The following is a 283,151-nucleotide window of genomic DNA, read 5'->3' on the forward strand; positions in this document are numbered from 1 at the left end:
TAACTACAATTTTGCTAACTAACAATTCATTGGCATAATGATACGATAACCCAGGAATGACTTAATTCTTTGCGTATATACTTCATATAGTTTAAAATAGAAAAATTTAGACAATTCTTATGAATTGGTTAAAAGGTGATGCATGAAATTCTTATAATAAACGAGACATATACCGTAACCTTCAAGACAAATGAATGAAAACAGTTACCTTCCGAATTCATCAATGGAAAATTGATGTATGAATTTTTTTAAAATAATTTCAACAAATAATTGCGAACCCATATGATGACAAATGCAAGAGACAGACAAACCTTGCGCTTTGCGAGACTTCCTCTCTTATATTAGCAGATTCTCTCTATTCCTTTAAGTTCCCTGTTCCTCAAACTTTCACACACCCGTACCATAGACTATTTTGACGAGGAAGTACTTTCTACTAATTTTGAAATCAGCTTCTTGCCTTACCGCAGAAACTTAGACTCATTTTGCAAGGGAAATAAGTTAAAACATTGAATTTCGTCTGGGAACACCCCTCCCTCCCCCCATTATTACGTTTATCCAATCTGGATTTAATTCATCTAATTAAGACACGCCCATTGAGAATAAAATTATTCTTTATTCCACCCCTCTTACATAAACCGCTTCCTGTACAATTTCACTAATGACACTAAGTTCAAATGGCACATATTAACCCTGGATTGTCTCCACTTTGTCGTTTTTCTGCCCTTAAACCCACATTCACCTTGCCTCTCCATCTGTCAGATGGCTATCCCATTTAAAAATTAATCATAGCCCAAACCATATGTATTAAACCCTTGAAGTTTTGTGATGTATTACGGTATCTAGCCATTAGTCAATTTAATTTTCCTCGTGTCACACCGACCGCGGCGAGATTCAATCAACTTTGTGTTGCAATAACATCTTACGAAATTCACACTGATGCAAGCTTGCGTTTTATCACCGGAAATAAAGCTGTCAAAATCGTCCCATTTAGAACTAAAGGCATGATATATGAAAGATCGCAGCAAATGCAGCTAAAATTATTGTGGTTCAGTTAGCAAATCATAGGTTTTGCTCCAGGTGACACTTTACTACCAAATTCACAGGGATGTGGCAGGGGTATTAGATTAGTCATGGGAGGTAACCCACAGTAAGGAGCATGAAATGGCAGATAACTATCGTCCTCCATCTTAGTGAAAATATAATATCTCTAACGCTGACGTGAAGCTACCAAATAATATATGCAGCTATGGGGAAGTTTTCTATTCGTTTTGGAAATGACGTCATTGTTGTGTAACTGATCAGAGATAGTGTAGTAGTTACTGCCTATGATATTGGCTTGCAATTTTAGTCATATTATTACGTCATGTAAATTTGGGTGTGATAATCCTGATGATGTAAAGACTTTCATAACGGATGAGATCTAAACTTATCTGCTTGACGTGACGTAGATTAACCGCAAAGTGGCGTAGTTTTTTCATTTTTTCCCCAGATTGATATGTGCAAATCGACTGTGCAGATGGAATCAATCGCTTTCCATTATTTAGCGATGACAGTCAACGTGTACCGCGTTTGAGCTAGGTTTCTTGTCCATATAGGAGTGATGGTATGGATACCTTTCGAGGATTGGTAATAGACATAAGAATTGTTTTACAAGAACATAATTATGTAACTAGCATTTATATGGCTTCATTTGAAAACGACTGCGCGTGAGAAGCCTTAATCTTACGTTCCACATAGGGTACGTTAAAGGCAGACTGTTAATATTTTAGTACCGAACATCCTTTATATTATTCCCTTGATGTAGATGCAAAGTTATTTATCGCTGACAGCACCAACCTCTTTCTCAAATAAAAAAGTAGATATGAAGGTAACATTGCTACTGTGACAATAAAGATATGCGGAGGAAAAATCGTAACCATGGTCAATGCAACCGCAACAATTACTCTCTGCAAGCATTCAGATCCTATACCGGAGTGGCCCATTTGAATGTAATTCCTTTCTTCTTTGTTTTCTACATGCATAATTAACGTTGGCGAGTCGAAACATATGGCCTGTCAGCAATCTTAAATTAATTCCCACGGTGATTGATTATTCTACTGTCTTCAAAGTAAATATCAGTACTCTTCCAACATTTTAATTAAACGTTCCATGCTTCTATGTGAATTGTACTGGAGGCGAATCGAATTACAGCTAATTTAATTGCATGCAACTATTTTTCAAGCAAATGCACGAAAATTGTATCTTAGGCTTTGAACCAGATCATAATATCGTCAATCACATCAAGCGACAAGAGTGATGTTGTTGTTTGGAGCTTAACACCATTTTCAGCACACGATAGGCTGTACATGGCAGTATAACTGGGGAGAAAGAATTCGGGAACACCTTGGGAAGAACCCACTGGAAGCTGCTGGCAATCTTTCTCACAAACTCACGTTGGCCATAGTCAGAGACTCGAACCCATGCAGTCAAAGGTGATCGGTAAAGACGAGCGGTTGAGAGCACTCGGTTACCTGTGGATCTCATCAAGCGTGTCCTCGAAGAAACGATGAACAAACTCTTCGCAGAATTGTTATTAAACAGCTAGTTGATCTCAAAATTTGTTTCTTTCTTTCTACTGTGTCCTCTTTTCTAACCAGCAAAATAGGAGATAAATAAGATGAATTATTCATACATGCAAGAGTTGATCTGGTTTTGTTTATCCTTTTCTTGAATGTTAACTGCTCTAATTAAGCAATAATCATCAAAAGCGACACTCTAAAAAGGCGACAATGAGTATTTGACATTGTTGCAGTTTACTTTGAAGATAGTACAAATAACCTACTTTTACAACATCCAAGTTAGCTATATACCGGTGATGCTCAAAAAACCTCAGTCTTGCAACGTTTGATTTAATGGACGATGGTTTAGATTTAAACCACCATTTCAGGTGCTTTTTCCCGACTGCAAAGTCGCATGATAAGATATGTTAATTCATTCTGAGTGGGGTTTTTTTTGCAATCCATTTCTGATGAATTTTGTTATACCCTGAAAATATTGATTTGAAAATGAATTAAGGAGACGTTTAACTGGATGACGATGTCCGGTACGAATCACGTTTTCCGCGGTCATAAAATTTAATCAGGGTTTGGTACAGATTATATGAAGTTTCCCAGTTTAACTTGTATTCTATTTGTGACTGTCTTGTTGAAAGTCCTTTCTCTGAGATCGCCCCAGGGGTCTAGTGGTTAGTGCATCAGCCTCAGATGCGGGGGGTCGCGGGTTCGAACCCCAGCTGAGTCATACCAAAGACTTCTAACAATGGTACTAACAGCTGCCTCGCTAGGCCCTCAGCATTAAGAGGTTAGTGTTAGGACTGGTCGACCTGGTGTCAGGACAATGTGACTGGGTGAGGACATGATACTCCATGTCTGCGGCATGATGCCTAAGTGTTAGACATCACTATAAACTGCCACACTGCAGACATCATATTGATCTGGCTGGAAATCGTTTTATAGATACGTTAAAAAATCCCAATAACAAACACAAACACACACACACACACACACACACACACACACTTTCTCAGCAGAAAACATTTAAATAGACAATGAAATTTTGAAGACCCATTCAGTGTGTTCCAGTAAGGTTATACGTTCTCGTTTACAAAATAGCCGGAAATGTATTCGTGCATGCATTTAACAGGCAAGGGAAGACTATCGATGATATTAATTACTTTTAGGGAAGGCTATCGGTGGTATTAGTTTCTTTTTGAATAATCTGTATATTTCGGTAATCCTCTTGGTGTTAATTCTAAAACTGATCCTTTCAACGACGTTTGAACAAGTAAACAGTAAGAGCTTACAACATTCCTTCCCTTCTCCGATACATACCTTCGTGCCAATCATTTCAACTATCATCCATTGTTCTTATTCCACAATGAATTTGTTAAACTGAATAATAATATATCATAATAATAGTATAAAATATTCAAACTTTCAAATGTGTCATCGAACAAGTAAATCTCGCCGAATAGTATATTGTTGCACAGAATAGACATATATCGATGAAATGTAATACATACATTTAAAACACCTGTTCACTGTTCTAAATCTTCTTTTTCTTTAACATTAAGGAAGTCATTCTCTATGACCATAAAGCTTAATTTTGAAAATAACTTCCGCGAGATTTGTATCCGATATCCAGTTCGTACTTGGAATAGTGGGACGGTTGCTACTATCACGCCTTCCCAAATATAAAAACACATCAAATGTAAGTTCAAGTAGAGTGAATTTCCATGGCATGCCATTTTATCTCTCCATCAAGTCTCTTTGTTCCTTGCAAATATAGTTACTAATTTGGATTGAAAAACTATTCGTTCCTATTGCTAGTTTGATATTAGCCATTCATTCCAGTTCTCTTAGTATCTGTCCCATCTTAATCAGCACCGAGAAATCTTTGATTAGGCATGCGCCATGAATTTGAATTGCACTAGCCATTTTCCCGTGATGAATTTACGGACTTTATTACATTCCAGCATATTGCTTATACCATGCACAAACAGACTTACTATCTTAGAATATACCAGAGTCTAATCTTCACTTAGGATTAGAGTTATGCTAGAGACACTATTCTCGCAAAATTCTCAAAATGTTAAAGCCGTTGAATTGTATAAGGCCAGGTCCAAGATGATCAGAGCAAGAAAATCCCTCAAGGATGACTTGACATGCTGATTTTTATACAAGGTCTTGGCTCGACATAGATTCAATCTGAACAATCGTCTGTGGAAAATGAAGAAGACAAAAAAGTTTAATATCTTCTGGCGCTTACATGTATTTCAGATATACTGAAGACAGTCTCCCGAACGTTGAATGCAACTCCAACCAACATATGCCCTGATCTGCCCTCGCACAATCCGTCTGCATATCAGGGTTTATGTTGTGTGGTCTACTGATTATTCCTAACAAACTGCACAGATCAAGAACTGTGGGCGCATCATGCGACGGAAGATCTGAAGTTCGACTCGAGGTGAAAGCGAGTGAAGACATTTAAGGTATTGTACTTTTATTGCGACCACATTTATTGCAGACAGTGTTTGCTTTCTATGCGTTTTTATATATTTACTATTTATAACTTTTGTGACTTCCAATACACTTGAAAAATCCTGATCTACAAGCAAATCGTGTCGCTTTCATATTAACTTTGACCTACGTGATGATAAAATATAACATCATATTATCATGTTCTTTTGACCAACTTATTTAAAACATAATAATGGGACAATCTAAGTAAAAACATACTGAGTATAATTATGTTTAATCAGTTTATATCACTAACTAAAACATCTTTAGTTTCAGTGAAAGGAAATCGCTCATTTCGAACATGTTACAGTTTATGTATTTCTGAATTCTTAATATATGTGTATTTTCTGGACAGCCAATGACAATGTATTATTGTCCATATAAACGTTATTATATTAGCAAGCATGATCACTTTACAACCAGCAATTCTCATAAAATTAAATACTCTAATTTTTAAGGGTAATTCCGAAGTGCTTCGTAAATTTTGCATCGGTATATGTTGACAATGTTTGATAGTGCTAGGCTAAATTCTTTATGACAGCATACAACATCTCCCATATTCCGAGACCCACTCCTATTGATCAACTTCCTCAACTACTGTATAACAACCAAAACTCCATGTCCCCGGATCTTGCTACTCGATTTTCAGATCTGTGCGATGGTTTGTAGACATAAAGTTTACTACTGAAATGCAAGCATTACTTCTGAATTCAGTGCATTTGTATAACAGGCTATAAGTGTGGTACTGAAAATTCAAAAAACAAGATCAATCGAATTTACCGACAGTAAATAACGGATGGAGAGAAGCACCAGTGTGATCAGCTTATTACTTTAGGGAAGCGATTGAAATATTGTATGAATACAGCAATCTTGTTTTCAAGAGAAAGTGTCTTCTTGTTTTTCAGTTTGAAAGGGATTAAAGTGTGGTTGAGGTTAGTGTTGATACAATACAAACAAAATCAACAGAATATATATGTTGGTTTGCGTATTTAAAATATATACATATGAAATGTATCAGAAAGATTCTGATTTACAGATTACATTCAACAACGAAACCTTTGAGATAAGCAGTATCAACAGCTCAAGTAGACTCAACAACTGGGGTGGGGATGCGGCTCAGTGGTCGCACCAAATTCCCATCAAACAGTTCTTTAGAAATCGTAGTTAAGATTTGCTGGACGTAGACAGTAAGGGAATAAATTAATCTTTGATGTAGACAAATACACAAATATGCATACGACTATATTTACAACTCCCTTCAACTTTACCAGGTAATCGAATCCACGACGATTCATAAGACACACGTCATCAGAAACAGAGTTAAAGACTGTGGAAACCGATATTTGATTAACCATATAACACGGTGACTCAGTGATTAAATAGCTATTTTTGGATCAAACATTGGATTCGCAAACGTGATCTCATCTAAAATCGTTCACAATTTATAAAGTTACGAAACGCGATGCAAATTGCTAAATATAAAAGTATCAGTCGTTGATCAGTGTTGCGTGTTGCTTATAAATGGCGACCAAAGACAAATTGTCAAATGTAAAACGCTCTCTGGATATCTCAATACCGTTTTAAATCCCGACAGAATACATTATTAAAGGCATCTGTATTGCGATTTTGAAAGTCTAGTTCTTTACACAAACATGAATTGATTCTGGAATCTTATTAAAGGTGGCAAATTAAAAGAAAACAAAATAGTCTGAATTGAAACAATGGTTCAACTAACAAATCTGCCTAGGCAATGGACAAGCAAACTATAAAAATATTGTTTCTATAGAAGGGCTTTCCGTGGCTTTCATAAATTGTTGAGATGCGAGAATATAAAAGATAAAATGATGGATACAAATACATATTAACAGTGATTTATGTATTTTCTAAATATGCATGAGCTCAGCGAATAAAAGAGATTGCATATGTGGCGCTTTCACATGCATCTTTAAACAAAGAAGCCTTACAAGATACAGTGCAATGTGGGAAAAGTGTTACAAGATATGGAAACAGAAAGTTTGGATACCTTTCAACGAACTTAGACAAAAAGGTAACTGTAGCGGAAAAGTTTACCAGAACACTAAAAACTAAGTATTTGACGCAAAGAGAAAGCAAAAAGGAAATAATATTCAGGCATTTCTAACAAGTAAAAGTTATTACCATATGACAAACAAGTTGACACCAACATAGCTGAAAAGACCTTGACGACCAATACAGTCAAAGAACAAAGTGTGTACGAAACAAAAGCGATTTTATATATTTGTTTTTTCTGTTGGGAACAAGCAGAAGACGTTACCCCATTTGATGTAAATGGCATAATCGGGATACATGGCAGTCTCAAATAGCATGAAAATGTTTTTGGAAAATTAACAAATTTCTTGACAATGAAGGACTTAAGACATACATGTCACGTGAATTTGTATTGATAACGAGGTTGTTTTATAAAAATGTAAGCTAATAAAATGGAAATGGAAATCAAAGAGATATTAATAAATTCAGAATATCTAAACCGCTCTTTGAAAAATCACGAAAAATGTATGGCAGCGTATCACGCAAAGGCTCTATCAATCACGCATTTGTCCAGGAAAACACATTTAAGCAGGGGTAATTTTAAATCATCCATCACACCTGTGATCACACAAAAAGGTATCATAAAGATACTCCGAGGCGGAATAATGACAGGACCAACAGCGTGCCTCAAATGACAAAGAATGAGGATTGTAAAGGCATGGGAAAATAGAATATTCAACACCAGTAATGTAAAAACCGAGTAAAATAAAGATTTATTTAAAAAGAGACCCATCTTGCTATTTAGTGCCGTACAAGTCATGAAATCAGTCAACGATTGAGTATATAATTTACCTTACGTTAGGCAATATTTACAACCGATTTGTCACTCTGACTGCCCTAATATATCAGTCTTAAGTTATTTCTTACACATTGTCATTATGTTGATCATCTGTCAATTTATTAGCATAGATTTCGCTGCGTAGAGAAAAATAAAAAAGTATATAGTTTTATTACATTTTACATTTTTAAATTGAAACAAGCTTTAAACGTTTAACCCATTCAGGCAAATCAATACTGAATACTGGAGCTTCTGTTTAAAAACTAAAACCTGTCTACGTGTAGTGTTAAATGTTCAATCCTGTGGAAAACATACCTCGCCCTTTCATTTATTGTCTGACCAAATTTGAAAGTAAATTGCAACATAAACGCACAGTGACATCATTCATTTCACACACACACACACACACACACACACACACACACACTAAAATTTCTGTCCAGTGACCATTTGTTTCGAAATCCATCTACTATATGACTGATGTCATTCAGCAGTCAGTTATTATTACTGTACTTTCTTGTCTTGGTGAAGGCTGCAGTTTAAACTTTCTCGTCACGGTAAAGTAAAACATTACATGGAATATATATCGCTGGTACGGACTGTCCACCTATAATGAATTATATATAGATCAAGGTTTTAAATAATGAATTATTTTAACTTTGTTCATATCTTTCTACTTTAGAATTTCATTATTTGACATACACCCGTTTTATAGTGAAGGGTTACATTTATTGTGTTGTTATGTATATTTGATTTAATTTTTGTATTTGATTTAATTGTTTGTAAGTTTTAAAATCTCTATTTTTTATTTCATTATATGTCAAAATAATATAGTTCTGTTTATTATGGATTCGATAATTTTCCAGAAATTAGTCTGACATTGACTGTTCGTTTCAGTAAACACATAAGGCTGACCTGGCCTCCGACCTTAATTCAAAATTAGTAACAGCCACGTCAGCAAGATTTTTTTTTTTAATTTATTTTTATTGTAGGACTTATATGAGTGAGATCGATGCTGTATTGAAAGCATGAGCCTATACTTGTAAATATTTTTTAGTGAAGTAAACAACTTTTCTTCTCAGAATAAAATGATTGGTTCTTATCAAGGACATGCAGGGGCTACGTGATGTTTTATATGTAAACATGATAACGTGACTCTTATCCGGGGCGTAAAATTCGAGTTTTAAACCATAGTTTTCGAGAAATAATCTTAGTTTGGCTTTTACACAGGAAAGTGTCAGTTGTGTCGTTTGGAAGTATTTCGAATTATTTGGATTCAAAAGGATTAATTCTTTTTCCCTGGAAATATACGTGTGCTCTTACGAAATTCTTGAGCAAAGACATCTCCTATATAAAAAATTCAGATTTCCAAAACCGGAATGATATTTCTTGTTTCTACAAGGAACTGTAGACTTCAACACATTACAGGTTACATTATACGTCATCGGGACTCAAACTTGAAATCATTAGAACATTTTATCATTAGGACTTCTAAAATTTTATTCGTGGATTATTCTTGGGTTATTTTTGGATTCGATTCTTGAAACCGTAAGTTCATATTTTTTTCATTTTTACAGTATTTTTCCAGGGAAATAAATTATTATATTTTTCACTCTTTCTTGTGTTACTGTTTATTCGAGCCTAAACACGTAACATAAGAGATTAGTGAACACCATACAAATCCTCGTTTCTTTGTTATAGTCATTAAGAAAACTTGTTAATATATGAAAACGTGTTTTTTTCCATTTTTATTTTATTTTGTTTTGTTTTGCTTTTATTTTTGCTTATTGTTTTTTTTTTTCAGGGGGAGTGGGCAATCTACATAAAAACATGTTTCTGAGTGTAAGAAACCTGATCTCAAATATGTTTTATACTTTAAAGCAATTAACTCTAATTAACTGAGTTACTACCACGTGATCCGGCTCGTTGGCTTCATAGCAAATAACCTGCACACTATTAAACAATTATGGAATTAATCGTGTTAGTACTACATGATCCGGCTTACTAGCTTCATAGTAATATTCCATACACAATAAAACAAATAACTTTTATTGACTGTGTTACTACCATGTGTTCCGGCTTATTAACTTCGTAGTATATATCCCTTACACGATGAACAATTACATTGAATTAACCGTGTTACTGGCATGTGTTCTGCTTCGTTAGCTGCATAGTTAACATCCAAAACTAACGTTGTTAGTACACCGTGTTCCGGCTCACTAGTGTCGTTGTTAGTAGCCCTAAAACACGATGAAACACTTATATTTAAGTTGACCATTTTACTACCATATCATCCGGCTCACTAGCTTCATAGTAAACATCCCATACACGTTAACACAATTAACTCTAAATTGGCCGTGTTAGTACCTCGTCATCCGACTCACTAGCTTCGTAGTAAACATCCTATTCGCAATAAAACAAATAACACTAAGTGAGCGTGTTAGTACCACAGGATCCGGCTCACTAGCTTCATAGTAAACATACCTTACACGATAAAACAAATAACTCCAGCTGACAGTGTTATTACCACATGAATGGATATCTCGCTATCTTTTTAATAAATATCATTTACACGATAAAATAATGAACTAAATCAATAGTGCTGTATACACTGATGTTTACTAATTGCTACCACATGTTGCGACTCAATAGCTTCATGGAAAATATTCTATACAGATGAAAGAATTAACTGGAGCTGACCATGCTTGTGGCACATTAGTCCGATAAATCAACCACACAAATCTGTGTTGATACTGATGGACGATATGTGGGTATGATTGCACCTGTTTATTAAAATGTGCAATTTGCTACATGCAAATCTTTCCGGAATTAACCTGACACATACCGGTCACCAGAGAAAAGATTTGCTTCGAAAATATAATGTACATGTCACCAAAAGAACCATTCAGCTGATGGTAGCTCCATGGCCATATAGAATTACTTGTAAGTGTATAACATATACACCGATGTATAACATACACAAAGTGTTGCAGCTTTAAAATGAATAGGTGATATCAATTCATAAACCGAAATTTAACATCGTCATGGGTGAGGGCTCATTTATCGTTCTAGTGTCACATCATCTAGCTCAATAACTACCATCATAGTCTTAATTTCTTTACTTTCAGTGCAAAAGAATAAAAACCCATAAAATATATTTGTCATCGGTATCTCACACAAATATGGTAACAATACTTAGGTGCGGATGGAAAATTCTTGATGAGAAACTACAGTGTTTATGACATCAACTTAGCCTTTGTACAATAGTACTGTCCTTTGATACGTTTAAACCTTACATATAAATCTGAAAATTCATTTTGTCTTTGATGCCTGGAAATCAGAGGAAGACCATCAAATGTTGGCTGTTTTATGTATAATGCAATGGGACAGTATTACTCCAGTTATATTCAGTTCACGTTACTCGATTCTCTTAACTGATTGCTACTTAATTAGTAAGTATTGAACTGGATGAAAATAACGTAAAAGGCGATAACTGTATCATCAAATGGAGGACGAATACAGAAAAAAATGTATTGTTGCAAGAGTTATAAAAGAAGATTACTTCGATGAAACACTTTTACCATATACGGGTATAGCCGATATAATTGTCATTTTCTTACATGCTATTAAGTATAATTAATTGCCTGTAAAAACTGAAGCAACTTCGTAAAACAACAACAGCAGCAAACACTATTCGTCAGTGGCTAAGTATATCTGATTTGTGTTTTCGGTGCTTGATACTGACAAATATCATTTTTCAGTTTTGAAGATGTGATTACATTCAGCTCAGTATGCAAGAACTTTTCATTCGTAGCATGTTCTATTTAACAGATTGCTCTATATTTGACACTGCTAAATGGATTCTCTTGAAGATCGTTGTTCCACTTGGGTGATAAGCTACTAGTAGAATACAATATTAGTTTACGGAGTGCTCTCAAATATTGTTCAGTTGTGTTGAATGATGATATAATGTTTCACTAACTTCTAGATTTCAAACGTAACATTTATACGATTTATTTGGTATGGATAAGTTGTTTCGTAAAATTACTTTATGGTGTTATGGAATAAATTAAATTTGTTGGTACGAGTTTGCTTGGGAATAGCTGGATGAGTATTCAGGATTATCAATAGAATTAAATAAACATTTTTCGGTTTGACTGAGGGTAAATGGGAAAAGTTGTAATTGACGTCACTGATATACAACATTAGCACGTGACCTCCATATTTTGTACTATTTATTTTATTCTGTACTCGCGCTTCATTAAACTGAAGGATAATTGTTCAGTTGGTTATTAGGTAGTTAGGTTGGTAAATAAATAGGTAGGCAGTACACTGCAGTTTTTGTAGGTAACCACTTAGTTACTGGCGTATCCGTTCTGGCTGTCTGCAACTACAAGTTAACCCTTTTATATCAATAATTCTCACAAATGCAGAGCTGCTTAATGGAATATACCAAGCAGCCATACCAAGAAATTTTAACAGGGGCGACTTGGATTGATTGTGATCTTACACAGCCAGCAAGGAACACATCCTCATTCAGTAACAGCAGGGAAATAATGAAATTAAGCTCCGCAAAAGAGCCCTCATACCTCCAAGCATATTCTCTGTAACATGCTGTGGTCTGTTAGGCACGCTAATATGACATACTCCACTAATCCAAACAGCGAAACAGCAACAAACAGCAATATTCTTTAAGTGCTCTCCCATTGTGAATGAAACTGTTTGCAAATATTCTTCTATTCTACTGAGTGAAAAAAGCGTTCTTCCTTTAATCTAATACAAATCAAATATAACATCAAGCACGATTGATCTATTGGAGAAGGTGCCTCGGGAAAATTAACTTTTGGAAAGGGGACATTTCATCAAAACAAGTTTAGTTGAGTAGGCTTTTAAATTGGGCTTTACGCAGTTTGCTAGGTTTCAAATAATTGAATAATCCTGCACAATGATGAAAAATAAGCGGGACTGTAATTCCATGTAAGTATTATATAGGAACGTTTCAATCTGATGTATCGCGTGACTGAGATTAAACGTTGACACACACCTTGCTCATTTTGATGAAGGACAAATGTTACGTTTGATGAAATACATTATGTTTAACTGCATAAAGTAACTGTATACCTTAACCATTGTGGGTAATTACGAGTCATAAGGATGATAATCTAAGACAAGTTCGAGTTTCAATAAGGATTTCTCACGAAGGACGACCTGACAGATGAGATTGGCATAATAGGTCGCAAAATTTTAATTTGCACAACCTGAGCATACCAACCATATTTTTCTTGTTAGCATTTATGAGTTCGGCGATATTTTCTTTGTGTTCTGATTTTGAGCAATTTACTTAAGTTTTTCTGTCACTCGTTTGCTGAAGCACTCATGGCTTGGACCTTTAATAAGTAATTGAACAGGGTACCAGTCTCGAATTAGCGGAAATCTGGGATACCGTACTTACTACTTTGAAAACTGGCTTTTGGTTAAGTCATCAGCGTCAATTTTTATTTCTCTGAGGTTTTTATTAGTACTTTCAACTTCTACATAGATTATGTATATGCACTTACTTCAATCTGATTTGTTTTCTCGCCAAGACAGGTTTCTTTTTCTTGTGCAGCAAAACACTAGGGTTTGAGTCATCAGAAAATCTGCATTAACTAATGAAGAATTGCTAAGGAGGAAAATTATATAGCTATTATTCGTCTAGTTAGTCAGTCGGTAGGTAAGGTCAGTTGGTATAGCGGAATGTAAGTCGGTAAGTTTGACAGTTGGTTCGTGCGTTGGTTTTATTGACATATGAAAATAACGATAAAAATTATTAATAATCCTCGTTTTCTAAATGAATTTAATATGGTATACATTTTCATCACAATCCTTTCTGACTTCTGTTCCCTCCTCCCCTCTCATGCATAATGGACAAACTAAGCAGAACTGAGGAGTGAGAAGAAAAGGAATTTAGGCTGTATTTAAAACTTTAAAAAAAAGACACGTTATAATAGTAGTAGTAGTAGTAGTAGAATTATTTAATCTGTTTAACTTATAACTGATAGTTGATTCAAAACCTAACCAATTGCCCGTGGACAAGGTGCGCTAAATTATTTGAAGCTCCTTATACATAGCCCTTTCTAAAGCAATGAGGGGATCATCAATGCACTTAATGTGCGCACACCTCGTTAACGCAATAATAGATAGATCAAGCGGCCAGTTAAGCAACTAGACTTGGGACTACAAGCAGTGCTGGATAGTACTTTTAGTGTAAATAGCACGAGGAGGCTCGAAAAATATCAGCGCAATTTTAGAATTGAGATTATAAGCGACGATCACCCACAGAACGATCTCTACATGTAATAGTCAGTAGATATAAAGCCAATGTAGAATCGTTACTTTGTATTTCCATTGAATATAAGGACATATCCGTTATTAAAAACATTAGAAAACGTATTCGCTTGGAAAGTATCAACTGCTGTTTAATGGAAGCTAATCTATGTTGCTTACTAAATTTCTGATACAACGGACGCTATAATTCATGGGCAAATCGATTATTTTTAGCTGGATAATCATCTTGGAGGTCGGTTATATTGTAATGCACTGTATAATTTATGACAAATTCCATCTTTTTCGATCAAGTAATGCTTCTCTCATCAAAAACGGTAGGGTCCATTTTGGAAAAAGTAAATTAGTCGGAATATGCAGCTGAAGTAATTGGCACTATATCTAGCTGATGTCCAAAATCCACCCCTTTCTATTTGGGATCACTCGTTTTCTTTGTCGAGATATTGATCCGCCTAACTATCTAGCTTTTTATTTCCTTTCCTTATTTCTTTCATTAGTCTTTAATATTTTATTTTTATTTATTTTAACATATTTTATTGTTTCTTTCCTATATATAGCAGATGATGGAAAAAGTTATAATACTAGCACACACACACACACACACACACTCACACACACACACACACACACACACTCATATATATATATATATATATATATATATATATATATATATATATATATATATATATATATATATATATATACAGAGAGAGAGAGAGAGAGAGAGAGTGAGAGAGCGAGAGAGAGAGTTATAAATATGCACCAGACAGAACGGAAAGTGCTATCCCTAGATTCCTATAAAAAAAAATGATTGATAATAGTAGACAGAATTCATATTTTAATACAAATAATACTATCATAGGGTTCGAGAATTTTTAATTCGTACTCTACGGAGATTTGAACGCAGGTCCGCAGGTAAATGGCACCCATCGCCTCGTCTGCACACACGAGCCCATATTCCCTCATGACTAAGCACACATCACCAAAAAATGATGGTAATTGGTGTTATATGCACTCGTGTGTAGCAGACACACTCGCATGAAGACCTAGTAATTAATTCTCATGTATCTACACAGTCATTCCGGATTCTTATGAAAGAAATCAAGGTATATAAAATTAATTAAAGAGAATTTTAAATATATCCAGACAGAACGGAATGTGATATCCCTGGATTCCTACAGAAGAATGCTTGATAATAGTAGGCAGAATTCATATTTCAATACAAATAATATTATCCAACAGGTAAGAGAATTTTTAATTAATACTCTACGGAGATTCCAACCCATGTCCGCTGCTAGACACGAGTGCATATAACACCGATTGATTAACATCAATTGTTGGTGATGTGTGCTTAGTCATGAGGGAATATGGGCTTGTGTGTGCTGGCAAGGCGATGGGTGCCGTTTACCCGCAGACCTGGGTTCGAATCTCCATAGAGTATGAATTAAAAATGTAATATGTACCAACTTTTTCAACGATACATTCAGCCTTGCTTGCTGTTCCTGCCTCTTTGACAGACCAAAATGTATAATTCTTGTTTTCGTATTTAATTATTATGTTTCCATATAGGCCTATGTTTGATCTGGTCCGTTTTATTCCGCTTCCTAAAATCATACAACAATTATTTCAATAGCCATTGCAAACCATTCCATGTAGTTTAAAATCGAAGCAAATCCGTCCTCGTTTTTTAATCATTCAGTGAGGTAGCTATGTTTGATGTACGGCATTTTATACCACTCCTAAATGTGCTTACCGTCTACTTATTCTGATGATAAACAATTGCCATTGTAGCACTAACAATAAGAACATTACATTGACTAAGTCTGGCACGACTTTAGTCGATTCTAAGCAGTTCTAAGAAACTGCAAATATATTAAGTAATCAACAATCCCAAAATTATCATTTCCATTTCAGTACTATTTAATTTCACAGACTGCAGTTTTGATGTTGCTAATTAAATAGTTATTGCCCTCCCAGTAATTTTAACCAGAATAAAAATCGTATCTATAGTTATAGGAAACATGTATAGTTTACCCTTGTGAAACGGAAAAGTATCTATTTTACGCAGTAATTAGGTTTCTCGCCTTAATCGAGGAATGTTATCATCGTTATAAATAATGTAAAGTTATTGTTTTGTTTTAACTTGTTTCGACGTTGGTTTAAATAAAATCAGATCTCGATTATTTTTAACGATAAGGTCGTATAGATCATTTTCAGATATTAGTTTTAGCTGGCCAAACCTATTCCAGAGCGGTATCCGGTACGATCATGCGCATTTGACGTATGGCAACTCGAGTGACCTACACTTCTTACATGAATAGAACATTTGTCATTTTAGATCGCCGCAGATAGTAGTAAACAATAATATGCCAGCCCACAAGTATAAGAGCTGAACTGTTCGTTTTCATCAAGTATTTTTAACAATAAATGAGTATATATTGCTTTATGACTCTCATCTTAACTCCGACCCCCTACCCCCTCTTATGACTGCATGGTAATGAATAATCAGAAAATAAACAAGTTAACTTGTCTAATTAGCAGCAAACAATGAACACGAAAAGCGGCACATCACATACTAAGCAGATTCCTCAAAGATTTGCCATTAAGTTAATAAATTAAATGGGAATGAATGTGAATCCCAAAACTGCTTATGTTACATTGGATTGGATAAGAAATTTACTCTCTCTCTCTCTCTCTCTCTCTCTCTCTCTCTCTCTCTCTCTCTCTCCTTAGTTTGCTAACTCTTTGAACACATATGGATAATAATGATGAGTTAACCCATCCTGCGATACATCTGCAACGGCCGGTTGCTTCCGTTCTATCAGCTATGTGTAACTCGTGTGGCTTCTCGGATTGGGCTTGTGATCTGATTACGTTGGCATTGATGATGTTGTGTTCACCTCTATGCATCCATCCACTATGAAATTAATTATATGCAACAAAGGGATTTGTAAGTCATCGTGTTTTCGCGAGTATATAGTCTTGAAGAGTCATCTAAATACACATAGATTTGTACAATTTGTAATTCTGATCACATAGGAAAATCGTCTACCCACCCCTTTCCTTTCACAAATGGATCATCCAACTTTGTAAGTCCTATCCAGAACCGCGGACAGGGTAAGACATATTCCGGTGGAACACAAAGGTCAGAGGGTCCGTTGTTGTTTCAATTTGTGATTCATTGGGGCCTACTGGATAATTTTTTCTAGGGCCCACAAATCCTGTCAGCTGTTCTGGTCCTCTCTGATACTTTTTGTGCTCGTATCTGCTTTTCTGGTTTAGGCAGATTTCTGAACTATCCACTCATGATTTTTAAACACCATTTCTGTGAAGGGTGTACAGATGTCAAACCTTTACAAATTTGTTTGAAATTTTCTTCACGAACATACACTATGTTAATGACAATCGCTTAAACGTTGCCCTACGTTGATTGCGCATGCGTTAAATATTGGAGTTGAAAAACCCAAAATTCGACTTCATGAAAAAGGTCTATTCGTGATATATTCAGTTTCAGTTTTTTCTTTTGCCATCGACTAAGTCTGCTCTGCTACATGGAACAGACACGATGCATTCTCCAGCAGAGCATGCGACTAATGGATTCATCAGCCGCAGTGGCTTATTGGTAACATACTGGCCTCGTGACCGAAAGGGTGCGGACTTGAATCATAATCAAATCAACTGGGGTCAGCTCCCGTGGTGTTTGATTGGGCAGGGCACTTTACTCCAATATGCCTTCGCACTAAATAACCTACTTTTGCTGCTCTGTAAAACACCAAAATCAGTCGGAGAAGTGGTTGCAAAGTCGGACTTTATTTTGCAAATATGAGACATTTACACTGGCTGATTAGAAGCCATAACAAATGTACAAACAGAAAGTACTTTTATTAAAAAGTAAAAATAAAAATAACGAGAATTCCTTTGCCACAACTACTATGACAAAGGAACAAATGACTGATTAGATAAAGAATCAGATAGACAGATAAAATATGTTGTACATTATAGACATGACTGCGTTGAGTATCTCCACACTGTAAATGTACGAATCAATTTTTGTTGACAGATCTAGTTTAAACACTTCCTATCCCCATTTATATATATATATATATATATATATATATATATATATATATATATATATATATATATATATATATATATATATATATATATATATATATATATATTTATTTATTTATTTATTTGGCTGTATGCTCCTATTTTTCACAATATTTATACTGTGGGCATTAACATCTCCATGATTTATGTTTGAAATATTTTAGACTGCATATGTTTATGATGAATATTTGAAAACACTTTCTATACTTTCATTAATTTCGTTACTCGACATCCTCCATGATGTTTTCACAAGCAGCCGATTTAGCGACTTCATTCCATTTACAATTTAGTACTCGCCAGAACAGTCCGTATCTAACACAATAATAATAAACTCAGGTTGTATAACGCTTTATTAATTTTCAGAAACTATGAAAGGTACACATAACGATACAGAAAACTGCTTCCATCCATCATCCACCCCAGGGAAATATCTTCTTAACTGTAGTCAATAACTTTCTAATGTAATACTTTTGTTGTTAGATTATCTTGTTCACCTACGGTGGAAATATTGTGAACGTGTTGCTGCTGAATTTCAAATGTCGAATTGTCGCCATTCAAGATGACCGATCAGTTGCCTAATTGAAATGACATACGCTTTAACGTCCTAATCCGCAAAAAAAATGTCGCACTGATATCTACTGCATCTGAAAATATCGGACTTTTCGTGTGAAATGTGTGTTATGTCCCCCAGCTGGTAGGACGTATGATAATCGTAGATTGTTCTTCCAGGATAAGGAAACACTGTTAATGGCGAACGCTCAAAAGGCAACACCAGGTTCTGCTCAACGCTGATCAATAGCTGTCTCGGTGTATAAAAGGAGTAATCCTTACAATATATACTCTGCTATTGACTGGGCCAACTATCTGTCGGCAGTGCTACCTGCTTTTGGAAACATGACTCTCGAGTCACTCCCATCAATGATAATAGCGGAGGTATTCGGAATTTTAAGAGACGGTTATTAATATGAAGACTATTCTGTATCAATGTACCGGCTTGAACCACTCTAGATGAGTGACATGTGCAGCGTGTTATTTAAAGAGAAGAACCAGGTGTTATTCAAGAAGTAAAAAAGCAAATTAGTTTTACGATGGTTCAAATAGAGTCATATTTATCGGCTTAAGCATTAACTTAGGTTTCATTTGTTCGAATTCGTGTGGATATCTAACGGCACTGGAATGATACTATTAATTTCCGATTGTTTCGGAATTTCGACTGTTTGTTCAGTTTAGTGGAATGCATAATTTATCAAGGGTTGTATCAATAATTGGTGCCCTCGACAGAAGTAACGGAATGAACCTATTATCCTGCTGGATTACGATTCACTGGATTATGGTTCCCTTTGTTCCCAAGAAGCATGAGGAATTTCCGAGACCAAGTTGACACTGTTTTTCAAGAGGAATTCCTCTGCACTATATACAAGTTATTGGTTTTCCTCTATGTTTTCACTTTCGGAAACAACAAAGGTAAGTTGTTTAGATATTTTTCTCTGTAATATAAATACTTTTAAGTCAGTAATCATTTTTATTGTTTTAAAGCAGTTTTCTTAAATCATACCAATTTTCGTATAATGATTGGGGTAATTATTAGAAATCGCAAACTAAAATACAGTACATCCCAAATGAATGTGAAATGTTTTTATTACTTGACTTATTTTAACAACTATTCGTTGGTGATCAAAAAAGCTACAGAGAGATCAATGAATCTATTTATATAAAAAAAGGTTTCATATCGTATTGCGTAGATAACCAAAATTGAAAGCATTAGACTGCTCTATCATAACTCAAGAACATGCAGCACAGGAATTAGACAGAAAACAAAAACCTTTATTTATTATGCAAGTTCAGAATCTGTTTGTCTTCATGGAAGACTTGCAAATTGCGGTTTACTAAACCGTAATCATATAACTGACTCCTCACTTTGTGATGACATTAAGGAGTTTTAAATTGCTTTTCACTTTGACCCATTCTCTGAATCAATTCATGATTATTTTATTGGTTCCTTTGTACTGTGTTATAGACTGCGTATTTTTCATGGTTGTACAAAACCTTTATTTTAGAGACAGGTAGATTTATTTAGGTTTTTATTCAAACGATATCAACTTGTATAAATACATTGCGTATACTCATTTATATCTAGCTGCATAGCTAACCCGATCCTTTCCTCTCTCTTTGTCTCTCGCTATTTCTCTCTCTCTCTCTCTCTCTCTCTCTCTCTGCATATATATATATATATATATATATATATATATATATATATATATATATATATATATATATATATATATATATACATACATACATACATACATACATACATACATACATATCGTGTTTGTATAAGTCCTATATCTGTTTATTTATGTGGAGGCGGAAGGGGGTTGGTGGACTTGACAGCTTGACAGTTTCCTGTCACCATTGCTATTTTTTTTGATTGCAATGTAATTAGTTTCAAACGATGTATATGTTATTGCGACATGGTTCTCACTTTCCTTTTGGGGGTTCTATTATCGCATACCCTTATGATACAGAGAAAGAATATCATCATACAGGTTAGAGAATTTATAACTGACACTCACTGCCATGCCTTCAGACACCAACCCCTATACCTTCTTAACTAAACGCACATACCTCAAAACTGATGGAGCATAGTCGCTATATGATCGAATGCACTCTGCTCCATACATTCCTTCTGTTCTGTGATCAAATCCACTATGTTCAGGTGCATATTTGCAACATTTCAATTCGTTTTTCCTTATTTAATTATTTGTGTGATACTTAAAACCAAAAATCAATATGAATGTTTTTGGGAAGTTTCAACTTCTTGTAAAAGCCAACGGTATTCGTACATTTAAACACAATGTCACATTAACTACATGATGTGGAGGTGGAATATTCGCTGCTGGAATGTAGCTCGAACCTAGTACCTCCCTAACTATAGATGAGTGGTCTACGAATACCGGCTATCGTAATAGATGCACCGGGACCCTGATATATTTCCCATACTTTTCGCAGACATACCGTTGTTTTTCCTTTATCCAAAATTAGAAATTCAAGAAACAGAAATATGCAGGAAAGCATTTTATGCTGGTTTTCTTTTCAAAGAAATAACCGTATGGTGGTATCGCCTTATGAACATTAACAAGCAATTCTTAATATCAATCATCATATTTTGGGTAACATGGGATTTTAAAACCAATAACAGTTGCCTCGTTCATTTCAAATTGAACAGACAAAAATAATGATTTAAATTTAATTGTTCCGTTTTTCCTAAAACCCGAAAAGGTAGGTTTTCCTGTGAGTTCCAACTACGTAGCAAAAGTCGAAAAGGTATGTTCAAGGGAAGAAATTCACTATTCACTATATTCCCCTATCAGGAATGGAAAATCGGAACGTACGTTAGACCCTTTAGCCAAAACAGGACAATATAAAAATATAGTTTTTCCTACAACGTTTTATTGTTGCGAAGTGTGGTCATAAATTGATTGAAATACTTTAAAAATTAAGTGTATTTCAGCATCAATGTGTGAAACATGTTCAATAGTTCTCACGTTGAACCAGAGCGACAAAATGCTTAAACTGGGCAGCTTCCATTGTAAATTATGTCCCCTTCCTTAGAATACATTGTCTTCAATAGTATTTTAATGACAATGTATACATTCCTTGATGGGAATCACAACACGAAACATAAATGGAAGTTATTCCCGATATATATATATATATATATATATATATATATATATATATATATATATATATATATATATATATATATATATATATAGAATTCGTCACCAATATGACTTGAAAGGACTTTATTTCTATCTTTGTTCAAGATAAGACATATCCGCATGAGAAGGAATGAAAGAACATTCTATGAAAAATGAATATTAGAATAATTAATTCAAGTACATATGTTTCAAGGATTCATCATTTTCAAGATATAAAAATATGTATCACTATGTTAAACCCACCATTTGGTCGGGCCCAGAATTGCCAAGTGGTCAAAAGTGCACACATTTACCAATCATTGCTATTTCACTCTTGACCGCGTGGCTCCGTGTCTCTCACTCGGCCAATGTGGGTATGTGAGCAAACTTGCTAGTAGCTTCCCGTTGTTGTTGTTGTTGTTGTTGTAGGGTTTAACGCATTTTTCAGCACACGATAGGCTATACATGGCGGCCAGTATTAATGGTGGAGGAAGAACCCGGGAAATCCCCGGAAAGAACCACCTACCCTCGAGAAGCTACTGGCAAGCTTTCTCACATATCCACATTGGCCGAATCCGAGACTCGAACCCATGCAGACAGAGGTGAGATGGCAGTGATCCGTAACGGAGAGCGCTTTAGACCACTCGGCCACTCGGGGCCCCAGCTTCCCGTTGAGCGGTGGTTCTTACTGGTGTTTTCCCAGGTTCTTCCTCCGCAGGTTATATTGGCCGATTCAGCCTATTGTGTGCTGAAACCTCCATAAAAAAAAACCAACAAACACATCATTTTGTGAGAAATACCAAGGTCAAATAAAGAGCTCAAACTGTTGAAAACGTCAGCAATGTTCTCAACATAGCGATGCTTAGTACAGTGGTACAATGATGTTAATATTGCTGAAATGCAAATCTCGTGCACAAAACACAAAGAATGAGACATCCATTTAGGCCGCTTATTTATCAATACATTTGATAATGGTGCATATCTTCATGATAGATCAGATGAAGAATTTGTTCAGCACAGTGAATTCTCCTACACGTAGGACTGAATGACCCCGAAGACTACTTGAGCTTTTATGTCAGCAGGAAGCTTACATCAATTTTGCAACTAATGAAAACGGTTTGTTTTGGTTTTGTTTTTATATTATTGCTTTATTTGGGAGGGGGTATTTGCTTTGATTTTTATGTTTTTTAACTGCCTTTTTTGGAATGGAATGTTTTTGTTAGCATTGTTTTTGTTTTTTTGTTTTGTATGTTTTTTTATATAAATAAATTTCAGGAAAGGCTAACTAAAGAAACGATGACAAATGAATGTGCTCAAAATTATCCCGAAGGTTGACTTCATTGATTACATGACTTCATAGTATTGATTATTTCGTTATATAACTATCCATACTCTAGGTGAAATATCTATCATAGTTTTAACCTTTGTACAGTGCATTTTGTACCTCTTTTATATGTTGACTTGTAGGATAAATGAATGATTGATTTGTATGTATATGGCTCCATCAGTCTTAAGATGATATAAAACATGTCAGAGTTCGTACGTAAAATGAAAATTTTTGATCTTACGATATGAGCTTCAATGACTTCTAATTTGACAGCGTTATTCGATCGATATTGACTTATATAGCCGTATAAAACATGGGTGTCTTAGCATTGAAGATATTAGAAACATTAGGACATCCACGAAATGTCACACTTGAGAGAATTTTGTCGATGAGAGCTTCATAAATGTATGGATTGCCGATTATGACCTTCTTTATTTCAAACTCTAACATTTTGCACATTTCATTAGACCCCAGACCAGTATTATCGTTTGTTATGTACGAGTCATTACGAAATTATGCTCGTGTAGTGCGCTTCTTCTGAATACATAGAAACAGAAACCAACATAACATTTCTCACTTCTCACGGAATATTCTAACATTCATTATTATTAATTAATGTAAAAAATTTGAACAACAAAATGATTCTAAATTTAAAATAATTTTAATTTATAGCTGAAGCTATCACCTCTCTGGCAATTTGTCAATTGGTTTTTTCCTTTCAGTCCCAGAGGATGGCTCTGTTTAGCGTGCAGAACTCGCGACCGAAAATGTACGATTTCAACTCCTGTTATTTGATCACCTAGAGTATGATATTGCAGTGTGTTCTTGAGCAATCCACTTTAATTACCACAGCACTAACCAACTTTGTGTTGTTGTGCCGAAAGAAACGATACAAAAATCTCAAACGTCATTTTAGTTCCAGTCTTTGATGGGCATTCAAATGCTATTTTATTAGGAAACAAATGTATCTGAGCTCAGTAAAACGTTTTTTTTTTTTTTATATAGAATAAATAGCGTTTATTTCCTGTACACGTACGTAAAACACAAATACTTAAGTCGAAGACAAATATGTTCTTGTATCACTCTTCATATCGAAATATATTTAGATGCTTTAATCATTGTTAAACATCAAAATATTAAGGTTTTTCCTCGTATGAAGCATCGTTCTATCTATTCTATGGTTGATTATTAAGATATATAACGTTGTTTTTCAATACTAATCTTCATGAATCATATGCATCTCTAATCCATGAACAGAACATAGAAAGCAAACTCGACCGTTTACATAGCAATCTTTTGGGAAAGATCTAATATATGAAGAATATAAAGAAGACAAATTTATCTATCTTTATATAGTATCGTGAAGCATTCGCTCACCATCCCACTCACCGCTAATATCAACAAGATTTTGGATATGTATTGTGGTTAACCTTAAAGCTTGGTGCTTGTGATTATGTATATATATATAGTTACTGTAAAAGAGGTAGTTTTCTTTAAAAGCGAACGGCAAACGCATCATGATGATTGTGAATGATTAACCTACGATACAGTGGGGAACATTTAAACATTAGCTTTTAGGAGACCAGAAACCAATGGAAATATAGAATAATAATAAAAGTACTATAGCAGAAAACCTTATTCTGAAGTATCATCTGCGACCGTAATGCCAATATTTAAATACTGGCCTATCTTCTAGGAGCTGAATTTCCGTGACCTCGTATGCAAAATTTCCGCGCCTATTCGGTTACTTTCGGGATGTGACGTCATAGTAGCGACTCCAGCAGCCCAAGTGGGAGTTGCCAGAGTAAAAGACAATACCGTTTTGCATTGCTTACGGGTGTAATAGAACATTAAGAAAAGCCTGTTGACATAAAAAAAAATTCTTTTCCGAAAGATAAAGGAATAATGAAGGAATGGGTACATTATTACAAACGAGTCGATTTCAAAGCAACACCATACAGCACTATGTGCTCGTTACATTTCTCAAAGGAATGTTACGAGAGGGATCATGAAAAAAATAGCAGCTCAAAGATACGCAAATGCTAGGCCTAGACTAAAAGTTGGCGCTGTTCCAGACATACCTTTGGACATTTAAATCCTGGAAAAAGTGTTAAATGTGTGAGTTACGAAAGGAGGTAGAAGGACGAGTAAGTGACCACAAAATGCAACAATCAATCCACATCTTTTATCTAAAAACAGCAGTGCTAAAAACAAATCTGATAGTCCGACACCCTGGGCCCCTTCTGGTTTTAGTTCCGGCCCATCCTGTATTCAAAGTGAGGTGCCCGTCAGGCTTGTCGAAACAAACATTGTTTGCCTGAGGAAACTTTGATTGCGCTGGTGAAATGAGTAAATGTATTTTCAAGACGTTGACATGCATGCCTTAACACGGCACAATTTAAATCAAATCACCACTGTCCTAGGTGAAATTTAGATTTGATTTTAATCAAATGGAAACTTTGCTAAAAATAAGATTCTAAACCTGTCGTGTTTCGAGAAAACACAATTTTCAGTAATCTTATAAAAATTTAAAATTTACAAAAAAAATGCATTGTATACATGTAACATGCATAAACTGTAATCTGTAATAATTGGAACTGATATAAAACTATTCCTTGGGCAGTTTAAAAAGCAGCGATTTAAAAGAAAGAGGTCAAAGTTTCACATTAACTGTCTGACAACGGGGGGGCGACTATTGACCCCCCCCCCCCCTTGCCCCAATGTGCGACCGCCCATTTGACGTGCCTTTTCTCCATGTGATACGCCTTATTATTCCCCCATGACAAGCCCCTTTTGCATATTCTGGTCAGTTTTGGCTAAATTGCAAAATAGCTAAAGTTTCGATTTAAGTACGCAAACGATAAAACTGGTGTGACTAATGAACATAATCCTTATCCTTGCATTGATCTTGTGAAAAGGACTGCCCTTCGGACATACTTCAAAGAAACCATGTTCGACAGTGGGTGTATGCGTAAGCACCAGCAATTGATTACCAAATAAACGATGCCTATTTTGTTGTTACTTACGATGTCATGGACTTAATTTTAACAGTTCAAATCTGCAGTCACAAGTTACCGTACTGTTTTTCTCACGTTTTATGCCCCACCTTATTTCCTTGGGTTTAAGTCTAAATGCATGTAACACTGTTTGCTGAATAAAATATTTATTCAGAATTAGTTCTTTAGGGCCACATATATTGCATCATATATTTTGTTTTATTCTTTGTAATTTAATCATGATAATTAAACTTTTCATATACGGTAGAGGAATGTCAGGTGTTAACTGGCCGAGTGTCTTTGGCGGAAATGGAGATGCGATTTTGTTTGCAGAGAAAATTTCAAAGTGATCATTCATTTAAGCTAATTGGTGACAATTTTATTCTTTTAATTTTTTTAATACTATAGTACTGTTGTAGTTCTTTAAAAAATCTGAAATTTACTTGAATAATGTTTAATCTTCACGTTCTATTTACTGAAGAAGAAAAAAAGAAGAAATAACCTGTTGTATGATATTAATTATTTCGTCCAGTGCCGGTTTAGACGTGTGTGCGTGTGATTTGAATTTTTAACGTAGCTTTAACAATTTTTCAGTCATATCGCTACGATGTCTGCAGTGTGGCAGTTTAGACTGTGGATTGCATACGTTATATTTAAAAATGGTTTGGGGTTGGGGTTTTTTTCTGACAAATGAAAATTGACAGACATAATGTAATAATCGGGACTTCGCTGCGCAAAACTGAGAGATATTACGAGATCGGGAGGTAGATGAGGAAATACATGTACCCACAAAATCAGGAGGTTTTTCCCCCGGCTTGAGAGTTGACAGGTATGAACTGTCCGGGCTTGTGGAATTTCATTCAGGACTTTAGTTTATTTAAGTCACCAGTCCGAGGCCTGTGCTTAACACATTTCTTTTAGCACTTACCAGTACAGTACATAAACTATTATATCAGATTGCAGATTCGACTTTTGAATGTGCAACCCAAATGTGGTCTCCTGTCTGCCTCGTCCGCCAATGTTTATGTTTGTATTCGAGGACTCGCTAGTATAGCGTCACGGTACCACGTGATCTGTCGTCTCATCAAAACTCGGAAAAACCCGGCAATTTACGGAATCGTGGAATCTTCCACGCAATATAATCACTATCCGCTTACGATATTTAATTTATAAACATTGCAGTCGAATTAAAATCTGTAGAGAATTACATACGCAAAAGGAAAATTTTGATTTCTAGTCTCCTTTAAGTTTTAGCTGAAAATTGGACCTAATCCCCAAGGTCTTATATTTGGATTATATCAACACACACTGCAATTTAGCAGATTACCTTTACTACTTGGCAACTATTCCTCGTGAACCAGAGCTATCAATTTACTAGATGACCCAAAAGTCTTACCACGAGAAGGCATATTTGTGAAGGATCAAGGTAAAAAAAATATATTCGTATTCCAGTAGGCGTGCGTGTTGTCGGCATACACAGCAGCATCAAAAAATGATCAGCCGATCTATCTATATTCACCCAGACACATACGTACAAGCGTTTGCGGAGATTTTTAACTTCTAGCTTATTTAATCAATCGTTTTGTTTGGAATATTTTCGATCTAGAGATGACAGATAAATACGTCGGTTATCATCATTCAAGATTTGACGGACTTCACTAATCCTTTAAACAGATTCTCTAGCAGGATGAGAATAACATGTAAAAGAACCACCTCATACGTCAAATCAGGTATTTTAAATGATTTCGTGTTTTAAGGATATTTGTTTGATTAATAAACAACTTCTGCAATGCTATTATCAGACTAGAATAAAACAGTTATATGTGTGTCTGTGATTTCTTTGTGGTGAGAGGAAGATTATAATAGGAAACGAGAAGACTGAACATAGCCTTTGTCTGAATGAAAGTCAGTCCTAAATATTTTATAGTAATAGGCATGAGAAAATATAATCGACTAAGATGTCACAAATGCTGTATAGCTTAGTTATCTTCGGATCGCAAACAAGAATGACGTAACCTACATAACGCAAACAAGCATGACGTAACCTTCACACTGCAAACAAGCATGACGTAACCTTCACACTGCAAACAAACATGACGTAACCTTCACACTGCAAGCAAGCAATACTTAACCTACAGACTGCAAACAAACAAGACGTAACTTTCAAACTGCAAACAAGCAAGACGTAACCTTCAGAAGCAAGACGTAACCTTTAGACTTCAAACAAGCAAGACGTAACCTCCAGACTGCAAACAAACACGATGTAACATTCAGACCGCAGACAAGCAAGACGTAACCTAGCAAAAATCCCAGTTAATTATAGATACAGTATTGGGTGAAATGAATTAACATTGTAAAACAAGAGGGAAAGAAATACAGTTTACATAATATTAAAAGTCTATCTGCATAAACAACATTTTGGATCTTAACTTCATTTTACTTTGCGCGTATATATCCATCTTGTAAAAGCAAGTGTTGTGGAAGAGATATTATGTGGTTGATAAAGGACGACTTTTAATTGCTTTATTTCCAACTACCAATAACTGACGCTCTTGACTTTTGTTTGGGCTAAAGTAGTTAACTTTTGGGGCAATATATGACAAGAACATGTCAGCAAATTGTCAGCAAAGGATTTCTGTAATGAAGGCACGCCAACGATTGACGCTAAGATAAACCTCCCTCTAATCGTGTTATGGAGAATGCGGAATTTGGCATGAAGCTTACCCCTTGTATTCGTCAGAAAGGATGTACCACCATATATAAAAAATGGAACAAATGAAGGAAATTACCGTTATCAAACCAACAAATGTTATGCTATACTTACTTGTCTTTTTTCTCTTCTGATTCTGAATTATATAACCAAAAATGTTGTGTATGCGTTATTTTTTCCGTATTTCTTGCACCAGGGTACCTATGATAGAATACATCAGTCTTTCTGCATCACATTTGTACTCAGCTAAATGCTTTATATTTTATAGATCAGTTACTGAGGAACATAATTCACGCATTAGCGTCCTGTATATGTCTTTCAAAGTTAAATGAACATACACATATTTCACTTTCTTTCGTATGTCTAGCGATACTGGCATATTTTGTGAATACTCTTTTGTTTCGTGACACTTATACATTGCTAATTAATCATCTCCACTTTTTAGCTGCATTTATATAGCAATATATATATATATTGCTTCGGATTTAAAATATTGCCCTAATAAGGTATGAAAAGATATATTATATATTAAAGAATTGGCTGCCTAACAACCATTTTGATCGGCATTGATTACTAATCTCAGTAACAGAGTGTGTTCGATTAGCTCATCTTTTACAGTACATAGAATATTACACTTCCGGAAAAGAACTATCTTAGTCTTGCAATATACTAAACCCTATTCAGCGATGAATTACATAATACATTTGTACTCATGATACAGAAGATCTTTTCTTTGAGTACATAAACCATTAAACTAGAACTGTTCCTTCACGAAAGAACGCAAGACCAGGACATTTGCGTTAGTAAGGAATTAGTGAATTTTTGTAATTCTCAGATGTGATATCGCCTCGGAGCAAGTCATAAACTTTGCTTATGTAAGGCTGAATATAATCTTATGTCCAAAAGCAAATATAGTGCTTTGCTAATTTGTTTTTAGGAAGAAAGACTTTCCATGGTTATGTGTTGGATAAATGAGTTCGTCCAAACATTGTTCGAATATGGTGTCTGGCATCTGACAGGGCACATACGGTTTTTAGAGAAAAATATAGAGACTGGCTGACCCATTCTGGGTTACTTCAGGTCTTCTTTGTTTAAGATCTTTTTGATTGCTCAGGATCAGAGTGAACATTGCACCTCTTATTGACTGCAGTCAGAGCGTCCGCCTCGGATACTGGAGGTCGCATGTGTGAAACATGGCTAAGCCATACCAAAGACTTATCAAAATGATATTTGCAGCTGCCTCGCTAGGCGCTCTGCATTAACCAGTTAGTGTTAGGAAAGGTCGGCCTGATGTCAGGATAATGTGACTGGATGAGACATGATGCCACTTGTCTGAGGCATGATGCACCAGTGTTAGGCATCACTATAAAATGTCACAATGCAGACATCGTAGCGATATGACTCAAATTGTTAAAGCCACGTTAAAAACATAGGTGATGAATAACTGAATAGAATTATTTAAAGGTGGTAAATAAATGAATAGTATTATTTATAAGTTTAAATAACAGTGAATATTTCTAGTAAGTTCATTCTCAAAATATATTTAAATTGTTTGGGGAAATTTCGAGACTCCTGACTGACTGATAATTGCAATCAACACAAGAGATATACATGTCCTCGCACTTGTATTTGTGCAAGACCACTGCTAGACATGAACATTTATTAAACATTTCGATATATTTTATAATCCTTGAGATGCAACAATTATTTCAGAGCTGAATTTTGTATCTTACGGGATTCTAGATATCTTGAAGCTTGAAAATCAATAACACACTGCAAGAATGTCCACAGCATACACTCGGATTGCATGCCTAATCAATTCATACATCCTATATAATATGAAATTTCAATTCTTATCATTTACAAGTGTTATCATATCATAAAGAACATAAATAATAAATTAAAGAACTATCCTTTCAGGATTGTTTAAAAACATCCTCAAAACAGAAAAAAATATGGCACATGAATGCATAAGCCGTTTATTTAAGAACCAAAAATACTTGTAATAAAGTGTAGGTAAATGCGTGTTTTTATATGGACTGCGATGACTACTATGATGCATAATGTATGCCCCTGAAGACTGAAGATGACCAAGGGAATACCCCAGGATAGCTGATGATGATTAGTCGATTTTCGTGACAATTTATATAGCTAAACTAAGAATTCTGCCAGAAAGTTAATGAAGATACAATATAAATCGTTGTACATACCGTACATCATTAGATCTAATATGCATTTCGCGATAACCTGCTGAGATAAGATGCAACGCTTAATAATTCCGTCAACAATAAATGACATTATCTCATTCCACTGTCATCTTAAGAGGATAATTCCCAAGTTTATTCTCGGCAGGGCATTTCAGGAATGAAGGTACGTCAATACTCAATACTGAAGAAACCATTCTCCTCCACATGCTACCGGAAATGCCAAATGCTTTTGAAAGCTAGCGTTCCTACCAGGAGGATCCATATGGTCCAATCACAAGTTACAGCTGTCATTCCGTTAGAAAATTTAACATCTGATTTAGGTCCGTTTTGCTTTTTATCATCTGTAAATGTCATCTCTTTAAAACTCATGATTGGATATTCCTCCTATTTTTCATACAATATTTTATTTCACTTTGATAGTTCTTTGGCGCTTTTGTTTTCTTGTGACAAAATGCAATTATTTCGACAGACTTTAACCTTGCGAATAAGGCATACCTAATAATTATATATATTTAGACAACTACTTTGGATTAATTCATTGAGGTTCTCCACATAAAAAGATCGTTGACTTAAACGATAGCATTAGGTGGTCGAACGATTTTAATTTTCTAAGCCTGGATGACATCGAAAACAAATAATCCTTTCTCAGCTGTAATATGCAATATACAGTGACTAAATCGCAATAGTGAATTAATGTATCATTCGCATGGATTTATTGTATTACTAATTATCCATTACCAGTAGCATCAATATCGATATTATTATTATTATTATTATCATTATTATTATTATTATTATTTTGGTGGTGGTGGTGGTGGTGGTGCTGGTAGAAGTAGCAAAAGCAGGATTATGTTCGTGATTTACCGCTACTGATCGGGAACATATACTGTATGAAAGCAAAAACTATTACGTCAATGATAAACTTTATAAAAATGGGAGTTTTTGTCCACTGTAATTTGGCCACATGCGATTGTCATCAGTTGAAAACTCTGATAGATGTATGCATGCTTACTTCAAATCTAATTGATCACGGAGCGATACGATCACAGACAGTTGCAGAATTTCACATATTGCTATGTTACAGAAGACCAAAATTCCAATATCAGAGATTTTAGAAGAATGCTTTAGGAAGATATCGGATCGAAACTAAGGCCTATACGGAAGTCCAAACTAAGGCATATACGGAAGTCCAAACTAAGGCCTATACTGACCTACAAATTAATCTGCTTGTCCAGATCTGAATCATAATAATATTTCGCCTTGTAGCTATGTTCCAACTGATATAAATTGACTTGAGTTTTCTGCAATGCAATTGCACATTCATGGTCATGTGATATCGATATGGAATGTTTTACACATCTGTAAACTATGCAGACTTATTTTCGGTTCCTAAACGCTTCCAGTGTATTTCAGATGATGATTTGTCTATGCCAATTCCTTGCATCATAAAAATAACAGACACAAGACCCCACCCCCAGTGATAAAGATTTTTTTTCTTGCAAGGCAAACTTTGATCATTATCTGTGGGGACTTGTGTCTGTTAATATTAGAACGGCGATTAGAAGTTAAGCAACGTAATCGCAGTCCTTTCTAGACTACGACCCTCACCGCTGTAGTCAAACAAAATCTACAACAGGCATGTTACAAGCCACCTTACAGTAATAAATGACTGCATTTTCGCTTCGAGAATATATTTCATCGGCTGTTGTTAAAGGATGTAAAATCAGGAGATCTCACTAAAAATGGACATAATCTGGGTTTTGAAAGATCGAAATAACCATACCCGTGGCTAGACGAGATGTTGGTAGGTATAATGGAGGCATAATGTGATGCGACTAACGAAGGAAAACTAAGAGTAACCTCAAGTCAGATGTTTTGTTGAAATCTGGTTCTTTAACAAGAAAAAGATGAAAAGTGGCATTATAACGATTAAATAATGATGGTTGGGTATTTACTTGATTACACATTTACTTTTTGAGTTATTAGATAAATTTTACACTTCAATAAATAAACAACAACACACACACACACACACACACACACACACACACACGCACATACATATATATAAATGTCTGTAAAAAAAAATGAAATCTTTTGTTCCATCCATACTTGAGTTGATCGGCCTAAGTACTTTTTAACTGAAAAACCCTGTTGACAGCGTGGCTTCATATTTTAAAGATATCTAATAACTTATTGGGGAAAATTCGACTGGATCTTTAATTGAATCATCATAAATATCTCCACATGAAGAGTTTTCAGTTTTGTAGATGACAACGGAAAATGTTGGTTATCAACAGCTGTTCGTCAATTTACCACTGGGTTTCATTCTTTATCAATTAGAAACAACTTCGTCAATTTACCACTGGATTTCATTCTTTACAGGCAAAACCACAGCCATAGACCGTTGTATAAAGTCTTGTAACTTATTTGAATTTCTCATGATTTACTTGAATGGACTCCGTCTTTGTAACATTATGTACTTAATTTTCAATTAAATCCCTTCAGATTTAGTAAATGTTTACCTTTCCGTTTCAATCTTTTAGGCAATAATTAATGTTTACATACTTGACGAATCTGAGTCAATACAACATGAAACTGAATGTTAATGAATAATACAGAGCGGTGTCGTACTTGAAGAGATGAATTGACTCTAACCATACTGTCAGTGAATGTGATAAGGAATTGGGCGTGCAAGAAGTATAAGCTATTTAGAGTTTTCATTTAATAAAATCAATACATTTTAATATTTTCTTTTAAAATATTGTCCCATCGTCGTTATTTTTCAGCTGCTTTTATCAAAACGAAATTGTAGTGACACGGAGTTTTAGTCTATACTCACCATGTTTTAACCATTCTAGTTATTTTTTGTCTTATGAGAGAAAATGAATAATTGCATTAGCTTTATTATTTAAAATGTACATAATGTATATATTTGCGTTTCCTGTGGTTGTTTGTAGAGGTATATCTATCGTACGAATTGCTAATTGGACCCTTCGAAGATTTCAGATCTATGCACACAAGAACATGCTGATTGCACAAGTGATGACCATATTAAGAGCTAATATCCAGTTAATGTTTCAAAAACTCCATAGCTTTTGTTTTATAGTTAAGAAGATCATGAAATATTTTACAGTTGATTCATGCAAAAGTTTGTCACCTAGCTAGTTTGTGTGTCTTTTTGTGGATAATATACACACCAAACATTCAAAACCATTGCTGTCTTTACAATCTGAGGTTTCAGGGTTATCCACCTGCTGTTTAAATATATTTATATAGAATGGCTTGTTTAGCGGAATTCAATGGACCTTAATTTTGAAAAAACTGTTTAAAATAAGTCCTCAGAATAAAGCATGAATGAAATAACGTTCAATTTTATTCCCCCATTCATCATTAGCACAGTTTTTGTCTACGCTTTCAGTCTCTAAAGCAGGGTGGAAATCATCATTATCATTGATTATTATTATTATTATTATTATTATTATTATTATTAAAGATACAATCAAATGTGTATATATATATATATATATATATATATATATATATATATATATATATATATATATATATATATATATATATATATTTTTTTTTTTTTTTTTCTTGGAGATTTCAACTTTCACTTTGATTGTCCTGGAAACCCAAACACATCAAATCTCTTAGATTACATTAATGCTTTCAACCTCAAACATTCAGTTAACCAACCCACCCATAAACATGGTCACATTTTAGACTGGAGTTTTCATAGACCTGATGATAGTATTCTACGTTCCTCCCTGGTATCCCACGAACTTGCATCAGATCACGGGGCCCCGAGTGGCCGAGTGGTCTAAAGCGCTCTTCGTTACGGATCACTGCCATCTCACCTCTGTCTGCGGCGGTTCGAGTCAAAGATTCAGCCAATGTGGGCATGTGAGAAAGCTTGCCAGTAGCTTCTCGTGGGTCGGTGGTTCTTTCCGGGGTTTTCCGGGTTCTTCCTCCACCATTAATACTGGCCGCCATGTATAGCCTATCGTGCTGAAAAATGGCGTTAAACCCCACAACAACAACAACAACAGCATCAGATCACCTCTGCATTATATGCCATCTTGACGTATCAATCTCTAACCCTCCACCTTTATTTGCTACTAAGAAACCTCTGTATGTTAAATAGAACCAAACTAATGCATGACATCCAAGCAAACCTAACAACTTGCTTACCTCCTACAGCTGAACAACTTGATAACTGCCTGCGTTCATTGCTCGATAAACATGTCCCAGCCACCAAGTGCAGAGTATCAATTCAAATATGTTCTCCATGGTATAGCAGTGTTAGGTACCGACTTCGCACTGCTAAAAGTGACCGCTGTAAAGCTGAGAGGCATTAGCTTTCCACCAAACTCACTATGAAGCCGCTAAGAAGAACGTCACAAACATAGTCCATGCAGCAAAATCAGCCCGCTACAGTACTAAGATCATGGAAAGTTCCAGCTGCAAAGAGCTCTTCGAGATTACTGACAGGCTAATGTCAAGGAACAAATGTACACTACTTCCAACTACCTTCTCTCTGGTCGACCTTACGGACCTGTTTGCAAATTTCTTCCGTGCCAAGTACAAACCATTTGAGATAAGGTTCACAGCACAATTTAAATCGACTCATCGTCACATACAATTGGGGAATTCCAATCATTTTTCGAAACTGCCATTGTAAAGCCTCTGCTGAAGAAACCAACACTCGACCATAACGACTTAAAGAACTACCGCCCAGTTTCTAATCTCCCATTCATTAAAAAATCTTAGAAAAGATTGTTCTATCATAGCTTGTAACTCGTCTGAATTCAAACAGTCTTTTCAGCAATGTACAATCTGCATATCGCCCTTGCCATAGTACTGAAACTACTCTTCTAAAAGTAGTTAATGACATTCCTTCTGCTCTGGATAGCGGAAAGATTACAGTCCTCACCCTCCTTGATTTGTCTGCAGCATTTGACACAATAAACCATGCTATATTACTTCACCGTCTCCAGCATGTATTTGTCATTCATGATAAAGCCGCACTGTGGTTTCAGTCCTATCTGGTCAACAGGACACAAATTGTGTCTGCAAATGGAATGCACTCCAGCCCAGTTGATCTATGGTGTGGTGTTCCACAGGGGTCTATTCTTGGACCTGTTCTCTTTATTCTGTACACTCAGCCGCTCTCAAGTGTCATAGATCATCATCCAGTGTCTCACCAATTGTACGCTGACGACACCCAAATATACAAATCTAGCCACCAAACTGAAGCTGATGCTACCATCCAAGGTGTAGATAGGTGCATTACTGATGTGAAATCATGGATGACTTGTAACAAGCTGCTGATGAATGATGATAAAAGTGAGGTAATTCTGATCACAACACAAAGACTTTCTCATTCACATCCTTTACCTCAAACAATAAATATCAGTAACACCACCATTAAATTCACGCAGTCAGTACGAAACCTAGGTGTCACTCTGGGCAGTACTGTCACGTGGCACCAACATGTCATGAACATATGCAAGTCTGCATATATTCAGATGAGACGCATCAGCTCCTTTCGCAAATATCTTTCAGTTGATGCCACTAAAACACTTGTATGTTCATTAGTACTTTCAAGACTGGACTATTGTAACTCAATTCTGTCTGGTTCATATCTATATCAACTCCAGAAACTTCAAAATGTTCAAAGCACAGCTGCTCGGATCATCCTTAGACGATTAGAGCACACCTCACCACTGCACTGTACCCTACACTGCCCATCCATTCGATCCAGAATCATACACAAAATTTGTTATCTGTGCTACGTTTCATTGACAGACTCCAGCCCAATATACCTATCTGACCTCACCCGTGTGTACACAACAGCAGATGCTTACGCTGCTCTGCTGTCAATCGTATACTCATTATTCCCACTATGAAAACGAAGTCATATGGACAACGTTCTTTTGCATACCAGGGTCCAGCAACGTGGAAAGAATTGCCCACTGAATTTAGACACAAAGACACAGTGATCCCATTCAATAGTGCTCTTAAAACTCACCTATTTCGATTGCAAGAACAAACTTTTAACGACCTAATAATGTTTCCTACCTTAAATATTTTCAGCATGTTTTTGTGTTTTTATGTTTTTTGTAATAATATCATTGTATATGTTTTTATGTTATAGGTGCGTCTAATGTTGTAAAGCGCTTAGAGCTTCTAAAGATTAGGCGCTATACAAAGTCATTATTATTGTTATTATTATTATTAATATTATTATTATTATTGTCACGTTTGCTCAGCCTCAGGTAATAAGTCGTGTATTAACTAAGATATTATTGCAAGCCATGGTTTGATGTCTAAACATTGCTGCAGGCTAGAGTTAATTTCTTACGCAAAGGTTACCGTGACGAGAAATAAGACCCGACATCTTGAATCGGCACAGGCATTAGAGAGCGCGACTTCCCACCTCTGTATTACAGCTTTGTTCTAAGATCAGAGGAACCCGCGAGGGAACGGGGCGTGTTCTAAATCTGTACCCACGTGGACAGACAGTGAGAAGGACATTGTCCGCTAAGTTTGATTGGATCCGGTCAAAGCGAAGCCCAATCGAAATTGTGATAACAATTTCGATACGAATGATAACTTCTAACTAGCAAGCGAAAATTTAGTCTCGCCTAGGAAGATTGCTGAGCAAGATAGGGTTACTCCGAGGAAGCCACTCGTAAGTTGGCGGTAAAACTCAGAGGAGATTCTAAGGAGAGATCCAACTTCGTAAAGTTCAGTATGTTGTTTGCTCGATTTTTGCAGAATATTACGGCATTTTAATTATAATCACGTGTTGTATGTGTACTTAATTACTAGAATCGTTTAGTACATATACTTACCCTTGTGGTGTTTAATGTACATGCGTATTTGAGAAATGAGCTTGAGTATTGTGTAGAAAATTATGTAGCTTGTTAGCTTTTGGTCAGAATTAAACTTGTAATTCGCTATTAGGTTACCTTATATTAAATTAGTGCATTTATTCAGGTGATAATTTAGAATTTACACATGCTTGAATTGTGAATTTGGACAATGGTCGAAGTGTGTAAGATTAGTCAATATGGATATATGAATATATCATCAGAGTATGGATATTGGAATATTCGTATACTTTGTATGAGATGTAATGTAAATAAATGCGTCTGGTTGTTGTGATATTGTTTAGTATAATGGGATTATGAGTATATACTGATGTGACGTAGTTTATTGACGTATGTATGAGAAGTAATTGATACCGTGCTTTTATTCCGATGTTGTTTTACTATACAAGAACGTATGAGTATTTCGATGTGAATGAATGCGTAACCGAAGAAATTCAATAGCTGTTATCTGACGATAGGCTTCGTGTAGTGTGAGATGACAGGGCTAAGGAAAATATTGTACCGTTCTTGTGTTTTCATACGAAGCTTTCTTGGGTGACAGAACTTCCAGTTCAGTTAAGTTGTGAGTCTCTAAGAGGGTAGACGGAAGTGAGACAAGCAAAGCAGTCGGAGTCGACAGGTCTAGTCGGTGGAGAGAGTTGAGGAAGACGAGGAAAAGAATTCGAGGAAGAGAAAGTGGAGAAGGAGGAGGAGTATGGAGAAGCCGAGGAGGAGAGGAATTTGGAGAAAGTCGGGAGGAAGAGGAGAAGGAATATGAGGAATAGGTGAGACGAATACACAGATGAGTGGAATACAAGGACAGGTGGAAAGTTTTCTTATACTACTAATCAAATGATGCAATAGGCTATCACAGGGTCGAGCGGAAGGATAATACTTGGGAAATTTTATTCATTTGACTATTGAATTGTCATTAAATTGTTATTCGTTGAATTTCACATTTTTGTATATTCAGTCATTTAACCGCCGGCATTGCTGACTGGGAGCTCGGAGCTTTACATCTGTATTTACAATACAATAATTTAAATAGAATACTGGGAGCACTCCACCGCAACCATAGCACACCTATCACAGTGACGGCATAACAATCCGTCACGCCATATATATATATATATATATATATATATATATATATATATATATATATATATATATATATATATATATATATATATATATATATATATATATATATATATATATATATATATATATAGTTAGAGAGAGATAGAGATGTGTGTGTGTGTGTGTGTGTGTGTGTGTCTGATTATTTACTTGAAATTCTCCTGAGAAAATTTTCGTGCATTACGTCAAAAAATAAATTTAAACTCATTATCTGTCTCGTTCACGGATGCATTGGTTTCATGGATTATCTTGCGGTCAAGTGTAATCGATAGAACGGTTGGGTTTCATATAATTTTGCATACCATTCCCCACATCATCAGACGTTGTTGATGCAGATAATGTTTGTTTGAACATTTCTTTATGGAGATTTGATGACAAATCCTCATCGTTTTGGCACGCCAAACGGCCCGTAAATCAGCAAAAAATCGACTGCTATGAGAGAAGAGTTGGCTTTGGTCGTGGTACAGTTTTGATTTATGGCTCACATAATGCAGTCTGAAGAAGTAGCTATAATTACAACGCATGTCAATTTCACATGAACATGCCACCAAAATCAGGACTTATCTTACTTCAAACAACCAGCATAATTTTTTCTCCACCCAGTTAAATCTCTCTTCACAAGCGCTGTCACTGACGCTGTTAACGATACCACTATTGCTTCCTAAACAACATCACCGACACATGAAAACAATAACAAAAGCAGCAACTATTACTACTACCAATACTGCTGCTTCTACTACTACTACTACTACCACCATCACTGTAACTGCCTGATACTTTTTACCTATCAGATTACCGAGCTAGGCCAGACCCATTTTATTTTGACAGATAAACTTTAAACCTAATTTTCGTAGTTTCAGCCCCTTTACTATCTTTGCATTGTTAATTTGAATATAATAGAGCTACATGTACATTGTACAGTCTTTCCGTATACCCTGTAGTAACACTCTTAGTGACATAATTGCATATTTTGTGTTAAAAAGCATTTATTGCATGGATTGATCACCAAAAAAAAGCATTTCCTATACCTCAGAAGAAATATTTATTCGTGATGAAAACAATCAGCCCTTAGGGAGTTAATGTACAGCTGCATCATTCCTATGCGACATAAAATACATTCATTTACGTTGCGCTAACTTTGAGCAATAATATCTGATAAAGGACTGGGCATAAACTGCACAATGTATCAGAACCAGACGTAATATGTATTTAGCTTGAAGTAACGTCCATAAACCTCCTTCTCGGTACAAACTGGGGCCTCAGTGTAGCTCTTCGAAAACGATTATAATATGAATACTCACCACCTCGTAGTTCGATAAAACTTTTACTACCAGAAATATAAGATTTAGGAAAGTTTCACTATACGTACATACATACATACATACATACACGCACGCACGCACGCACCCACACACACACACACACACACACACACACACACATACATACATACATACATACATACATACATACAAGGGCGGATTAAGGCTCACTGGTGCCCTAAGCACTGACAAATCTTGGTGTCCCCCTCCTTTCCACGTACACCTGGGAAGATAACCCTAGGGTGCACCATGATCAAGAAACAGAACATTATGATCAATTTGCACTAGTTTTATCATTTTGTTTCCACAAATCTTCATTCGTTTTTTTCTTTTCACTCTTTTCTCAACTTCGTGGTGCCCCCTTTGGCCCTTGTGCCCTAAGCACGTGCTTAGTCTGTTTAATGGTTAATACGCCCCTGCATACATACATACATACATACATACATACATACATACATACATACATATACAGAGAGACAGACAGACATGCCTATGCAGTTCGTAACCGGTCTGTAAAGAATCATTCATCAAGCTATAATGTCCCATTTGCTGACCCATTCAACATCATACATGTTGGAGTTTGAAACTCGTAAGCTCAATATATATTTCCTATCTTGGAGCTGTTGAATGTAAATTGTAAATGTTACAATGATGACCATAAATTAATCAAATGCCACTTGAAATGTGTACTAGAAGTACAGGACATTTTTGTGCAACTCTCCTTAAACCAAATACCTTGCATGTCTGGGCAGAGTTCGATGTTAAAATACACATCTCAACATTTCAAGCAATAAATGATTTGGAATCCGCTTGATGAGATCAGCAATACGTATGGTCTTGATTCTTAAACAATGCGCAACATTTAGCCAAAATTTAATTGTGTGCGACATAAATTTAAATGGTGAAGTTAAAATTTCTTCGTTGAAATACAACTATTTAAACCATTACTTCGAATAGAATTTTGAAGACTTCGTCTCCGTCATAAGAGTGATGAAATGGAGTATGATTCTTGTCTTTGTAAGCTGTATTTTATTGGATATCTCCTTTTTTATCAACTGTGTGTTCCCTGTTTCTTTTTTTCTTATATGTTATCGGTCTTATTTTGCCACAACAACTTTTCCAGATACAGTTCAGCATTGAGGGTGACGAGCCTCAAAGGAGATAGGTCTGCCTATAGATTATCGTGAACTCTGACGCAAAATCGACAACAGAAAGATATTATAAATTGTAACTCCCTTTTTCCCAAGCGATTGTCTTTTTGAAGATTTACCAATAACTACACGTCACAATAACGCGAATAAAGAGACGTCGTCGATCAAAGACCTGTCAGAGTTTGACAACAGTGCAGTCGGAACACCTTGAGCAGGGCCGGTTCAAGGGCATTTTTCACCCTAGGAGAACCTTCCACCATACCCCGTCCCCCTTGGGACATCGATTATTATAAACTGTTCATTAGTATTAATATTCGTTAGGCATGTTGATTCATTAATTTCATTATTTAGTCTAAATATTTAATACTAATTAATCAATTGACATTGCACTGCGTTTTTTGGCGCCCCCAAAATATTGGCGCCCTCAGCGTCCACCTTGTTAATCTAGCGGTTAAACTGTACATAATCTAGAGTCCTCCTCAGCGAATATTTACATCTGCAATATTCAAGTGGAATGTTACAGCGTAAAAGAGAAGAAAACGCCTGAAAATGGATGAGAAGTAAAAATGTAATCAGTTTATAAAAATTATATTAACGATTGGATCAAGTACAAAAGTGGACTTGTCGTGAGCAATTTGAAATAAGCACGCTTCCGTTGTGCATCATATAGTCTGATGATCACGCACATTCTGAACCCCAGGAATATTAGCAAATCCACTACAAAGCTTATAAGTAATTCTTTCTTGAATATATGACACAATTATTTGCCTACACAAACAAAAGTTTTTTCTAATTAAACCGGGTACTCTATGCTAAACTCTTTCCCGGTGGCTCTGAAATATTTGAATTATTCGTTTGGATAAACGGTTGGGAACATCGATGCTAAAACGAGGTTGTTATTGCCCAAACGGTTCAAATCACATTTAGAGATTGCAACACATTGACCTACATTTTCGTTTAAATCAAGCCATCAAGAATTCAAATCGAAACACAGTATGCCTCGTCATTATTAATGACATTCGTAGGATTACTTTGGCAGTATGGTACGGCGCTCATGCCAAGCCCTGGCGCAAAACCATTGATCCATCTAACTTGGTAAAACCCTCCGTAAATTAACTGCCATACTTCCCATTAAAGGACAACATTTACGCAAAAGCGTTTGTCTTTTGTAAGGAACAATGCAAAGATAAAAGCGAACATAAACTGGAGTATACAAACATAAGCAGATAATCTCTATATATAACATAATAATGGCTAAATGTTTGTTTTATTTGCAGAATTGTGTATCACCGCACAGTATATTGATGTGTACAATTATGCAAATTTAACGAACGGGGTTGGGGAAAAGTGTGGTCGAGAAAGGCACCGCTCGGAATGGTAACGTTTACTGATTTCAAAGATCCAATCTCACTTGTGATAATTTATTTTACACTCTTAAAAAAAGAATAAATGTCATTTAATAGTCCTATTTCAAAAATAGTTTCCTTCTTAAATGACATGAACTTTTTTAACAATAAACTATTTTTCCATGCAAATATATAATTTAGAATCAACTAAAATTGCATCATTCTAGTCGTTTATATTTTACTCGAGCTACTTGGGTCGCTAAAGGTAGGCGTAGATAATACAAATATATTTAGTTGATTATTCCTTATCACTATCATCATACTTGACCCTGTCAAATTATACTGTGAAACTAATGTTCTCACTGGAATTCAAAATAATCCAAAAGCATTAAGTTATCCTAGTGGGTAACTCAGTAAACCAACAGAGCAAACGGTTAAACCATCATGTCCATGCTATTATGTAATAAACTTTAGAAAAGAATTACTTTCATTTTGAATTCTTAGTCAGCTAGTTTTAATTCATACTGTACCCTTTTTTTTCCACAATCAATTGCTGTACAATATTGTTGCTTTTATAACTGAGCATTTGTCAATTTACTGTCTCCTCAAGTTCAATTTTGTAAAACCCCTATATATCAGAGATTGATTTTCATTTTATCTTCATAAACAATACTCACTCTACTACCACTTTCTATTATGATTGTTGTCAAATATACAGTTTTCTCGTTTAAACCCAACCGGTTTCAAAATACTGTTGGAAACACGGGCTACTGCTTTTGTACGTCTTACTAACTGAGCAAGGATCTTCATTTCAGTCACAAGTTGCCATGTTCTTCAATGTTTCTAGTGACAGCTCCGTCTTGTTTTTCGTGCTGGTACTCCGTCTTTTCTGTCATTAGTAGCTTTGCTACTTTTCGAAGCTCTTCAGCGGTAGATCAGTTTACTATGAGAACTCGTTGCTAATAACGTTTCATAACCGTCATTAAGTTCTGCCTTGTGACTATGACAAACATTTTTGCACCATTATTTATAATAGCAGAATTATTTGACATGACTTGATGATTCAAGAAAACGGCGAATGTTTCAGTGATACAACGGAGATCAATCCGTTTACGTATACTTCGTTGTCAATTATAATGCATTGGAGTGCAGGGATTTAAAATAATTATTAGCTAAATGATTGTATTGGGTCAAACAGCGCTTATTTGATTTATTTGAAAAACCATCATGGATATAAAGTATATTACGAACGTGTTGACAACAATGCTGCTGGAGTCGAATAACATCAGATAAAAATAGACTTTTTAGAGCTCTATTGGATTTGAAAGACATCACAGAAAAATAGACTTGTTAAGGTACTATTTGATTTGAAAGACATCACAGAAAAATAGACTTTTAGGGTACTATTGGATTGGAACAACATCATAGAAAAACAGACATCTTAGGCTACCATTGAATTTGATATTTGTTTCCATGTACGCAGCGATGAGGATTACACATAGAAAGATATTGAAATGTACAGCTACAGTAAACGACAATTCAGCTATTTGAATGAATAATTTGAACTGAATTGGCATGTCCCAAAAGAAGTTGGCGTAAGAATGGCACATATGTGCTTCGCACGATAGTGCAGACTTCACTGGCCATTATGACTGATACGGCTGACAGAAGCTTGCAGTAATTGTTCTTTTAATGATCGGCTTGGCTCAAACAAGGTTTATTTGATTTATTAAACTCAGAACGATGAAAAGGAATATGACAATGATGTGCAGAGTTAACTGGACATTATTTAATAAATCATTCAGGTCATCGCATATATCGGCATGAAAGTTATTGACGCTGTCAAAGTTGTTGATAATATCCAGTTTCAAAACTTTTTATGACAAAAGCAATTTTGTTGCGTATGGCTTAATTTTAAGTATAAAAATCCTTCTACGTTATGAAATTTAAAAATTACAGAACTTTTAGAAACCCATTTTAGTTGGTAGTCAGAAATGTTTGAAGACAATCGCTGGTGAAAAATTTCTCTTCTCTTTGTGTTTGTTACAGTTACACAAGTTTCTTCTTCCGAAAAGAACGTTTGCTTCATTCATACAAATCAAAAGTCATGTTATTTAAGTTTACTTTAAAGATTCGTATCTAATGACTCTATCTGCGATAAGAACAATGTCAGTCCTTGTTGCCGAAAACTATTAAATCCCAACAAGTCACCCATTAGAGTTTCAAGCCGATACCATGGAAGCATGTTTACGACTTAATGTTACGTTCGTCTAGCTAAATGAAAATAAACTTTAGTCAAGCTAAATAAAAGATAAAATGGTATTATCCCGTGTTTTAAAAGAAATTTCAAGCTGTGCAAACAAATTCGTCCTGTCAATCTGGAGTAGATTTATCATCTTTTTTCCAAAAATGAATGTGTTTACAAAATGCCGGATTTAAGATACCAAGAAACATTAAATATACCTAATGATTCACGTTGCCTAGAGGCGCAAAATAATATGTTTTGTACACTAAGAATGGTCTGAAATACAATTAAACTTATCTTAGGAAAAGATAAAGACTCAGTTTTGAAATATTTGGCGAACAGCACCAAAGGAGGAGATAATCGAATTGTAGTGTTAAATAAAATAAATATTTCGCAATACGTTATAATATTTTATTATTATTATTATTATTATTATTATTATATGTACATATTTGTACATATTCCTATATGTTATCATTGTATATTCCATGTGTTTTTTGAATGACAACAAACATCGAGTTAGTTTGTACATGGTAACTCCAACGGTAGGTTACTGTAACCTAATGTCACGCTTGAGTCACTTTGTATTTCCAGCTATACATTTGTTACACAAAACTATCTTAAGCTATATATCTCCTTCCCTCAGCAAACTCTGCATCTACGACAGCCCAAGTTAAAATTATACAGTGAGCTAATTTTCATGTTCCAGTGAAATTTATACTTTCAGGAATTTGTTTCGTATACTAAAAATATCTCAGATATTTATATCTCAATTCATCAAGCATTTTATCTTGGTGCATCTCCAGAATAAAAACTCGATTATATCAAAATTAGGTGACAGTGTAGCAATTTTCACAATTGTGTAACATTTTTATCTTTCAGCTATACGTTCAATACACCCTAAATATCATACACCCTATTATATATTGATGAATCTACGCTTTGTGTATGTGGTTGCATCTCTCATAAAGCAACTTAACCATATCAATTTAGGTCACTGTAAACTCGTTTTCAAGCTTGAGTAACGTTTGCAATTATAAGTATTTGTTTGAGCACCTTAAACTCTCTTCGACCCTGTAACACTGAGACACTTTAAATCATTTTTTTATGGACGTATCTCTAGGGGAGTCACTCAACCATGCAAAAAAGATTGCTATTATATAATTTTCAAAATCTGTGTGAATTTTGTTTATTGAGCTATTCTTTTGTTATATCATCAGGTGCTTTATACCTATTACATGTAGACTACTCACCTATTGTGCATGGATGTAACTCCAGGAGATGCTTGGACAAACCAGTTAGTTTCGGGTTCTAATCCCGTCCAAAGTATCTGTCTCTCTTGTATAGAACGATGCTTAGTTGCCTTTGACTGATAGACATAATAAAATATACTAAAATACTTAGATACAACTATTAAAAGTCATCTTAACACCAGCGGGCGATGTTTTAGAAAACATACCCAATTCGTTGCATGTTCCGTGGCTGAAAAGAATCAATATATTTAAAAATCCTGAAGGAAATCTTTTGGTCGTTATTTAGTATCAGTTTATATTTGACTAAAAAGGAAAATATACTAATCAAATGAATTAAAGTAATCTGTTGTTGGATCAAGAAGGTAGCTAACAGTCGTATTCATATACTTTAGAATCAAACTGTACCCATTAAGTCGAGTTCTAGTTCGGTGATCATGAAACAAGAGACTGAACAGTAATTCTTTGAAGTATCATTCATTGACTATAACTATGATTGCTTCTTATCAATTCTTAACGATACCGTGGGGTGTATAACTGTTGCCTGACATTCCTGAACAGGTTTAGCGCTTTCAACAAACTAACAGTTTTTTTTATTTTGCAGATTATGTAGAAATGTAAAAATGTTTACCTACTCTGACGGATGAACCGAATGTGCTTATATTGTATTTTAGTAAAGGTACAGAGAAACAGAAACTTAATGAACTTTAAAGTTCTTGAAGCTAACAAGGCCTGTGTGAATTTGACTAATATTGTGTGTTTGACCTTTGTCCGTAATTTGGAGTAGGCATTTGGGCCTACTTAACTAATGTCATTTTATAAATATATTTACTTGAATTTGAGGTCGGGACCCTGTGTACTCCTTTAGAAAGTTTGTTTGTCACCTTCTTTTCGTCCTGATGCTTTCATGAATTTCAGTTCAAAACCTGATCTTATTTACTGCTTGGTATAATTTTCCACTAAGATAACTGAGTATTTTTTTCCGAAAATGCTATTGCGACATATGTAAAGTGGGGACGCATATAATGATGAAGTAAACACAATTATGTATTCCGCTTTAAATATTTGTCTGGAATTGTTTGCTTCTATTTGTCTGGAATTGTTTGCTTCTGTGTTCAGATACAATTTGAGAGGAATCATGTACTTAAACTATTCATTGGAATATCATTGTGCTAATTGACATTTAGGACTGAATAACTACTTTGCATTTATTGTACATTCATTCAAAGATATTCTGAACTGTATTATTGTATATGCAATAGCATTATGAACATGCCTGCTCAACCTGGATTCTAACTCGCTGCGTCTTCTTTATCAGTGCAGCGCTTTAACTGATTAAGTCACTGAGAATATCTCCAAATGTTGGCTAAATATGCAACTTATTTCATCCCGACAGACTCTAGCAGCAGGAGTTTGGGATGAAATTCCCATCTCTGATTTTTCTGGATGTGACCTAATTTTCCTAATTTTTTATTTTACAATATTCACAGTTTTATATGTTTTTATTATCAGTTGATGTCGAGTACGATTGTATTCGATTTTGTTTTCAGTTATAAAATAGAATGATAAGCAAGTCAACTTTGCAATGAAGGCAACCATTCTGTTCAAAAGGGGGTATATTTTCCAGCAAAAGAGATGAACTATAAGAGCTATGGATTTTGATAAATTTTCCTATACAAGTATTTGAAAACACATTCAGAATTTAGAAAGTAATGACGATCGATAAGCATAAACTGGACATCTAAGTTTATTACAGCGAGAAGAGAAGTACGTATGAATGAAAAAATAACGATAAATATTGATTTGAAATAAACGAGGAAACGAGAACACGTGACCTTCATTCTTGTATCAACAATGATCTCTGAATATTGGATGGCTGAAAAAGTCGCTTTCGTATATTTTCCATGGTGTTTCCGAAGACTCTATTGTTTATTAGCTTTATGAAGTCTTTCTCAAATTCTGTTGTTGCAGCTGTTTTTAGTCTAGTATTAGAGTCAATATAATCTTCCATCCAACGCTACTGATTAAAATTTAACACACGATGAACCTTTCTTAGTACCAGAAAATGATCAGGTGCCTGTTTCACATTTTTATAGTGAAAAATATATCTCCATTTGTCAAGAAGATGAAAAACTAGTATGTGAAAAACTGATTTACCACTAGTTCTAGTAATTACTTTAATGCTCTGATAACAAACTATAGTCGATAAACATTGAGTCTGGAAAAAACGATAGTCGTTATAAGCGTCATGTAGCTTTACAGGGTAGTCAAGATCAACCTCAGAAAAATAGCCAATACCATCTGGTACAACTTTATCCGTTTCTTTGAAAAAATTATTCGGACTTATCCAAGTAAATCCGTAATAACCGTGATGATTATTCGCGTCCAAATAAACAATGAAAAACGACGGCAATGTCTTATCACAGTTGGTCATGTACTTGCATATCGCGATCGCATAATGTTTGTTATAACGCTTATTCCACCTCTGATTCCACGTTCTATGAAACAAAACATATCAAAATCTGTCAGTAGTTCCAGTCTGATTTTGTTGTGCTTTAGTAATGCGTACCAACTTAATCCTGGTGCTGAGTAATACCGTGTGGGATCAAGAGCGAAGTTATCAGAGCTGACATTTTTAAAATTTTCAAATATATCCGCGAGCTACAAAACATCTATGATCAGATGTAGGTAATGCTAATCACCGAAGGTTTTACAATCAAATTCATTCCACATTTGCTGAGCGTGAGCATAGTCGTCATCAGTGCAACTTTCATGATTTAACCTGGAATAAAATTTATCGTCCCAGTCAGGTAAACTTGTTTTATTAAATCTATCCCAGTGGTCAAGATATTCGTATGGAAAGATTCATTATTTTGGTAAGTAAATTTGCTTTGTCTTCGAAATATTAGTCATCAATATTTTGTCCGACATCTGTTCCTGGTGCAGTCGCGGCTCCTCTTGAAAAAGCCTTTGACGCCTTTAACGCGATTGAAGATACTTTGTTAACTGTTCCATGTATATTTGTTATTAATTTTTTACAATGTTTCCAAAGAAACCACCTACGATTTTTTGTGATACATTTTTGGTTGTTTCATCTTTTTATTCAAATTGTCTGATAAAATTGGCTTTTGGTCAGCTAGCTGACCACGATCGGTTAACCGACACGCAGATGAAGATTGTAAGTCACCATTTTGCTGTTAACGTCAATCCGACGAACTGATTAATCAGCGTCATCTTGATAGATGCTATTTGAATTTCGACATTTGTCAGAGGAAATATTATCTCTCTCGAACTGGCTTGCATTAATGAACCAGGTAGAACATCAGCACTAAACGAATAAATTGTCTGTCCTTGGCTAGCTCGTGCTGTGCATGATCCAGTTGCAATGGAACAGTTATCAGGATTGTATTTAGATCTGTGATGTTGATGGCTGACTCGCTGTCATATTATATTCTCGCAGATGTGTCAGATCCGCATTGTTGTTTATTGAATCCTTGCAATGACTCGATTGTGTATTAGCCGCAAAGATCAACATATTGTTTATTAATGTTATTTTTGCCCGTAACTTGTTATAATTCAAAATGATCTCAACCTGATCAGATGATATACCACTACTACTAGTGGATATAAGATATTTTATTGTTTTGTTGATATCTGTTATGTTCTGTGAGCCTTGCGGTATATAAACAGATTTCCACTCGATGTCGCCATTGGTTTTCACCCCGAACATGCAATCGTCATTGACGCTAGTTTTAACATTTGCTATAGTGTCCCATACAGTAGCAGATACTATTCCGATCTGATATTGTTTTGTGGACGCTGGCGTACCAGGATAAAGTTCAATAACAGGATTATAGAACAAGTAAAAGTTTGCGCTGTTTGATGTTGTCTGAGATGCATCGAGTAGCAGCGTCATCGACGACATTTTTATTTATTTTATTTATAAAAAGATAATAACTGGTTTGTGTTAGCGAATCAAGTCGCCGCGAATCATGTCGCTGTGTAACAATCCGAGTTAATGATCCATTCAATCTTAGATGATCAAGTATTTCAAATATTTCATTGTCTATTTCTGTGCCAGTGTTTCCAGCTTCATTTGATGAGATTAGCAGCATCCGTGGATCAAACATTTCAGCGGGTGAGGTAAAGGGTTTTCATCCTTCTCCTTTAACAGATTTGAATGAAACATCAAAGTCATACTATTCACCTTATTCACTTTGTTTACCTTGTTCATCTTGTTGTTTGACTTTGATGTAGACACTTTTGAGATAAACATCAGACAAGTATAAAATACCTTTTTCTCCTTTTCTAAAATATTTTTAATTTAAAACTTAAGCTAAATCTGTAACAAACGGTTTTTCGAGCCGTCTACCCATTGTTGTATTTTTCAAATGTTCGAAGATATAATTTGTTATGATACCTTTCATGCGAATTTTAGCAAGATTAACAACATTCTCGTCAACTTTTTCATTTTCAGTAAACATAACAAGTTTTTCATCATCGTTTATCAACTTATAAAAAGGTTCTAATTCATCAACGTATAGTTCACCGTTTGATATAATATCATCATATTCATCGTCGCTCAATTCCAGCTTTGTTGTCATGTTGATATTTTCTTTAGAAAATCTGAGTAGTCTCTGGGATATTCTGGTATAAACTTGCTGATAGTTTCTTCAGTATGTTTTACCCTAAAAATAATTTTTTCAGATCCCCTAGTCATTACATCCTGAAACTTTCTTATATTTTCTGCAAGTTCAATTAGTTTCTTTGCGTCAAACCTACTTTGTTTTGAACTATCATGTGACTTTTGTTGTTTTGTTTATACGTCTTCAAATTCAGAAGACGTTTTTGCAATAATATCAGCAGCAAATTTCTTTTGTTCTTCTTCAAGAAGTCATCGCAGAACATTTTCTTTTAACTTTTCTAGATCTTCCGGTGATATTCTGGTCTATGCCGTGTTGCTTCTAAGTACTGATTCGGTGGAAGGCTTAAAGAGTCTTGCAGTTTCTTCTGTGGTTTGTTATTGTCCAGCTCGGTCTTGCTCAACGTTTTTCTCAAATGCAGCTCTTGTAGCCACATATCTTTTTAGAAGATTTGTCCGCGCCTTGTCCATTATTGTGAATAATATATTATTTTTATGCTTGTTTACATCTAAACACGTATCAATTTCGCGTTGAAACATATGCTGGGTATCTAAGGCAAGTGTTTTAAATAAGAAAAAACTGTTATTTCCACGAGCTACCTCATGATACCGCTCAACAAACATGTCCCTTGACACATCTCCGCATTGTTATCGTGCCATGTTTTGCCGTCAATATTGCCTAGTCCATTAATCAGTATAAAACAACCCTTATTTCTTCTGATACAACTATCAACGTTATAAAAACCTTGGTCAAGATAAATTGCGTTACATCTTCGATTTCTCTTCAATAAAAAAGTAAGATTGGATATTGTCCATCTCAGCATTGCTAAACGGGATATCATTAGAAACGCTCATCTTCTGTTCGTCCGAGTATAACTCAGCAGCAGGAATAAGACCATCTGGTGTCCTTATAACAAACATATATTCGCCAGCACCAAGCTAATTTTTTAGTTTTTCTTTGTACTAGTTCAGCAAATCATATGTGTCCTGCTGAGGACTGGTCGCCTAGATATACACCCGATCGTAGTTGAATATGTCGTCGAGCAGTAAGTTCATTAACAAGTTTGTTTTGCCAGATCCAGTACGTACAACTTTCAGGTAATGATAATCTGGTAACTCAAGCTATGTTTATTTTGTGATACTTTTTCTGTGTCAAAGTTTATTATGCTCATCATATAACATGGTCACAAACATTTATCCTGGTATTGTATTAGCAGCATACAATAAACATTAGTTACTACACATAATTTGGTATATTATTAAATGGTTCATCCGGTGCAACAGCAACAAGTACGACAGATGTTGATCTAACAAATTATCTCAAGAAATCCGGTGACGTAATGACCGGCAACCTTATGATGCCAGGACAACGAGTGTAAGATCTAGAAACAAAGTAGTCTCCTGTCAACGTTAATAACACACAAGCCGTTAGCTAGAATCAACTAGCCACAGCTGTATCTTAAAAATGTTCACTTGCCGTCGGCGTAATGGCCGGCAACATCAACATGAGCAACAACAGGATTATAAGTCTCAGAACATCTTATCCGTTAAATAACGCCGATATCACATAAGCTTTTAGCTATAATCAATTAACCACATCTATATCAGATAAACTTCAACTTGCAGTTGCTATAAAGACCGGCAATAAAAAAGTATCCTCCAGCTAATCAAAATCTTTCTCAGGCGGTGAGTATCAACCAATTTGACACGGTAGCGAATTTAGAAATAAGTAAATCTGGTGATTGTTTCCAGGTACTATTTCATTTATCAGCGGTGGAAAAATAACAGGGCTACCAACAGACTTTCCTCTGAGTGTAGAATATCGTATGATCAGACGATGTGGTCATTAACGGCTTACCTGAAACTTGCTGGAGGATCAATGACAGGTTCATTAGACACCGGAGTTAAAGTGATATACAACGCACAACTCGATAATACTCCGTTGACCAATGACAGTTTCGTAGCAAACGTATAATGTGTTAAAATAAATATTTTTATAAATTCCGGCGATAAAGTGACATGCAATCTTGACATGGGCGTCAACAAGATAACATCAACTGCGTTTCCAACAGCAACAGGTGATCTGACGAACAAGAGATTGGTCGATGATATGATGATTATACCGCGATACGAGTAGGAGTAGGATACGAGAAACAATGACAGGCACTCTAAACATGGGACCAAGAAAAACATATCAACAACATATTATCCAGTAGCTCCATGTGACCTGACAAACAAATAACGCAGTTGCTGTTTCAGGTACATCAGCTGATATTCTTTACGTTAGGCTAACCGGAGGTACAATCACAGGAGCCATTGATATGGGTGTCAACAAGATACCTTCAATATATGTTCCTGTTGCTGTAGCAAATATTGTAAATAAACTGTACGTAGATAGTGTTGTTGGCAGCACAAAACGAACTCGTAGTAATGTTGGTTACATTCCCCATCTTCTTGATTTAAAAGATAATTGGTGAGACTCTGTAGCAACGGCGTCAACACAAGATCCTGGAAATAATCCAAATAATGCTTTTGAGTTTAGCAGCTGTATATCAAGAGGTCTCCAGTGTAAAACGAAACGGAGAAACAAGCAGCTTTTGGATAAGAATACTATCTTCAGCAGCTGTTTCAATTTGGAAGTTTCATTTACGAGGACGATTAAATGCTGGTGTCGGTTGCATATGCATATGGAGATTAGAGGGATCGACAGATAATACCACATGGACAACTCTGTACAGCCCAACGGGTGTTTATATCTCAACGAGTGAAGAGTTTACTATCGCTGATGCTAACACGGTTACCAAGTACAGTTACTTTCGGATATATGTTGTCAACGCAGAAAGTCCTTACCCTGGTTAGACAATCTTTCGGTTGTACGCAGTTAATGATTTAGTAGAAATATCGTTTATAATGTCTGTTGATCCTCTGTCGATCAGAGTTGCAAAAGAGTTTTAAAGTGTTGTATTTAATCCTGAAACAGAAATATTGGTGGTAGCTAATATTGATCAACTAGATCCAGAGAGTGCAAAACAAGCTCGAGCAGGAAGTATAATTGCTAAAATGAAATGTTTAACCTTATAATCACCTGGTTTAACAGATAACCAAGACAATGTTGTCCGAGTTACAGGTATGATAGGTCCACAACTAAAACGCTATCAGAAAATGTGATATTTATCAGTAAATGAAAACGATTGCGCGATTGCGAGGGGCAGAAACTAAAAGTTAAGTCGCTGTTGACAAAGACGTTGCTCGAGAGAAACAAAGAAAATTCGATAACTATTAACAGATCTGACCTTATAAAACCAAACTCTCACGGCGGAAAAAAGACAGAACAAGATCGAAATTAAAAACGTTGATGATAAACTTAATGAACTAGCAGAACTAATAAAGTCGACTCAGAAAAGTCGCAGGATAAATAACAGTTTTGTTAAACGTTGAATATTTCGCGAGCCTTGTATGGACTCTCCTGACTGAAAAAGAAAGTATTGCTCAAGGTAATAGATTATCATGATAACGCTTATCCACTGGAGACGGCGTATCTGAAATTGGTTGACCCGTTGACAAACAGCGATTTTAGTAAATAAAATGACACTGATAAATGTGAACGTTTGTCATTTGCAACAGCGTATGCAGTACTCGGACAACATCTAGTGAGTAAAAGTATTAAAATTGATAATTTAAGATCATACTAAATTACATAGAATCAGCAAAAGATCTTAACCAGGATAGTGTACACGATATTACTGAAATACCAGCAAATTTTAATCCACGTTTGTTGTTGATGCTTATGAAAATAATTTATGACATGAGGATACATCTTCTAATGTATACATGAATAAAAACATTTTCTTGCTGATCCTTCTAATAGTAATTTTCGTCTGCTACTTGATAAAATTGTTACTGATGAATAGTTTAACTTTATGAAGAAATATAAGTAAAATATCCCTCAAATTTGAAACCAATAACAAGAGAAAACTATGTGATCGACTTCAGCCACATATCATCAAGTCTCTCAGACAACGACATCAACCAGCTGATCAAATATTAGAGGTAATATTATAAAAAGCTTTATTGTATGAGACATGCCAGAAAATATTACAGCATAATCATACGCTGTTAACAACAGCAGGAATATCATCAACGGGAGGAACAGCAAATCCTTTATTGCTGGTAGTGTCAGGAACAGGCATTGTGCTATCAGCAATCAACAAAAATCGCGCCAAACTATGAGAAAAAGATCGTGTCTTGTAAGATGGCAACAGAGACTTATAATAAATATTGAATCAACGTCGAGCTTATCTCAGAGATGAAAAGTGCATAACGTTAGATCTGATACAAGAACTACGAGTCAAAGACGATTTACTTGTTGATATTACATCAAACATATTTCTAAAATATGAGAAACAGTATCTGGTAAATTTTGTGTGAAATATGAAATGCAATGGAAGGTATTGTAGTGGAAGATACCATGTTAAAGATGAAGAGAAATCTATTTCAGGGTAAGCATATGACGATTGTGCTTAACAGCGAGAAGCATAATACGTATTTAGAAAATAGATACAAGATAAAGTTGTCTCTGGTTTGTAATGATTATTCAGAATAATTTAATAAACTTGCTTGATCACAAAAGAGCTCGTTAAAACTGTTGATAATCTTTATAATTCAATATTGCAAGACAAATACACAAAAATCACAGAAGATGATGAGCTAACAAAATATTTACGTTCATGACACAATAGTTTCTCGTGGAAACTTTATCAAAATGTTAGGGTCGGATTCTCCTATCAGCGGTAAAATTAATTTTTATTTGTTATGTCATGATGATGAGAGTCATATTATTGCAAAAGCTGAAACGTTAAAAAATATCGCGAGAAATCTCCAGCAATTTTGTGTGAAATATCACACAATATTCTCTAGCAATTTTGTGAAAATATATGAGTAGTCTTGTATAAGGGGTTTAGTTTGACGACGGCTACGATTCAATAGCATGTCCTTGACAAGTAAACAATTATGAAATAGACGCTGTTGTCTCAGCAAAGTTTGTTTTCGTATTTGTTTAGACTAACTTGAGGGGACTATGGAGGGAGTTGGAACTATGTTGTCGTCCAATATAAAATAGGGTTTTTGGCTAAAAACCTCTTTATATAAGATTAATGGGAGTTATATCTTGACATGCATTACGTAGTCATCAGTAAATCAAACGCGATAGAACGAAAAGCTCACCAATTAAGGATTCGAACGGATGCAAGAAGCGCTTATTGCAAGTGATTTTTGCATTAAGGTTAGGATGCTTCTGTCGGCAGAAGTAATGAGCTATTACATAAACATACATAATCAGTAATTCATGGTGTTGTTGGGGTTCAACGCCATTTCTCAGCGCAAGTTAGGATATATATGGTAGCCAGTATAACTGGTGGAACCCTGGAAAACCCTCTTAAGAACTACCGACTCATGAGAAGTAACTGTCAAGCTCTCTCACATAACCACATTGGCCGAGCTCGAGTCTCGAACCCACGTGGACAGATTTAAAATGGCCTTGATCGGTAAAGGCGAGCGCTTGAGATCAATTGGCCAGAGTACCCCACTTAGCGTATCAACAAAGAAACGATTAGCAATCTCTTAGCATTATTGTCCTTAAACAACTACCAGACTTCAGCCTATCAGGAAGTGGTGGTGATGTGATCTCCCCCACTCCTAATGATTTTTGTTTATCATCATCTAGGAGGTGGCCAGCCACTGTGTTATTATCCGGATCGAGTAAACAACAAAAGCTTTCAAGAAATAATTTTCACCACTTAGCTGTAAAGAAAGCTTACGATATATAACATGATAGCTGTTTTGCTTTTATTTTGGGGGTGTGGTGGGTCTGGGAGTGATAATGCTGTGTCCGCCACAAGTCCATTAACAGTCCCTGAAAATACTGAAGTGAATCATATACATATAAAGTGAATTTGTCATTGCTGAATAAGTAACTGTACCACAAGTTGCACTATAACGTGTTTCTTGATTCCAGTCGGAAACACTTTAATCATAATCTCCTCAGTTGTGAATATGTGTTTCTGGTTATTGTGTTGTCTATTATATTGCACCTATTCTTTTTTCTCGAAGACGTATGCGGTGATGATGCTGATCTTTGTGTTCATCTTAAAGCCAACAATAGAGCAAAAGCTTTCGACATAGTCTTGCCATATTCATTTTATATCCCTGAGAAGTACGTTCATATACATTTTTGTCTCAGTGCATTTCTTATGCAAGCTTGATTCCATTCCAATATAAGTTCTTCCACAAATTTCCATTTTTCTAGTTCTATAAATAGCTATTATCAATACATCTTTATCATGATTCATCTTTGAAAATCTGTATGACTTTATCTTTTATACTACATTTTAATATGCATCTGCATTTCTATGTAACATGCAGGTCAGTTATTCCGTACGTAACGCTTTCTAAATACTGTCATCAACACAAGTGGTAGACCTCTGATTTCTTGCAATCGCGGTCATGTTTTGCATTCATTTCATTCATTTCCACTTCTTCTGCATTATCTCAGTTTTTTTATTTGCCGCCGTTGATAGCTAGTTTTCTTTCGTATCTGCATGTGTGCTGATTCTTCCATCTCGTCCCTATTTGACCGGTTTATTTAGAAGAGTTATTCATTCATTGAATATAATTAATAACAGCTCCGTTTATGATGATGACGATAATAATAATAATAATGACGATAATAATAATAATAATGACAATACTTTATTCAGTGATTGAAGCCACCTACTCATACCACAAAAAATAATGCATATAAATATGATGTGCGCAAAGGTGTAAAGAAGTTAAATATGGTGTTCAGCATGAGTATGCAAACATAATTTCTAATAATTGGTGCATTAGATTATGAAAATGTTACTACCTCAGAGTATAGTATTCACCATTCGTTTGAGTTGTCAAAGATTATAGACGAAAACCCAATTGATATAGTCAGAAAGATTTATAATAATTAATATATTTATATGACTCATGAGGGATACCATTTTATTCTACACATGGATGGAAATAATAAACTTCATTAAAGTATTTTTCTTAGACAAATACAAACAAAATTGAATTCATCTTCTAACAAATAAATATTATTTTTTCCGGCGTAATTCATAATAACTATTATTTCTCTCAATACTGGTATGACTACCTGTCTTTATTTTCAGCGTTTTCGTTGAGCATCTAAATTTAGCTAACAACTTCCTAACAAAATATGAGAATCCACATTAGAGTACTTTTCCAATTCTTATTCGGTTTTATACATCCTATAATACACACATTTATGTGAATTATTGATATCACGTTTACAGTTTTGGCATGTCGAATCCTTACTTCTTTGCAAAAGTAGTGAGAAAATTTGTTTTTGGTCTGCAGTATCTTCATCGAGTCCTGACATACTAACAGCCGAAGCGAAATAATAAGTTTTTAACTTTGGTAGTCCAGGTGACACGGTGCGTTAAATCTGATCTTTTCAAGATTAAATAACATTGGTAAGGGTAGCGAGGTGCATGCATTCTTACAACCTTCAATCAGTATCTCATACAGCGTTAAACATATGAGGTATCTCCCGCACTCTCGGAACACAATTACATTAAAGCTAGTTTAGCAACACCTAAATTTTGTTTGCAAAATTCAAAATTTCAATTACTAAATTCATATGCCCAAATGTATGACACATAGAATATGAAAATACTGGTAAAAAGATACACTTGAACTAAATACGAAGACACATTATCATCTACGACTTGCTATAGTAACGCCAACCTTCGAACTGTCGTGATCAATACCAAGAGAATCTGGCCTCCGAATTATACATTGTTGATCAATCCACAAGTGGAAACTTTACGGGCCATCATGACGCATTTGACCGACAGGGAATATCAGTTATTGTTTTTAAACGATAGTTGGTGCTATTTGGGCTGATACAATTCATTTTAGAAGCAAAATTTAAGTTGAATATGACGGTAATGCCTTTGTAAGCGTGCGGTTGAAGTGGCTCAAAGTTGCACATGAAAAATAGGATCCTGTTTGGACCACGTAAGATTATGAAAAGCTGGACCTTGACAATTCAAAAACTACTTGTTATGAGTCAAACACTAAGCTGGAAAAATAATGCGATTTAATTTTATTTTTATGCGATATTAAGCATTTATTTATATTCGAGTTCGCACCAAATTAATATGTCTGTACGGGTATGTATGAAGTAAAAAACATACCAGTAAAACGGTTGTAAGACTCACCAGTCTACTAAAAGTAAACGAAATTTATATTTTGTTCTTCCTTCTGCGCACGAGCCACCAGTCCCCATCAGTATTTTCTGAATAGCAGTGTGGCGAGGTTCCAACGGAATTGAGAGAATTACTCCCATAACTGCCCCAAGTTAGCAAAACGTACCTGGTAAATGTAGAGGTAAATCATGCAAACATATTTAATCGTCAACTGAATAAATGCTTGCTCTTAAATGTTTGATAATGCTATGTAACATTTAAATCCACAGGAAGACGATTAGCGTTATTTGTGCTGCCTTCCTTCCAAAAACTGACTTCACATTGTCATCTTGTCCTTCTTTTAATATTTCTGAATTATTTGTAATAATGATATTTGATGCAATGCAAGTTATTCGATTGATATAAATAACTCAATAAATAAATAAATAAATAAATACATAAATAACTAAATAAAAAATAAATAAATAAAGCATTGTCTTTTAAACTGTATCATTCGTCCATATCAGTCTTATTATCTACCAGCATGCACCTTCAGGTCAACTAAAAGATGCAATTTTATACGAGAATTATGATGGTAATAAACTGGGATGCAGTTTAAGATAAATTTACAAATGCGAAATTGTTACCATTGCTGTGAAGTAATAGTGCAATTCTAGTTGATAAATGAAGAGTGCAAAAGGACCATGGTAGGTCTGAATGGACAGGACCCACTCTAAAAAGAAACGAGGTTAGTCATTTCTTTATCATGAGTTTTGCTGTCGTCACAGAAGGTTGTTCTTTGTTGAGATGTTATTAAATGTTAGGCATTCAGCACTATCCGATACTGAGATTTATAGGTAAAGCTCGACAATTAATAGAACAAATGTTGCTTTTAACTGGATTAACTGGTTCAAGGTCTTTCCTTTTCATATAAACTCGAGTAGGAGTCTTCAGTTCTACATTTATGAAACGATAAAAAAAATATAATTTCGACCAACTCAGATTCTTTTGACCACTTGCAAATTAATTTTTTCTACAGTCAAAGCCATCCGGATAACCGGCAACTCTCAAAACGAACGCTTTTATTATTTTTCATAAACTGCTACACTTAAGGACCAGTTTAAAATACCCGTTTTGAACACGTTACAATTGTAGCAGTTTCTGCTAATTTAACCTCCTGTTACTAATCCAAATTAGTATTACTCCATTTGAAAGACAATTTAGCCTTATAGGAAAAAGCGGACAGGCTATAACTTAATCAATACATACAGAGTACATTTGATTTATTATATATGTTAACTTTGAGCATAACTGGCCCATCGTGTTAGTCGAATTTAGCTTTTAATTCTCTAATTGTTCTTCATACGAGATTTGCCTTTTCGTGTGAAGCACACCACAAATTGTATATTATCTATCACTTTTGTCTAACGCTGTCATGTGTGTGTGTGTGTGTGTGTCTGTGTGTGTGTGTGAGAGAGAGAGAGAGAGAGAGAGTGTGTGTGTGTGTGAGTGTGTGTATACTAGTATTGAAAGTGTAAGTACCTATTCAGTCCCATATTAACGGATAAGTGATTTTACAATATAAAAATCATGATTCAAAGAATGAGTAACGTATCCAGTAATTTATCATGACTATACAATTGATCATAAATTAAAGTGTCTAACGCGTTGTGAAGGACGCATGACGACGGAAGTAAACCATATCCAATGACACGCTCTATCATTGACCAGTTTGTTGACGTGTTAGGGGCAAACATGCCCACTGGAAAACCGATATTACCTGTTGACCCGGGAGGTGGACAAGGTATAGGTCCTGTGGACACATTACCTCACATTATCACAGATTATCCAGTGGCATTGAACTGAAAGGGGAGGAGCGACGGTGGGCCGGATTTGTGAAATGTGATTCAACATTTTTGTTCGCAGGCTTCCACACAGGAACTAAATTAAACAAACAAAAATTCCTTAATAATATTTTTACTGTAGCACGTGTTATGTATAGTTGATTTAATTATATATGATTTAATATATATTTATTTCAATTTAATTGTCTATCAGTTTTTAAAAACATTAATTCTTATTTATTATATGCTATTGTAGTGTAAATGTATTCACTAGAGATATATATTTTTTCCAGAAAATAGTTAGACCTTGACTGTTCGTTTTGTAAGCAGCCAGGTGTTGATCTAGATCCTGACATTGATTCAAAACTGGTAACAACCACGTAAATATGTTTTATATTTTTTATTTCTTAGGGTAAAATGATTGTTTTTGTCAGGGCCATACTGGGTATACGTGATCTTTAACAAGTACCTAATTTCTATGAACTTCCAGAATATGATCACGTGATCTCCTTTTGCGTTTTATAAGACGATATAACTTCTGTTTTTGGAGAATTATTCTGAGTTGCAGCTCGGCTTTCTCTTACACTGTAAGTTGTATGTTGTGCTGTTTGGAGTTATTTCAAATTGCTTGGATTCAAAATTGTTGAATAAGGACAGCTTTTATACAAATTTATTCCGCTATGCAAAGCGGAGTGATAATTTTTGTTTCTACAAGGAACTGTAGACTTCAATACTACATATTACAGCATACGTCATCGTATTTCATCTTGGATTCTTCGTCGCGACTCGAAAGTGAAATAATTAGTACATTTTGTTATTAGGACTTAAAAAATCTTATTCGTGGAATATTTTTGGATTTGATTCTTTAAACGGTAAGTTCGTAAAAAAAATTTCTTCATTTTTACAGACTTTTTCCAGGAAAATAAACTATTATTGTATTTTTAAAAGCTTGTTGTTTTCACTCTTTCTTGTGTTGCTGTTTATTCGAGCCTAAACAAACGATACACGTGTAAATGAACTTTTATATTTTTGTTTTGTTATGTTTTTTATCCGTAGCCGACAGTTACAAGCCTTCGAGTAAGAAAGTTAGTCATTTATGGATTTAGTGTCAGTTATGTGTGACAAAGAATTGATTTACCATTTATAATAATTTAGACTTCTTATACGCAATGCATATTTTAATTGATACACATCTTCATAAATACAGCGTACAAATATTTCTCAAATACACAGCTATAGAAAGAATCTGATGACTGTAGACTTACATTAAAGAAAAAAGAACATGTACAATCCAATAATTATCAGCAGCAAGATGTGTCCAAATGACGTCAACGGAAAAGAAGAAGAATTTTTTCATTGTTTATTAGCGTGATAGCCTTATGATAATAGCTTTCTGTTAATCTCTTGATTATATCCTTAGAATCACGTGATACATAGCTTTCTGTCTATATCTTGATTATATCCTTAGAATCACGTCTGAAATTAAGTGAAATAGCTTAGAAATTAATGGCTGTTAACATGGTGAGAAGGCTGCCTTATATTTGATTTTCTCTTGCTATAATGATCGATTTGTAAATTACTGGTTAATATTTACGATAACTATAGCTTTATCATACACATCGTACATTTACCATTTAGATGTTTGAATATACACATATGTGTGTGGGAGAGATCTCTAATGATTACTTTGTTCCTGATAGTTTGTGTCGAGATACACGAAGAGAGTTTGATCGAATGAGAAGAGTATGGTGAGATTACGCCATCTTTAGCTTCACAGTGTTAACAGACTCAGTATTATTAGGATTAGATTATACTGGTAAACTAAAAATTATAAAGAAGCCCAGTGACGGAACATTTGTCTTATCGCTGACACTCTTTCAATGATGTAATCCTGACTGGAATTGATCAGAAGGCCATAACTCAAAATTGAACACCGGAAACAGGAAGAAAAAAGTCCTTACTGGATTACATTTTCCTACCAATAATTCGATTAAAATTTATCTGCTTAAATTCCATTTTTCTGCACAAATCATTTTCAATGTAAATAATGCATATACTAGATAGAAGAACCAGCCTGGGCTCTTCATATACTAGGGAAAGTACTCGATCGAAACAATATCTAAATGACTGTGTTTGTACAAAATTCTATTTACTAAAAAAGCACAACACAGCAGACCTCAAGGAGTACATCAACAACTAAAATACTTGGATAAAATCTTAGAAAGATAATCACTTCCAAATAATGCAACCATGCAGTACAAGATGTAATATAACCAATACCATGTTCAGATTCTGTAAGACTTATAGAGAACAAAAGATAACAAATGCAAACTATTAAAACTTTGCTTCAAAAAGTCCAAGATTTTCCCAGGAGGTTCCTTATCATACAATTTGTTCATTGAGTTCACAGCAAAATATTTCTGTTTCACAAGATGGAAATCAACACAGCAAAAACGTGTTTCCATATCATTTGACACTGACAGAATATAATACACTGATCGAGGTATACCGTTCATGGGTTTACATAAATCAGATATTTGTGTCCAATACGCGATTGGCACTCACAATACTATCTCGTCTCTGCGATCTCTTCTATACGAACGATAGCACTCTTTAATAGTGGGCTTTATGAACTGAAGTGTATTTGTGGAGTTTTCATTTCACATATGTCGCCATGTTCGACGTACATACTGACTGATATATTTCATGTCAATATACAGAATCTTCAGAATTTGGTGATACATTGCACCTTTAACTGTTTTATTATACCCCAGTGAATAGGCACCAAACTGCACAAAATTCCACATTTTATCAGCAAATCTTGTTTCTGTAATGTTTTGGATATTAACGGCTTGTTAGATTTAAAGTTTTATACGGCTTTCGCTTGAGTATGGTTGTAATGTCTGCAGTAATAATTGAATCTTTATCAGGCAAACAGCTTGAAGTGGTGCTATGGGATGTTGCTATGGCAACTCCATCTTTGTCGTCTGTATTAAGGGGCGTATGGTTACGATATAAGGCTCTCATTTCACTGAATTTGCTCTCAAAAAGAAGAGGATTTGTTGACGATTTTATTTAATTGGAAAGATCAAATAATACTCGGCGGTACCCAGGGTGTTTATTTTGGAACATACAATTTTGTAGTATTTACATGATTATTTGTTATGTTTTAAAGTGAGGACGAATTCGTTTGATAAATGGTGGAACGAAACATGGTTTCTGAACGTATAAGGTTCGTATTTTATCCTACATATACTGGTTTAGTTGGATTAGATTGTTTGCTAGTTAACTGAAAAACCATTTTCTTTCGTCTGAATCAAATCGATGGGTCTTTGCTTGAACATATATGCTTTTTGAGTGCATTCTTAATGCAGCCTGATGAAATTTCAGTTCCTTATTGCATATTGTATCAAGCTTCTAGATATAATATTTATATTCTGATCCGCACACATTCGAGTGAAAGTCAAGTTTTAGATCTTCCTAATAGCATGTATATAAGAGCAAAACGTTCCGATCTGCTACCCCACCCCCCAGTTGTTCTTATCTTAACTCTTATTGAAATCCAGGGATTTATGACATTTGTCTCTGACGTATCTAAGATGTGGAAGGAAGGTTAGTGTTCGGTCGAAAGTAAGCCCATACTATTTGGTCTTCCCCACAGAATGAATGAGACAACTCATAACTTTTGGTCGTCATCAATTTGACGTAATCAGTAAATGTACATAAACGAGTTTTAAGCTTTCAAAAATTTGAACCCATCTTCTTCTTCCTATTACTGAACTCTGTTTAAGCTTATCTGTAATTGACGGTCAGTTTGCATACTTTTTCATCTATAGCAGATCAAACGGTCATCGACATATACTTAACGGTCATTTCCTGGAATAAGGCATTTCACAATGCTGTTAATTTCGATGCAGAATAGGGTGACTGTATGCCCTGTGTATAACATTCAGAAAGGGTCCTGCGTACATTGCCTCTGAAATTTTCATCTTAAAATGATAGGAGATAAAGTTAGGTGGCCATCCTTTTAGACCCAAGACGAATAAGTCATAGAGTATGCTAACTTTCATGTGATGTCATAAAATTTCTCCAAGTCGAATAAGATAGCATTTTTATGTTCTGTACTTGTTATGAAAGCTTCTCTGATAAATGATTCAAGTTTCACAGAACGGTCTGTTGTGCTTATCTGATCCGTGAATGCACAATGCACCTCTAATAGCAGTTCTTTGGATTCAAGATACCATAAAAGTATACCATTTATCACCCTTTCCATGGTATTGACATTACACCTTGTTGATTACATAGGCCGAAAGTTGGATAGATCGGCATGGTCCTTTCCATGTATATGTATTCGTGATACAATTGTTTCTAACCAAGACTGCGGGAAGCCGCTAGTTTTCCAATTTTGTAAGGTTTGGCAGTGTAGTGAGAAATGCATCAAGTACGTGTTTCGAAAGTTGATATTAGATATTATCAGTTCTTTCTGAAGAGTTATGGGACCGATCAAGCGAGTCTTATAGTCCTCTGAAAGTGAAAGGTTTATTTCAATCTTCAGCATCAGCAGGTCTGAAACTTAGAATAACCCCAACTTTCTGTTCCCTTCACGCCGTTTAAGTTTTCAGAATAATTCTCTTGCGATGTATAATTTTGGAGAATGTTTTAGTTGATGCCTGGTAGGTTAGTCACCATTTCTTTAAATTTCATTTTTGTGTTTGAAGAAACTATTTTTATATTTTGCGAGTGATTTTCATACTCTATTCCATGATGATTAAATGTAGGTGCTAGAGTTTAACCTGGAGACGTAGAATCTCCATGTTTTTCTTTTGATGTCTGTAATAGTTCTACGAGATTTAGATTCGTATATACGGTATTTATTCAGATTTTCAATTCAAGCAATGACATTGAAATGATGAAGGATTTGTTTCTTTTCCCTGTTGGTGTCTTTTCGTGCGTCGTCAAACCAATAGTTTTTGATACGCTTAAGAATCGCAGACGTTTTTGGCATTGTATACCCAGTAGTGATTATAATGGAACATGATGAGAATCCTTCATGTCAGCGTTTTTCTTCATAAGTTTCATTATTAGCTTTCCATTTATAGCTGTTTTATTCACATCACAGACGACGAAACATAATATAGATACCAAACCGTCTGCCAAATAATTAGTACTGCGCAGACCCCTGAGAATATTAAATATATTCAGTCTGAAAGGGTTTGCTTTAATTCCAAGTGACCAACAACATAAACAATAACAACAATAGCTATTGCTACTACTACCACTAACATTATAGTTATCACTACAAAGACAACCATTCTTAACGTCAATACTGCTTCTCTTTATCCTCCTTTTTCTCTAATAATACTACTTATTCTCATCTTCCTCCCGTTCCACTTGCTACGACAACTACTACAGCAGCTAATACGATGGCTTATTATCATTTTTAGCTATTAAATGTACTATTCTGCGTGCTTTTATTTTATCTTATCTTCTTTTTCTCTCAGTTTTCTCCATTTATATTTATGATACAATTTTTTCAGTAACTTTTGTTACTTCATCTGTCATTTGTAGATCTATTACTAATAATAATAAGCAACAAAGCAACAAAAAAGAAACAACAAAACAACAGCAAAGCAACAAACAGTGACAATAAAGCAACATGATAATACCGATTTAATCGCATATACTATGATGTATTAACAATTAGCCAAAACGAAAGAAATGCACTATTTAACTTTTCTGAACGTGTTATATTAAATGTAGTAAAAAGTGTGAACCTTGCATTTTAGATGCTATCTTGAATAATTAGACGAAACTAGGAAACATTGTGCAGCCTGCGTCTCTAAAATTTGTATGCAGTTTCCTTTTTCTAAAGTAATCTATTTAGAATACACATTCTTATATCATCGGGTTCATTGAATGTGTGACTTGTTCACTGTATTACTAGTCATGATTTAGACACACGACGATGCCATATTTGGGCTAATGCCAATGCATAGGTTACACATGTGAAAGAGTCAGTGACACAGTGTCAGGAAGTAGTTGCCGATTTAAGTCAAAACCTGATTGGCGGTTACCACGAAAAGGAACGACATCAAGTTAGTTGGCTTCGGACCAGAATATGTATATGGAATTCAATATATTGTTATTACTAAGTCTCACTCCCAAGGGGCTTAGATTTCCATTCACATGAAATAACACTTCCTGGCTGAATATGTTTATAATACAATCATGTTAATATTGCTAGTATGAATTACTAATCGAATAGCTCCAATGAATTCAATAACAAGCTCAATAGTATTCACTCAGACAAGTGGTGCAATTTTATAAATATCTTTGTTTTGTTTTAATAGTAAGAGAAAGTGCACGAGATACCTGAATGGAAGAGACGGTAGTGGCTTTAACAAATTATACATTATCCCTAAGTCAACGAATTAGTACAGTAATAAAGCGAGCAATCATTCCACTAGAAACTATTAGCGTTTCGTCAATATAAATAAAACTCGTGAGATTTTTGGCGGTGTCTTGTGGTCATTTCGTTTAGCAGCGGCCGATAGCCAGTGCCAAATCATATCTATATCACTATCAATAAAAATCTTTGTCGAGTAAAGAGATCATTTGGATGAGTAGGCGGAAATCTTTCCAGACATCGATTTGCTGCCTACCATTGTTTTGCTGCTGTAGTCTGGTATCTTGACCTTTGTTTCTCATGCACTTTATTCATCAAATGATGCATTCTTATAAGATATATTAACTATTGTCAATGAAAAAGGGTCTATGAAAACTCTCTCGTAGCAAGACTAAATACGAATTCAAATAACAATTTTTCAATTACAAATATAAAGAAGCCATATTAAACATCTCTGCATTCCGCTGTCCATCGCTAACTACTTCCCTCCATTGTCCAGGCTGAATGTTATGTTCCAGCCATGCAACGTGCGTCATAAAAACTCGAAGAACAAAACAAAGCCAATTTTATAGAAAGGCAATTTAATGTTAATGAATTTATTTTAAAACAAACTAATAGATAAATTATACAATGGTATGCATAAATGCAAAAAAAGGGACTTTTGTGTGAAAATTAACTCTGCTGCTTTTGTCCAGAGTTACCAAAGCGCTCGCCTTAACATATCACTGACATCTCAACCCTGCCCTTGTTGGTTCGATTATCAGGTTCGTCCAACCGGGGTATGTCAGAAAGGTTGCCAGTACCTTATTGTGACTTGGTGGTTCTTACCTGGTTTTCAGAGGTTCTTCCTCCACCAGATACAATGGCCATCAAGTATAGCTAATCAAGTGCTGCAAATAGCGTTAAGCTCACAATGTCAACAAGTCCACAAATATAAATGTTTATAGTGTTTTAATACCACTCCGGTGAACTCGTGTTATGACACTCTGGTGGGAAACTAATACCGTAATAGATCATTGTTTCGTTAATGTGTCATATTTTGGGCACCATGCCAACAAGTTACTAGGTTATTTGCTATTAATAGAGTAAGCAAAATATGAACAAGTTAATGCATGATATATTTTAAATGGAGACTTTAAATAGAATATGAAATGTATTTATTTGCTTTCATTAAATTTCGCAGTATAGTCTGTATTCAAGTCAACGAGGTCGGAACGCTTACTCGAACTCATGTGCATTTTCTCAACCATTGTTTTCTTAATTTAACTTGAGGTATGAAAAACATGTCTATGTTCTGTATCACCTGTGATGGCTTGAAGTAGGATATACACAATGAACCTTAGATAACAAGTTGAATAACTAAAAAAAACAAATAGGTTGAGACTTCCATCTGGCATATTCGATTATTTCCTATTGTTTATTACCTTCATCTACTTCACTCAATATAGAAACAAAACTCGTCTAAAATGGAATTCATTTTGGTAGAGTAATAGTAGATTTGTGCGTGTAAATGTTATTAGGTCTCCCCTAGATGGGCCATTATTTCCTTTTACTTTGCACGGTAAGTGTAAAGAAAACCATAACATTATTCTGTCTGAGACAACTTAGTGAACATTCACTGCAAAGAAAGCAAAGACACCGACTATCGGACATCCAACTTATGCAATATCGTAAGATCGTGAATTTAAGGATGTCTGCGCAGTTAATCTATGTTGTAGTGTTCCAGAACGGTCTGTTCTTGGACCTGTTCTCTTCATTCTATACACTCAGCCCCACTCAAGTGTCATAGATCATCAGCCAGTGTCTCACCAATTATACGCTGATGACACCCAAATATACAAATCTAGCCACCCAACTGAAGTTGATGCTACCATCCAAGGTGTAGAGAGGTGCATTTCTGATGTGAAATCATGGATGACATGTAACAAGCTGCAGATGAATGATGATAAAACCGAGGCCATTCTGATCTAACACAAAGACTGTCTCATTCACATCCTTTACCTCAAACAATAAATATCAGCAACACCAACATTAAATTCACACAGTCAGTACAAAACCTAGGTGTTACTCTGGACACTGCTCTCACATTGCAATAACATGTCATGACATATGCAAGGCTGCATATCTTGAGCTGAGACGCATTAGCTCCATTCTCAAATATCATTCATTTGATGCCACTAAAACACTTGCGTGTTCATGAGTACTTTTCAAGACTGGATTATTGTAACTCATTTATGTCTGGTTCATCTCAATATATGTTCCAGAAACTTCAAAAAGTTCAAAACACAGCTGCTCGGATCATACTTAGAGTACCACGATCAGAGCGCACCTCCCCGCTGCTCTGTACCCTACACTGGTTATTCATTCGATCCAGAATCAAACACAAAATTTGTTATCTGTGCTACGTTTCACTGACGGACTCCAGTCCAACATACCTCTCCGACCTCACCCATTTGTACACACCAGAAGATACTTACGCTCCTCTTCTGACAATCGTATACTAATTATTCCCACTATGAAAACAAAGTCATATGAACAACGTTCTTTTGCATACCAGGGCCCAGCAACATGGAATGAAGTGTCCGCTGAACTTAAACACAATGGCAAGGGATCCCAGTCAAGAGTGCTCTTAAAACGCACTTATTTCGACTGCAAGAACAAATTTAAAGACCTAATAATGTTTCCTACCTTAATTATTTCAGTATGTTGTTTATGTTTTCTAATTTCATAGTGTTTGTTTTTTGTAATCATATCTTTATATATGTTTTTTATGTTATAGGTGTTGTCTAATGTTGTAAAGCGCTTAGAGCTTCTAAAGATTAGGCGCTATACAAAGTCATTATTATTATTATTATTATTATTATTATTATTATTATATGAAATCAATATGTGTTATACAAATCTCGTCGTTGGCGGTCGTTCATTTTCTAATGATAACTTATTTACGTGCTTACATAAATTTGATTATTCTTTAATTCGTCAAATTGGAAAGCTCTTCAATCTGACTCAAATGGTGTGAAGACTATTTTGAGCTTTATAGTACAATAATATTCTACGGTTTACACGGCTCATTTGTCTACATATATAGTTACTATGTGGCTAATATTCTGTGGTTTACCCGATTTATTTATCTGAATAAATAATGAAATAATATTGCTGATATTCCATTACATCTAACATGCGACAGCGAAAACACTTTTAATATCCACATATTTTGAAACATAAGAATGTTATCCCCATTCAGACACTCTCTGGAACATTCTTTCGAACTCTATAAGAAACTAAAGTGTCCTTGACACTACGAGACAGAAGGATTGATGACTTTAAAATGGAAACGTTAAATGTTCCACCCTTCCAAAAAGTGGGTACATTCAATAAATTGGGGCGCTCTAAACTGTTCAAGAGACAACTTGAAAAATACCCTTTTATCGTGTTCTTCTTTTCTTAAACGCACTTTGCCAGTAAGTTTGCAGATTGTATATGAATTTAGGACAAGCATCAGTGGTAATGAACTCTAAGAATTTGTATGCGTTTATTCATGTTTCATTCTTAAATATGATAATCAAGTAAAGCATCATTTGGGTTGCTGCATGACATTCATATAATTTTATCTTTCCTCTTTTAGTCCTTCTCAATTTAAGCCCTCACGTTTTCCTTTTTTAAGGAGAATTCGCTCTATTCTCAAGAACGCCAATAGGATTCATTTTCTTATTACTGCCTTGTATTGGTTTTAAGTTTTGTCTGGAGACTTTAATTTTAAAACCGTGCATTCTTACAATGTTTATGATTCCTTTGTCTCACTCAAATATATACATTTGTTTCATTTCTTCTGTGGGGCCCAGGGTGGCTGAGTGGTCTAAAGCACTATTCTTTGCAGACCACTACCATTTCACCTCTGTTCGCGTGGGTTCGAGTCTCAGGTCCTGGCAATGAGGGTATTGAGGAAGCTTGACTTGGGTCTGAGGTTTTTACCGATTTTTTTTTTTTTTTTTTTTTTTTTTTGGGGGGGGGGGATGGTCTTTCTCTACCAATTATAGTGTGTTGAAAAATAGAACTAAACCCACAACGACAACAATTGTTATGTTCCCTTTCCCTCCTTGATACGAGTCATGTTGCACTAATACTTAAATTCTACACTTTTCTCCTTAACCTGAAATTAATAATATAATCTATGTGCAATATTGATAAAAAATCGATTATTTTGTTAGAAGGGTGATTGTAGGATAATCTCAAATCACATGACACAAGTGTTTAATTCTTGGAGAGAAACGATATATGCTATGTTTGAGGAACGCCTGATTTGTCTGCAGATAATAAACCTAATTAGACTGTTATAACAATACATAGGAATAGGCAGAGTGCTATATTCATCTGTGATAACGATATATATATATATATATATATATATATATATATATATATATATATATATATATATATATATATATATATATATATATATATATATATATCAGAATAAAGGAAAGGGTTCCTTTTGATAGTCATAACATATAGCGTTCCTACTTGTACGTGTGACTATCAGTCTGAATAAACAATTTTGATTGTTGCTTAATGAATCATTATCTCCGCATTGATCTCACACTCATCTATTGCATTTGACTAAAAGAAATCTAATGCATTTTGGAGTTATCACGGTCATAAAAGCCTTGGCAACATCAAACGTTAAGCATTCGCTGTCGTCTTTTCAAAACCCACAGCATTACTTACTAAAGGAACGTAACTGTATGTTCTTGAAGATGGGCTGGAATAATTCTTAAAATATTATTGAAATGGAAATATTTAGTAAACATTAATAATTAGTCTTATGTTGGTATTCTTTTGCTGATGGTTTGAATATAACTCAAATTACAAGATGTGTAACTTTTGATAAACACAACCGGGTAAGCTAAACAAAAATGTGTAAGCCAAACACAAATGGATCAGCTAAACACAAATGGATCAGCTAAACAGAAATCGGTAAGCTAAACACAAATGGTAAGCTAAACACCAATTGGTCAGCTAAACATATATGGGTAAGCTAAACAAAACCGGTTAAGCTAAACACAAATGGATAAGCTAAACACAAATATGTACGTTGACCATAAACTGGGTAAGCTAAACAAAACTGGGTGAACTAAGCAAAACGGAGCTAACTAAAGACAAATAGGTAAGCTATATGATTTAATGTGAGTCATTTTACACTGAATGTTGTCTACAACTATGTTTTTGCATTGTTCCCGTTTGAATTCTTTTTTTTACAAACATCTTTTTTTGTGAACCTGTGAGAATACTTGTTGGAGAATTTGATTGTAGAAAAACTGACTTGACGTCGATTATCATCTTGCTGATTAGAAAACTTAATATATTTAAATGTAAAATGAATGATCAATATTTAAATTTACAGTATTTTAACCATTGGATATCATCAATATATAAGTTGGAAAAGAACACTTTGAAAAAGTGCAATTTGAATAGACCCAGCTATATATAACCCCTTTGTCTAATTTTGCGGCAGATATCTGAATTTTGGAAACATTTTCAACATTCATCTGTCAAACATATTGTTGATATATTTCTCGCGATTGATCGAATGAAATATATAACTTGCAAAATGATTATTTATAGATATTCCATATATTTTGAGCAGCAGTCTTTGAATGAGTCTCTAACCTAAGGTCAGCCAATGACCAAAATAATCAAACGGATGGTAGACTGAACAAAACCCACACAAAAACAGAGGTTTCTATAAGGGAAAAGACATTTTAATAGCAGACGCACTTTTCCGTTTATAACAATTAATTATTTGTTTTACGCTATTTTTAATTTATAAGAGCATTTTTAACATCATGTATAATTAATATATCGTAAAAAGATAGTTTTATCATATAAATCTTTATTTTTCTTTATTGGAGAATAACCTAGTTCCCGACCGTGAGTTAGAAATCAGTGAAAAGTGTAAACAATTTTGTATTTTATTTTTATTATCGGAGTAAAATGGTTGGTTTGTATCAAGGTCATACTTGGGCTACATCATTTTTTAATGTAAACAGCCTCTTTTTGGCCATTCTGGGCTTTCCGAAGTTGCGCATTAATTAGTCTTAATAGCGATGCTTAGATAGAAATCTCTCAGTTGGGCTTTTTTCTTTACGCTGCAAAGTGTCTGTTTTGGATGTTTGGAGTTTTATATTAATTTTTATTCAAATTATTTGGATTCTGAAAGATAATTTTTTTCCTGGAAAGATTTGAGTGCTCATACAGAATTCGTGGATAAAGATATTTATTTAAATTTTATTCGGAAATTCAAATACCGGAATAAAGAAGAACTGTAGACGATACATCAGCATAAAGGCTACCTTATACGCCATCGTTTTCAATCTTGGATTTTTCGTCGGGATTCGAACTTGAATTCATTAGAACATTTCATTACATGGACTTCTAAAATTTAATTCGTGGATTATTCTTGGATTAGTTTGGATTTGATACTTAAAACCGTAAGCTCTTATTTGTTCAATTTTTACAGTGTTTATTTCCTGAGAAATAGATTATTAGTTAAATTTTTCAGAGCTTGTTGTTTTCACTCTTTCTTTTGTTACTGTTTATTAGAGTTTAAACACGTACTATAAGATCAGTTTGATGCCAGTGTGATTAACGGCTGCATTACTACATCGATAAAAAGAAGTTACGAATTTTTACAATAATTTTAGGACGGTGACTCTTTACAAATATAGGGTGTACGTACAATGCTTCAAATTGTGTATTTTGCCGAACAAATGAATATTTTTATGCGAAAATGAAGACATTTTTTTTTCATTAATATACTTCTTGTTCGGATGGTTACAGCCATCGTTTTGTTGTTTGGGGTAGATTTTTCTATGCTTTCTTGACGGCACCTTTTCATTGATTACATAGATGTATACTAATAGGTAAATAGTCTTGTCGTATTTTGAAATCAATTTATTCTTATTGTGGAGAGCTAGATGAAGCTTGTGTGTATGTGTGCGTGTCTGTGTGTGTGTGTGTGAGAGAGAGAGAGAGAGAGAGAGAGAAAAGAAGAAGTAATAAAATAGGCATAAATATCGGAATACAGGTCTAAATAACGTGTACAAGGGCAGATATACTTCTGAACTGGAAAAAGAAAAAGAAAGTCGTACCAAAAGTGATATCGCCTCTGTCTCGTTAAAAGTGGTATCATCACTGAGGCGACATCACTTTTCTCCCACTGACATATCTAAGTATCTCATTATCAATGTATATTAATAAAGCAGAAGATACTTACATGTTTTTATTTCTATATAAACAACAAAAAATATAACCGATCAGATTTTAGATAGATTTTCGTTTCTATTAATCATAATGGTAGATTTAAATAAAGAGAAGTCAATTTTAGAGTGTAGTCAATTTAACATTATCACTTTTTATATACCTCTTAACTTTCTCAACATCCTGCTATGTATTTAATTGCATGTGCAGTGTATTTGAATTAAAAATGTTTTTCCTTCAAGTATGGGGTTGTATTGAATTTGTTAAATCTAGTTCAGTTTTCAAGTTGTTTTGAATTTTGGACATTATAATAAAGTTGTTTATTTCTCTGTTGTCAAGATATCCAAAGATGGTATGATTCCGAAAATTCACTATTATCTCATAATAGACTAAATAGTTAAAGGTCAAATAAGGCAAAAGAATTCAAAATGTTATTTTATTATGCTTTGAGCATGGTGTGTAGATTAACATCCGTTTCTCCTGTAAAATGTATTCCAGTCACATTTACCGAAATTTACCGTTAAAATTAACGAAGACATTGAATATATAAAATTAAACGACTGCATTACCTACCTTGACATTTTGTAATGTAGACGTATTTTGACTGCATGGTCAGATCAAGTAAAAGTGACTAATTTTTACAGTATTCGTTCTCAAAATTCAGCAAAAATAGATGAATTGGTGTTGCATTTATTGAACGTATAAGGTAATTATGTTATTAATCAAAAACATATATTATTATACCTCATAACAGTGTCAGTGACTGACGCACAGAATATCACGTTTCAGGAAACAAAACAGTGCATATCCTCACGTGACCGAGTTTCTCCGTCTTGTTTGATTCGGTACAATAAACGATTTATTGCGCTTTTTGGGAAATATGAAGATTTGTTCACCCGCGACAAGTCGTATTTGTTATGTATACCTATATTTTTTAACTCTTGGGACATGATTGTATCTATATTATGTGTATTTTTCATGACTATAAATTGTAATGATCATATGTAAAAGATATTAGTTGCACACGGATATATGTCTATTTTAAGATATTAAGAGCGTAAATTGCGTAGAATATATAAATATTGTTGACGCAGGTTTTAATATCATTAATATTAAAATCAATAATAAAATATGTTGATAACTTTGTGGAAAATTCTCATTGGTTTGTGGGGTCCGATGGGTTTTTAGGAGAATTAAGTTATTTTCCATAGGATGGGTAGGTCAGGTGGGTTCATTTTTTACGATGTGGGATATTTGCAGAAGTCACATAACTAGTAGCAGAAAAATGTCTTTTCACCAATTACGTATGAATAAAAGTCCATGAAGCTGGACAATTTTAGTCAGCCTAATTTCTTATGATCTTGTTGTAAATACTATTTGATAGGATACTTTTGTTTTCATTATTCGTCAATTATGAAATGCTCATTGGATTCAAATATTTTTCTAGGAAAATTGTGAATTATTTAAAGGAATTCTGGGCAATGCCATTTTGATACATCAGGATTGGTAGCAGACAAGTACGTTTAAAAATCTGAAATTCATTCGGACATTCGATTCTTTTGGACTTTAATATAATATAACTTTTTATTATTATTTTGGATTCAATTCATACTACTGTAAGTTCCTCTTACAGTATAATTTTTTAAAACTTTGATAATTAAGTTATTTGTTAAGATTTACACAACATGTTGGTTTTGCCTCCTTATATTACTTAGTTTACGCTCAATTGGGGCTTCTCCATTGTATCCATGCAAAAATTAGCGTGGTCTTTAACAAACCATACACAATGCGCTTGTATTACCTTGATTTCACTTAAACGTTAAAATAGTTGTTGCTTCAGTACAGCTTCTTTTCTCGATAGGAGGGAGTATTGGGTTGGGGGAGGCCTTACTTTTTGGTTCTTTTTGTTTTTGTTTTATATCACCTTTTGAGGAATTCGGTAAATAATGTACCCAGTGACTGATCATGTAAGAGTCATTATAATACACGGACGACTATATGCAGAAATTTGCCTGTAATCCTCAAGATTAAAGGCTGTATACGTTAAAAAGCAAGCATGTGCCCACAACAAACCGTGTATTACCCCAGTATAAAATCAGGTATCTCGAACCGTAATCAAATCTGTTTGGGTGTAATACTGAATATAGTAAGTTTTCCACAAACCATTCAACCAGTCAATCGACTAATGAGAATGGGCGCCGCTCTCATCTATGCGTACATCGGACGTAAGTCTACTGGATATTTGACATCGAAAACTTTTATGAAAGGAGAAGTCTGTTTCGTGCATATTGACTATCCATAACATTAAAGTTGTGTGAAATATGCAAGACTAAATCTAACAGTTTTAAGCCTCCTTGATTTGATAATATACGTGCATATTGAGGCAGCATCATTTTGTATGAGTAACACAACTGTTTTTCCACATGGAACAAAATAAAAACTGTCTCATGAACGTTGATAGAGGAACCTCAGGAGGCTGCCAACCATACCTTCTCCAATTTGGACCACCTCGGCTAAATCCGCGAAACAAAAAGCCTTAAATGTATCTAGGCATAGACATTTGCATCAATAATCATGCATTTGCCGTAATTTCTTCTCAAAACATGAAACCGTAATCTATTTAAAACGCTGCAGACATTTATACGATTGAATTGGCCGTAGGACTGATGCACTTCAACTTCTCGGTCAATCCATATTTTGTGAATTAGCCGAGGTGGTTCGAATGGTAGCTAATGACATTTATCCTCAAACTATAGTTCGCAGAACGAAAGAGAAGTTTCGAGTGGCCTTGTGAATGTGCTGTTAATTTCCATAGTAACCGGCGTGATAATTGCTTTAAAGTGCTTACTTGTGAAATAGTGGACAAAACTTTTTAAACTAATTATGCGGTGGAATGTCCAAAGATATAATAAAACCAAGTCTGGTGATAATTACACTGAACAACAAACGGACTATATACGAAAATTCCATTTCATGTCAAAAAATCTTGATTTTATACCTACACTCCTTACAGCTAATCTTACCCAGTGATAAGTGAACGGGGTAATATATATATATATATATATATATATATATATATATATATATATATATATATATATATATATATATATATATATATATATATATATAATTATTATATATTACTAACGAAAACTCGTTCTTATTTGAAAAAATTAGCAATCAGCAAAATCAATAAAATATTCTAATGACTTTATTGCAAACCCTTCTGTGGATGAATATCATTTCAATGCGGTTCCTTGTACCATGAGGCGTTTTGCATTCCACGTTGCTGGTGGGAGGTAGACGATTTTCATCCTGTCAGTTATTTTGTCATTGGTAATAATTAGGCTCATGGCAAAGTCTCAAATGCCTGTATTACATCTGCTAAGGAGTAGGAATGAAAATATACAATGTGATGCATGTTTTGGAACAAAGTTTCACACGGTAGATATCAAAGTACTCAGGCTCTACATTCTTCCAACCTTCCTGACATAATAAATCGCTGGAGGAAATGATTGCTAATTATAGTTGGCAAATTGACTTAAATACTCATACATATGTACAGACGGATAGGCATGCATACAGATACAATACATTATTAAGGTTTAGGACAGTTTATGATATATCTATCTATTTATATATGTATAGTAATGTTCACATTGATTTAGTTGTAGCATTTGTTATCTGACACAAACGAACTAATTGAGATAATTAACGAGTCCCTGACGATTCAGAGAGACAGAGTAGATAATTAAATTGTATGTTGGGAGTTAATACATCATAAGCTTACTACAAACTGACTGAGACGAGGTAAATATATCATAGAAGAAGCTTGTAGCAAAACATTATATTTAAATCTAAAATCATTTCCAATCAACGCTGCAGCTGTATCCTAATATGAAATGGCCATAAGATCTCGTTGTGATGGAAGTATCACATAATGATATCCTTCTTGTTCGTTGTTAAATACGACCCCTCCCAACATATTGGTTAATTTTGAACGCATTTGCACACAATAATGTATTAGCCTCTCGTGAACTAAAGTGGCCAGATAGAAGGCATATCAACAATAAACACGGGAACAAACATCCATTATCGACGAGCCGCGTGGCATGCGTTGTTTCTCATTATTGCAAAGTGATTTGTTTGCAGGAAACATGAAAAGTGTCAAACTGAAGACCGTTGTGGACAATCTTTCAATCATCTGTCATAAGTGATGGCATGTTGTTAGCTATAACGTTCATTTTATAACGTTCTCAATGATAACGAATCGTATTTCTTCACAAATCTTTTGCGTGTATTCGTACTTATTAATTTCATCTGAAGACAAGCATCCTGGTTAAATTGAAAGACCAAACAAGAGGAACAAAAGTGAAATAGCGTATCAGTATGATCTGTAGTAGATTATTTTTGTTGCTCTTCTATTTTTCTTCTCTTTTCCCTTGTAACTGGTCTATATTATTATATATTCTGATAATGACAGAAACGTTTCAAAATGTTATGCGAAATACAATTTTACAAAGTATCTTTGAGTTCAAGCACAAACTTGTTCACCTTTTTTGGGTAGTGTTCATTAAGATGCTGTAATCAAAGGAACAGAATGAAACATTGAGGATGATCCCTTATGAATATGAAAAGGTGTTATTTGTGTACTTCAGCGTAAGCCGGAAGCATTTCATTCTTAACGTACGATGCGACAAATGAATCCAGGAACCGTGGTGTCTTAATTGGTATCTCGCCTGACGACCGACCGAAAGGTTGAGAATGCTACAGTCAAATCATCCCAGACCTTCATCCGTAAATCTTCATGGCACATTACTTCAATTGGGTCAGCATCAGGTAATAATTCGTGTTCCTGAACCATAAAGTACCAAACAAAACGCAATCTATGAGACGAGAGAGGCTGGAATACCGGGATAATTTACTCTCAATGACAAATCTGAAATGTATGCAACTGCTCAAATATTGAAATCAGAAACTGACCTTTTGCTAGACCTGACGACCTGATGTATGTACATCCAGGAATTTAAAACAGCCAATTCCCGTGATAATAATAGTTCAATATTTGCTCATGCCCCCCCCCCCCCCATTGTTGCAGAAGAAAATCTTTCCTAATTGATACCAGCCCCAAAAAGATAAAAAGTATACAGATCAAAGATCTATTCAGTATACATATATACATGTACATGAAATACAACAATTTAATCAATTACATAAACAACTGTGATAATACGTTACATTAAGAAGATACACTTCTCTTTTGAAATAAATCATTCACCAAATTTCAAACACAAATATATTTATATAAATAGCCGATCTGTTTTTAAAGCTAGAATTGGTTCATCATAGAATCGAGTGAACAATTGAAGTCATTGCCTTGTACAACTTCATAAATTGCTTATTTCCGGTTCACTCCAGCTTCACTGTGGCTGTTCTTCATGGTCCTTTCGCTTTTATTGTTGTTCATCATCGCACATGCCAATTGATAAGTTGATTGTTTTCTTTTAGAGTTTCTATTTTTATTGATATTAATTAAATCAATATAAGACACACTCATGATTTAAGCATGAAATATGGTTTTTATGAAGAAAGTAGTTCATTACAAACACGTTTAACTTCTTGTACACTGAACCTGAACTGTCAGGCAATCACATACTGACGTACGGAAATTAGCGTGGAATAGAAACTAAGCCAAATGACGAACCAACAACAGGTAATTAAACTATTTTAATATATTGACATTTCATCTCAGTCATTATTGCTTTAATCCACATTTCAAAAGACTATAAAAGCCTCTCTCTCTCTCTCTCTCTCTCTCTCTCTCTCTCTCTCTCTCTCCCCTTTGGACGGTTTGACTAAACTTTACCATCACTCATAGGTCTAGAAGCATCGTCGTATGACACTTAGCGAAACTACCCAAGGCTCCTGTTTTCATGGACTTTCACCAGTATCTAGCTACGCTAATCCAGAGAGAAATAGAGGGACATACAGACAGACAGACAGACAGAGACACAGAGAGAGATGGGGAAGGACACAACCATATGGACATTTTTATATTTAATAAAATTAATCGATTTTTAGAAAATTAAAACAGCTTTAAGAAACAACAACAGCAAAGCATAAAAACGCTACTGTGTATGTGCCTCGTAACCGACAAATTTAACATATAGGCCTAGTGTCGACTGGCTATTGCAACTATGTATCATTATTATGAACACTGTAGATAGATCCCAAGAAAAGCGTAAACATACCGTTACGACGAACCAGATTACTCTAGGTTACTTGGTTTAAGTTCAGTTTTAATGTTTTCGTCCTGCGCAATATGTTTTTTTCTCTCTCAATCCAGATGTTTGCTTATTTTGTCCCTTAGGCACGAGAAGGGAGACGGGAATGTAAAAAGCAAAGGATTCCGATGAAATTGTGTACCATTTTAATTTCATTTGAAAACAGGGACTTTTTATCGTTATGTTCATATGTCATTTATGATTAAAGAATGAGTAGAAATTCATCATTGATATATAGGCCTGCGGTTGAAAGAATGTTTATATATTTGTATTATGGACGGATCACAATTTGATATACCAACAGTACTGGTATATCAATTTGCTTTAGATCAGCACTTTAAATGCCATGTTATTGTTAATGTATGTTATATATAGAAAAAAAAGTTTGCTAATTTGTTAATTATTTTTGCTGATAAATTGCTTTATAGTTGTCGATTTTAACAGTACGTCTGTGAGTCAGAGTTGCTGTCGGTGCCTTGATAATCACGGGTTTAACATGTAAGTAAATAATGTGCATTGACTTTCGTTTTGTTAATCGATGTAGTAACAAGCAAGTCAATAATGCTTATTGACTTTTATATTTGTTTCCAGCCAGCCTCAAATTATATTAAAAATTATTTCATAGTTACTTCGCTAAACATCAGTCCAAGGCCATGTTGGTCTCTTGGGTCCTTAATTTTATCGCTGACGGCCATAACGCATTCAGTAACACATCTGTACTCAAGGCCAAAGGATGAAAATCAGGATCCTTTCACAGCTTAAAGCAGCGGCTTCTCTAATTGATACTGTTAGTTTGTCCGTCCATTCGCAAATCCGTTGATACATCCATCCTAAGAAGCCAGCTAACAAAAAAAAAACGCAAAAACAACTCGCATTAAATTTATCTCACACATTATTTTGATATATAGATAATTTAATTTTCAAGCCATGAGAACATTAGTACACACTTTCAACATGTTGAGACTTGTCCTTTATTTTTATAAACATTGTTAGCACGATTAAGTAAAATCAAATTGTGAAGGAGAAATAATATTTGGTACGTATATGAAGACGACCTGTTTAGACCATAATAACAGTTCATTTTTACAGATAAACCTTTAGGACTCAAACCAAATCCACTTCAGATAGACAAATGTAATTTCCTATAATCTTGGTATGCATACGCACATTGCCTGATTAAATTTTCTTGCAATTAAAGCATTATTTCCATTTTCACAAGATTTCAGATGTATTTGACTTGGACATTTCGGTCTTTATTTTGCAGTAGTACCATATGTGCGTTACGAACACATATTGGGGTGGAGGCAGAATGAAAAGTATTTTCAGTTATATTTATCAAGAGTCATTATTATTATGAATGTTCTATGCCTTCTCCTGTAGGCTTCTTGAAAATAAAGGCTAATTCAAGTCCGAATCTTGATGTATCGAATTCGGCTTGTAATTCTTTTATATTCATACTAATGTTCGGTAAATACATTATGTAGCAGAAATAGTATTCCATGTCCATGAATGTTTAGTTGAGTTACAACCAGGAAATATACCTGGTCGCCATTTTTCTGTAATATTCTGCAATGCCCCACGAGAAATAAAAAGCCGAGAAATAAAATGCCGGTAGTCGAATCTTGCCATAATCGCCATAAAAGGACAATTTATTTACTTTTCAATGATTTTGTTCTAAACACAGAGTAAAAAACCATTTATTCAATATTTATAATCCGATGCCAAATAAAGAATTAATCGTAGTTTTGGATATTAAAAATGTCATTTCAAAAGAGACTTGTATAATGAAAACATGTTTGTTTAAATGTCATTTAAATTAAACAAATAGATCTGACACTGAGCGTATTGTATTGGACAGCCCAATTTTAGTTCACCAATTAATTAAAAGCGGAAGTTTAATGACGAGACAAAGAATAATTCATAATTTCAATTTCCGTTTGGTAAGATCTCATTTATATTACAAGAAACCATCTTACTTTCAGCATCGTTTTTACCAGCCTCATCACTACCGCTCTAAAAGGAATGTATTTTCATTTTACTTGTGATTTGTGATCAAATATATAGATTTTAAGATTCAATTTTCGTTACGGTGCGTACACAAATGTGCTAACAGCTGCCTCGCTTGGCGCTCGGCATTAAGAGGTTAGCGTTAGGGCTGGTCGGCCTGGTGTCAGGATAATGGGACTGGGTGGGACATCATGCTACATGTCTGCAGCATGATGCCCCAGTGCTAAACATCACTATAAGCTGCCACATTGCAGACATCGTAGCGATATGACTGAAAAATTGTTAAAACTACTTTAAAAATCCAAATCCAAATCTGGTTAGGCTTGATATTAAAAATGACATTCACTGTTAGATGTAACATGGTATCCTTAAACGCATTTTTCAACAAACGCTCACACTCTAACCTTCCTTCCTCCAACCCCAACACCCTCTCTCACCTATGATATGTCTTTATTTCTTTATTTTCTATTTTATTGTATATTTGTAGGTAAGAAAATCTTTACCAGCAATGGGACTTTAATATCAATGTGTTTGCCTTGCGACAGAAAAGTACCTTATTTTAGTGATAATTTCTTATGAAGAGAACCGCATTTTACTCAGAGAAAATGATCACGAATTTATTTTAAATGGTCGTTCAATATGAAAGTTACTCGTCCAGTTTAGGGTATTGTTTACGTAGTATTGCGACGATATATATTGCGTGTATTTTGAAAATATAAGTACGTTGTGAGTAGTCCTCTCTCTCTCTCTCTCTCTCTCTGTATGTCTCTCTCTCTCTCTCTCTCTCTCTCTCTCTCTCTCAAAAGCAATGATTTGATACGCCTAACTGCTAGTTCATTATATTATATTGTTTGTGATGTTGTAATGGCGAGGACATACTCAGACTGCTACATTCCCGAACGACACACCGTCTTCTTAGAAAGACTTATGCACACGGTCAATTTTCACTTTGTAACTTAGAGAAGTAATTTATATTCGAATTTTAGTTAAATGTTTGGTTTCCCTTCCTTTTTTTTTCTTTTTTCTTCATAGTTTAAGACCTGGAGTCGTAATGCTTTGGATCAGATGAATATCACAAAAAGAAAACATATGATCAAGCATTCATTAAATCGTGTGAGTTACTGATACACAACAGTCAGATCTTCTTACTATGGCCTTATCATTTATCAGTTTATTAAACACCTTTCTGTGCCTAAAGAATTTTAAAGGTAAAGAAGTTCGTTTAAGTTCGGTTTTTCTCCCTAGAAATGATTTGTCGGAAAATTAGCCTAAAGATGAAATCTTAGCTTGAGGTTGGTAGATTAGCGGAAATTCGATTGCCGAGAAAAGTGCATGAAACTGATTAGTTTTCAACACGATTCCTTTATTCTGAAGTGATTCTCTGATTAAATATACACCAATTTGATTTACTAAACGAATACACTGCATCTTTCATTGCATGCCAGAGGCGCAAAAGATGTCGAAAATATCGATTTAATTTCTAGTAACAAGACTGTCATCGTAGAGAGTGGCGCAAAAAAAAAAAAAAAAAAAAAAAAGAACCCTCTGGAATAAAATTCAAATAAACGACTAATACTAAACTGTATATAAACCATCAGAGGAGAAAACGATATAATACCATTCCAGTTTATTAAAGCGGATGCACAAAATCATTAGTTATTACGAGTACTCCATGGTTTTAAATGTATTTTAAAATGCATCCGCAGCGACAGTACGAGAACTAATAGTAGCTTCCTGCCCGGACAGGAAATTACATTCTTTACATTTATTTTCTAAAAAGTTATACCGTAACCTCAATTCTGATTTACCGCGCGCGCGTGTGTGTGTGTGTGTGTGTGTGTGTGTGTGTGTTTTGGGTGGATCTAACAAATGGTTCGTCAAAATAATTCGTATCACCAAAGTTTTATTTAAACTACCTTTGACTAGATTGTTATTATATTTTGTCAGAGCTTCTAAAAGACGCATGCATTTTATCAAGAAATCAAGGACAATTTTCTGTATACTTAAAAGCTATTTCAGTAAGCTACATGTATGATAAACATTCCATGAATTAAATTCTCCACCAGAGTTAGATGTATCCTCTTGTTTAGCCAGGGCCACGGACAGGTAGGACCTCACGGACAAAAATCAAGGGCGCCAACAACGGTTAGAAAGGATGCTATTTTGGTAAGCTATAGGGGCATAGTGGAGAACCTTTCCAAGGGCCCACATATCATGTCCGCGGCCCAATGTTTAGCCGAAGATGCTTTTCCAACTGACTGAATTAATATAAAGTGAACATGTATATATCTTTCACTTGACCGGGGGGGGGGGGAACTAAAGCCGTTCTGTTCAAACTACTTTTAACAATCAACATGATTTTACCCTTTGTGTTTGGGGTGGGATGGGGGAAGGTCCTTAAAGAATGAGGACAATACGTGATTGTATACAGTTCTGTACATATATTAGCGATGAACAATCTACAAAACAGAACATTGTCCATTTGTCATATCTAATAATCATTAAGACGAAATGCTAAAATAAACCGGGATATCACATCCTACTGAAACGTTTGTTGAACTCCACGATGATGGTTAGAAATGTTAACAAGTAGTATAACAAGGTCTTGGTTTACACTGGTACAGCATGAAATTTAAATGTGCTGACCTGACGATAATTTAGTTTCATAAGAATACATATAATAATGATGTGGTATTAAACCAAATTCCAAGATAGTTACTTCCATAAACAGGGCAGAAAAGTAACATCTTGTAGGTTAAGTTTACAGTATGTACAAATACATGTCATATATAAATTCAAACAATACTTTACATCTTGTAGTTATGTATGGAGGCTTGTTGATTGTTTAACTTTCACACGATCTGTTTCAATAGACCAACCCATACACTTAAACTTCATTTGAATTGTATGAGCCTGAGTCTAAGTACCCTTAGTAAAGTCTGGTTATTGTTCTATTATTAGCAAGGTACAGTGTGAAAATATGTCATTGTGCTAACGGTATCACGAACATATTGATATTTGGTTGTCCGTAGCGGTATAAAAGTCTTAAAGATTAAATAAAATCTGCAATTATGTCAACAGAAGAGTGATGATACAATTTTAATGTAAGAAATAAGGTTTGATATGTGTGTATGTGTGATTTGGATTTTTAACGTGGTTTTAACAATTGTTCAGTCATATCGCTGTCTACAATGTGGTAGACATGTAACATGATGTCCCACCCAGTCACATTATCCTGTCACAAGGCCGACCAGTCCTAACACTAACCTCTTTATGCTGAGCGCCAAGCGACGCAGCTGTTAGTACCATTTCTGTAAGTCTTTGGTATGAATCAGCCGGGGTCGAACCCACGACCTCCCGCATCCGAGGCGGACGCTCTAATCACTAGGCCACCGGAGCGGTAGGGTTTCCTATATGATTATGCCACGCACGTAAATGCATAATTGCCAAAAGACTTCATTATTGTAACTAAAGAAAAGATACGCAAAAGAAATCAGGATATAATTTATAATTAATTTTAAACCAAACGTGATCCAAATATTACTCAAGCAAGTTTAAGAGATGACTGCATCTTCATTATGAATATAGAAAAGTAGTGCTGAAACAGATTTCCAGAGCTAACTATAATAATTTTGAGTACAATATCTACTTTGTCAATTATATACAAGCTTCCAAAATTATGTTTGGTGACTCTTTCACATAACTAGTTTACTTTTGAAAATATATTTAAATGACAATCAGGCTTCCAGTTATCAGTTACGTACTCTTGCGTTGGTGTGATTGGAGAGATACTGCTATATGGGATTGAGCGACGCTTGTAACTCGGCTGCGCCAAAAGAAAAGAAAACCTTTCTACAGCAACAACAGTTTATATAATAATATAATATAGCAGACAATAGAGTTCTAATCCTTTACAGTAGATCGAAGTCATGCAGCGAGTAACAAGTATCTCCTAGATCTCATGCTCCAGCGTCCAAACCCACAAGGCAATGCGTTCATCCCGCCAAAAGGATGGAATAACATTGGGGTATATGAGAACTTGCTCTCGCACACGGAATTTATTACTCAGCAATATGCATAAAGCCATTTAATTTCGAATGAGATATTTAAGGTCTCTCCCTCCCTCCCTCCCTCTCTCTCTCTCTCTCTCTCTCTCTCTCTCTCTCTCTCTCTCTCTCTCTCTCACTCGTGTGTATGGAAATATACATTCGTACATTCTGTGACATGGACGGCCTGTATAATGTTCCTATATATTTGAGTTAATATTTAATTATGAACCAGACACAATAGTTCCACTTAGTGGTCTCTTAAAAGCTACAGCCAGCGTATATCCATATAGAGTCTGCAGTTATTTGTTAACATATGTACGTATGACTTCTTGTGATCTGTCTGGGGCTCTGAGAATCTCGCTATCTTCTAAACGGGCTATACTCAACGTGTTCTGCGCTGGGTAATCTGCAGTTGCTGGAAGCCACTGCTCTGCTTCACGTATAAACAACTGTATACTATTTATTTGTCACAAAACGTAACAAAAAGGTGTAAAGTCTTTCTCATGCAAGTTAGATAGTGTGGATATAAATACATCAATACAGACGCAGAGACGCACAGAAAAAGTCTTGCGTTTCTATTGGACCATAGGCACGATTTTTCACGTTTAAAGACGGCGTATTTATGTTAGCTCTTTAATTTAACTCTGTTTGTCTATAGTAGGTCCAATTGTTTGAAATAGATTCTTAAATGGATCTTCATGTCAATAAAAGTTTATTTTCAATTCCGAAATATTTATGAACATATCTGTGTTCTCGATCTTCTTGAATTAAATGTTTTGTTTGGAGTTTAATTTCTAAATCATTTCTGCTTTCTATTTATGAATGACAAACAGTATTAACATTTCGCAAGATTTAAAACGATTCTTCGAACGATATTGATGGATAATTTAGCCTTCATCATTGCTGTTTCCTTTCTGTTAAAATGGGCAGCCAGTTTTGCTGGGAAACCAGGGTATTCTACAGTTTGATTGAATCTAATTGATCGTATGCACCTTGTGGACCAGTGTGGTGATTTTATGGAGTGATGTATTAGATTCTTAATATTGCCAATAGTGATAGTAACGATATGAAGGAGACTTGTGGACGGTTGTGGTCTGAGGATTTGATAAAATTTGAATAATAAGCAGATCGACCCACATTGTGTTTTAGATGAAACTATGCGCAATTTAGCGAGCTCCTGTATATTAATTTCAATGGTATAGGATGGTACCGTCTCAGAGATCTCATTAGACATTGCGGAAACCTGTGGTCAGTCTGGAGGTTCTTGTTAATGTCGTGATGTGAGATGTATTAGCTGTCACCCATTATCTCCCTAATGTATACTTACTAAGCCCAGTAAACAATGTCAGTGCACAGTCATGAAAAGTTGATATCTAGGGTCATTTGTCAAGTATAACTACCGGAACAAATAACTGAATCTGCCTAAGGAAACTAAAAAGAACAATATGTCTACGGATTCTTTGATAGTATATAAATTTCGCCATGCAATGTGTGAATGCTTATAACGTAGCTGTTTAAACCTATGTCGTGAAAATATATCTCCGAATCTGGCTTCCTAGAATTTGTCAATCACACTTATTCATGTATCAGCCCCCTTACCACCATGTCTTTACTGAGAAATTTGGTTTAACGATATATAAGAAGAAACAACAACAAAAACAACCCTTTGTTTCCTCTCATCTGCTCTGTCGCAGGTAAAACAATATACCCTTGTGCTGAACATATCTGAATTGCAATTAGAAGAAAACAAACTGTTGTCCAAAGATTCTCTATTCACCTTCGTTTTGTTCACCTCACTTTTCATCGCATGTTCCTCTAGAAGTTTATTTACAAATAAAACAACTTGGATGATAATGTTTTAATTTTTTGAAGTGAAAGATCGCTTTGCAAAGGTTTAATTCACCTGAGAAGAAGGATCACACCTACGAATTTCTGTAAGTCCGACATAAAATGAATAAATTTTATATGATAGACTCTTCTATTCTGTGTTATTTGACCTCAGTATATCAAGTAAAAATACATGGAAGAAAATAAGTAACGAGTAAATCTAATTAATAGTGAAGCTCAACATTAAAGCACCCTGGTCCATCCTAATTCCGCCAGTATTCATAAATCTTACCATTCGCCACATCTAACTAAAGTTTGGAAGGAATCAAATAATTTGTTTTGAAAAGGCTATCTGACATAAACCATTCTTTGAATTGATCAAGATGTTAGGGTTAAAAAGAGTTCAAATATTCACACTGGAATTAAGAGATGTCACCATTTAATTTAGTCATCGAAGTCGCTCGTAATTCTGCCAATGTCGCATTTTGGCCAATGTTAACACCTAGCCGTCCGCTTGTCAGCAAGAATGCCTATTTTTTTCTCATTACTCAAGTCCACCCATCAGTTTTCTCTGTGGTATGTAAAAGTTAATTTCCTGTAATTTTTCATTATTCATGTCTTGTCCTTCGAGGTTTATAGACCTTCGTGGTATGGATATTAAAGTTGATAGGAAGAAAATAGAATTTAATATGATTAAGGAAATTTTTCATAGCTATGCTATATACGATCAGATGTGAATTTCCCCTGGAGATGGGAGCATCATTCAAAACACCTGAGACCCATCCAAAAGTGAACGTTTAACAGGTCATTATGATCTCGGTACTAGTGTACATGTTTAAAATATTTGCTCTTCATGTGATTGTCTTGGAGCGACGGGAGTTCTGTGGATTCATCCATCGTTAGAATTAAGTATATTATCTTCAGTCTCTCGATAATAAAACTACCTTTATTATTATTGTGTATCTCTCTAATTAGTTCCATGGGTCTTGAAAATTGTTATCACACTGATAATTACTTACATAGCAGGAGAACCTTTGTACCAAGTTCTATTGGCCATTATTCTAGTTTAACTAGGCTGGATGAGATCTCGCGAAGCAACGTAAGAGGTCTACTTGAAGGAGGCTGTTGATAATTCAACATATATTATGATTTTCTGAGCCTAAGGTAGAGTTGTCTTCAATGAGGCTAGTTAGGAAGGAATATTACCAGACGCCTTTACAGAAAAATGGACACTCATTTTCAGCAAGTGCTATACATTTTCAGCAAAGTAGTTCACCTTGACCTTGTCTTACTGTATTCTGTAAAGACGGCAATCCAACAAGAAAAAACAAACTGCCTGCAGAAATGTCCCCAAGGAAAGGCAAGGTTCATAAATTCCCAAACGTATCTATACTTACTATTAGCGTAGTAATTGGACACTTGTAGACTAATTTAGTAATTAAGCAAACATATAAATACGTTCTCCAAAGGAGAGCAACTGAAGCCTATTGATTTCTTGTAAATATACGTCCGTCAACTTAATTTGGAGCCCTCCATCCCACATTGAAAACATTTCGACTTTATTCTTCCTTTATATTTTAATCATATTTGGTCTACATTATTAATCATTTATTATCTCTATATAAAATATGTGTCAACAGCAAAAGAATACAATTGCAATAAAATGGCAGGGCAATATTTAAATTATGATAAAAGTGTATGAAATCTAAGCACAGCAAACTTCTTCCATCATCAAAGAGATACTTAGAATTACTTATGCCTAGTTGTAATTTATTTATGCATGTATTATTTTTATGTACATAAAAGTTTTTAATTTTTTTGTTTGGAAATAATTGGCGTAAACGTTTTAAAAATAAATTTTAGAACAATATACTGTTTTATTAGGTTGCAAAAACAATGTTTTGACGAAAAAGAGAAAGTGAACAGAAACGATTAAGACAGCCTAATAACTAATAGCCAATGATACATGTGAAAGCGCATATAATTAACCAGCAATATACATATCAAGTGTAGTTTAGTACATCCCAATGTAGCTTAATAAAGTCGGCTGTAGAGTTTTTCAGGAAAACGCAGAAAGATAAGAAATATCAAAATGATCGATTCAAAGTATTTCGACACAGATTAGCGGAACATAAACTAATATTTAGTTATGATATTCTCAAGTCACTTTTTTATATCTTGGACTTATAATTGCTTTTGCACTCCTATAGAACTCCAAAATGTCTTTTCCTAGGTGTTCCAAAATGAGTCAAATGTCTTCTTGATACATGATACAAAGAAACAGGATATTGACTACTTTCGTTTTGATGCTGGAATATGCAGCTTACATTTATGAAACTGAAATATGCCAAGTCAATAAACGAAAGCAAATCAATATTTACTATGTGTGACAGCGATTTACAAAACATTTGCATGGGTCACCAAACTATGTGACCTTATATGTACACGTGATTGGATTGACATCACGCGTTTTATGTACATCACGGTTGTCGTATCGGAATATTTACATATGGTTACCTCGTAGCTGGAATTGTCAAATTCGTTGGCATTTAATGCAGTGTATTTGTTGTTTCGCATATGGCTATATCCTTTAAAATATGTATTGTGAAAACCTATTCGCGACAAATACAGAGTAAATGAATAAATAGTTTATAAACATTACCATGTATAAATAGTGCTACAAACCATAAAATAAGGATGTGACTGAGTAACAACACTTTCACGACTACCCATACAATGGGACTGAATAAAAATCAGTATAAGTAATGACAAAACAAATGAGCGCAAATAGGCTGGTTATCAAAAATAAAATAGCAAGTTATCACTATTTCATGCAGATTTAACTTTCTCGCCCTGGATATATCGAGTACATTCGACAAGTACAATATTTACTGCATGATATAATTTTCTTGGCCTGATATCTCGAATGCATTAAATATATACAATATATGCTGCTTGTCTAACACTCTTGACCTGAATATGTCGAGTACATTCGACAAGTACATTATCTATTGCCTGATTTAACTTGCTCATCCTGGATAGCTCGGGTACGTTAGATAAATACAACCATCTCGAAATTGTGTTGAATGCTCAATAGATTTTTAGTGAAGAGCGCGAAATGCAAGAACACAAACTATGGGAACTCGTCCATTGCAAAAGGGATTTGCATTATTTCTCCCCTTAAATTTATTCAATAGCCTGACTGGTTCCGCCTTGTTGTGCATTAAGACCTTACGAAGCATGACTCATACACTCATATACACTGACATCTGTATTCTCCGCTTTGACACTGATGCCAAGCAATTGGTGTTGGTAGTCGTAAGTCTGTTAAACCACACATATTACACACTAACACTGCCTATTCGAAATACACTGCTTATAAATGAATTTGATAAACGTTTAGATGGCAACATTTTTTCAAGCCGAAATATATCACAGTCACAACACAAAACAAATATTCAAAATCTTTATTAGGCTTGTACCCATGTAAGATTTAACGAAACCAATTTCAATAATTGATTAAACTTGGTTTTGGCTACAATACAACTGTGAAAATTCAATTCCATGAACTAATCTTATTTGACAGACTGACAAATTTCACAATTTAAAGTAAGCAACAAACAAAGCCATTTAAATACTTTAGTCACGAAACTGTGCCCGCGTCAAGTAAACGAAGGTGGCAGAGGTAATCTCTCCCTCTCTCTCTCTCTCTTTCTCTCTTTCTCTCTCTCTCTCTCTCTCTCTCTCTGATAGCATTATAATGATAATAATTTAACTTAAAAGAAAGAAGCTTCTGTATATACAGATAGGCAATGATACCATTATTATTATTATTATCATCATCATCATCATCATTATTATTATTATTATTATTATTATCCAATTTACTTTATTAGCCACAACTTCCCGTAGCGATAGTTTAGTACAAAGATGATATACGAGTTCAAGCCTAATACGCATGGATGTCCGATTAAATTAGGAGTGAACTTGTGCACTATCCGAACATTGATAACACCAGAAACACATTAGTAAGTCAAGTTACAAGTGTACATCCCTATAAGATATTTACTAGTCTTCGTAATTGTTAGGATATACTGGTGCACCAGAAACAACACCGCATCTAAGAAAGTGACTTTCAATGTTCGTAGTAATATATTGACTAAAATGTATTCCTTGAGAATGCTAGACTGTTTACGAACAAAGAATGATGAACGGAATTTGAGTGTATAGCATAAGATAGAGAATACATCCCCATATGTGGCCTTGTGCTAAGCTTACATGTTGATTTGATAACCACGAATTAATGCCTGTCAGCCATAGTCGTAAAGATCAAACCAGCACAGACAAAGCATGTACGCCAATACAATAGCTGTAGAGATCAAACAAGCCCAGACAGGTCATATAGTCGTATAGATCAAACCAGCACAGACAAAGCATGTACGCCAATACAATTGTTGTAGAGATCAAACAAGCACAGACAAGTTATATAGTCGTATAAATCAAACCAGCACAGACAAAGCATGTGCGCCAATACAATAGTTGTAGAGATCAAACAAGCACAGACAGGTCATATAGTTGCATAGATCAAACTAGACAAAGCCTGTACGCCAAAGCAATAGTTTTAGACATCAAACAAGCACAGGCATGTCATATAGTCGTATAGATCAAACCAGCACAGACAAAGCCTGATCGCCAATGCAATAGTTGTAGAGATCAAACAATCACAGACAGGTCATATAGTCGTATAGATCAAACCAGCACAGACAAGGCGTGTACGCCAATAAAATAGTTGTAGAGATCAAACAAGCACAGACAAGTCATATAGTCGCATATATCAAACCAGACAAAGCATGTACACCAATACAATAGTTGTAGAGATCAATCAAGCACAGACAATGCATATAGTCATATAGATAAAACCAGCACAGACAAAGTAGATACGCCAATACAATAGTTGTAGAGGTCAAACAAGCACAGACAATTAATATAGTCGTATCATCAAACCGGCACAGATAAAGCATGTACGCCAATACACTTGTTGTAGAGATCAAACAAGCACAGACAAGTCATTTAGTCGTATAAATCAAACCAGTACAGACAATGCACGCAAGCCAGTATAAAAGTTGTAGAGATCATCATAATGCAAAGTGTGTGTGTGTGATTAGGATTTTTAACGTAGCTTTAACAATTTTTCAGTCATATCGCTACGATGTCTGCAGTGTGGCAGTTTATAGTGATGTCTAGCACCGGGTCATCATGCCGCAGATATGTAGCATTATGTCCAACCCAGTCACATTATCCTGACACCAGGCCGACCAGTCCTAACACTAACCTCTTAATGCTGAGCGCCTAGCGAGGCAGCTGTTAGTACCATTTGTGTAAGTCTTTGGCATGACTCGGCCGGGGTTCGAACCCACGACCTCCCGCTTCCAAGGGGGACGCTGTAACCACTAGGCCACCGGAGCGGTTCATAATGCAATGAAATACAAATTATTATAACTGACTTATCCAATACGTCAAGTGTGCTTCCAAGAGAGAGAAAGAGAGAGAAAGAGAGACAGACAGACAGAGAGAGACAGAGACAGACAGACAGAGACAGACTAAAATGTATTCCTTGAGAATGCTAGACTGTTTACGAACAAAGAATGATGAACGGAATTTGAGCGTATAGCATAAGATAGAGAATGCATCCCCATATGTGACCTTATGCTAAGCTTACATGTTGATTTGATAACCACGAATTAATGCTTCGTTTGAAAAGATCAAACACAGACAATGCCTGTCAGCCATAGTCGTAAAGATCAAACCAGCACAGACAAAGCATGTACGCCAACACAATAGTTGTAGAGGTCAAACAATCACATACAATTAATATAGTCGTATCATCAAACCAGCACAGACAAAGCATGTACGCCAATACAATAGCTGTAGAGATCAAACAAGCACAGACAGGTCATATAGTCGAATAGATCAAACTAGACAAAGCCTGTATGTATATATAATGTTGTCGGGCATTTCTGCGTACCTAAGGTTTCCGTCTCCAATATTGAAGCAAAACGCTTACCGAAGTCGACCGATTGACGAAACTAAAATACTGCAATGCTTACCATTTGATGAGAGGGAATAGTCACCAGAATATTATGTTAAAAATAATATTAATTTTTGACACACGGGATACCACCCTCGTGTTTTCATGACTCGTGATATGTTCAACTGTTCTGCGCACAGCTCTGAAAAATTGTAATATTTATCCATTGGGCTATTAGAAATGAAATACATTACTTTCGACTGTTTCTTTTAGCAGTTCAGTCGAATAATTAGGTGAGGTTTATAGCTAGTTTACAAAATTCAACGTAACAATGTCAATAAATGGCAAGAGATATTAAGCAAACTAAACCGATCTTGTAAAAAAAATTGTAAAGTTCAACATTTTATAAATAATATATATTATGTGGAAGAGAAACAACAATGAACAGAATGTAATGTATTTACAACGGCATTTTTATGGGGCAAAATTACTAAAGAATTTAGAAACAGACTTTACGCCGGGGAATTTCTAGAAAATCCCGTTCTAGCGGCAAGTTGACAAGCTGGTTTGCAGAAGATATTGTATGCGTTGGACAACTTCTTGCAAACTTGGAAAGTTTGATTAAGATGCAGAAGTTTTTAAGGTATACATTTCCATCTTTTATATATAATATTTATTTGTATGATTCTAAATAATACGTAGTAAATATGATTTTTGGGGGTTACAGGTATATAATACAGTTCATTTCAATTCTCGTGGATTCCTGGATATAACAGCAATATTGGATGAGATAATGAGCAAAGAATCATCTGTTTTAATAAGGTGTGTTGTAGAATTGCTTTTTTATGCAAAAATCAGAGACTCTATCATTCCAAGTGCCTGCAGTAGGTCAATCAACAGATATGGGGAACTCAAATGCGTCTATTCGGCCAATGATTAGTCATTAATCAACAATGAATTAACGTAAACGTAAACTCTCAAGTCTTACTTTCATAATGAGTATCTTTGTATGTATATATATATATATATATATATATATATATATATATATATATATATATAGATTATAATAACAAAATACATTTGCTATTATTACCGATACAAATGCATTCAGCTGTTATCGTCCTTCTGAAAAACGAGTTCTTGCATGTTTTATGTCTAGTGGTTTATAGTTTTCAGTAGTAATATATATCATTCTGCATACTTCCTCCAATATCTTAAGTGACTGTTTGCAGAGACAGAATAGTTTTATAACCGACATCTGCATCGTTATGTATGTGTCTAAAAAATTAGTTCAGCATTTTCTATATTTTGTTTTAACCAGTCAGTTTATACTATTTTGTGTTTCGTTCGTGAACCATCAATCTACTTTTGATAAATGTCAAGCTAAACATGCATATCGTAAGAACATATTTCGTTTGCAAAATATATTTTATACACCAAAATATAATGAGAATTTAAATTTCCCTGTTTGTTCTAGTTTAGTGTCAGTCTTTAACTTTGTGTCCATTAAATCCGAACCACTCTACTATACTTTTCGAGTCGAACCTAAACTTGTCTTGTTCTCTTGTATACTGCGGTTTAATTCGCTCTCGTTTTGTCGTTGCTTCTTTCGTTGCTGCATTTCACAGGTTAGTCTGCTATTGCACAACACTGTAGGTAGCAGCTGCAGCACAGTTTGTTGAGTGTCGGACTCGCAAAACATGCATCGTAGGTTAGCTTCCGCAAAGGCCAGGCGGCCAGGTAGGCTGTAATTGAATATGGCACTTACTGCTTTTACCTCAGCAAGGTAGAGCCAAGATTATGATATAAGTACCATTACAAAAAGCATATTATTAGAGTTTCCTTTTCTTTACAAAATTAATTTTCTCGCAGAGAAAGCATAAGCGAAATTTGTTCTAATAAGGCAATTTGAAATATGGTTATTGTGTATTTAAGAAAGATTTGAAATAGTCTTTATTTAAATCAAATGCAAGAAGAAAACTAGTCTTTAAGAAATATTTAAAATGCCTTTCCTGTGCAAAAAACTAGTAATTAAAAATGCTGAATGAGACAAGGTTCTTTTTCACGTTGTCGAGCGTTGAGATCGAACTTTAAATTTGGGCCTTCAAGAAAGTATTTAATGTACTTTATTTTATCAATTTGGGCCTTGAAGATTATTTAATGTACTTTATTTTATGAATTTGGGTCTTCAAGATAAGTATTTAATATACTTTATTTTATCAATTTGGGTCTTTAAGATAAGTATTTAATGTACTTTATTTTATGAATTTGGGCCTTCAAGATAAGTATGTAATGTACTTTATTTTATCAATTTGGGCCTTCAAGATTATTTAATGTACTTTATTTTATGAATTTGGGCCTTTAAGATAAGTATTTAATGTACTTTATTTTATTAATTTGGGCCTTCAAGATAAGTATTTACTGTACTTTATTTTATGAATTTGGGCCTTCAAGATAAGTATTTAATGTACTTTATTTTATCAATTTGGGCCTTCAAGATTATTTAATGTACTTTATTTTATGAACTTGGCCTTTAAGATAAGTATTTAATGTACTTTATTTTATCAATTTGGGCCTTCAAGATTATTTAATGTACTTTATTTTATGAATTTGGGCCTTCAAGATAAGTATTTAATGTACTTTATTTTATCAATTTGGGCCTTCAAGATTATTTAATGTACTTTATTTTATGAACTTGGCCTTTAAGATAAGTATTTAATGTACTTTATTTTATCAATTTGGGCCTTCAAGATTATTTAATGTACTTTATTTTATGAATTTGGGCCTTTAAGATAAGTATTTAATGTACTTTTTTATATTAATTTGGGCCTTCAAGATAAGTATTTAATGTACTTTATTTTATTAATTTATATGAATTAAGAATACTGGTTCAAAGAAATGGGTGACTGATTCCTTGTTTGTCCCAATCTCTTGAATTTTGTATCTAGCATTATTACGATGTATGCATCATAAGAAAACGTAACTGTTCCTTATGACAGACTGTTTATCACATGCAATTAACTTATACATCTAAACACCGTCCTATTATAGCCTGCACTTGATATGAGTAGTTTTAGCTGCTACACATAGTCTGTCTAATCATCGTTCTATCAAAGACTACATTCCTTATGAGAGTCTGTTTACAGGTACAAAGAATCCATATCTCAGAGCAATATTCTATCCAAGTATACATTCCTTATGAGAGTTTGTTTTACTGGTAGGCAAATCATGGATTTATAAGCATTAATCTATCCAAGTATACATTCCTTATGAGAGTCTGTTTAACTGGTAGGCAAATCCTGGATTTCTAAACATTAATCTATCCAAGTATACATTACTTATGAGAGTCTGTTTAACTGGTAGACAAATCCTGGATTTCTAAACATTAATCTATCCAAGTATAAAAATATACATTACTTATGAGAGTCTGTTTAACTGGTAGGCAAATCCTGGATTTATAAGCATTAATCTATCCAAGTATACATTACTTATGAGAGTCTGTTTAACTGGTAGACAAATCATGGATTTCTAAACATTAATCTATCCAAGTATACATTACTTATGAGAGTCTGTTTAACTGGTAGACAAATCATGGATTTATAAACATTAATCTATCCAAGTATACATTACTTATGAGAGTCTGTTTAACTGGTAGACAAATCATGGATTTATAAGCATTAATCTATCCAAGTATACATTCCTTATGAGAGTCTGTTTAACTGGTAGGCAAATCCTGGATTTCTAAACATTAATCTTTCCAAGTATACATTACTTATGAGAGTCTGTTTAACTGGTAGACAAATCATGGATTTCTAAACATTAATCTATCCAAGTATACAAGTAAACATTCCTTATGAGAGTCTGTTTAACTGGTAGACAAATCATGGATTTATACGTATTAATATATCCAAGTCTACATTCCTTATGGAAGTCTGTTTAAATTAATCACATAATCTCTTTCACAGATCCCAATCCTATTAAATTCTACATTCATTATTATAGTTTGTTTGATTGTTACATATGACCTATATCTCTCAGCATCATCTAATTATATATTAGATTTATCAAATTATGAAATATAAACATCTTTAATAATTCAGTGAACATTATGAAAGCCAATTCCAATGCGTATTACAGATTTTACTCAATATTATATCCACTCAAAGCATAGACCACAAGTAATAATAATAACAGATGCAGACGAAAATGGACAATACAATTCTCTATGTTATTATCATTAATAGCTAAATATTTAACATTAAATTATAATATAGAATTGAAACATCAAAACGTTCATTTAGCGTGGTGTCGCAGGTTAATTCCTTATCTCTCAAAACGTAATATGCGTGAGATGCATTCAGTTTTACAATCTTAACTGTTAATGTTATGAGCTCGAAGGTCGACCATTGTATTTAGGAACTTCACAGGCTTTTATGCCAACATCATTTGCTGTAGTAAACAAACGAAAAGTCATCTGGAATTGTTCCCATAGTCCGAAATTCTATATCAAAATGTAAAAACCGCAATCAAGTTATTATTTGAGTGATCCTTTACGTGATAGACCCAAGCAATTCAGATCACTAATTAACTCGCGGAAAACCAAATAACTGTTTCTTGTTTTAATGTTTGTGAACGTTTTTATATCCTATGTTGCGAGGTTGTCATCATCATCATCATCATCATCATCATCTATTATGTATATTTAATTTATTTTGTTTGCTGACCTTTTTCTTATGATTATGTGCTATGTATAATTGTATTTTGTATTTGACCTCGTCCAAAGCTATGTTCAATGTGTACCTGACATGGGGCAACGATTTTGTAAACAACACAATACATAACTAATATTTTTTCTGTGAGTAGATTAAATATTACGGCCATTATCAATGGAATTAATAATGTTTATCTCAATCTGAGTCAAGAAAAATTGTTTTCCTCCGTAGAAAAACCTGGTGTGCCTGATGTTCACCATCTCCTTTATTATCATTTTAGTAATAGATCTTAGAATGCCGACAACTTAGAACGTTCTAGAAATGAAATTTGAACCTCATCCGGGTTCTATTTTGTGTTTCTGCTTTTTATATAATATTGTTTACTTAAGAAATTACTAATTCTCCCCTTAACATCTTAAAGCAAAATCAGTCTTATTGATGTGACCAAGTTTGTTATTTGAGTGGAATGGTTTATTCAAATATTATTCACTGGAAATACAAAGTGCTCAATCAATAAAATTCTTTGACTGGAAAATTAATTGGAGGTTATAGTGAATTTAGACAAGAACAATTTGGATTGTACTATTGTGACAAATAAAGAACTGTTAGCGCATCAGCATAGTTCAGGCAACAGGCACATCAACACATTCAATATTAGAACATGTTTGGAATACCACTAGAATTCAATTGGAACTTTTGACTTGTTATAGCACTTTTATGATTATTCAGTATTTAGTTTCCAATACTGTAATTTGTTGTTACATTTTTATTCTAGAATAATATATTATTTGATGAATTGTACAACTTCTGTTACTTAGATTAAGACCATGAAGTCAAGATGCTTCATTAAAGATTTAACTACAACCATCGCACGATACTTTAATATAGTTGATTTACAATTTAAAAAATATAATGCCAGCCAGATAATGCATTTCATCCTCATTTTGTAGTGGTAAAATTAAACAGAAACGTGAAGGCGAGTGTTTTATGCGGGTATCATCAAACGATAGCAAGCGGCAAGGGCCTGCATTGGATCTGACTATTTTATTATTTTGCATTCACCTTTGAACTTAACATCAGTTCTATCTATGCTAAGAAGGCCTAGTGGTTAGACCCCTCTGATGCGGGAGGTCGCGGGTTTGAACCCCAGCCGAGTCAGACCAAAGACTTAAAAATGGTACTGACAGCAGCCTCTCTAGGCGCTCAGCGTTAAGAGGTTAGTATTAGGACTGTTTAGGATAATGTGACTGCAGCACGATACCCCAGTGCTATATATCACTATATACTACCACACTGCAGACATTATAGCGAAATAACTGAAACATTGTTAAAGCGGCGTTAAAAATCCAAATCGCAAGCGGAACAAAGGAACTCGCGTGTGACAGTTTCAAATTTACACAATCAGCTCCGCACCAATATTTAAGTGTGCGGAAATGTTTCCCTGACGTTCATGGTCTATGGTAGCATGCTAAATGAGTATGAATGTCTGACACCATCTATGTATGTTTAGCAGGTAATGATGAGTCATGGCTATGCGAAAAATGCGCCCTTCCAAATCTCATAAAAATTACATTCGTTCTACACCGATTAGTATACGCCAGTACACATTTCTCGAGAACAACATGTGCTATACACTAGCTATTTCAGGACTCACTATTATTACCGAGATCATCACCTGTGAACTTCACTCAGAACTCCTCTGCTTCCTGTCACACTCACACCTATGATACTGACCGTTATTCCCTCTCGCAGGATTTATATTCGTCATGGAAAAATAAAGAGGTGTTGAGGAATACCCGAGTAGACACACATAAATTTTATAGAACTCGGAAATCTTCGCAAGTTGACCGATGATTTGTCATAAATAGTATTTCCTATAAATTCAACGGTGCTGTTTAAATATTACAGACAGATCTAGTGGATTAATATTTTGTTACGAGAGATTACAGTCGACATTTCTGTTATCACAAATTTATTTAAGATTAATAGTTTCAATCTTGAAAGGAAAGACATAAATTGTAATGATAATGGTCTACGTGATTACCAACGTCAGGTAGGTCTGACAAACCTTTCCGACGCTTTGAAAGTTTAAACTGTAACCCGAGTTAAACAATATTCATTGAATTCACTCTCAATGAACGTTTCTGGTATCTTGTTTTATATATCTACATAGTCAGAGACTTAGCAAATGCTGTTTTAAATTGATATAGTTACAAATTAAACACTTCTTTTACTGACTGTGAAAGTTTTTTGTGATCTCAACTGGGGTCTTTAATACAGGGAGAAAAGGTAGATACTAATGTCAGTCTTTAACATTTTTAATGAAACAAGTGTCCTGGGCGTAATGGTTCTGTGCAAGTATACCCCCTTCCCTGATTAAATATCACTGCTACTCAAAATCGGCATTGAATGCTAGGGTACATATTTCGTATATGGCATAGGTTACTGGTTTCACATGGTATCCGCCATATTAAAATAATAGTATCCATTAAACCAGTTAGAAAAATTCACTTTAAAAGTATCACAAATTTGAAAAGAAAAAAACCTTTTCAAGTTATTGACACGTTTGATGATATTAGATACATGACATAATCAAATCTGATTTCATTCACAATCATGCTCCGAAAAAGCATAAATCCCCCAACACACACACACACACACACGCACACCTCCAGACACTCACAGTTAACTTTGAAAGGCCATATATAAAAAGTCTATGGTCCATAACAAATTTTTCAAAGTTAAAAGACAACCACTCTAGAAAACTGACAAAGACAGAAGATTTGTAACCAAGTTCAGAAGGCAAGTCTAGTAGACTTAATTTGATTTTTCTAAACTGTAGTGGTGGCCACAGTCTGAGCACTTTGGCAAATCACTAAACCTTTTCATTAACTAAAGCAAACCTTCAGACTAACATCATTCTGATGCAGTGTGATACACTGATCATTGACCAAACTAAATCCGACAAAGTTCTCAGCGAATACTATGTAACCATAATCAAATGAACTCTGAGATAACTATAGTATTAGCTCTGGAATACAAGCTATTCATGGCAATCCACCACTTGAAAACACTTAACTATGACATTTATACCCGTAATGCCAGAACAAGTTTCAAAATTATGAAAGGCCACGATGCGAGGAAACCTTCGGGTGTTAACAGCAATTCTCAGATGATGTTCAGTAGTTTTATGCTCAGAAATCAGTAGGCCCTTTAACACTGACGAAGAGGAATTCATATATCTTTTAAAAGCAGCACTGTAACACACTCTACAACCGAATTTATGAATCAGGGTAACTAAAAACTAGTCAGTATTTTACCTTATATTTCCATATAGTTTGGAAGGGATCTATGAAAGTAGTTCCAGTCTAGTATTATTACTAGTTTACGTATCTCAAAATACTGAACACGTATATCTGCAACTAACCAACTAATTCCGTATGCTAACAAAATTAGGGAGGGCCTATTTACGAAACTAATCTATGCCGTCATAGCGTTTTCTTAAATATTGAACATTATGACGTCTGCTCCTAGAACTTGTTACATGGGCGGAGAAATATCTCCCAAATACCGAGTCCCCATAATTAGGAAATAATCATTTAAGTTTATCAAAGCCATAACAGGAGATGTAAATACAAATAGCACGTACCGTATGTTTATAATAATACCTAGTTGTACGAATTTTATCCAGCTCATTTTGTACTTCATGCATTGATTGGTTATAGCGTAGACATAGTTGCTATAGACCTCAGTGGTAAACAGGGATGAAAAATTGACAACACATGCAAGACATTGACAAACAAGGCAGGAATTGTCAATATCTTTATTTAACAAAATGATAGGAGTTTAGGAAAACAATGCATTTTAGAATGGAAAATCCCAGTAATGAAAAGTTCTTACCGGCTTCCATTTGCTTTCTCTCAAGAGACACTAAAATAATCACCAATCGTCCATTATTCATATTATCATCCAATTACTAAAATTCTCTTCGTTCAATTCTGACATGTTTGTACACACATAAACTCAGAGATAGCGTATCGTTTTTATCGAGTAAATCGCAAAATTCCTTAGTTTATGTTCATAACAAGATGGTGTCTTGAAAATCAATTACCGCAAACCTTCAATCAAAGCACATATAAATGTCCGATCAAGTTTTGATGTGTGTGTCTTGTCATTTATTCCTAAATCTTTGAGCTTTTATAGTACGTATTTCCGCTTTTAAGTTATTAGACGAGCAAGATGTATTTCCTTTTAGACACATATATACTATTACAGGCGAAATTCCCGGCACTGTCTGATCTTATTTTTGTAGCTTACCTCGCAGAATTCAGTCTTCTTATACTTGATGCTGAGCTAAACGTTGGCAGACTTTTTTTTTTTACCTGAATATATGTATATATGTTTATAATAAAAACCATAACGCAGAAAGCCTAAACACCGCATGTATTCGCTTATTACATAATGTCTTGAGATCCACTCTCAATACGCACTTGTAATATTTAATGTGGTACAGTTTCCAAAAAAAGGGTTAAATATATATCGTCCAATCTTAAGAACTTTACCCCAGCTACAAATTACACCAAAATGACCGAAAAACCTTATGTTTTGACTTTTTATGAGAACCTGATATCAATGTTTTTTTGCAAGCTTTCAAATAAACTATTCCTTCCAATAATTAGATTCTTCATTTAATTGAATTTGAACAGCTCATTGCAAGATCTCGTAGTGAAGCCAGGGTGAGGTAAGGATAAAATCACATTTAACAATAGTAACATTTACAAAAAATGTCAGTACCTCCAAATGTAGCCATTTATCATACAAAACTAAATAATTATAATTGGCGCTAAATAACAATAGACGTGCAGCACGATCTCTCTTTTGCGATATAGGATAAATAATAACATCGCTGTATGACTAATCGTGTACTAAATGCATCAATAAAAAAAAACAATAAACAATAATCTTAGGGGATAAGCTATCAAAGTCAGCCTTGAGTATCTAAAGGTTATATTAATGAGAAAGGATAAGAGGAACTAGAATGGTTTAAAAACTAACAAAGGTCGCACTGACATAGGTAAGAAAGTATAAACTCTTAATTCCCAAGATTTACGCCCAACGTATCACTCAAAGGCATAAAACCAAAAAGAATATTTGTATTATTAGCGCTTTGCCTGGATATAAAACCACAGTTAAGATGATGCATTCATCAACATTGTTTAAGCCTCACCTCACGTGGGCCATTAACACACATTTACTTGTATAAGTAAATAACGAGTAGAGGAATGTATGTATTATGGACCGACTGGTTCATACGTTTGCCCCTGAGAAGAAATGGTATAGTTCGAATGATGAAAACAGGTATATTCAACATTTTCCATTACGAAGCGATACTTATTTTTGGTTGCTTGCTTGCTTGTGGGTTATAATGCTTAAGAGTCTTAGTCAACAAGTCAATAACGATTCAGCTTTTTTGTTAGGAACAATTAGCCTATGCATCCAATGCTTTAACAGATCTTAATAGAGCTATTGACAAATATCGCATTGAAAAATTAATATTATTGTGATTTGAACTTCACTTTCTTTTAATTATTTTAAATGTACTTTTGGATCTTATATTTTTAAAGCACTTGTATTATAGCTTTCGAACTTTTGGCTTAATTGCTATTATGATATTCAGAACCTTGACGCATTTCGTGGGAATTTAAACCAAAAAACAAAAAAAAAAATCCGGTTCGTTCTATATTTGTGCACGTTAATACTATATATATCAAAGTACATGAAAAGTCAGATGTGTCTGTAAAGTTCATTAAATATTTGGCGGGAAACGATTACTTACTGTAATCGTTAAGATGGTAGATTCGGTGGCTCTGTGATAAGCCTGCCAAATTTGCAACCAGAAGAAAGCGGGTTCATGCGCTGCCAGTCCACGAGTGTTCTCAGCATGATGTGGCTATACAAGCACTGATGTGCCATTTAACAAGGAACAACCAAACAAACATTGACTCACCTTAAACCTGTAAGAATTATTATTTTGATCACAGCAAAGCTTTACGTCGATATATGTAGAATTTGCCGATTTGTTTGCTTACATAATGTACATCTTTCTTAGAACATTAATAGCAAGAAATCGAGGACCTAAATCATCACAATCTTTAAACAAAGCTAACGTTAGGTGTCAGGGGGAAAACAACAAAATTCGATCATGTCAAGCTAGCTTAATCCTTATAATAAATGTATGATGTTATCGCAACTATATGGTCTTAAGATAAGTAATTGAAAAAATGACAAGCAACAAGCCTTGTAAAATTCAACAAATAATTTCTTTTCCGAGAATGCAAAGTGAAATTTTTAAAAAAAAAGGAACTTACGGTAATGCGAATTAAATCCCAAAATAATCCTAGAATTAGAGACATTAGTCCTAATAAGTAAAGTTCTGATTAAACTTTAATGGAAATCCAAATCAAATCCAAAGTTGAATGTGTTGATGTGCCTGTGGTGGTCTTTTGTTGACTCATGGTAATATAATTCTAGTTTTAAAATCACATCAAATCCCAGCGAATATCTCTGCCCAAGAATTTTTTTTTTATGAGCACGCTGTATTTCCAGAGAAAAATCACTTAAATTAAACTATTTGAAGAAATACATTCCAATCCAAATGAATTATTGCACACAATATATTACACCTGATTCTGCCAAGTTATTAAAGCACGAACAACAAAATTTATAAAAAAAACAACACATTAGATATATGACAAAATAAGACGCAAAACAAAACCACACATGAAGATCATAAGTTCGTTGTTCTAGAAGGATTAGAGTTCGATCCCCGGCCGAGTCATACCAAAGACTTACAAAAATGGTACTAACAGCTGCTTCGTTTGGCGCTCAGCATTAAGAGGTTAGTGTTAGGACTGGTCGGCCCGGTGTCAGGATAATGTGACTGGGTGGGACATCATGCTACATGTCTGCGGCATGATGCCCCAGTGCTAGACATCACTATAAACTGCCATATTGCAGACATCGTAGCGATATGACTGGAAAATTGTTAAAGCTTAAAAATCCAAATCACATCACATCACACTAGAAGGATTAGAACGTTTATTACCATAAGACACGTGACTGCAATCATGTATTCTAAGTATAACTATATAAAAACACAATGTCCTTGACTTAGCTTAAGATATGTATGTATGTATGTATGCACGTATGTATGTATGTATGTATGTATGTATGTATGTTTGTATGTATCTAAGTATATTTCTATGTATGTATCTATGTATGTCAGAATTTGCTAGTAGAAATACAGTTTGTTAGACGAATGGAATTCAATGTATATCAATTGCATGTAACATAAAATAAATATTATTCTAAAACATAATATTTGGCAGTGAAGGCAAGTGAAAAATTAACATCACATAGAAAAAAGAAAGCCTAGGATGGAATGTATTTCACATTTTGCTTTGTTCCACACGACATATATAGCCCAATAAATTTATTGAACATCAGCTCTACTATAAACACAACTTCCCCAAATTTCGGAGCTTTCTCTCTTGTGCAGTTTGGTCTCCTTGTACGCGATCGATTGTCATTTCATCGAGCCTAATATTTATAACTTTTCGATGCTATAATTTCACACACAGATATATATATACATATATATATATATATATATATATATATATATATATATATATATATATATATATATATATATATATATATATATATATATAACAGCAATACAAGAAAGAGTGAAAAGAACAAACTTTGAAAAATGTAACAAATAATTAATTTCCCTGGAAAAATACTGTGAAAATAAAAAAATACGGGTTTAAGAATCAAATCCAAAAATATTCCACGAATTGTTTTAGAAGTCCTTATATTGAAATGTTCTAACGCTTCCAACTTCGAGTCCCGACGAAGAATCCAAGATGGAAGGCGATGACGTATGTTTTTTCCTGTTTAATGTTGTTGTCTACAGTTCCATGTAGAAACACAATAAATTATCCTTCGGTTTTGGAAATCCAAATAGAATTTTTAAGAAATGTCTTTGTTCAAGAATTCTGTATGAACACAATAATATTTCCAGAGAAACGAATTAATCTTTTAGAATGAAAATAATCGGAAGAAAAATTAACATATATCTCAAAAGCTGGCTACAACAAAAGAATCAACTTGGCATCAAGTGTTTAAAAGCCCAAAACTCTGAGATCTCTCTCTAAACATCACTATTATTACTAAGTATTTTGTAAATGCCTAATTGCGAATTAGAGGTTCAAATAATAACTGTTTAAGTTCGTTTCTTTCTTGCTCTTGCTCAAGTTTCTGGTCCAGATCTTTCATAATGTCTGAATTTCGAAGATTTTTCACTCCATTATCAGTGCTATCCGATGATATTCCTTCACTTAAATCTTCACTGAGTGGGACAGGTACAACTAAATTAACTCTTTTAATATACTCGTACTCCTATAATTTATTTAGATCCCAGGATCACTGATATTACAATTAAACTCATTCATTTTCTTCTTAACTTTATGAGGGTTGTAATATCTAATCTGAAGAAAATTTTGAAGAATGAACATGAGACAGAACTCCATTATTACCAGACTAAAACAATTCTCTCCATTAAAGTTCTGTCAAAAAATAATTTCAATTTTGACTTGAATTTCTGAATGCCAAATTCTAGCAATATCGGCTGGAAAGATCCAGACCTAAACTTCACCCGTGACCCGATTGGACAGAGTTGGGAAGGCCCAATTGAGTATAAAACTTGATCAAAGATTTAATATTAATCAAAGGAATTGCTTCTGGAAACCTTGTTGACGCACACATAATGGTAAAAAAGTATTGGTTACCTGACTTAGTCTTAGGTAAGGGACCAATACAATCTGCCATAATTCTACTAAATGGTTCGTCAAAGGCAGAAATAGGTTGTAGATGAGCCTTAGGTATTTTCTGATTGGGTTGTCCTGCCATCTGACAAGTAAGACAAGATCTACAGTATTTACCAACATCACTTGTTTTATTTTTGGCCAATAGAAGTGAATGAAGATCTTGTGATAAGTTTTATTAATACCTAAATGACCAGCCAATAGAGTTTCATTGGCCAGACTAAGTATTTCCTGTCTGTAAGGTTTTGGAACTACAATTTGATAGTTCACTGACCACTCGTCATTAGCAGGTATCTCGGAACCTCTCCATGTTCTCATAAGAATGCAATTTTTAATAAAATAACAGACAGGAACTTCAATGGCTTCAATTTCACTAACGGCCTTCTGAACAAACAGGATATCTCATGATCTTTTTCCTGTTCAACGATAAGAGATTGTCGTTTATCACCCTGATTAGAATAAAGAGAATGATTCGTTAAAAGAGGATCGCTGTGACCAATACCTTCTGATTGATCCAAACAAGGAGTGAAAGTGACCTAATAAAAACCTGACCAATACGTATGTCACCCAGAGGAAACGTTTCCTTATCTACGTCATTCTCAAGAGCTTTCTTTGCCATAGCTCTAGTAACTGCACAAGCTGGAAAAAATCAGGGAATTCTTCTTCAATTGGATCGACTTTCTGATCCAAACAAGGCTTGTCAGTTACAAGTGGATTAACCGCAACCTTGTCTCCAGCTAGGTCGTTGCCTAGTAATAAATTAATGTCCTCAACGGGTAAACCAGAGACTGTTCCGACTGTCACGGGATACTAAGTCTGATGATAAATTTAAACAAATGGAGAGGAACATTAACAAAGCCGCAGTCAACTCCCTGAATAAGAACACTCTCATTAGAAGAAGACTTCTCAGAAAAAGGCAAAGTACCTGACGAGAAAAGACTACGAGAAGCTCCTGTGTCCCTTAACATTTTAATAAGGATAGGATTGGCCGAATCACCCAAGAATGATATAGAACCCTTCGATACGAATGGTTCATAATTCTCCATAATAAAATGGGACTGGAGTTTTTTTAAACCCAACACATGTATTGTTTTCAATATATGACCGTGACCCTGACTTCTTAGAAATAAGAGCATTAGGAATAGGTCTGTCTTTTTAACGTGTCTTTTTTTCTTGCAATAGGTACACGTAGGAAAGGATAAGTATCTTGAATCAAGCTTATCGGAGGCTTGATGTTTAGAGGTTGTGCCAGTTTGAGTTTTAGAAGTGCTTCTTTAGGCTATAATACTTTTCTGCCAGAAGAGTGTTGAGTAGAAGTCTTATTTACAAAAGGAACTTGATGAGTTTAAGAAAACTCATCAGCAGCATGAGCAGCATATTCCAAGGTTTCAATCTGTTGCTCGTCAAGAGAAGACTTAATGTCACTATGTGCACAGTTTTTGAACTCTTCAAGTAATATAAGTTGTTTAAGACTTAACTAATCTTGTTCAACTTTCTTGGCTAAGCACCAGCTATCAAATAATTGCTCTTTTTCTCTAGCAAATTCGACATGAGTTTGTCCAGCTTCTTTTATATAGTTTCTGAATTTTTGCCGATAAGCTTGAGGGACTAACTCATAACCCCTTAAGATGCATTCTATGACCATATCATAATCACCACGTTTTTGAACTGACAGTCAACGGTAAATGTCATAAGCTTTACCGGTGAATGAACATTGTAATAATTGAGTCCAATGCTCCCTTGACCATTTAAAATTTTCAACAACTTTTTCAAAATAAGGAAAACATTTGTCTAAATCTTTTTGCCTAAAAGAGAGCACTAATCTAATATTCTTTGCAAGATCGAAACTTAAATTTGGATTTGAAGCGTGAATATACTTTTGACTCGCCATCTTCATTTCTTTAATTCTAAATTGATATTCCCTCTCTTTTTCTCGTTCATCCTTATCTAAATGCATTTGCATTTTTCTTTTTGTAATTGCAATTGATTTTCCTTTTCTCTTTCTTCCGCTTGTAAATGCATTTTTGTAAATGCATTTGTTCTTTTTGTAACTGCATTTGTCTTTCCTTCTTTCTTTCTTCTTTATCTAACTGCATTTACATCTGTTTTTCTTTCTCTCTTTTCTGTCTCTGTCCTCTTTCTCATATTATAACTTTATTTGTTCTTTAAGTAATAACATTTGTTATTTTTATTTCTCCAATTTCATTTGACCTTTCTCTTTCTCCAATTGCAACTGCTACTGCATTTGCTTTTCTTCTTTATCTTTCTAAAATTCCATCTTGTGTTGTAATTGTAATTCCTTTACTTTTATGTCAAAATCTGATACAGGCTTACTGATCGAAACCATTGTATGAACACAATAATATTTCCAGATAAACGAATTAATCTTTTAGAATCCAAATAATGTGAAGAAAAATTAACGTATAACTCAAAGGTTAGCTACAACAGAAGTAAAATTGACATCAAGTGTTTAAAAGCCCCAAACTATGAGATCTCTCTGTAAACATCACTATTAATACTACGTATTTCACAATTTCGGAAATGCCTAATTGCAAAAAAGAGGATCACGTGATCATGTTTACACATTAAAAAATCACGTAGCCCCTGTATGTCCTTGATAAGAACTAGTAATGAAAGTTGTTTACTTGACCCTCAATCAATGCCTGGAACTAAGTCAAAAAAGAAACAGTGTTTCTATTATTAGGTATTTATGGAAAGATTCAGGTCCAACTGAAATGTTTGGAAATAATCAAATTCATAGTAATCAAAATTATATTACATTGACATGCAAAGAAAATAAAATGATTCAAAAACCCACAAACAATCAAATCAGATCAAACACGAATTAAATCAAATTATACGTAACAATATATATGATAACTCTCAAACAAAAATAAGCATATCTGACGGAGGAGCCAAATTGTAAATCACTCATAAAGTGCTATGGTTAGTTAAAGTTGTCCTAGACTGAGTCGAATGTGTTTATTCGCATATAGTTATTATAGTACATCGTAAAACAATATGACCGACAAATAGAAACACACTCTGATCAGTCGGAGAGTCTTCAGATTTTTCTAATGTGTTTTACAAATAGACTCAGATGTAAATAATGGCAATGTCTTATTCCCATGTGTTAGTATTATTTTTTTTTAAATCCTTAATGTCTCATTGACTAGGTGACTAGATGAGGTGCAATCACTAACAGAATGAAAATGATAGTTTCTTGCTATTGAAACAAAATGATTTGTTTTCGATGTTTTCATTACAAAGTTTAGAAACCAAAAGTGTAGGCATTTCAGTAAAAATTGTTATGTTTCTGGGCTTTATTTGCAGCACTTATCATTGTAGAAAGACTTTTTCTGGGTTGTACTTTCAACACTTATCATTTTAGAAAGACTGTTTCTGGGTTTCATTTTCAACATTTATCGTTTAAGAAAGACTCTGTTCTTTATATATTTGACACCATAGTAAGTATTCTGATCGTTGTATCTCGTAATCCTTCTTCAGTTTACTTCATTCATACTTTTTGTGTCGGCTTTACATTTTTCTGTGTTCATATTAATGCACTGTTACGCATAGTACGCTTGTGCATGATAGGTCAAAATTATTTCACACACACACACACACACACACACACACACACACACACACGCACATGGACTCAGATCACAGTTATTTTTCCTAAATGGTCTCTTCATTATTCCATTGTACTGCATTCCACTGCGTCCAAATCCTAATAAGTGAAACCTTATTCTAAAATATCTTCAAAGATAAAATGATGGAGAAGTTCTTGTTATATGTTATCGGTCATTTTTTTAAGAGACTGGGCTGTAAACAGAGCACCGTGCAATGGATCACAAATTTCACTTCTGGATTAGCACCATTGCCTTATTTCTCAAATGCGCACTGTCGCCGAAAGACACACAGAAAAACATAAAGAAAAATTAATTACCATTAGATCAATACGACGAATGCATAAATCTAACTCTAAGCATTACTTGGAACTATATTCGTGGACCCTGAACCTGACATAATAATTGTGACATGAGAACACACACACACACACACACACACACACACAAAAACATAAACACACACTTCCAGAACTTAAATGCTATCATTACCACATAAGTTACCTTTCGGGATAGCCTCTTTTATGAAATTAATTTAATATGTGCCTTGTTCCTTAAAATTTGCTCACCATCTATCTACCTGAATGAAATATTAACTGATTACCATGAATCAATCACTCTGCTAATTACTTTTAGTTGTCACGTGGGTGTTCGCATAGGTAACAGGAGCAGGCCGTGCTGCAATTTCTGTCTTAAGAGCATAATGACAGATTGATCTAATGATGATAACGCAATAGAGAGTCAATGCATTTATGATTTTCTTCAGTCTTTTGAAGTTAAAGTACTCAGTATTCTTTAAGGAATAAATTATCATGATTGGGTACTTATCGAAGTTTAAATTTTTACCTAATCAATTATCTAAAATTTACACTTTGATAAATATCACATAATGATCATTTAATTTACATAAATCCTATTTTCCTTCTATCTGTCCTCAAATTAGCTGATTGCATCAAAACAATTTAATTTAAGCTGTATGCATCTGTTCGGCGCCGTTATCACTAGCTCCATCATCGCTAGCCAAGAGTCATCAGTCAACCTTGATGTAGCCCTAAGTATATCAATGACTCTTTACCAGCTAAGACGACCTGGCCACTACAGAATTACCATACATGAACCGATCATGTTTATCGTGATTTTGTATTGCGCACTTATATCTTTGCATGTTCGCAATCATAGTCCTCGCTTACTTAGCATTTTCAATCTTTCTAATATAAAATCGTGTTCAATTTTAACGAGCTTCATTGACCATTAAGTCACATGACCGTGTCATTGACAAATAGCTGAATATAATATATTTTCAAAGCAGAAATGCAATAATGTATTGAAAAAACCATTGCTGTAAAACCTATCACATTCTTTGTATGGTTACAGAGGTGAGTGTTGGAATGTATGAACGACGCGTTTAAAGTCTCTGAACTATTAATCGGAGACTTAATATGGGTTAGGACATTTTGATCTCAAATCAAGGTGGGTGGGTGAGGCTTAATCTTCTTCTTATTATTATTATTATGAAGCTGATTCAAACCTTACCCTGAATAACACCCGAACCCGATATTACCCAAAAGTAGTTCCCTTGACCAGAATAACATCAGAAACCGATATAACTAAAAAGTAGTTCCCTTGACCTGACTAATATCCGAAACCAATATAAAAACCAAAAGTAGTCCCTTTACCTGAATAACACCCGAAAAAAACACCCCAAAAGTAGTCCCCAAAATTACAAATGTATAAAAAAAAAGTCAAGGGCAGTATTATATGAGATTTTACAACCAATCACATGGCAGAAAACCAGTCAATTTATAACAACTGGAATTATAATAGTTTAAATTAGCGTATGTAGTTGTTATTGCATAAACGAAAACTAAATTCATTCTTATTTGTGACTATTGCTTAGTGTGCAAATATCAATTAGGGGGCCCCGAGTGGCCGAGTGGTCTAAAGCGCTCTCCGTTACGGATCACTGCCATCTCACCTGTTTGCGTGGGTTCGAGTCTCGGATTCGGCCAATGTGGGTATGTTAGAAAGCTTGCCAGTAGCTTCTCGTGGGTCGGTGGTTCGTTCCGGGTTTCTCCCTGGTTCTTCCTCCACCATTAATACTGGCCGCCATGTATAGCCTATCGTGTCTTGAAAAATGGCGTTAAACCCCACAACAACAACAAGAACAACAACAACATCAATTTACATCATGCCCGTGGGAAATGGTATTTATTAGCATTGCCTGTTTATCAACCTCGATCAAAATTATGTAATAAAACAATAAAATCTTTCTTGTCAATATCAATACTTCCTTTGGTATTTGATAAAAAGAAGTAAATGTCAAGAATGGTTCATACTCACGCAAACGAACTCACACTAATTGCGATTAATGTCGGCCTTCGAAAGTCTTTTAGTCTTGTATATTTTAGAAACACCCCCTGTTCTTACTCTACATCATCTCAGCCAGTTTGAGACAACGTTCTACATGTTTTAGCAGTCTAATCAGCTTGACAATAGGACTTAAAAATGAATATTTGATCATAAGAAACTTGCCTAGATGAGATTATAGATCAAAACATTGGTGGATTAAGCAAAGCAAAAAGCTACCAAATTCAATACGGCAGTGCCTTTAAGACAACGTGTAACAAAAGCAATTCGACATATCCTGACTTTATCTGTCCCAAGAGAATTGGATGTCTGAGATCGCATCCGAGACCCATCCACCAGTGAAAACTTGATGGTTCTTCCAGATGTGCATGAATGCTGAATGACTGCATTATTTATTTTTAAATCGATTATAATGTCGCTAAAGGATCGAAGCTGATATGCTCGTCTTGTTATGATTTTCGCTCTACTCCAAAACAACAAAAACTGGTTTTGAAATTTCCATTTCTTAAACGATTATATTTAATGATATTATGTATGGAATTAGCAAGGCTATTCACATGTATATCGTTATTTTCTTCGTGATAAATCAGTCTTCAATCAATGTAGCAAACAAAATCTCCATTCTGAAATGACGTATAATTATTATCTCCCATTGTGATTTGTTTTATACTCATGATTGGCTCTTCATATTGAAAAAAACTGCCTTGTCAAGGCTGTGATGCAACAGAAACCAATCGGTTTGATTTATATGTTGCATCCTGGCTGATTGCCGCTATGCTCTTGTGTATGTTCTACATATTATTATTCCATCTGATGTAACCACTATGGCACAAAAATAGGACCGTTGTACAACGGATTTTCTCAGACCCACTTTTCAGTAATAATCATAAATATTTTCCTCATATTGTGATTTAACCATATATTGCTTATGATACTTCAAACAGCAACAATATTCGTATCAGATGTAGTTATTATTGAAAGGATGAGACATCAAGTTTTTGTTGCACCATTTACGATAGGCAAAGATTTTTACTCTTGAAAACAGTGTCAATGAATTCTTCAAATTTTAAGAGATCCCCTCTAAATCTTCTCAGGGGTAATGTAAGACTTCATTAAAGAAAAATTAAAGATGTATTACCGTATTATTTTCCCTGATGCATACTGAATGTTACCAACCAAGCAATAAAAAGATATAAAAGATAAAAATAAATCTCAATTTCTGGAAGACATTTTAAGACGTTTAGTGAAACTGGAGCCTATGAATTTCAGTTGTCTGCCTGTAGGAACGCGCATAAAGCATTCATTTATGCAAACTATTATTCGAAACGTCTTCCTTCCTTTAATATATCTATTGTAAATAAATATAGCACAATGGTTTACGATGCTGTCAAATTTTTACGTAACATTTGCCTTCAAGTTATACTTAAATATTGATCGCAATTGACAAGTGGGGTTACTATACGACATACAGTAATACTGTATATCAGTGGCACACGATATCTAACGTGCCATGGAACAAAATATTATGTCTCCCACTTAGAACCCCTCTTGAAATTCGATATGTTATCTCTCTATAACATGTTCAGAGCATACATCGACAAGCATACAACAACGAATTCTATGTTTAGCAGCTTTTCTATTCCAAGATAAGGATGAAATAAATAAAAATTTTGCAAGAATACATTAGTTGAAAACAGCGACGGTTTAGGAATATTCGACAACAGCTATTGCTGTCATGAAAGTGGATGATAATTATTGATCTTGAAAATTACGAATCTGTATAAGAAACAGTTTATTGCAAAATTGCTTATCCTGGGTGAATAAACTTTCATTTATACCCATATGGTAGTGTTGAAATCATTTGAAGTGATCAATTAGGGTAATGGTAGAAAAGAGTTCCACACATATCACTCATCTCACCCAATTGATTAGACTGGTCCTTAGGATCTCTGGGTTTGTAACATATAACCGTAATAAGGATTAAAAGGATACCTAAGGTAGTATTATGGATGACGAAGTGGAAATTGCTGTATAAGATCATTCCATGACAAGAGATAAGCAGAGAATACGAACACATCAAGCTAGCAATATGTAGCAGACATTGAAGCAGACTCGAGTGGAGAAGAATTAGAATAGACAAAGAAAGCACAAACGAAAGAAAAAGCGACGTGGGAAATCAAAAGACAAATATAACTACAGTTAGAACCTAAAAGGTTGAAGCTAGAGAGACAACTACCGGTATTCGTAGAGATGAAGTGTAACTATCAGCGAAAAAAAAGAAGAGTGATTTAAAATTAAGGAGAAGGAACATTAGAAAGAAATGAAAAAATGGAGATAAAATTCGAAGAACTGAGACTAGATTTAGACGAAAACCAGATTAAATAGCTCAGTAAATTAAGAAGAAGAAAAAATGCATTCTTCTGTTCCTGTCAAGGAATATATACTTATCCATCTTTCAGAATTGACGAAGTAAAGTATTTATATATGTGTAGTTTATTACTTGGAGATGCCAGGCAGGTAGTGACAGACGCCAATAAGAATTGTTCTTTCGTCTGATTTGTCAAAGAGGAAGTTCATTGAAAGTGGCCTTGTCCTGTCTTTCGTGACAACAATGATCATAACTACAAGTTTGACGTTGGTTGTTACCGACCATGTTAACCCATTGGGTCAGTAGAAGTGTACAGTTTGCAGCAACTGTGTATGTCCAATTTGAGTAAGGGCCGGATTGAATTCATTTTTTTTAAATGGTGGGATATTGCAGTAAATTCATCTGGAAATCTGCAGAGGTCTCGGCTCCACTTTGTAACATAACAAAGAAGGGATATCCAAATCGTTTGAAATGAAAAGGCCCTTAAGTCATTCCGTTCACAAATAATGCAATCCCGTTTTTGAGTGCCCGTTTGTACTTCAAAAACTCATGCAAGTAATATAGGCAATTCACCTGTGTGGAGTCAATGCGAAGCGTATAAGGACGAACATTTTAGAGAATTTTATACTACCTAGCCATTCCCTGGAAAGCAAAATTATTATCCATATGCGATAAATTTCCTTGCAGAAGCAGGGATAATCGAATATCTTCAATACTACGTGTCCGGTGCTCCATTCAGTGTCGAAACGGCCCATAAGCCACTGACCTGTCCGAGATAAAGCAATAAGCATAACCGTCCTCTACGTTGTCGCATGTCTAAATATTCTTAAGTACGAATAAAAGTAATAAAAATCAATTTATGTGGATCCACTGAAACATGAGATGACAAAATTTATTTAACTATAACTTTCAGCTATGGTGTTTATGTTAATACCAACAGTGTGTGTGTGTGTGTGTGTGAGTGTGTGTGTGTGTGTGTGCGTGATTTTTAACATAGCTTTAATAATTTTTCAGTCATATAGCTACGATATCTGCAGTATGGCTGTTTATAGTGATATCTAGCTTAAGGGTATCATGCCGCAGACATGTAACACAATGTCGCACAAAGTCACATTATCCTGTCACTGTTTGTACCATTTCCCACAGTCACATTATCCTGACACTGCTGTACCATTTGTACAGTAACAGAAAGGTACCAAATTATTAATGTAAAGAATTAACAACCTGGGAACAAAGGTTGATTGGGACAAACATAGACATACAGAAACAAACAAATACACGTCAAAACAAAGTAGACGGAACACACAGAAAAGAGGACTACAAGACTTTACCTCATGGACACGCAGATATCACCCAGTATAAAAAGGGGACCACTTCCAAGAACGACACTTCATTGCGAGGTCAAGCGCTGAGAAAGATGAATCACTCTACGCAGGTGAAAAGAGAGAAGGAACAAACATCATTGGCTTCTTTCATCACCACCACCATACCGTCACAGCAAAGTGCATCCAAGAAGGAATAGGATTCAGTAGACCTAAAGGAGTATTTCAGCCTCCAAATGACTCAGTCAGCGATTTCGAGAACATTTAGGACTACAATGTACACCTACACAGTGAAATATAAAGACTTCGCGTCTGACATTCCAACCAAGGAAGCAGCATGTTTCATTAAGGACTTATTTGACTCACTGTTAGATAACTCAAAAGTCAGTGCCAAGTCGAAGATCGAGGTAGTTTGTGCCAATCTATCACGACAGCTTGAACTCTCCTGTATGTCTCGGGTTTAGTATACTTGCCGGATTAACTTCTTCAGATTGTTTGAGGGCTATTGAAGATGTGCAGATGATGAAGGAAACATTTGACATCACCAATGGAAAAGTGACCATTCATATGGCATACGCTATGCCTCCATGGGAAGAAGATGATCACTGAACCTGATCTGCTTACCGGTAAGTGTACCTAGCACGATGGACATAACATCAGATTTATGAATAAAAGGGATTACGTGATGGGAAACATCTACTCTGGAACACAAGTAGTTGCTGACCAGATTTTAAACGTGTGTGACGGATATGGAGAGAAATATAAACTTTCTCCTTTTTGATAATTTGTTACATGTTTTGCTTCAGCCTTTTCTTGAAAATGAACATTTAATGTGGCGTGAAAGAAAATGGCATTATTTTATGAAATATAAATACGCTGCATATGAAGTGGGGTTTTTTTTGTTTTTGTTGAAGGCATAAACTTCAATTTTAAAAAGTAATTTGCCAGAACCAAGAACTAAATAACGTGTAAATAGGTTTGTTTCTTGTCCAAATGTTTATGAATCAAATGGATAGTGCTTAGACCAAAGCACAGGCTAGAGAGTTCATGTATATACTTGAATAAATGTTTTGTACCCATACAATAGACTGTTCTTATTGGATTCTCTGATAAATATGTGAATCTTTCTTTGGAAAATCTCTGTCGTCTTTTCTGTGTTCCGTCTTCGTTGTTTTGATGTGTATTTGTTTGTTTCTGTATGTCTATGTTTGTCCCAATCAACCTTTGTCCCTATAAATGCATTTCACCTTATAAATAGTTTTGATCCTATAAACCCCTTGACATCACCTATGTTCAATTCCCATTGACCCCATATGCCATTCCCATGTTAAATTCCAAAGTGCAAACCCCCTATTTTAACGTTAACGTCACATTGTCGCTAAAGTGCCCCCATACTACTATTGTATTACAATCAATAAATCTGAGAAAGACAAAAAGGTCTTACTCCACCCGCTTCTTAATGTGCACTGTAAATGCGATATCAGCATATATCGTTGGTTCTGAAGTAATGAGACTTCAGCAACCTGTGGCTTCTTTTTCAAAACAGCTGCGCCGACATTTTTAAAATGTGAGTAATACTGTGGAAAGACGAACAATATGATCTTCTTTCACAAGGTGACGTTTAGAGATAGATAATTTAAAAAGGAGATATTTTTATATATCGCTTCCTCATCTAATAACGATGGAATGGACCTGGATAGTATGAATGCATTAGATATATGTTTAATAATTAGGTAGGCTATATTCTTCTTTTATATGCATGCCGATGGATGAGTAACTAATTGTACTTTCATTATGATGGCATATTTCTAGGAGGCCGTTAATCCGTCCTAAATCCATTTTAGAAAGATAACACAAAACCTATTGAATCTGCTGACATGAAGGTATTTATATGAATATGCTGATGACCTGATTAGATGTTTAGATCATTATGGTTCATTTTCCACTTCTGTATACAGTTTGGGCATTTTGGAATTAGACTTTGCAACGACAAGCTGGAAAGCAGGATTAGGCCGAAACTACTTAAAACAGAGAGAAACAGAATTTTCTATGGATGTTTGTGTGCATGTTAGATGAGTTTGTCAGATTATCAGGCAACAGATGATGTAAGAGAAAACGTACATTCAACAAAGACTACAGAGAATACAATTGCCAATATAATTAAGGAATGGCTTAGTTTTTCATGGAATAGAGATAGGGTTAGGAGAAGATGGAAGGGGAATGAAGGGAGAAAAGACAGCAAATGACGTTGATCACTAGATCCACTTTTCAAAACTTTTGATCGATGATTTACAAAAACACCCAAAAGACAAATTTACAGTTTACCTGTCACGCCCTTATAACTAATTAGATCAAGCCGTGTTGCTCTTTATTTTTCTAATCGCATCTTTAGAATGATTTTCAGTCTATGGATTGATCATATTCCCATGCTTTCCTTTCTTTGAAGGACTATATTCAAGGTTCGTACTATTTAGTAGTCTGTTTAGTATGTAATACTTTTATGTATTCCGTGTCTCCTCAGTGATACACATGCTGAACTGCGGCACCGAACAGTGTACCTGTATATTATATGGTAATTATAATTGTGTACTTCTAATACGTGCATTGTCATGTGATTTCAGTTCAGTAACTATTTCAATTAAACTTTAAGAATAAAATATAAACTGCATTTGTTTGCAAATTGTTTTATTGACTACATAAATGAGGATTAATTCCAAGTGTAATAGTGTGCCCAATGCTTTAAGTAATAAAGAAGAAACGACTACAATAAATATCACAAATCATCTCTCTCTAGGTTTAATCCCAATCGAAAGTGACAATTTAGGGGAAAAATGTGACCATTTATGAGTAGTTGGACAAACAATATATCAACAACTGCAAAAAATTTTCGTTCGGCCAACAATGAAACAGCGTGGGTTGTAACACCGCTTCAATGTTTGGCCATCTGAGCTATAATAATAATAATAATAATAATAATAATAATAATAATGAGGACTTTGTATAGCGCCTAATCTTTAGAAGTTCTAAGCGCTTTACAACATTAGACAACACCTAAAGGATAAAAGAACGATGTATAATGATATGATTACAAATACAAACACCATGAAATTAGAAAACAAAGAAAAAACATGCTGAGAATATTTAAGGTAGGAAACATTATTAGGTCTTTAAGTTTGTTCTTGCAGTTGAAATAAGTGAGTTTGAGAGCACTCTTGAATGTGATCACTGTGTCTTTGTGTCTAAGTTCAGTGGGCAATTCATTCCATGTTGCTGGGCCCTGGTATGCAAAAGAACGCTGTCCATATGACTTTGTTTTCATAGTGGGAATAATTAGTATACGATTGTCAGAAGAGAAGCGTAAGTATCTTACTGGTGTGTACACATCTGTGAGGTCGGATAGGTATGTTGGAATAGAGTCCGTAAGTGTAACGTAGCACAGAGAACAAATTTTGTGTTTGATTCTGGATCGAATGAATAGCCAGTGTAGGGTACAGAGCAGCGGGGTGTGTGCTCTGATCGTGGTACTTTAAGTATCATCCAAGCAGCTGTGTTTTGAACTTTTTGAAGTTTCTGAAGTAGATATTGAGATGAACCAGACAGAAATGAGTTACAATAGTCCAGTCTTGAAAGTACTAATGAACACACAAGTGTTTTAATGGCATCAACTCAAAGATATTTGCGAATGGAGCTGATGCGTCTCAGCTCAAGATATGCAACCTTGTATATGTTCATGACATGTTGGTGCAATGTGAGAGTACTGTCCAGAGTAACACCTAGGTTTCGTACTGATTGTGTGAATTTAATGTTGGTGTTGCTGATATTTAATTTTTGAGGTAAAGGATGTGAATGAGAAAGTATTTGTGTTGTAATCAGAATGGCCTCACTTTTATCATCATTCTTCTGCAGCTTGTTACATGTCATCCATGATTTCACGTCAGAAATGCACCTATCTACACCCTGGATGGTAGTATCAACTTCAGTTGGGTGGCTAGATTTGTATATTTGGGTGTCATCAGCGTACAATTGGTGAGACACTGGATGATGATCTATGACGCTTGAGAGCGGCTGAGTGTACAGAATGAAGAGAACAGGTCCAACCACAGACCCCTTTGGAGCACCACAACATAGATCAACTGGGCTGGAGTGTATTCCATTTGCAGACACAATTTGTGTCCTCTTGACCAAGTTGGACTTGAACCACATTAAGGCTGTATCATGAATGCCAAATACATGCTGGAGACGGTGAAGTAATATATCATGGTCTATTGTGTCGAATGCTGCAGACAAATCAAGGAGGGTGAGGACTGAAATCTTTCCGCGATCCAAAGCAGAGAGGATGTCATTAACTACTTTTAGAAGAGTAGTTTCAGTACTGTGGCAAGGGCAATATGCATATTGTACATTGCTAAAGAGACTGTTTGAATTCAGATGAGATACAAGCTGGGATAGAACAACCTTTTCTAAGATTTTTATATGAATAGGAGTTTAGAAACTGGGCGGTAGTTCTTTAAATCGTTATGGTCTAGTGTTGGTTTCTTCAGCAGAGGCTTTACAATGGCAGTTTTGAAAAATGATGGGAAATCCCCTGATGAGAGAGACGTATTAATGACATCAGTTAGTGAAGGCAATACTGGATCTAAGCACTCAAGCAGCAGTGATGTTGGAATTGGATCAAGTTCACATGACTTTGGTGCACTCTTCATCAGGATTGTACGTACGAAATCCATAGAGACTGGTTCAAATGCTGCTAATGGTTGTCGCTCAAATTCTGTATTGCAACTGTATGGTGACGACGAGTCAATTGAAATTGTGGTGTCAAGCTTATCTCTAATGGTTTGTACTTTGTCAACGTGTCTGGTTGACAGACCATATCAGGCCAACAGTGTTCGAACATGTTGGCCCTACTAAGGGCTGGTGAACAAAACTTCGTTGGGACAACGTTGCTTATCCAACACAGTGTGAAAGAAATCAGCATGTAATGTTTGACCCAACAAGTGCTTGCAATCTAGTTAGACATACAAAGTAAAACCCCACTTATGCTCACAAGTACAAGACTATACATGCCTTATATACATTACGTAATCTACTTCTCTTACCCTTGCCAAATAATACAGCGGAACGTTCATCTATTTGATTTCGTAATTATTTAGGAACACTGATCACATACTGAGAATTGGAACAATAAAGCAATCTTAAAAGAGAACAAAAACTACGTCGCAGTCTGGAGAGCTTGTAAATTGCTAAGAAATTCAAGATGGAATACGACAATTCTCAGCTTGCACCATATAAAATAAACGGCAATTCAATTGAAACCCAGCGCAAATGTCATCCGTGAGATAGGTTGGCGACATAGACAAACTTTCGATTAACCCTGGTGGAAAACCGGTGCACACCTATCTCCTGGTGGAATTAAAATATTCGTCAGTCGGCGGAGATCATGTGGCGGAATTGTCAATATCTATCGAAACGTTTATTAACTACCAGTTGAGAAATCCCTGATATACACTAATAACACTGAAAAAGGCAATGTCGATACTCATAAAGTATTGATGTCCCTCCCCATCTCCTTGGGGCATATATAAAGACAAAGATCATCCTTGCTAGACGAAGTTTTTCCTCTCCGCTAGAACAAGAAATGCAGCTTTTACTTGCAGTCAACAATACGGCTATTCTTTCTCCGAAATCTTCGGATTTACGTTTCTTTATGTTTGAGACATCGGTTTATCTATATTCATCGAATATTTTTTTCTGGCTTGACGAAATTTTATTTATTATTATTTCACGAAGTTAATGCATTTCACTTTAGTATGGCATATATTGTAGGGAATAACGAAATGCTACTGTAAACCCGTCAGATAATGCAGACGATGAGAAAGTGGATGACTGATATTAATATACCTTTAATGTCATAAGAAACTGCATTGCACCTTCTTATGAGAAACATATATTCGATATAAAATGGATTAAAATATCTTCCTGTGGCGTATCTTGTTTTACCGTCATGCAAAACAATGCTAAAATAAATTACAGGAACGAATATTTGCATTTTCACACTGTCACAAATGCAAACAGATGATACTCGTTTTACCTTTTACAAATTGAATATTTTCATCTTTGTGAGCCTAAGGTATACTTTTCTTCTTTGTTGCAATTATTACCGACTTTCGAATGCAACACATCTTGGCAAAGAAAAAAAAACTGCTGTGGGACACATGTTGATATTAAGAATATTTTAACTAACTGGTCTCTAATATACTAAATGAAGTAAAAAAAACAAATAATGGTAATCGAATGTCATATATATATATATAAATATATATATATATATATATATATATATATATATATATATATATATATATATATATATATATATATATATATATATATATATATATATATATATATATATATATATATATATATATATATATATATATATATATATATAGTGCTGATTTTGATACCCGAATGTTAGAGTACTGACCATCACTACTAATTGCAATACTGAGCTGATCGCGAGATCCCCCAAAATAAGCACATTTTGGAAATAAATTATTTTGGTGATTATATTACCAATGTATTCATATGAATGCACTGAGCAAGCGGAGATACCCTAAATAAAAATGTGCGACTTTGTCAACAGTACCTTTTGCAGAAATATGCAGCCATCCCGGTTTTGTAATTTTTGACACATTGCTGAAAGTCTTAATTTTAATGGGCATCAGGTATGTTTTGTACATGAATGAAATATACGCTGAAAATTTATATTCGTCCTTAGTAGGATTTATTTAAAAGAACATGATGCAACAAACAGGTGTAAAGAACCTTGTGTGCTGCTTTTTGGTAATTAAGTAAACCGATTTTTTTCTTCTTCTTATTTTGCTAATTTTCTCATGAAGGAATCTTTTCATTCATGTATCTTTAAGTATTTTATTTTGTGTCATATTATACTTACTTTAGCTTTTGCTGTATCTTACTTTTTACTTCTGTCTTCAAGCTTGCGAAATTACTTCTCCTTAAGAACTGCTCATGTTTGCAAAGTACTTAGAAATGATTTGTCTGTCATGAACCATAATTGCTCCAAGAACTTTCACGAGCTACGATGTTGATATTCATCAAACAGAATAGGAATCAACACTGAAAATGAATATGTCAAAGATGTTAGAACAACTCAACTTGATGAGCAATTTCATATGAATTGATTTAGCTAGGAGATGTGCGTCAGAAAATTCAGAGTATCACGAAAATATAACAAATTGTCTGTCCATTATGATCGGTCTCACTGATAAAGGTTTGACGGTATAGTGTATTTTATTGATAAAATTCTTTTATTGATACGGCTTGTCAATGGCGCTATTTGTCTTCTTATTTTTGTAAATGGATTCCCAAATATTAATAGCAAGAGAAGAAAAAAACAAGAGATGAACAAAGGCCTCTTAAACTTTGCAATATAAAAACGTAGAATATTTTGTATAACATGTTTTCTTACAAACGTTCCGATTCGTTTTCATAAATTTAGGAATGCACAAAATGTGAGATCAGTTTTAGCATTGACCTTGGCAAAAGTTTTGTATATATTTGGGGTGGGTGGGATGATTTGAAACATAAATAGTTGAGCCAGGAATGTTATGTACATGGTTGTACTTTTTCGACTAGAATATAAACCTTCAGCTTGTCTTTAGATTGTGAAACAAAATTTACTGATATGATATGTAGATCCATTATATACACATGCATCTAAAATGTGGTGTTTAGCAGCAATGGTGCAAAGGGTTCATTTGGAGGTTTTAAAATATGTCGTGTTTTACGAATCCATTCGTGTGTGTCTGCTTGATGATGAGCTTGATAGGAACCAAGGCATTCCAAATGAAAACAGTTAGCTATTGGATAAATGACATTAACGGTAAAGAAACCTGATCATCTTCTATTATGCTTCTCAGGCTTTAAGAGAATTAGTTATTATAATGATTTAGGCAACATTAAATTGATTGACAGCATTCATAACATCTTACTGGAAACTGGGTTCAGTTTATTTGTTTATTAGAGTGATTCAATACATATACATTTTTGATGCACTCTCATTAATGCGAATGATTATGTCTTAAAAATTTCACATGTACATTTTTCTTAAAGAGGAAGTACATATTCCCAACAATACCTAGTTCAAACTATGCTCTTTCTCTCAATATATATATATATATATATATATATATATATATATATATATATATATATATATATATATATATGTTGTATCATAGCAATGTGATGTAATTATGTTATATCATAACATACTAATGACCTTAAAGTGCTTTAATGTATGCAGATTTATTGTAATTTATAGGTTTTTGTTTTCTTTCTAATTAATATTCATGTATTACAGTGTGCAGAGATCTATGTCATTATTTCTTTTTTCGTATTTCGTTTACACTCTGGAAAATTGTTATGCACTGTCAATGATATCGTGATGGTAACGATATATCTAATCACCGTCAAAGAATGAAATGGTGAAAACGGAAGTCAAGGCAAGAGTTCTTGTTCAATTTCTCTTTTGTATTGATAGAACTTGTGGTACTGGCCACTCAAAAAGTCTTTTTAGCAAAGATTTTCATTCTGTGGAAATTATTGAGAACATATGTCCAGTTTATATGTTTACTTCAAAATGTGCATGTAACAATATATCCATGCAGATTTCAAATAAAGGATACGTTCACTGTGTTATAGATGTGATTTCATAGCAACTCGCCGTAAAGCGAATTTTGTTTCAAAACTGATCCAACAATGCTCGCACTCAGTGGGAAATATCTCTCGTAACTGTGTAGTTTGTCATCTTAGATGAATTTATTGCTTATATAAATTATAATGTGATGTTCTTAATTGTTTGATATTATTTGAATGTGCACCTTTATACATCTATCTAAAGTTCAAGATGGTAGTGCGAGCATGAGTAGGCAGATCATGCCCAAGCTTTAAATCCACCAGCTAAGATCCATTCTACATGTATATACCTTATTCAGTCATGCCGCACTAATAACAGCCTATTCACAATGAAAAAAGGGATCAGTAGATTATAGTATACCAGAATTACACAGAAAGTGGAATATATATTTTTGAGAAATTTTACATTTTATTCAGAATTGCCGTAAATAGGTTCATTCGTTTCTGAAAAAGAAGCCACGCGTTGAGTCTATGAATCATTTCAAATTGTCAACATTCACAGAAACGCCAGCCGTGTTTGAAATACCGGTCCAGGTTGATCTCAAAAGGACCGGTCTATCTAAACAAGCAAATAAATTCCTTTCTGCCAACTTTACCAACCCAGAGGAACAAGTAAACATCAATTGACAATTAAAAATGGCAAAGACTATGTTGGTCGACACTTCATCCACATTGAACACAAAACCCTGTATATGCAACTGTTGTCGTGGAACATTTGTATCAGTCCCATATTCAGATTTGTTTCTCGTTCGATATTTTACCATAATAAAATTCCCCACACTTTGCACATCGATTGTACATGTGACCAGCGAGAGTGTATAGTTTTCAGGCATCTGCTCAGGGATCCCTCACAGAGGGTTAGATTCCAATAGAAGTTTAAATTTTTAAAGATTCTTTGAAACTAAAATATCAGGATAAAATGAACCATAATATTGATAACTGATTGTTTGGGGGTTCTCTTCCTTATACCAATGTCGGAAATGGAGGAGGGGGGATCTGCCAGGGTGAGTCATGAAAGTAGCATTATTTCTGTGTTAGGATCTGAACGAAAATACTCGTAATATTTAGCAGCATGTTACTTTAAGCATTGTATTTTCGTAACAAAATATCGTCTTGGGACTAAGCAGCATTCCTACCAGCTATGCATATATTAATTTATAAACATTTTTTATTTTATATATATTATATCGGAATTTGTTGATATCTTAAGTGGGCGCTATCTTTACGGTCCTCAATGTGCACACAAAAGAGGACTAGATTGTTGATATTTTTTATAATCCTTATCGAGGGAAGAGCTTACAAACGACGAATTTTTAAGGACTTTAAAGAAGTAATGTGCGATGGTCATTAATTCGTTGGCTTACAGATTTTTTTTGGTGCTCACTTTATTTAAGATCATCAAATTATAGAGACAATTTAGAGAGTGGGGATCATAATGTTTGATAGACCGACTGATTTAGTCAGAATTTAGGGAATGGGGGTTTTATATTTAACCATGCCTCCTCTACTTTTCGCACATACTTTCTATTCCAATAGAACAAGCGCCTAATGAATTACTGTCCAATATTTATTTATTATTTGGGGTTTTGTGTGTGCGTGTATATGTATGTGTGTTTGTGTGTGTATTTGTGTTTGTTTGTGTATATGTGTGTGTATGTGTATGTTGTTACTGTTGCTGTTGAGTTGAAACGATATAAGGAAAATAAAAGTAATTGTTCATAACTTTAGTTATATTTACTAAACGGGAGTACACAATTAGAATTTGAATTGTACATTTCGAATTCCGCTATCGAGTTTTATGTTTTCAAGATTATCTCAGTTTCAAAGGATTATGTAATAGTGTGTTATGGGAATAAGGTACACCTATAAAGATACACTGCACTGACTCGTCAGATAAAACTATAGGAAAAGAATTACAGTTCAGTTAATTTAAGCAATTATATATATATATATATATATATATATATATATATATATATATATATATATATATATATATATATCGGCAACGTGTGTAACTTTTGTTGGCTTTTTACAATGATTATGTGTTGTGTACATCTGTATTTTGTACCTGATCCTATTCAAAGTCAAATTAATGGTGTACATGACCTGTGAGATTTATTTTGTAAGCAATATAAATACATAGCTAATATTTCTCTATCACGGTGAATTAAATTATTCAGGTCACTATTAATAGTAAACATGTTTATTTTAGTTTGAGTTAACAGGCTTGAGTTTGAACTTAGAAACTTTCAGAATGGAAATTTTCTAGTAGTTGAAAGAGGTTTTTCTTCAGAAATTTTATTTGTGACCTAGGTCAATTAAGGGGTATATAATCTTGTTTACCCTTGGATTGTTCATTCTTGTCGTAAAATCTGAAGCAGAATTAGTTTTATTGTTGTGCTGAGCTTGTAAGTTTGGTGGATATATTTTTTAAAATTATAATTCGAAGGAAATGCAAAGTGCCGAATAATATTCTTCGACAAAACTTACATTTGGAAGTAGATTGAATTCAGACAAGAACAGTTTGGATTTATATCATTGTGAGAAATTAAAAGACAAGACTATTAATACATCCCCACACTCCAGGCCCTTGAGACATCAGCAATTTCGAGACTACATGTACATCATCACATTCAATATTGGAACATATTTACAATACCACTGGGATTCAATTGAAACTTCATACAGTTGGACTTGTGATATAACGTTTATGATTATTTTGGATTAAATTCACAATACAGTAGTTTTCTTTTTTTAATTTCACTATGTATTTTATATAAATGATTTATTGGCTGAATTTGACAAGAGAAGAAAGAAGAAGATACATGAAATAATTCACCTTTCACGGAATAATTTTAATTTCCTTTTTCCTTATGATATATGCTTATGTTCGTGCGTGCGAGATACAGGCAATAACATCTATGGTTCAACAATTTCTAAGTTTTCGGGTTCTGGTTGGTTAATTATGGCAAAGTATGTGACAAGGGGAGTATGGAAGGATATTTACTATAGCACGATTTTAACACCAGCAGCGTGTGAGTTGTTTTAAGGGCTTCAAGACTCAACACTCTAGTGTAGTGACCAGTTTCGTCGTCATCCTTCTGTCTCGGTAGACTATGGAGTTGAGCTCTGAAGTAGTGAAATAGTTGTTGAATATAGTATAATTTGACCGAATTGACCCACAAGACAATGACATTCTCTGTTACATCTGCCGCAATTGCAAGTGGTGTTTGGGGTTGCCACACTCTGTTGCATTTAATCCTGTCTGCGGGCTCTTTTCTCCTCTGCCAATTGCAACTGTTGTCTCGCATCTCTGATGTCCCTAGTTGATATCATGCCTCCAATTGCCTCGGTGATGAGAAAATGCTTTCCACCTGTTTATATCGATGTCCAAAGCCTTCATGTATCTTTTTCAAACAACCATGAAGCGCATATGTGGGTGACCTGGTGGCCTTTAGAAAGAGACTAGCTAGCCATAGAAGATGTCCTTTGGTATGAGTCCATCCATTCAATGTACATGTCTAAACCATCATAGGCGACACTTTCTTATCAGTGTAATCATGATAGAGATATGTGCACGCTCTACGACGTATGCGATGGGAACTCTGTTCTTACAAGCAATAAGGAAAATATGTCAAAAGTGGTGTTGGTGAAAGCTGTTTAGCCTCTTTTTTCTTGGTTTTTGTAGAGTGTCCATGACCCACTGCCGTAGAGGAGTGAGCTGATAACACAAGCTTAGTACACATTCATGTTTTAACTAAGTTTGTTGTTGCTCCAGACCATCTTACTCAGACCAAACATTGAAGAAGTGGCGTTTCTAATGCGCGAATTGATTCCTGCTTTCAAGAGAGAGGTTGGTAGTGATTGTAGACCGAAGTTATGTGAACTTCCTGGAAACCTCCAGTTCGAAGTTGTTAATGTTGATAGAAGGTGGCTCTTCAGCAGCGTGACCCAACACTATCGCTTTTCCAGGATAATAGTAGTCCCAATGTCCTTTACAATGTTGTAAAAATTGGTCAATAAGGTTTTGGAGATGAGCATCTGTGTGGCTTGACGCTTCAATATCGTCAGCAAAGAATAGATCACGGATGAGAACTTTGCGAGGTTTAATAGTTTTTATCTGTACTATTGTGAATGTAGATTTTCTCGGTTATTTAGCCAAAGCGTGTTTCAGCTGGAGAGTGAAGAATATCGTGAACATGGTAGGGACAAGTACAAATTCCTGCTTGACTCTGCTAAGTATCTCAAAAGCCGTTGATTTTGAGCCGTCAAAGTAAACTGTGTCTTACATGTTGGCACGGAAAGACTAGTCATGCCTAGAGCTTTGGAGATAAGAAAACTTTTCTAGAAGCCTGAACAATCCGCCTCTGCTAAAACGGGCTTTGTGAGGACAATGAATGCTATACAGGGGGAACTTCTCAGTTCACTGAACTTATGTTGCGGTTGTATAAGTAAGAATTTCATGTCGATGGCCGCTCTGTGATTCAGGGTATACGTGATCCGCGTGAGACTAAAGTATGTTTATGACAATTCGAGTAGATACCTTGTCTATGTTGCTCAGCAGGGGATTGCATCTATAATTTTTGTTGCGATCGCTCATGTCGCCCTAGTTAAGTGAGAATATCATGCCGATGGCGGTCGCCCTGTGATTCAGGGTAGACGTGATCCGAGTCTAAAGTCGGTTCAAGACGATTCAAGCAGATAACTAGCCTATGTGGCTCAGCAGAGAATGTTATCGAGAATTGTTGCAATCGCTCATGTCGCCCTAGTTTGTGTGATGAGGCTAGCGTGTCTCATATTATGTGGTACGTCACACGCTTCCCACCATAGAGAAAGTAACTTGTGGAGGCGTTAGTGTAGAATAAGTTTTCCGGCTTCAAGTGGTAAGTCATTTTTTCTGTGAGACTTTCCGTTTGCTATGCAATATATGACCTCGCTGATCTGATCAACGGTTAATTCATCTTCGAGTTCGTCCATGATAAGAAAGATTTAGACGGCGTTAATGGCTGTACCAGTTCAGTACAGTTCTAATTAGTGTTCTACCCACCACTCTATTGCTTGTCGCAAAAATTAACGATCTTCCCTGTACCTAATATTTGACTGACAGTCCTCTTAAAAATTGGACTTATTGCCTTCTTGATCCCGTCGTTTATACCTCGGATCCTGCCTATACATGCTGCTGTCTGGGTGTTTGCAAGTTATCACTAAGATAATTGAATATTACTGGCAATCGTGGCTTGATATAAATGTTAGATTCACCCTTGGAGTGTGTAAATATAATTGCGAAATGTGATTGCCCTGAAGTGAGTAAACTTAGCTGTCTTCTTTACAACCATAACTTGATATTTATTTTTCATGACTCAGTATTGATTTCTTATCACATATGTGCCATTATGTGCATAGCAAGATGTAATTCACCTACCATTAGACATTATGGTAATAAATCCACCACTGACTAGCGAGTTTGCTTTCATTTTCTAGTTGCACACTATACACGGTCTATTCATATACAGTAAAGCATAGAATTGATTTGAATCACTGTATGAAAGCAATTATTCAAACACCTTTAATATGTCTAAGCCTGCAGGATATTCCTAAAAATGGCTACTAAGGATAACCGCCAACGGGAATTTCTAATTACTTTTGGTTATTAATGCAACTACTCTACCTTGGAAATAAAATCCTTTCTTAAAATGACATTATGCGGCGTAGGTAAAGCTGGTTATGCTATTGAATGAATATAGTCATTATAGGTTACCGCATTTGTATGGGAAAATATGAACGAGTTCGGATCGAAATACTGCACGACCTTGGGAGTGCAATATATCCATCCGTCAAAACGATTTCATATTTCCCATACAAATGCAGTGACCATTTTATTATATGTTCATTTTCTTATTCTACCTAAGGCTTAATTATGAAAACAAAAATACACTACACGAAACAAAGTAACTGAATATATGCCGTATTCCGAACTAAATTCACAAGCGCAGATTCATCATTACACAACAACATTATTAATGCGCACGTAATTCCGCCCAGATAAATTTGAACTAGTCGCGCGCAAGACATAACTTTCAAAAGAAAATGGCGTTTTGGTCGACTTAAAGCTGCAATTCGGAGTCATATTGTGAATGAATGCGCATTGCAACAACCTTTCCATTTGATCTGGAATGAACAGATTATGGTATTTTTGTAGTTTCTACGAATATTCGTCTTTAATAACTGGATTAATGTGCAAATTCTATATGAAGTACATCGGATATGAGCAGCGACAGAGCAGCGTGTTGACATCTGTAAGTGTGTTTCTGTTCTGCCATTGAATGTTTGAACTCTTAATGTCGGAACAATATGAAGTGTTTCAATTGCAATTATCACAAAGACGCTATGGAATATAATGTTTATTTCATTTTTAGTGCAGTAAGATGGATGTAATAACACTTGGAATATAGTCGAAATTACAGTACAATTGCGAAATGTGTAATCAAGCTTGAGAATCCATGACATGGTTCATGTAGTTCGGATTTGCAGAACTAAGAAAATGCATTTTCAGGAAATTCAGGATGTAAAACTGTAACTATATTTTTGGCCGTTCTTTTACCAGCTAAAGAAGAAAGTTTATGCATTGTCACTTGCATGTTATTTATTAGGACCCTGTCTTGCGTCTATAGCTAGCCTAAATCCGAAATATTGTATCAAAACAGTTAAAGCGAAATGTGGCAAAGCAGCTCGTATGTGGCAGACCACGAAACATCTGCTTTAGGTCATTCAATTGGTTTACTTCATCCACAGACAAATAAAATAAATCAAAATGCTGGCGTATGCGTCCATTGTTTGCTTACAATAGAAGGCAGTTATTTTCTTCGCGTGAGTTCAGTATGAATTGCACACAACTTCAGTATCGTAAAATACTGCAAGATTCTGACAATGTAAATTAACGGAGAATAAATGAGCATATGATAATTACCGTTATATTTTGTAGCGTGTTTAATTTATTTAAATAAATTTTGCACCAAATAATCAGCCATTGTACGAGCTTGCTTAGCTATTGAGGTCTGCAAACCCGTTTCCAATGTTGCCAAAAGGTCTTCCATTCGAGCACAGTCGATCAGTGTCAGCCTATGGTATGATGCGTTCCCTGTAGAGATAGCTCTGGCGAATTTCAAAACAATAATTGGAAGTGATTAAAAATGTAAGACTCTCTTTATGGCATGAAGATAATCACTAATATTATTCTGTAAAACTACAAATTAGTGGAAGGGAGTTAAATGATTTATATTACGTCATACCCATATTTATGAACAGAAATGTATTTACGAAAACCTCAGATACATGAAGTTATATGGAAAATGGGTGTCTGCCATAGTTTGGGATCATCCATCCTCCGCATAAATAATAACCAACATATAATGCAATTTATCATAGGACTGTCCCACAGAAATGGCATATGATGCAATTTATCAAAGGACTGTCACACAGAAATAGTATATCATGTAATTTATCGTAGGACCGGCCCACAGCAATGGTATATAATGCAATGTATCATAGGACTGGCCCAATGAAATGGTATATGATGCAATTTATCAAAGGACTGTCACACAGAAATAGTATATCAAGTAATTTATCGTAGGACCGGCCCACAGCAATGGTATATAATGCAATGTATCATAGGACTGGCCCACAGCAATGGTATATAATGCAATGTATCATAGGACTGGCCCAATGAAATGGTATATAATACAATTTATCATAGGACTGTCACACAGAAATAGTATATCATGTAATTTATCGTAGGACCGGCCCACAGCAATGGTATATAATGCAATGTATCATAGGACTGGCCCAATGAAATGGTATATGATGCAATTTATCAAAGGACTGTCACACAGAAATAGTATATCATGTAATTTATCGTAGGACCGGCCCACAGCAATGGTATATAATGCAATTTATCATAGGACTGGCCCAATGAAATGGTATATAATGCAATGTATCATAGGACTGGCCCACAGCAATGGTATATAATGCAATGTATCATAGGACTGGCCCACAGCAATGGTATATAATGCAATGTATCATAGGACTGGCCCAATGAAATGGTATATAATGCAATGTATCATAGGACTGGCCCAATGAAATGGTATATGATACAATTTATCATAGGATAAGCCGACATAAATGGTATATGATGCAGTTTATCATAGACCGGCCAACAGAAATGTGATATAATGCAATTTATCATAGGACAGGTCCACAGAAATGGTATATAATACAATTCTCCATCGGTCCGGCCCAAAAAATTGGTATACCACGCAATTATCATAGGACTGTCCAAGATATAAATATATTCTTGCCAAACTAAAGGTTACACACGTCCAAATATCTTATTGTTCTTTCAGACAAAGATGTTCTAGAAATCATTACACCTTTATCAAATCAAATTCTGTCGTATATTTTCTAATTTTGCATGACCAAAATCATCGCAGAAACTGTAAATGATATTTGCACGCAATTGTGCGATTGAGTACATACGACACTAAAAGCTAGGCTTGCTTTGTTTGATTGCAAATGTCCAATTAAACATTCCTATTTTTTATGTGGCCTCAATTTTTCAAATTTAACGACATTACAGAGTCTGAACTAAACAGTCATTAAAAGCATGGATGCGGAGTCGTGCGCACGAACCGATCAGTCAATGATACTTATTAAATGAAACTTATATTAAGAGAATATTTTGGAGAGTTAAATAATCCAATATTTCCATACGATCCTAATAAAGTGAATAAAATGCCGTTCCAGACGAAAAAGCAAATCAAATTATTTTACCCATGGGTTATTTTTATATATGTAATCTTTCCTTTTCAATCCAATTAGTTCTACAAAGATTACAACATGTTCGTAGGGGAATTGATGGACTTGCGTCATGTTCTTTCGATCATAATCTGTTCTCTCTCTCTTTCTGATGATTTATCTCAGATGAATTAATTTAGAATGTCGGAGTCGTACTGCAATATGTAAACATTTCCCATCATTAGATAAAGCTTTAAGTAGAATTTGCAGTAAAATAAAGACCAATCAACTGCATCCACAGAAAGTACAGATAGGAATAATACATTGACTATAAGCTTTAATGACCAGAACGTTAACACAAAAGTTTGTTAATTTCAAATTGTTGCTATTAACAAAAGCTGTCAACTTAAAGTACGTGTATAAAATATTATCATTTGCTATATTAGTATAAGTGCATGAATATTTTCTTCTTTTCAAATAACTTTTTTAGAAACTAATGATTAATTTTTGATTTCTGTTCTTAATTGCTACAATTATTTTCATTTTTTTTTATTATTACCACATTTATTCTGTACAAGTCATAACGAGTGTCTGTCAGTCAGAATAGTGCTGGTATCATCTCTAGTTCAGACTGAAAACTTGTTTGGTCTGTCTACTTTAGAGATGTTGCAAAGATGTATAATAATGCAAGACGAACGCAATTGTATACTAAATGTTCATTCCAGTTGTTTTTATGAGGAACTGATAATGGTCCCTTGAACTTTATCTCTCGCATGTATTGCTCTGATAAATATGGTCCCTTGACGTTTATCTCTCGTAAGTATTGCTCGGATAAATAGTAGTATTGCTGGAATAAATATTATGATAGTTTGATTATTATTTGGACACTTTGATCCTTGGTAATGCTAAAGAGAAAGAAAGGGACGTCTCGAAGACAGAAGAAAATGTATGGTCTGAGAAGTCAGTTAAGTTATTAACCTGTGAAAGTCTGAGAATGTCTGCCTTAATGGTGCGGTAGAAACATCCATAGACTATTTACACGAGACGCAATGTTCTACGTTAATAAAATTAACATCTGCGAGATTGTTGGTGGTGTCTTGTGGCTTTCATTTAGCTATGGCGCAAAATTGGTGGTCTATCAGGAAGTTTGTCCCAGTAGTATAATAAAAATCTACGTCAATCATAAAGATAAAGTGGCAAATATGGCAGATTGGACGTACATTTCGTTTAGCGATCCCTCTTGGGGTACGCATACGAGACAAGAAAAGCTAATACAACGTTAAACGATCATTAAATATTCATATCCCAATCAATCTTTGAACTGTAATTACAAAAACAAATAACTGAGTTTCAGAGAACCAATGAATAACTCAGATTCCATCTGTACTCAATGCAGCTTTTACTTGCCTTTTACGAGTTTTGATTTAGAAGCAGATTGCCTTAATAATAACTTCAACTATATCTTAATTAAGAGACGCCTTACGAGTGAAAACATGGGAAAAAAGATTTATAAATCTGCCAGACAAAATAAAGGAATGTCTATTTTATTTTCACAGAACGATTTCAGATTTTTGTACTTCAGCATTAGATAAAAAGTAATCTTTGTAAATTGTCATCACTTTTTCCATCATGTATGAAAACATACAATCGAACTTGTGGCTTCCATGTGTTTTTCTTAATACATTTATTATCTCCTGAACGGTTTAAACATAATGATTTTCTTGTCGTTTTGAGTCTCACTTTCACCTCCTTTTCATTGTTTTAAAACATTATTAATATTCCATAATTTAAAGCTAGACATTAATGTTGACAGAAAGTAGTGCGGAAAATAACGATGGCCTCTTCTTATTGTGTACACATTTGTAATGGATCACGTGATTTTATCGGTTTAGAACGTATTGAGGGCGAATATTTTTAAATTGTCTGAAAGTCTATTCCTTGAGAATTTAGACCTTGCCTCATATGTCCGCAGGAACAATTTTTCTCCATTTTTGTTTTGTTGGTAAATAGTTGCAGAAATGATGTAAATTTATATATTTATTCGCCTATGTCAAAACCAATTTAAACTTAAAATGGAGTTTTCTTTGAATATGAAGCCATTTTTGTTATTTCCCCGTCTTCTCGCTGTCATGTCACATACCTTTCATTTCTGTAAACCATTTCTTTATTCTACAAAAAGTGTTTATGATGATAAGATAAAAGCGTTTCTAATTTCCAATAAATGTAACATCGCAATAATCTTAGCACCCAGTACTACAGCAGGTTACACTGGAAATAAGTTGTTAGAAACGCTAGTCTGGACACACAAAAAAAACTAAAAAGAAACATGAATCAAAATATCTTCTGAAGCCTATTGTTTTTCAAAGACAACAAAACTAGTCACTGATAACACTGAGATAGAAAAAAATTGACACGGACATGTCCCGTTTGATCAACAGATGAAAACGAGGCTATAAATTACAAATATCTCCATGGCATTAAAACCAGACACATTCCATGTGCAGTAAGACAAATTGTCTGTTGAACATTAGAAAAGAGAATTGTGGGGTTATGTAAATGCCATTCGAAAACTGAATATGTCAGCTTGTTACTGAAATGTACTACAGATTCAAAAGTTAAAAAGACACCAGCAAGGGGTCAGATTTCAACAGAACATCTGCTTGGCTAAAATGGTTGGAGGGTGTTAAATGTATAAAAGCTCAAATTGCATGACATGACCCACAGCTGGAAGAGCTTTCAGATAAACTATGAAATCAACAAATTTAAACGCCATATACAATAGGCGGAAACAATTGTAAAAGGAAATGGTGTTGAAATCGTTGCTATAGCCACTGTTGTTGGGATGATAATCTCACCTGTTTCGCTGTCAGCAAACGTTAAGAGGTTTAGTAGTGGTGGAGTTAGAAAAACTGGCCGCAATTTTCCATTCGAATTCGTTCGCTGATAAAAATAAAATGGGGTTGATAAATATTGGCAATTATTTGCTTGCATTAAAACATTACAGCAGCAGCATTTTAAAATAAAATCGAAATAGTTATGCTCCAAAAAGAATACACTATTGTGCTTATCGTGGCATTAGTGGGTTTGTTTGTTTGGTTCGTTAGTTTTATTGGAGTGTTTTTGGTGTTTTGATTTTTTGGATTTCTGCTTTTGTTATTGTTGTTCGGAGACGCAAATAAAGCATCAGACCAGATCAAAGAATGTTCAAATGCGGCACACCTTGACTTAATCGCCAGAAACGAGGTACACTTTCGGTGAAACGGGATAGTTAAAGGTTGATAAATTGTTCAATTGCTGCTTTCGAAACAAAACTATAAAAGATCTAGAACTTCTGTAGTATATTACACTATATATATTTCTAAGTTGGAATTCTTAGACGCAGCTTGAATTAGCTCCATGCCTTCCTATGTTACCTCGGGTTATTTCTTTAGTAATATCATGTATTGCCCTGTCTGGACAGTAACTACACTGATGTCAACCTTTTACATTTTTCAAGCGTACTAACTTATTATTTACATGAGCTATTTTTAGATGTGCCTTCTTGTTATGAATCATGTGTGCATTAACTTCTTTATAATCGAATGAGAAGGTTTGTGTTTTTCTGTTGCATTTTGTTTTCATTCTCTAGAAGCTCGTAATTATTGAAGTATTCGTGATTTTTATAAACCTTAGTACTGCCATTTATGTATTGTGCTTCATCCGTTTATTTTACGCAATGTATTCAGCTAGTTCCACACTGTTACGCAGTTCATCTTGCCCTTGCCATGTCATCAGTACATACCTTTCTACTGTTTATCGAGTTTGTTTTAAGATCTGATCAGATTTATACATGTGATATTGTTTGACATACAATGCAAACTTTAGTTCTTCTTCTTTCTTCAGATCTTCCAAGACAATTGATACCTAATATTACTAGCTGATTTGTAACATTTCCTCGGTGAAGTTAAGAAGGTATCCCTTGTCACAAATCAAAGTTATCCCTTGTCACAAATTAAAGTTATCCCTTGTCACAAATTAAAGATATTCCTTGTCACAAATTGAAGGTATCCCTTGTCACAAATTGATTTGCAATTCCTACCTTTTCACATATTTTAATGATACGTGTTCAAGATGGGTTTTGCTCTTTGAATATCTCTCTAAATGCATTGTCTTTATTTCCCTTTTTAGCCTTCGCTTTTATTTAATTCCTATAAAAACTCTAAATGAGATAGATTATTATAGAATATACGTTCATCCTTTGTAATATTTTACATTCGCCCCGTATATAGTCTTTGGCTGCCTGTCATGACTATGATTAATACATATTATTTTCTTGAAAAATTGGATTGATCAGTTAACATTCCCTTAAGTCAGCTTTTATACTTCCTTTTTGCATGTTTATTTATGTGGGGTTTATGTCCCGTTTGACTTATTTCCATAATTATTTGATATTGTGTAAGCATCGGAACTTTCAGGATTATAACAAAGATGTCTTAAATACTATTGTCTGTAAATCATTTAAAAGGAAATAAAAAAATATCCACTAAATGCTTCATTAATGATAAGTTTAAGAGATCAACGGACAGAGTAATAAATTTAGAAAATTTAGATTTGTGCATTTACCAACATCAGTTACGTAATAATTCCTTTCCCATAATGTCCTATTTAACCATCTTGCAAATCAGGGATGATGCTTCTTATTTCAATGTTATTTTATTGAATGTAGTCTGTAAACTTGCCACTTGCGTTCTCTTGAATGGTAATATTGAACTAGTCATGCATCGTAAAAAATGGCATTTTCTCTAGATACCAACAATTACATTTGTTCCTAAACCTGTGAAATATCTTTATAACTTCTCTGAAATCTATTGTGGTCCTAACAATGTTGGTTTGTGCATTATTTAAGTCACACATATATTATTAGATCGCATAGTGTCGAACCTGTCACTTAACAGCAGCTGATCTAGTAATTGTATTGAAGTAACACGTGCTCTGCATAATCATTCTTAATAATCAGGTTTGGTGACTTTATTACGTCCATTTAATTTTGCTCCATTTGTTTTAGTAATTAGTAGAATATTAAACATGGAATTACAAGCATATATGCAACTAAACTGAAATACGCAATGACGTCCAAGACTGCTCCATATGTATGTATAAATATGTGTATGTATGTATGTATGCATGTATGTATGTATGTATATATATATATATATATATATATATATATATATATATATATATATATATATATATATATATATATATATATATATATATATATATATATATATATATATATATATATATATATATATATATATATATATATATATATATATATATATATATACTGCTTTTACTTGTAGTGTAATGTAGGATATTAATCTTTTTACCATGTACACTACAAGCCATCCAGAACTTACTTGAATCCATACATTCTGTTGTGGAAATTGGATTTCATTTTCTCTATTTGGAAAAGTCGTTTATTCCAAATATAAACGGATTAGCATCTTTATTTGCCTTCCTACAACGTAGTGAATTGTTCTAAAATGTGCTCCCTCTGTGCTTCATAGTTCCACCTCAGTGCGAATGATATTAATTGTAGAGAGAACACAGGACAAATTCTATTTAATCAGATACAGTTTCTTGCCATGCGACTCAAACCAATATTATCAGTCTGTTTGAGAACGTATTGATGACCTTAATTTCAATAAACTTAGACTGATTTCAGAAATCCCAGCCTCGTCGTCAATTGACCTATTTTTTCGATATGTATTGAAAGTAAACATGGGGAAAAAAGAAGACACCCCACCCCCACCCCCCGCCTACAACCAAAACAACGAAAACACGATATAGTTTCTTTATGCAAGGTGTATGAAATTAATGAAATGTTTAATAGACACATATACATGCAGGTTCTCACATCCAGCATACATACAAAAATTGCCAAAGTATATATTCTGTATAGACGTTCTTAACACGAAATTAACTTGCTTTCGCTGTCGTTTTAAAGTATGAGATGTTCAAACAAATAAAGCTAAATATGTACAGTCGGACATGCTGCATGTTTTGAAATGCCCGGTTTGAACTAGCATATCATATATGGTGACATTTACAAAACTATATATTAGGACAAATTTCTGTCTATAATAATATGGGAAATGAGTAGTACCCATAGTCATGGATTAAGTTCAACCAACATCAAAAACCATTTACACAAAAATACCACTTGAGGCTAAAACTCGCTTACAAATGTATTTTAGTGACAAAACCTTGTGTCATTTAAAGGAAAAGATTTAGGCTACCATTAACACATTTGGGAAAGTGCCGAGCGCCGTGCACATTATTCATAAGATCTTTTGTTCCTCATTTACAAAGAAGTCACAGCCCAGCTTTTAACAGCCGTTGACATGAGAAATCTCTTTTCATCGAGACTGCGTCCAGACAACAAAGAGATTAGTCAAACGTTTTCTTTTTGTCTGAGTTATGGTCCGTTTCATTTACCGTATATATTCACTTATTAGTGTCAAACTCCAAACAACAAAGACCCTGATTTATCTTAGCATAATGCGCATCAGATCAGGGATTACGTTGTTCGTTCTCCTAATTACTCCTAACACACTGTACATACCCATAAATGCCCGTGAATGATGCGGTAAATCTGGTTCTGTGCAGTTTGCAGCTCGACATGTCTAATATAGCAACTACAGATGGTAACATCATTGTCCAGCTTCTGACACAACTTGATTGACAAGAAATATCGGCCTAAAACTGCTGTATTTAAATTGTAATATCATTCAGTTTTGTTTTTTGCATATGAGTTAATACGAGTGTCATATGAACTTCTTTTTTAAGTTCAGCATGTTTATATGGTGCACATTTTCTATTTTGAATTAAAGATATTTGCTTGCTCTGATTAAATAACGGATAAATTGTACCAAACGGGTAAAAACATTTTCACCCACATAATGAAATTATCCGTTGATAAAAGTTTAAACCTCAAAGTCTCTATTTAAAATGTTTGCTTTCAATACCTTTTCTGAATGATATCTTATGTTGGCGTTGGGGTCTTCTCCAACACAAGAAATACTTCTAAGATACGCCAAAACACATTAGAAACAATGGAAAAGTGTTGTCTTCAAAAATGTGTTATGGGAACTCCTTCTTAGTAATGGATTTTCCGCTTGAAAGAGTTATGGAATACTTTACATATGTCATATCACCCGAATAAACATTGTGTTAAAAGTTATTGGTTCATGGCTACGGTAGAAGTTACGTTCTCCATTATCCGTAATAATGGTTGTTAGTACTACCGCTTTAAATATATTTTTATTCAAACATAATGCCATTGATCAAAATAATCTCTAACATCCAACAGATCTGCTTAGTTTCTGCCACTCCATGCCGTGACTACTTGTGTAGCTTACTGGACGGCTGAATATGCAATGTAAAGTACCCTTTTGATTTAGGACCTAGCCAGTCCATAATACCACTATTGTCAACGTGGAAAGTTATCCATGCAACCTTGGCTTTTCATACAATATTTCTAGTTTTAGTGAAACGTAATGCGAATACTTGGTTGAGAATCTTAAGATGTGTACCGTCGTTTGTTTGTGAAGGTAAAAACGTTTGAAAATATAGGGAAGGCGATGCCATCTTAGAATTATATCCTGACTCACAACGCATTTCATGCTTTGGTATAAAATCAGGATGTACGGATAACTAAGTATATGTGTGGCGCTGAATATTACGCTGACAACCGTCTTTTATGCTATAAGCTAAGCATCTGTATCCAACCCAAGAGACGCCCGCAAGGAAAGACGATTCCTAAACGACAGAACATTGCCAAACTGATGATCTCAAACTTTAAAAAGTCCTTTGTCAGCACGTCTTTAATCCATCCGTCTGGACACCCAGAATATGGAATCAGACTGGGTTGCATTTAAAGTGCTGCTCTAGAACACTGTTACAGTGATCTAGGTCTCCCCTCCAGAAAACACCAGGACAGGTTTGATCAGGACTGCGCCGGCATCAAGCTAATGTTGGCTAAAAGACATCGCCCCCATAAAGCTTACCTAACTTATCCAAAATGAAAAGACTGTTCATCAGAAACTTCGGCAAATGCAGGACTCTTGGCTGAGTATTAAAGCTAACGAGATCCAAAGCTACGCTGACAAGCATGATATGAAGACGTTTTATAAAGCGCTGTAAGAGTCTATAGTCCCTCATTATCATTATCATCCCTTCTCCTCAGTGTGGATGGGGACACGCTCATCACTGATAAATAGCAAGCTGATCACTGATAAATAGCAAATTCTCGGGAGGCGGTGTGAGCCATTCATTTGCATACTGAACTGCCCAACCTCCATCAATGATAAACCATTGATCGTCTACCTCAAGTGCCAGTCAATGAATAACTGGATTACTAACCATCCATGTTAGAGACCCAGAAAGGGTTACGTATGTTCTCTTGTGGAAAAGCTTCTTGATCCAACTCAATCTCGGCAGAGGTATAAAGAAAGGCGGTGCAGCTTTGACTCAACACTTCATCAGTTGTTTCAGCTCGTGTTGCAGAAAGAGACAATCCCAAGGAGTTTAAGGAGGCTTCTATTATATATTATACACCTGTATACAAGCAAAGGGAATCATCAGGTATATCTTTGCTCTTCATCGCAGACAAGATACTCGTCAGGATTATCCTCAACCGTTTCACTTCACATCTCGACCAAGAACTCCTACCAGAGTCGCAGTGTGGATTCCAGAAGGAACGTGGAACCATCGAAATGGTCTTCATTGCTAGGCAGTTGCAAGAAACGTGTCAGGAGCAGATTAGTGACCTGGTCTCCACCTACGTCGACCTGACCATGGCCAAGGTCATCGACACTGTTAGTAGAGAAGGCCTGTCGAAGATCAAGTCATGTATGGATGCCCAAGGAAATTTATAAATATGGTACAGCAATTCTACGACTGCGTGGAAGATAGAGTCCTGGACAATGGTGAGACGTCTTAGTCCTTTCCTGTCTCGAACACTGATTCCTTCAAGACTCTTGACTTGGAAATAAGCAGCAGATACCGAATTCATGACAAACTATTCAACTTCAAGAAGCTTCTGGCGAAAACTAAGGTCACGACAGGCATCGCCATAGGCTCATTATTTGCTGATGATTGCTCTGAAGCTGACATACAGCGCAGCATGGACAGGTTCTCTGACGCTTACACAAATTATGACCATCGATGAGCATAAAGAAGACTAAAATATTGTATCAGCTAGCCCCAGGGTAACCGTATGCTGAGCCAAAGATCAAGTTCAACGACCCCAAACTGAGTTCAGTGAGACAGGTAAGCCTATCTTGATAGCACTCTGCAGCTTCTGAGGCCAACAGGACAGCCGCAGTAGAACAACAGAGACAGGTCAGAAAAGCTCGAGCCATCCCCTTTCCTCACTGCTAAATAGAACATTCAGGGCACACATCGGCCTCTTCAGCCACCTGCCGGACCACAGCCCTATCGATTCCCCTCGAACATCTGATGACTAAAGTTGTCCTCGTCGTTTCGGCGGGAAAGCATCAGGTACAAAAGATAACTTCTGAAAATATCGGGAAGGCGATACTATTCTAGATTTATGTCCTGACTTATTTTTTATTTCGATTGTGGTTGATATATATATATCATATACCTTGGTACAAAAATATACCTTGATGAGTTATGTCTAGACCTGAACGTCGGAGACCAAAACGCTAAGCAGACATAATATATCGCATATGGCACAATCATCTGGCATTACATATGGCGCAAGTTAGGCTGTGACAATGCAAATTCGTTCTTCTCTAGGTAACTGGACAACAAGTGATCGGACCTACCAGTATCAGATCCAGAAATATCATCTAGGGGAAAGGTAAATAAGTAGGCAAGGAGTCTATGAGACGGAACCTCTAAAGACGCACAATCAAACTGTTTAAACATGTTATTTTGTTTTCTAATATTTTTGGAGGTGGAGGGTGTGGGCGTAACGGCACTGTATTGGTTAGCATGAAACCTACAGAGCACTTATGAGGTTGGCAATTAGTTCATCGATCCAAATACAATTTTGGGGTATACAATGTACCTAGACATATAGATAAAATATGTATGACTTTAGAGTGAGTACCTTAACTAATAACAAAGATATCCTACCTTTCTATTTTCAAACTACTAAACTGAGGATATGACGAAAATGTTGCGAATTACTTCTTTATCAACGTTCATTCAAATTACACTGCCATTTACAGTAAAAAAAAATTAAATTAATGAAACAGTGTAAGATGAAAGAGCCACGATAAGCACTTCGAATGTTATTAAACACTGCTTATTTAAATGCCTTTCGAAATAAAAATGTAATAGAGGCAAAACATGCACTAAATATCCGAAGGTGGTTAAAATTTCAAGTTTGTGTCATACGTCATTCTGAGTTAATTAAAAGTTCATTCTCTATTAATAAATATAACCTTAAAACGTAAAATTTCAGTATTTGTGTAAGTCTGATTGAGCTCCACTATATACTCTTGTTTGATCACATTATATGTCCTTGGGAATCTTCAAATAACGATATAATTGAACTTCTGTTACCCGTATCGATCTCACGCGCTTTACGGTCTTGCTCCCAATGTTCAAATGTATCAGACTGAGTCAACGTGCAACAATCAATGTGTCGACTAATCTATACACGTTTGGCTTTAAAGCCATAGATTAATTTTAGAAAACTGAATATTTACAGTTATTCTTCGTGAAAGCATTCATTTAATTTTATAAGAAGTGTTAAAGTTGATTGTTTTTTCATCAAAAATAGTAAAAAATTTGTTTCCAATACAATTAAATATGATTCCCACAGAGACCATGAAAATTATCGGAGAATGTTATCTTCTCATGAGTAGGACTTGTTCATTGGACGGGACTGATATTAAACAATTCATTGACGGAGGAAACTGGATTCGATACAGTCAACGATCTTTATTATCTGACTTTCTTTTTAGTAACCTATATGTTGTATGGCTTGCATCAGTGTGTTTGAAAATTTTAGCTCAGAAGGTATCAGCTGTCACGATATGCATTATATATATATATATATATATATATATATATATATATATATATATATATATATATATATATATATATATATATATATATATATATATATATGTATGTCTCTGTGTGTGTGTGGTGTGTGTGTGTGACATTTTTCAGTCATATCGCTACGATGTCTGCAGTGTGGCAGTTTATAATGATGTCTAACACTGGAACGTCATGCCGCAGACATGTAGCATGATGTCCCACCCAGTCACATTGTCCTGACACCACGCCGACCAATCCTAACACTAACCTCTTAATGCTGAACGCCTAGCGAGGCAGCTGTTAGTACCATTTTTGTAAGTTTTTCGTCTGACTCCTGACATCCGTGGCTCAACAGATTTCAGCGAACCCTGGAACAAACTATCTGATTTTGTCACCTTTGTAAATATAAGGAGTCAATATCACACTATGTCGGATTCTCCTCAACCGAAGTTCATGCTCCAAATTGCTCCAGTGCCACAGCTGATCACTGATCACCCACGTCTTACAGGTATCTAATGCACGCTTTTTCTTCTCAGATCCGCTTAAAAAGCTGACTGGCCTCTTATCATTCCCTCTCGAAACGGTTTGTCTGTCGCGTGCTAATTTTGTTGTTATTATAGAAGTCACCAAGGGAATTTGTCGAATGTGTCACAACACTACTTTTAGAGCATTCCCGAAATAGAACGGAATTACCAGCGATTTCGTTGCCTAAATTAAAAAGTGGCACATCTTAATTATAAAATGAATATTTGAACGTCATTTAACCCTTATATCTTGATTATTTCAAATAACTGTTTCTGTCAGATAGCCATTTCAACAAATCATTTCCATCCTTCCAAACTTACGATAGATTGGATGAGTGGTGAAATTTATGATAAACGGCGGCATTGTGGTTTTAAGCAATGATGAAATTTTAATTAATCTATTTTGTGTACATTTACCTTTTATGGTTTGCAGCTCTGGGTGTGCGCATCAGAAGTACCACTACACAACTTCCGGTATTCCGGCCAACCAACTTTAATCTGACGTATACACAGGGAGAAATGGGTACTTTGTATTGCTCAATAGAGAATCTCGGAACGAGAACTGTAAGTATGCTACTGTGTGATTCGATCGTATCATGCAATCCATCTTCAGTCTATGTAATATCGATACCATCATCAACTTGGGGCATAATACCAGGTGTTTAGCTTACAAAGGCATTGTGCTTGCATATTTGAAAAACCTACTTTAATCGATGGTTAGTTGAACACTGTACAGTCTTGAATGATTTACATCTTATTTCTGATATGGCAATAATCTCAAGCTGACTGTTTATCTGTATTAAAAAAAAGTTAAATGATTTACAAATCTTGTGGTAATATCTTGATACATCAAATCAAAAACTAAAAGCTTTGCTCACTTTATTTTTAACTTCTGTTATATCAAAATTCTTAAGAAATACTGACTAATAATATATTGGCTACGTTAATTTCCGCTGTTAGATTTTAGTAAACAAAGGAAACTTATACATGTTGGCACATACTTAATCACATGGCAAGGATATTTAATTCGTGCTTTAAGTTCTACACAATCAAGTTGTATTATATGTTGTGTCCAGTATTATTTCTGGCTGGAATCTATATATTTTTCAATTATTGGATTCAAGTGATTATTTTCTCTGGAAATACAAACGTGCTCTGATAAAATTGTTAGAGACATTCACTGCAATTTATAGTGAATTCCGACCGGGAATTATATTAATGTCATTCAACACTCTACGAGCTACCGCAGACACATCACCTTCAGTTTTGGATTTAGATTTCTATTGAATTTCATTCAGGACTTTAAATTATTAGGACTCGACTCTGCAATTCTAGGATTATCTGGGATTTAATTTGCAATACCGAAAATTCTTCTTCTTCAGTTTCACTTAGTATTGTAGGAAAATAAATTATTTGTTGAATTTTACACAGCTTGTTGCTTTTAACTCTTTCTCTTACTTATTTTAGGAGCATAGACTCGTAATAAATGTCAAGTGATAAGAAGCGTGCATCAGATTAAAAACATAATGCATATATTATTACACGTTGTATTGTATCACAACATCATAAAGCAATGCATAGTTTGTGTAGTTGGGCAAAATGTAGAATTTTATATTCATCAAGTTAATAATAATAATAATAATAATAATAATAATAATAAAAGAAACAACGATTTTGTTATGGTAGAGAAGGAAAAACATTCGTGGTCAACAAGGTGAAACCGAGTGTAAAAAAATCATGAAGTCTCGCTCTTGTGCGGCGACAAGAATAAAAAAGTAAATCAAATGGTCGGGTAGTGCAGCAATGTAGCCCAGCGTGAGCACAGAAGTCTGAACAGCAAAGTCGCTCCAGCCGAACACTGGCAGCTGTATAAGAAGTGTTGGGCTTCAGTGAGCAAACATGTGACCGCATGGCAGAAGCTGTGGTTGTAAAAGCAAAAACAAAATCTTGTTGGATTTCAATATCGAAACCGAACACATACGGTGCAAGTGGTAAGTTTTAGTACTTGTAGACAAGGAAAGAAGCCTGGCCTATATAATAGACATATTAGTGCATGTTGGCTCTCCTGTCGCACACAAGGAACAAGAGAAAGCAATGAAGTGACCTGGCCAAAGAACTTATAAAGGTGTGGAAAACGCAGAAATCGTAGCAGCTGGGAGTAACACCACGCAAACTGCGAGACACCCTAAAGCAGCTAAGAAAAGCACAAAACCAGAGCAGTTGTATAGAGCGGCATTTCTTGTGTTTGCAGGAATATCATCATACAGACCTGTGTCCGCGGAAAATGGTCATATCTCAGGACAAAATACCAGCGATAGCTCCAAACACATTGTTTAGTTCCATTTAACGGAAGCGTACATTTTAAGCGTTTCTAGCGCATCCTTTTAAATATCAAACTCGAAACTTACTCTAGGAAACGTTCCAGGTTTTTTAGCGCTCATTTTGCTTTTAATATTTTATAAACAAATTTGTTGGGGGGGTCTCGCAGGTTGTGTTGCACCCCTATCCATCCCATCCCGAATCAGCCCTTAAATAGCGCCCTACCATTAATAAGCTCCATTATAGAAATAATAATAATAATAATAATAATAATGATAATAATAATAAAAATGTTGCTTAACTTAATGTATAGTCTGAAGCGCTATCTCGATCTTAGTTCAAGTCTCTTACGACCTACTCAGTGAGGCAACTAAGAACTATGATTTTGTCAAAACCACATGTATACCATCGAGCAATGTTGAAAATATCCTTGCTGTCTGTCTACAGTCAGCACGTTTCCGTCTAAGTCAGCGCAATTTCTGGCGGCAAACTGACTGTTTATTTCTGTAGCTGCCAACTAGCTAATTGTTTTCTGTCAGATATTTTATGTGATCGAAGTTTCAATGTCGCTACTGGAGAGAAATGAAATACCACATAGCATAGAATCCGTGGACGTATAAATAAAAGCTTAATGTAGGTTTGCTTGTCATGTAGGCGTCATGTAGCTCGTCAAAACAATGACGATGGATTTTTCCTGGTCCTTACCAACATCAGAAAATGCTGCATTGAAGTTAAACAAATTACATGTCAGTATTCCGTAAATCATTTTACATCATATTATTTTGTTTATTTAAATATAAATCGACCCAATAACTGCAACAGCTGAAAGCCACAGTGCTACTTTCAATAATCCTCTGTTTTACACTGAAAGTTAAAAGGTATATCATAGAACATATTTTAGAGCTATCATTTTTGTCAACACCGAAAGCCGATCAAAACACCGAGGCATGGCTTTCACAAAGCAACCATCTAACCCGCATCGGATTTCAATTGCAAACCTTTCGATTCTAACCCAGTACTTAAAAGAAGTCTCGGGGTTTTTGTGAAGCATTCTGGTACAACGTGATATGTTAAATTTGTTCAACGACATCTCTCCTCAGTTTGATTGTCCATAAGATTCTAACCAAGAGAGGTCCTTAGGAAAATTGCAAACACTAATTATACATAATTAGAAACTGCACACGGAACCATCATGATTTCTTCTCAGCACTCCTCTGCAGAAAATGAATATGAATAAAAGCACGGTAATCGTCTCAAATTAAGTCATATTATGTTTGTATGTAAGAGAGATAATGCTGCCGGACAGATGATTCTCCTTTGATCTCGGAATAGAATTTCTTTTTAATGTAATTAGTAGTATATGGGGTCACCCTAGCGTCAAGTGGACTTACCATGCAAAAACAGTCGATTCACTCTGGCGTCAAGGGGAATTTAACATGGGAAATTTTAACATGGATGGAACTGTAGAGCGTCAAGGGGAATTGAACATGGAAATTGAACAGGACCGGTACTTTAACGTCAATGGGACTTTAACGTTAAAATATGGGGTTTGCACTTTGTCGTAAATGGAAATTGAACATGGGAATGTCACCTGGATGTCAATGGGAATTGAACTTTGGGTGACGTCATGAGGTTTATAGGGTCAAAACATTTTATAGGGATTTTAATGTATTTGTAAGGACAAAGGGTAGATAGGGACAAACATACAAATACACATTTAAACACACAGAAAAGACGACAGAAATGTTCTAAAACAAACCTCACAGAGAGAATAATGGCTCAAAAAAGAAAAGTCTATTGTATGGGTTCAAAACATTTATTCAAGTATATACATGGGCTCTCTGGCCTGTGCTTTGGTCTAAGCACTATCCATTTAATGCATAAACATTTCTACATCAAACAAACCTATTTACTAGTTATTTAGTTCTTGGCTCTAGTAAACCTGTTTACATTTAATGTTCATTTATAAGAAAAAGCTAACATAAAACAAGTAACATGCAATCAAATAGGACAAAGTTCATGTTTCTCTCTCTCTATTCGTCTCACACGTTGTTAAAAATCTGGTCAGCTAGCACTTGTGTCCCAGCGTAGATATTTCCCATCACTTAATCCGTTTCATTCATAAATCGGCTGTTATATCCATCGTGCTAGGTACACTTATCAGTAAGCAGATCAAGTGCAGTCATCGTCTTCTTCCCATGGAGGTACAATGTATACCATATGAATGGTTACTTTTCCTTCGTTGATGTCAAATTTTCCTCTCATCGACTGCACGTCTTCAATAGCCCTAAAAAGTTTGGACGAAGTTATTTCTGCAGGTGTGCTAAATCCGAGACATACAGGTGAGTTCAAACTGTCGCGATACATAGATAGGCTCAAACGACCTCGATCTTTGACTTGGCAATGACATTTGAGTTCCTCTAACAGTGAGTCAAGTAGGTCCGTAATGAAACCTGCTACTTCCTCGGCTGAAATGTCAGACGCGAAGTCTCTAAATTTCACCGTGTAGGTGTAAGTTGTCGTTCTAAATTTTCTTGAGGTCGCTGTCTGAGTCATTTGGATGCTAAAATACTCCTGTAGGTCTACTGAATCCTTTCCCTTCTTGGACGCACTTTGCTGTGACGGTATGGTAGTGAAAGAGGTCAGTGATGTTTGTTCCTTCTCTTTTTTCATCTGCGTAGAGTGATTCATCTTTCTCGTTGCTTGTCCTCGCAATGAAGTGTCGTTCTTGGAAGTCGTCCCTTTTTATACTGGGTGATATCAGTATGTCCATAAGGTAAAGTTTTGTGGTCTGGAAGTTTCACTAGCTGCACGTAGTTTGTCATGGCGTTAGTACATAAATAACTAAGATGTGTTACTGCATTGGTGATGTGATAGTGAGGCAAAGAATCACACCCGAGTTTCTCGTTGGACTTGAGTCTTACGCTCTATACTTGCTGTTTGAAGGGATTCATTTTTTCTCAATTGGTCTTAGTAGTGACAATGAACTGTTGGTCTTGGACGTTGTCCTTTTTTATATGCTGACCAATATTGATGTGACCGTACGGCAAAGTAAAGTGGTTGGGAAGTCGCACTCGCTTCTGGTACACGATTTGATAGACTTTTTCCAAGGGTCGACTGACGATGTGGTGAGTGGGTAAACGTACAATCTTGTTCGGCTGGTAGGTGGTCACTTTAAAGTTTGCATCCTCTCCAGACTGCAATGCTTCTTTCAATACGCCAAAGTTGACCACACGACTGGTACGATAATTCAGAGTCAATCCTTTCACTTTACACTCTGTGTGCACTTCTCCTTGTGGGTCCCGGTATTCGTAGCCGTAATTTTTAGGACCGCCACTCGCGAAACTTAGAATCTTGTCGTCAGGATGTTCGTCTGTCCAGGCTCCTAAACGGTCTCCTTCGATGTTAGGGTGTTGCTGACCCGGTCGATCGATGTAGATGCAACTGTCCGTGTCAAAGTACAGGACGCGATCCCCTAACAGTTCTAAAGCTTCGTACAATTTTAAGCGAGCATGAGCTGTCACGTAAGCCGCAATGATGACATTTCCAAAAGGGTCGTCTTGTACAAAGTCCAGATCTTCTTCGTAATTGACCAAGATTAAATCCTCTCGAACGACGTCCACGTGTTTCATGTATTTGGTTTTGTCGTGAATCATCTGGAAGTAGCGGGAAGGTTTTGTCAAATATTCCGTCTTGGGTAAACACGGTCGTTGTGCCATTTTACCCCACAAGCAATTTAACATCACTTTGGCAAACGATCGCCTGCCTTCGTTTTTCTCGATGTGGTCTAAAGTGATGCCTTCTTGTTCCCGGTATTTCTCTTTGAATTTTATTTGGTCTTCGGGAGTGTGACACCAGGAAGGATAGCCGCTGGCTTCTTGCTTCAGTTTCAAAAAGGCATCCACGTAGTCGGCGAAAATGCCTTTCTGAGTAGGGTCACCCTTGTGGTATTGTTGTGTCTTGGGAAAGTGGCAAATTTCGTACACTTCTAACAGTTGGTATCCCATGTCCAGAGCTTTGAACAATTCTACGCTGACCCAGGTTCCCGTCAAGGCCCGTTCTTCCTGGGTGTGCTGACAAGGCTGATCTTGGTTGCACGTTTCGGCACAAGTACGGCACAAGGGAAACATCAGTTTGCCTTGACAATGGTGAGGTAAGACGGGATGGTATAGGTTCGTGGGAGGCAAAACTTTGCACTTGATCAAGCCTTCGTATTGTCGAATGTTGACCAGGTCGATGTGTTCCGTCAGCAATTGCGGGTGCCCTGTAGGAAAGTGACAATATTTGCACACGTAGGGATACAGCGAACACACATCCAAGTATTTGATTTCTTCTCCTTTCTCTTCGTCGGCTTGGTACAGCAAACAGGTGGCATTGGTCCTTCCTCCGTACAAACTATCCCTCGGGTTCAGGGGGTCCATCAGCTTGTAACTTTCCACGACACGTTTAAACTCGGGATCGATTTTCAAACGGTGATCGTATTCGTGTTCCCACATTTCCACCACTTGGTATCCTTGCTGTTCTAACTTCAAGCGTCGCTGACAAGTGTCCTGGTACAGGTCTTCCATGGTCCGTTGTAAAAACTGATTTTTAGTGTCACGGTCAGGGTAGCAGACGGGACATCCGTGAAATAAGCAACCGTTAAACTCATACACGATCTTGGGGTTTTTTAAGTCCCAGCCATCGACCGAATACGTTCCGATGGTCCTTTCGCCTCCTCCGTTGCGGGCATGCTGAATCCATTTGCCTTCCTTGTCGCACAAGTAATGTAACCAGCGTAGGGCTTTGACCGAGTATTGACGCTTGACATAGTTGGTCGTTTGAGGACTGATGACAGCCACGGTCTTTTGAGGCATGAATCGTTGGCGGTACACTAAGGAACACGCTTTGGCAATGGTGCAAGCTTCTTTCAAAGGATCGACCCCTCCGTGTTCCATGAACAGTTCTCGAAATTTTCCACAGCAACGTCGTAAAATGTCCACGTCGGAACGACAATACTTTAACATTTCTTCCTGAAAGTCGAAGGGGTCAGAGGCATGAGCCTGGTACCAAGCGTAGAAAGCTTCTCGTTGTTCGGTACGCATGTTGTCGGGGTCGTAATAGTGAGCCTCAGGCAAATGGGGTAGAACGGCATGTTGATTGGCTTCCGTATTGAAAAAGTGTGGAAAGTACCCTTTAGCCATTTCTGTCATTCCAAACGTTTTAGGCATTCTACTCAAAGGCATGGCCAAGTAACTCATCGAATCTTTAAACTGCACTTGTCCCACTTGCATGAAAATGATTTTGGCTCCGTTCAAAGTGACTTTAGGACGTTCGGTGCCATGTTCCGTATAGTACCTCAAAAGAAACTGTCCATCGTATCCGGAGAAATTGTGAGCCATCACTGTGGCATGGCTATGACAATCTCGGTAACGTTCGATGTCCTCTTTGCTCCATGTCTTGTCGATGGGGTCTAAGACCCATTTGGCAAAATCGTCTAGCGTCTTTGGTCCTCGAAAGATTTTTTCACGCCCTCCAGGAATTTTGCTGCAGTGAGGGCAATAACTGAAGATAGGTTCTTGAATACACTTCTCGCACGCTCGATGAGCCACGCAGAAATTAGGAATGTGAATGCCAGTCTCTTGCATGCATTCGAAATCGAAAAAGATGAAATTGCCTTTCTTCTTGTGACCGTCCTCTTTCTCTGGTGGGGGTTGGTATTTTTGCACGTAACATTGGTGTTCCAAGTCCACAATGTGGTGACAAATGTGACATTTTTTCTTTCCTGAACATACGTGTGCCTTGACACTATTGGTACATATGCCTTGTCCACACGCGGGGCACAATCTCAGCAGTTGACAAGCTCATTTCTTCTGTGAACCTTGCGTCTTCAAATGTTGTTGGTAACAGGTAGGGCTGACAAACGTGCGCAGACAAGTTGAACAAGGCACTGGTTCTTCGCTCAGACAGGGTTGAGAGGCCAAACATCCTGAGCATTTCCATCCACAATGTTTGTGTTGCTCTCGATTATTATAACCACAGTCACATTTCTCACAATAATAAACATATCCCAGGAATCCAGTGATACTGGTAATGGTATCGAAATGTTCATCGTGATGATAAAGGTGAATGTATTTTCCGTCCTTAAAATGTTGGCCTCGAAACAACAGAGGCCCGCGCATTTCTTGAGGGTGCACTTTCAAGGTGTAGCGTGGAGCTAGGGCATCTTGCAATTTTTGCATCTCAGGAATGCCACAGGGTGTGTCTTTGGACAGTCCGGCTTGTTGTAACAGGAGTTCTGCTTCATTTCGTTGTTTGGCTCGGTCGGATTGTTGAATAGTTTTCCAGGTTCTTTTCCATTCTACCGTGTCGTTCTTGTTGGCATAGGTTCGTCCCACCACGATGGCACGGGCTAAACACATCTGGTCATGAGGGTTGTTAATTCGGACGAGACTTGTTTTGGTGTTGCGAAGGACGTCCACCAATAAGACCTTTTTGCGTCCTGTCCCTTGAGGAAGAGAGACGTGAGCCATTTTCAGTGTGGCTTTACCATCGGTGATGTCAAACTTGTCATTGGATTGTTGCACCTGTTGTATCTTGTCCATGACTTTGGAAGGAGTCAGTTCTGCGGGTCTGCTAAACTCGATCCAAACAGGGGATTTCAAGCTGTCGTGTTGTATGGATAGTGTCAAGCGATCGTCTTCTTTGGGTTGACATTGTCGCTTGAGTGCGGTGAGCAAAGAATCCCACATCTCGGTGATGAACCCTTCTGCTTTCTCCAACGGTACGTCGGACTTGAAATCTTTAAACTTCACCGTGTAGGTGTAAGCCGTGGTTCTAAATTTTCTAGAGGAGCGCTTTTCCGTCTCTCGAATGTGATAGTACTTTTCAGGGTTGACTGGTGAACTTTGGTTTGGAGTATACTCTCTCTGTCTGGTCGCAGACGTGGAAGGTGTTGGTTCAGGTTCGCTCATGTCTTCTATTTGAGCGAACACTTTTCGTGTGTGAGGCGATACGTCACTTCGCTGCCTCTTACGTTCTTCTTCTCTCTCACTGAAATCGTGCGATCGTTTCATCTCGATTGCTGATTCAGAAATGATTTAACCAAGTTCATTCTTTCCATATATACCCTCTCTACCTCTCGTTGTGACAATGACTTGGTATATTTCACAAGGCAAGTGAAAGCCAAGCATATAGGAACCCAACGACAGCGTTGCGTCTTAAACACCTCATGCATCTTGACGACTCTTCGATTCAAACCCTACCACGAAAGAAAATAGTTGCAAGAAAAATAAAACAGACAGTTGGTGTCTTCAAGAGAGCTAGAGACGGCACTGTGTCGCTGAGACACGTACGTACGTACTCCAGAAAACTACGCTACTCGACAACGTGAGTGTGCTTGTCAAAATGTTTGAATAAGATTAAAAATGCTTGTCAGTTTCAAAACGCGAACCAGTACTGTGGCCGTTTAATATTTGATGTGGCAAGAAGAAATGGTACAATACGCAACAAAGGGTTTGTACGTTTACACTCCAATCTGTCTGTACTGCAATGGTAACAGCGCTCTTGCGTTGGCATTATTTTGCCACACTACCTTTTAAATAAAACAATGCATCACTCATCATAAACGATTTCATTGGCTATACTTATTTTCTTACCGCTTTCGCTTCGAATTGACTTCAGTACCTTTTCGCACAGCGACAAGATCGGACGTGTTTTTTTATTCTGCGTCTGGTCGCTACACTACTTGCCCTGAATTTACAACCAAACAATGTGTTACACATTGTAATTGACTTCATTGGCTAACCGATATTTTACACTTCTGTCTCTGTTGATGTGAGTGTGCTTGTCAAAATGTTTGAGTAAGATTAAAAATGTTTGTTAGTTTCAAAACGCGAACCAGTACTGTGGCCGTTTAATATTTGATGTGGCAAGAAGAAATGGTACAATACGCAACAAAGGGTTTGTATGTTTACACTCCAATCTGTCTGTACTGCAATGGTAACAGCGCTCTTGCGTTGGCATTATTTTGCCACACTACCTTAAAAAAAACCCCAATGCATCACTCATCATAAACGATTTCATTGGCTAAACTTATTTTCTTACCGCTTTCGCTTCGAATTGACTTCAGTACCTTTTTGCACAGCGACAAGATCGGACGTGTTTTTTTTATTCTGCGGCTGGTCGCTACACTACTGTCAACAAGCCCCGAATTTACAACCAAACAATGTGTTACACATTGTAAGTGACTTCATTGGCTAACCGATATTTTACAATTCTGTCTCTATTGATGTGAGTGTGCTTGTCGAAATGTTTGAGTAAGATTAAAAATGTTTGTCAGTTTCAAAACGCGAACCAGTACTGTGGCCGTTTAATATTTGACGTGGCAAGAAGAAATGGTACAATACGCAACAAAGGGTTTGTACGTTTACACTCCAATCTGTCTGCACTGCAATGGTAATAGCACACTTGCGTTGGTATTATTTTGCCACACTACCTTTAATAAAACCCCAATGCATCACTCATCATAAACGATTTCATTGGCTATACTTATTTTCTTACCGCTTTCGCTTCGAATTGACTTCAGTACCTTTTCGCACAGCGACAAGATCGGACGTGTTTTTTTATTCTGCGGCTGGTCGCTACTCTACTTGCCCTGAATTTACAATCAAACAATGTGTTACACATTGTAAGTGACTTCATTGGTCAGTCGATATTTTCCACCGCCTTAGCGTCAAATTGGTTTCACATGTTATTCGCACCGTGAGATGATCAGACACGTTTTTCTGTACCTGACCATTAGTCACTTCACAAACAATAAAACTAAAACACAAATGATCACGCCATGAGCGGCTCATGGAAATTATGTTAGTCATGTTACGAAATATAGCACGACTTGTTTGGAAGTACTTTTCTGTGGTCACTCTTTAATTACATGCGTCTTCAGTTCACTCTTGTGATATTTTTTGTAAAGGGTGTATTTTTTCTTTGGATGTGATTGTGTTATGTTCTATATGTTCTTTTATGTTTTCAGTGATTTTACTTTATATCTATATTTTAATTTAGATGTATAGACTATGTAGTCTGAAATAAAGAATTCTTATCTTATCTTATGTAAATGGAATTATGTGTTTCTTTGAAACTTTCATAAGGAAAATGTGCCATAAAAACAAACGTACGTGTCGTCATATTTTTAAAGTAGGAATACATGATCTCTCTCTCTCTCTCTCTATCTCTCTCTCTCTCTCATTGTAGTTTTGATTTATACCCTAATGGAATATGTTCCCGTTTGAAGATACCTCTCCAAAATTGTGATCAGTAGTCACCATAATTACGTGAACTGTTCGTCATGTCATTTTTTTCAAAAGTTTACACTCTAAAAAATTGTAGAACGATTTTTTTTCTTCCATCAGTAAATCTTTGTATGAAATAAAAGCTTGAGTTTGCACAATTCTGGTATCTTAACTTTATCCGGTTTTGGAACTGCAATATGTCACGCAATTTTTTTCTTTTAACGTTAGATTTACAGTTTTTCAGAAAAAAGACAATCACACGGCTTTTTTAAGAATGAAACAAATGACATTGCACTGTATAACCCTGCCTATGGTTAACTCTGAATTCTAAAGTCAAAACATGGGTTCAGGAAAAAATGTAACAATGTTCGTCCTATCCTCAGTGTAAACTGAGAGAATATAGGACGAACATTGTTACATTTTTTCCTGAACCCATGTTTTGACTTTAGAATTCAGAGTTAACCATCTAGGTTATACAGTGCAATGTCATTTGTTTCATTCTTAAAAAAGCCGTGTGATTGTCTTTTTTCTGAAAAACTGTAAATCTAACGTTAAAAGAAAAAAATTGCGTGACATATTGCAGTTCCAAAACCGGATAAAGTTAAGATACCAGAATTGTGCAAACTCAAGCTTTTATTTCATACAAAGATTTACTGATGGAAGAAAAAATATCGTTCTACAATTTTTTAGAGTGTAAACTTTTGAAAAAAATGACATGACGAACAGTTCACGTAATTATGGTGACTACTGATCACAATTTTGGAGAGGTATCTTCAAACGGGAACATATTCCATTAGGGTATAAATCAAAACTACAATGAGAGAGAGAGAGAGAGAGAGAGAGAGATCATGTATTCCTACTTTAAAAATATGACGACACGTACGTTTGTTTTTATGGCACATTTTCCTTATGAAAGTTTCAAAGAAACACATAATTCCATTTACATAAGATAAGATAAGAATTCTTTATTTCAGACTACATAGTCTATACATCTAAATTAAAATATAGATATAAAGTAAAATCACTGAAAACATAAAAGAACATATAGAACATAACACAATCACATCCAAAGAAAAAATACACCCTTTACAAAAAATATCACAAGAGTGAACTGAAGACGCATGTAATTAAAGAGTGACCACAGAAAAGTACTTCCAAACAAGTCGTGCTATATTTCGTAACATGACTAACATAATTTCCATGAGCCGCTCATGGCGTGATCATTTGTGTTTTAGTTTTATTGTTTGTGAAGTGACTAATGGTCAGGTACAGAAAAACGTGTCTGATCATCTCACGGTGCGAATAACATGTGAAACCAATTTGAAGCTAAGGCGGTGGAAAATATCGACTGACCAATGAAGTCACTTACAATGTGTAACACATTGTTTGATTGTAAATTCAGGGCAAGTAGAGTAGCGACCAGCCGCAGAATAAAAAAACACGTCCGATCTTGTCGCTGTGCGAAAAGGTACTGAAGTCAATTCGAAGCGAAAGCGGTAAGAAAATAAGTATAGCCAATGAAATCGTTTATGATGAGTGATGCATTGGGGTTTTATTAAAGGTAGTGTGGCAAAATAATACCAACGCAAGTGTGCTATTACCATTGCAGTGCAGACAGATTGGAGTGTAAACGTACAAACCCTTTGTTGCGTATTGTACCATTTCTTCTTGCCACGTCAAATATTAAACGGCCACAGTACTGGTTCGCGTTTTGAAACTGACAAACATTTTTAATCTTACTCAAACATTTCGACAAGCACACTCACATCAATAGAGACAGAATTGTAAAATATCGGTTAGCCAATGAAGTCACTTACAATGTGTAACACATTGTTTGGTTGTAAATTCGGGGCTTGTTGACAGTAGTGTAGCGACCAGCCGCAGAATAAAAAAAACACGTCCGATCTTGTCGCTGTGCAAAAAGGTACTGAAGTCAATTCGAAGCGAAAGCGGTAAGAAAATAAGTTTAGCCAATGAAATCGTTTATGATGAGTGATGCATTGGGGTTTTTTTTAAGGTAGTGTGGCAAAATAATGCCAACGCAAGAGCGCTGTTACCATTGCAGTACAGACAGATTGGAGTGTAAACATACAAACCCTTTGTTGCGTATTGTACCATTTCTTCTTGCCACATCAAATATTAAACGGCCACAGTACTGGTTCGCGTTTTGAAACTAACAAACATTTTTAATCTTACTCAAACATTTTGACAAGCACACTCACATCAACAGAGACAGAAGTGTAAAATATCGGTTAGCCAATGAAGTCAATTACAATGTGTAACACATTGTTTGGTTGTAAATTCAGGGCAAGTAGTGTAGCGACCAGACGCAGAATAAAAAAACACGTCCGATCTTGTCGCTGTGCGAAAAGGTACTGAAGTCAATTCGAAGCGAAAGCGGTAAGAAAATAAGTATAGCCAATGAAATCGTTTATGATGAGTGATGCATTGTTTTATTTAAAAGGTAGTGTGGCAAAATAATGCCAACGCAAGAGCGCTGTTACCATTGCAGTACAGACAGATTGGAGTGTAAACGTACAAACCCTTTGTTGCGTATTGTACCATTTCTTCTTGCCACATCAAATATTAAACGGCCACAGTACTGGTTCGCGTTTTGAAACTGACAAGCATTTTTAATCTTATTCAAACATTTTGACAAGCACACTCACGTTGTCGAGTAGCGTAGTTTTCTGGAGTACGTACGTACGTGTCCCAGCGACACAGTGCCGTCTCTAGCTCTCTTGAAGACACCAACTGTCTGTTTTATTTTTCTTGCAACTATTTTCTTTCGTGGTAGGGTTTGAATCGAAGAGTCGTCAAGATGCATGAGGTGTTTAAGACGCAACGCTGTCGTTGGGTTCCTATATGCTTGGCTTTCACTTGCCTTGTGAAATATACCAAGTCATTGTCACAACGAGAGGTAGAGAGGGTATATATGGAAAGAATGAACTTGGTTAAATCATTTCTGAATCAGCAATCGAGATGAAACGATCGCACGATTTCAGTGAGAGAGAAGAAGAACGTAAGAGGCAGCGAAGTGACGTATCGCCTCACACACGAAAAGTGTTCGCTCAAATAGAAGACATGAGCGAACCTGAACCAACACCTTCCACGTCTGCGACCAGACAGAGAGAGTATACTCCAAACCAAAGTTCACCAGTCAACCCTGAAAAGTACTATCACATTCGAGAGACGGAAAAGCGCTCCTCTAGAAAATTTAGAACCACGGCTTACACCTACACGGTGAAGTTTAAAGATTTCAAGTCCGACGTACCGTTGGAGAAAGCAGAAGGGTTCATCACCGAGATGTGGGATTCTTTGCTCACCGCACTCAAGCGACAATGTCAACCCAAAGAAGACGATCGCTTGACACTATCCATACAACACGACAGCTTGAAATCCCCTGTTTGGATCGAGTTTAGCAGACCCGCAGAACTGACTCCTTCCAAAGTCATGGACAAGATACAACAGGTGCAACAATCCAATGACAAGTTTGACATCACCGATGGTAAAGCCACACTGAAAATGGCTCACGTCTCTCTTCCTCAAGGGACAGGACGCAAAAAGGTCTTATTGGTGGACGTCCTTCGCAACACCAAAACAAGTCTCGTCCGAATTAACAACCCTCATGACCAGATGTGTTTAGCCCGTGCCATCGTGGTGGGACGAACCTATGCCAACAAGAACGACACGGTAGAATGGAAAAGAACCTGGAAAACTATTCAACAATCCGACCGAGCCAAACAACGAAATGAAGCAGAACTCCTGTTACAACAAGCCGGACTGTCCAAAGACACACCCTGTGGCATTCCTGAGATGCAAAAATTGCAAGATGCCCTAGCTCCACGCTACACCTTGAAAGTGCACCCTCAAGAAATGCGCGGGCCTCTGTTGTTTCGAGGCCAACATTTTAAGGACGGAAAATACATTCACCTTTATCATCACGATGAACATTTCGATACCATTACCAGTATCACTGGATTCCTGGGATATGTTTATTATTGTGAGAAATGTGACTGTGGTTATAATAATCGAGAGCAACACAAACATTGTGGATGGAAATGCTCAGGATGTTTGGCCTCTCAACCCTGTCTGAGCGAAGAACCAGTGCCTTGTTCAACTTGTCTGCGCACGTTTGTCAGCCCTACCTGTTACCAACAACATTTGAAGACGCAAGGTTCACAGAAGAAATGCGCTTGTCAACTGCTGAGATTGTGCCCCGCGTGTGGACAAGGCATACGTACCAATAGTGTCAAGGCACACGTATGTTCAGGAAAGAAAAAATGTCACATTTGTCACCACATTGTGGACTTGGAACACCAATGTTACGTGCAAAAATACCAACCCCCACCAGAGAAAGAGGACGGTCACAAGAAGAAAGGCAATTTCATCTTTTTCGATTTCGAATGCATGCAAGAGACTGGCATTCACATTCCTAATTTCTGCGTGGCTCATCGAGCGTGCGAGAAGTGTATTCAAGAACCTATCTTCAGTTATTGCCCTCACTGCAGCAAAATTCCTGGAGGGCGTGAAAAAATCTTTCGAGGACCAAAGACGCTAGACGATTTTGCCAAATGGGTCTTAGACCCCATCGACAAGACATGGAGCAAAGAGGACATCGAACGTTACCGAGATTGTCATAGCCATGCCACAGTGATGGCTCACAATTTCTCCGGATACGATGGACAGTTTCTTTTGAGGTACTATACGGAACATGGCACCGAACGTCCTAAAGTCACTTTGAACGGAGCCAAAATCATTTTCATGCAAGTGGGACAAGTGCAGTTTAAAGATTCGATGAGTTACTTGGCCATGCCTTTGAGTAGAATGCCTAAAACGTTTGGAATGACAGAAATGGCTAAAGGGTACTTTCCACACTTTTTCAATACGGAAGCCAATCAACATGCCGTTCTACCCCATTTGCCTGAGGCTCACTATTACGACCCCGACAACATGCGTACCGAACAACGAGAAGCTTTCTACGCTTGGTACCAGGCTCATGCCTCTGACCCCTTCGACTTTCAGGAAGAAATGTTAAAGTATTGTCGTTCCGACGTGGACATTTTACGACGTTGCTGTGGAAAATTTCGAGAACTGTTCATGGAACACGGAGGGGTCGATCCTTTGAAAGAAGCTTGCACCATTGCCAAAGCGTGTTCCTTAGTGTACCGCCAACGATTCATGCCTCAAAAGACCGTGGCTGTCATCAGTCCTCAAACGACCAACTATGTCAAGCGTCAATACTCGGTCAAAGCCCTACGCTGGTTACATTACTTGTGCGACAAGGAAGGCAAATGGATTCAGCATGCCCGCAACGGAGGAGGCGAAAGGACCATCGGAACGTATTCGGTCGATGGCTGGGACTTAAAAAACCCCAAGATCGTGTATGAGTTTAACGGTTGCTTATTTCACGGATGTCCCGTCTGCTACCCTGACCGTGACACTAAAAATCAGTTTTTACAACGGACCATGGAAGACCTGTACCAGGACACTTGTCAGCGACGCTTGAAGTTAGAACAGCAAGGATACCAAGTGGTGGAAATGTGGGAACACGAATACGATCACCGTTTGAAAATCGATCCCGAGTTTAAACGTGTCGTGGAAAGTTACAAGCTGATGGACCCCCTGAACCCGAGGGATAGTTTGTACGGAGGAAGGACCAATGCCACCTGTTTGCTGTACCAAGCCGACGAAGAGAAAGGAGAAGAAATCAAATACTTGGATGTGTGTTCGCTGTATCCCTACGTGTGCAAATATTGTCACTTTCCTACAGGGCACCCGCAATTGCTGACGGAACACATCGACCTGGTCAACATTCGACAATACGAAGGCTTGATCAAGTGCAAAGTTTTGCCTCCCACGAACCTATACCATCCCGTCTTACCTCACCATTGTCAAGGCAAACTGATGTTTCCCTTGTGCCGTACTTGTGCCGAAACGTGCAACCAAGATCAGCCTTGTCAGCACACCCAGGAAGAACGGGCCTTGACGGGAACCTGGGTCAGCGTAGAATTGTTCAAAGCTCTGGACATGGGATACCAACTGTTAGAAGTGTACGAAATTTGCCACTTTCCCAAGACACAACAATACCACAAGGGTGACCCTACTCAGAAAGGCATTTTCGCCGACTACGTGGATGCCTTTTTGAAACTGAAGCAAGAAGCCAGCGGCTATCCTTCCTGGTGTCACACTCCCGAAGACCAAATAAAATTCAAAGAGAAATACCGGGAACAAGAAGGCATCACTTTAGACCACATCGAGAAAAACGAAGGCAGGCGATCGTTTGCCAAAGTGATGTTAAATTGCTTGTGGGGTAAAATGGCACAACGACCGTGTTTACCCAAGACGGAATATTTGACAAAACCTTCCCGCTACTTCCAGATGATTCACGACAAAACCAAATACATGAAACACGTGGACGTCGTTCGAGAGGATTTAATCTTGGTCAATTACGAAGAAGATCTGGACTTTGTACAAGACGACCCTTTTGGAAATGTCATCATTGCGGCTTACGTGACAGCTCATGCTCGCTTAAAATTGTACGAAGCTTTAGAACTGTTAGGGGATCGCGTCCTGTACTTTGACACGGACAGTTGCATCTACATCGATCGACCGGGTCAGCAACACCCTAACATCGAAGGAGACCGTTTAGGAGCCTGGACAGACGAACATCCTGACGACAAGATTCTAAGTTTCGCGAGTGGCGGTCCTAAAAATTACGGCTACGAATACCGGGACCCACAAGGAGAAGTGCACACAGAGTGTAAAGTGAAAGGATTGACTCTGAATTATCGTACCAGTCGTGTGGTCAACTTTGGCGTATTGAAAGAAGCATTGCAGTCTGGAGAGGATGCAAACTTTAAAGTGACCACCTACCAGCCGAACAAGATTGTACGTTTACCCACTCACCACATCGTCAGTCGACCCTTGGAAAAAGTCTATCAAATCGTGTACCAGAAGCGAGTGCGACTTCCCAACCACTTTACTTTGCCGTACGGTCACATCAATATTGGTCAGCATATAAAAAAGGACAACGTCCAAGACCAACAGTTCATTGTCACTACTAAGACCAATTGAGAAAAAATGAATCCCTTCAAACAGCAAGTATAGAGCGTAAGACTCAAGTCCAACGAGAAACTCGGGTGTGATTCTTTGCCTCACTATCACATCACCAATGCAGTAACACATCTTAGTTATTTATGTACTAACGCCATGACAAACTACGTGCAGCTAGTGAAACTTCCAGACCACAAAACTTTACCTTATGGACATACTGATATCACCCAGTATAAAAAGGGACGACTTCCAAGAACGACACTTCATTGCGAGGACAAGCAACGAGAAAGATGAATCACTCTACGCAGATGAAAAAAGAGAAGGAACAAACATCACTGACCTCTTTCACTACCATACCGTCACAGCAAAGTGCGTCCAAGAAGGGAAAGGATTCAGTAGACCTACAGGAGTATTTTAGCATCCAAATGACTCAGACAGCGACCTCAAGAAAATTTAGAACGACAACTTACACCTACACGGTGAAATTTAGAGACTTCGCGTCTGACATTTCAGCCGAGGAAGTAGCAGGTTTCATTACGGACCTACTTGACTCACTGTTAGAGGAACTCAAATGTCATTGCCAAGTCAAAGATCGAGGTCGTTTGAGCCTATCTATGTATCGCGACAGTTTGAACTCACCTGTATGTCTCGGATTTAGCACACCTGCAGAAATAACTTCGTCCAAACTTTTTAGGGCTATTGAAGACGTGCAGTCGATGAGAGGAAAATTTGACATCAACGAAGGAAAAGTAACCATTCATATGGTATACATTGTACCTCCATGGGAAGAAGACGATGACTGCACTTGATCTGCTTACTGATAAGTGTACCTAGCACGATGGATATAACAGCCGATTTATGAATGAAACGGATTAAGTGATGGGAAATATCTACGCTGGGACACAAGTGCTAGCTGACCAGATTTTTAACAACGTGTGAGACGAATAGAGAGAGAGAAACATGAACTTTGTCCTATTTGATTGCATGTTACTTGTTTTATGTTAGCTTTTTCTTATAAATGAACATTAAATGTAAACAGGTTTACTAGAGCCAAGAACTAAATAACTAGTAAATAGGTTTGTTTGATGTAGAAATGTTTATGCATTAAATGGATAGTGCTTAGACCAAAGCACAGGCCAGAGAGCCCATGTATATACTTGAATAAATGTTTTGAACCCATACAATAGACTTTTCTTTTTTGAGCCATTATTCTCTCTGTGAGGTTTGTTTTAGAACATTTCTGTCGTCTTTTCTGTGTGTTTAAATGTGTATTTGTATGTTTGTCCCTATCTACCCTTTGTCCTTACAAATACATTAAAATCCCTATAAAATGTTTTGACCCTATAAACCTCATGACGTCACCCAAAGTTCAATTCCCATTGACATCCAGGTGACATTCCCATGTTCAATTTCCATTTACGACAAAGTGCAAACCCCATATTTTAACGTTAAAGTCCCATTGACGTTAAAGTACCGGTCCTGTTCAATTTCCATGTTCAATTCCCCTTGACGCTCTACAGTTCCATCCATGTTAAAATTTCCCATGTTAAATTCCCCTTGACGCCAGAGTGAATCGACTGTTTTTGCATGGTAAGTCCACTTGACGCTAGGGTGACCCCATATACTACTGTAATTGAACGATTTCACAATTTATACCAGGAAGAAAATTATAGGGACATACTAACTAAATAAATTACTTTATATCAATATATTCAAAGCAATGTTTTGCGTGTCTAGGTTTACGCCCTTCAAGGTAAAAATGAATATCAAGAGGAACCAAACTCTATAAAATCTTCACAGAATATTTGATAATGTTCGGTTTTAACGGCACATCTTCATATGAGATTTGTGTTCTCAAGATTGAGAAATGCAGCCGTATGGAAAAGAACAAGATAGAATTAAATATATATATATATGAATAATTGGTTAGACGCGTGCTTATATCATTTTGTAGTGCAGCTAGGAGTAATAACCAAGAAGAAAACAATATGATATTTAATCTTGGAAATTTACGACGAAATAAATCTTTGATTTGATAGTCAGCAATATCCCGAGCGGGAATTACAGTGCAATATTGTAATGAGACCATGCAATTGTACAAAGACCAAAAGAGACAATTCAAGAGACTATATGATGGTTCAATACGCAGTTAGTAAAAGAACGTGACACTGGCAAATAGTTTCTAAAAGAATTAGGAAGTTTATGTCCCAAATGTTAACTATCAGGATGAAAGACCTGCAATGAGTACCGGCCATATGGCATTGGAGATAGGTGCTCATTTTCAATATTCCTACCCCATATTGCAGATCACCCTATTTAATATGGCCACCCCCTATTGCAGATCACCCTATTTAATATGGTCACCACCTATTGCAGATCACCATAGTTATGATGTTTTCTTAAGTGATAATATTAAATGCAGTAGTGGTGAGATGAATCTTGTTCTACAACAATATATTCTAATGGGTTGCACGAATCTTCCTGTATCAGTACCAAATTAACAATAAGAAATATTCAAATGTGCTTATTTAAGACATCAGCCAAAAATAGTATTATTAAGAGCGAATCCATTTAAGGTGATTAATATTTCTAAGTTTCTGCCTGAAACACACTTGCAGAAATGTATTACCACAATCTAGCGAATTCATGATTATTAACAAAAAGTGACAATAATGTGATGCATCAAGTGGGTTCTGTCTTTATATTATATCTTTTGTAAACGCGTTCTGGAAAATATTTACAGCATTAGGAAATATACTGTCATATAATCTGTCATACATTGAATTTGGATTAAGTTTAATCCAGTACCATAATATCTTTCCCCAGCCCACCCCATCCGAAAAGAGAATGTATACAAAGGAGAAAAGGAAATAATCACTCGTTACAAGACTTGATTAAAACTATTTACATAGCTCAGATGGATTGATATAGCATAAACACAAATCAAGGAAAGTGCTAAAGCCGAATCCCAAAGACATGGTGTAGAAATACCATTTTCACAGATACAGTTTTTAAAAATGTAAATATGGTGTAGAGTTAAAGGCGAAATGAGGCTTAGAATCATGAAATTGACTGACCCAGACTAGTGTACTTCCCTGTATTTGGTGGGTGAGTTGTATATTTTCACGGCGTGAAATACTTGCGTTTCGTTACGGGAATGTGACAAAGAGAAACCATGCAGTTGTGAGGATGGCAGGCAATTGTAAATCTGTGAGATTTGTGGTCATGTACTAATTAGAATAAAGCTATTTATAGTCTACGCACTTTGGAATTTCCAGTTTACAACAGTAGTTTTATAGAAGTCCTTTGAAATCAAGGGGAAACAGTGACTTCTAGCAGGATTAACGTCAGGGTTGAATTCGCTCGGTAAAGAGACTCTTTTGGCGTATTACAGTATGTTTTTTATTCTTCCACATATTAAATATAAGACTTTCATAATCGTTCTATTGTTCCTTGTTTGACTGAAAACTACATAATCTGCACCAGGTTGCGTTTATACTTCAATCAAGATGATTTACCATATATACCATCATAGTAACAATAAACTGCGCCTCCCAATGACGGCGAAGTCCGTTCTCAAATAATGCATTGTACAATTTACCAGTCCTCAATCATAAATACTGCACATGGAGTCACACAAAGCAATCCACACATTTAGATTTTTAATAGGGACTACTGAGCTCCTGGTACACTTATGCGGCTCTGACCTGAACTCACTAAAACTAAAACATGCCATCTTGAAATCTCACCAACACTGCAGTCCGTTACGTTTGCTCCTAGTAAATGGTTAATTAGTAGGGTCTGAGAACTATAACCCCAGCACAGACTTCCCATAATCAAACAAGTCATCACAAAAATCTACGAAATCTATATAAGAGAAAGATATATACAATGGCTCATACCCCAAATTTATTACAATACTTTTTGCTATAAACAAAAATATAAGGTAATATAGATAGACCTGAAAAACGTTCAGCTTTATTACGAAAACATAGTTTAACATTACTAGATGGCCGATATTGTGGACACGGAAAACCTTAGATAATGTCCACCAAGTCCTCAACTAATAAATTAAAATGCAATATGATAATTGCTGTAGCGGCAGTAGTGTACCTAAATCATAATGTGATGAAGTAATAGTAGCTGAATTAGGTAAGCATATAAGTAATATGTAGCTATGTAATTAAGTAATGGCTGATGAATTAGGTAAGCATATAAGTAATATATAGCTATGTAATAAAGTAATGGCAGCTGAATTAGGTAAGCATATAAGTAATATATAACTATGTAATAAAATAATGTCAGCTGAATTAGGTAAGCATATAAGTAAAATATAGCTATGTAATAAAGTAATGGCAGCTGAATTAGGTAAGCATATATGTAATATTTAGCGATGTGATAAAGTATTGGCTGATGAATTAGGTAAGCATATAGGTAATATATAGTCATGTAATAAAGTAATGGTTGATTAATTATTGGAAGATATAATCGATATATAACCATGTGATAAAGAAATGATTGATGAATTAAGTTGACGTATGTGTGCTGTATAGCCATTTGATGTGTGTGTGTGTGTGTGTGTGTGTGTGTGTGTGTGTGTGATTTGGATTTTAGCGTAGCTTTAACAATTTTACAGTCATATCGCTACGATGTCTGCAGTGTGGCAGTTTATGGCGATGTCTAGCACTGAGGCATCATGCCGCAGACATGTAGCATGATGTCTCACCCAGTCACATTATCCTGACACCAGGCCGACCAGTCCTAACGCTAACATCTTAATGCTGAGCGCCAAGCGAAGCAGCTGTTAGAACCATTTTTGTAAGTCTTTGGTATGACTCGGCCGGGGATGAAACCCACGACCTCCCGTATCCTATAAGCCATTTGATAAAGTTATGGTTGATAAATTATGTAGACATATAGGTAATATATAGCCCTGTGATAAATTAATGTATGATGAATTATATAGGCATATAGGTAATAAATAGCCATATGATAAAGTAATGTTTGATAAATTAGGTCGGCATGTAGGTAATATATAGCCCGTGATAAAGTTATAGTTGATGAATTAGTTAGGCATGTAGGTGATATATAGCCCCGTGATAAAGTAATGGTTGATGAATTAAGTAGGCATGTAGGTAATATATAGCACCGTGATAAAGTAATGGTTGATGAATTAAGTAGGCATGTAGGTAATATATAGCCCCGTGATAAAGTAATGGTTGATGAATTAAGTAGACATGTAGGTAATATATAGCCCTGTGATAAAGTAATGGTTGATGAATTAAGTAGGCATGTAGGTAATATATAGCCCCGTGATAAAGTAATGGTTGATGAATTAAGTAGACATGTAGGTAATATATAGCCCCGTGATAAAGTAATGGTTGATGAATTAAGTAGACATGTAGGTAATATATAGCCCTGTGATAAAGTATTGGTTGATGAATTAAGTAGGCATGTAGGTAATATATAGCCCCGTGATAAAGTATTGGTTGATGAATTAAGTAGGCATGTAGGTAATATATAGCCCCGTGATAAAGTAATGGTTGATGAATTAGGTAGGCATGTATGTAATATATAGCCCCGTGATAAAGTAATGGCTGATGAATTAAGTAGACATGTAGGTAATATATAGCCCTGAGATAAAGTAATGGTTGATGAATTAAGTAGGCATGTAGGTAATATATAGCCCCGTGATAAAGTAATGGTTGATGAATTAAGTAGGCATGTAGGTAATATATAGCCCCGTGATAAAGTAATGGTTGATGAATTAAGTAGGCATGTAGGTAATATATAGCCCCGTGATAAAGTAATGGTTGATGAATTAAGTAGGCATGTATGTAATATATAGCCCAGTGATAAGTATTGGTTGATGAATTAGGTAGGCATGTAGGTAATATATAGCCCCGTGATAAAGTAATGGTTGATGAATTAAGTAGACATGTAGGTAATATACAGCCCTGTGATAAAGTAATGGTTGATGAATTAAGTAGGCATGTAGGTAATATATAGCCCCGTGATAAAGTAATGGTTGATGAATTAAGTAGACATGTAGGTAATATACAGCCCTGTGATAAAGTAATGGTTGATGAATTAGGTAGGCATGTAGGTAATATATAGCCCAGTGATAAGTATTGGTTGATGAATTAAGTAGGCATGTAGGTAATATATAGCCCCGTGATAAAGTAATGGTTGATGAATTAAGTAGGCATGTAGGTAATATATAGCCCCGTGATAAAGTAATGGTTGATGAATTAAGTAGGCATGTAGGTAATATATAGCCCCGTGATAAAGTAATGGTTGATGAATTAAGTAGGCATGTAGGTAATATATAGCCCCGTGATAAAGTAATGGTTGATGAATTAAGTAGGCATGTATGTAATATATAGCCCCGTGATAAAGTAATGGTTGATGAATTAAGTAGGCATGTAGGTAATATATAGCCCCGTGATAAAGTAATGGTTGATGAATTAAGTAGGCATGTAGGTAATATATAGCCCCGTGATAAAGTAATGGTTGATGAATTAAGTAGGCATGTATGTAATATATAGCCCCGTGATAAAGTAATGGTTGATGAATTAAGTAGGCATGTAGGTAATATATAGCCCAGTGATAAGTATTGGTTGATGAATTAGGTAGGCATGTAGGTAATATATAGCCCCGTGATAAAGTAATGGTTGATGAATTTAGTAGGCATGTATGTAATATATAGCCCCGTGATAAAGTAATGGTTGATGAATTAAGTAGGCATGTAGGTAATATATAGCCCAGTGATAAGTATTGGTTGATGAATTAGGTAGGCATGTAGGTAATATATAGCCCCGTGATAAAGTAATGGTTGATGAATTAAGTAGGCATGTATGTAATATATAGCCCCGTGATAAAGTAATGGTTGATGAATTAAGTAGGCATGTAGGTAATATATAGCCCCGTGATAAAGTAATGGTTGATGAATTAAGTAGGCATGTAGGTAATATATAGCCCCGTGATAAAGTAATGGTTGATGAATTAAGTAGGCATGTAGGTAATATATAGCCCCGTGATAAAGTAATGGTTGATGAATTAAGTAGACATGTAGGTAATATATAGCCCCGTGATAAAGTAATGGTTGATGAATTAAGTAGGCATGTAGGTAATATACAGCCCTGTGATAAAGTAATGGTTGATGAATTAAGTAGGCATGTAGGTAATATATAGCCCTGTGATAAAGTAATGGTTGATGAATTAAGTAGACATGTAGGTAATATACAGCCCTGTGATAAAGTAATGGTTGATGAATTAAGTAGACATGTAGGTAATATATAGCCCCGTGATAAAGTAATGGTTGATGAATTAAGTAGGCATGTAGGTAATATACAGCCCTGTGATAAAGTAATGGTTGATGAATTAAGTAGGCATGTAGGTAATATATAGCCCCGTGATAAAGTAATGGTTGATGAATTAAGTAGGCATGTAGGTAATATATAGCCCAGTGATAAGTATTGGTTGATGAATTAGGTAGGCATGTAGGTAATATATAGCCCCGTGATAAAGTAATGGTTGATGAATTAGGTAGACATGTAGGTAATATATAGCCCTGTGATAAAGTAATGGTTGATGAATTAAGTAGACATGTAGGTAATATATAGCCCAGTGATAAGTATTGGTTGATGAATTAGGTAGGCATGTAGGTAATATATAGCCCGGTGATAAAGTAATGGTTGATGAATTAAGTAGGCATGTAGGTAATATATAGCCCCGTGATAAAGTAATGGTTGATGAATTAAGTAGGCATGTATGTAATATATAGCCCAGTGATAAGTATTGGTTGATGAATTAGGTAGACATGTAGGTAATATATAGCCCCGTGATAAAGTAATGGTTGATGAATTAGGTAGACATGTAGGTAATATATAGCCCTGTGATAAAGTAATGGTTGATGAATTAAGTAGACATGTAGGTAATATATAGCCCAGTGATAAGTATTGGTTGATGAATTAGGTAGGCATGTAGGTAATATATAGCCCCGTGATAAAGTAATGGTTGATGAATTAAGTAGGCATGTAGGTAATATATAGCCCCGTGATAAAGTAATGGTTGATGAATTAGGTAGGCATGTAGGTAATATATAGCCCCGTGATAAAGTAATGGTTGATGAATTAAGTAGGCATGTATGTAATATATAGCCCCGTGATAAAGTAATGGTTGATGAATTAAGTAGGCATGTAGGTAATATATAGCCCCGTGATAAAGTAATGGTTGATGAATTAAGTAGGCATGTAGGTAATATACAGCCCTGTGATAAAGTAATGGTTGATGAATTAAGTAGACATGTAGGTAATATATAGCCCAGTGATAAGTATTGGTTGATGAATTAGGTAGGCATGTAGGTAATATATAGCCCCGTGATAAAGTAATGGTTGATGAATTAGGTAGACATGTAGGTAATATATAGCCCTGTGATAAAGTAATGGTTGATGAATTAAGTAGACATGTAGGTAATATATAGCCCAGTGATAAGTATTGGTTGATGAATTAGGTAGGCATGTAGGTAATATATAGCCCCGTGATAAAGTAATGGTTGATGAATTAAGTAGGCATGTAGGTAATATATAGCCCCGTGATAAAGTAATGGTTGATGAATTAAGTAGGCATGTATGTAATATATAGCCCCGTGATAAAGTAATGGTTGATGAATTAAGTAGACATGTAGGTAATATATAGCCCCGTGATAAAGTAATGGTTGATGAATTAAGTAGACATGTAGGTAATATATAGCCCAGTGATAAGTATTGGTTGATGAATTAGGTAGGCATGTACGTAATATATAGCCAAAGAAGCAAAAAAGAATTAATTGCCAAACCAATCATTAAGCTTAAAGATAAGCTATGTTTCAACAAATTAATCCCCCTTCCAAAAATTAATAATTTGTTTTCTCATTTTTATTAACATCCCATTAATAATTCAGACAGTATTCTAGAAAAGACGGCTTTTACGTAACTACATGTCCCACCCAGACACATTATCCTGACACCAGGCCGGCCAGTCCTAACACTAACCTCTTAATGCTGAGCGCCAAGCGAGGAAGCTTTTAGTACCACGTTTGAAAGTCTTTGGTATGACTCGGTCAAGGTTTGAACCCAAAACCTCCCGCATCCGTGGCGGACGCTCTACCCACTAGGCCACCGAAGCGGTCAGTCTGTGTAAGAGACTTTGACAACGAAACGAGCAAAGTCGGACTGGTCTTCTTTCATTACCAGAATTAACAGCAGATTCCACTGGAGCAAACATTTTTTTTGTGCTTAATAATGCTTTGAATAAACATAAGTTGACATAACTGTATGGGGTTTTCAGCTAATAATGCATCGGTAATGACTAAAATTTATAAAGAAGTTGCATTCTTTGTTTTGAAAAATGTCTCCATCAGTGCACATATCAGATTGTCCCTGTCATATGATGCACCTTGCTGCAGGAAAGGCTGCCAATAAATTAGAAGGAGAACTCCTGAAGTATCAAGTTGGCATTCTACCTGACAATGTACTTCACGCGGACAAATTTGATCTCTCTCTCTCTCTCTCTCTCTCTCTCTCTCTCTCTGTGTGTATACATACATACATACATACATACATACATACATACATACATACATACATACATACATACATACATGAACCTGAATTATACAAGGCAAAAGAAGAGATATTTAGTTTTAAGATCTGTTACAACGTAATTGTGTACAGAAACAAGCACTTGTGAAAGGAAAAGTACATGCCAGCAATTTAATTCTTGGGTACCCTTTACAGATATATAAAATTTATCAAATAAGTTGGGAGTAATGCTTTTTCAAATGCAGCTACGTTAATTCCGTTGTCATAATCGTGTAGCTCTCATCGGATATAAAAGTTTTATTATTACATATTTTAAGGCCATCTTCTTCCCTTCATTCTTTTTCTTTTCCAAAGAAAAACTTGTCTATTATATAATTATGATAGTTTATCAATATTTTATAATGCACAACACAAAACCTTACTTTTTTATCTACCTGACTTAACTAACTAATATATAGTGAACCTACTTAGACATATTTGTTCCCGCACAACACATTCTTACAATCCCAGCGTTGATCCAAAAATCACTCTCCTCAGAATCGAGTGTAGGAAAATAATGAACTTACTGGTTTTGAAACAATTTGCATTTACAAAATGTTTAAGACAGATTGTTACAAATAAAAGAATAATCTCCCAATTTATCATTTAACCTGTTATTAGCAACATGGTGAATAACTTCATCATCTCGAACAATACTAGTCAAGTATTTCCAGACAAGCTGATGTGCTAAATATGTTTAAAATCACCATTCATCGCTCTAACTCTACATTAAGACCTTGCCAAACATTTTCCATCAATACTATTTTCATTTTCTACATTTATAATTAAACCATCTTAATATCCAGCTATAAGTTTTTGCTGCTGTTGTTGTTATTGTTGTGGTAGATTCAGCTCCATTTGTCAGCACACGAGAAGTTATACATGGTCAGTGTATTTGGTGGAGGAAGATCCCGGGAAAATCTCCGGTTTAACCAACGACCAACGGCCATTATACCCGGTGGTTATATGATACTAAAACTCGGTGCTTGATGAATAATATATATTGATGCTGAGCGCCAAGCGAGGCAGCTTTTAGTACCATTTTTGTCTTTGTTATGACTCCGCCGGGGATCAAACCCGCGACCATCCGTATCTGAGGCGGAAGCTCTAACCACTGGGCCAATGGAGCAGTCCTGAAACAGGTAAAAAAAAAGTGGCGTATCCTGATGTAGATGTATAAATTAAATAGGTTAAGAAAATTTGTGTGTCGTGATGTTGATGCATAAACAAAACAGGTAAAAACTTGTACATCCTACTGTAAACCTAGAAAATAACCAGTTCAAAAACCTGTTATGTCCTGATATAAGCGTATAAACGAATGGGGCCGAAAGGTGGTTCGTTCTTGTGCAGAGGTATAAACGAAGAGGTCGCAATGTGGTTAGTCGTGATATAGATGTATAAACGAAGGAGGTCGAAAAATGATTAGTCCTGATATAGATGTATCAACAAAGAAGGTGAAAAAGTGATTTGTCCTGATATAGATGTATAAACGAAGGAGGTCGAAAAGTGATTTGTCCTGATATAGATGTATACATGAAGGAGGTCGAAAAGTGATTTGTCCTGAAATAGATGTATAAACGAAGGAGGTCGAAAAGTGGTTTGTCCTGATATAGATTTGTAAACGAAGGAGGTTGAAAAGTGGTTTGTCGTGATATAGATGTATATATGAAGGAGGTCGAAAAGTGATTTCTCCTGAAATGGATGTATAAACTAAGGGGGTGGAAAAGTGATTATCCTGATATAGATGTATAAACGAAGGGGGTCGAAATGTTTTTAGTCCTGGTGAAGAACACAGTTTATTTCATTTAAAAATTATCAAAACCAGATACCTCTCTCATTTGTATCATATGATGCTAAACCAGAAACATTAAATTGCAGCTATTGAAATAGAAACAATTGGCAAACATATGCCGTCCTCTCTTTTGCAATACGAGGTGATGGAAACATACATACAACTAATGCCGAAATGTTTATGACAAATTATTATTATGTAACAAAAACTATCAATATTTTTTTCTAACAATCAGCAAAATTAATAGTGATTATCTTGATGGTAAATTGGTTTGGGATAAATTTGGCTGCAAAAATGAAAGCAGTTGTGATATTTATCTGTAGAAACTGGTGTATTAGGTTCAATTTATGTTTTAGAGAAGTCCTTAATAAAGACTATAAGCAGAATTAATGTTACTACATATGTGGGGCATAAGCATTGTTTGCCTGTTTATTGAAATATAATACAATATCAAATCTTAAACTTCTTATGTTGATAAAACTGTATTATTAAAACAAAATAAAAAGTTCAAGCGGATGACATATTAATAGCTGCAGGGCTGCGGACAGGGTAAGATAACTAGGACATAATTCTGGGCCCCACAACTGCCAGGGGGCCCACCGCGATCACAATTTGTAATTCACAGGTGTCTACTGGAAAATTGTCCTAGGGCCCAGAACTCTTTGTCGCGGTCCTGAATGGGTGTAGGAAAAGATTGTACAAAAGCAAATAATAAATGTATGCCAGATTATGATAAATGTATTTTCATGTATCGTATACCTTGATATAAATGCATCATATTCCTGGTCAATGACATACATACATATAAACATACATATATCCATATATACATGCATATGTACATACATACCTACCTACCTACCTACCCACCTACCTATCTACCTACCTACCTACCTACATACATACATACATACATACATACATACATACATACTATATTGTACCAATTTGCGTATAGAAACGTGAATCGTTTAGAAGAGAAAAGTTAATCAATTGTTAATCTGTTATTTCATACCACGATCATCACTTGCATAAGCACGTGCAGTTTTCTCTCATGGGATATTATTTAAGATAAATGTGTATGACTGATTCAGTAAATACTTTTCTAAGACAATTTTTACATTTCTAGATTGTAGATTTTCTAATCGTTTGCCTCTTGGTTGATCTTGTAAGGAACAAACAATTTACTTTTTCAGGGACGGGGTGGGTGGGTAGTTGATTGGTTTTGATAGATGACATGTGGTTTGGGATTTTAATCAATTTTAAGCTATTTGGGAGTACAAAACGTTTTTAAAAAATGTCTCGGCTGCTCCCCTCACCCCGAAAAATATATTTCTGCTCACTACGTCTGGAAAATATACGACTTTTGAGCTTGGTTTTTTTTGTCCCAGTTCAAAAGCGTCATAAAGTATTCTTCACATTCCTACTCTTCTCAGGGTCAGGCAGGGTCTTTACAAAACGTGCAGGACAATTGAAAGCATCTCAACAGCATGCTTACGGTATCAATGTATGTATAAATAAAATAAAGTCACAGAGAAAAATGTAATAATGAAGCTAATTGTTCTGTTATTTTGACGCACCTCTATCCATATGTCTTCGCACTCAGACTAGTTTCGTAGTATCGTCTTCGTGTTCGTTAGATTGACTAATTTTGTCCTTTTTTGGGTGAATTATTCCAGAAAACGATTATAAGATAGTCTACAAAGGAGCCACTTGCACTTTACCTCTTCAGGGCCTTGTGTTCGTCCAAAATAAATTACAAACATGTAACATAGTTCGTTTTCCTGAGGAAGGAGTTAACCCACTTTCCTAATCGGTATAAGAAATCATTATCTAATTTTTGGCGGGATAGATAGCCAAGGGATTCTAAAAATAATTCCTATAAACGTCTACATTTTAGTGTCTCTCGGTATGCCAAACGTTAAGGAATTGACAGACAATGGCATTTTTCTTGTTGCTAGATGCAAACTTGACTTCGTGACTTGACAAGTAGGAATACACTTTTTTAAAACTCACAGGCAGGCGGCATCTTACCGTCACTGAAACTAATTTATTCCGACCTGGTGTATTTGTCGCTGTGTTTCGCATTCTTTAGTGGCAGCTACAAGCGGCTACAAAGATTGTTTCAAAAACAACAACACCGACGTCATTTTTCGAAATAGCATAAATAAATAAAACTTCCTCAATATGAGATATTTAACTGATTCAGCGAGAGTAACAAAGGTCAGAACTAATAATAGTAATCATAACAATTAGAGCTGAAACTAAAAACCGAACATTCAAATCAAAATATTTTTGGCGAACATTATAATAAAAAATTTATATTCAAATATTCGTTTCTTACACCGATCTTTTGGCATCATTTCGTTAAAGAAATAAAGAAGACAAAATATAAACTATGCAAACTTAGTTTCCAAGTTTGACACTTATAATTCGACCAATGACGTTGCCATTGGCCTTGAAAGGATTTGTATCCATATTCCTTGTTTGATTACACTGACCGGTCCATACCAGAATTGTAGCAGTTCTTATCAGCTGATGGTGTCACGTCATGCACGTTACCATATAGAATACACAGCATAAATGAGGAAAAAGAGCGATGCAACCAAAGCGTTAGTTGCTTATGAAGAGTGCAATATTATTGGGTACAGACTTGGATCAGAGCATTAGCCGCGGAGTTGCTATTAGCCACGTCATCAGATCAAGCCGTATCAACCCCATAATCCAGCCCCTGGCAGTCAATGTCTAATGTTATTGTACGCTTTGTATACAGTCCCATTCGGTTAATGTTGTTTCTACCAGTCAATATCCACTCGTATAGCCATAGTTAAGTGAAAAATATTCACCGCATCCTTACATCGTACAAAAGTGCATGCATTCCATGAACTTTTTCTGGTTACGGCTAAATAAAAATGGCGAAGTAAAGGTGGAACGCTGATCACGCCATAAATCTAACGGCCACCAGATGCCGACAAAGACTGTCCTTTCTTCCTGCTTATTTGGGTATATGACATTCCAGCATCTTTAACAAACTTAATTTAGTTCGATGCTGAAGAGTGACCACGCCATGAACGCAAACGCTTCCACAGGAGTAAAGTAGCGTGTAATACTCCGCGGTGTACACGTTTCATTTATAAAATGAGAGTGATGCCAAATGTTCAGTAATAGGTTGAAATGTTTGGGGGTTTGGGTTTAATTCGTGTTATTCCTGCTATAGAGCAAATTGATTAATATGTTATTCTTTAATTACTTCAGACAATGGTTATTCACTAAGGATTAAGAAATATAATATTGGGTCCTTGCTTGTGTGATGCAGAATACCCTCTCAAGTCCGAATATCCCGTTCCACATAACCTCAAGACCAATATTATTCAGTACCATAACATATGCATAATGCCCTTTTCATAAGAACAATTGCTTGAATGTTGCATACCAAATTGGCTTGTTCGTATATTATGTACTCTCTCTCTCTCTCTCTCTCTCTCTCTCTCTCTCTCTATATATATATATATATATATATATATATATATATATATATATATATATATATATTGTTTATCTAATCCCAATCTTAATGTAAAATTCAGTAGTAAACGTGATTATCGGTGCCAAACTTTCAGGTAAAACCTAACAACTAAAATGTTATCTGTAGCAATCTTTGATGAAGTACCAGGATGTTTTTTTAGTATCATAATTTGTCATGCCCAGCCCAGTATATCGAGATAGAAACTAGGTTTTCTCGCGCTAAATGTACAATATCGCCAAAAGACCTGCTTTCCACTTAATATCGGAAAAAAAACGTTATTCATTGAAATGCATGCACACAAGAAACACTTAGTCTTGCACGGAGAAAAACTACCAAGTTTTTCTTTCTATTCAGACGAAAGGTTGTGTGAGATGACTAAAGTTTTCTTTCTCTGTTCAGACGAAAGGTTGTGTGAGATGACCAAGGTTTTCACAAGATAATTTGCAAAAGAATCTTATGCAATACGTGGTTTATATATTTAAATAAGACATTGGGAATACAACAAATATGATAATAAAAATAAGGGCTTCTAGTTAACCTTTATTTTTAAATCTCTTATGGGAAGTTCCAGTTTTGTATCACATGACGTTATATACGATGAACGTTGCGTCTCATGAAATAATTTGCAAAATTTGATTTCAAGCACATTTTCACCAGATATTATTCTTAGTGGATATTTTACATTTTGTAAATCATTGAGATTTAATTATTTATCACAATTTAGGTCATTAATATAAAAACGTTGTATTTTTCACTAATAATATAAATAATCTTCTGTACATTTCTATTCTACGAAATATTACCCATTATTGTCAAATACAATTTCTGAAGAATTAAAGATATTGACAATTGGCAAATAATACGTCCAATTCCTCGTTCTCGTGATGGTCAAGCTTCCTAGAATCTAATTTCGCTAATTTTATATAAGGTGAACAACACTAAAATAATGAGTAGAGAAAACTACTCATACACTTGAAACTACATTACAAAGATCAAAAGACTAAACTGCAGATAGAGTCAGAGGGACAGAAGAGAGTAAGAAAGACTGAAAAGGTCTATATAAACAGATAGTGTAAAAAAAATAGACGAGTAAACAGAAGGAAATAGAGGTAGATATATTGATCCTCGTATTTCTTATATGAAAGTTCAATTTTAGCATTTGCCACATCGGTGTTAACATAACAGACACCTAAACCTCTGGCAGTGTATAAAATACAGTTGTACCAGGGATGTATGTTTTGGTAGTCAAAAATAAACGTTTATATATGGCCAGGTCTACTGAGGATCGGTCATTCATTCACATTATCATTCCTTTAGTTTTCGTTGTAAATCGATTCAACCATATTGCTTTTGTATGGTACACATTTATTTATATGTTGTTAACACTTTTATTTTATTTTAATGCAGGAATATTTTGTTCTTTGGTAACTGATATCGCATAGAGATGTAATTGCCTGTTCTGGTAGATTTTGTTCACCATTATCCTTTTAACTTTCTTATCTGTTTTGTTTGTAGGTGAGTTTTCTTGCACAATAATGTAAATCTTCACCCACCCATCCATCATTCTGATAACTGTTGTGTTGGGCGTTGTTTTCTTGGGGAGGGGTCTTGGTAACTGTCCTCTATCCCCCCGAAGAAGAGCTTGTCTGACTCGAAAAATTGAACTTGTTTTCGCACCCTGTCTCGTACGAACTGGAGTTGTCCATCCTTAGGAATAACTTTGGAAAATGAAAACTAGGTTGATGTTTCTTTGGTTGACATTTACTTTCTACAAGCACCAATTTGATCATAACTGTTGCATGCATATCATTAGCTTTTAAAATTTATTTGCGCAGTGGCAGATAGATCATGAAGATCGATGATCATTCAGTATGAGAATCAAGACTTCATTTATCCTCACGCGTTGAAATATCTAAATTGTTATAGACGAATGCAACACAGCAGGCAAATATAAGCACGAAAATCTAAACTCGAATGATTAGAGCTTAATAAGACAGTACACATTAGGTGCCCATGGATCATTCTAACATTCCAATATGCTAGTTCTATGTATGTATGTATGTATGTATGTATGTATGTATGTATGTATGCATGTATGTATGTATGAATGCATATATGTATGGGATGCATGTGTGTTTGTATGTATGTAACTAACTTATTTAAACGCATATACTCCTTGTTAAGGAAATCCAAGATCCATCTACTTTTACCATTAAGAGACAAGCATGTTTGAGCATAAACATAGCACTACACACACACACACACACACACACACACACACACACACATTTAACTTTTATGGTCTAAGAGGTGTAAAATCAGAATAGTTCCAGGTTTGTTTGACCTTACACATCGGTCTACCAATATCTTATCCAATACCCGACGTTAACGTGTCGCTTGAGAACGCGTGTTGCCACACTCCTAGTCTTTCGAGACAGACTATTCAGATTCACACATGCATAACCCGACAGGTATGGCTGACACTTTTTTGGGGATATTCTTTATGCATAAATCTTGTGTTCGAAAACCAGTCTGGTATGATTTTATTTCAATCAGTCGATAAAGTAATTGATTATAAAAGAGTAACGGTTAACCACAATTTGTCAGCATACAATGAATTTCCACATGTAGGCATATAATTATTTTCTTGAAACGTTTTGACTTCGCAGACTGCGAATAATGGCTGAGCTGGATGACAATATTTATAGACGAAGCCCTGCTAAACCTTGCTGGATACTGGATGAAAAACGACTAATACTGTGTAGGAGTAGGTAATTTACAAAACTATACAAATAGTGTGTGTGGCGCGTTTACAAATAAGTCTGTTTCAAATCGCCCCACCGGATCTTTTAAGCAACGTAATTCGTCCGAATGCCATTATTTATATGTGTGCAGCACACGCAATTGTCTTCATAGTTTGTGATTTATTACCCAATGATACCATTAACCTTATGTAGTGATTTTGGAAAATATTGTTTTGCCCAGCGAGATATAAGTTATAGAGAACTGGAAAACTGACAATAACCTAATCCTGTATGGAACTGGCAAGTATCTGGAGATTAATCATTTTGGGGATGTACAAAAGTGATTTTTTGCGCTCAAGAAAGTGATATTGAAATCGTATATCACTGGAAATGCAAACCAGAAAGAAATTAATACTGATGTTTACTTCAGACACATCTTACAATCAGTCATACACACACACACACACATACGTGCGTTCGTGCGTGCATGCGTGCATGAAGGCAGACAGATAGATACCTACACTAGCATTAATATAGCTGCTTTGTTTTATGTTCTATTTTATTTATTACTAATCTCTGTATTTTTACAATGAATATTGATTGGGCTGCTTTCTAATCCATTACTGAGAGATTATAGTTAATTTCCTGGCTCCACATGTTAGTATTACATTATTGTGACGTTGTTTACAAATTTTAGTCCTAGATGTTTGTATTACAATATTGTAACTTTGATTACAAATTTTAGACCTAGATTTTTGTATTACACTATTGTAACGTTGTTTACAAACTTTTATTACAAAGAAAAATGAGCTGCAGAACCACTACATCCTAAATATTCATACATGTACACTTCACGTAGTAAAAGCTACAAAGCTGAATTCCAGTATAGTATTTACTTGCATCTAACTATCATGTATGATGTCCAAAAATGTTTAAGACAGTCAATATAAACCCATATCAGATAAATGCTTAACAATTTTGATGATTTATTTTAAAATTTAAATCCATAAATACTGCAACATCAGTCAAATTAGTTATGTGCACTATTTGATACTTTCGTTTCTTTACATTTTCTAAAGAGCATTATAACGTTCAGCATGTAAAACTCTTCTTCCGAAAATTTGAAAAGCAAAAGCGAAACAAGCCTAATGTGCATATGGTGTTCAAACCAAGAAAGATTATCAAGCATAATTAGGGACTTTATGACACTTTTTCAAATACTTTTAGTTAAACTTTGTAATTCTGTAAAATTCATGATAAATTTATAGGTTTTTGTCTTTCTTTCTTTTCTTTTTCGTCTTATTTGCTTGAGTGGTATTTATAAGACTGCTGACTAACGTATGTCGGTGGTGTACTTCTGATGTTTTCTAGCCTTTCGTCCATTTGATTTAGAAATGTCTTTGCTGCCAAAAGTCAGACTTATCGGAAAATCTTGCAATGTGTTCTTGTAGTTCTGTATAACCACTTTTCTCTAGGATACACGTTTCTTTTTGCCAGAAAACCATTGATCGTAAAGATGAAGCCGTCAGATTGATGAAAAGGAATTTAGTTTATCCTGAGACGAAGACAAACCCATGGTGAAATGTTAATCAATTATGTTACGCTTATGTTACCAGATATATATATATATATATATATATATATATATATATATATATATATATATATATATATATATATATATATATATATATATATATATCTTAACAGACGGATTTCACTCTTTACACCTTGTTTTCTTTCCGCAGGAAAAGACGTCAGCATAGGTAATCTAAGCTCAGTTCATTCTCATTTTTTGTAACCGTTAAACTTAACAGATAAATACATCAAACAAATATGCCGATTGTCAGGATAATGTGCCGATTCTTATGTGTTTTAATCTTTCATTTTCAGTGTAATCTCACAGGGCTATGAAAATGAAAGGTTGTTTTTAAAGTTGTCGACATTATTTGTTGCTGTTTCCGTCGTTGCTATTGTTGTTGCTGTGTGCATAGAAAGATTTTTTTAAAAGGTATATTACCCCATGTGCGTTTATTTTGAAGCGTATCGAATATGATGAACTATCTGTCCGTTGTCGGAAAATACAGACTCGTCCATGCAAACACTGCGGTCAACTAGTAACGAATCTCCTATTTGCCTCGAAGACCAGTAAGATAACAGTTTTAGAGACTCAATGTCGACAAGATAACAGTGTTAGAGACTCCCTGTCGACAAGATAACAGTGTTAGAGACTCCCTATCGACACTCAGGTTATAAAGTAGAAATTGATGACTGAAATGAGTAAGTTTAGAAGTTTCGTGAACTATTGTTAATCCATGATGTTTCGTGTTTTTAAAATGGAGGTGGGACTTTAGAAACTGAAGGAGTGAATGAAGTCAAACTCTTTAAACATATCTTATTTTTCGGAGACGGAACGAGACTATTACGGCCTTTCCACCATATCGGGTTTGTATACGGAATTTCCTAGAAATTTAATTCATTAAGACTGACCTCCATTGAACACTCTTCTTGCAAAAGGCATTTGTAACGTCGAGCTCAGTCCTAGCTACATTCGAACCACTTCGGCTATTAGGTTAACAAGGATTGAACGAATAGGTGCGATAGCATTGAACTTTTTAATAATTTGTAATTTCTAGGGTAAATCCTATTATCAATCCAATCGTACATAAAACATAAAGGTCAGGTGTCCGAATATAGGCTTAGGTGTATTTCCTTCAGTCATAGTCACATATTTTGTCTACACTTATACAGTCTCTAGCTAAACTAGGAATGTCTGACCATTTCGTAGCAAAAATATTTGGTCCCCTAAGCAAAGCTTACCAGTGGGCCTCTTCGTAATCTATAGTGTAAAACAAATAATTCGTGGGCTCCTGTGCTTTGCATACTCTTACTATATGGAAGCTACGCTCCCATAAAATTGTGTTTGACAAAATATTTAATATTTTAATAGCATGTTAAAGTATTGAAACATACCCAACCCGTGTAATTTGTGTAATGTGATAGAAGAGATCAACGCATTGATTACTTTATAACTGGTTTAGATTTGGTTTGGTGTTTTACGGCAGATTAACACAAGTTGGCAGTTTAATGCGGAGACGAGTTGAACAACGTGTCTTTCCCGAAGATGATTGAATATATGAATATACAAAGTTAACAAAGATTGTTGAATCGGAATAAACATTTTCTCGTCTTTCTTTCACAAAAGAAAACTATCTAATAAGAATGAAACTATGCTGATATGAACATATTATTCTCGTTAATCAGTATATGTTGTATTTACTTTGTGTCTGTGTCAGTAATTTGAATCTCCCTTCATTGTGGAGAATTTCATTGTTATAAGTGGCCGAAAGTGATTTAATAGTTCATTACTTTTGTGCTGAATCATTCCCCTGACTGCCGGCACGAATTTCCCTATTGAAACCGGAATTTCACGATATGAAACTCAAAGGTGGTCCGCGATCTCCACCTTAGAGCTTGTTAGGATTTCGGCATATTTTGAAAAGTTGCCGAAAGCTGTTTAACTTTTATTGCTGTACGAATTTCGAAACTATGCATAATTTTTTTTCATACTACGCTAATTCAATTCTTTAACTAATATCAGCTTCGAGACATGGGTAGGATGAAGGACATTCGTGTGTCGTCTTAAGGTAGTTTTTGTTTTAGCTGTTCTGTTCATAGATCAAAAGAGATTATTTTCTGTCATCCGTCAGTACAAGTTTGTTCCTCCTAACTACTTCAGGGATTGCTTTGAAACTTTACACACACACACACACATTCCATGGTCTAATTGGTCCTAAATGAAAATAAATGAAAACGGTGTCAGTGCTTCATCCAATATATATGTTGTCATTACTCCTCCTAAATGAATGATCATTATGAAATAGCGTCTTCACCCAAACCTTATTATTATATTCACGTTGTCCTAAGTTAAAAATAGAGCCAAGCTGATATCCAGAACGTGCATCATAGCAGCCAATTTGAATATCTTGTTATCGCTGAAGAATATCAGAGAGAGTTTTAACACTTGACAGTTAAAAGGACGAAATGGTCGTGTCATGAAGTCCCGACAATTACTTTCGCCCAGAAGTGTGCCAGTCCTTATAGGGACTCTTGTTTTCGACTGTGGCGACTTTGAATGAGAAAGGCTAGTAGTTAATAATGATGTTTATATCAGATTTTCGGAAAAGAAATACCTGGAGGTATGCGCCATTCATACGTTCAAACTTGATATGCTCTTGTATCGAATCTAGACTGAGTGTCTGTCAAGAATTGGACTCGTCAGACCCTCATTTTATGAGTTATTCCTCCTTTTTTTGTTTTGTTTTTTTAAAAATAAAAAACAAACATAAAATATCCATATTGATAGTATGTCTAGAACCAGTTGAGATTTCTGCTTGAAACTTGGTATGCACTTGTATCATGACAAAGCTTTACGTCGTATGGAAGAACTGACTTATCTACGTCACTGCTTTTATAGCTAGGGGCATTCCATAAGCACTTGCTTACTGACAGTTTAGTAAGAAAAGAAAATAAAAATTATATTCATTTAACATGCTGTTTGTTTTGGTTTTAGCGACCAAATTAAAGATTATGATTTAAATATGAATCTCCTAGACCTCGACGCATTGTTATTGTCATCATATTTGGATGATAAATGAAGGATGACTATACAATGAAACAGATACGTGGTCTCTAACTGCAGATATTTCTGATCATATGTTGCCTAATATGTTTTACAAAATATACTCTTAATTGTTATGATACTCTAATATGTTATGGTTGTCAGTTTGCATCAGTGTATTGGGTTTGTTCTTGCGTGATATAATAGAAAATAATAAAACGCAATCATTTCTTAAAAAATAGAATATATAAATCCGAATACTTCCATGCATCAGAGTAACATATTGCAGCCTGAGCATTCTTGCCCTTTAGTAAAGGAACATACGCAAATATGTCAGATTCCGTTAAAGTCTGTTCTGTATACTTTGGGATCGCTTAATGCTTTCGACATTGATCCTTACGCCTTTTCTCCGTGACTATCTTAACGAGTTATTACTTTAAAAAATAATATTTATAAATGCGTTTCGTTATGACCTATGATAAATGTACCATTAGTTTCCTTAGTACATACCCTTGGTAAAAGTATTGACATGGAGTTTGATATTTTATATCATACATTGCATTAACCTCAGTTTAAATCCACCTCAGTTTAAATCCACCTCAGTTTTGTGATTAAGCAAAATATTTCCACCTGCGTATCTGCAACATGCAACTGGACTGCTCCAAGTGTAAACTTTGTCCTTCGCGGAACTCTATGCTTCTTCATTGATGGTGATTGATTGACATGCATATCTGTAATTCTGGAACCTTGCCACCTTAGACAGTCGGTGGTCGGATGAAAGCTGTATGTTCCATATGGATAACGTCATTTAAATTGCGCACACATGTCAAGTCAGATTAATTGCTCGAGCGGCAACTTGATAGCGGTTTTTCATACACATGTACAAACTCTTTTCTAGTTCACTTTTTGTATCTCAAACGCGGAAGGATTTTTTAAAAGAGTATTAAATGGAAGTATGAATATATTAAACTCCATTTATGACTACAATTATCACGGTATCGCATACATTGATAATTGGCTGATTTCGATGTTGTGATATTCTGTCAGTTTGCTGATGTATTTTCGATTTTTTAAAATAAATATTTTGAACCTGCTCAACCTTACGAAATATGATCATAGTTATTGCGATGAATGCTAGGAACATCTTTGAAGAAACGATTCAAGACATTTGCTTGTGTGTTTATTACATTTAATATTTTTAACAGAAAATCATTTTACAGTACCTCGTACTACCTTAATTTCATCGTTGTCAGCTACCATCTACTTTCTTTCACTCTGACCTGACCCACCTGAAGGATGCGGGCACAGCAAACCTATTGAAAAATATACATAGTGTTACTCCTGTACTCAAAACAACACCTACCAACGTGAGTAAGCACTACCCAACTGCTCAACACCAACATAAGCAATAAAAAAGCCACAGACTTGCAATGCAAGCCCGAAATGGGTGGGAACAGAATCATCAACATAATACACAGAATACATGGCATGGTTATCGAGGCAGACTCGAACGTTATACAAGGCCTTGGAAAAGTGACCCTTCGATCATTCAACAGTACGCACATGACAGACGTGGCGTACCTAACTATAATTATAACCATTAGGTATGTCCATCTCGATACAATGATTATTATACATACACCTCAACCAATAATAAGTATCATGGTTTTGGAGATATTTGTTCCGACTGTATCTCTGTCCTAAGTACAAATTCTAATTGTACATGCCAAGGTTATGAGGTCTCTCCCACGGACTCGGGAATAACTAATAAATCTGTCTTCATTCCTATAACGACTGAGAAAAATTTAAACTGTACATCCTTTGGTCTGAAAAAGAAAGGTTTGCAACTTATCAATATCAATGTAAGACACATCTTACCAAAGATCGATGAACTAAGACTAACGATACAAAATGAACCCAACCTTGCAGTAATTGAACTATGTGAAACGTTTCTAGATTGTAATGTTCCTGACAATGCTATCTCTATTAGCAACTTTTCTTTGGAAAGACGAGATCGACCACAAGGCATAGGAGGAGGGATAGTCATGTACGTTTCAAATAACTTAACATACAAGAGAAGAACAGATTTTGAAAATTCTACTGTCGAATCAATATGGATCGAGTTAAGTTTCCTCAATAGTAAATCACTCTATATCTGCTAGGCATACCGACCCCCAAACTTCCTCTCCTCATGGACTGACCAATTTGAACACGAGTTAGAGGCTGCTTTATCTTCCAACAATGAAGTAATTATCATGGGGGACTTTAATATTGACCTCATCTCTGATACTAACACTAAATGGCTACATATGATACAACTGCACGACCTTACACAGGTAATATATGCTCCAACAAGAGTAACAGCCTGTACTTCTACTCTGATCGACCACATCTATACTACCCATCCAACCAATCTCTACGAGATAAACGTACCATGTTTCCCTATTAGCAATCACTATCCTATATGTGCAACTCGTAAGCAACAGAGCGCAAAGAACAACTTACACCCCTACATGCAATACAGATGTTTCAAAAACTTTTCTGAAAATGAATTTCTCTCCGAACTATCACAAAACATTAACACAATATATTTCCCTAACATAGACCCAGATTATGACTTGTCTAACTGGAATCACTGTTTTCTTACTATCCTAAATAAACACGCCCCCATACGCATCAAGAGAATTAAACGATCAAAACAACCAGAATGGTATACTAATGAAATCGCAGAGGCACAACGCAAACGAAACTACTAACATAAACATAAAGACTTTACAAACTATCGTTTATGGCGAAACAAAGTCAAATCAATCATTGTAAAACACAAACGTTCCTTTTTCAAAGAAGCCATCACATCAAACTCCGATAACAGATCCATCTGGAATCACTTACGAAATCTAACTTCAACGAAACCTGCGCCTCTAGCTCCATGTTAAATTATAGTTGACGGTACTAAATATACTGATGAGCTCGATATTGCAAACCAGCTGAACCATTTTTTACTAATATCTCCCAAACGCTTGACAGATCTAAGAATAAAGAGCCTAATTTAGACAAACTTACTAAATTCGTGAATGAAAGGGTACCTGATCATGTTAGTTTCAACATTCCCTTAATAACAATAAATGACACTTTTGATATTATAAATAAATTTGACACAAACAAATCAGCTGGTCTAGATGGAATTCACCCCAAAACTCTGAAAATGTCGGCTTTAGCAATCTCAGAGTCGTTGAAAGAAATAATTAACTGTAGTATCACTTCCAATAAATCCCCGGAGTCATTGAAGTTAGCAAAAGTATTCGCAATTTATAAGGGAAATGAAAAGAATGACCCATCCAACTATCGACCCATATCTGTTCTATCCGTACTTTCAAAAATTATGGATAAACATGTCAGCAAGCATATTTTCAGATATCTTGACAAGTACCAACTCCTCCATAGATCACAATCAGGTTTTCGAAAGAATCATTCATGTCAGACTGCAATGACAAAACTTATAGACCAATGGCTACTAGCAGTAGAATCAGGTGAACTTACTAGTGCAATCTTCATTGATTTTAAAAAGCATTCGAGTTGGTTGACCATTCCGTGCTCATTAAAAAACTTTCAGCCTACAAGTTTTCTCCAAACTCAGTTGCCTGGTTCACGTCGTATCTCACAAACTGGCACCAGGTTGTTTGCACGGGTAAACATATATCCGAACCAAGTCATATCTTAAGTGGTGTTCCTCAATGATCTATATTAGGACCTCTTCTCTTTCTACTATTTATCAATGACTTAGCCTTGTATCCAGCGCACGCTAACACAGATCTTTTCGCTGACGATTCGACAATGCATTTATTTCATAAATCTCTAGACTCCATTAAAAATAAACTTCAAATCGACCTCAACAATATATCAGTTTGGTGTCATCAAAATAAAATGCATATTAACATCTCTAAAACGAAATGTATGACAATTGGAACAAGGCAGCGTCTATCTACTAACATGGATTTACTTCTAACTAAAAATGGCTTAGAAGTAACTATTGTCAAAAATCAAAAACTTCTTGGTATCTACATTGATCAACACCTCAGCTGGATTGCGCATATCGATCACTTATGTGCAATGGTAGTCAAAATAATAACTTTATTAAAATTGCTTTCGAAATTTCTACCTCCACAATCACTTGAAACTTATTTTTCGGGTTGTATACTACCACTGATAGATTACGGCTGTACCATATGGGGAAACACATCAAATTATAATCTGTCCAGAATTGATAGACTCCAGAAAAGGGCAGCCCGAATAATACTGAAACTTCCTGTTATGACTCCCTCAAATGTTTTGTTTTCACGTCTGAAATGGCTACCCATACAAAAACGTATTCTTTATTTTAAAGGAATCATGACATACAAGTCTTTAATCGGTCTTTCTTCAGATTATATATCTAACATAACTGAATTAAGATCATCGAATACTGAGCGTAATCTCCGATCGACGACTAACAACGATCTCCAGATTCCTTGGTCGAAAACCAATCATTACAAAAGCTCATTTACTGTATCAGCACCTACTGTATGGAACTCCTTACCAATGAGGATACGTAATTCAGCTTCCCTTGCTTCTTTTAAAATATCATTAAAGAAATTCCTTCTAGACCATCTGGAATGACATATTAAAAGCTCTGAACAGAAAACTTTATAATCATATCCATAATTGATATATATTTGTATGTTTCCCAGTATAGTCACACATAGTCATTCGTGTCAAATATGTACGAATGAGTGTGCGACTATACATGGTTATGTGCATGGTCTTCTATTTTTTTTATATTTTTTTAATTTTTTTTTAATTACAAAAACAGAGGACCACATGGCAGATGGGTCAGCCATGACCAAATGTGTTATCCTCGTTAAAGATAGTTTATTATTATTATTATTATTATTGTTGTTGTTGTTGTTGTTGTTGTATAGTATCACAAATACCTCAAATAAAATAAAGATCCTAAATTGGATGACTACGTTGAGTATAAAGACCTAGTTTTACATAACTCAAATGAAGGATCACCTCCATATTACTTGGATGTATTAGCTGTGTTATAATAGCGGTGGACTAATGGATATTGCTGTACATGGCGTCTATTTTGTTTATATGCGCATCTCTTTCTATTATTGATTAACCCGTTTTATTATCATCATCATCATCATCATCATCCCCAAGTTCGTCAAAGACATTCAAGGGTTAATCTTTTGCTTCGTATGGCTTCTCTTAGAGCACGATTTGCTGTTAATTTGACAGTAAGTTTATAAATAGATTAATGAGGAGGAGTTAGCATTGTACTAACATTGCCTTATATCATCTGATGTAGTTCACGTGCACCTCCAAGCGGCCTACATGCCCTGTGTCTGAATTTACAACACATCTGATTTTCACAAATTCAACGAGCTGATAACATGAACTAACTGAGCAGATCAATTGCTAACACCAAGTGATATTGATGTGGTAACTGATATATTCACAACCAGTTATTAGAATTCTTAACCTTGTGTATTCCTTGTAAAACTGTAACAATTCGCCCAACCGTTATTTCGTGGTTGGACTTTCAATTGAGAAACATGATAAGAAAAAGGGATAGAGAAGGCAGATCTGCCATCAATCGTGATAGGCCAGTGGAATAGAATAAATTCAGACAAATCAGGAATAGAGTAAACAACATGAAAAACTGCTAAAAAGCAATATATAGATAGTATTGATGCTTTATATTTCTTACTCTGAAAAATTGCTCCTAAAACTATTTGGAAAATTAAAAACTCATTTTCATTACTCCACCACTTATAGATTCAAGAAATAATGCTTTGGTTAGCATCTACAATAAAAAAGAAAAGGCTCACTTATTGGTTAGCATCTACGATAAAAAAGAAAAGACACTTATTAAATGATTATTTTACCTCAATTTCAGATATTGCTGATTGTAATGTCCAATGTTTTCTGTTAGAAAAGATGCTCTGATACCCTAAACGAAATTACTATTACAGAAAAAGAAATTAAAAATATTATTACTTCCATTTCTGTCAATAAACCCACTAGGTTTTATTTAAATTGAAGCAATATGGTGTTTCAGGTTATCTGATAAAATGTTTTGAAAGTTGTTTAAGGAATAGAAAACAAGCGGTGGATTTGCTAGATACTTATTCAGGAGAAATTATTACAAATACTGGTGTGCTGCAAGGATCCGTGCCTGGGCCACTCTTGTTGTTAATCTATGTAAACGATATTGTCGATGGTATGAGCTCTCTCACTCGTCTTTTTGCAGATAACTCATCTCTGCATTATTCATTCCATTATTGTCCTAAATTATAGCTTGTCATGAATAATGATCTAATAACAATGCAGCACAGGTCCAAGAAATGCCCTTGAAAAAGTTAAATCCAGAAAATAAAAACAGCTTTTTTTGTTTTTCACGACCAAAAACGTAACAAATAAATCTGAACTTATTTTTGATCAGATCGAACTTAAATATGTGGATTCTCATCGCCATCTAAGATTAATGCCTTCCTCACATACCAGATAGACTTGTCACATTGACAGTATTTTAAAAGTAGCATCATGTCGAATAGCTAACTGATATTACGCAAACTAAAACATAAACAAAGTAGATAAAGTTTATCAAAACTGTGAATAGTTTATATCAGGCATATCTTGGAATATGCCAGTGAAGTCTGGGACTGATGCTCGTTGACCGATTCAGAACAACTTGAAAAACTACAGCTCGAAGCTGCAAGATAAGTTATAGGACTTCCAAAATACACTATTGGGCAATCTTTCTATTTTGAAACAGGGCCGGTAAGTCTGCAGTGCCGAAAAAAAAGACAACAATTATTAAAACGCTACAACCTTAAAACAAGCCAAGCTCCATGCTTTATCACTGAATGACTCCTTACCCCTGTGTCCTAGCAAACAAATTATAACTTTCAACGTTCAAACTATATGGTCATTTGCAGTTTCAAGCCAAATTCTACCAAATCATCTTTTGTACCCTCAACAGTATCTTTATGGAACAATCTAGAGCAGGATACTCAGTGTAGTATGTCTTACAATGCTTTGTAAAAATGCTTATGTCCAAAAATCATGTCTAGCATACTGTTAAGTTTTATTAATCGAACACTGGATATAGTTTACATACTAAATTACGACATAATGTAAGTTCATTTAAAGCTGTTCCTTATCGTGTTCAACTTGCTGACACTGCTTTTTGTTCATGAGGTGGAATCGAAACCACCATTCACCTTTTCATGTTCCGTCGTAAGTACAGTAGACAACGAACTGTGTTGATGAGAAATTTAATCTCCGTGTCATATGTAACTATTAGCTTAAATTTTACTCTCTCTCTCTCTCTCTCTCTCTCTCTCTCTCTCTCTCTCTCCATTTTTCATTAATATGTTGTCATGTTGAATATGTTGCAATACTTGTATCATGTATGGCATAAACCTAATTAGATCACAATTGATGTGTAAGTTTATATTAGTCAACAGTTGGACAGGTTTGATTAAGAGTGATATCTGAGTTATTACGAGTGTTAGCTATGTCATAAGGAGTGTAATTTGTGTCATTATGAGTGTCATTCGTGTCATGATGAGTGTCATCTGTGTCATTAGGCGTGTCATTTAAGAGTATCATCTGTGTCATTAAGAGTGTCATCCGTGCAGACTAATAATATATTTAATTCTTTCAAACTTTGTTTTTTTATGTATGCAAGTCAGATGAGCGGTATCAGGTCCACATGGCTCTCTTACTCAGTAAGGTTTCAAAAGAATATACAACGGCTGAACCTACGATTTTCCCCCTAGACTATTGAGCTACAGAGTCTATCGTTTAATTCCCCAAGTATTATCATGTACACTAAAAGTAGTTATATTATTATTATTATTATTATTATTATTATTATTATTATTATTATTATTATCGCTTACCCTTTATACGTATAATATAATTTCAGGTGATATGGCGAAAAACGTCAGAGCCCAATCCCCTTACTATAGGCGTCATGACGTATGGACCGGACGATCGGTTTCAAGTCCAGTCAGGTCTGGGAAAGGAAGACTGGAATCTTCTGATAAAAAATATACAACCTAGTGACGCGGGGATTTACGAGTGTCAAGTTAGCTCTAAGGAAAAACGAATAAGACGTTTAGTTTACGTCAAAGTTTTAGGTATGTCAATAAGGGAATGGCCAATATACACAAATCAAGTTGTAATCTGATAATAAGGAGGTTTTATTTAAGGGAAGGGGGTTGGAGTAACAAACTAAAAATTTGTAGGGTATAATTTATGTGCAAAAGCAATTGTAAGATATAATTTACCTTTTTTAAGGTATGATATTCTGAGTAATGGTATTGATGTTTTACTGGGTAATGGTATTGATGTTTTAACCTCTCCGGTGGCCAAGTCGCAGTGGGAGATTCGAACCTTGGCCGAGTCATATCGAATTTTTTTTTTTTTAAAATGGCACTAACAGCTGCCTCGCTAGATACTCAGCATTAACAGGTTAGTTTTATTACTAGTCGGCCTGGTGTCGGGATAATGTCACTGGGTGGGACACATCATTCCACATGTCTGCAGCATGAAACCCCAGTGCTAGACATCACTTTAAACTGCCACACCGCAGCTGAAAAATTGTTAAAACCACGTTAAAAAACCAAATAAATAAATAAATAATATTTAGTGCTTTTTGCACTCCACCATTAGTTTTTCAAAATACAGGAATTAATCAATACTTTATTTTATTTTCAGAAAAACAGCAAAAGGATGAAGGTATGTATTGCTCATTTTTGCTTCGTCTGGCATGAGACAAATGAAAATATATCCTCCTTTCTTTAACGGATACAAACTATATTTGCCTTTCTTACTTCTAGGATCCAGATAAAAGAACTGAAACAAGAATTCAAAGAAAACCACTCAAATATATGTATTGTGTCATTTCTAAGCTTACAACACACGCAGATGGAACCGGCGGCGTCTAAACAATTCTCCAAGGTCGTTCTTGGAAGTTGTACAGCTAATCAAACGTAGTTTTCTCATGATGGTGATAAAGCCTATAGCATTTCCTTGGCATAAATTGGCTGTATCAATGTTCCCAATAGAGACATTTTTATTTTTTGTTGTTTTTCATTTGTATTTTTGTATTTTTCTGTTCTTCCTTATTTAAAAAGTTCCACAAAAGGAATTGAATAGGAATCCGATGGTAAAACTTATCTGCTGGGTAAATGATCCCTGGAAGAAAATTTATACTGACACAATTTCTTTTTTATGTCATCAAATTAATTTTACATACGATCGCCTAGAAGCAATAGCAATTCAATCAGAAATTCGACTTTAAACAGACAGTTTTACGTTGTTGCTAGAGTAAAGGTCACAAATTTTAGTTCTTAGAACTTATTTTGTCTCTTCAGTTTGAAGTCCTCGATGATTTAAAGTCAAGCAAATTCTTTCAATTTTAACAACAAAGCCATGATTTTAAAAATTAGGTTGGAAACCCGTCTTACGTGCATTGTATTAACGTTCGCATTTCATGCAAACCTATGCGACTGGTACTGTATTCACATTCGCATTCTATGTAAACTTCGGTTACGGTATTGTATTCACGTTCGCATTCCATGCAAACCCATGTCACTGGTACTGTATTCACTTTGCATTCAATGAAAACTCGTGTTATTGGCATAGTACTCACATTCATATTTGATGGAAACAGCCCCAATTACGGATTTTTGTTTTCTTTCACGTTCGCATTATAATGATAGGTATGAAGAGGAGTGTTTCATCCATTGTTGAATTAGATAGATAGATAGATAGATAGATAGATACAGACAGACAGACAGATAGATAGATAGATAGACAGATTAACAAGTGAAGTAATAAATTAATTAATTAAAGTACCTGTATCATATTAAATGACGTTGGTGACGCTTTCACTAAGGCAAATCGTGACAGATTCATTACTATTTAGTATAAAATGTCTACATACAAGTTACGTTAATAAAGACTGTAAGATAGTAAGACAGACAGACAGACAATCATCCTGGCAGACTGACAAGCATAATTACATGACGGAGAAACATAATGGACAAACGGACAGATGCACACCATTTACGTAATAAAATTGCTGGCGTTGTTATTTTCTACCTCCATTAAACAGGTCTTTGAAACAAACAAATAAATTTTAAGACAAGGTTAAATCTCCTTTTCAGAAATCAAGATAGCGGGAACTTCAAAAGTGGAGAAAGGAGACACAATAAGAATAATTTGTAATGCAACAGGTGGTACTTTCACACCTGAGGAACTTGACTGGCTCAAAGACGGAAATAAATTGGTCGCTGATAAGTCGGAAAAAATAGTCATATCAAAACATATATCGTTGTTGAGTATGACGATAAGTAGTGTATTAACTATAAAACATGCGTCCGTTGATGACGCAGGAACGTATGTATGTCGAACGTCTGACATCTTGGTGACGGAGATGAGAGTGAAAATAATAGGTATGTATAGTCGTTACATTTAGACAGCTGAATATGAGTCTACCATAGTTGCTTTTTAGCAATAGCTACTCACGTTCGAATAGTAGAGACCCATATATTTTGTTGTATAATCAACCAAACTAGTTGATTTTGTACTGTTCATTTCCATAACGTCTTCAAACAAACAGCGTAAGTAGTAATATCATCCACTGAAGCCTCAATGAATGTTGATAGCTTCAAGGGGAATTTAATATGAGGAGGCTGATAGCCTCAAAAGGGAATTTACGATGGGCAGATTGATAGTTTCAAAAGAGTTGATATCCTCAGGGGCGCTGATAGCCCCAAAAGGGTTAATATCCTCAAAAGGGGTTGATGGGTTCAAAGGGGAATGCTAAAGGGTTTTAAGTTTAAGTTTTAAAAAATAAACATACACAAACACACAAAGACACATATTTGTGTTTGAACCATTCCTCATTTAGTCTGATAGTTAGTGTATGGAAGCTAGACAAAAAGGTTGGTACGGGGTGGTATAGGTGGTGTGATGGATAACATTTTTTTAATGTGATGGATAGTATGTTTGAGAGATTTGATTTATTTTTCTTAAACTTTAAGGTAGCACATTTTGTTTTGGATAGTGTGTGTGTATGGACTGTTGGACGGTGATTTTTTTGCTGTGATGGATTGTATATTTTGTTGGATTATATGTAGTTTGTTTGAACCCTTCCCTGTCTAGTAGGATAGTTGGTGTGTGATAACTGAAAAGTATGTTTCATCTACGTTTTGGGGTGTTTGTGCATGTTTATGCTTTCAAAAAATAAACTTAAAACATTTTACCATTCCCATTTGACCCCATCTGCGACTATCTGCCCTGTTGCAGCTATCAACTATCAGCCTCTCCCATATGTAATTCCCCTTGAGGCAGTTAGTCTCCCCATGTTGAATTCTCTTTTGAGTCTATTAGCCTCCCCCATATTAAATTGCCCTTGAGACTCTAGTGGCCTTATTACTACTAGCGTAGACTTGATTTGCTGGCAGAGCTGTGTATAATGTGTTCACATTTATTTTTGCGTTATAGGCTTGTAAATACTGTACATTTTGCCTCGATGGATCAGTGATTAGTCTTTTCTCTGTTGGGTTCGTATTATGAGTAAGTACATACAGTTATTATGTCTTTATATGCATGTTTATCGCATGCACTTCGTTCACGTATAGAAAAACAAGTAAATGGTGGTATTCCAGAAATCTTAATTCCAGTACTCTCCGTTTGCTTCCCGGTCTAAAATTACTGGACCAGTACGAATAGAGAATATTATTTTATAAACTAAACATTACTGGACCAGACAGAATGGAGACGTTTATTTTACGTACAAACATTACTGGCCCAGTCCGAATAGGGAATATTATTTTACAAACTAAACATTATTTGACCAATCAGAATAGAGAATATTATTTTACAAAGTAAACATTACTAGACCAATCAGACTATGAGGACAATAATGAACACAAAAGGTAAACAGTTAGTTTTTGTAACTCAGCATAAATAATGGTACAATATTGCAAGTGAAGTAGCCAATGTATATAAATCTCTTATTATGTTGGAAGGCACAAGTATATTATTAAAAGTTATTTTCTTTCTTTATAGCATCAGTACAATATATGTGATTTTCCTACAATGAATATAATCTACGGTACATGATACACTTTATGTATAAAACTAGGATATATGTAAATCACAATGCGAAAGCAGGGGTGCTACCTCTGAAGCTTTACGTGGGGGTGTGGGTGGGATTTTGGGTGATTTTATTTTATAGCGTGGACGACATTACGGTATAAGACATCGGTGTGATTCATATTTTAAAATTATAAGGTGGCGCTCTACACTTTCAAATTTCATAGAGGATTAGCTTTCTAAATAGAAAACAAGAATTTCCCCTTGATTTCCTTCCTTGTTATCCTTGATTTTCAAAAGAGTTTTATATCATTTGGATTTGTAAAAAAAAAAAATTTTATTTCGCTTTATGTTGGTGCATGTTTGATGGGTGGAATTTGGGTTCAAAAGTATCCAGTTTGGTCTTATTTCAGATGTGCACTATCAAATAAACGCTAGCTCTGTTTGGTCATTTTTACAGCCATAAATTCTTTTAGACAACAAACCAATAACCTTTTTCCTACCTCTCAAATATTTTGTAATTCATCCATTACACTTGCAAAAGTTGTTATAATCTACTCTGACAAAATTCATCTTCTCTATTTTAATAACTTCTAAAAAAAATATATTTTGGACATATCCAGTCCGATATTTAGAGAAAATGGAAGCAGCAACATTAGTCGGCGGTGTGTTAAGATCATTTATATTTTCCAGAATTACAATATGTAAAGATATTTCAGCCACAATACATAAAAGTGGAATAGAGGAATGCCAACATTCTCTGTACTGTGCATGTTTCAAATGTAAAAAAACTTCACCTTCTACCGGTCATTTTCAGAAGAAAGTAATATATGTGGAGCGCTACCTTACGTGATTTCGACAAATAAGTTCCGCTACAACACACAAAACGTGATGTCAAACACAGGTTAAAATCACAACGTGATTTCGGTTTGCATACTATCTCAGAGTACACAGAGAAGGCTCATACACTGTTCCATTGTAACGTCATTTTAATATAAAAAAAACAGTAACCTAAAACACAAAATAGTACTAAATATATATCAAACTCTTCCAATCTATTGGCAAATTAAATATATACTGAAATGGGATGAAATGAAAGGTTAAATAGATCATAATAGAGACTTCGATACTTAATTTACGAGTACAAAAGATGAGAAAAATACAAATTCCTGTAATGCTGTTTCAAACAAGAAAGTATTAAGGAGGAGGATTTGACATAATTAAATAGATTCACCACAAACTACTTACCGTTATTCTCGCTTATGCGTCGGATTCAACTGCAAACTGCACAGACCCAGATCTACCGTCTCCTAATGCGCCGTTAGTTATGGGCCTGTTTAGTTTGCTAGGAGTAAAACTTAGAACAAACAACATAGATCCTAATGAGCATGAGCATTATGCTAGGACAGATCAGGATCTTTGTTGTTTGCGGTTTGACGCGGCTTATAAGCAAGTACACACGGTTGAGATTCATTTATAAGAATTGTAAATAAGTACAAATGTAATAGCGACAATAATAAAGGATTGTATCAATTTGTAATGGTATTGGGCCTATTTAAGGAATATCAGCAATGGATGAAAGTAACTATTTGGCACTGTAAAAGCTTATGTACACATGGGTGAGGTCGGATAGGTATGTTAGACTGGAGACTGTCATTGAAACGTAGCACAGGGAACAAATTTTGTGTTTGATTCAGGATCGAATGGATAGCCAGTGTAGGATACAGAGCAGCGGAAAGGTGTGTTATGAGCGTGGTACTCTATGTATGATCCGAGCAGCTGTGTTTTGAACTTTTTGAAGTTTCTGAAGTAGATATTGAGATGAACCTGACAGAAATGAGTTACAATAGTCCAGTCTTGAAAGTACTAATAAACACACAAGTGTTTTAGTGGCATCAACTGAAAGATGTTTGCGAATGGACCTGACGCGTGTCAGCTCTAGATATGCAGTCTTGCATATGTTCATGCCATGTTGGTGCAATGTGAGAGTACTGTCCAGAGTAACACCTAGGTTTCGTACTGAATGTGTGAATTTAATGTTGATGCTGCTGATATATAATGTTTGAGGTAAAGGATGCGAATGAGAAAGTCTTTGTGTTGTGATCAGAATGGCCTCACTTGTATCATCATTCATCTGCATCTTGTTACATGTCATCCATGATTTCACATCGGTAATGCACCTCTCTACACCTTGAATGGTAGCATCAATTTCAGTTGGGTGGCTAGATTTGTATATTTGGGTGTCGTCAGCGTACAATTGGTAAGACACTGGCTGATGATCTATCACACTTGAGAGCGGCTGAATGTAGAGAATGAACAGAACAGGACCAAGAACAGACCCCTCTCGAACACCACAACATATATTAACTGGGCTGGAGTGTATTCCATTTGCAGACACAATTTGTGTCCTCTTGACCAAGTAGGACCTTAACCACATTAAGGCTGCATCATGAATGCCAAATACATGCTGGAGACGGTGAAGTAATATATCATGGTCTATTGTGTCAAATGCTGCAGAAAGATTAAGGAGGGTGAGGACTGTAATCTTTCCGCTATCCAAAGCAGAGAAAATGTCATTAACTTCTTTTAGAAGATTAGTTTCAGTACTTTGGCAAGGGCGATGTGCAGATTGTACATTGTTAAAAAGACTGTTTGAATTCAGATGAGATACAAGCTGGGATAGAACAACATTTTCTAAGATTTTTTTATATAACTGGGAGATTAGAAACTGTGCGGTAGTTCTTTAAATCGTTATGGTCGAGTGTTGATTTCTTCAGCAGGGGCTTTACAATGGCAGTTTTGAAAAATGATGGGAATTCCCCTGATGAGAGAGAGGTATTAATAACATCAGTTAGTGAAGGCAATACTGGATCTAAGCACTCAAGCAGCAGTGAAGTTGGAATTGGATCAAGTTCATATGTCTTTGGTGCACTCGTCATCACGATTGTACACACTAAAGAGATAGAGACAGTTTCAAATGCTGCTAATGGTTGCCGCTGAAATTCTGTACCCCAACTGTATGGTGACGACGAGTCAATATAAATTGTGTTGTCAAGCTTATCTCTAATGGTTTGTACTTTGTCAAGGAAGAACTTTGCAAACAGGTCCGGAAGGTCGACTAGAGAGAAGGTAGTTGGAAGTGGTGTACATTTGTTCCTTGATATTAGCTTGTTAGTAATCTCGAAGAGCTCTTTGCAGCTGGAACTTTCCATGATATTAGTACTGTAGTGGGCTGATTTCGCTGCATGGGCTATGTTTGTGACGTTCTCCTTAGCGGCTTCATAGATTTGCTTATGAATAGTGAGTCTGGTGGAAAGCCAAAACCTTTCAGCTTTACGGTGGTCTCTTTTAGCAGTGCGAAACTGATCCCTAACACTGCTATACTTAGAGAACACTTTTGAATTAATACTCTGTACTTGGTGGCTGGGGCATGTTTGTCGAGCAATGAACGCAGGCAATTATCGAGTTGTTCTGCTGTAGAAGGTAGGCAAGTTGTTAGGTTTGCTTGGATGTCATGCATTAGTTTGGTTCTATTTATCATACGGAGGTTTCTCTTAGTAGCAAATAAAGGTGCAGGGTTAGGGACTGATACGTCAAGATGGCATATAATGCAGAGATGATCTGATGCAAGTTTGTGGGATACCAGGGAGGAAGGTAGAATATTATCATCAGGACTATGAAGAATACAGTCTAAAATGTGACCATGTGTATGCCTGGGTTGGTTAACTCACTGTTTGAGGTTGAAAACATTAATGGAATCTAGGAGCTTTGATGTGTATAGGTTTCCAGGACAGTCAGAGTGAAAGTTGAAATCTCCAAGAATAATCAGGTTGCCACCTATCGAATTTCCATACTCCAGAGATTCGTAAACTGCTCCAAAAAGAGAGATTCGGACAGTTTGTTTATTTCTACTAGGATGAGGGCCGTATAGGCAGACAAATGGACTGACCTTTGTTACAGCGTAAGTGTGGTTTGGACTAGTTCAAATGATGTGTGTTAAATATGAAAATTATCCTGCGGTTAAGACGTTTGATCATAGAGTTCTTTGTGATGACAGCAATTCCACCTCCGCGAGAAGGTCACGACTTGATGAAGTAACCGCTGCGTGTTAGATCCGCGTACTTGGGCTCATCGTCTGATGTTTTAGCCCTGTTTTTGACAGGAAAAAGACGTCGAGATTCTGATTGTTGATGAAATTAACTATTTATGTGCGCTTTTCCGGTGGTCCTACTGATTGGGTATTGAATAATGCAATACGCAGAGGTATCTCTTGGCTAGTTGACACAAAGGTTGACGGTTTAATAGGGATTTTAGTTAGGCAAATATTTCTGAGAAAGACATTTTTTTCCAAAATAATGAATAATAGTAGTAAACATATCTAAACCTAATAAAAAGACAGAGATATCATTTACAAAGAAGACAATTAATTACGATGACATTATGTTTGCCAATTTTAAAAAATAACAAAACATTAACAAAATAATTTTATGACAGATATATACTGTGTTAGCGTAATAGAAATTACTAATATACAAATTTTACCATGACAAAATGAACTATTGACTGATTCGGACTCACTTTTTTATTTTGAGTATGATTAGGACGTTTGAGACCACCAACAGGACAACAAAATTAGATTACCAAAAACTAATAAAATTGTTTCTAGATTTTCAAACGCGTGTTGAATTGAGTTCCCATTAAACGTATGTGCATTAAGGTTAAACATATATTCATTCAAGGCCGAATAAAAGGAAAAGAAAAGTGCGAATGAGACTAAAATGTGTCATCAAAACGAATTTGCAATTTCATCACAATCATCATTAGCAGATGATAAATTTATTAACATTTTAAAAGTATACAAATATAATAAGCAAAGTCGATATGTGTAAGTATGACGACAAGCCACTCTTTACATGATTTTTCTCCCCATGTGACTGCATAATACATACCTAAAACATAACTGAATTTAATGAATTGTTTTCAATGCTCAGCTGAGTGTCCAAAACAAAATAAAAATACATTTTGTGAATATCCACATTTTCATTTTTGTTCATTTGAAGGTGAATACCTTTTTCAACCTTATCTACCTTATGACAATACCAAGTAGCATGTCACGTGTACTCCTTCAATCGTGCCATATTCTATGACTGTAGATGTAAAACTATGAACATTTATTTTAATAATTTCTGACTGTTTTTACTGTCCATCAAAGAAATAATGTTAGACGTTAGCGAATTGGCACCTCTGTTGGAAACCTTGGGTAATAACCCATGTTTGTAACACATTTAATCACGGAGATTTCATTGTATCGCAAAATCTAAATACTTTTCCGGATTACTTTATCCACTCTTTTTACAGGGTATAAACGATCTTTAAAACTCCTTTTCAGAGAATAACGTGTGCAAGTTTTTAACTTTGAATTGGCTTCTAAGTCAATATGTTCTCATAAGTGATGTAGACATGTGAAACCAATTATGTTTCCGTTTGTCAATTACCGACTGAGCAAGTAATTCAGAGGTAATAGTATCGTACTAAAGAAAACCATTTTCCAGTTTGTTTCTTTGTTTGCATCCTCTTTCACTTCAGAGTCTTTTGCAAGCGATACGTTAAATCTGAAAGCATGCGGACAATGATTTCTCAATTTCTGAAGGATAAAAACATCATGAGCTTTTATCCATAGTTCGCAAACTGTAAATACAAGTACAAACGTGTTGTTATATTTGTCCTGATCTCAACGTTCTCAATTATTATTCATAATAACTTCCTGAATTAATTTCTTCTCAGCGAATCTAGTAACCGTACATCCTTTTATGTCATGATATTGTGATCACTCAACTGGGAAAGATCATCATAACCAGAGAATATGGTGATGTCTTTCGCTAGCATTATATACAAAATTGTTTATCACTATGTTGTTAGCATCTCTTTAGTCGTTTATATCAAACAACATTTCCTGGTAAGATCAATATATTTGAACTTAACTTCAACTGGTATCAGTAAGTTCTGCTCAGCTTTATTGTTGTTCGATGAGTATGCGATACGAAGATGTAGTGGAATGGGGTATTTAACTCCCGATTTTCCAGCTAGTAAAGGTTTATATTTATCTTAAGCTGCTATTTTGTTTTTTATACAAAAGTTGTTTCGTTCTTTGCTTTCATTTTCGAAAAACCTGAGCGTAGCATAAACACTGACAATCATTATAATTTTAATGAATTGTTTAAACGTGAAAGATATCCAACAACACTTTCTATGTTCTTTTGTTGCTGAAATTTAACATCCATGTTTTTAGCTTGATTTCATTCACACATGAAAAGTCTTGAATGAAAGAAATGCTAAAATCGTAAACGAATATATATTTGGGCATCTATTTTCTCATCCAAATATTATCGATTTCCGTTTTTTAAAATATGTTTTAATACCCAGTGCAAGACACTTTATTTCTCTCTTGTGTTCGATTCGGATGCGATTTTGTTGCATTTTGTGTAAATTTTTCCACTTAATACAACAGCCGAGTTCTCTCTTTCAGATGGGCATGTACCGTTTCAATTGTTAACTTTTGTTCCAAGTCAGTTAAATCTTCCTCACCGGTTTTGTACTTTTGTTTTTCTCATCAATACACCCTTGTGTTACGCTGATCTTATTAACCAGTTCTCAGTCAGCACACTCTTCAGTATCTGTTTATTGTATTCAACGTGTTGTAAACGTCAATTAATTTAACGTCTTTTATAGTTTTGTTCTTATCACCCAAATCTTTAATTGATAAATAATACGTTACCTTCATGCTTTTAATGACATTTATTTTGATTTTGTTCTCCTCTATTTTTAGGTTTTCTCCTTGAAATCATTTGTTATCGTAATTATGATAAGTGTATCAGAGTTAGCTGCTATCTTGCTTAGTTTTGTTGTGCTTAAATAACTAATTACTTTGTAATTCTCCTATTCATTCTGCTGGAGTTCATTATTCAAATCTCTAACTGTTCCAGTGCTAATTTCAAAACGGTTATATCTTTCCACGGATCTGTTATTTTCTTCAATTCAGTTTCCAAACACTCCAGCTTACTGTTCAACTTTTGTTCAATAGTTTAAATAGTGTTGAATGTCAGGCACTGAATCCGTACATTTTACGGTTTCGAAGGTTTGTAAAACAATATATACGGCCCTGTGTCTCAATATCCACAACTTCAGACCATTGAAAATAAACTCGTTCAGCTTCAGCAAATCAAAGATTTTCCTAACTCTTTCAGTACGATTCATTTCAATAGTTGCTTTGTTTTGTCAACTGTTCATGTCCTGGTATATTTCAAATTTGTAAATTATATAATTAACACTATTTCTCTTGACTAGTGACAAGTAGATACACAGTAAATGTAATAGTATCACGCAAACGTGTGATACGGTTATTGTTCATTTTAGGCCCATGTTAATTGCATGACGCATTGTTGAACTTTAAGCAGTTTAGCAGTTACTGTTTCTATTTTTGGGCTATGGTTGAAAGCTAACATTGGACTTTATAGTATTTGCTTTATACGAAAATCATATGTTGCGGTCATAGCATGAACATACATGTAATTGTCCATTAACATTGTATGAAACAACGTCTCGAAACAATTTGAATAGGCAAGGCCTTTAATAAATACGAATCATGTAATATCGATGACAAGTGTGGTGTCATTGATCTGATCTAGAAAAATGTATAAACGTTTGGATTTTTCAAAACTTCTCCACACTTTGTACCATTCACCATATATCTGTATTGATTTCTGACTATTGAATACTACCAAGTCTGAGTTGTAGTTGATTATGTACACTGTGTAATTATTGCTGCGATTATTGAGAAACTATGACCCGTATTTCAAACCTTTACAAAGTATGCCTTCTTCATTGTTATTATTAGCAGACATTACATCCGTGATTTATTTCAAGTATATTTCATGGTCCTAAACCATCAAGAATGAAAATAGTTCATCTTATAATTCATGTGTTAAAAGACTGTCCTTCTCTGCTATCGGAAATATTTTAAGACCCAAATGGATTCATCAAGTAGATTTCCTTATCAGGAAGACCGAAGACTGAAGATTGACTTTCAATTTACTGTACCGAATGTGGCGTGTACATGAGCACAGTTTTGTCGCGGGACGCAAAAGCAAAATTACGTTGTTTGAGAAACAAATGATCTTCATAGGAAAATATCAAACAGACTTGGTTTCGCATTGTCAATCAAAGGAATTAATTTGTTACATTTGCTATTTATGTTCACAGCCTTTTCTAGACCTTACTAATAACATAATACAGAATGCAAATATAAGTAGAGGAACACGAGAAACAGGTTATTTATTCAGTGACTGAAGTAAATAAGAACTTAATAAATATAAATAATTATTTGTTTCAGTTAGCCCCAGCCAGAGACTTTTAATTATCTGCTACTGTTTTATGTAGCAGGCTATATTGGTTCACCCAATCAACTGTATGCGTATAAATGAATGGTTGGTTGTTTTATGTGTTATGCATATTTAATTTCCATTGTTTGATTGACATTTGTCCATAATTGAATGAATGAGACAATGTGACTAATGTTTTTTTCTTTGTAAACAACATATTACATAGAAAGTTATTATTTATGATTGTAGTTTATATTTCAAGAGTATTATTATTTGTATGGAAACATGTTTACTTAGATTTGAGTTCAGAACACTGGTTTTCCCTTGGGAATTCCTAGCGTACCTGATATTTAACATGTTCTTTACTAAACGTTAAGTAATAGGCTTGATCTTACTGACAGTTTAGAATGTTCTAAATATGAGCGTTTGAACTGATCGTGGTCCTCTTATTGTGTCTTAAGTTTTTATATCAATGCTGTTTATGCTTTAATTACTCTTTTCTACTTTGAAATTGAATCCGTCTTTAAGTTGTGTTCAGTTTTAATTTGAGAGGATTTATTTATTTATTTATTTATTTACATTATTTATTAGAGTTACAATGTACTCTTTGACTTTAGTACTGAATCACTATTTTGGATTATTGTGGATTCATTTAAAGACATCTTGTATTATATCACTGAAATGCATCAAGACTGTTATCGCGTCTACATCATTCCAGGCTATTGGTATTTCAGCACATTTAAGATCAATGTTCATTCGGTAAATCACTAGAATTGATTCGAATATCTATACTTTAGGACTTGTGATAGAAATTGTAGGACTATTTGGGATTATATTCATAATAATGTAAGTTCTTTTTAAATTTTCACTTTGTATTCGAGGCAAAACATTATTTGCTTAATGTAACAAAACTTGTTGGTTTTCAGTCTTTTCTGTTACTTAGATAAATTTCTTTGAACTATTGTACAAAATCTTCGAATGTTTTAGAAAATCTAACTCGCTTTTGTGGGGATTTTTTTTAGTCCCTTATGTTTCAATTTTCAGATAATTGAGAAATATTTAGTGAAACCAACAAGCCTTCACAATGTCATCCAAAGTAGAGAATTTATTTTAAATTTTACCCAGGAAAGGTTAGAAACGTTGAAAAAGGGCGCCTATTCTCCAGTTTGCCAGACAATATGATCTTTCTGAAGCAAAGACTTCTATAAAGACGCAATAAATAAATATAATTTTACTCCAATATTTGATGTAAAAGAACTGTTTAGGATAAAAGTGCTTTTGGTTTGATCAATAAGTCTTCATGTGTCTCTGAAATGAAAGTAAACGAATTTAAATTAGCAAACCAGATAAAATAGAGTTTAGAAAACTTCAGCTTCAAAAAGAAACGATTGAACTCCCAGAGAATTTATATATTTCCTTGGCAAGGTTAGACAAGTTCCGTTTTTTTAAATATATATATATATATATATATATATATATATATATATATATATATATATATATATATATATATATATATATATATATATATATATATTCAATTGTCCTCATTGATTGCATCAGCTGCAGTAATATCAATTGATTAATATTGAGTTTTTTGCATCCACCGTTTTACGTGGAAACATCGAGCAAATTGCTGGTTTTATTTTGATTTATATTGTTTCACATTTAGATTTGAAACATTGTTTAAAGTTTTTCCACTCTATAATCATGTGCAGAATTATTTTCTGTTTCCTTTCCAGCATATCCTTAAACCCCCTCTTATAAAATTATATGTTGTCCCATCAAACTTATCTTTTCAGGTTGTCGCTATTTCAAAATTTATCTGCAGGTCTTACCTATGTATTCTCCATGTTCTGTGTTTGCTTTTTCAGTCCAAGCTTATTTTGAGAACATAACTATCAATGTCAAAATGTATTTATATCCAACGTTGTATTTTCATATTCTCACATGTCAGCAATAACTGCCTTCTAGCGATCATCCACGTTACTAACAAAGATTCCTCTGTTCAAATACTTTTTCTCGCTTGATTTTATAATATGCAGGTAACCTGGCCATTTGACCAATATTTCGATTCAGCATAATGTTTCTTTTTATCTCGTTTATTTTGTTTCCTCATTATCGGTTTAAGCGACTAGACTTTAATGATTGTGGTGCCTATGTATAGAATATTGTTTCCTGCTCATTATTTAAATTTAAATACAAAAATCCGTACAAAACGTTCTGTTTGATAAAATGCCTGACAATATTATCAATAAGACATATTAACAAAACATTTAAAACGGGTTAATTTATTTTCAGCAAAATGCAACGTTTACTAAATTATCTCGAAGGTATGAATGTTTTCAAGTATGGGTAACAGTCTGCCTTCCCAGTTGTTGTAATCAGAGTGATGGTACTTATTTTGATGCTATCATCGTTGATAGTAAGCTGTAATTCTTGTAATTCGGCATCTATTCTGAAACATTGCAATTTGTATTCTAGTGTTTTAAATCAACTTGAACACACTTTATTACCTTACATGTCATTCGTCAACAAGACTAGCTTTGATGACACCTTTATTCTCTCCAAACCTGAAAAGTAACGAGATTGTCTCTAGATAAACGCATGGCTGTTTGCGTGTTAAACTTCTGAAATCGTCATATCGCCTCTGGAACGGTTGAATTCAATACGATGTATTTAATATGTGATAAAAACGTGAACTTATTACCTTGTGTTGCCATTTGTCCTCATCATCTAACTAGTACGTTTTAATAAATGAAATGGTACCCAAGATTATAGATGATCCAGTACTTTTAGACTAGGAGGTAAATAGAGTGTTTGAATTTGAATTTATCATTCACTTAATGGTAATGTGGGTGGTCAAAAATAACATGAAATTTTTGCATTCTTGTATTCTCTTCACTGATTGGCTGCGACCGTTGACATTTCTCTTACCACACCTTCTGGAATATTTTACGATAGTATCAGTATCAACATTTTGGCGGTCATTTCTGGAATTGATTATCCCAGACACATTAGTAAAATAAGGTTACGTATTTCTGAGTATGGCCAATTTAAACCACAGGGGCTCAATGCAAATAAAACTAAAATAATGAGGGCTGAGGACTTGCAACATAGACTGCACCCTACGACACAAATGTTTTAAATGTTAGCTTAGATGTTAACTGTAAATAAACTCATCTCCGTTTAGAAAATGAATATCTAACAACTAGAATGCTTACTGGTGGAATTGACACATTAACAGTATATAATGTATGGCTTTACTAATTTAATACGAGTCAACACATGTTTTCTATCAGATGTTTCATTGATTTGGAAGGGCAATTGTTCTTTCAGGTATAATTTGCATTAAAGAATCTACTTTGAAATCTTCCTGATTATAGGTCATCATGTTTACATTCCTATCTCTATGTATTGCCAATAAGCCAAATTCCTTTATTATATTTTTAAAAAAAACACCTCCGTCATCCTTTTTATTTCATTTTTCAGAGGGAAAAGAAAAAGATAAAAGTAAGTAAAGATATTATTTAAATTCATTCTTTCACGTTTGTAAAATTATGAACGTACAATGTTTATGGATATAAATGCTTTCCTTCCTTATCATAATTATTATTATTTTTAAATACAAGACGGTGGTATGTTGTAACATATAATTTTGTTATCAAAAACTTAACTCACCTGATCACTAAAAAAGTTATATGCAATAAATTACCATTGCTCAATAATCTCCAAATTAAGTGAATTATATCTTTCAAAGAAACAATCCGTGCCTTCTGTAAAACGTTTCAGTTTATTGGTGTATTAATAAAATAGCCATTCTGTCTTATATTTTCAGGAACCATACCTGAAGCCAACAGTTCACAGAGTGGTGCCAAAAGTGACTTTGATTCATTCGAAAACATTGTTTTACCAATATTGTTTCTATTGACGGCATTTTTTGTGGTACAAGTGTGATAGTTTCATTTCCAAATGAACTTACTTTATCAAGATTGTGATAATGTGAATTATAATATAATTTATTTATATAAACTACGCAGGTGTAAATAATCTTGAACATATCAACCTACATATTATATATAGTCACCATATGGTTCTTGTTTCCCTTGATCTTACGCCCTTTTCTAATTGACAATTCTTTGTAAAGGGATACGTTTCATCGTTTCTTTGCAAAAGCTGCATCGGAACAAATTCTCTTGTTCATCAAGAAAGATGCTATGTAGGCATTTTGGGGTTTAGTTGCATATTTCCATTATTTTATTAACAATTGCACTATATTATATGTATGTATGGTTTTTTTTAAACAATACTTCGAATAGTCGAAACGAAATCATTTTGGCGTGATTTTGAGGATTAGAATCATTAGGTCTACACGACATGTCTGGATATATACGTGGCAAAGTGAACGAAATCTGAACCGAGAAAACACTCAGTTTAAACTGGCATTTTGTAATAGCCAATTTTGCAAATGGGGCGCAGGCGCCCCGGTATGTAACTAATCATAACTAATGATTTAAATGCAGCACAATTCCACAAGAAATAAGTATTTTCTTAAATGTAAAACGTACAAATCAAAACTGACATGCAGTGATACGTCTTTTTAATTATTTTATGGCGATCACAAAGTCTCTTTTTCTAAGTTTCTTGCTATTTATCTGAAGGATTTTGTATTTATATATGAGAAATATATACATATGCCAGAACAATATATATTATGGCCCGAATTAACGATGGTTTGAGGATGAACTTGCTATTTATGGATTACTTAATCTCTGCCCTGTAATGGTCCAGCTCCTGAATTTTGCACTGGGTTAAAAAAATTAAGGATAAGATATGCTTCTGATTTCTACACTAGTAGGTCTTGTTATGAAAAAAGTAATGTGTATATCTAAGGACAGGATTAAAGAACCAACAATTTTGTTAAATTTTATTATCCAAAGGACAGGGTTGGTTTTGGATCTGAGAGTACACATCTAGTCCTTAATGCTAACGTGCATCCCATAGAAAATTTGTAGCTTCCTCGGGTTATTTTGTCGCTTCCTGAACTTTAGAAATGTATTATATACTAAATAAAGAAAGCCAGAAACAAAACAAAAACAACACGGATCCAATAAATTCTTTTAGATTTTAAATAATCTTAGTACGCTTTCAAACAATTAAAATTCCTAGAGCCCTGCACAGTGAAAACTCGTTACCGAATTTCAAGGAGAAGCAAAGGTCGTCCTTTGTGCTATTCAAAGTCTGTTTCGTCTGCACACAGATCAATTACTTTGATCAGCTGTCTTCTTGAGACATTTGTTGTTTTCGTTATAGTCATCCGATCAAAAATATCGATTCAAGTATGTCATAGATGTTTTATAATTCTATATACAATTTGATAACTATAAGATAACTCTCTATACAATGATAAAGTTGTAATGCAAAACAACTTTGTCGTCTCCCTTATCCACGCACAAAAAATCTCAGGAGCAGAACCACAGAGGACGGAGACACCACTTCAAAATTTGTCATGAGTACCAGACTCCGGTACCATTCACTGAATTTATTTCATGATTAGCACTGAGCAAGATTATGGGAGGGGAAAAAGTGATGCATATAGTCTGCATTTCTCCAAGACCACTGTGGAATACAAACTGTTCTTCCAATCGACACAAGAGAACTGAGATAAAAAGGCAAGAAAAAATCTACCTCGGAAATAATATTATGTTGGCTTCCGATGCACTTTGTGAAAAAAATGTTTTCGTATTACGTGATGTGAATGGGTATATGATTGTCTGAGAAATTTCCATGAACAATATTGTGTGCTGTTTCATGAATGTAATATCACGTTTCCAATTATATGTCCTACAGATTTCTAAAGAATTTTTCTTACTTATTTTAGTAAAATAAATATATGTTTATAGTTTGTCTCTAAATTGTCTACCTTATTACTTTTCGTAATTTTCTCGTCATGCTGCTGCGAAGTTTTCCACCATATCTCTCGTCATCGTGTTTTAATATCAAGTATGCTCCTATCAGTAAATACGGACATTATGGACTCTATTTTGTAATGAAACTATCACTAGGACTGTATAAATATATTCACTATGCTAGCAATATAAAACTTTGTTGATATGATAATAGTATAAAGCAAACATATTACTCCACTGTACACTATTGTCTAGGAAGAAATGTCTTGAAAGCGATATCTTTTTAATAGGTTAACACCAGAGTCCAGTTTCGTGAAAGTTATTATCTATGATAAAAAGATCATTTGTAAGATCTGTCTTACGATCATTCGTAACATCTTTCTTAAGATCTTTGAAAGGATCTTTCTTAAGATCGTTCTTAAGACAGGTCTTGCGAACTTCATAAAGTGTATCGTAAGCTGTTTCACAAAGCTTTCTTAGTAAAATCATATCTCATGAATGATTTTATAAAACAACTTGAAATTTATAACAACAATGTTTATTGATGACAGTTCCTAATGGTCAATGTAACTAAACGTAACTTATAGTGGCTATAAAACAAATTGGTTTATTAATATGTCCTGTTCGGAAAAGTAGTATCATATTTTACTTTCGTAAAATTAAAATTACTATTTTCACAAGGAAACACAAGTCCCTATTATGTTAGCCCTGTACAGTCTTTGCTGGGAACATGGACAGCTACCTAGACATTTATAAATATACAATTTCCATCAGCTTAATTGTCAACACAAACCGAATATAAGAACTGCATATATCTGCAAATATAAATTGTAGTTATGTTATTTTAAGTTTTAGAGGCATGGCCAATGGTTGTATATTTATATCCTAAAATAACAATATATACAGCATGTAAGAACAATATAAGAGAAAGAAAATCAAAAATGAGATCGTATTCTAAGCCTGTTTAATTATGATGACAGATGAGAATGATCATCATGATGATGACGACCACGACGAAGACAATTTCTTTGGGACATGTGTCACGTCAAAAGTAGACAGGCAGGATTTTACGCGTGGTGGGTGAAAATCGCAATTTCTAATTATACATCTTGTAGACAACGTTGGAGAAATTATCAATAGTACATTTTGTCGTCACCATCACTGTCGCCGTCGTCATCATCATTTCCACCGCGTTCTTTAGATGTTTGGTTACGAATCTATCTGCTTTCATTCGCTGTCTTTATGAATAATATAGTATGCTCGGTTATATCTGAAATTTTTTGGGAGGTTCTTAATGTTTGCCACTAAATTCTTATTAATGCTTTCTTAGATTCGTAATATTTGCCGGCAGATTCTTAATGCATGCACGTTGGATTACTAAACTTAAAGCTTATGTGGATATGTCTTGTGAGCCACTTCCTTCTTACGATAGGTTCGTGCAACTTGTCGCTGTTTTCAGTGTTGCAGTTTGTATTAATTTCCGAGAACGATGGGATTATTTATAATTACATTATGTAGATGCCTCTAAAATGCAACCTTTCAAGATGTCAGTTCAATTCTAACATGAAAAATAAAAACTGACTTGTTTTTACGCTGACACTGTACCACGACAAGCAAGCTTAATACTCAGTACTCCTGTAAAAACGTTACGCTGTTAAGTCATGCCAAGCATAAGTCAAACGGGCCTAAGCAAGAGGTAGCTGTTTTACACGATCAATGAAATTCTTTATAAGCATAGTTAGATATATAAAAAGTGTGAATATAAAAAGTGTGATCCAGAGGGTGACCGATTCCATCCACTACAGATCCATAATGAAGTATTATTTTTCTCACACTTCTAACTATAATCGTAGATTTCAAACAAAATGGTGCTCAGTCGGTACAGATAAAGCGTATAGAGGGGGCAATGTTTGGCTTGCAATACTTGGAAACTACGTTAAATCGCAGATAGACTAGTTACTACTGAAATGAAAGCAATATAATAATTTCAGACAAACAATGAAATTATTTTCTATACCACATTCATAAAATATTGACTATATCTTTTATTCCAAATTCATTAGATATTGACTAAGTCCAAAACTTTTTAAAGCTAATATGAAACAGCCCTATAAATATACAAGATGTACATATACAATGTTTTCACACACCATAGTGAGTAAGTACTCTAATGACTACAGATCATATTATTGAGTAATCTGAACTTTAAATATTCGTGTTTAAGGGATCAACTCAGAAATTAATAGTAATATTTTGAAATTTTGTCGAAAGTTTTGAAAAATAAAAAATAAACAATAAAATTGTTTATTCTTTTGGCAGTTCATGAAATATGTTTACCTCTTTCTAATTATAATAATGTAACCGAGTTACTTGTATCAGTTAATGTATTTGAAGTGAAATGTTCAATATACAAGAGTAATGAAGATTCAGAAGGCAGTAGCACGAAATTTTAAGCAATGGCTTTTGTGCTTTCGTGACATATGTATGCAAGAGTTTATAGGCTAACGTTTAAATGGATGATTTCTAAACACTTAGTCCTGTTTATAAAACTGGATCTAGTGGTCTACTAAACTGTATGGTTTCCAAACTTAGACTGGGTATAGTAGTGTAAAAGAGTGTATTACTTCCAAACTTAGACTGGGTCTGGTGGTGTAGAAGAATGTATTGAATCCAAAACTAAAGATAAACGTGCTTCTCAGAAAAGCGGACGAGGATTGGTGCTCTTAAGCTGGGACATAACTTTTAACCTTTGGGAATGAATGCACGTAGGTCACAACGCTTAGAGTCTGGAAAATTAAAAAAGAAATGTATGCTTTTATAAACTGCCCAATCTTTGTTGACTATTTTCTGCCTGTGTATTATTAAAACTAGTAGTAGTAGTAGTAGTAGTAATATTAGCATTGATGTTGATATTGTTGAAACTTATTTTGTTTATTTGTTTATTTATTATATTTTTTATCTTTTATTATTTTTAATTAAATTTCGACGCATGTGCATGCTTCTGCCACTACGACAATGGACAAAATGGAGGCTAGAAAAATGTTTTACTCAATTTACATTTGGGGTTTAGGGCTTGCAAGCAGCTCTATTTTACAGAAAACTATTCAACAAATGCAACTGTAAAGGAAGGAAAATAAAGATGTTGTGACTGAGAAAACCTTTAATAGGTACTCATTTTAGATATCGCAGAATGAAATATTTTCCCGTCATCATTTACTACAAGTTTCCTCGTATTTATCTTGTGTAATGTGAATAGCAGAGAATTATATTTTTCATATGAAAAATAAATAATTTCATAGATCAAGATGCTTTTGTGATTTTTCTCGCATTTCAGTCATCATCACGAGCACGGTGGCTCAATGATTAGTATTGAAGTCCTTGTGATTAGATCATCAGAATTCTGTTTTCTGAGATATTGAAATGCTTTTGACTCGATTTTGACTGTTTAGTTTTTTTCTGCAGGAAAGTAATTACAGTATGGTATGCTCCACAAATTAAATTTCTCTGGTCTAGCAGACTTTTGCGTGACTCTTAGAGATCAAAGGAAGATATTGTAGAAATGACCAACTCAGAGGACATTTTGCACAGCCGTCCACCCCCCTCCTTCGTAAAAAAACCATTGGAGCAGGATGAAGCAAAGACTGTTACACCCTTTTCTCAATTTCCTTTTTAATTACACCTTTCTATTAAAGGCGTTAAGCTGCTTGTGTCCGTATGTAATATATATGTACCTGTTGCAAAAATACGAGAGAGCAATTTCTCGGTATGTGATTACAAATCAATGATCGAGCAATTAAGCTTGGCAATATTTTAAAATGCATGACAACAAATATTGTCAAATTGTTTTATGCAAGTAAGCAAGTCATCCTTTAGAATTTATGACATGAGATATGGTAAAGTTTTCTGGTGATGCTGATGTATTTGTATCTTGACAGTGGAGCACCTGCGCATATCAATTACAAGAGAGTCATTCCATTATTTTGGCAATTAAATGTTACATGTATTTAAATATAACGTCAGCTTCAACGCTGAGGTCATGTTTTGCATGCATTGAAATAATCATGTAATAGGAAAGTCCGAAGAGATGACCTAACATAGAATTTCCTTTGTTCACATAGGATTAAATTTAGCACTTGCTTAAATCTACGAATAAATGTATTTCTTAACAATTTTGAACTTGCATATAGAAAATACAAATTCATTTCATTTATCACAAAACGATCGAAAGGTACATCTTTTCTGAAAAATGATTTTACACGTCATCCTAAAATAAAGCAAGAGGAAGTGGCGAAAGATTATTAGTATGTTGTATACCCTGTCGATACTTAAGAAAAGTAGAAATTTATGTTTTCGGTTACATGAGATATGATATTATTATATATTTTTATATAGTTGTTCGTCTCCATTAAATAGCAAATACAGTAATGTTATTGACCAAACACCTATTCTTTTGACATTATCAATAACATTTTAGACCTCTCTCCAACTGATTCCATTGCAAGTCGTACAGTATTCACAGGGCAGAAAATAGTATCCAGTGCCTAACGAGACTTTATAAAGCCAAAGTGTGATTCTGATATCAAATTAAATTGAATTATATACGTCTTAAATGAAAAGTAAAGATTGAAATAACTATTTCCAAAAATGAAAACAAAGTTGGTTACAAAGTTTCTAGATCATCTATAAATTCAACATACCATTGAATACAAGTCTGAGAATTCAAAATAACCAAGTATCTAAGATGATGCCGATTGCATACATACATACATACATACATACATACATACATACATACATACATGCATACATACATACATGCATGCATATACACATTACACAAACATACATACACACACACGTTATATATATATATATATATATATATATATATATATATATATATATATATATATATATATATATATATATATATACTGGTATGCACAGAATCTATCTCTGGAACATGTGCTTAAGCAAATTATTTAAATTTGCCATTTAAGAAGACATGCATCTGACTTATTGGTTACAATTTTATGGCCAATTAGGCTCGGATGAATTTGAAATTATTGAGCATACCTTTTCAGTCTAATTAAACCAACCGTAATCATGCACCTCTCCAGACAACTTAAAAACTTAGGCTAGTACGTGATATATGATAGGTCTGGACAATGATTCAATGAAAATAGTAAGATATTATTGGACGTAGGTTGTGCCCACGTACAACAAATCAAACAAAATGATCAGCGTATTAATTCAAATTAAACGAAATAATCAACGTAATAATTTAGATACCAAATCTTTCCTAACGCCAGCCAAACAAGGCAACTTTCCGTGTACTACTGTACCACTTTCTTGAACACTGCATACAAATGCCAACACCACCATGATACGAGACCTTGCTACTGAACAGTCTCCTTCAAACTGGATTATCAGATATATGCGCCTGATCTTTGTATGCTACAAATGAAACACAGAAATGCCATCATGCTATTGAAATATGTTTATTACTTGAAAATGACTAGTTGAGAAGGAACAAAGGAACACTCGATATCAACGATACAGAGTGTTCGTTTTTTAAGAGAGTTTTATTGGTGAGTTGTCCAACTGGGGTATTTTTACATCATCGCATTATTTGATGATAACACTTTTATGCAATGGGATGATAAAATACACGTATTTCTAACAGCATTTTAATTCAGAAAGGAGCACAAAATCTGAATAGGTAAATGATGGCTACATAAAAAACAGGATAGAGAAAATAACACGAAAATTGGAGCGAAATAAAACTATTTCGTTCTAAAGGGAAATCTCGTTACCGGCAACGATGTCGCTATCCGAAACGCCAACCAAATAAAACAGTTAACTATGTATTGATATAAATATGTAACATTCTAAGGTTTGATTGACTTAAGCACAAAAGCGAATAACTTGCCGATAACTATATTACGACAATAAATATAACCTACTCCGCATATACCTGTATATATCTCTTCAAAATGTCGTTGATGCTAAGCGACAGTGTTTCTCACTTCAGGAGGACGACAGCAAGGCTCTCCGATACAGCAAAGTGCCACCCTTATTGATATCTATATCACAAGTATTTTTTATAATATAGCTTCTATCTGAGTAATTTATGTTTTAAACAATATTCTTATAATTGGCATTCTAACAGTATAGAATGCATCGTAAAATTAATGTCACGTTGCGTGTGTAGAGTACATGTATCATGTAGTAATATTTCCATTGATAAATCAAGGTCGAATTGCTAAAATAATTCAGCATCCTTTTTTTTCAGTCTAAATAGACCACGAGCGTTGAATCCGGGTCAGGATATTATCACATGATTCTAGGGGAACATCTGTATTCTATATATGTCATGACTGCCCTATCTGGTGATTGACTACACTATACAAAGTCAGCTGTTGATTGATAAGATATTAGTAATATAAAATAATTTAACTGTTTGGTAATCTTTACTAATAATTCAGATTTGTTTATTTGATGCGCATTAATTGACTTTAAAAAGGAATTATAGCATGACGTTCTTATTCTACAGCTATGTATCAGTCTTGTGAAAATACCACGGGATTTTAATTTATTCATTTATTGTTTGTTGAAATTGCAGAGATTTAACCATTTATTTTAAACAGAGAGTACCTTACTGGATAATTGTGAAACATTCATGGACTTAGATCTGTATTATGGTAAATGGATAATAGTGAAACATTCAGTGATATTTGTGCCATTCAACTTTCATTGGATAAACCTGGACGTACATACCTCTGGATATTAGAACAGTGTTTCTTCTGTGGAGCTTGCAGATAAGAACCTTATAATTTTCATTTCGAATATTTTTGGAGCGTTACCGAATTAGTATGAAATAGAATTTGTATTTAGGAAATTCTAGAACTTCATGCCATTCTGTATGGCTTTTGTTAATTCTTTTCTTTGACTTTAAATTTTAGGAAAATATAACTTTAAATTTCGGATTAGAGAATACTTGGATTAGAGAATACTTCTATGGTTTCACCTTTTCTCCTTAAGCAGGTTAAGCTCTAGGACGTAATACCACATATATATATATATATATATATATATATATATATATATATATATATATATATATATATATATATATATATATATATATATATATATATATATATATTGAGAGCGGAAACATATACAAAATATATATGTTTAGAATGTTCAAAGAACAGATCCAGGAATCATTTTAGTATAGCACTATTTGAACTATAAGGTAAGTAAAATCCAACTATACAGTTACGTTGACGTGTATAAAGTTTATTGTAAGCAAGGCACTATATCTACTGTCACAAGTTTGAACCAGCTGCTACGAAGAAATGAATATGCTGATACTTTCATGCATTATTGACATGTCACCCAGTCTCAACAGAAAGGCTCAAACAATAAATTGTTGGAATCCAGTAGCACAAGTACCATGAGAAAATTATCATGATTTGATAGACGATAATATTTTTAAAAATTATATGGACCAGAAAAACGAGCGTAAAAGTCAGCCGTTACACTTGAACAGCCAGTCGTCCCTACTAGGCAGGCCGATACAAACGATGCTCAAGGATAATGAAGGAGACAAGTAAATGCATTTGGAATTAAACATTTTGAAGGGGTGAAATGACACTTGCACAGAATAACACCAAGAATTTTCACTAGGCCCTCCAGCAACACATATATTGTATTTGAGCCCATTGCAGATTGACATGTTTCTTTTTCTATATGTAAACATGTCAGCTGCAAAGCTGCATGCTAATAACGCAACGTACCCAAGGTAAATGTGGATACTGATCTTCCGCAAGGAGGTCTGGATTATTTTATCATCTTCTAATCCCTCACAAGATGTTCGCATTTATCTTTGAAAAATACTCGATATACCGTCTAACGACTATACGACAATAAATTTCACAAATCCTGAAGTTGTGAATGTATCAGCTTAATATATCATCTGCATATATTGATTGATTAGACACTGAGCAACAGATTGTACGGAGCCAGTGGACAACTACACGTTACTGATTGAAAGAATGTCAGAAATGTAAAATGACGTCTAGTGATGACGTAGATGAGCATCCAAACCATTCTTTCAGTGAAGGTGGCCAGCTTCATCACTGAAGAAATTTTGTAAATTATTACCTAAGCGCTTTTGCTACAGGTACACATTTTGCATTATATTTTCTTGATGAAACCTATAAGTTTAGACCTTATCAAACTAGCTCTCTATGCTGATAAGATACAAAAGTAGTATAAAATAAAGTACTGTCGCTCAGCTTATTTTAGTTCGCTTGTTTTGTAAGACAAAGCAGGTGCAGTTGGTTTGTTATTTTGTATTACTTGTATGTGTTTGCGTGTTATATCTGTAAAACATTTTTAATCATATGTGCATTATTAAAGCTTATTCATGTTATAAATTAAATAATTAATTTTGTAAACAAATATGATCATCATAATATTATATTATGTGTCTTTTGTCTTTAAAAACACTTTTATTTTCATTCACTTTGGTACTTTAAAGATATAAAAAGTAGAATGAAATATGTGGTTAGTGTAAAATATATTCATTTCAGTACTTCCATCAAACATACATTTTTTTGTCTTAAATAATTTTCTTATTCTATCGTTGTAAAATTTAACAATCTATGGCTTCATTATCATTTTACAATTGTTTGGATATAAATAGTATTTGGACATTTCTTTGTTTATTATACATACGTATTTATCAAAAATACTTTTATCAGTAGATCCTTTAATAACATAAAACATTTGCTATTAAATGTTATAATGACCAAAAGAATATTATTTCTTGGTAAATTTGGAAAATTTCTTTGAATCAAAAGGGAATTTTAAAACTTTGCAGAATCTCTTTCTCTATCGCTCTGGAATCTGTAAATTTGTTTTATAAAACTGATATAATCCCATTCTTTACCGATCTGGTGTTTGTAAAGGTGTTCTATAAAATAAAATAAAAATATTAATGAATATAGTTCAGTTGTGCATTTATTACAGATATAACAAATATTTGTTTACTGATGTCCCCAGAACAATGATCATCAGATAGTTGTCGTAGTGTCTTTGTTATCAAATCCATTAAAAAGTATAAAACATTTTGTATTTCGCCTAATATACTTTGACACATCATAATACGACTGGGTTAGATAAATGTAATATGAGTTTATATTCCTTTATAATGAAAACTATTCTTTAACATTGTTCATCCTACCGCGGTTAATGTTAATATCATACAACACGATTAGTTTTAGTATCAATATCAACATTGTCTACTGGAATAGCTTCTATCTGTTTGGGTTGGCCGCAAGATATATAAATCAATTTATTAGCTTCGTCTTCTATTGCTTTGTATGATTCTATCAACATCGAATAGTTTGGTTCAACATAATTAAAGAATATGAGTATAAAAGGACCAAATGTTTATCTTCCCTTGCCCCGTACTTCCATTAATCATATAATGACATTAAGATAATAAGAATATATGCTTGATTTTATTTCTTCTTTGTTGTCATCATCTAAATTGTGATTATAATACTTTGATAAAACCTAACTTTGAATTTCTTCGTTGGCATTGAGCTTGTACAATTTTAAATAGTTTTCTAAGGGCTACGCTTACTTTTCGCTGTCTTAAAACTTTGTAATTTATTTAATTATAAAATGCTGTTTAATTATTTTATGGTTCGATTATTATCACTATCGATATTGGAGTTAAAATATCTTAATATTCCCTTAAACAGTTCGGCGCTTAACCATTTAAACCTGATTTTGTTTATCTAATTTCAATGCACTAATTATTAATGGTGCTTTTCAGGAGTAACAACTCAATGTTCCCCCAATCATGAGAATATCCGGTATTATTATTGTGGTTGCAGAAACCCTATGAGTCTTGATATAAGTAATTTTTATGTATTTCTCTATAATTTTTAACTGCTTTGATAGGAAGGACACACTAGGGGTAACTAATCATGTAATTCTGTAATGTAACTTGTTTCGATAAACATTTATAATATGTTGGATTCGTTTGCAAAGTCAAATGCAGATAACATTTTAAACAATTCAAATTCACCATTTTATGCACAATGTTCATTATGTTGTTTTGTTAAGATAACTGTTCCATATATTATTTACTTGTGATGATTCAGAACACAGTTTTCACACATCAGTGTTCTCTAATTGCAAAGTACTAAAGTGACGCTCATCATAATCACATTACATTAACAATGATTTCTCTTTATGTTCAAAGTATAATTCTGGCTTTTGATATTGCGTATATTCCATACAAACTATTTTTCAAAATATGATGTTCTGGTCCTCCTGCTACAGGTACTGCTCTTAGTTGTATTTCATTATCGCTGTTGTTTGTATGTTCTAACCACACTATGGTAGTTGCTTTAGTTTCACAACATCTAAGTTTCTATCAGTATTGTATACTGAAGATTTCTGGTTAGGAAAGGATGAGGGTGTTTGCTTTACACGACTATTTTATCAACAAAATACATCTATTTTATTTTAAATCAATTACATAAATAGTAATATAGCTTGAGATTATATTTTATCTCAGCCATATTTAATGTTTAGCCAATTGCATCACCAGATTTTTTAAGAATCCTTTTGTCATTTTGTTTGCGATACTTTGTACTAATAATAAACACACATTGTTTAGCAACACAATTTGGGTGTTTACTGGATCAGTTGTGAGCAGAACATATTCATATTTATATTACAATAAAATCTTGTAGAACTGCTACCTCTTTCACCGAGTCTAACAATTTGCTTCACATCATATAGTACACTGTCTGAAGTGAATTTTAAGGACCCTTCTAATCATCGTTTGTTACTATATTTTCTCGTTTCTTAATTTGTATAATAAAAGATTTACAGAGGCAATATTGAAACAACCCAATGGCTATATATTGAAGACATCCTATCGGAAATTCACTAATAAATCTAATTTTATCATAGTTTCGTTCACAAATTTCATTTTATTTTCGAATTTTTTTCATCCAATTTTGGCAATTCTTAATGGACACTATGTGATTAAATATCGGTTCTGATATACGAGTTTTAACAGTAGTATCATTATATTAATTTGTACAATGTTTTCTAACTGTACAATCTTATAATTATTCATATCTGAATTTCGTAACATTCCGGGTTGTAGCCCAACCATAGCTTGAACTATTCAATCAATATATTTTTATAGTAATAACTGCATCTCGAGCTGCATTTTAGTAGTATCCAATTATATCTCACTAGAAACGGTTAGTATACCAAAGACCGGTTAAATCATATGCAATATATTCGTAAGTAATATAACCAGATGTTCAATAAAACGATTATTGCTACATTCAAATAGCTAAAGGATAATCCTCACACCCCAAATTTAAATTACACCATCATATTATGTTTCACAAAAGGTGGTAATGATAAGATGTGATTATCATTTTCTGAAATTACACTATCAGCAAAAGATGTAATCTGTATTAAAATGTAATTACGATAAATTACACATACATGCTACATACTGTATACCAAGAAAGATAGTTTGTCATTGGTTACAATCTTTAGTGACTTAAACTAAGCAATACAAAAGAATCTTGAATGAAATCAGCTTTTGCAAGCCAAAATTAACAAATATTTTTGTCTAGAATAAACAGTTCTTCCATAAAATATAGTTCATATCGTTGTGTATTGCGCCTTACGACATACCTATGTCTTGTCTGACATTACATATTACTATATAACGTAATTAAATAACTTTAAGAAAATTTATGCTATTAAGAAAAGAATAGAAAACAATTATTTGGCAGACCGTGAACTTTTAACGGAAGAATATTTCGAGGACATTGACATACGTTTAACAAAGTCAACTACAACAAGTAAGAAAACAACAAGAAGATATAGTTTTTACTTTAAAATATCAGTTCAATCAGAAATTAGAAAAAAGAAATATAACCTAATAATAATAGCAGTAGCATAATAAAATTAGGTTCGATTGCAATTATTAATAAATAATCAACAATTTACAAAGTCAAATTAACCATGCAGATATAAGGCTCTAGGTAATGGCATAACAATGGATATTGGAAAAATTAAATAAAGAGGCTTGTTTGAAATTATTAAACAATATTCGAATGACAGAATTAATCGTCTTGAAAGTAAATGCAACGAAGAAATAGTAATGGGCATGAAAAGACAGCGCAACACAAAACACAAAAGTAAAAGGTTTAAATGAAACACTAGTGTCATTAGATAAATATAAAAATGTATTAGGCAGTTCAATATTGCAAAGAAAGCATTCCATGAACGAGATTAAAGAACGAAAGCAAGAACAACACTACAAGCATTAAAACAAACAAAATGCTAAAACTTAAAATCACCAATTTTATTACAAGAATTGTCTCTACAACAGAAGACGAAATGGTATATATAGAAGAAGTATTGCAATATCAGCACTTAATTATTAACTATCTACCAGAATTGTCTAATACTCATCACTCAGTGATTTACTATCAACTAACCAATTATCTACTAACTATCCAACATCTAGTTATTTACTATCTTTTGTATATTTATAACATGTACTTGATTTTCTAATAACAGCTTTTATGAGAGTCATTTAGTTAATTACATTTTAATTCTAACATTCTTTGAATGGGTTTTGTACTTTTAATGAGTCATGTATATATGCGTACGTCGATTTTATTCATACAGGTCATGGTCCGTCTACCAAATTCTAATAAACAACATCACGTTATTCAAAACAAATGCCATGAGTGACACGAATGGGGATTTTAAAAAAAACATCACGCAATCCAACGAGGACATTTGTACTGGCAGAAAGGTCAGATTATCTTAGATTATAATCGATTGAAAGGAAAACAGCTTATTTTGCTTAATGGTGAGTTATTTCGAAACGTAGATGATTCATTAAAAGTCTGGAATCACATTCTAGACACGTATTGCATTATTCACTTATCATATATTTTACAAAAGCGAATTAGAAAGCGGAATCTTCATGGTTAAAGTTGATAAAATCCTGTAAGAGATTCATTCACGATTTTTATTTATTTATTTAAATTGATAATCAGTTGTTGGAATGTCATTACTGTGAGGAACATTTATTCAAAGATATATATATATATATATATATATATATATATATATATATATATATATATATATATATATATATATATATATATATATATATATAGCTAAACTGATTTTGTGAGTTTATACAAAGGACAGCTTGATATTACCATATTATTCAAAGCATATTATATTTGGTTTTATATGTTTCACTTCATTTTATATGTTTCACTTCAACACTTTTGGTAATACATTGGATTTTACTGTGAATTCACTCAAAGACGTTTCGATTTAAAACAGTGATTTATTCTGTGGTGTTAGCACATGACTACATTAGAATTATCATTCGAAATACTTATGAAACTTATTCGAATATAAAGGAATTGTTATAAGTATTTTAGAAAATACGAACTCATACTATAATCTAAGTTAAATTAGATTATTTTACTTTTTATTTTTTGGGAACGAAATTAATATTTTGAGTGTTACAAAACTGGTTCGTTGTTGCTCGTTCTTTCTTACGTAATTTATGCAAAAATCGCAACAATTCTCCAAAGCCCAGTGAAGTATTGTCCACCAACCCGTTGTCTAACATCTACCAATTGATGAACAATAAACAGTGTTCAACTATCCAACGATCAGTAATCTACTATTCAGTACCCAGTAATTTACCATCCTCAATACAATTATTAACTATCACACCCCCAGTATATACTGTATCCACTAATCAATTATCTATTATCAATACCGTGTGATCTACTATATCACTCTGTTATCTACTATCCACCAACCAGGTATTTGCTATCCAGTACCCAATTGTCTACTATCAGCACATATGGACCTACTATCTACCTACCAGGGCGATACTTTCCATCACCCAATTATCTAAAATCTACACAAAGTTATATATTAGCCAACAATTAGTGATTATTATTCAGTAATCTGCTATCCACGAACCAGTTATTTCCTACCAATTCGCCGTTATCTACTATTCACCAACCTGTTATCTACCATCCAGTACCTAGTTGTCTGATATATGATATCCAGAACCCAGCGATCTAGTATCCAAGAACAATTTGTATGGCACCCACCAACTAAATATCTACTATCAACATAAAGTTATATACTATCCAGCACCCAGGTAACTACAATCCACAATCCAACTATATGCTATCCAGTTCCCAGCTATGTACTACTCACCAAGCAATTATTTATTAGCAACTCTCCTGAGACCTCTCTCATGAACTTAAAATTTCAACTTTTAACAAGAAATTAAGATATACAAAGATATTTGTATATATTTTCCCTATGACATTTCATGAACTGACATATCACCGATTTCGCATTCCGAGGAAAAACACATCTTTTAGGTAAAATGTCACATAGTTGAATACTTCACCCGTACAATACAATATAGCTTTATCCAAAGCATAGATCTAAGGACATTCCAAAATCTGGAACTGTACGGCAAGTTTTCGCTACTGTATATCATGTTATTTCATTCATTTCACAAAAGTTATTTTGTTCGTATTTTATTATGTCCAAGTAAGATAATGAAATTTTTCTTTACCTTTCCCTTGAATCTTACAAGGTAAAGGTAACTGCGCTCAAATAGTTCCAGTCGTAGCTTGCTACACTGTTAATTTTTTTAAGGCAGATGCATACCTGTAAAAACGTACGAGTCAATTTTAGACAACACAATTTGAAGTTATCAAACTAAGATATCTCCTATATGCTCATCTATTTAGTTTATTGAATCTACATACCTTTCTCCTTCATGCTGTGTCATTGTTTCACACACGCGCAGACTATTACAAGGACGAATTTGAGTTGTAGAATGATTTAAATTTAAATGACAATGATATATATTATTGCTGAAAATATCTGTCTCTCTCATCATCAGGTAACAATAAAAATTATTGACAGTAGGACTATCATTATCATCGTCCTTCTCAAGCATTTGTTTTCATGCTTATCCATAACAGCTTTTGCTTTGCTGGTAGAGTTTGCTTATCAAATTTAAGGATATCTGTCCTATTTACCTAGGAATGGATGCCAGTGATGACCCCAGTTTGAAAGAGTTACCTGGTTTCTGAAATTCGTATTTTTATTCAACGATACTACCGGTTTAGTTAAACATGTCATCAAATAACATGAAGATACTGTCACCACCTAGTATATAATCCTATTGAACTTTCGAATATATTATGTACTGTTGGAATATTATCATGTTTTCATCTGTGTTGTAACTTTGCTATCCTTGAATTAATAATTGTATCAGCGTGTTCACACTGTCACAAACTTCTTGAAACAGACTAAGGAAGAGATTTTCTGCTTTACCTATACACCAAATATGCAAATTGCTATGAACTAATAATCTGATTCAGTCATGTAATTCTTCATCTGCCACCTCAATGCTATGTTACAAAAAGATTCTTCGTTGTTTACCATATAATTAATTCAGCTAGACATGTTCTCCTGTTTCTGGCTTACAGTTATATTTAAATTTATAAACGGCTAGCGCAACAACTGATGTACGTTCCCAAAACGTTTCGTGCACAATGTTATATTCTTCTGTGTTTTAATTTAGTGAAATTTTGAAACTGTTAAAGATGAGATTAAAGTAATTCAAATATATTTAACGCACAAAAAGAAGTTTCTAATCTGACAATAAATATGCAATTTGTATACCGATTTCAGTAGTTCTTGTATGTTTTTCTCTATCGTATGCCAGTACCGCTTCCAGATGTTGCCATACTTATTCATTCTGCCTAGATGAGTTGATTCTTTCCAAATTACATGCGACAGTGTGATTGGTATCTGTTCTTTGATTCACCGCTCGAAAGGTTTTGAGTACCATATTTTAACAAATTCAGTAGTCAGTTTATGAAAAATTGGGTTTCAATGTAGCACATTTATAATTCGTTACATTTTTTTGCTGTGCTAACTTGGTTAAGGTGAATTAATCGTTCTCATGAGTTAAAATAAATTGCGGGGATGGGTAAGGTATTGTACTAGTATGTGTTTGGATCCTGAAGTCCATTTTAGCAGAAATTTAATTAATGTGCAATTAGCTTCTCTAGCGCAAACACATTGATCTTCTATTTACTGTTTCTTCACATTCACACTCCCTAAACAGTCAGAGCCTCCATTGCAATACAATAGCAGTCTCACCTTGCATCTCTAGTACATTGCAAATATTTCATAATGTCTTCAGCCAGCTTTACTCTGTATAGGTTGTGACGTTATATAACTGTTCGCATATCGAATTATTCCATTTATTTAAGTCGCTCAATTTAAGCTGATATTCTAAGCCTGTGAACACTGTATCCTGCAAATTTCCATGTGCGCAAACTATCAACGGTATACTTGTTTTGACTTCATTGAGTGAAAACTCTTTCCAATCATCTAATTTTTGCAACTTTTGAGGAAGACTTTGCAACTGCTACCATTCATACTTCCTAATTTAATTCATTCTGCCAAGATTTCATGTGCTACTTTTATTTTTCTCTGATCCATTAGTATCAAATTTTGAGTGCTGTTTTTACAAACGATCTGTGGTCTGTAAGTGGAAAATTATTTAGTTATAGTACATTTGTATGTCGTTCAATTAATTTGCTATTTTAAATTGGTTCAGGTGAGTTTCGTCGTAGTACTTTTGTATCTCGTTCAATTAATTTTTATGTTAATTAGTTTCAAATGAATTAATCAATGTAATGTGTTAAAATGATTTGCTCGAGACGGATAGGGTTGGTTTCGTGAAATTGTAGCTCATTTCTTTATATACAGCAAATAATATCGAACTTGCTTCTCTTGTTCAAGTCCATCGATCCTCAATTTACTGTTTTTCCACACCCCGAACTATTCTTTGCGTTTTGAAAGTCAACGAGTTTTTAGAATATTTCACATTTGGTATTTTAAAAACACTGCAGTAGAATATGAAATACACTATATAAAAAGGTTTCCATTTAAATTAACTAGTTCCGAATTCTTGTATATTACTACTACGGTATTTGACTGGACAACAAGACAGAATGCGTTAACACATTCCAACATTACAATTTAGATTTTGAAAACTAACTTGATATTTTGTCCATATTACACTCTTGTGGTATATCATAATATCATTGCTTCATAATGTCAGAGGCCCCTGAATGTACATGAAACACATTTCTCTCCATTAATTGTAGCTTTCATAAATAAATGTTGTGTGGTTCTTTTATGAGACAAGCTTATACATATGCATATCCTCGTTTCAAATGTAATCGATAAAACTTGACGATTAATTTCAATCTTTTACTCACCAAGTTTTGCAAACGGCTTCCGAAATGAACACTAAAGTAAAATCTTAAATATGCTGCCGTACATATCATGTCATGTTTAAGACCGTCTTCACCCTAAAACCGGCATTTAGTCATTCAGCTATCTGTCTGACATGTTCCAGACAGTTTATTGCTGTATAATTTCGTTTTTAATAATATTTGGTACTTAGTTTCGATATGAAGTACTATTTATTCAGAAAATATCCTGCTGATGAGCGGTTCTGTTTTTTCCTGCGGATATGCTCGTCCTGGAGAGTTTATTTCTATAGAAGCCTATCAGTGACCTAGACGGCCATTTTGTGGGGGAAATATGTCATTATTTTAAATGCAAGTATTTTAAGCATACTTTACAGTGCAATACAAATGATGCATATTCGATCCTCTTCAAACAATTCATAAACCATAAGCACATAAAGGAATATCTCATTCGAACTTTACGACACTCTTCGAATAAAGACTGTTTTCAAAGTATAAATACCATCAACAAAGTATACACTCATTGGAACGTGAACAAAGAACATATGTTTAAACTAGATTCAAAGTATACAATTCACCAGAAGTGCTGTGGATTTTTTGGGGGGGTTCCGATGATGCATAGTTGCAGCCGACACGGACTGGCCTGGACCAGTACAGAACACCCGACACCTGAATTACGTGTCTACGCTTTACCAGCTGAGATACCGCGGGTACACCATAATTTGCTTTAAATGGGTCAAATCGCTACACCCTGAATCTAATGTAAAATACCGTTTACTCAGGTTCCGCTAATTTGACACCCAATTAATAAGTTGGTTATTATTCCATCTGCACTGAAAATATAATCTAAATTAAACTATTCTGGGTTTATAATGGTCATCTTTCACTATGGTGGTTATTGTTCACAATATGTACATCGTTACTGCATAAGAATGTTCTTTTGCTCATGTACTTGTTACATGTGACACGTTACCATAATCAGACCCGACATTTATGTAGCCAATAGTAATGTTCACATACAAGTGATAAACTCAGTATATAACTGTGTCATGCTGTTTTAGTTTGTATACAAGTCAATTCCTGAAGTAATATATTTAGATGAATTTGGTACGGACTAGGTAATACATGTGTTAACAGTCGGATGACTGAATAATTATCTGTTTCAGAGTGCGTAATATACTCTAGTAGGGTCGCTAGAAATGGCACCGTATTCAGTATAATAATAACCTAGTAAGGCGCTGTTTTCCCCTTTATTGCTACTGGAGATGACTAAACCTCTATAATCGCATCTTCACACGCATGTCACTTTGAACAGTTCTCATTAGTCTTTATCTGGGAAAGGATTTCAAAACCGATTAAGAGACTAAAGGCTTTACCGTGTGTTGAGTTACATAATTTATTACTTAAGACATATAGATTCGAGGCAAAAAATTCAATTAGTAATTAGTTTATTAGTTATTTCATGTACCCGTATGGATGAATCTTTATGTTTACGAGTTTTCGAAGTGACAGGTAGGAAATGAGGAGAATATTTACGCTAGACTGAGCAAGATATTGGAGCATGCTGTATGTTCCAGTAAGTATCGACTTTTTAATTAATTGTCTTTTTACGGCAGTTGTTTTGCCCATCTGATGGTAACCGAAGCTTTCGCTTTTGAATCTTAATTAAGTTTAATTTTAAGTATAAAAAAATGCGCATGCATTATACACTTTTTTATAATTCTAACAGTGTTTCCCTTCTTTATTATTATTCTTTTTTTATGCATCAGCAGAAGTTGATTGTGCATACTGAAAGAAGAGCCAAAATTAAAGAGCATATAATATCTAACGGAAATAGTACTCACCATGTGCTTAAAGAGCATAGAACACCTAACTCAGATAGTGCTAACCATATGCTAACTGTGTGAATCTGTGCAATGGTTTGTATAAGCACTAAACTTACATTTATATCATTACAGGTTTACCTCCGGAGGCAGCAAATCACATATTTTAATCGTATTGTTACACATCCATCATCTGTATGGTAATTACTCAAACGTGCTTCTTCTCCGACTATTTTAAGCATTTGGTAACCATTTTAACAACACTTTAAAAATGGGAACAAATTATACAGAATTATGTCCATGAATAGGTTAAATATTCTGTCAGCTCCTAAATGATAATCAGTTTGACAATTTGAAGACACTTAATTGCGAGATCAGTCAAGGGACAGCAACGAAACCTTACAGTATCTCCAACCAGTTCGGGTACCCGGGTGGCCGAGTGGTCAGTCGCCTTAACACTGACATCTAACTTCATCCTCAGGCTTGGCAAACGTGGTTATGAGTGAATGCTTTCCAGTAGCTCCTGTGAGTCGGTGGTTCTTCATGGGGTTTTCAGGGATTTATTTTTCCTTTACTAAATATACGATGTATAGCCTTTCACGTGCTGGAAAATCGTGCTAACCTATAAAACCACAACCAATTGGCTGCACCATTCTGCAGATCAGATATCCGTAGTACAGGAAACTATTTCGGTCAAACAATATTCCTGCTTTGCAATATTTTCCCTCAGTAAACTGTGCTTGATTGTGTTTCTTGCTTAAAAATTGATCGCACCTTTCATTCTTGTCTGATGGGAAAAGATCCTAGATTTGGACAGTATGAACTATGACGGGACTTTAATCTTTAAAACATCCATAGCCGTAACAAGGAAGGACGGTACAATCTCAAATTACATTTAACATGGCTCATCCATATTGAAAAGACGATGTTATTACCACAAGGGAAATTTAATTTTAAAGCGTCCACAAGTTTAACATTGTAGATCAATATCGGGATCTAAGACACTTCTTGACACATGACATTATTAACATGATGTTATGAAGTCTAGCCAGCTTCCATAGACTTAACGTGGGGATACCACGGCCATGTTGAATTCAAAATGACTGCCGTGATGTTCAGTTTATGGGGTTAATTTTAATAGTTTAACATGGTAGCGTCAAAATACATATCTTAAACTGCCAGTGCGGTCGGTGGAGTCCATAGACCTATCCAATCAAAACTAACAGAAACGACGTCATTATCATACAGATGCGAACTGCAAGTTATAACATATAGCCGATACTATACGACTAATACAAAAATTACGAAATCAAAATGGATTTAGCAGAGACTAGAATTGAAGAACGGATTCTTTTAATGAACAAATAAATGTTTCAGGCTCTAAAAATCAATGGAAATAATGTTTAAAGATTTTAATATTTCCCATAATTACTTTAAAACTGTTTTTCTAAGTAAAATTTTGAATTTGTTTTTGTCAAAGTTATACCTCCACATACATATCAAGAAACACTAAAATAATTTTTGGGTTGGTAAAATCAAGTATTTATATTTCTAAAAAGCAAAGCGGCGGCTAAAAGGGTCATTAATTACCCTTACCTATCTCAGCATTTGATTAACCACACCATCCTCATACTGCCCCCTCCCCCCGTCTGATTTGATCTTTTCTTGGTAAGTGCATCTGTCGTTTCTAATGGTTCTGCTAATTTTGTTGCTAGTGGTTTTGCTATTGTGAAATGTTAACGTTTATATTTGTTTATTAAAGAACTTTTAATGTTTTAGGATAACCTTTATCTACACCTTGGTAGATCGAACAGATATATATCGAACAGATATATTAGTGCTCTGTCCAAGCGATATCTTTTAGATTTGATGAGTTGGCTCTCTTAGTATGTTAATTCCAACTAATCCATACCATAGTGCATTGTACATAGGCCGCAAATGGTGGAGGGAATTGACCTAAAAACGATACTTTGTAATTTTAACATAGAAAGTATGACTATGTACCAGAGGGAAGCAATTTCAGGTGTATATGAGTGAATGGTATTTCTGCAAATACGGACCGGCAATGGAAAATTTCTTATTTATCAGTCCATTTAAGTTGTATGCTCCCATTGTCTCGATCACGTAGGAACATTGTTCAAATTTGAACAACTTATGTTTATTTGGATGAAACTCATATACCGGAAGCACATAAATATCTGCACCATACGCCTAGATATAGATAGGGATATCATATCGGAACCATGGCTAGCGTAGATGATTTCAGGAAGAAATGTTTACATTTGTGTTACGTATATCTGATTTAATATATATTGGTTTTAATTTTATTTTTATTTGTCATCTTTAATTTTTGTAATTCTTTTTTATGCTATTAAAATATATTCTTGTTTACGTGATTTGAATTTTTTTCAGAAAATAGTTTGGGCTTAAACCATTTGAAGTCAAGTCGTTTTCTTCTGTTTTAGCCAGTTTTTTAGTTATATGTTAATTTTTCCTCAGATTATTTGGATTCAAAAAGATTATTTCGTTTCTCTGAAAATATTTGTGTGCTCATACAGAATTCTTGAACAAAGACATTTCTTAAAAAATGTATTCGGATTTCCAACACCGGAGTGTTATTTCTTGTGTTTCTACAAGGAACTGTAGACACAAACGCTGTACAGGATACAGTCTACGTCATCGTCTTCCATCTTGGATTCTTCGTCGGGATTCGAATTTGAACTCATTAGAATATTTCATTATTAGGACTTTTCAAATTGTATTCCTGGATTATTCTTGGATTTGATTCTTAAAAGGGTATATTATTATGTTTTCATTTTGACATAGTTTTTCCAGGGAAATAAACTATTTGTTAAATTTTTCAAAGCTTGTTGTTTTCACTCTTTCTTGTGTTACTGTTCTTTGAGCCTAAACACGTAACATAAGAAATTGTTTGCTCGTCCGAAATTTTTGAATTTTGGCTAGAATATTTCAGAAAACAATGTGTTTTTGAAATTTGAATTCCATTAGTTTTGGAAATCTTTAGTGACATCAGCAAGCTTTTTCTAAAATGTCATCAAGAGTGGAAACCTTCCTTTCAACTCCTACGTTGGACCCATTAGACCTTTTTTTAAAAAGATGACTTAATTCACCTTGCCAGAAAATATGATCTTTCTGGGGTAAAGGCTTCCTTAACAAAGCAACAAATAAAAAATAGTGTGGTCCAGTACTTGGTAGAAATAATGTTTTAGATAAAAGTGCTTTGATTTCGATCAGTAAGTCTGTATCAGACTCTGACATAAAAGTGAAGGAATTAGAATCAAAATACAAGATGTAATTGGATCTGAGGAAGCAGGAAGCAAGAAGTTCAGAAAGAAGAAAAAGAAAACGAAAGACAAATGCAGTTACAAGAAAAACAAATGCATTTACAAGCGGAAGAAAAACAGAAAGAAAGACAGATGCTGTAACAATATGAGAAGGAGCAGAGAAAGACAGGAAAGAGAGAAAGAAAAACAAATGCAAATGCAATTAGATAAGATAGGAAGACATAAAGAGAGAGATACAAATGCAGTTACAAAAAGAACAAATGCATAAGAAAAGAAAAAGAGGAAGAGAGGGAATATCAATTTAGAATAAAAGAAATGGAGCTGGCAAGTGAAAAGCATATTCCCACATCAAATGTAAATTTAAGTTTTGATGTTGCAAACAATATTAGGTTAGTGCCCCCTTTTAGAGAAAAAGATGCAGACAACTATTTTCCTTATTTTGAAAAAGTTGCTGAAAATTTGAAATGACCAAGGGAGAATTGGACTTCATTATTACAATGTGTACTGATTGGTAAAGCTAATGATATTTGCCGTTCACTGTCAGTTCAACAAAGTGATGACTATGGCACGGATAAGCAATGCATCTTAACGGGTTATGAGGTAGTCCCTGAAGCTTATCAGCAGAAATTCAGAAACTATAAAAAGGCATCTGGTGAAACTCATATCGATTTATTTTGAGAAAAAGAGCAGTTATTTGATAGATGGTGCTTAGCTAAGAACGTTGAACAAGATTATGAAAGTCTCAAACAACTTGTATTACTAGAAGAGTTCAAAAACTGTGATCATAGTGACATTAAGACTTATCTTGACTATCATCAGATCGAAACCCTGGAAAATATTGCTCGAGCTGCTGATGAGTATTCTGTAAGTTATAAAGTTCCTTTTGTAAACAAGACTTCTACTCATCAGTCTTCTGGTAGAAAAGTATTTCAGCCTAATGCAAGCCCTTCTAAAACTCAAACTGGCACAACTTTTAAAAATCAAGCTTCAGAAACCTTTGACTAAAAATCCTTGTCTCTTCCTACGTGTAACTATTGCATAAAGAAAGGACACGTTGTTTAAGATTCCTACAAATTGAAAAAATACGCATCAAAATAAAGACAGACGTATTCCAAATGCTCTTTTTATAAGAGGTCAAGGTCACGGTCATGTTTTGAAAGCAATACATTTGTTGGGCCTAACATACCCCAGTCGGATTTTATTGTGGAGAATTATGAACCATTATATCGAAGGGCTCTATATCACTCTTTGGTGAATTGGACAATCCTATCCCTATTAAAATGTTAAGGGACGCAGGAACTTCCCAGGGTATTTTATTGTCAAGTACTTTGCCTTTTTCTGAGAAGTCTTCTTCTAATGAGAGTTTTCTTTTTCAGGGTGTAGGGTGCGGCTTTGTTAATGTTCCTCTTCATTGTGTGAATTTGTCATCAGACTAGACTTAGTCTCAGGACACAAGACGGTCGGCACAGTGTTTGTTTTACCCGTTGAGGTCATTCATTATTGCTAGGCAACTACCTAGCTGGATGCAAGTTTGTGGATAATTCACTTGTAACTGACAACCCTTGCTTGGATTAGAATGTCGATCCAATTGAAAAAGAATTCCCTGATTTATTCCCAGCATGTTCAGTTACCAGAGATATGGCAAAGAAAGCTCTTGAGAATGATGTTGATAAAGAAATTATTCCGTTAGCTGATAAATGTATAGGCCAGGCTTTTGATGAGGTCCCTTTCACTCCTTGTTTGGATCAATCAAAGGGTATTGATCACAGTGATCCTCTTTTAACGACTTATTCTCTTTATTCTAATCAAGGTGACAAACGACAGTCACTAGGCGTCGAACAGGAAAAAGATCCTGAAATCTATTTGTTTCAGAGGGCCATTAGCGAAACTGAAGCCATTGAAGTTCCTGTCTGTTATTTCATTAAAAATGGAATTATTATGAGAAAATGGAGACCTCCCGAGGTACCTCCTGGTGACGAGTGGTCAGTGAACTATCAAATTGTAGTTCCAAAACCTTACAGACAGGAAATACTTAGTCTGGTCAATGAAACTCCTTTGGCTGGGCACTTAGGGATTATGAAGACTTATCATAAGATCTTGACCCACTTCTATTGGCCAAAACTCAAAAGTGATGTTGGTAAACACTGTAGGTGTTGTCATACTTGTCAAATGCTAGAAAAACCCAATTAGAAGATGCCTAAGGCTAACCTATAACATATTCCTTCCTTTGACGTACCATTTAGTAGAATTATGCTAGATTGTATTGGTCCCTTACCTAAGACCAAGTCAGGTAACCAATACCTGTTGAGCATGATGTGTGCGTCAACATGGTTTCCAGAGGCAATTCCTTTGAGAAATATAAATCTGAAATAATAGTAAGAGCATTGATAAAGTGTTTTACTCAATTTTACCTTCCCAAAACTGTCCAGTCTGATCAAGGTTCAAATTTCATGTCTGGAATTTTCCAGCAAGTTATGTACGAATTAGGCATCCAACAATTGAAATCTGCCTATCACCCTGAGAGCCAAGCAGCATTAAAAAGATTCTATCAGACTTTGAAAAATATGATTCGATCATACTGTTTTGATACGGGTAAAGATTGGGATGAAGACATTCATTTACTATTGTTTGATGTTAATAAATCAGTTCAAGAATCGTAGGCTTCAGTCCCTTTGAACTGGTTTTTGGACACACTGTGTGTGGACCATTGCAGTTATTGAAAGAGAAACTTCTTTCGAAGAAAGATACTGAAATCAATCTTCTTGATTATGTTTCCAATTTTAAGTATAAGTTCTCAAAGGCTTGTGAGGCTGCAAGAGCAAATCTGCACTCTACTCAATCAAACTTGAAATCAACAAATGATAAAAACTCGAAGGAAATGAGTTTTCAGCCTGGTGATAGAGTTTTAGCTCTCTTGACCATACCACAAAATCCTCTTCTGGCTAAGTATTATGGTCCCTACACAGTTGACAGGGAAAGAAAATGATTTAAATTAATTCCTAAATACTCCTGGGAGGCGAAAACAAAAACAACTCTGCCACATAAACATGCTAAAAGAGTATATTGAAAGAGATAGTCAGGCTAAACATGCAATTAATTTAGTTGTAACTGTCGCACTCAGCGAAGATTTAAGTAAAGGAATATCATCAGATGCTGCTGATATTTGAGTGACAAATCTTCGGAATTCATAAATTATGAAAAATCTAGACAAGAAACTTTCACATTTGCAATTGCAAGGCAGAAACGGCCTTAAACAGTTATTATTTGAATATGAGCACTTATTTCCAGCTGTTCCTACAAGAAAGAACAAAATTTTCCATGACGTTGAAATTGTAAATTTCAAACCTGTGAAACAACACCCGTACAGGAAGAACCCTCTCAAACAGGAATATTTGAAAAAAGAAATTCACTATTTGCTGGAGAATGATTGTATACATCCCAGTAAAAGCGACTGGAGTTCACCATGCATACTTGTTCCAAAACCAGAAAAAAAGTTTCCGTATATTCACTGATTATAAGAAGATGAATAGTGTGACAAAACAGATTCATTTTCATTACTTAGAATCGATGACTGTATTAATAAGCTCGGAAATGCCATGTATGTCACCAATTTTGACCTTCTGAAAGGATTTTGTCAAACTCCACTAACAGAAACAGCAAAGGAAATTTCGGCATTCATGATTCCAGACGGATTTTATCAAAATAAAGTAATGTCGTTTGGGATGAAAGGGTCGCCAAGTACTTTTCAACGTCTCATGAATATGACTGCCTCTAATCTAGACAATTGTTATGTTTACATTGATGATGTCATCATCTGCAACGACACCTGGAAAGAACATTTAGCAGCAATTCGGAAATTCTTTGACAGACTCACAGATGCAAGTTTGACAATTAATTTATCCAAAAGTGAGTTCTGTCGTGCTAGCCTAACGTTTGTAGAACATATTGTGGGATATAGATGCTAAGGTCAAGATTATCGATAAATTTCCAACGCTACTTACTAAAAAGCAACTGATGCGATTTTTAGGTATGGTTGGATGCTAACGGAACTTTTGTTCAAATTTTTCTATAATTAATGAACCCATGACAAATTTATTGAGCAAGAAAAACAAATTCCTTTGGACTGAAGAAGGTCAAAAGGATTTTGATAAGCTAAAAGCCATACTTAAAAGCGTACCAGTTCTTACAGCTCAAAAGTTCAACTAAACATTTAAGTTGTCTGTTGATGCAAGTGGTATTGGGGTTGAAGCACTATTGATTCAAGAAGACAAAAATGGTGCTGATCTTCCAGTGAGTTGTTTTTCAAAACAATTAAATAAGCGTCAAAGAAATTATTCATCAATCAAGAAGGAATATTTGCCTTTGATATTGCCATTACAACCTTTTGAAGTTTACCTTAGTTCAGCTTCTTCTTTGATTATTGTGTTTAGTGACCACAACCCCCATACATTCGTCGGCAAGATGAAAAATAAAATCAAAGACTACTAAGATAGAGTTTGTTGCTACAGGAATATAATCTTGACATAAGGCACATCAAGGGAAAAAGATAATTAATAGCGGATGCACTTTCCCGTGTGTAAAAATGTATCATTTCATGTACACTCTGTATAATTCAGAACAGTTCTTCTTATGTTTTTCTTTAACCTCATGTATAATTAATCTGTGGTAAAAAGAAAGCTTTATCATATAAATCTTTCTTTCTCTTTATAGGGGAAGTGTTAAGTATATCTGATTTAATTTATATTTATTTTAGCTTTATTCTTTTTTATTCAGCTTTAAATTTGTGTATTCTATCACATGCTATTATATAATCTTGTTCACGTGATTTGGAAATTGTTTTCATAAAATAGCTGGGCTTAAAACAATTGATGTCAAGTCGTTTTCCACCGTTTTAGCCAGTTTTCGAGTAATATGTTAATCTGTCTTCAGGTTATTTGGATTCTAAAGATTAATTCGTTTCTCTGGAAATATTTGTATGCTCGTGCAGGATTTCTGAACAAAGACATATCTTAAAAATATTATTTGGATTTCCAACATTGGGGTGTTATTGTGTTATTACAAGGAACTGCAGACAAAACACTACAGGATACAGCATATGTCATCGCCTTCCAATTTGGATTCTTCGTCGGGACTCCAGGTTGAATTCATTAGAACATTTCATTGTTAGGACTTTTAAAATTTATTCCTGGATTATTCTTGGATTATTTTTGGATTTTATTCTTAAAATCGTAAGGTCTTTTTTCATTTTGACATAGTTTTTCCAGGGAAATGAATTATTTGTTAAATTTTTCAAAGCTTGTTGTTTTCACTCTTTCTTGTGTTACTGTTTATTCGAGCCCAAACACGTAACATAAGATTTGCAGTCGTTTAGTCCGGACATAACATTTATATTTTCACCACAAAACATGTTTAAAAATTAGGAGCAAAATAAAATAACCCTCACGTTTAGTAAATTTCAACAAAAAATTGTTTTCTTAGAGTAAAAGATGAATATTTGAGAAAGATTTACAGTATGGCGAATCAAATCTCTAAGAATCCTAAAGTATACATCACAGGTCCAAAATAAAGGAGTGTTAGAAAATGAATCTCAGTATTGAATGTGCTGTTGTGCCAATAGGCTTTGGTGTATTGATGTGCCAACAGTATTGATTTTTCAGAATGATATAGTCAAGAATGTCTTTAAATAACGTTACACTAATTACATATGATTTAGTTCAAAACTACAATGAGCTCATTGATAGACCAAACTTGTTGTTGTTCTAGGGTTTAACGCCATTTTTCATCACAAGATAGGCTATACATGGCGGCCAGTATAACTGGTGGAGGAAGAACCCTAGAAAACCCAGGGAAGAACCACCGACCCACGAGAAACTACTGGCAGGCTTTCCCACGTACCCACGCTAGTCCAGCCTTGGACTCGAACCCACGCAGACAGAGGTGAGATGGATAGATTGACCTTAAAGTAGGAATGAATTCATTCTGTTTAAAAGAACTTTATATGACAGTTTTAGGACACAATAAAATGACCAGGATGTGGGTAATTATCCAGTCAATTCGTAAGCAAGTTGCCTTTCTAGACTCTTCAATGGTCAAATGGCCATGCCATCATGTTTTCAAATATTATCTTAAACTTCAACCCACTATCATGAACAAAAGTTAGCTACGTAATACAGTTTTTTACAAATGACCCTTACAATCCACAATCAAGGACAAAAGATATGCATTACACCTCTGCTATTCAAAGAAAAAGACAGGTTTATACAATAATGCTTTCTTTTACATATAAGTAAAGTATACATATGATGCAAAAAGAATTAAAATTACTTAGAAAGATATCGTATGAATGATACAAAATACACATAAAGCAATAGAGTACTAATATACATAAAAGTGCATCTGCAATCAGATTATATATGAATATGACTAATGTCAATATTGTATTCCTGCAACATCAAACTCATTTCTAACAATCTCTGATTTTTGTTTTTGTTAATTAAAGTAAGGGGTTGTGATCTCTGAATATAATAATCACAGAAGGAACTGAACATACATTTCAACGTGTTGCTAAGCCAATATAAACGACATCGTTCGTTCTTGATGGTGGAACAATTTCTCTAGTGTTTGGTTTTTTTTATAGAAAATAATAACACAGTGGATGATCCACCAACATTATTCTCTTCTTGAATCAATACTCCACCAACCCCTACATCACTAGTATCAACAGATATTTTAAAGATTTCTTGAAATCTAGAGTTTAAAAAACTGGTGCACCCTTAAGTATGGCAATTACGTTTTCGAAAGCCTCTTGACATTTGTCAGACCAAAATTAAAATTTAATTTCTTACTCAGCAAGGTTGTCAGGATTTCAGCAATGATGAAAAACGTAGATCAAACTTTCTTCAATATCCAGCCATACCCAAACAGTACAAATAAGCACTGGTAATTCAGATATAACCTTAACCGTAACTTATAAAGGTTCAATGTGACCATGTCTCAACAATATGGCATAAAACGTAAAAACACAAGCATGGCTAAACTCACTTTTGGTTCCATTAATTGTCATATTTGCATCAATGAGTTGATCAATGCCGAAAACAAACCTGACCTTATAAAACACTGACCAATAACTGTGTCAGCTATAAAGAAATAATTTCTGATCAACATTGTTCTCAAGAGCTTATTTTGCCATAGCTCTAGAAACTGCACACGCAGCATATAAATCAAAAACTGCTGAGATGAAGCTTTAATGGCTAATGAAATATGTTGAGTCAATGAATAATCATCATCTGTACGGGCGGTATTTTCCAAAGTGTACACCTTTTGCTCATCAAGGTAGGTATTGACGTCACTATGGACGCAATTCTCGAACTCTTCAACTAGTATGTGCTGTATATGGGTATCGCAGTCTTGATCAACCTTCTTGGCTGAGAAGCGACCATCGAATAGATGCTCTCTTTCTATAACACGTTTGACGTGGCTTTGTTAAGTTCTACAATTCCTAAACCTATATTGACATGACTCATGTACTAAGTCATATCCCGTTAAACATACTGTCCTCAATTAAGAAGTAATATGTACATTTATGTAAGGACGGTAACGTGCAGAATTCACTAGCTTTACCAATAAGTACACTTTGTAGTAACAAAGCCCAATGCTTTTATTGACATTTCCAAGTCTTCAGCAATATTCTTAAAGTGTGGAAAGTATTTATCTACTTCCTTTTCTTTAAAAGTGGTATCAAATAATATTTCTACTAACATCAAAACTTGAACTTGTGTGTAAATGGGTGAGGGGAGGTTGTTCCGCCTGCCAGTTCTAATTCCTTTAACTTCAGTTGCATTCTCTTTCTTATCTCTCTCTCTCTCTCTCTCTCTCTCTCATTTTGATTTTGTATTTCCATCATTCTATTCTCAAGCTGAAGCTATCTTGATACTAATTTCATTTGATGTTTTATTGTAATTTTTTTCATTTAAATTCAAAACAGATGCAGGCTTACTAATCAACCCCAATGTTTCCAAGCCTATTTCCACCAAATACGGAATCAAAACTTTCTTTTCTCTTACTTCAGTAAATACGCCTTCGTTTCAAGCAACTCGTCCTTTTTCAAAGACTCTAATCTTTCCTGGGCGCGATTTAAAACCTTCCACTTTGGCTGACATTGTGAAAGCTTGTTGGTTTTACCAAAGATTTCTTAAATATGTGATATTACAATCTTTATCAGGGACAGTAAAAATTCCTAAACACAGTCAATTTATATTTTAAAGACAATTTATAATATGTCTGAAATATTTTACATTAATTCAGATCCCTGATAACCCGTAATATATGTTACCACTTTAGGTCTTAAAAATTAGGTACCAGAAAGAAAGGCAACCAACAATTTAAGTGAAATCAGCAAATAATTGATTTATTTCTCTTAATTACAAAATGACAATTTAAGAGATATTAGCAGTAGTGTAAATTAAATGCCGCATAATCATAAACGTACTAACACAGGTTCAATATTATAGAATGTCCCGAATGAATTCTGATAGTCTTGAATGTACTGGTGTACCATAATGATTAAGTTCAGAATGTCTTGGAGTGAGTATACAATATTCCTAAATAATGGGTCAATATAAAGTCAATTAGTACTTAGTAATTTTAATGAATAATTTAAATAAATAATTCCACTCGAATCACAACACAACTGGAAATTATTCCAACAAATTGATTTATTTCTTTACCAAATAACAGTTTATACCCATTTTCACCTGAGCTCGACGTGAGTCCTTCTAGCGGAGAGTTTCAATCAGAGTGTAGATAAGTCTTCTTCTAGAATAGTTAGTCTATAAGCTTATAAACAACCTATTTATAACCTTCAAAACTGGACTAAAATTGGACACGCCAACATGCCATATTATTTCCAAATGACCATTATCTAAAAGTACAATCTACAACCATGGACAAAAGTTAAGCGCACAATACAGATATGCATAACATCTCTTTTAATATTCATTCATGGCACTTTCAGAAGCTATTATTGTATAATCTGCTTGAAATCATTTCCCCTATTTTAATAACCGCTAAAACGTGTGTATTTTAGACAAGTTTAAGCTGTCTACTTTATACAGTACATACTTTCCATAATGACTACATTTAAAAACGAATGAAGTGTATATGTTAGGGTTTGCGCCGAGACAAAATAAATCAATGGATTGTATTAAGTGTATTCGCGCGAGGCTATGCCGAGTGGGAAAACGAATAATGTCACTCTGGAACTGCGATTTCCTTGTCTAGGTACAAAACTCAACGTAGATTATTTTTCTTGCCCAATTGTTTTCTTTCAAATTAGAAATAACGCTCTACTTTTGTAATAAAATGTACAGATTCAACTCATGAAACTCTTAATAATTCAGTTCTCTACGTAGTGTCTTGCTATATCTGCTGCTCTTAGCAAAGAAATAAAATACATAAAAAATGACAGTCATAATTGTTAGGTGTTGTAAGTATTGTACCATGAGTTTCTCCAGCCATGTGCTATTATTTGTAAACAGCGCATTAATACGAATATGTTAAAGGGGTCTGTGTAGCAACCTGTCAACCCTAAGTACACAAGTTCTACACAAGAAAAATAGAAATATAAAAACATTAGATATTACTACTGCATTATCACAATCAATAGGTTAATGTGATATAAAAATAGCGATAGGAAATTAACATATTTTATAAGGATAAATTGTAACTTTCATCAGTTCTATGGTAGCCAGTGATACGATACGATGCTGTATACACACCTCAAACGAAATGTATAAGGACTGTAGCAATATTTAAATCTGTTGGACTATTTGTGGAGGATTAGAGATCTGTGTTACTATCATATATAACTCGCCTTTTCTTTGGAAGAGGTGAAACTATTGTTGTTGTAATTGATATTGGTTGTAAAATTGCCACCATGTATTTAAAAAATCACTAAACGCAATACCCAGCTGATTTTCTTGAAAAGTTATGCTCTGTCCTTGAAATATGTCAGATGCTGCTATTACAAGCGCAATGATACGCTAAGTATAAATCTTCTTGTAGAATGGCGTGTGGACCGATGGATGAATTAATATGATCAGTTCATGTAGGGGATTTCATGAACAATTGTATTATTATATCTGATTCAACTGAGCGTATCGGGGGTCGTTGACAAAGTTTGAAGAAAGTAGGTTTGTTGCCAGATTTGAGGTAGTTGTTGAGAGAGTTTGGATTTTTTATGCCAGTTACATGCATAGACGATGTGTTTGGAAGTCTTTTCAGTTAGTTTCTGACATAAATATTTTCTCACGCTTCAGGTTTTGTAAGTCAACTTGGGCAAGATTGTTTTCACAGCCATTTGTTCATCAAGGTACTCAGCTATCTTTTCCGAACAAGTGCCCGTAAAATGTATGTTTTGTAGGATGTATAATGTTTTGTATGATGTCTTATCAAAGTTGGATAGACCTAAGTTGATTTATGAATGAAGTTTTTTTTTGTCATATCTCTGCTGTTGTTTCGGTATTTTTTTTTTTTTTTTTTTTTTTTTTTTTTGCATTTTGTTGTTTTATTTTTGGCTTGGACTTTTTAGAGTTATGTGAAAACAACTCAAGAAGTCACAGAAGAAGGCATCAATGGTATTTGCCCTTGAAAACTATTTCCAAGCGCGTGAATACCATGGTTAAGACAACCGGACAGATATAACGAGAGGAAGGTGAGCAACTCAGTAAGATTTCACTGTCGCGTGGGTTAGAAAGTTAAGTCACAGTACATGAAAGTAGCATTGAGATATGACAGCTTTCTCTCCGTTGTACATGTTCCCTGTGAAAACAATGTCGCCTTATACCGGTCCCTTTCTCAGAAGTACATACTACATGATGAAGTTCAGATATGTATTCTTATTCTATCATTTAGTGTTGGTCTCATAACTGAAACATTTAAGTCTTAAGCATACAAACAGTCCTTTTTAATATTGTTCATATAATTCATCCATAAAACAATTTTCATAAATAGCAAAATCACATACAAGCCAGCCCCCCCCCCCCCCCTCTAAAACGTGAGCTATTGTAAAAATGCACATTGCATTTTCTCAACATAGCTGCCAGTGTTGCCAGTGCAAACAACTTAAATTTATACTGGCCCCTCGCACAAAAGTACATACCGTCTGTTCAGAGCTACCATATATATATTTATTATGACGTAATTTGAGAGATGTGTGATAGAATATCTCTGCTGATTCCACCCACTAGTAAGGCATCCTGGGATATCTTTATTGACCTCACCAGGCAGAAGTAAAAAAATTCTCCGTTCTGAATTCGACATGGTCACATAGTATCCCCTGAATTCAATACGGTCACACACATAATATCCTTATGTTAAGTCTAGGGACGCTGGATGGTCTTCTATCATTAGGTTAGTACGGTCATTATTAACATTAAATTCTTGTTAGAGGCCATTCTATCCGAATTCAAGATGGCCGGAGAATGTTTCCCGTACCGTCGTAGTTGATTCTACACCGTTCCCTAACTACTTAAAGAATTTCTAGACACGTTTTCTTCGTCAACAATTTGTGGTCATCAGCAAAATTTCCTTAAATGTTTCAAAAAAGGTCGATAGTACAGCACACACCAGCTTGATTCAGTGTGTAGGTGGGTTATATGATTCTCGTTATTCTTTTATACCTAAGTAGATATATGACTAAAATTACCGCCGCTTTATAACTGCTCTGCTTGAGGCCATGCTGAGTGATTCACTGTCAGCAATGCATCAAAAGAAACGGCAGCTGATACAGTAACTGGAAGCTTGTCATCCGACTTCGTTGGATTCAAGCAGCGAGAACTGGCCTGGTAGTGTGTGAAACCACAATTGGATTCTTTTCAAAAAGCGTGTAAACACATAAAGAGATAAAGAAAACATCGCTGAGTAAGACAAAATATGTTGTACCGTGGTATTTCTGAACATATATCAATATGTACCTCGGAATAATGCAGCTATATTAGGGACCAGCAGTATAATATTCTAAGGCAGATGTCTGGGAATTTTTTGGTACAGTCACGGCTCTCACAGAGCTGGAAGAAACAGCCTGCTCTGAATTATAGATAAATAATACCATATTACATGTTCATGTTATCTGAAGGAAAAAAATACTTACCTTGAGAGAAAATAAAATAAAATATCCCAGCTCGAAAAATTTTCGCAGTCCGCCCCTTCCCCTCCCCCCCCCAAAAAAAAAAGTTGAATGGTCAGTATCTCATAATACATTATTTTGTTTTATGTGCCCGAAAATTGTGTATAAGTTGTCACCTAAACATCTAACTAAAATGGGAGTGTTTAAACCTACTCTATAACTGACATCCTGTAAAACACAATGTGCTGAGTATGGCGAGCTTGTTGATACCGATCGAAGTTTTTAATACTGAAACCTATACACGATTTATATAATAGGCGGGAAAACTTTGATTGTGACGCCAACATTCGGGCAATATATTAATCAGAGAGGGCAAATTACTTAAAATTTAAACAAAGTCCTCTCCTGAATATGTATTTAGGATGCTTTGACTTGACAATAAATATACATACTAGACACACTAATGTACCGAAGTGATTACTTTTTAACTGCTTTTTTAAAAAAATCCAAAATGTTTCAAAAATTTGGATTTCATTCGAATATCTTGGGAAACATTCCACTCAGCCGCCATGATGGAATGCGTTACACATGTCAAACATGTGATTAACAAAAGTTCATAAATACTGTTGTATCTGTAATATTCAAAATGAATTTGTGACAAGTAAAACGGTTTTGTAAAATAAATTTAATTTTTTTGCAATTTTTTTTGTCATGAAAAATGAAAACATGCTTTGAATATCATTCAGTTCGTAACAAGATTACTCACGAATTTCCGTACATTCCTTACTTACGTAAACTATGGAAGTACCGACACAGTTATATAAAAAAGTACCACCAAAAAAAAATACCGTGGTAAACCGATATACCGTGCATCTCCCCTAATTTCAAATTTTCAAGTCTGGAAATGAAGAAAACAAACCAGATGTGATACCTAATTTAAGATTTTCGTGCCTTGTAACTATCTGTCTCTCCCTAGCTCATCCTATCTCTTTTTTAATAGACCCAGGTAACATATCTATAAAAAAGAGTAATCATAATTTTTGTTTCATCTGGCAAAATAATCGAGATGCAGATATGCCTAAATTGAATTAGATTGCTATCTTTTCGTGACTTTATTCTTTAGAAAAAACAAAACAACTACAATAATGACTATAAATCTTGCTTAGAACCACATGTGAATGGAGTGATCGAAAACAAAGCTAAAATTTCCGTGAAAACGTCGTCGTACATATTAATCCTCAAGGAAATTGAGATTGTGCAAATTATGTTCTAAATTTTCAGAGCACTAGAGTGAATGACATGCACAAAATTTACGTCTGTCCTCTGATAATTGCAACCTTTACGAATAACGTAACGCACCACAATTATCAATGTGCAACGCGTATAGGATCAACGCTGAGAACATCGCATAATATTTTAGTGTGAGCTTATAGATTTTGGAAGCATGTGAAAACATTCGTATACCATTAACACGAAAATCCCAAAATCTCTTTTCCTTTTCATACACCACGAACGACATGCGAATTTTTGTCATACTATCAAGAAATCATACACTTACTAAGAAGAACCAGCTTGTACATTTTGTTCCTGAGGGAAAATGAGTATGTTCCTACATTATATTTTATGCTAACAGAGCACTAGACTGGATAACGTTCTCTAAAAATGGACGTCCTTCTTACACCTTTGGAATTAGATAACACAAAATAATCATTGTCCCAATACAACGGTAAAAGAAAATCAAAAAATCATGTGTACTCCATGAAATGAGTCCAAACTGACATGAAGTTCTGTGTGACGAGGTATTACATGCAGAGTATTTCATGGTCTCTGTGCTATATGGTTCCACTCCACAGCTTCGCATTTGGTAGTGTGGTAAATATCGAAACAACATCTGAATCCCAACAACTGGTCATGAGGAATATGTGTTATTTAAAGTATAATCCAGAAAGGCCTACATTGGAGTGAATAAGTTTTGTTTAAGAATTAATAATGGACCAAATTCTGCTAATAGCTAGCCACATAGTTCGATTACGAAACTATCCGCTCAGAGAGAATGCCCGGTTATAATAAAACAAAACTGCGTATACAATGTTAAAGATGATATTTATAAACTATAGCTAGTCAGATCACTTTCAAATGTTGTATACAGAAAAAAAATTCGGGTACTTTAAAATCTATAAATGTATAGTTGTGGGAAAATTGGTTTCGACCGAAAAAAGGAATTAAATAAATTTCGACTATTTTCGGCAACAATTTTCGACTTTAAACATTGAATTTCAACAGCTTCTGAAATAACTTAAAATTACGATAAAACCACTAGCTAGACAGATATAGGATTTCGGATCGTAAAAAACTATAAAATGCCCTTGTATTGAGCAGTTTTGAATCAAATATTGAACATCATGCAGACGACATATGTGTGAAGAAGTGGCATTTGCTGAAAACTGTGAAGCTGTCTTCTTCTGTAGATTTCATATATCTTTTCTACGTTACAAAAGAAATGTTCTTGAAATAAATAACCATGGTTCTAATATAAGTGTTCCATGAATATTTTTAAATACATATGTCCAGTTAAAAACGTTATATGCTAAAACAGATGGCAGTATTTTCATTCAACGAGTTTTCATAAATATCACATCTAATTTCCAGGAGATTGCCGTTTGCTTGGTGTTACGCGAGAAACAACAAACAATTCATTTGTGTTAAATAAATTAGTACGATGGCTTGTGAAAACGTTTGCCTCTAATGATATCAGCATGTTGAAGGAGGAGAGCAATGGAGGCAATCTTTTTCATTGGACCTAAACCTTTTATATATATATATATATATATATATATATATATATATATATATATATATATATATATATATATATACACACACACACACACACAGAGAATTTGACTTTATGTTTTCATTTTCCGAACTTTTACATATTTTCTTGGCTTTCCCTTTTTGTAGCCACAATTATATAGAAGTGCCTTTAACCCGTCTGCATACCTACATTATTTCCGCGTTTATGTACCATCTCATTATAAAACTAAACACCTCTGTGACACAGCACTATGCTGCGCAACACAACAGTGTCATATAGTATTGCTAGTACTTAGCGCTATATGAACTGGCGTTCGTGCCCCTTTGGACTCAGGGATGTAGAATATGACCGATTATTATGTGCTCATTATTGTCACCGTTAACTTTGTATTGTCAGAATCGTGCAGCATTTTACAATATTGAACACCTTCATTTTGCACTCATGTTCACGACACGTGTGCCTAAAGATAGTATAGTGTATTAGGAACAACTTTGTAAACAAATCATGTACACTCGTGTAGTAGACGCTTTAGATATTAGTTGATTAAATTTGTTTGTGAATGAACTGAAGCAGCTGTTCCGTCGGTTTGAAGGAATAAATGATGAAGTAAATGATGTAGACTGGTTCACTGAGTCATAAGCAAAACTTTCAAAGAAGAAAACGAATGAACGTGATATTCGAAATGTCAACAACAAACGTGAGAGACGCAGTAATTGAAAATACCGTTATGATCATTGAAATAGCATTTTAGTAGAATTTTCGTATCTTTTCGCTAATAGAATGGTTTAGACTATGACAGGGCTCTGTAGGGTCAAAAACTATAGCATTGAAAAGAGTATTGAGGCCAAGGGCTATCGCATATCTCAGAGACGTGCCGTTTTACAAGTCTGTCGAAATACTAGAAGAAGCAAAATGCAGCTGAAGGTTTTGGTAGGAAACTAAGAGACTCAGAGTTAATAATCCAAGATGACGAAAATGTACTATTTCCGCTGGGTAAATGGAGTGTCACACAACAGCTTCAGTTCAATTGACCCGCGTGTAATTATTTTGATACAATGTTAGGCTAGCGATATATGACAAACTGTATCATACAGGTCATAGCTGGTGTCCCTCCAACAGCGAGAAGCAAGTGACAGGGCATAAGCATGTTTTCTTTAGCGAGTAATAACAATGGTAATAAGTATACTTACATTTATGCATCTTGATTTTCCTTAATTTTGTACTTTCATAGCTCTTCGTATCCCACAGACATGTCCTACAAAACCGGTTACAAACAGAAGCCGTTCTGGAATTTTGAGTAGCCTACATTTCCAGCTGCGATCCATTCATCTTATTTCACTGAATTATCCCAATAATCCGTCTCCTCATAATAAGAAAAGCAGAATTTAATTGGATCAACATAGAAACAAAATCCATGAACATTCATTCAAATAAAACTCTAAGTTTCGATTTCAATTAGTTCAAAAGGATAATTCTTTTTTAAACTGATATAGAGCGCGCGACTAAGTTAAAAGATCGTTGGGCGGAACTATGTGCGCATGAATACTGTTATTCTGTATTGATGGATCTATGATTGTGAATTTATTTTGGAATAAAGCATAAATTCAATTACACTGTTCATTGTTATGTCTTTTATTATTAAACCTTAGGTACTTAAACAAAATGAGCATATAATAAAACGGTTGCAGCATTTGTATCGGAAAATATGAACTCGTTTCTTCCGAAAAATACTTCACTCCGCAAGGTCCTGCAGTATTTCCGAAAAACTCGTTCAAATTTTCTCATAAAAATGCAGTAACCTATAAATAATGCATCCTGTGTGGCGTTAGAGAGGAGTAATGAAAGCATCAGCCTCTTTGGCTAATTGGTTAGTGTGCTAGGCTCGCAAAAGAAAGAGTGCGGGTTCTGATGTTAACATTTCAAACTATCATCTAAAAACCTAATGCCATATGTAACTGTTACAGCTTTAAACATGCAGTAATACAGATTATATAATGATAAGAGACACTAAAAGGAACATCGTTTGAAGTAATGGATTAAAATGCGTATGTGCTGCTTTGGACAACTGTAACAAAGACTCGATTATTGAACTAAATCCAGTACTTTCTTTAGAATTTCGTCGCAGAGGTGGTGATTTCAGCTTAGACATGGAAGGATGGAATATTGGTAACCTTTCACACAGTTTCGTCGTCTGGTTAACACTGTATCCACGGTGACATGTGCACATGTAGCCACCCACGGTGTTCCGGCAGACTTGATCATTCGGACATATATACTCACCATCAAAACACTCGTCTTTGTCCATACAAAGCCCGTACTGCGAGTTCCAGATGAAACCTTTCCTCTCACTTTCACAGTCACAACTGATGTTAAATTTATTTTTAATCAGTCCGTCGAAGTTAAGATTAGCACCCATTTTCCAAGAACAGGTGGCAGAAGGGAGGTTTTTACAAGGATTTCCGACATCACTTTTCGGATCTCTATACACAGACAAAGGCACGCTTCCCCCCGACTGACGACCAAAACAAGGATCGGGACAAAACCAAAGCAATGCACATATCATTGAATATCTGGAGTATTTTAGTTCTTCTTCTCTGATATCCACCGGTGGTGGTTTTATGCCGCTCTTTGCTTCTGCTACTTTTGACAGTCCATCCAGGCATTTCTGGTCGAGCTGTCGATATGCAACAGCTTCTTCCTTCTTCAGTGTATGCCAGCATAGGTAATACAATGCTGTGGTCTTGTAGCGGAACATCTCCAGTTTAGTCGCAAATGGTGCTTCTATGGGCGTGTTCGGATCTCCATTCCTCAACAAAGAAAGAGTTCCCGAGTCTTTCGCTGTATTATAAATTTCTTCGACGCATGAATAAACGTTGGATTTACACGCATCCGCTATAATAGGATGCAAGTTTTTAAGACCGGGTACTGGAAACTGGCGGTAAAACACCATGTCTTCCGCAAATATGTTACCAGAAACATATCGCTCGTCTACGCCGAAATATTTGAAGGCCGCCAAGTAAATTCCAACAATTTTAAGATGAAATTCATAAATGTTTATGTGTTGTTGTTTTATGATTTCGAATTCGCTATCTGAAATATATCGTTTTACCCTTGACTTGCTCGTGTTCATTTCGACAATCATCTTCACTCTGATGTTCGCATTGGAAAACCTGATCCCTTTTGTATCATTCTTCTTTGGATGGCTGTTGTTTTTACTCAGTTGCATGTTGGCACAATAGTATGTAGAAAGACAAAGATATACCAGTATGATCCAATATATTTGCTTCATTTCCTACAGAGAGTTACGATGACGCCCTCGCGTTGTTACGTCACAGAATATATGACGTCGGTTCCGTTGCCTTTGATCCAGAAATCAGAACGATATTGACAACAAAATTCAGATCCAAAAGTTTGATTATAAATACATGTATGATGCTTTTCAAAGTTAGTGCGTTATGTGCTTTTACTGATGTCATAGAAAGGAACATAGTGGCCCCTTGGGGGGGGGGGGTACTTGCCGCGATTTCACTTCTAAACATGTTTGGGCCTACATCCGTAAAACTTAATTGCTGATCACTACATCTTGGTAATGAACACTGCTGGCCTTACTGGAGTCAAACTGCTATCACAATCGTCGACGAAACAATGGTCTTTAACTATTACGTGTGTGTGTGTGTGTGTGTGTGTGTGCGTGCGTGCGTGCGTGTGTGTGTGCATGTTAGTGTATCTGTTTGTGACTTAGATTTGTAACGTACCTTTAAAAAAAATTCTCTCATAACTCTATGATGTCTGCATTGTGGAAGTTCATAGGCTACTGATGTTCAGCACTGGGACATTATACCGCAGACATATAGCATCATGTACCACCTAAAACCAGGTCGATCAGTCCTAAAAGTAACATCTTAATGCTGAACGCATGGTCAGGCAGATGCTTAGTAACATTTTTATTAGTCTTTGGTATGACACGGACGGGGTTCGAACCCGAGATCTTCTGATAATGAGGCGAACGCTCTAACCACTTATGCCATCGGAAAGGTTGACATACATACATACATACATACATACATACACACATACATATATACATACCTCCGTACGTACGTGCGAGCTTCCGTACACACATACATACATACATACATACATGCATGCATGCATACATGCATGCATGCATACATACATACATACATACATACATACATACATACATACATACATACATACATACATACACTTAGGACTTGTCGCTAAATAGGGCTTCTTTATACATTATTTAGGGCATATTGTGTTTTATATCTGTTTTGCACGAATTATAATTTATGTTAAAGTGTGCGAACAAAAATGATGGCATATGGATTATTTTAAAAATTTTAGATTTGGCGCACCTTGCATATTTAGAGAGAAAAAAAATATTGTGTGTGTGTGTGTGCCTCTCTGTGTGTGTGTGTGTGTGTGAAGGAGTGATGAATATGGTATCTGAAATGATTGCCAAATGAATGCGTACAAAAGCTTTATCGCTGGGGGAGGGGTTGGGGTGGCGTAAGGGAAATAACTCCTACAACTAATGTCAATTGCAACTCATACAAGTTTACTCCCATACTGTCAAAGAAGCACCTAATAGTTGGTATGTTTCATGTGTTTAACATTAAGGCAATCATGTCGATATCTAAAACTAACGCCTACTTGCTTGCAAGTTTAGACCGAAGTAAAGTAAAATTTAGATGTGTGGAAGAATTTGTATTTCTGTACTAAAATGAGTCATTTGTTTTGTTTTTTCAGTACTTCAAAAGACATATTCCAATGCTTTATGAAACCATGGAGATTTGAAAAGTACTTTGCATCAATGAATAGCCAGCATGAGCCGTCATAGCAAATTGGTTAAAACAGTGTAGTTTGAGGACGGGATAAATTATTTATTTGATGTGGGTAAATATACAAATTTGTATTCGGATAAATTGAAGATCTTGTAAACTTCTAATTATTCGACAAACACAAAGTTTTAATTAGAGGAAACAAAATTAGCTAATAAACGGCCAATGGAAATACATGTAGTATATATCTTTCATCCGTTAAAATGATTGAAGAATCGTTGCAAATTGTTGAAAACAAATGTGCCTGTTTTCGATGGCTGTCGTGTTGAATTGTTGATAATATCAAACGACAATAGAACACGCGTCAAGTATTCTCTAAAAGTTATTATTTCTTTAATTATTTTTTTAAAGTTTACTTACATGACTATTAATCGATCGTGAAAACAAATAAAAGGGACAAAACTATAAATACATAATAGATCTACACATAACTACACATTACTAAAGCAATCAAAGAAAAGATTTCAGCGTCCAAGGGTGTAAGCTAGATTCTTACGTGAATGACCTCTCAACCGTCTTAATTTCATTATAATTTAATGATATAGAAGTGACTTGACCAACAACGGGTTTCAGTAGTGTGACTTTTGTATAATTGGAAACATTCATAATTTGAACATAAAAGTAATTTCCTTAACAATGATAATTATATGTTACATATTTTATGTGTTTCATTTTTTATTCACGGTTGTAATTTTGGTAAACACATTACATACCTTCATGATAGTGGGATGTGCTTTTTTCTTGGAGTAAACATGTTTAGGAAGCCTTTTGACCTTTAAATGTTCACGAATTCGATAGGATTTGAGTTCAAGTCAGTGGTTTCCTCCTAGTAAATTATGGCCCATCTGATTTCTGAGTTGTTGGCTGTTAAATGACCTGACCTTGCTTACAAGTTGGAATGTTCTGGAAATGAACATTTGACCCTCTTCCAAGTTCCAAAAATGTGTCTCAGAATTTTATATAAGGTAGTGCGCAGCATAGTTATTATTCCAACCTGAAACATCTGCTGTGGATACAATCATTTAGTTGTGTTCACTTATTGTTTAGGAGGATTTATTCATTTCAGTTATTCATTGGAATTACAACTTGCTTACTTTAGGTATAAATATCAATTTTAGAATTACTATGAATTCATGTAAAGACAATTTAGATTATTTAAATGTGAAACATTAAGACTATTAGCATATCAACACTAATCAAGGCTACTGGCACATCAGTACATTAAAAGTTGGATTTCATTAGGAACACCACTGGAACTCATTTGGAATACTCCATACTTTCCGACTGATGAAAGAACGTTTATGACAATTTGGGATTTCGTTCATAATTCTGTAAGTTATTTTTGAATTATCACTTTTTATTGTAGGAAAACAAGCTGTTTGCTGAATTTTACAAAACTTGTTTGTTTTCTATTTCGTGTTATTTTGTTTTAGACCATAAGTTGGTAACAAATGTCATTCTTTAAGATAAAGAAAAACCTCTCTAGAAATTTTGAATGAATTGTATATATAATGTAGTGAATGGAGATTAACTATCAATGTTGTTCTACGAGTTTCTCTTTTCCATTTGTTTACACGTCACTTGAAATCGTTGTATTTATTTGTACGTTGCCTTTATAAAAAGCGGCTCGATTTAATTGGTAAAGAGAATCTCCGCAGAAGTGAAACAATGCCAGGTTATCCTACACAAAAAAAAAGAAAATTATCTTTACCTTTGGTTTTCTAAATCTCATTATGATAATACTGTTTTGCTAATAATTGTATATATGAATGTGAGATAGGCTTTTTCATGAAAATTCTGTTATTGAACATGTACACTATTACTGTTTACAATTTTGCCTTCTTTTCTTTTTTTTCTTTTTTTTCTTTTTTTTTTTTTTTTTTTTGTTCAAGAAAACGTACATCACTATGTATGCTGTATGGAGGAATCATTAGGTTTCCTACATGCATTTGTATTACAATTTGTAGCTTTAATGTTTTTGGCTAGACTTGTTACTGAAAAAAAATAGGAAAATTTATAAATCAATTTACGACATTATGTTACACAATGATCCTAGTATATACAATTTTTAAATGGAGTTCTTTAATAAAATAATTTGTAATTGATTTTGATCCACATTATTTATTATTATCTCAGTCATTCACCTTTCTGTGACTGTTTAAAGAAAAACGTGACGATGACACTGAAAGATCTATATATACAACTTGGCATTCTTTTATTTTCCATTCATCAGAGTGCAACTTATGGTTATTTCATTATATTTAATCATGAAGCCTTTATTAAATTAGAAAAAATTCGTTCAAAGAACCGTTGGTTCTGAAATGAAAATGGACGGTTGTAACATTTTTATATATCTGAAAGAAGAATATTACGCGCTTCACAAGGTATAGGTGTTAAAGTTAGCAATCTTTAGCAATGTCAAGATGCTTTCTGAAATAATAAAATAATAAATAAGAAAGAAATTTTACATCAAAGTTAATACAACAGATTTATTTAATTTCTAAATGGCATAAATGTCAATAAAGTATTCAGATAAAGCTAATATTTAAATCTTTTGCTCCGTGCAAATTCAAAACAGATATGTAAGTTATATTTTTTCCGATTATGTTGTGTATATCCTAAATATTGACTGTAATATAACACTTTCTACAATTCTATTTTTACTTATCTCTACCACCACCATTACTTTTTTTACCAGAATTTAACATGTATGCCTATTCTTTGACCTGACTTAGCAGTTAAGTTATGTTATCTTCCGTCCGGCAAACAGGGTTGTTAATACGTAGGTACAGAAAAGGACATCAACGGCTACAAATATACTTGGACAATGTTACATATTTTCTCAAAGTACTCTTATGCTCAAAACGTGAAAACAAATATGAGATAATAAATTACAATACTTGTAACGAAAGCTACAATGAGAGAAAACCAGAAAAGATATAGTTTGATGAAAGAAAATAGTTTAGTTCAATAGTTAAGACAATAAACAGTAATGAAAGCCAAATACTCTGAAGACAGTCATAAAGGAATTGAAAAGAAAAACGAAGTTTTAAAAGAGGATATAAATATAGAGTCTATAATCGTTTCAAATAAAGAAACAAACTTAAAAGAAAAGTATAATAGCATGAGCATGTACACAGCCTTATCTGATAAATAAATGAATATGGTAGCATTTTTCGGAGCAGGAAGCAAATCTATATTACAATAGACATTGCAACGTGTACAACAGCTGATGAACTCCCTAAGAAATGAATTGCTGTGTTGTTATTTTGTTGTTTTTGACATTCCGATTCATAACAGAGATTGTAAACTATTGATTTCATTACAGAGAATCGATTTTGGTGTTTGTAATTACAATACTTCCTGTGTACTCAATAACAATATCTTATATTGTACGAACTATAAGAATTAAACAAGGGGTGTTTTAGATTTTCATTTTTTTTTTACTTAAAAAAGAGATGATTGCAGGTGGTAACGACAAAGAAAGTACTGATGGTCAAATGATGGAAATTCGTTTTTCAGAAGCTAAAATCTCTCGAAGCAATTATTACACATTTTATATCACCAACTATAACGGCTAAATTGCTATGCTTCAGTAGCCAGAACACTTAATGAGATATAGTTTGTTGGGTTTTGAAGCTTTCAAATGTATACATTTATCTCGATCAGATCATAACAGTATATTTATGCCTTATATCCCTGTTTACTATAGTCTTTGCCTCTTAAAAATGTTTTCTACAGGTCACGTTTCATTCAGTCTTGAAGGTCAGTACATGTAATTACAGACCGGTACAATTAACAAAACGAATATCCTTGCAAAAGGCAAAGATCGAAAAGTAATATATTTTCACGGTATGCTGGTAGCGTATGTTTTTGCATGTTAGATAAATATTAAACTTATGTCAGAGATATCTTTAAGCAGTCCTAATGACTCTGTTTGCAGTTATTGCGGACAACTACGTTTATAAATACAAAAACAAAGGAGAAAAATGTAATGACAAAAAACTAGGCAAACGAATCTCATTGACTTAAGCTTCAACGAAGGTTGTTAAACTGTTATGTCAGAAACTGGACAAATCCCAAACTTGATCAAGCAAATATTATGGGTTTAAACTTAACAATGGCTGTTAAATTGCAATAATGAAAAGTGAACAAATTCGAACACTAACTCAGTCAATTGATAGTGACTTTAACTGTAATAATTACCTACATTACACAGTTACTTGTTGGTTTGTACAACTTGTTTTATTGAATTACAAAGGTAAACTGCAGATATCAGTGAGCACATTATAAAGAAACTGGCTTGAGTGAATAAAGGATTAAGAGAACAGAGTTTAGTGACTCAAAGTCTCTAGACACCCTGGAAAATGTTTTTGATTTATATACATCTACCCATTCTCATGCATATAATGACCAAGAAAATAAGGCAGAACCTGAAAATTTAAGACGGCATGAACTTAATGATTTCTAAGAACCTTCTAATGATTAAATAAACTACAGGTATATATTCAATTCACCTGTGACGGGTGTTCGTGTCTCATTGCCTGAAAATTTTTGCAGCACATAAATATCATAGATATGGCAACAGATGGTAAATACATAATTTCTGACAAGCAAACTATACCGGAAGTTCAATACCCAATCCAGCACATCAATGTATCACGTATGTTATAAGCAACAATAAAACTGAACAAAGCTTATGGATAGCAGTTCCAAAGCTGGACCCTAATAGGTCAACCATATCAGGTAATGTTTTGTGTCCTTTGGTATAAAGGCTAAATGAAATGATAACAATGCTGCTGTTTCAGTTCGTGTAGACTGCAATTGGCTGATATAATTTATCGTATCAAAGCGACGATCTTTTCAACAGGAATAATTGCAACATCTTCGTGACACTTGTACACAGCGATTTCCTAGTTACGTGATTCGATCCGAATACTGTGAATGATAAGTTTCGAAGGCTATAATTAGAAGCGAGTAGTTAGTTACTGAAGCTTAGTAGTTTCATTTGTATGGAAAGAAGCTCGAAATACCATTAGACTCCCAGATAAACCATTACCCACTGTATTCGTGTGCACTTCCTCTATTTCAGATTTAAAAGAACACTTGCAACAGCTTCTGTTCTTATGCCGTCTGATAGTTGTAAATAAGACTATGAACTGAAAAGCATGTGTCTTGAATACAATAAGAATTTGTCGGAATCAATCACGTGATCGTCAAGTGATAAAAAGAAAAACGAGTTTCTTTATTTTATAACTACATTGATATTAGCAGAAGTATCGACATATCAGTTAATACAACTTAAACAATTGATATAACCTATAACGATTTTAAACGGTATATTGGTGTTGTGAAAACGAGTGGAGACCGTAATCCAGAAATCTTCAGCGAGACCAAAATGCAAACAAATTCAGTGACAACAGAAGTAGTGAATGGGGGCGCTTTACGGACAATGGGAATTAGCATTAAAAACACCCCTGGGTCACTTTACGGACAAGGGAAATTTAACATGGAGAAAAATCGTGGGTCACTTTACGGACAAGGGAATTTAACATGGCAATAAATCGTGGGTCACTTTACGGACAAGGGAATTGAACATGGCAATAAATCGTGGGTCACTTTACGGACAAGGGAATTGAACATGGCAATAAATCGTGGGTCACTTTACGGACAAGGGGAATTGAACATGGCAATAAATCGTGGGTCACTTTACGGACAAGGGGAATTTAACATGGGATTTTTTTTTTTTAAAAATTTTTAAAAAAAATTAAAAAAAGGGGTAGGCAATTCAAAGACTATCTCTTTTCGAGAAATATGGCTGGCCCTGAAAAGGGCCTTTGGGTTTTATGTTAATGTATTCATTAACATAAATGGCACCGCATTGGTCTTCTTCTTGTCCTTAGGCTGCGTCTTACTGTTGGTCCGTACATCAGCACTCTTTTCAGGCATCCTTGTCTTTCGACGTAGATCCTACGTATCCACAGGCTGGTGTTTGTCCTGTGGACAACGGTCCACTTGGATCGGACATACATGAGCAAGTCTGTCCGAAACATCATGGAAGACACAAGGGTGGATGACTCAACTGTAGTCCACATCTTGAAGCGACGAGAACAGGTGAATCAATGCATTGAACGGCGCTTATTTATAGGTACAGAAAGGATTGAAACGGATTGAGTTCATTCACCAATCCGAACACGCGTTACAGAATTCAGTCAGCTCGCATCCAATCCGAAGAGAGCAGTCTGTGACGTCACGTAGTCAATATAGATTCGCTAGCGCTTGTGTGCATTCAGTCTATGAGACAGTGATTCAACATGACGGAAACTCAGAAAACGATCCATTGGGGTGCACCAGCAGGGGAGACCGCCCAAGGGAACCCGGACTTACTTTCAGAAGAGGTGAATTGGGATTTTGTGGATTTTCTCTCCTCGCAAGAATTTGTTCCGGAACCTTCGTTACCTTCTTCATTACCGCAAGTGGAGAATTTTAGACAGAGACAGAAAGAAGAATTGGAGAAATTTATACAACGACAAAAGGAAGCGGAACAGGCTTTTCTCCTACAGCAACAGCAACAAGAAGAAGAGGTAAGAAAAAAACAACAGCAAGAAGAAGTAGCAGCAAAGAAACAAGAGGGTGAAAATCAAACGGTCACGGTACTGTTGGACATTTTAGCGGAGTTAAGAAGTCTGAAACAAATGTATCAGACTTCTTTATCACGACCGAAGAGAATACGACCTTCCCGAGCTAAACACGTCAACCCTGTGACTAAACCTACCGTACCACCCTTAGTGATTTCAACCCAATCATTATCATCATCATCAACATTACGCAGTCCAGAAGTAGGCCTTGGCCGTGGCAAAGGCATAAGGCAGTTAAAGTTGATTGCTTAAACTCACCCTTTCACCATGAAGAAAAAAGGCCCTTTTCAGGGCCACCCACATTTCTCGAAAAGAAATACAATTTCAATTTGCCAATAACTCAAAAAAAAAAAAAAAATAAACCCCACCCATTTTACCCTTATGGTACGTGTCTGTGTATGAGAGCGTCAGTGTACGTTCTTATTTTAAAATCATAACTCAAAGACACTTACCTTTTATCATTCATTTATTCTTTTCTCCATTTTTTTACAATCCAATTCACAACACAACACTTTAATAAAAAGTTCATTGACTTCTTCTTTTCTCCTTGTTTAGTCTCTCTGTTTTTTGAATTTCTTCACCGTCACACTCTTTTCCTCTTCTTCTTTCTCCTCGCTTTCTTCCCTTCTTCTTTTCTTCTCGTGTTTCTTTGCCTCATTTAAATAGAATTGTCTTTTTTCTTCCTCTTCTTCCTCTGAAGAATTACTCTCTTCTTCTGAAGAATTCCTCTTTTCTTCTGACTCCTCTTGTTTCTTTTTTGGGCAATCTGGAGACCAATGTCCTTTTTCTTTACAATAATAACAGGTATCTTGACTTTTGTCTTTTTTATCCCCTGTTTTTTTTCTTTTTTGACGGTCTGGACACTCTGAAGACCAATGCCCTTTCTTCTGACAGATATAGCAAGTATCTTGACTTTTATCTCTAAAGGAAGGAGAGTAGTCCGTAGGCTGGTCTGAAGAGAATTTTCTAATGACCCCTCGCAAAGCTCTGACGAAACGTTCCATCTGGTTAGTCTCTTCCATCGTTGTGCTCGGCTTGAGAGTGAAATGAATAGTGAAAGGACAAGACACACACCCTTTTATATACGCTGGTCTGCTATGACTATAAAGTAGTTTATGGTGTTTGAACTTGAGTCATTTGACTTTTTGCTTTCAAGATGAAACGATCCCATTCATTCGAGAAGAAAAAAGAAGAAGAAAGTAAGAGGCAGAAACGTGATCTCTCGCCTCGTACCAGGGCTGAAATCTTGGCACAAATTCATGCCAGTGATTTTGAAGAGGACATGAGTGAACCAGAATCCGAACCCTCTAAACCAAGTTCATCACCCTTTGTCAACCCTGAAAAGTACTATTCCATTCGAGAGACGGAAAAGCGCTCCTCTAGAAAATTTAGAACCACGGCTTACAAATACACGGTGAAGTTTAAAGATTTCAAGGCTGAAGTGCCGTTAGAGAAAGCAGAAGTGTTCATCACCGAGGTGTGGGATTCTTTGCTCACTGCACTCAAGCGACAATGTCAACCCAAAGAAGACGATCGCTTGAGACTTTCCATACAACACGACGGTTTGAAATCCCCTGTTTGGATCGAGTTTAGCACCCCTGCAGAATTGACTGCTTCCAAAGTCATGGACAAGATTCAACACGTACAACAATCTAATGATCAGTTTGACATCACCGATGGTAAAGCCACACTGGACATGACCCACGTCTCTCCTCCTCAAGGGACAGGACGCAAAAAGATGTTATTGGTGGACGACCTTCGCAACACCAAAAAGAGTCTCGTCCGAATTAACAACCCTCATGACCAGATGTGTTTAGCCCGTGCCATCGTGGTGGGACGAACCTATGCCAACAAGAACGACACGGTAGAATGGAAAAGAACCTGGGACACTATTCAACGTTCCGACCGAGCCAAACAACGAAACGAAGCAGAACTCCTGTTACAACAAGCCGGACTGCCCAAAGACACACCCTGTGGTATTCCTGAGATGCAAAAATTGCAAGATGCCCTAGCTCCACGATACACCTTGAAAGTGCACCCTCAAGAAGTGCGCGGACCTCTGTTGTTTCGAGGCCAAGATTTTAAGGACGGAAAATACATTCACCTTTATCATCACGATGACCATTTCGATACCATTACCAGTATCACTGGATTCCTGAGATACTGTTATTATTGTGAGAAATGTGACCATGGTTATAACAATCGAGAGCAACACAAGCATTGTGGATCGAAATGCTCAGGATGTTTGGCCTCTTCACCCTGTCTGAGCGAAGAACCAGTGCCTTGTTCCACTTGTCTGCGTACGTTTGTCAGCCCTACCTGTTACCAACAACATCTGAAAACGCAAGGTTCACAGAAGAAATGCGCTTGTCAACTCCTGAGATTGTGCCCTACGTGTGGACAAGGCATACGTACCAATAGTACCAAGGCACACGTATGTTCAGGAAAAAAGAAATGTCACATTTGTCATCACATCGTGGACTTGAAACACCAATGTTACGTGCAAAAATACCAACCCCCACCAGAGAAAGAGGACGGTCACAAGAAGAAAGGCAATTTCATCTTTTTCGATTTCGAATGCATGCAAGAAACCGGCATTCACATTCCTAATTTCTGCGTGGCTCATCGAGCGTGCGAGAAGTGCATTCAAGAACCTATCTTCAGTCATTGCCCTCGCTGCAGCAAGATTCCCGGAGGGCGTGAAAAAATCTTTCGGGGACCCAACACGTTAGCCGATTTTGCCCAATGGGTCTTAGACCCCGTCGACAAGACGTGGAGCCAAGAGGACATCGAACGTTACGGAGATTGTCATCGTCATGCCACGGTGATGGCTCACAATTTCTCCGGATACGATGGACAGTTTCTTCTCAGATATTATACGGAACAAGGCACCGAGCGTCCTAAAGTGACTTTGAACGGAGCCAAAATCATTTTCATGCGAGTGGGACAAGTACAGTTTAAAGATTCGATGAGCTATTTGGCCATGCCTTTGAGTCGAATGCCTAAAACGTTTGGAATGACAGAAATGGCTAAAGGGTACTTTCCACACTTTTTCAATACGGAAGCCAATCAACACGCCGTTCTACCCCATTTACCCGAGGCTCACTATTACGACCCCGACAACATGCGTACCGAACAACGAGAAGCTTTCTACGCTTGGTACCAGGCTCACGCCTCGGACCCTTTTGACTTTCAGGAAGAAATGCTAAAGTATTGTCGTTCCGACGTGGACATTTTACGGCGTTGCTGTGGAAAATTTCGAGAACTGTTCATGGAACACGGAGGGGTCGATCCTTTGAAAGAAGCTTGCACCATTGCCAAAGCGTGTTCCTTAGTGTATCGACAACGATTCATGCCTGAAAACACCGTGGCTGTCATCAGCCCTCAAACGACCCACTATGTCAAACGTCAATACTCGGTCAAAGCCTTACGCTGGTTACATTACTTGTGCGACAAGGAAGACAAGTGGATTCAGCATGCCCGCAACGGAGGGGGCGAAAAGACCATCGGAACGTATTCGGTCGATGGCTGGGACTTAGAAAACCCCAAGATCGTGTACGAGTTTAACGGTTGCTTATTTCACGGATGTCCCGTTTGTTACCCTGACCGTGGCACTAAAAATCAGTTTTTGCAACGAACCATGGAAGACTTGTACCAGGACACTTGTCAGCGACGCCTAAAGTTAGAACAGCAAGGATACCAAGTGGTGGAAATGTGGGAACACGAGTACGATCACCGTTTGAAAACCGATCCCGAGTTTAAACGTGCCGTGGAAAGTTACCAGTTCATGGACCCGCTGAACCCGAGGGATAGTTTGTACGGAGGAAGGACCAATGCCACCTGTTTGCTGTACCAAGCCGACGAAGAGAAAGGAGAAGAAATCAAATACTTGGATGTGTGTTCGCTGTATCCCTACGTGTGCAAATATTGTCGCTTTCCTGTAGGGCACCCACAATTGTTAACGGAACACATCGACCTGAAAAACATTCGACAATACGAAGGCTTGATCAAGTGTAAAGTTTTGCCTCCCACGAACCTATACCATCCCGTCTTACCTCACCATTGTCAAGGCAAACTGATGTTTCCCTTGTGCCGTACTTGTGCCGAAACGTGCAACCAAGACCAACCTTGCCATCACACCCAGGAAGAACGTGCCTTGACGGGAACCTGGGTCAGCGTAGAATTGTTCAAAGCTCTGGACATGGGATACCAACTGTTAGAAGTGTACGAAATTTGCCACTTTCCCAAGACACAACAATACCACAAGGGTGATCCCAGTCAGAAAGGCATTTTCGCAGACTACGTGGATGCCTTTTTGAAACTGAAGCAAGAAGCCAGCGGCTATCCTTCCTGGTGTCACACTCCCGAAGACCAAATACAATTCAAAGAGAAATACTATGAACAAGAAGGCATCACTTTAGACCACATCGAGAAAAACGAAGGCAGGCGATCGTTTGCCAAAGTGATGTTAAATTGCTTGTGGGGTAAAATGGCACAACGACCGTGTTTACCCAAGACGGAATATTTGACAGAACCTTCCCGCTACTTCCAGATGATTCACGACAAAACCAAATACATGAAACACGTGGACGTCGTTCGAGAGAATTTGATCTTGGTCAATTACGAAGAAGATCTGGACTTTGTACAAGACGACCCCTTTGGAAATGTCATCATTGCGGCTTACGTGACAGCCCATGCTCGCTTAAAATTGTACGAAGCTTTAGAACTGTTAGAAGAACGCGTCCTGTACTTTGACACGGACAGTTGCATTTACATCCATCACCCGATTCAACATCACCCTAACATCGAAGGAGACCGTTTAGGAGCCTGGACAGACGAACATCCCGACGACAAGATTCTAAGTTTCGTCAGTGGCGGTCCCAAAAATTACGGCTACGAATACCGGGACAAACAAGGAGAAGTGCACACGACGTGCAAAGTGAAAGGACTGACTCTGAATTATCGTACCAGTCGAGTGGTCAACTTTGGGGTATTGAAAGAAGCCTTGCAATCGGGAGAGGATGGAAACTTTAAAGTGACCACCTATCAACCGAACAAGATTGTACGTTTACCCACTCACCACATCGTCAGTCGACCCTTGGAAAAAGTCTATCAAATTGTATACCAGAAGCGAGTGCGACTTCCCAATCACTTTACGTTACCGTACGGTCACGTCGGTATAAAACATTGGTTGTAAGGGGATAGCCACCCACCAGAAAGATGACTTCGCCACAGCAAGAATCGAGTGAGAAACCCGATGAGAACTCCAAGTTCAAACCCTACCATTTTCCAGTCTTCTTACCTGACTATTGTGATTGTGCCCGTCGATTGGACACGTTTCAGAAATGGCCTACGGATAGGGAAGGATTACCTTCTTCGCATGTTTTAGCTAGAACAGGATTTGTCTACTTGGGACCTGAGTCAGGATTGGGATACGAGGTACAGTGTTTCGCTTGCGGACTGAAGTTACGAATGGATCTATGTATCTATAAAGATTCAGCTATTCTGGAACATACTCGATGGTCTCCTCACTGCCCTTACCTTTCTATGGCCTTTCCACCCATCACACTACGGTACAATGTTGACGGTACCTTAGAGACGGTACCTTCCGAAACAAGACATAAAAAACGTAAAAAAGGAAAGATGTACAAGCTGGAGACTGCATTGAGACTAGTATAAAAAGGGGCTATGGTCAAGATCGATAGTTCATTGTGACTACCAAGACCGAGCGAACAAGATGAATACTTTGAAAAAGACATCGTTCCAGTTTGGGGATTGTAAAAAAGTTGTATCTTCCTCTAGTGTGACTAATATTGGATGGATAAGACCCATGCATTGCGACGGAAAATGTCCGGAAGGAAACTGCGATTGTCCATGTGGTTACCATTGTAATTGCGTAACGGAGTTTGCAGACGAGTGCGATTGTGAGCCTTGCGATGGGACCGATGCTGTACCTTGTGACCTGAGCGATGCCGTAAAGCATCATGGGAACTTTAGTGCCCCTACCCCTGTCATGGAAAGTGATGCTGTGCGTGTCAAACCTGTGGGATGCGAAAGCGATGCTGCTCGTCCTCTTGGACATTTTACTGGGTTTCGTTTTAAAGGGAAATGTCGACCTTCACGTTTACCTCCCTACGGATGTCATCCAGCCCTGAGCAAACTCCTGCCCATGTCACTCAACCCTCATCGAAACGAACCTGTGAAAAACGAATATTCGTTTCCTGTGCGTTTGTCGGAATACTGCGACTTTGAAAATCGTCTTCAATCGTTCAAAGGAAAATGGCCAAAGTATCTGGGAGGACCGACCCCCGAAGAATTAGCCAGAGCCGGATTTTTCTACTTGGGCGAAGGAGATAAAGTCAAGTGTTTCAGTTGCGGTGTGTCACTTCACCACTGGGAACCGCAAGATTCGGCCTACGTAGAACATGCTCGATGGTCACCGAATTGTCATTACTTACCTTTAGTGGGACCGAGACATTGAAGTAACTTCTTACCATAATAATCTGTTCATGGATACTTTACAAGAGAACATTCGTGCTTTGCCTGTGGAGTTGAGAGAACGCATTTATCGAGAACTGGTCAAAATACAAGTGAAACGTAAAGAACAATTGCATCCGATACGTCACCGGTGTTTGAACCACTGGTACCTGAAGGCTATACAAGGACTGATTCAATTGAAAGTGTTCCATCGGACAGACATTGATCAACGATCCTCTAGTTTTAAAAAGGATTGGTTTGGTATGGACGATTCTACCTACATCATTGTAAACGTACTGCATCGAATTCCAGAGGAAGAGTTAACGAATTACCAACATCTTGAACACAATGTCAACTTAGTGAAAGAGGAAACTTCTGAACGAATTGTAATGTGTAGATTAGTGACTCAACGATTTAAATTCGACACTGAAGTGAAACCATGTTTGTGCAAAGAGTACATTTCTTGTGTCAGACCAAAGAGGATTTAGTATGACCTATTCATGGATACTTTGCTAGAGAACATTCGTGCTTTGCCTGTGGAGTTGAGAGAACGCATTTACCGAGAGCTGGTGAAAATACAAGTGAAACGTAAAGAACAATTGCATCCGTTACGTCACCAGATCTTTAACCACTGGTACCTGAATGGTATAAGAGAACTGATTCGTCAGAAATTGTTTCAGTGGTCAGACCTTGTTCAACACTTTGAGTTAGTGAATGATCGAAATGTTCATTATTTTGGTTACTTCGAGATTCACCTACAGCAATACATTGAGGAAGACAAGTTAAAGGATTATCAACATATTTTACGTGGAATCTACTTAGAGGAAGAGGAAACTTCTAAACGAACTCTGAAGTTTCGGTTACAGTATGCAAGATTTAGATTCCCTACTGGAGAACGAAGATCTCTGGCTAGAAAGTACGTGTATTGTTTCCGAAACAAAGAGACTATAAAAACAGGCTGCCATGCCACGACTTATGTCACATGTCATCCAACAGATTCCGTGGAAGGAACTCAATGACCATATTCAAACCGTGGATCATTACCATCGATTATTACAAGAACTGTATCCATTCAATTTTGGACGACAAGTGGTGTGTGTCTTAGTGACTTGTTTTCTGGGATTTCGTTTACCAGCCGATTCTTTGTGGACTCTTTACGATCAGTACTTACCACCTCCATGGCCTTAAATGGTCACGAAAAACTCCTTTTGCTCAAAGCCTTGCGTTTTCATCTGGATACTTCTCGACCTCTACGGGAAAAAAAGATTCGTCAACTTTTAGCTACCCAAGACGTGTATGACGATGTGTGTGTAGCTTGTGACTTACATCCCCATTGGACAGATGTCCGTGCCTGGAAAGAATGGGATTTTGAGGCTTGGACCCAAGAAGTGGCCCAGTATGCACGAGAGTTGTTCAAGGAAAAAAGTTACTTTTCAACCCGTGTTAGTGACGGTGCCAGAAGAACCCGTCACCCAGGACAGGACTGTCGTGGACAGACCTGAAAGACCCTTTCGGGAGGACACTTGTGTGACCTTACCCCCTGTTGAACTGGTTAGAACATTACCCAAAAGATGTGATTGTTGTACAGACACTTGTGTTTATTCCACGTTCATCGTTATCATGTGCCTTTTATCCTTGTACTTAAGCCTTTGGCTTTTATGTATTTTTGTCTTTCGTGTTCATATTTGAAACATTCAATAAACGTGTTCTGAAAAAAGTATATAAACTCTTGTCTTGTTTGTTTTTTTCGTGTCACAAGTGACATTTCTCACACCATGGCTACCTCTGCTGTCTCTGCTCCCTCTTCCTCTACTGTCAAAGTCATCGACGAACACTTAGATCGTGCCAGTTGGGAGGCTTTGTATCTTCGCCATCCCTTTAACATGCTCATTGCTGGACCTAGCGGTTCAGGCAAAACCGAATTCGTCAAACGTTTGATCGAACATAAACATCATTTGATCGATCGACCCCCTCAACGAATCGTGTGGTGTTACAAAGAGTGGCAATCGGCGTACAGCCTCTTGCGAGAAAGTCAAGGCGATTCCATCGTGTTTGTGGAAGGCATTCCTAAAGAAGACGACGGCATCGTCTCTGACTCCCGTCAAACCCATTTGGTCATTTTCGACGACATGTTAGGAGAAGACGAAGAAGAAATTAAACTGTGGTTCACGCGCAAAGGGCATCACCGTAATGCCAGTGTCGTTTACATCACCCAAAATTTGTTTCAACAAAGTAAAGCCCATCGCACCATCAGTCTCAATGCGCATTACGTGGTCTTGTTTAAAAGCCCTCGAGATAAATCGCAAGTGCAAGTCTTAGCCAAACAGTTAGGAACGCCTTGGCTGACTCAGGCGTACGACGATGCCACTCAAACACCACACGCCTATTTACTCGTCGATTTGAAACCTACGACTCCCGAGGATTTGCGATTTCGTACCCACTTGTTTCACCACTGGTGCCAAGACGGAGGGCCTGTCCTGTACACGTCTCCGTCCTCGACTTCATTTCAATCCCCATAAAAAAATCTATAAAAACCTCAGACCCTTTTTCGTCTGTCTCACTCTTAGTGCGAACATGACGTCCCTTCAGTCGCATATTCCCGTCAAATTGATTCGTGCCTTGTATGGCATCAGTCGAGAAAAAGATCCACAAACACGAGCCCGTGTCTTAGAAGCTAGTCTCAAAGAAGTCTTACGATGGTTCACGGTGACGGCACGTCAATTACTCCAAGGAATCATTCAGATTCCTCATCAAACCCAACGCTTTTTCGATCGAAACAAAGTCGCTTTGGTCCAACTGGCCGATCCCCGCATCGACACTCAAACCAAAAAACAAATCATTTTGAAACCTGGAGGGAGCGGTACTCTAGGAGGGGTCATCATTCGCTCACTCTTAAGATGGGATCCTAATGCCCCCAAAGTTATCCCTAAGACAAAAGTCCAACGAAGCCCCAAGAAGAAAAAGAAAAAGAACAAGTCCCCAAGAAGAACTTCTCCAGTGGCGGGACCCTCCTCTTACCAAACACCACCACCATCACCCCGGAAAAAGAAAAGAAGCCCCAAGAAAAAGAAACAGAGAAAAAGTCCTCAAAAAAAGAAAAGTCCACAGAAGAAAACTAGTCGCAAGAGAGGCACTTCGGCCAGGACGCAACCTTACACTCGCAAGCCACGACCTGCCACAACGTCTCCGGCAGCCTCACGTTTGTCCACTTCTCCGTTGATGTCACCAGGAACTGAAGAGTACTTGGAGACGTTGATTACACCAAGAACTTCTCCGTTGATGACCCCCAAAAGAACTTCCCCAGTGGCAGGACCTTCCAATTTAGCGGCAGTGGCTGCTGCTCACAAAGTACCTTCTCCCAAAATCAAAGTTCAAGAAAGATCGGGCATGTTACAAAGTTTACTGGATTTGTCCAAGCAAGAACTGGCTCGATTTAGTCCGTTACGTACCCCTGCACGACGTGTCATGCCTGTCCTCAAACTGATAAAACGTAAAGACAATCAGTGGCGACGCGTTCCAGTATAAAAAAGGCCTGTGACCGAGTAGGGTATCAGTGTTTTTAGGTGCTCCTAAAGACTCAAAGATGTCACCCTCCAGAAAACCCCAAGGAAAGAAAAGGAAAGGACTACCACCACGTTTAGCCAAACATGGGGACCTGTTATCTGTCCTGTCCAAAGCTTCTCCACCCCTACGAAAAAAACTCATTCAAACGGCCTCCAAAGAGGTCATCGATACCGTGTGCGAATGTTGTTTGAACGTTTTGAAAGGCACGATCCCTTTGTCCAAACACCAGAAACAATGCTTAGGCAAACATCGTCACGTTCTTCGGAAAATGGTTCAAAAGAAAATTCCCATTCGTCAAAAAAAGAAGATGTTGGTCCAACGTGGAGGCATTTTACCTCTCTTGTTAGGCCCCATACTGAAAGGAGTCTTGGGAACCATGTTGGGAGGACTGATGGGAGCAAGATAAAAAGGCCTTCGGAAGTCCCAAGATCTCAGAATTCACCCCTGACAACCCCATGGAAGGACGAAAACTAGCTTTAGTGCCTTACAAACGATGGATGGAATACCATCGGTGGCAAGAACAACGCACCCCGCATTTACCTCCCAATCCCAATTTGAGCGAGATGTCCCAGTTACAACACGAATTGCAATCCTTGATGGATCGCCAAGATTTGTCCGAAACAGAAAAATCGCAAAAGTACGGTCAACTCTTGCAACGACTGCAACTCTTTCACCAGAAAGCTTTAGACGAAACAGCTCTACCCACTTTGAAAGATTTTAAGACCTTGATGAAAAGTCCAGCACCATCACCAGTACCAGTACCAGTACCAGTACCCGTGACCAAGACAGAAAAAGGAAAAGAAGAAGAAGGGTTTCAAACTCCACCAGAAAAAGTACGCAAGTTAACAACACCACCTACCTCCAGAATTGGATGGATTAAAAAGATGATGGCCACCCCTTCTTCCTCACAAGAGAAAAAGAAAGTGAAGACAGAAGTGAAGACAGAAGTGAAACAAGAACCGATATCCCCTGCTCAGACATCCTCCTCCTCTTCGACACCTATTGCTGGCCGCACACGCAAAGCCTTGCAATCCAAGAAAATACCCCAAGAGAAAAAGAGTAGCCTCTTCCAAGAGTGGGTGCCTTATTAACACACCAATCAACACAAAAAAAAATGGAAAAAGTCTTAGCTAGCATTTACTACGATCCCTCGCATCCTGCAGGTTACGCAGGAGTTCAAAAATTGTATCGTGCTGCCAAAACGCGACTGAAAAGTCTCCGTTTACCTCAAGTGCAACGATGGTTACAAGAACAAGCTACCTACACTTTGCACAAACCCATTCGACGCAAGTTTGTCAGAAGTCGCACCCGAGTGGAAGGCATCGATCATCAATGGCAAGCCGATTTAGCCGATGTCTCTCATTTGGCCAGCTACAATCGTGGTTACAAATATTTGTTTTGTGTCATCGACGTCTTTTCCAAATTTGCCTGGGTCGTGCCCTTGACTTCCAAATCGAGCAGCGAGTTAGTACGAGCCCTGCAACGGGTGTTGAAACAAAGCGGTCGTCGCCCTCTTCGATGGCAAACGGACAAAGGCACCGAATTTCTGAACCAAGCTTTCCAAAAAGAATTAAAGAAACGTGACATTCATTTTTTTACCACCGAGAATCCCGAAACCAAAGCCAGCATCGTGGAACGTTTTCAACGCACTTTGAAAGAACGCATGTGGAAATATTTTACGCATCACCACACTCTGAAGTACATCGACATCTTACCGCACCTGGTGCAAGCGTACAACCAATCTTACCATCGAAGCATCGGACGTGCCCCGCAAGACGTGACTCCCGACAACGAAGTGATGGTGTTCGAGCGCCTGTTCGGTACGTCCCCGACGAGGGCTGTCCCCAAGAAAAGTGGAGAGTTGACCGTAGGAGATTGGGTGCGCATTGGCAAAACCAAACGCACTTTCGACAAAGGTTACTTACCTAACTGGACGACCGAATTGTTTCGCGTCACTGGACGAGTGCATGGCCGTCATCCTGCCGTCTATAAATTGGAAGACATGAACGGAGAAGTACTCAAAGGAACGTTTTATTTGCCCGAGTTACAACGTGTCACCAAAAAAGAAGACGACGTGTACGACATCGAAAGCATTCTCGAACGCAGAACCCGTAAAGTGGGCAAACGACGTGTCAAAGAAGTCAAAGTACGTTGGAAAGGATATCCACCCAGTTTCGATTCTTGGATCGACGCTTCGCAAGTCATCGACTATAAAAAGAAGAAGTGACCATCATGCCCTTTCACACATCAGACGCAGCTACGTCGACCAGTCCTTCTTCCCCTAGTTCTTCTGTGCAAGATTTACAAAAACAACCCTTGTGGGTGTGGTGTGGAGAACGTGTGCCTAAAACGCAAATCGTCTTTTTCTGCCAAATCTTCGTGGTGTATTGTGTCATCGGGGCAGCCATTGCCAATTTGAGTTTGCAACAAGGAGACAAACAATTGTGGACCATTTTATTGAGCAGTTGCATCGGTTACCTGCTTCCTAATCCCTCCCTGAAATTCTCTTCCAACGGGAACCTTGTGTCCAGTGCCAGTGTCAGTCACCAGTCCAACCACAATCAGAACCCTATTTTGGGCGGAGACACGCCTCTGACACCCACTAACCCCTCGGACAGCCACAGAACTCTAGAATTATGAGTCACCAAAACCAATTTTACTTAACCTTACCCAGTGACAGTTCCATGGAGGTGTTTCCCAACAACACGTTGTGCTGTTACACGGCCAAATTACCTCAAGCCATCCCCTTAGATCACGAAGCCCATTGGGAAGTGGCTTTAGTGGAAATGATTCACCCGACCCAAGTCCACAATGTCCTTAACAATCAAAATACTTTTAAGGTGGAAGTTCATGACGAGCAATTGCAAGAGTACTTGGATAAGAATGTCAAATATGACAATAAAACCTATGATGACAAAACTAAAACGACCACCTACAACTTGTTCATTCTCCCAGGCTATTATTTCAGTGGTCATCATTTGGTCAGCGCCATAGCCTCCAGGTTTAATGGTGTGTTTGGGGAAGTTTTTAAGAAGGACAATTTCAGGAACAAAAGTGTCACCATGGAGTACCACAAAGTAGCTCGTCGCTTCTTGATGAAATTTGAGCGAAGTAAAATCGTGTCCATTCAATTTTGTCCCGAATTGTTTGACATGTTGGGCGGTGACATGGAGCTGAGGAAGAACTTAGAACGAAAAATACCACCCGAATTACCAGTCATTTTCGACAACGTGACTTTTGGCCAGTATTTTCGTACCCCGGTAGAACTGAACCAAGGACTGAATTTGATGTTCGTGTACTCCGATGTGGTGGAATACAACGTGGTGGGACACACCTCCGTACCGTTACTGCGTGTCATTCCTTTCAAAGTGGATTCTGCCACAAACGCTGACGAGGAAGGTGGAAACACTTATCACGTCCACCGCGAATTTGTCCATCCTCACTATTTGCCGGTCACTAAGTCGTATTTGGACACGGTCAACATTACTATAAAAGGAGATTTGGGACAAAATATTCCATTCACCAACAAAGGAAAAGTCACGGTGAAACTCCATTTTCGAAAACGGTTCTCTCACGACTCGTAAGTAAGTCATGTATCCAGTGTACCAAGGGGTGGCTCGACAGCGAGGACACGGTTTAGGAGACATGTTAAAATCGGCCTTTCGTTCGGTGGCCCCAGTGTTGAAACCGATGGTGACACGAGGATTGCACGCCTTGAAAGATGCGGCACTGACGCAAGGCAAAGAATTTCTCCAAAATGTCATCATCGACAAACAGAACCCTAAAGAAGCCTTCATGAGGGCAGGCAAAAATGTCTTGCTGCAAACAGGCAAAGACATTTTAGGCCGACGAGACACACCTATAAATGCCCTGCAGGCTACCGAGTCAAGCATTCAGCAAGGACAAGGCAGAAAGAGACGACGAAGAAGAAAACACCCTTTCACCAGATTTCAAGCGAGAAAGGCCAAGAAAAGAAGAACCGTTCGAGACTTAGACGTTTTCGATTATTGAAACACAGCAACAACAAAAAATGATGCACCGAGAGTCTTGCGCTTGTTCCAAGACGGAACTGGATCTGTTTGCCATGCCCCCCACCATGATGAACATGCAAGAATCCCAATGGGTGGAATTTAATCCCATCTCCTCATTGACCGATTCCGCTCCCATCGAGTTTGAAATCAAAGGACAGCCCGAAGATTACATCGATCTGAATAGCAGTTACTTGTACTTGAAAGTCCAAGTTCTAGATAAGGATGGTGGTGCAGTAGAAGACACTGAGAATATAGCTCCCGTCAACAATTTCATGCATTCCTTGTTCAGCTCAGTGGACTTGTACTTGAATAACAAACTAGTCAGCAGTAGCATGGATACTTACCCTTACCGTGCCTACCTGGAAAATCTCTTGACGTACGGAACAGATGCCAAGGATACTCATCTCAATGCTTGTGTGCTGTGGGAACCTGACGAAGCGAACGAGTTCGACACATTAAAAAAAGACAATAACGGCTTTGAGGAAAGACAAAAGAAAATCCTAGGTGGAAAGAGTTTAGAACTGATGGATCGTTTGCATTTGGACATGTGGTTGCAAGAGAAATATTTGCTGAACGGTGTCAATGTGCGCCTGAGACTGAATCGCAGCAGTGCCGCTTTCCATTTGTTGGCTGATCCTGATAAGACTGGCATTCCTAAAAGCACAATCCTACAAGCCAGACTCTACGTACGACGCGTGGAAGTGTTACCCAAAGTGGCAAACGACATCAGTCAAACGTTGAGCAGAACGACTGCCAAGTATCCCATCCGACGTGTGGAAGTGAAAACGTTCACCATTTCTGCTGGACTGCAATCCATAACCGAAGATCATCTGTTTCAAGGACAGTTACCCAAACGTTTGATCCTTGGTATGGTCTCGAATGCAGCCTTCAACGGAGCCTTCAATCGAAATCCTTTCAACTTTCATCACTTCGACGTAAAGAAAATCGAAGTCAGTCGTGATGGCAAGACCTTGTGTACCCGACCTTTCGAACCTGACTTTAGTGACAAGAACAAAAATTACTTGAGATCGTACTTGTCCCTGTACGAAGCCACCGGACAGTTAGGAACCAACACCACTCACGGCATTACGTACGACGAATATGACAAAGGCTATGCTTTGTGGGCTTTCGATTTCACTCCAGACCAAGGCAGCGACGAGGGACATTTCCACCCTATAAAATCTGGCCAGATTCGTGTGGAACTTCAGTTTGCAAAGCCACTGGACCAGACAGTGAACGTCATCCTGTATGCAGAATTCGATAATACCATAGAAATCAACAGTTTGAGAGAAGTCATTCTAGATTATTAGAAAGCCATGGAAGACTGTTATCCCTCTTTACCTAGTGGAGAAAGTTTGGAGATGGAGTGTGAGGAGATTGTGGAAGAAGAAGTGATCATGATGAAGTCGAGATGGCCAGAACAAGAAGCCCATTTAGTCTCCTGTTTTGCCAAACACTTGGTCGACAAAATAACGGAATTGATCAAGAAAAATTGCTATGGATGTCAAAACGATCATCCCAGTCAAATTCAACACGATAAATGCCTGATGTTGAGTCAAGAAGAAAAATTGGACGAGTATCTGGACGAAGCTTGGAGCCTCATCTCGAACGAAGACGTGTTGCACCAGTGGTATAAAGACTTGCGTGAACATTCTTGTCCAGCATTAACCACTCAAGAGATCCATCGTATCGAAGCTCTCCTGAATCAGAGTGAGGAAACAGAACGAATAACCGTTTATTCGTCAGACATTTTCAAGCAAAAAGTCAGGATCGAATTGACGACGTATTATTACCTGTGAAGAAGAAGAAAACAAACACAAAACAATGGATACCTGGGAACTTTATTACCTTTTGAACCACAGTTCGTATACGTCTTCTTGGAATCCTGTCGTCTGTGCTAAAGATGAACTCCCTCATCGCAAACCTAAAGACCATCAAGCTTACGTGATCAACACGGACGATAGTCATCTCCCAGGAACCCACTGGGTAGCCGTCTACTTTCCTCAAGAAGGCTGTGTGGAATATTTCGATTCGTACGGATTGCCCCCTTTGGAAGACGATATCATTGACTTTATGAGAAGAAATGCTCAAACCACCCGATTCAATAACGTGAAATTACAAGGCACAGATTCCTTGGTGTGTGGACAATATTGTGTGTATTTTCTGCATCATCGCAGCCTGGGCTATTCCTTAGAACATTTAGTGACTCATTTCGATCCTCGTTCTTCTGCTAGAAACGATGTGAAAGTAGATCGATGGTTTTGTGACCATTATGCTTATCTTTTGTCTCAAGCTAGGAAACGTAGTGTCCATCAATGGCCTAATGATTTCCAACAGTGGAAATCACAATTTCATTCACAACGTTGTCAGCCTTGTTTAAAGTAGATTGTAGATTGAGAAAAAAAATGTTTGTGATTTGAAGAAAAATTGTTTGATGTTATAGTGTTGGATTATTGTTAAAAATGTTGTTAGTTAGTGTTAAGTGATTTTTGAATAAAAAATGTTGTGTTTTGAAAAAAAATGACTTTGTGGTTTGTTTAGCTAGAAGAATGTTGGATTGATGCTCTTTCATTTCTTACTATCCCTCTCATGAACGTTGCGGCTCGAAAACCGTGTGGGGGATGTTTTCCTTCACGTCCGCGCTTTCACTTTAAGAACCGGGTTGTTCCCAGTCTAGCCATCCATCGTCGACTCGTCCTCCTAAGAAGATGTGCTCCAAACTAGCTAAGCTCAACGAAGCCTACGTGAATCTGCATAGGGTCAGACACAGTCTGATACCGAAGCCAGAAGAAATAGAGAATGTGAGAATGTTAAAAATCACTGAAGACCTGATAGAAGAGCTCTTCAGAGAAGAAATGAACAGGGAAAAAGAAGAATGGACAGAGAAGTACAGACTTCAGAGACAGCAGCAACAGCAGCAACAGCAGCAGCAACAACAGCAGCAGCAACCTGAAGCTGACAGAGGCTTTGTAGATTGTCGTATCGACACCAAAGAGTTCTTCTTCTCTTTCCGAAGAAGCAGACCTATCGCCAGAAAGTCTATCCTCAGAGGACATCGCATTCTTAGAAACTAAAAAAGAATGCCATAGCAAAACAAAAAAACAGCCCTTTTCAGGGCTACCCAATACTCTAGAAAAGAAATAACTATTAATTTGCCAATGTGTGTAGGTAGAGTAGTGTGAAAATAAACACTAACTCTTTATTAATAGTGGAAGTGTATGTGTTTGAGTGTTTGTGTTTGTAAGTGATAAAGTAGGTTGGTGTGGATAGTAGATTAAAATGATGTTTGTTTTTGGAGTTGTTTGAGGTGTATATTAGGGGTTAGATTGGATTGCTTTGAGTATGTGGATAGTCTATTGAAGTGATGGGTAGCATAAAAAAGTGAGAGAGTGTTTCTTTTAGGTCCGCGCGTTGTTGTTGTTTCTTGGTCATGATCTAGGTAAGGTGAATTTTATGTTTTAGGGGGATGTTTTCCTTCACGTTCGCGCTTTCAGTATAAATTGAAACTCGTTGGGCAGTCGAGCTACCCTTGTTGATTGATCAACACCAAAAATGAACACGAGACTGGAGAAACTGTTGGAACTTCATGTGCATCTGGAATATGCCAGGCGCATATTAAATGAACTGGCCGCTGAAGCCATTGTCGAGGAGGGAAGGATAAGAGAGGAGGAAAGAAGAAAAAAAGAAGAGGAGGAGAGAAGATATAAAGAAGAGGAGGAGGAGGAAAAGGAGAGAAGAAAAAATTTCAGAATCCCAGAGAGTGAAAATTGGGATTCTGAAGCGACATATCCTGCCTCTGCTCTCTCCCCCCAAAAGGTAAAAAGTAACTGGGGGATAAGATGTGTATGTGGCGCCAGGCCTGGAAGGTGCCACCATTAACCAGGTGCCCATGAAGTTCCAAACAAAACAGCCCTTTTCAGGGCTACCCAATACTCTAGAAAAGAAATAACTATTAATTTGCCAATGTATGTAGGTAGAGTAGTGTGAAAATAAACACTAACTCTTTATTAATAGTGGAAGTGTATGTGTTTGTGTGTTTGTAAGAGCTCAGGTATGTTGGTGTGAATAGTAGATTATGGGTTTCTTAGCAAATGTGGAGAGTATAGTTAGGGTTATATTATATGAAATGAGAAAAGTGGGATGTTTTCCTTCACGTCCGCGCGTTGTTGGGTCATGATCTAGGTAAGATCCATTTTATGTTTTAGGGGGATGTTTTCCTTCACGTTCGCGCTTTTCGTATAAGAACCCACAGTATTCGTTGTTCAAACCATTCTGCAAAGAATACAAAGAAGATGGCGTCAAACCAAATGGACAAATTGCAAACCTTGCAAGACGTTTTAGACAACTTAGGAATAATGGAACAGATGCTATTAAGACTGGTTGAAGACCATTATTCCTATAGTCCCCATCGTGTGAAGATGGAAATTAATAACTTAAGGAAAGCAAAGGACAAGATTAGTGGTGTCATGAAAGAGATCAAGGAGGAGAAGGAGGATGAAGAGGAAAGAATAAGAATACGTAATTGGAACGAAAAAATTGAAAAAGAAGAAGAAAATGAAAAGAAGAAGAAAGAGGAGGAAGAGAAGAAAGAAGAGGAGAAGAAAAAAAAGAAAGAGAAGAAGAGTGTAGGAGATAAAATAAGAACTTGGTGGAGGAAAAGAAGAAATTAGAAGAAAACCCAAAGGCCCTTTTCAGGGCCAGCCATATTTCTCGAAAAGAGATAGTCTTTGAATTGCCTACCCCTTTTTTTAATTTTTTTTTTTAAATTTTAAAAAAAAAAAAATCCCATGTTAAATTCCCCTTGTCCGTAAAGTGACCCACGATTTATTGCCATGTTCAATTCCCCTTGTCCGTAAAGTGACCCACGATTTATTGCCATGTTCAATTCCCTTGTCCGTAAAGTGACCCACGATTTATTGCCATGTTCAATTCCCTTGTCCGTAAAGTGACCCACGATTTATTGCCATGTTAAATTCCCTTGTCCGTAAAGTGACCCACGATTTTTCTCCATGTTAAATTTCCCTTGTCCGTAAAGTGACC

At 35.5% G+C, this 283,151-nt stretch overlaps 2 protein-coding genes across 2 annotated transcripts; one reads left to right on the top strand and one right to left on the bottom strand.

The window, feature by feature from the left end:
* The first annotated feature begins 19,209 nt into the window (after nt 1-19,209).
* Nucleotides 19,210-218,335, top strand: LOC149800881 (lachesin-like). The gene is made up of 7 exons (XM_089954908.1): nt 19,210-19,809; nt 148,060-148,190; nt 196,561-196,774; nt 197,355-197,375; nt 198,809-199,096; nt 212,615-212,635; nt 212,961-218,335. The coding sequence occupies exons 1-7, from the start codon at nt 19,701-19,703 to the stop codon at nt 213,077-213,079; spliced, it is 903 nt and encodes a 300-aa protein (XP_089811034.1). The 5' UTR covers nt 19,210-19,700; the 3' UTR covers nt 213,080-218,335.
* A 36,183-nt stretch (nt 218,336-254,518) lies between these two features.
* LOC149800882 (uncharacterized) lies at nt 254,519-255,759 on the bottom strand. Its single transcript, XM_089956748.1, has one exon. It carries the CDS (start codon nt 255,757-255,759, stop codon nt 254,521-254,523), a length of 1,239 nt encoding a protein of 412 aa, XP_089812874.1. The 3' UTR covers nt 254,519-254,520.
* Nucleotides 255,760-283,151: the final 27,392 nt, after the last annotated feature.

Source organism: Sinohyriopsis cumingii, chromosome 4 (assembly GCF_028554795.1).
Source record: "Sinohyriopsis cumingii isolate HCF-2022 chromosome 4, ASM2855479v2, whole genome shotgun sequence".
NCBI lineage: Eukaryota > Metazoa > Mollusca > Bivalvia > Unionida > Unionidae > Sinohyriopsis > Sinohyriopsis cumingii.

Coding starts and splice junctions, on each gene's coding strand:
- LOC149800881 (XM_089954908.1), top strand. CDS start 19,701: ATGAGGAATTTCCGAGACCAAGTTGACACTGTTTTTCAAGAGGAATTC. Junction 197,376..198,808: donor AAAACAGCAAAAGGATGAAG/GTATGTATTGCT, acceptor TCTCCTTTTCAG/AAATCAAGATAGCGGGAACT. Junction 212,636..212,960: donor GGGAAAAGAAAAAGATAAAA/GTAAGTAAAGAT, acceptor TTATATTTTCAG/GAACCATACCTGAAGCCAAC.
- LOC149800882 (XM_089956748.1), bottom strand. CDS start 255,759: ATGCAACTGAGTAAAAACAACAGCCATCCAAAGAAGAATGATACAAAA.